The sequence below is a fragment of the Megascapheus bottae genome, chromosome 2 (assembly GCF_031878675.1).
Source record: "Megascapheus bottae isolate mThoBot1 chromosome 2, mThoBot2.hap1, whole genome shotgun sequence".
In the NCBI taxonomy this organism is placed as follows: domain Eukaryota; kingdom Metazoa; phylum Chordata; class Mammalia; order Rodentia; family Geomyidae; genus Megascapheus; species Megascapheus bottae.
In genome coordinates, this window is record NC_143510.1 from 69,417,209 (window position 1) to 69,705,566 (window position 288,358).

The 288,358-nt window shown below is 35.9% G+C and overlaps 2 protein-coding genes and 3 pseudogenes across 5 annotated transcripts; 2 read left to right on the top strand and 3 right to left on the bottom strand.

Moving 5' to 3' along the window:
• The first annotated feature begins 301 nt into the window (after nt 1-301).
• On the top strand, nt 302-619 carry LOC150067298 (cytochrome c, somatic pseudogene; annotated as a pseudogene).
• A 23,253-nt stretch (nt 620-23,872) lies between these two features.
• On the bottom strand, nt 23,873-120,561 carry Ccdc59 (coiled-coil domain containing 59). 3 transcript variants are annotated; one of them, XM_090357382.1, is made up of 5 exons: nt 120,367-120,561; nt 118,959-119,268; nt 117,630-117,729; nt 51,089-51,143; nt 23,873-23,954 (listed from the first exon to the last, which is right to left on the bottom strand). In XM_090357382.1, exons 1-5 carry the CDS (start codon nt 120,509-120,511, stop codon nt 23,911-23,913), a joined length of 654 nt encoding a protein of 217 aa, XP_090213508.1. In that variant the 5' UTR covers nt 120,512-120,561; the 3' UTR covers nt 23,873-23,910. The 3 variants fall into 3 exon arrangements, with proteins under 3 accessions (XP_090213508.1, XP_090213517.1, XP_090213500.1); XM_090357391.1 differs by lacking the exon at nt 23,873-23,954 and adding an exon at nt 49,642-49,670 and having other exon boundaries at nt 120,367-120,560; XM_090357374.1 differs by lacking the exons at nt 23,873-23,954; nt 51,089-51,143 and adding an exon at nt 116,144-116,602 and having other exon boundaries at nt 120,367-120,554.
• A 106-nt stretch (nt 120,562-120,667) lies between these two features.
• On the top strand, nt 120,668-174,083 carry Mettl25 (methyltransferase like 25). 2 transcript variants are annotated; one of them, XM_090328332.1, is made up of 12 exons: nt 120,668-120,970; nt 129,062-129,226; nt 132,444-132,550; nt 135,258-135,857; nt 138,232-138,379; nt 150,260-150,354; nt 155,514-155,543; nt 158,603-158,676; nt 165,277-165,370; nt 170,489-170,563; nt 171,119-171,190; nt 172,847-174,083. In XM_090328332.1, the coding sequence occupies exons 1-12, from the start codon at nt 120,712-120,714 to the stop codon at nt 172,937-172,939; spliced, it is 1,812 nt and encodes a 603-aa protein (XP_090184458.1). In that variant the 5' UTR covers nt 120,668-120,711; the 3' UTR covers nt 172,940-174,083. The 2 variants fall into 2 exon arrangements, with proteins under 2 accessions (XP_090184458.1, XP_090184459.1); XM_090328333.1 differs by lacking the exon at nt 120,668-120,970 and adding an exon at nt 126,459-126,541.
• Nucleotides 122,245-122,579, bottom strand: LOC150067301 (cytochrome c, somatic pseudogene; annotated as a pseudogene).
• An 83,730-nt stretch (nt 174,084-257,813) lies between the features above and the next one.
• On the bottom strand, nt 257,814-265,219 carry LOC150067302 (methionine aminopeptidase 1 pseudogene; annotated as a pseudogene).
• Between the last annotated feature and the right edge of the window lie 23,139 nt (nt 265,220-288,358).

Sequence of the window (288,358 nt, forward strand, 5' to 3'; positions counted from 1 at the left end):
GTACTAATAATTTTTACAGAGATCCACAAATAAGTTGTTAAATAGTTTATGGAATATAGAAGGACAATGCTACAAATGGAGGCATAAGTAATAACAATTTATCCAAACTGATTCAAGAAAAAATGTGAGATGCTATCTCAAAAACCACCAGAGCCCAAAAGATTTATAGGAGAGAGAGAGAGAGAGAGAGAGAGAGAGAGAGAGAGAGAGAGAGAGAGAGAGAGAGAGAGAGAGAGAGAGAGAGTGTTTGCCTTTGTATCCGGAATCCTCCTTGTGGTAACAACGAGAGAGCCAATTTAAAATGGGTGATGTTGAAAAAGGCAAGAAGATTTTTGTTCAGACATGTGCCCAGTGCCATACCATTGAAGAGGGAGACAAGTGCAAGACTGGGCCTAACCTCCAAGGTCTGTTTGGTGGGAAGACAGGTCAAGCAGCTGGATTCACTTACACAGATGCCAACTAGAACAAAGGCATCACCTGAGGAGAGGATACACTGATGGAGTACTTGGAGAATCCCCAAAAGTACATCCCTGGAACAAAAATGATCTTTGCTGCCATTAACAAGAAGGGAGAAAGGGCAGATTTGATAGCTTATCTCAAAAAAGCTACATATGAGTAATAGCATTGCCTTGTCTATTTATTGCAAAACAAATGTCTCATGGCTTTTTAATGTGTACCATAATTAAACTGATTTCTGATAATCAGGTTTCAGATCATGAATGGCTGACAGAATATTATTGTACAGACCTGATGTAAGTAAAACTGGCTTGTGGTTTAGTGAATATGATCCTTTAAAAAGATTCCCTCCCCTATACCCCCATTCTGTGATATGAATGGACTTACTAATGTTCAATTTTTCAGCAGAATACGGAGTAATACCTTCCCCACATGTGTCAAAGATTGGTTTTATAGTCAGATTAACATAGCTCATTATGAGAACACCTTTAAATACTGGCAAAAATTCCTTCATAGTTTCAGCATCAAGAAAAATTAACCTGTTTGAATTTGTGATCATTAGCCTGTTAGAGGCAGTGGTTGAAGATGAGGCAATGTCTATATTTTTGGTCTTGACCATACCAATTTGATTAGAATTCCCTGTCTCTGAAATCTGACCTTTATTTATTGAAAGGTATTTTAGTGTGGCTTATGGATAAATATCAAATAAAGAATATTTAACACTTCTCACATGCTATAGTTGGTCTGTTAAGTTCAGATGCTTGTACAATACCGAGTTTATTTTAAATTCTTTACTAAGACAAAATTATAATTCAGGATCTTTATGCAGCTATTCAGAAACACAAAATGGTGGAACTACCATGTATGTGTGATTGACAGTGATGCTTTTTGCAAACTTTTTAGAGGAAGGGATTGTAAGTGATGTGGCCATAGACTTAAGGTAATTAAAAATAAATATTACTGATGCCAGAATTTACTGTTAGGAGCTACAGTAACCTCTAAATGTCATTGCAGCAGTGTTTCATTCAACCTGACTAGATTGACTGACCTTGGGTCTTATAGATCAACCAGAAGTAGGATATCAAACTAGGAGTGAGTTTGTTTGGCCAGACCTATACTAAATAAGCTTCTAATGAATAGTGGCGAATTACCTGTAAATTACTTTATGCATCAAGTGTTAGAATAAACCTTAGAAATTTAATATAGACAGAATAAACCTTAGAAATTTAATAAAGAATAACAAGTCAAATCTGAAAAATAATACTTAGAAAAGGCTTAGGTCTAGAAAAAACAGTCAGTTAGCAATTGTGAACCTGATTTCAGAACCTAGTACTGTTGGGGCCTGACTTGAGGCCTGATTCTGGCTCAGCGGCAATTAAAGGGTTTGACCAGGCATTCGGTCCTTTGCATACCTCTCTTAAGGCATCTCTGTGTAAGTGACTCTGTGTAAGTGACTCAATTGAACCCCCCGCAGTTTCAGCAGCTCAGGTCTCCCCTGCTTTCCTGCACCTGTCCCGCCCAGTACCTGAAAGCCACACCCAGACCCTTAGTGGTAGCATGGTGGCCCTCTTCCTATTGGCTAGCTTCCCAGTGCCCACCTTCTCCTACCCTAACAGTATATAACTAATTGTCTGACGCCATAAAAAGGGAAAACAGCAGATCAGAGCAGATCAACAGAGATCAGCAGAGAGATCTGATGCGCTTTCATGGTTAACACTGCTTCTGACTCAGTGTGGTTTTTTCTTCCCCGGTAATTTGGGGAGGGCTGGGTCATCGATACTTACCATCTTGCTCGGCTCCCGGGGGACTACAGGCTGGCCCTGTGTGTCCCTCCCTGTTCCCGTGTTGCTGCCCCAGAGAGAAGCAACATAGTACCATGAAAAAATCTGCCCTAATAACACTTATTGTTAGTCTTATATAGTTGTTTGGTAAGAGTTTTAGACTTTTCCTCCTCTAGGTATTTCAAACAATTTTTTTCCATCTGTCATGGGACTGGAACTTTCCCTGGGCATTGTCTGTGAACACTTCAGCTAAAGGTTACTGCGCTACCCTTGAGCCACAGTGCCACTTCCCAAAATACTTTATTGCACTGCCTAGGAATCTCATATCTCTTCTGATACATCTTTCTTCAGTAATGAAATAGGTAAAAGTTGCTCCACTTTGCAAAAAAGCAAAAAAAGAATGAAGAGAGACTTCTCTGAAGAAGAAATAAGAACGGCCTATAGACACATGAAGAAATGCTCAGCATCTTTGGCCATAAAAGAAATGCAAATCAAAACAACTCTGAGATTCCACCTCACTCCAGTTAGAATTGCCAGGATCAAGAAATCTAAGAACAACAGATGCTGGAAGGAATGTGGCCAGGAGGGATCACTACTATATTGTTGGTGGGAGTGTAAACTCATTCAATCACTATGGAAAGCAGAATGGCTGTTCCTCAAAAGACTAAACATAGAGCTCCCCTATGACCCAGCAATTCCACTACTTGACACTTACCCAAAAGTCCAGAAACAAGGACATACAAAAGCCACTAGCACAAGGATGTTCATTGCAGCACTACTTACCATAGCAAAGATATGGAACCAACCCAGATGCCCCTCAGTTGGTGATTGGAACAAGATGTGGTATTTAGACACAATGGAATTCTATATTGCCATCAGAAAGAACCACATCACCCCATTTGTAAGGAAATGGAAAGACTTAGAAAAAATCATATTAAGTGAAGTAAGCCAGAGTCAAAGAAACAGAGGCTCACTGGTTTCCCTCATTTGTAACAATTAGTACAAACTTTGGACTCTCCTAGCAGATGATTACAATAGCTCAAAACCTAAATACATAAGGCCATATAGGATAATGCTAAATGAAAGGACCTTCAGGATATGGAAACAAGAGTTATATAATGAGTGAATGTTGTTCTTTTTTTTGTTTTTGTTTTGTTTTCATATATTTTTATTGTAATTAATAGAAGGGTTACATGGTATTTGCCAGATAGATGGTGCATTAATTCCCATACATTGATACCTTTTCACAGGTCTTGGTCCCCATTTCCCTCCCCCCCACCCCACCCCTCATCTGTGAATGTTGTTCCTAATGTACTCTTATTTCTCATCTCTTTTGCTGCCCCTTGGTTATTCTTATATTGTTACCATATCAGAGCTTATTATCTTGTATATTGTATACATGTTTATTTGTCTATTTGAAATAGGAAAGGAAAAGGGGGAAAACAAGATGAGGGATGGGGGTGGGAGGAGGGAAATAAGGACAAACACATGAGAAGGGATATCATTGTGTGTGCAGTAATGTACCTGCTACCTGATGAATATAACTGGAACACCTCTATTAATTACAATAAAAAAGAATGAAGCCATTTTATTGATAACTATACTTTTCAGTATCTTTACTATCTAAGCTATTTTATAAAGCAAAGTATACTTGTCTGATTCTACCTGCAATACTAAAATGAAAATTCAGTCACCTTACACACAATTTTTGGAGTAATGATAGGTTCTTTGAACTGAGTTTGTTCCAGAAGCAACAATAGTCCTGGATTTGTGATAGCCTCCCATTCACCCTGAAGTAAGTGTGGTAAATGGGAAACTGGGTTACTCTATCACAGCTTTTTCAATTTGTCTGCACATTAGCAAAACGAGTGCTCAAGATCTATTTTCAAATGCTTGAGTTGGCTGAGTAGAGTGAACCTAATAAAAATAGACCACGATATTGACATTAACCCACAAAAGACATTCTGCAATAGGGTGCAATTTAGGTTACTGCTGTGAAGGTATTTTGTAGAAATAATTAAGAACTCAAATCTTAAAAGCAGATTAGTTCTGACCTAATTGCATGAACATTTTAAAGGCAGAGTTACTTTCTGTTCACCAGGGAAGTCAAAGCAACCCAACAGAGAAGGATTCAATATGTGGTCATTTCTATCATTGAAGGAAACTATATGCCAAAGAAGTTAGGTGATCCAGTACTGGAGCTAAGAATCCTATAACTGGTATCTTGGCAAAAGCTCAGACAGACTCAACCTGAACCTCCACCATCTTCCCAGAATCCGCCCCCTACCAAGTTCTACTTTCTCTTACTTTTTTTGGGGGGGGAGGGGAGTTATGGGCCTTGAACTCATCCTGGGCACTGTCCCTGAGCTCTTCAGTCAAGGCTATCACCCTACTCTTGAGCCAAGCCCCACTTCCCATTTTCTAGAGGTTAAGCTCCTTTTGTGCTTGGGCTGGCTTTGAACTACAATCCTCAAATCTCAACCTCTTGAGTAGCTAGGATTATAGGCGTGAGCCACCGCACCCTGCTTTCTCTTACTCTTTCTTGTGATAGACTCAAGGTGTATGTTTGGAAAGATTCCAATAGCGTAACTCCTTTGAACAACTTACTTGCAGTATACCAAACATATGCCATGAAGCTGGAACATGTGTTGTCAGGGTATAGAAGCGAAGTATTAGGTCAAGGAAAGTAAATACAGATGAATGGAGAGAGGAAGGACAGGAAAATATTGTTGTTATTGTTGTTGTTGTTGTTGTCGTCAGTTGTGAAGCTTGAATTCAGGAGCTGGGTGCTGTCCCTGAGCCTCTTTGTGCTGGCTAGTACTCTTATCACTTGAACCACAGGGCTACTTCCAGTTTCTGAGTGGTTTATTAGAGATAAGAATCTCACAGGGACTTTTCTGCCTAAGCTGACTTCCACCTTCAATCCTCAGTCTCATTTTGCTGAGTAGCTACAATTACAGGAGTAAGATATTTTGCAGCACATCAATTGCCTACACAGAGCACACTACTATAATATTTTGGGAAGTCCTCTTCTCCAAATATCACTTGATTTGATAGATAACAATGTTTGTGACATATATATATTATGTATACCATGTAATATATAATATGCATTACATATCATATAAATTATATTATATAATATAATATGTATTAATGATATATATCAGCCATGAATATTGCAACTTAGACTGAAAAGGGCAGATTATTTGCTAAAGTTCATACTATATACGTACAGCCCCCAGTATATTCAGTCTACAAACTTCATTAGAAGATATCAAACTATCAATTCTTTTCAGGACCAAAACTAGATTCTTGAAAAGATTCAAAGTTAATGGATTCATTACACTGTGTCATTTGTTTCTCTGAGAAGCTTAGATTGTCTCTAGGATGTATATTTTTAATCCAGTGCTCTTACACATCAGAATAGTCTCTACTTCCTACTCATAGCATTTTTTAAAATAAATTCTTTATCTACATGATTTGTTTGGGTTTTTGAAGATTTCTTGTTGTTATTTCACTGACCATTTTCTCTTCTACATCATCCCTGATTCATCAACCATGTGTGCAACCATGTTTAAGGCAGCTGTTTATCTTCTTTCCACTTTTAATACAATCATCTGCATTCTCTGAATACTTGATAATGACTCTTATGTATAAAATTTTCTTATACTCTTATACATTATCCTATTTTACCTGTGAGTATTCAGTTATAATAAATGAGTGGTCATGTCTAACTGAAACATACCTTATAGTTCAATCAAAACCATATAAATCTAATGTTTTATATGAATATGGTACTACCCAAGTCATATCAGCTTTTTAGTAGTGACATAACTTATCTAAAAATGGGAATGATAGATTTCATAAACAAGACTGTGAATTGAAATATAGTCATTTGTGTGTGTCTTTTAACTGGAACACTATGACAAAAAGGTTGGTATTTATAATTTAGTAATCTACTTATAGGTAGACAAAAATCTTAACACTGAATTAGATGATGAAAATGTTTTATAATTAGAGGAAGTCCTACTAATAACAGAATAAGTTTACTGATCATGAATTTCTGTTTTCAAAAATGGCTACAACAAACTATCTAGGATCCTTTTTACAATTCTACCTTCAATCTTGTGAGGAGTCAAGAAAAAAAATGTTTTTTGAGATTATAATGACCAGCACCTCTCCAGATAGCAAATTTGCTGGCCTATTTATCCTGGACTGAAAGCACTGAAAAGCATTAGAAAATAAATTTCTGATTTAAGTTATCAAATTTCAGGTATTTTATGATAGCACCACAAAATACACTAAGACAAGGAATCCTGTATGATAGATCTGAAAATCATGAGAACTATTTTTCTTAATGGAAGGATTATATTTAGATTCTTATTTTATAATTTGCATTTTCTATATTTTTACACTCTCATCAATAAATATGCATGACTTTGAGAGTCAAGCAGAAACCACTTCTTTACTTTCTCCTATTCTCCCTTTAGTTGTCAAGAAATGATTCCCTGCCAAATACCAGAAAATTAACAGCAATTATCACCAGCTGGCTAGCTACTAAGGGGAGTCACTGGACTGTAATCTACTCAGCATGAGAAAGAAATCCTTGAACGAAGAAGGCTGATGATTAATCAAACTTGAAATGTGAACATCCTGGAATCTCATAGATCAAGCTGACCAAGTCACTGAGCACTGAACATCATTCTCGAAAGTCCCAATCTAGTGATTTCAGCAGTGTCAGCCATTTACAACAGACTGCTCACAGACCATCTCCAGGGCGTAAATTTAACCCATCTGAAATCATTGCTAAAATTCCAACTAATCAACAAATACACTAGTAGAGAATGATGAAAGAATTGCTTGTGTGTAAGCTATTTTTTATTTAGTCAGGTTGGTTTCAAGTGCACAAAGGATGGTACAAGTCTGTATGCATCCCAACTTTATTTTTTATATAAGTCCCAATTAGGTATACAGAGGGTTTCATTTAGAAATATCTCTATTACAATGCTCCCTAATCATATTTATACCCTCCATCATTCTCCCTCCTCTTCTCTTCCTGTAGTACAGTTATTTATGTCATAAGTGAAATTTTAAAAAAGTTGTTTACATAAATATATGACTGTGTCCAAACTAAAGGCACAGGACCATCGCAAATGGAATCTATTTATTTTTCCTTATGTAGACACTAATTTCAATCAAAGATTGGTCATTCTTGATTCCACTAGGACATAAATACAGAACTATTTTGTACTCAAAACCAGCAGTGTAGTTACACTTCCCTTTTAAAACTCAAGTTCCATTCACTCATGTTGTTTCATATAACTATCTATGGCTTTGCAAATAAGGCCAAATGTTAAGTTAGGATAGTCCAATAAAATATATGCCAACAACAATTTTAAATTCAAAGTAAATTTCCTCTGATTTTTGTACTATAAGGAAAAAAGTAAAATATGAAGATAAAGTCTGTTACAAAATTGAAGATCATAAAATCCAAATGAATTAAAACCTCACATTCTTTTAAACACAGAAAGCCTAATAAAATATAAAATTCTTTCCATACTTACCATGTTCAGACTTAGTAAGCAGTTCTTGTTTATTTTGTCAAGATCCCTTTAACTTAGACTGAGAATAGTCCAAGGATTCAGGGTGTATTTCATGACAACTACTACACAAGATGATTTCAGGAAAAATAACAAATGAAACTCATGCAATTGGATTAACAAATATGTTTAAAACTAAAATAAAAATTAAAAACTCTTTTTTTAAATTAAAAACTCTTAATAAAGAAACTTTTATAGTTCTTTACATCATGAACTACTTTTACTTGGTTTATAAACATTGAGAAAAATCTCCAAGTCAATGTACTTCTGCCCAAATTAAGAGAAAGAGGTTTTAGCCTTGAGCTAAAGCCCAAGCTTTAAGTGATCAAAAGAAAATTTAAGTGATCAAAAGAAAAACAACTAGAATTTACTCATTATGAAAAGAAATTGAAATCTACAAAGGAATGATAATAAAAGAAACGTCTGCTGGTGCCTGGCATATTACAGGTTCATGCCTGTAATCTTAGCCTCTCAGGGGCCTGAGATCTTAGGATCCAAGTTTGATGTTAAAGTCCTTAGGAATCTTAACCTCCAAAAACTACTCAGAAAAAGCTGAAAGTTGTGCTGTGGTTCAAGTTGTAGAGTGCTAGCCTTGAGGACAAAGAGGCTCAGGGAGAGCACCCACGTCTTGAGTTGAAGCTGGAAAAAAAGTAGGAAGGAAGAAAGGAAGGAAGGAAGGAAGGAAGGAAGGAAGGAAGGAAGGAAGGAAGGAAGGAAGGAAGATCTTTAAGAGCAAGAAAAAAATCTGAAAGAAAGATAAAAGTATATTCCCTTATATATAGGAAACAGAAGGTCAAAGTAATAGGAAGTTCAGAATATGAATCTAAAAATTCAAAATTCAGTTTTAGACAGCTTGACCTTGTAAGATAGTCAATTAATAAAGTTAATAGATAAATACCCTAGAGTCCCTACTATTGTCATTTATATTTCTTTCTCCATATTATTTCAAATACGTACTTTGTATCTTACCATATATTCTTACTTTCTCATTTTAATAATAAAGGTCACGTGATGAAAAAGGAAATAACTATGGAAACTATTATAATAAGGAAAATTACATTTTAATACATTTGCCATTGGATTAGTAGCAACATCTATCCCCTAAGATGCTTTTAAGCAATTGGAGAATATAAAACTATGCAATATGGACTCCTATGCAATCTTATCTAATATGAAGGAGAAGATGATAGCAACATTCATTGAAAACCACAACTGAAAGAATAAACTGTATTTTATCCAAAAATCTACATCCTGGATAATTATTTGCATTTCATCTTCCTTTAGCAGTCCTTCATTTTTTTTCTTCCTCAGCCATCACAAAGCACAGATTGAACACCTATCTGTCTTTAAGATTATATTTGAAGTTGGCAGATTATGTGGCTATGCTTCTTTCTGGAAACTCTTAACAGTGGATACAGTAGCAATTAACGTTATTTACCAATATCTGAGTTATTGAAGGAAAAGGAAAGGAGGAAAGCTTTAAATTTTATGGCTTCCATAAGCATTTCAGTAATATGTTGTATGCTACATTTTAACTAAAATCAATTGTTATGGCTGTACTGATACAAATACAACCTGGCTTTTATTGGAGCTTTTATTGGAACTTTATATTTGTGTAAAGATTTTGTATATTACATTTACTCATGAAACATTTTTATATCAATTTATGTGTATTGATTTATTTCAATGAGCAATACTCAACATTATGTATGGTCATACACAGTATATGAGACAAAATCTTCAGTAGATAATATAACAAATTATGTGGCTGTGATTCTTTCTGGAAACTCTTAATAGTGGATACAATAGCAATTAACCAATATGTTGTCATTTAAGTGAAATTGTGCATACATTTTTCTTAAAATAAAAAAGAATATTTACTAGTAATTTAAGCAAAATATGTGCAAAATTTCACTTAATTTTCAAAGGTTTTGTCATAACGTTATATCAATATATATAATAAATTACTGCTTATATTCACATAGCTGATACATAATGGAGATAGGAATCAAACTCTCAAAATAGAAAGCAAATAATCTTTTTCTAATATATTTTTTATTGTAATTAATAAAAGGGTTACATGGTATTTGTCAGATAGAAGGTGCATTAATTCACATACATTGATACCCTTTCACATGTCTTGGTACCCACTACCCTCCCCCTCAACCCCCACCCCCCACCCTTGTCTTGGTTTTTCCCCCTTCCCTATCAGATTTCAAATAACCAAATACAAATAAATTCAATATATCAGATAACGAAGTGAGATACTGTAACAATATGAGATACCCAAGGGACAGCAAAGGCGATGAGAGATAACATAGTACATTAAAGACAACAATCATTCATTATATGCCTTTTGTTTCAATATCCTGGAGGTCCTTTCAATTAGCTTCATACTATATGGCCTTATGTATCAAGGTTTTGCTCTATTGCAGATCTCTGCTAGTAGAGCCCAAGGTTTCTACTGATTATGACAAATGAGGGAAACCATTGAGCCTAAGTTCCTTTGAGTCTGGCTTACTTCACTTAATATGATTTTTTCTAAGTCTTTCCATTTCCTTACAAATGGGGCAATGTCATTTTTTCTGACAGCAGCATAGAATTCCATTGTGTACAAATACCACAACTTGTTGATCCACTCATCAACTGAGGGACATCTAGGTTGGTTCCATATCTTTGGAAAGCAAATAATCTTATGATTAATTTTGTAAAGAAATAAAGTACAACATCAGTACAAACTTGTAGTTTTGGGAAGGGGTCAATGATAGATACAGAGGGGTACAATTGATCGGGATATATAATAAACATGTAGGGAAATGTATCAGAGAAATCTCCCCCTGTATAACTAATGTGAGCTAATAAAGTTGTGAAAAATTTATTTAAAATCTACTACGTGAATTTATTCTTAAAACTCTAAAAAAAAACCCTCATCCCATGAATTGAAACAGAAGATATTTTTTGTTATTTTTAAGTCAGCCTTAAATGTCATTTTTCAAATAAATAGAGAACTGTAAAATTGGTGCTTAGATAAAGTTATCATTTTAAGTGCTTACTTTTCAAGTCTCTTTTACTCATTTATTACCAACTTAGTTCAGTGCTTTTACTTAGAGGCTTCTTAGTGCTGTTATAAGTAAGCATCTCACATTTCAGCACAAATTCAAGTATTGAATATTAAATCAGTGAGAAATATTATCATTTTAAATATCAGAGCTTCAATGGTTTCCCTCATTTGTAATAATTAGTACAAACCTTGGACTCTCCTAGCAGAGGATTACAATAGCTCAAAACCTAGATACGTAAGGCCATATAGGATGAGGCTAAATGGAAGGACCTCCAGGATATGGAAACAAGAGTTATATAATAAGTGAATGTTGTTCTTAATGTCCTGTGCTGTCTCTCATCTCTTATTGTCCATTGGTTATTCTCATATTGTTATGATATCTTACCTTGTAATCTGGTATATTGTATATGTTTATCTGTTTATTTGAAATAGGAAAGGGAAGAGGGGAAAACAAGATGAGGGAACGGGGTAGGGGAGGGAAATGGGAACAAAAACATGAGAAGGGGTATCAATGTGTGTGAAGTAATGCACTTTCTATCTGGCAAATATAACTGTACCCTCTATTAATTATAATAAGAAAAGAAAGATAAAATTAAAAATTAAATTAAATTAAAAATAAACATCAGAGCTTCAATTTCAGCATGTAAACAGAAATCTTCTGCACAGTGTTACACTGAATGTGACTTTCATGTCATTTGCTTTTTTCACTTAATGAACATAATTTAGGATGTCTTGTTTTTTGTCTCAGTATATAAAACTATATTCATTATTTGAAAAGTAGATTTCTCCATTTCAAATAGCACACACACATACACACACATACACACACACCTGCACATGTGCACATAACTTTAATAAGCTGGGCTCCAGTGGCTTACATCTCTCATCCTAGGTATTCAGGAGGCTGAGATCTGAAGATTGAGATTCAAAGTCAGCCAAGGCAGGAAAGTCCAGGAGACACAAATATCCAAATAATCACAGAAAAATCCAGAAATGGCACTGTGGTTCAAGTGTTAAAACACTAGCCTTGAGCAAATGGAGACCAGGTACAACACTCAGGCCCAGAGTTCAAGCCTCAGAATTGGTTTTAAAAAAAGAAAAAGGAAAAAGGAAGAATATATAATACTGAAAAATCTGTGAAACATTTAAATTATTAAAACAAATAATATTGTAATAGAATGTTTCAAACATGAAAATTTCCAAAGCCCATTGACAAGACAGTTCTTAAACTTTTTCACTAAAATTAGAATCCATTGTTTAGGTTATGATCAGAACACTCTTTTTAGTTTGCTAATATCTGGGTTTTACATATTATAAATTATATCTATGGTCTGAATACAATTTTACTACTTATCAATTAATGTCTTAAAAATGAGAAAATTAAAGTAATATATGCAAAGAGTATATTCAAGACATCCCCAAACTGGAAGCTATATGCAATATGCAGTGTGACTCTATATAAAGTTTTAAAATTAGTGTGCTCTATGATGAGAGAAGAAAGAAAAACGAATTCATTCAGGAGTTGATTCTGAAGGAATTAGGTAGAGTTATTGAACTAGGTCAAGGGGAAATTTTCTTGATTGATAGAAATATTGGATTTCAGAGCAGTGTGGTATACATCTTGTATCTCAGAATTTCATCATACATATACTTTCTTAAGAATAGTAAATGATAATTTCTTCTTTTATGCGAGAGTTCAATGGGAACAAAATATGGCTGTTTCCTTTATCTAGAAAAAGGACTCTGGAAAGAGGTTGGTGCGTGCAGGATATATATTTGAAACTATCTTTGGGATCTACAGCTATGCAAGGCAAAGCAGGATTGAGAAATGGGAGAATTGGGCTCAACTGACCTCACAGGGAACTCTCAAAGTAAAAATACACCAACAGAGTTGACTTCCATTACCTCCAAATTATCACACTCATAGGTGTGAGCTCTCCCTGTGGGAATGTGACACTGGATGAGGGGACTCTATCTGAGACAGTTCCTAAGAGGCAGCCACTGATATTATATGTTTACAATATTCCCAGTATATATCACAAGGGAACAGGAGTGGGATGGGGTGGTGGATGGGTAAATATAAACTGGTAGGATTACTAATTGATAACTAGATGAGTGAAAATTGTAGCAAAACAAGAAGAAATTTTTATTATTCATGTTGCATGCAAAATTGTTATTTTGACCTCAAGCTATTAAAAAAATCATATTTGAAAAATTATTAAGCTAACTCCTGCCTACCTAAAATGTGCCTGAACTTTATTGAGCCATTTCACTTCTCAGAGCTTCAGTTTACTTAACTAAATGTAGATATTTCCAGAAGTCTATGTACACACTAGATATTTGGTTTCAAAACGTTCAAAATGAATTTTTTATTAAAAATTCCTACTCAAAGACACACCCCAAATAGGCAGAATTGTAAGTTCTTAGGTTTTGGTTTTATATCTTCTTCTGTTGATTCATCCTGAAATCAAGTTTGAAAGTCATAGAACTGAGTAAGATCTAGGCCGTTCTCACACCTCTATTGGATACTTTTTGTGTCTTATATAAAGAATACTAAGCCCAAATCAATTTTTTCTACATGTAAGATGCTTGGTCTATTTCCAATATTCATTATAGTATGGCTAAGTGCAATTTACATTTTAAAAGAACTAAATTTTTCTTTATATTTTTATTTTTTTATTGTGATTAATAGAAAGGTTACATTATATTCACCAGATAGAAGTTGCACAACTTCACAGACATTGATACCCTTTCTCATGACATGGTCCCAATTTCCCTCCCATCCTCCTCCCACTCATCTTGATTTTCCCCCCTTCCCTATCCAATTTCAAATAACCAATTAAGCACACATAAAATATATCAGATAACAAGGTGAAATATTGTAAAAAAATGAGATAACCAAGGGATGGAAAAAGAGATGAGAGATAACATTGTACATTAAGGACAACAATCACTCATCATATGGCTTTTGTTTCCTTATTTATACAATGAGATTAGAGCCTAAATGAGGGCTTTCAGTATACCAATTTTTATTATTCTTTCTGTCTCACCCTCTCACTCATCAACTCCCCACCTCTCTCTCTCTCTCTCTCTCTCTCTCTCTCTCTCTCTCTCTCTCTCTCTCTCTCTCTCTCTCTCTCTCTCTCCTTTCTTTTTTTTTCTCTTCATGTATTTTTTAATGTAATTTGTCCCGCCCAGTGGGATGTCAACTAGGGCCAAGAACCTAGAGGGAGGAATGAAAGGGACAGGAGACACGAAGAAGGCAGCAAGACAAGTGTCCTGATCAAGCTGCAAATATTATTTTTCACACAGGAGTTTATATGCCTCTTCAGGATAGGCAGGAGGGGGTTGGGGTATAGGAACTGCTCAGGGTAGGGGATCCAGTAGTAGGATGTTTGCTTGGGGTACAGGCCAGGTGGTAGGATGTTCGCAGATCAACCCAAGCAGGTATGTGTTGCTTAGTGACCTAATTACAAGATGCAGGCACATTCTTACACTAAGAATTCAGGGAGGGGGAGAATGTCCCCGACAGTAATTAATAGAAGGGTTACATTATATTCACCAGATAGAAGGGACATTACTTCACAAATATTGATACCCTTTCTCATGTCATGGTCCCCATTTCCTTCCCCACCTCCCATCTTGATTTCTCCCATTCATTATCCTTTTTCAAATAACAAATTAAGCATATATAAAATATATCAAATAAGAAGGTGAAATATTGTAACAATATGAGATAACCGAAGGAGAGCAAAAGAGACGAGAGATCACATAGTACATTAAGGACAACAATCACTGATTATATGGCTTTTGTTTCTATATCCTAGAGGTCTTTCCATTTAGTGTCATACTATATGGCCTTATGTATCTAGGTTTTACTCCATTGCAAATCCCTGCTAGGAGAGCCCAAGGTTTCTACTGATTATGACAAATGAAGGAAACCATACAGCCTAAGTTCCTTTGAGTCTGGCTTACTTCACTTAATATGATTTTTTTCTAAGTCTTTCCATTTCCTAACAAATGGGGCGATGTCATTCTTTCTGACAACAGCATAGAATTCCATTGTGCCTAAATACCACATCTTGTTGATCTACTCATCAACTGAGGGGCCTCTGAGTTGGTTCCACATCTTTCCTATGGTAAATAGTGCTGCAATGAATATCACTTTGCTAGTGGGTTTAGTATGTCCTTGTTTCTAGATGGTTGGGTAAATGCCAAGTAGTGGAATTGCTGAGTCATAAGGGAGCAATATGTTTAGTCTTTTGATAAACTGCCATACTGCTTTCCATAGTGGTTGAATGAGTTTGCACTCCCACCAACAGTGTAGTAGTGATCCCTCTTGGCCACATCCCCTCCAGCAGCTGTTGTTATTAGATTTCTTGATCCTGGCCATTCTAACTGGAGTGAGGTGGAATCTTAGAGTTGTTTTGATTTGCATTTCTTTTTTGGAAAGAGATGTCGAGCATTTTTTCATGTGCCTATAGGCCATTTTTTTTCTTCTTCAGAGAAGACTCTCTTTAAGTCCTTTGCCCATCTTTTAATGGAATGGTTGTTTCTTTGGAGATTAGTTTTGGAGTGATTCAATTTTTTGAGCTGTTGATATATTTTAGATATGAGGCCTTTGTCCATTGTATGGTTAGTGAATATTTTCTCCCACTCTGTAGGCTTTTTAGTTAATTTGCTAGCTATGTCCTTTGCCATACAGAAGCTCTGAAGTTTAATGCAGTCCCACTTATCCAGCCTTTCTCTGATTTGTTGTGTTTCTTGGTCATCATTAAGAAAGTTTCAACCTGTGCCAAGGAGACCTAGTGTATCTCCTATTGATTCTTGTAAAGTTTTCAGTATAGTGGCTAATACCATTTGGAGTTAATCCTAGTGCAGGGTGACAAAGAACGATCCAATTTTAGGTTTCTGCAGATGCTTAACCAGTTCTGCCAGCACCATTTGTTGAAGAGGCTGTCTTTCTTCCATTCTACTTTTTTGCTCCCTTATCAAATATTAGGTGGCCATAGGTCTGTGGTTTAATATCTGGGTCTTCAGGTCTATTCCAATGGTCTCCAGGCCTGTTCTTGTGACAGTACCAAGCTGTTTTGGTCTCTCTCTCTCCTTTGTTTCCACAGTTTTCTAGTAAACTTTCTAGTAGTTTCATGACATATATTTTATATATGCTTAAGTGATTATTTGAAAAAGGATAGTGAATGGGAGAAATCAAGATGGGAGGTGGGGAGGGAAATGAGTGTGAACATAGTTTTACCAATAAATGACACAAAGACCTCATAATTTAATTGAATAGCCACTAAAATACAAAATCTAGTATAATCAGCCCCTGAAGCCTCTTATGTCTTCTTATAGGCATCTATATAGTTTTAATTATCTTTAGACCTTAAATGGGAAAAAAGTGAGATCCCAGGCAGGTCATTTGTTATTAGTAAAACTGAAGATGAATGATCCTTTTGATAAGACTCATTTCCTTATGCTAAAACTGAAGACAACAAGGGAAACCTGAAACTGATTTTTCTTTGTAATTGGGTACTTAATGTGATTTTTTTCTTGGTCTTTCCATTTCCTTACAAATGGTGTGATGTTATTCTTTCTGAGTGAAACAGAATTCCATTGGGTATATATATATATATATATATATATATATATATATATATATATATATATACAGCATTTTCTTGATCCATTCATCCACTCAGGGGTCTCTGAAATCCTGTCTTATCTTTGGTAAGCAATGCTGCAATGAACATCCTTGTGTTGGTAGCTTTAGTACAGCCTTATTTGTGGCATTTGGGTAGATGCCCAGGGTTAGAATTGCTGGGTAATATTGGAGCCTTCCCTACTGCTTTCCAGAGTGGCTGAACAGTTTACATGCCCATCAATAGTGAAGTAGGGTTCCCTTTTGGTCACATCCCTGCCAGAATCTCTTATTATTAGTTTTCTTCGTAATAGCCATTCTAGCATGTGAAGTAGAATCTCAGTGTAGTTTTGATTAGAATTTATTTTATGGCCAGAGATGTTGAATTGTTTCTTTGTGTCCAGGGATGTCAGTGCTTTCTGCATGTGGGCTTAGCAGACTTAGTATGAATACCTGAAATAAATTAAAATACTGCTTCTGTTTTATAAATATGTTCTATAGATTCAATATACAATATATTTCTAGAACATGGCATTTAAAAACAAGCACTCAAAAACTGATTTCAACCTTCTTACTAATAATTTGACAAAAAGGAAATATCAAAGTCAATAAAGACAAAGAAGACATAATTTTCAGTGGATTTTCTCTCCATTTCAGAACCTGTTAAATTCCAGGAAGGAAATTGATTACTTTGCTTCAAATTAAAAAACCAAAAACTACCCTTACTAATAACAGAAATATATTTTTCTACCTGATTTATACATTTTGATACATGTATCAAAAGATCATACGGTATCTATAAGTATATAAAATTTTATGCTTTATTATGTATTGGCTAAAAATAAATAACTTTTTCAAAAGCAGGGTTTTTTTCTCTAAGATCAATGAGTTCAAATATTTCTAAATCTTGAGCATTTTGATTGCACTCCAAATCTAACAACATCTGTCATTTAGTTCATGGGTTAAGGAAGAACAAATATTTCTGGAAGAATTTGAAAATATATAATTGTAGATATATGTAATTTTAGATAGCTTTCATTTAACATCAGTGTATTTCAATGGTGTGACACACTAACTTTTTTACTACCTTTGTTCAAATTAGGAAATTGTTCTTCATCCTTCAGGAAAGAAACATGAATCCGGCATCAACTTCTCCTTCAGATGCAGTAAGAACTAGAACAAATTCATATTTCCTCACAATTGCTCATATTTAATATTAACATCAAATAGTTTAATTGACCAAAAACTCCAAGTATCAACACAGTATTAGTGCTGCATTTACTATTGTTGTTTCTATAAAATAATAATAACTGATTTCACTCTAAAAAAAAGTATAGTGGGAAATTATAACATGACCACTTGGTGGAATATGAACAAGAAATTTTGTGCTAGTACATCAAGGGAAAAACTTCTTTCAATGTTTTGATAGGAGGAAATTAAATGTATAAATATTAAATTTGATTTGTTAATGGGAATTACAATGGATTAGAGTGTTGGTCCCAGTTGGCTACTGAAAAGTTCTAAATACTCATTGTAATCACCACCTTCTAGATTTAAGTTTCCTAAAGTAAAAATGGGGAAGGCTTGACTAGCTTATTTCTTACATCCTTTATTATGTTTGAGTATTTTTATTTTAATCAAGAGAATGTGTATGATAGTGTCTATTTGCAAATTATATATTTTTACCTTGGAGAATTTGCATTATAACAATTGAAAATCAGCCAAGCATGAATAACAGCCAGTGAACTAACTAAAGAATATATGTGGGTGTTTCATTACCTACTGTAGAAAAAGCTTACTTATATTGTAAGCAAAGAACAAGTGACACTTGCATGATCAGGAAGTCAAAAAGTTGGCATTATTTTTGGAAATCCTTTCTGGAAAAAAATGTTTTTGTGACTGCCTCATTATTTCAGGTAGAAACTTATATTTTCAAATTACTTAAAGTGTAAATGCAATGGAGGTAATGGCATTTATTTCAATTATATAAAATAAATTGAATTTTAACAAGATTTTTTGAAACAAAATGTTCACTTTAATGATTAAGTCCCTGTGAAAATTTAAAAATAAAAAAACATTCAGAGAATGAATTTAGTAGAAAATAGCTTTAATGATTTGTCAACATGTAAGTGACATAAAAAAGCCAGAAGTGGTGCTGAGGCTCAAGTGGTAGAGCTCTAGACTTGAGTAAGTCCCAGGACAATGCTCAGGCCCTGAGCTCAAGCCCAAGACTGGCAAAAAAATAAAATTTCAAAATTTGTAAAACAGTGGAAAAGGAACTCTATCACTTCAACTTTATATTGGTCACCTTTTTGGCAGGAGGAATGAACCAATAGGTACATATATTACCTGAGATTTCCATCAATGAAAAGCTGTACTTGAACAATCTCCTGCTGTATTAGATTTAAATAAATACAGCTTCTCAAATTCCATCAATATCAACGCCAAGAAAATGATCATTCTTACAAGGTAAAAAAAAGATGGTAATTTTGAAACAGTTCCTCTATCAGCCCTTTCTTTATTCATTTATGTGAAAACTTAGTAGAACTAACAAAAAATGCTACTTCTTTATCCACTTCTCCCTGAATACTCAGCCAAGTCAACTCTCCTAGACTCCCAGGTACATGTGATCAAATGAATGAATTCTACTGATTTGAATGTGGGCAATAATGATGTCTTCTACTCCCAGACATAGAAGATTGAAACTTTCCACTTATGAACCCCTTTGCCCTGCTCACCCTAAGAACCACTAAGAGATAAATCTACAGACAGAAATCAGGTTTCAAGGTAAATACCCCCTGAATGATTATGTGGATGACTATAGAAATAGCAATGCTAAGTATAACTTAACCCAACTCAATAATATGTTTCTCCTATATGTCTTGCCTTCTACATAATCATCTGTAGAGGCAGAGAAATTCAGATATAGAGGAATCTTTTTAAAGTCCCAAGAGAAGTGTAAAAGTTTTGTCCCCAAACACTTCCAATGCTTTTCCATCATGCTTAAGGACTTTCTTAAAATGGGAGACGTAGGTTGTACTAGGTCAACATATTTTGGACTGTCACACTTTAGTTTGTGTTGCAGTAACACATGATGTATTTTGTCTTATAAGAAACCAGGCTAGGGGCCGGGAGTTTGGCCTAGTGGTTAAAGTACTTGCCTAGCATGCATGAAGACCCGGGTTGATTCCTCGGTACCACATACATAGAAAAAAGCCAGAAGTGGTGCTGAGGCTTAAGTGGTAGAGCTCTAGCCTTGAGAAAGTCCAAGGACAGTGCTCAGGCCCTGAGCTCAAGCCTAGGACTGAAAAAGAAACCATGCAATTAAAAAAAAAACGAAATCTGTATTCTAATAACTATAAATAACCTAAATCACAAAATTACTTATCAAGTGGGACCCAACACACATGAAATCCAAGGCAATTGCTAAATTTATACCGGAATTCAATGTTGAACTGAAATTCATTTATTTATATCTTTATTGTAAATGTGAAGAAAAGAGAGGGGTGTGTTACAGTTACGTAAGTAAGGTAACGACTACATTTCTTTTTAAACAGTTACCTCCCACCCTGCATCAATTTCTCTCAGTTAAACCTCCCTAGTTTCCTCCTGTTCACGTTGTATAGCTCATTTCCAACACAGCATCTAGGGAATATCGTTGTTGCATTAGTTCAACCTTTGTCCTGCCGTTTCTGTGATTCCCTTTCTCTTACACAGATCAAATCAACTTATATCCAAGACAAAAGATACAGAAAATTAAAGCAGAAAAACATAGAAGCAACTGCATACAGTATATAATGAGAACCTCTTTTTTTCAATACTTGGAGTTCATTTTGATATGCTTCATTATTTATGGGCCTATGCCAGGGCAGTTCGGCTATTGTGATCTAGTTATTACAAATGAGGAAAATCATGCAACCTACTTGCATCATGCAAGCCTGGCTTGCTTCACTTAATATAATTTTTTCCAGCTCTTTCCATAGGAACTGAAATTTAAAGAGGAAGCTATAGTCAACCAAGCTTTAGATTAAACTAAACATCACTGTTAAATGCTCCATTATCCTCTTTAAAATTCTGCTTTGAAAAGACTCACTGAACTTTCATTCAATATTCAACAAAAATGTTTTAAAATCTGTGTTCCTACCTGTTTCAGGCATCCACATGGAAATTAAGCTCTTAGGTCCTATTTTTCTACCGGAACCTCCAGGATATAAAAACAAAAGCCATATAATGACTGATTGTTGTCCTTAATGTACTATGTTATCTCTCATCTCTTTTGCTGTCCCTTGGTTATCTCATATTGTTATAGTATTTCACCTTGTTATCTGTTATATTCTATATATGCTTATTTGGTTATTTGAAATCAGATAGAGAAGGAGGGAAAACAAGATGAGGGGAGAGGGTGGAGGGAGGGAAATGTGGACCAAGACATGAGAAAGGGTATCAATGTTTGTGAAGTAATGCACCTTCTATCTGGTGAATGTAATGTAACCTTTCTATTAATTACAATAAAAATATATGAAAAGACATAACTGGACATTGTGTTGTAACTCCAGTGGAGCGTGCTAGCTTAAAAGTAGCTCAGGGATAATGCTTAGGCCCTAAATTCAAGCCCCATGATTGAGTAAATAAATATCCAGACAGTAAATCTAAGAAGAGAATTATAGTTCCACTATCAATAGTGATTTTCAATATGTTGACCTGCCATCCACAAATTGTCCATACCTATAGAAAATGATGGTACAATTCATTCCTACTTCCACCAGTGGACGGAAAGAACTTAGTGAAGATAAACTTCTATTTTAGCACATGATGATGTGATAATTGGGCAAAATATTTTGTTAGCTAATACAGTTAGCAATGCTGTCACCAATAAAAATATATCTTTATCTATGGCAATGAAAGATCTGCCTAGCAAAACATTCTACTCTATATATGAAGCTAATTAATAGCAATATCAAACATGCATATCACTTTAAACAAATAACTTTTCTCATTCCAAGAAAACTGTGTCCAAAAACTCAATACATTCTGCACCTATATACAACTCTGTTGTATGGTCAGTTATCCCCACAACATCCGAAGGTAGCTGTACCATGCACTATAGATTGATAGATAGATAGATAGATAGATAGATAGATAGATAGATAGATAGATAGATAGATAGATTTATGTGGGGGTGGTTCATGAGGCTTGAAATCTGGCCTGGGTCCTGTGCTGAATTCTTTAGCTCAAAGCTACTGCCTTACCCCTGAGCTCTTCAACCAAGGCTACTACCATACCCTTGAGCCACAACCCCACTTGCAGTTTTCTAGTGATTAATTGGAGATAAGAGTCTCTCAGCTTTGCATTGCTTGGGCTGGCTTTGAACCTTTATCCTAAGATCTCAGCCTCCTGAGTAGCTAGGATTACAGGTGTGAGCTACTATATTTTTAATTTTAATTTACCTACTTTTCTCATCCACATGACTTTGGTCAACAGATGATGATTGAGTTAAAACAAATTGACAAAATACAAGTTCCCATGTGGAAGAGACAAAGTGGCAATTACTATAGTCAATGTTTCACAGTGATTAAAAATTTCTGTTTTTTGGAAAACTACAGATTCTTTACCTGCATATGAAGAAATTCTTTGATTCATTGATCTAGAGTCCCTGAACTCTAACCCCAGAAAGTAATTTCTTGAACACTGTTTCCCATGGCCTCTGTCCTTGTATTTAGGAAGATATTGCTTGTTTTGTATCTTCCATGGAGAGCTCTAATTGAACCTAGAAGATGCTGCTCATCAAACTCTTGAAAGGAAAATATAAATGTTTCAATAAATTAGTAAGAAGAAATTTAGAAATCACGATGCTGTTGGCTCATACCTGTAATCCTAACTAGTCAGGAGGCTGAGATCTGAGAATCACAGTTTGAAGCCAGTCTGGGCAGAAAAGTTCATGAGATTCTTCTTGTCTCCAAAAAACTACTCAGAAAAAAACAAAAAGTGACCCTGTGGCTCAAATGGTAGATCACAGGCTTTGCACCCAGAGGCTCAGTAACAGCACCCAGGCCCTGAGTTTAAGCCACAGGCCAAAAAAAAAAAAGGAGAAGTTGAGAGAGAGACAGAGACAGAGAGAAAGACAGAGAGAAACACAGACACAGAGAGAGACACACAGAGAGAGACAGAGAGAAGAGAAATATATATATATATATATATATATATATAGAGAGAGAGAGAGAGAGAGAGAGAAGGAAAATGGAAATGAAGAGAGAAGAAAGAAGGGAAGGTAGGAGCTGGGGAGGGAAGGAAGGAAGGACATGGAAATTCAACACTTATTTTGAAAAAGTTATTTAGAAGTGTGCACAGAGATAGTAAGGATAAATACTAATGTTATACAAGCAGATTACAAAAATATAGAAAGGCTAAATTAAAATTAAGGAAGTTTTTATTTCATTTTCAGAAGTCCAATTAAAGAAATCACTTAAGCAGTAAAAAAAAGGAAAGCAAAAACAAAAGTATAGGTATAGAAAAGGAACTGCATAATTAAGGATAAAGGAGAAATAGCATTATCATTGATCACACAAAACTGTAACAAGTTCACATGGGTCATTTCATTATGAAAATTATGAACATATTAATATAGGGGGCATTCTCTCTTAGGAAGCTGCATCTACTATACAATGATGGGACCATCTCCAGTCAGTTCCTTTCAAGATAATTGCTTAAATGCATATATGAAGAAGTAAAAAATCTGTCAGCTGGGTCACAGAAACATCAAAAAGTTAAAAAAAAACTTATTATAAGCTACAAGGTTCTGGAGTTATTTGTATTTGTTGGAAGTGGTGGAACTAAACTTGGAACTAAAGAACAGATGTAAAACTTAGAAGTCATATTAATACTGAGATTAGAGCACAGCCTAAACTCAAAAACAAGAAGTCTGTGGCAAAGGAAAGATTAATAAGGAAAAAAATGACAGATATTAAAATAATAGGAATATGTATTCTGAAATAGCAAAGCAATTGGTAACAATAATTACATAAAATAACCCCGAAATATGAAATGACCCTTATGAAATCAAGGAGAGGCACTGGTTATGGATGCAGAATTTAATATTCCATTTTTTACTGAATTTGATCATGAGTTTTTGAAGAATAGATAGTACAAGTTTTGACCTCAAATTACCCTGATACCAATTTTATAGTTAGGAAGTAACTAAGGTTTTCCTGTCTACTTATTTCCTAAAAGATGCCTTTATTCTCTTCCCACCAAAGTCATGGAGGATGGGTAGATGATTCCAGGACAAATTCTGTTCTAGGACTATCTTATATCTCTGGATTTGAAACTTACCTTATATGTTATGTGACATTTTGTCTTGTGTGATACATCCATTTATGAAAGTATGTAGGGAAGAATAACTTCCATTGTATTGTAGTCTAAGAAAAATAAACTATAAATACAAATTCATTAGGACTTTGGATATATACCCAAACTAAAACTCGCACTGGTAAGTTCTTCTACATTAAAAAATGTTGTATTCCATGGTATTGGAGATATAAACATAACTACATAGACATAAAAATGTATGATTCTACAGACATAATGTTTTATTACATAGATTAATATGTATATATGGCATAAAAACCCTCAGCTTAATTTTAATTATGTTCTAAAATCTAAGTGCCAGTGATTGTATGTAGATTCCCCTACTTGAATTCTTGTCTGTTAAACATAACATTGGAGTATGATATAAAAATCAATGTTAATAAATTCTTTAATAAGAAATCTTTAAAAGTTGTATTCATGAATAGTTAGAGAGCATTTCTCAAGGCATCTGAAAAATCATATATCTGGAATATGTACATTTTTCAGATTCAGTTATAGCTCCATGAACACAAAACTTGGACTCTGGTTCAATGCTGTGCTGCTTATCTTACAAACTAGAAACTAAATAAATGATTAAATGAATGGCTACATTGTCTAATCAGTAGATTTATTTCATAGGTAGAATACCTCTACACAGAAATTAAATGGAAAAATGGGGAGATTTTTCAGTCATTTAGGATTAAATAACCAGAGGTAAAAGTTAATTTTTTCAATATCCCCAAAGTGCATTATGCTAGCTAGAAAAGGCAGATGACTCCAGAGGCAGTTCTTTTGAAAATAAGATTGTTAGAAGTGCCCTGGGGATCTTGAAAATATGAAGCTAGTCAATAGTCACTCTCTTCAGTCTCTCAGCATATTTCCTATCTTACTTCTTTATTCAGTGTTAGAACTGTCAGTGCTCTTGAAAGTCAAAACGAATTTACTGAATTGTTTTGTAGATGAAATTTGGTTCTGAAAACATGCAGGCTTTGTGTCTACATGTAGCAGGCTTTGCCTCCCTCCTTTCCTTCCTTCCTTCTTTTATTCCTTCCTCCCTTCCTCCCCTTCCTTCCTGCTTTTCTTTCCCTCTTTCCCCTCCCTTCCTTCCTTTCGTCATTCTTCCCTCCTCCCTTCCTTTCTACCTCCCTCTCTCCCTCTCATGGTCTTCTTTTCCTTCTTATTTGTTTCATCAGAAAGAAAACTGATAAACTGTATCCCTGAAAATAGTAATAATGTCACATAAAAAATCTAGTGAGATAGTGGAGATTGATACTGTTATAATTACACAGGATGATATTAAACCAGTAGTCTAAACAATAGCACTTAATCACAGAAATATTTTGTCTATATGCATAATGAATAGCTGAAATAATCATACGTATTATGTGACTCGCCAGTCTATTCTTTCTGATAACAGCACATCTTCTATGAGACATTCTTTTAGGATTTATGTACATATTACCATTAAAATGGGAAACAGATTGAAATTTGTGGACTCCCTGAGATCTGTCATTGTATCAGAAACAACAATTAAAATCCAAGTCTCTTCTTATTCTCATAAATCACTGAGTTTAGCCAGGTTTTTATCATTTGGCTATTCTTAGAGCTTAGTATTTTTCCCAGTCTTTTCCTCTTTAAATATCCTAGAGTACACCCATACAACCAACAAAGTCAAAATTTAATTCTTTTGAGAACTACAGTCACCATTTTGTTCATTTATTTTGAAATCACCATCTAACATCCCAATCCTTTCCCAGTTTTTGAGATGTACAGGGGTATTCTAATCTTGTAGAGTAAGACAGGTTTAAGGTTATATAAAATAACACTGAAATATAAAATTGCTTTTGTTGGATTACCTACTTAGTAGTTATAATAAGCAAGGCATATATTGATTTTCTTTCTAAAATGATGTATGATGGCATATTTTCCAGAATTTGTAACATGCAATTTATACTCACTTATTTTATAAATCCAACTCTAAAACAAAATTAAGAATAATGTCAAACTTGTTACAAGATAACAGGCATCTATCTCTCACCATCATGACATCTTTGCCTCTACATAACCCTTGGTCTTATTCACCAACCATTCACTAATACAAATTTATCCCTCATTCTATGCTTGCAGGTTGAAGAGAATGGAGAACCTGCTTCCAAAATCTGGTTTATTGTCTTTCTACAGTATAAACTTTCTGAAAATAGACACCTCGTATTTGTTGTCAGTTGTATCTAATAGGTTTAATAGATACTCAGCAAATTTTATGTGAAAAACCAATGAGATTGGTGAAAGCAATCAATTTATCAATCCATCCATCTGGTTAAATGACCTACTCAAGTTATATATGTAAAACAGAAATACATAGATTTGGATGCTAAAAAATTTAGACAACTGAAAACAATTGTTAAGCATGTGCAATATTGTCTAACATGTCTGGATATATGAAAATATATATACAATTGAAAGATGAAGATTTCAAGTACAAAATATGAAATGGTGACTTTACATATCTCTGAAGGAAGATGAATTCTTTATTTTATGTACCTGATTTTTCTACAGAAATTATGATTTCTATGATAAATAAACTTGTGCAAAATTTTTAAAAGAATACATGTTACAGGTGACTGGCATACTGATCACCAAATGTAAAGTCCAGGCCTCATTACCTTAACTGCATGAAATAAGCCAATATATAATCGAGTCAAAGAATTAAGCTTTTTAAATAAATCCATTCATTTCATGTTCTCACATACAATGACCCTACTCATAGATCTCCCTAACAACTCGTAAAGAATCCTGCTCATCTCCTTTTTTCACTTTAATGTCTCTTTTTTCCCTTTTAACTATATATGCAGTTTTACACTGTACATACATACATACATCTATATCTATATCTATATCTATATCTATATATCTTACTATTTATTTTCTGGTCTTCCACATCATTCCCAAATACTTTGTCAAATACAGAGCTTCCTCTCTGGAGATCTAAATGTATTGGTTAGTGTGGTTATGAAAATTCCCTTACATAATACCTCTCTCTCTCTAACACTTAGGCTGATAGAGCAGATTCAGTTCACCACATATTAATAGACAGATTGTTTATTTAGTGAACTAAAACAAAGTGAAAGAATCTCTCCTCACTGCATATTACCAACAAGTAACCCTTTCTTTTTAGCTTTCACGTATTTTTATTGTTTTCTCTATTTTCCTTTCTTGTGATAATTCAAATCTGGTTAGACTAGCTGCTGTCCAATCCTGCTAAGAAATAAAGTATTCCATCTCATATTTTGTCTTCAGATAATTAAACAGTCCAGAAAGTATACCCAATGATACATATTATTGCTTAATCTACGAAGCAAATTGTTTCAACAATAAAAATATACATACATATAACAAAGGCAGGATGGGCAGCACTATTGTAAACTATGTTCAATTAAGAAAGAAATGCCATGTAAAACCTCAACAAATACATTTTTGCAATTTACTGATGCACATTTTCTAGTAGATACATAGAGCAGCCTATAAAATATGTGATCATTCTGCAATATCTGAATGCTTAGAATGTAAGCAGCTTCTTTGTTATCAAGTAGAGCAGCTGTGTTATCAATTCCCCAACTGCCTTTTGGAAATAAAGCCAATTTTGAGACCAGGCACACCAGGTGAAAGTCTAGCAGAAGCAGCATGAGTTTCAATACTCACTGCTTTGAGACACACACACACTGTCTCTCCCAAACCAAAGGAAATAGCAATTCTCAGTGTGCAGAGAGGTACTAAAGCAAACAAATAGAAATGATCATTGAGTACGTCTCTCCTCCCCACCCCACTGCAGGAAACTTACATTCTGGTAGCCCATAAAATAAAGAAAAATATTAAGATCAACTATTTTTCATTTTGGGTTTAATTAACTGCTTCCTCTATTATCAGTAACGTAGATGGCATATAGTAAGCAGTCAGTTTATATGCTGTCATGTTAATGAGACTTGCTTTGGCAAGTTAAATGTTTTTTGAAAGGAAGGGGCATGACTCCAACATAAAAGAATATAGATAATATTTGTAGTGAAGTAACCCTAAGATAGACTAGAAGTCCAAAAATGCTAAGCAGGAAAAATAAAAATTTAAAATTAAATGATTTTATAATGATTTTAAGTTCATTTTCAGGAACTAAAGATGCCAGTTTTTTCTGTGTAGATATTGATTTTTAAGATAGAGGAAAGCATACAATCACCTTTCTTAATGTAGTATCTCCATGTAGAAAATTTGGATTATATATTTTAATACTTTGAGTAATATTTGGAATAGTGAGAGGATTAACTTATATACAAAAAATTGAATACATTTTATGATTGTCTTTTTGAAATTCTGTCAAGATCCAGCCCTTCCATCTTTGATCAGCAGTTGTTCTTCAAAAGGCTGTGTTTTTTAAATCTTTTGTCTCTCCATTGATAAATAGCTCTGAAGGACAATCTCAAATGCAACTGAATTGTACCAGAGCTAATTTCTCCCTGAATGCTCCGTTAATGTTTAGGACAACATCATACAAATTTTAGCAAGTACAAGTCAAACATGCCAGAAATGAGGTCCATTAGATTCAAGTTAAAGGTGTTGTTCAGACTGTTTCTTGCAGAGAGCTAATTTTTGTCCTAGTGTCTCACATAGCTAAAGCTGAAATAAACTTCACGTGCAATCTCCAGAAGTTTTCCCAGTGGAATAATGCATATCACATTACAGCATCTGCCAAGAAGAAAGCTACCCAGCCAGCTTTGTGTTCTGTATGTGAGTGTGTGCGTGTGTGTGTGTGTGTGAGGTTTTTATTTTTTGTGAGGATGATTTCATCCAATTGCAGGAAATGTGTACAACATCAATGACATGTGTTTAAACATGCTACTATGAAAGATTGTGGCTTATTTATTGGGTTAAATAACCATTAACACATTGCACATTTTACATTTCAAAAGAATTTTCACATTTAAAATAATCCTGTCAGAGAAGGAATGATTATTCCTGATTCCTCTCTGGAAAAGTTGACATTTGATAGGAGAAAGGTGCCTTGCTCAAGAGCAAAAGATGGGATTCAGGATGGGAACCAGGATGTAATTTATTACTTGGTTCTCTTTGTTTAATTTTTCTGCCAGTCATGGGGCTTGAAAACAGGGCCTGGGCTTTGTCCCTGGACACTTTATGCTCAAGGCTAGTGCTCTGCTACTTGAGCAGCTCCACTTCCAGCTTTTTCTATGTGGTACGAAAGAATAGAACCCAGGGCTTTGTTCATGCAAGGCGAGCACTCTACCTCTAGGCTATGCTCCCAACCCTGGTTCTCTTTCTAATAAATCTTTCTGTTGCTCATATATTAGCAAACCAAAAAAATCAATAATTATGGAGATACACAATTGGGCAGTAATGTCATTCTACAACTAGGTCATATGTATTACAAAGGACCTTATATCTATTGATTGTTTTAAATTCTGCATAAACATAGCACAGTTGAGTTTTTGTTTTGTAAATGATGGTGGTTTGGAACTGCTACAAATTGACAATGCTCCTGGAAATCATTGGCAGGGGTTTGAGGCAAACAAATCCACAATCAACAAATTCAATCATTGCAATATCTCAAGAATTTACAGAATGAATGACATCAAGGTTGTGGGTTTAAAATGCTTTAAACAGAAATATACGTGGTTCTAAATTAGATAAAGACTTACCAGCCTTTAAAATACACAATACAAGCAACAACAATCAGGAGAAGCAACTTCTCCTTTCTCTTTGAAAGAGCATAGGCTCTGAAGTAAAAAGACGTGAATTTTAAAATTTTCAAATGCTATTTGATAGGAAAGCAAAAGCTTGATTATTAGGCCTTGAGGGCAATCCAGGCAGAAAGAGAGTGTGTGATGTGGATGGGAGATCAGAGGCATATGTGGGATTTACAGAAACAAGGAGTTCAATTTATAGATCGATATAGTCACTTCCTTAAGAAAAGAGATAAGTAATTTCCAGACAAATAGGAGTCACTAGTTAAGTTCAGTATCATAATTAGCCACTATGCATCTATTTTCCCTCATGCATTTTATTCTATGTGTTGTTTAGGCTCCCTTTCCTTCAAAGACTCCTTTCAGTGCCATCAAGGGCCAGTGCCTCTACCTTTATCAGACTACGAACTCCATGAAGTTAAAGAAGGATGATTTGTTGTAGTGTATTGTTTGCACTGGGAAATGCTTATTGGATAATGAAGCCTTTCCAAGGGCAATTTTGAAAGATGAGTGAAAAAACAAAAAATAAAAAAAAGAGAGGTAAAGCCAGTAAAAGTAGGATAACAAGAGAAACATTCATCTATCCACACACATGTGGAAACTCAAACTGGTTGTGAATAGACTGGTTTTAACTATAGAAAATTTTAATAGCAAATTTCAATGATAAATCCCCCCACCCCCTATTTAGTTTTTAACTACATACCAGAACCCCATAATTAATTAAACATATTTTATGGTGTTTAGAACGTATTTTCATACTTGATTGATTACATTTTAATCTCTGTATAGTAATGGGTTTAATTATTATAAATGATGGTTAACACTTGATTAGGATGAAACCCACAATTATGATATAGCTTCTATGAAAAAAACATATAATCCACATAATTATGAACTGTTTTAAAATGCAATTCCCCAGTCATTCTCTGTAAAGAATAGCAAGAACTTATCTATAGACAAGAAGGCAGATTATCAACTATAAAGCAATACAAAGGCTCTCAGAAGTCTTAACACAATGATGTCCAAGGAAAGAATGGAAAGGATAGATCTGAAAATGAAGAGAAGTATGAGATTTGAGCAACATAACTTGATAATGCAAGTGGAGAAAGGTATACAAAAGAATTCTAACTTGGAAAGGTTACAATAATAAAGGTGCCAGTAACACAGCCAAATTCTCAGGATCTCTCATATGCATGTTCAATTGAAATATTTTTTTTGCCAGTCCTGGGCTTGAGCTCAGGGCCTGAGCACTGTCCTTGGTCTTTCTCAAGGCTAGAGCTCTACCACTTGAGCCTCAGCACCACTTCCGGCTTTTTTCTATGTATGTGGTACCAAGGAATCGAACCCGGGTGTTCGTGCACTTTAACCACTAGGCCAAACTCCAGGCCCAACTGAAATATTCTTAATTTAAAATTTAGTACATGTAGATTTCCCCTCTTATCTCCAGTTTTCAGCAAAAGAAATAATCACTTTACAAGTTTCCGTCAAGTACAGACCCCTTAAAATTGCAGACACTATTGAAAAGCATGATGGGAGACAAGAACATTCAATGCATTCACTGAGACAATATTTTATTAGGCATCTTCTCTATGCCTGTTCTATAGATTAAAAATAAGATAGACATACCAACTGTCTTCAGAAATCATATAGGCTAGCAGAGAAAGCACACAGCAAATTATGAACTGCACAATTGTACATTACAAAACAACAGTCAATGCCATGGAAAAATGGGGAGTTTTGTGAGAGTACATTAGAAAGAGCCTGATCTATCCTTGTAGAAGAGGGGGTTCCAACAAGACTGCCTTGAGAGACACACTTTTTACATGAATAGAGAAAAAATGATATAACTTGTTTATGGATAGATTCTAAATCTATTTGATAAATGTATCACTTTTAATGAGTTTCAATAGGAGGCAGAGTCCACTCAAGCCAGCAGAAGCTAAAACTGCCAGATACTCATTTTCCCAGCACTCTTAAAAACTAGAGTGTGCTCTCATTACAGACTGTGCCATTGACACATAATCATAAAAGGCTACATTAGGAGCAAGTGATCCAGAGTGAATGGGGATTGGAAGAGATGCTTTGGCTAGATATCAGCTGGTGCAGCATTAACAAGTACTATGGGCTGGGCAGGGTAACCAGCTGTGTATGAGATCAAAATGGAGGGTATTGTTGCATGCACTGGAATAAGAACGGACACATTTTTGGTTCATGGCTGCATGGCCACCAGCTTTGTTTACTGAAGCACTTCCAATCACTTTATGAGCCTCTTAACATCTTTAAATACTTGACTTTCTCCATAAAGTAGTCAAAGTTGGATTTTGTGATTCACAACTATGGAAAGGATTGGGAAGAAGTAAACAAGAAATTCTGGGTAGAAGTGTGTGTGTGTGTGTGTGTGCAGAGAAGCTTGGTAGCTCCTAGCCATATGCCATAACCAAATACATACAAATTTATCTAATTATTTTACGTCTTGCTTCTGAGAAAAGTCTGATAAATTTGCAATATGACAGGATGTTCAAATCAAAGATTTCAGATCAGAGTGGACTGATAAGGTAAATTAAGTGAAAGCTACAGAGGGTTTCTCTGAGCAAAAATATAAGCCCATGTATGAAATACTTTGGTGAAACCCTTTGGTGAAATTAATAAATAGCAAAAAAGAGTTACAAGAAATTAAAACATAATCAGTTGGGAATGATACCAATGAGAGAGGTTAACAAGAAAGATGAAGATGAAAATTGCCAAGGTAATTTGTTAACAAGCATGAAAATAGAACAATAAAACCTATTAAGATTGGCTTACAACGGAGAGAGGGGTAAAGGGAGAGTGATAGTTAAGTTGGCTGGGATATATTGCATACAAATCTTTTTCTCAAACATATCATAATTTTTTAAAAGTCAAGTTCTAAATCCTTACAATAATAGCTCAATCCTTACAATAATAGCTCTTTTTTCTGAGTAACTTTTGTGCAGCTTTTCCTTTTATGCAACTGTCCTTAAGACATTTGATCTGCCTTCTAATGTTAGCTCAAAGTGGACTAAGAATAACTTCCATAGGATTCTAGGTTTGCTTTTTTTAGTTCTTTGTGCATTAACATCACTAGGCAGCACAACCCAGGAGGCCTCATTCAACAGAAACCCAGAGCAGGATTCTATACTAAGATTCCACACTACCTTGTAAAACTATGCTTTGGGTAGGCTTCTGTGAGAAATGATGAGATGAAATAACATAATCATTGACAAATGGGGAGGAATTCTTAAACTTATTTGTATTTGTCTAACAGAAATAAACTGTGAAGTTTATTTGATTTGACAAGCTTAGTTAATATTATTTCTTTTAATTAGTATAATGGTGTGCATGTTGTGTCACTATTCCTATTCTATTGTGGAATTCATCTATGAGCCTCAGTTCTCCACTATATCTCCGTCATATAGTGTGCATGCCCCCGCCCCCATACTCAGTGTTAGCTTAGCTTGCACTTCCGTTGGCAGATAAACTATAAGTAGAGATGTGCACAATACATGCTATAAAAGTCTGCAGTGGTGTTGGTGTGATTTGACTTATTCTGCTGGAATTATCAGCCTGGGTTAAAGGAAAAGAATGTTCTGCTAGCCAGGAATGGGTCCTGCTTTTGATGTAGACCCAAATCTAAAACAAAGCCAAGAATGTAATCATAGACTAGCTCAAAACAAAGAAGCTCAGCAGTGATGAGCTCACCACAGACCATGAATGAGCAATGAAAATACTTATTCTCAGCATGTATTCAGAATTTGATGGTTGTTTCCTATCAGCATTATATTAGTGAAGAAGAGAAACTACATTATGCCAATACACATTTCAAAAGGGTTAAGCAAAAAAAAAATGGAATGCTTTCTCCAAATGCTCCCAATAATGCTAAATAGCCCAAAAAACCTATCTTTAATTTTAAATTACATTTGTGGAATATCCAGCCTGGTTTTAAATACTTTTACAATCATTATTTGTTAATATTTTACCTCACTATTCCAAACAACATCCTTGAAGGATAAGGAGTGTAAAGGACCTTTTTGATGAAAACTTTAAAACCGTGAAAAAGGAAATTAAAGCAGAAATGAGGAAATGGAAAAAACTCCCATGATCCTGGATTGGAAGAATTAACATCGTGAAAATGGCAATCTTGCCAAGGGCTATCTCCAAATTCAACGCAATACCCATCAATATCCCAATGTCATTCTTTAAAGAAATAGAAGAGGCAATCCAAAATTTCATATGGAATAATAAAACACCCCGTATAGCAAAAATACTTCTTAGCAGAAAGAACAGTGCAGGAAGAATGTCAATAACAAACTTTAGACTTTATTACAGAGCTATAGTGACCAAAATAGCTCGGTACTGCACAAGAACAGGCCTGAAGATCAAAGGAATAGAACTGAGGACCCACAGACCTATGGCCACCTAATCGTTGACAACGGAGCCAAAAAAATACAATGGAAGAAAGACAGCCTCTTCAACAAGTAGAGCTGGCAAAACTGGTTAAGCACCTGCAGAAAACTAAAGTTGGATCCTTCTTTGTCACCCTGCAACAGGATTAACTCCAGATGGATCAAAGACCTTGAGGTAAAAGTAAATACACTGAAAACTTTACAAGAAGGAATAGGAGACACAATAGGTCTCCTTGGCACAGGTTGAAACTTTCTTAATAAGAACGAAGAAAAACAACAAATCAGAGAATGTCTGGATAAATGGGACTGCATTCAACTACAGAGCTTCTGTATGGCAAATGACATGGCCAGTAAACCAACTAGAAAGCCTATAGAATGAGAGAAGATCTTCACTAACCATACAACAGACAAATGCCTCATATCTAAAATATATCAACAGCTAAAAACATTGAATCACTCCAAAACTAATCTCCAAAGAAATAACCATCCCATTTAAAAATGGGCCAATGACTTAAAGAGAGTTTTCTCTGAAGAAGAAATAAGAATGGCCTACAGACACATGAAGAAACATCTCTGGCCATAAAAGAAATGCAAATCAAAACAACTCTAAGATTCCACCTCACTCCAGATAGAATGGCCATGATCAAGAAATCTAATAACAATAGATGCTGGAGGGGATGTGACCAGGAGGGATCACTACACTGCTGGTGAGAGTGCAAACTCATTCAACCACTATGGAAAACAGTATGGCAGCTCCTCAAAAGATTAAACATAGAGCTCCCTTATGACTTAGCAATTCCACTACTTGGCATTTACCCAATCTTCCAGAAACAAGGACATACTAAAGCCACTAGCACAATTGTGTTCATTGCAGCACTATTTACCATAGAAAAGGTATGGAACCTAGATGCCTCTCAGTTGATGAGTGGATAGACAAGATGTGGTACTTATGCACAATGGAATTCTATGCTGCTGTCAGAAAGAATGACATTGCCCCATTTGTAAAGAAAAGGAAAGACTTAGAAAAAATCATATTAAATGAAGTAAGCCAGATTCAAAGGAACATAGGCTCAATGGTTTCCCTCATTTGTCCTAATCAGTAAAAACCTTGGGCTCTCCTAGCAGAGATTTACAATAGAACAAAACTCAGATACATAAGTCCATATAGTATGATGCTAAATGAAGGGACCTCCAGGATATAGAAACAAAAGCCATATAACGAGGGATTGTTGTCCTTAATGTCCTATCTCTCATGTCTTTGGCTGTCACCTTGTTATCTGATATAATGTATATATGTTTATTTGGTTATTTGAAATCAGATAGGGAAGGGGAGAAAACAAGATGAGGGTGGGTATGGGGGGAGGGAAATGGACACCAAGACATGAGAAAGTGTTTCAATGTGTGTGACGTACTGCACCCTCTATCTGCTGAATATAATGTAGCCCCTTTATTAATTACAATAAAAATATATGGAAAGGAAAAGAATCAAATTAATGTCTGGGTAGAACATGGTGGTATGCCCCACCTACTGGAGAGACAGAGATCCTGAGGCTTTGGTTTTGAAGCCAGCCAAAGACAACCAGTTCCAACAAATAATCAGGTCACATGTTTGGGAACAGCTGTACTCCTAACTACTCAAAATGTATGTGTAGAAGGATATTGTTTTGAAGCTATATCTAGGCCAAAATGCTAGACCCTAGGTAGGATTTTCACTAGAATTTATCTAGACATTTTTATTTAGCATAGAATTTACTAACACATTTTAAAGTGGTTTACGTGAATGACTCAAGTAGTAGAGTACCTTGCAAGCAGCTCATGATAGGGTACTTGCCTAGCACATTTTTAAGTGCTTAATTTAATCTCTAGCACCAAAACAAATAAACCAAATGGTGATTAAATAAAAATAAATAGATAAATAGATACTGCTTATCATGAGGTGCACCAATAGTTTTTTTGTAGTTATAGAGCTGAAGCAAACAGAAATGACCTCCATCTATGGTAATAGTATCACAAGATAATTATGTATATTATTTTTAATGTTCTTGATAGCTCTGGCAAAGTGGGCATTATTATCTACCTTACCTATAAACATACTGAGGCTCAGGGAAGTAAAAAGTGAAAACAACCAACCACTAAACCAGGCCTTAGCCAAAACACTATAACACTATAACAACACTATTCACAGATTGTCTTAAAGCTTTTCATTTAAAAAAATTACTCACATACCTCCATGTTCATAAAAGCATTTGCCAACTAAATTGGGAGTTTGCAACCATTTCTTTTAGGGATAAGCAAACAAAATCAGTCATCTTAGCTCTTTCTCTATTTTTCCTCTATAATAAGATTAAATTTGTTCTTGTAAAGAGCATCAAAGTAAACAACTTTGGTTAGATTCTGTGTTAAGTTTATCTGGCTATTCTTTTTACTTAAGAAAGATAGAAACTTCACCAGGTAGGTCTTCAACATTTTTTTTCTAAATGGAGAATATACTGCCTACCTTCTTAGCCCAGACATTCTGCCTAGTACAAATAATTCTGCAACCCAGCCTGGGTATGTGATTTTCCAGAAGCAATCTCTTCAGACAACTAGAGGCATCTTCTTCATGATTTTTTTCTCTCATATTATATGCTGCCATATGGCAATAAGAGTCTACCCTGCCTAGCATATGGAAAACTTGCCAGGCATGGGGAAACATTAAAGAAAAAAATACAGAAACAAGAAATCCTGCCATTGCTCATACCACTGCATAAGGAAATCATCTGCCATCAATGCCAAGGCATAAAACATTTAGTGTATCTCTTGCATGTGATAGTTATTTAATAGGCAAGTCTGAGTTACCATGCAATACCTGGCAAGCCTTGGTAACTGTATGAAAACTAAAGGATGCTTTGTTATCCATCTATTTTTATATGCTTAGCACATAAAATACAGAATTTTCTCTGCCTCTTACCTTTAACAGCCTCTTCTGTACATAAGTCTTCATTCAACATCACCAGTACATATAAGTTTCTCAAGTACATATTTACAAAGCACTTTCAATTTCTTTTTTCATATATTTTTATTGTAATTAATAGAAGGGTTACATTATATTCACCAGATAGAAGGTGCTATGGTAAATAGTGCCGCAATGAACATCGTTGTGCTAGTGGATTTAGTATGTCCTTGTTTCTGGACAATTGGGTAAATGCCAAGTAGTGGAATTGCCGGGTCATAGGGAAGCTTGAGGTAAAAGCGGACACCCTGAAAACTTTACAAGAATGAATAGCAGATACACTAAGCCTCCTTGACACAGGTCGAAACTTTCTTAATAAGGACCAAGAAACACAACAAATCAGAGAAAGGCTGGATAAGTGGGACTGCATTAAACTGCAGAGCTTTTGTATGGCAAAGGACATAGCTAGCAAAGCCCACAGAATGGGTGAAGATCTTCACTAACCATACAACAGACAAAGGCCTCCTATCTAAAATATATCAACAGGTCAAAAAATTGAATCACTCCAAAACTAATCTCCAAAGAAACAACCATCCCATTAAAAGATGGACCAAAGACTTAAAGAAGAGTCTTCTCTGAAGAAGAAATAAAAATGGCCTATAGACACATGAAGAAATGCTCGACATCTCTGGTCATAAAAGAAATGCAAATCAAAACAACTCTAAGATTCCACCTCACTCCAGTTAGAATGGCCAGGATCAAGAAATCTAATAACAACAGATGCTCGTGGGGATGTGGCCAAGAGGGATCACTACTACACTGTTGGTGGGAGTGCAAACTCCACTATAGGAAACAGTATGGCAGTTCCTCAATTTCTTTTTTCTTAATTTCTATATCAAATCACAGCTCTCCTCCCTCCAAAATTCACTCATTTTACTTAGCTATCTTTTAAAATTCTTCTGTTTTTATAACTTCCTTGTTCTCCTTGTCCTTCACTCTGAAGCACTTATTTATCCTTAAAAATTCAAAACCGTGGTCTCTATTTCCTCCTATTTAAACCTACCATTTTCCCAACCACATTGTGTGTTTACAATCTCTTGTAAAATAATCTTTCCATGCCCTGGAACATTCTTCCCTCATTAACTTTAGATTGCAAACATCTACTCTTATTTTAAATGTCTCCTCCAGTGATGGATAATTCTCATAATAAATATAAATAATTGCTCCTAAGTTTCAGTTTCCCTATCTGTGAACATACCTAAAGACGTTTAGATTTTATCTATCTGACAATTAACAAGTATTGAATAAACATTTGCTGAATGGATAGGAGAATCAATAGCTAGTTATATATCTGCTCTTAGCTAATATAATTTTGAACACAGAATTATTTAAAGTAGATCTTGAAAACTGGAAAAGAAATTAATTTAATAAGAAAAAAAGCCAACAGAAAATACAGGGTGCAATCTTTGCATATGAAAATCTACGCAATAATTTATCATACTAACTTGTTTAATTTGTCAAAAGGATTCAATTGAAGTATTCTCACAGAATACTTCATGCCTTCTAAGGAGTTGTAACTACTTGAAATCAAAGGCACTTTGCTAATCATCTGATACTACCAGGTATTTTTTGTCATCCTCCCTTTATTTAATATGCTCATAGTTCTTGCAAGTTGGCTATGACAAGTAGCTTGAAGGTTGGAGTTTCAGATTCACCTCAAATATTGGTTGAATGCTTACTATGTCTACATATGCTTTCTACATACTACTTACACAAGTGCAAGTGGTTAAGGTTTACTTCAGCTCTTTCAATCACTACAGTTTCAGTTGCTATGGCAGTTATGATGATTCAGCCTTCCTTCCCTGACTCTTCAGGCATCTATAACCCTACCCTACGTGCAATAGACTTTTCTTCAACCACCTAGTAGGCTAAATTCTTTCTCTCTGAGCTGCCTGCCATTATTATTCTTAATCTTTTTGGTCTTCTAGAAGCTCCTGCTTGGCCACATTTGCACCTGACTCATGATACAGACGGTCACTGCATTCTTTCTAGCCTTGCTCAAAAGCTTTTACCAGCTCAAAAGTCAATGTGTCACTCACCAACAGTACAACTCACACTACTTCTCATATATTCCGAAATCTTATCTGACAGCTTTCCAACCTCGAACATCAAAGGCTTACTGAAATTATAGATAAGCCTCAGGGCCTTTTTAAATCCTTTAACTTCCTCTTTAATTTATACTAATCTCCCTCAATACATAACTTAAAGTTATGTATCTACAAAGTTTCTAATTGTCCTAGTCCATTTTCAGAATATCAGAATTTATTATCAGCTTTTAATAATTAATGGAAATAATTGTCCTAAAGGAAGGAATTATAAACACTTCCTGCATTCATTATTCATTCTTTACATTTCATCAGGAGCCTCAAGCAAAAGAAACATATTTGAGTCATATGTGGGGTGGGAAAGGAGATGATGACTAGTGCTACAGAAACCTTGAGATACTAAAAGAAACACAATAAGTGAATGTCATTGCCTCATTTACCCAGTGAATACAATTGTTTCAGGGCTGAAAAATTTTGTATTTATATTTTTATATTTTGTATTTAGATTTTTTGTTCCAGGTTTATGTATTTTTTCATTCTGAGTACAATACCATAGAATAAAATCCACAAAACCACTGAGGTTTTCTTATTAAATATATGTAACTCAACATTGATGAATTTAAGGCTTTCTTTTTTCAAGAGTATTTATCACATACATAGCTGGAATTTCACTTCTCATATAAGCAATATTTTGAGGCTATTTATACCTGACAAAATTCAATTTTGCCATAATGTGTCTAAAACAAATACTAATAGCATTGGTTAATGATACAAAGCCTATATTATTTATTTTTTGATAGCAGTGTACATTTAAGTATGAGAGAAATACACATACATTATTAAAACCCTGAAGATAATCTCAAACAAAAACAAGATAGCAAGAAAGTGGTCCTGAGGTCAACTATGTCTGAATGCTTTGAAACCCAAAGAGAGAGGACATCCTGGTGCACAAGCCATCCCTTGTGAGTTTGAAATGAAGCAACAAACATTTGGAGTAGAAAGGCTTTCTAGACTCTGCCAAGTCTCTGCCAGGATGGATTACAATCCATATGTTCAAGAATAGACATGAGAGTTAGCAATTTGTCATTCAAGTCAGTATTCTTAAGAGACTATTCAACAAATTCAAATGTAACTTCCAAAGTAAGACAGCCTAACTTTTGAGATAGGTGAAAGAAAATAGGTGATAGATAGATAGATAGATAGATAGATAGATAGATAGATAGATAGAGTAGAATAAAGAGGGAAGAAAAGTGAAAACTGAGACAGGTATACAACCTGGTCTCTGTCTTTATGTTTCTATATCTTACCTTGTTTTCAGAGTTCAACTCAACTGTTATTTTCTATCAAATTGCAAAGAAATAGATCTGCCCTGCCCTGCATGCAGGAGCCTAGTAGTTAATTATTTAACTCTATCATAAAAATCTCTTCTCAGGGCCAGGAGTTTGGCCTAGTGGTAGAGTGCTTGCCTAGCATTCATGAAGACCAGTTTCAAATTCTCGGTACCACATGCATTGAAAAAATTCAGAAGTGGTCCTGTAGCTCAAGTGGTAGAGTTCTAGCCTTGAGAAAGCCCAAGGACAGTGCTCAGACCCTGAGCTCAAGGCCCAGAACTGGCCAAAAAAAAAAATCTCTTCTAATTTCAAACTTCTCAATTCTCTCCATTTCCACAACATTTTGCCAGTTTTTTTTTAAAAAATCATTTTCTATGTAATAACATGCTAGTCATTTATGTGCATGTCACATGACCTCCTATATGATCCTTTGAGCACAGGACTTATACATGATTAATTTTTACACTACAATCAACAAATATATGTTTTAAAAAATGAACACAGTACATATGATCAAAATTTTTGTTTCATTTTTAAATAAAGATACTTAAGAGCAAAAAAATGGCATAAATGTAAGTTCAAGAGCCAAAATACATTGTGATTCTCTAATCACTCTAAACTCTACAATGAAACATATAGGCACCTTAAAATGATGAGAACAAAATACATAACACAAATAACAAAGTTTTTGTTACATTAACAATAAATTGCTGTGCGATGCATAGTTCTTTTGGTAAAGAAAGTTTATTCAACCTTTTCTCAGTCAAGGCAATTCAGAAATCAAGTTCCAATTTTGAAAATGCTCCCTTCCTCCTTCTTATCTTTTGGTTCTTTTAACAGAAACCATGAAATGGAAGGAGAGATGGCGCAATAAGGAAAGTCCATTTAGTTTCTTTGTGTTCAATTTGTTAGATAAATATTGTCGCAGGGGAAATTGAAACTTTTAATTAAATCAGTATTTTGAATTGCCAGCATATTTAATTTTTTTTCTGGCTTTGAACTCAATTATCATGGATAATTGACTCATCCTTATGACATTAAGAGAAATGCTTCAAATTCAACAAGAGTCAGTTTGGAGGAAAGGTTGCAAAGTGAAGAAATCAGAGGTCACACAACCTTCTTCCCCTCCAGGCCTCCTAGTGCCACCCTGATCCTTGGCACCCATACTGTAAGGAGATCACACAGAACACCCCTCCCTTCATGGATGCTGAGATACACAGCATGATACATAGCATTTATGGATGTCAGAATGCTGGGTTACCATAGCAGCAAAGCTTTTCAAGTCGTCAGTGTAGTATGTTTGGGACTGGAATATTAACCTAAAGAACCTGATGCTGTTTCAGATTTGGAAAGAAGAAAGAAAGAAGCTTACCAATAAATACATAGCTGTAAGGCTTATCTTAAATGGAAAGATTTTAGCTTGCCTGCTATAAAAAACAAGTTGACAGAAAAAACCTAGGCTTTACCACCTTACCGACTAATCTATGATTGTTTAGCTTCTTTGAGAAGGTCTAAAGCTGTCAAGAAAACAACTTTAGAACCACATTCCTTAGTTTGCTGAGAAAACCTGCAATGTTTTCATCCTGAACATCATATTGTCTCATAGGTTCTATGCACCATTCCACTGTGGTCTATCGCATGCTATGGAATGAGTTGTTTGCATTGTGTCAAAGATATCCCCATAAACTCAACCAAGACAGTGAAAATAGATTCTTTATTCATTAGTATGCTTAATCATAATATGTAATAATTTCAGATATTTCCCTATATTATATTTAAGCTTATAAATGGCCAGGGCATTTCCAAGATCAAAGGACATTTGTAAAACACACAGCCTATTTTACACAGCCAATTTTTTAAAAAAAGATAGAATTCAACCAATCCAGCCTAGTTTTTTTCTTTATTTATTTATTGTAACGGTGATGCAAGGGGGTTTAGTTACAAAATAAGGTAATAAGTATATTTCTTTTAAAACATTGTTACCTCTGCCTTACTTTTGAAAAGAATTTCCTGCTACTCATATACATACTGAGATACTGATACATTATCAGAAAGATAGGTATCTTTCAGAATATGGACTACCTAAAAGATGTCTTAATTATTAAAAAATTAAATTGTTTTGAACAATAAACACTTTTATTCTAGTATCTATCCAACAATCTATAATATAACCCTTTAAATGATCAGAATATTTCATTTACAACCATGCTAAAAACAATTTGCTGAAATTGACCATAAATGTTCTCTAGATTAATCATTAATGAGTTGATTAATAGCTAAATTCATAATCATCACCATTTGAATCTATCAAAATATGTGTACCTGCTCTTATTCATCTACTCTAATAAGAAACAAACTTTGATGTATTAGATACATTGTAGAGTCCTTTAGGTGATAACATGAAATAACAATGAGGATAATTCATCACTTTCCCTTTTCTCCTCTATTTCCATCCTCTGTTGTTTGCTTTTCATGTGCATGCTCAAGTTTTAAAATATGATTAAAAACCTATTTATCCAGCTGATTTGTTTGTGATGACAAAATAATGGCTACAATCTTTGCTTGTTTCTAAGGGTACCCATGTTCTAATTTCATAGCATGTGAATGTTATTGTACATGGTAAAAAGAGATGGGGAAATCACAATGCATTATCCCACAATTCTCAAAGGCAGAGATTCTGCATTTATCCTCTATATAAGACAAATGTGGTGACAGAAGATCACACAAGAGACAACTTGAAGATTCACTCTGCTATTGCTTATTCTGAACTGTCAGGAACCTGTTGCAGTTAAGGGCATTTTCTAGCTGACAGCCAGAAAACAAAGATTTTGGCCCAGTAACCTTATGGGACTGATTTCTGCCAAAGTCTGAATGTGCAATACAATGGATTTTCTCATAAAGCCTCCAGAAATATATCAACACCTAAGTTTTAGCTCCATGACACCATTACCTGATTTCAGGTTTGCACAAGAAAAAAAATCTCAAAAACAAGATATCAGTGGTCTTTTTTTTTTCAAGCTCACTAACTTTGTGGTAATTACTTACGAGTAAAGTAGAAAACTCATCCACAGTGGTTAAGATCTAATGGCTAGCAAGGAATATAAGCCCATTAAAATGGAAGGTGGCAAGTGTTTCTGGAGTGGATGAAGAAAGCACGGTGATCCCAATCCTCACAGTGGTGTAACAAAAGGTGGCCATAATAGTTGACAGTTTAGTCACCAAAAGTTACATCCACATATTTCTAAAGGTTAGAAATCCAAGATCATCAGTATGGTCTGCAGGCTGGTTTCTTCTCAGATCTCTCCTGTTGTCTTGCAGATGTCAGCTCATCACTACTTCCTCACATGATCTTTCTTATGTGTGCACAGGTATATGTGCTTTAATCATCTATTATTAAAAAGAAAGCAATCATATTGACCTTGTATTATCTTATTTCAATTCAAAGGACTTGTCTTCAGATACAATAATGTTCAGAATTATAAAGAGTCTGGACATCAAAATATAAATTAGAAAGACACAACCCAATATATTTGCCATGAAATTGCAGAGTGGAAAGTAATTTTGGGAAAACGATTCATAGAAGAAGATGCTTAGATAGGGTATTATTTTTTTCAGACACAGAAAGGAAAAGAACAACAAGCTAAGATAGGCTAGTATATATAAACTGATTTCATCTTTCATTTGATTGCTGGGGTGATGTACAAAGGGGTTACAGTTACATTCATCAGGTAATGGGTACATTACTTCTTGAACATTGTTACCCCTTCCCATGTTTTGCCTCCACTTTTTCTCCCCCAAACCCCTCCCACTCATCTTCTTTTTCCCTTACCTCCCCTTTTTCAAATAAACAAATAAAGATATATACAATATACCAGGTACCAAAGTCACATACAGTAACAACATGAGATAAACCTTATGTGTAAAAGAAAGAAATAACTTCACGTAGTACATTAAAAACAACAATCACAAAGGTAAAACTCTTGTTTTCATATTCTGCTGTTTATTTCACTTACCCTCATCCTATGTAGACATATGTACATGACTTTGAGCTACTTCTTGTATAGATGGTACTATCTGATCAAATATTTAGAAGATTTTAAATTTCAAAGTCAAAACTGGTCCCAATTTGCACTAGCATCTGTCTTTAGACCTAAGTTTATCAATCATTAACTCATTATATAACCTTCTATTTTATTTTAACTTAAATATAAGTATTTATTCACAAATATGAGATGATCCTACTGGGTTTTTGCTTTTTATTATTTTATAAAAATGTGTTGAATAAATTTCTATATTAATATTTTACTTGCCTAGTATTCCATTTAATTGAAATAGCATAATTTGTTTAATCTCATAATTATAGGGATGTTTTGTTTCTACAAGTAAAGCTACAGTGAACATTGTATACATGTATATTTGTTTCTGAAAATCCTTTACTGAATGGAGTAAACATATCTAATGTGGAAAAAAGATTATGATTTACAAAGTATGCTCAACAAGATATGAGGAAACAAAATATTTTCAGGGGAGGACACCACGCCTCTAGACATATTGAATCAGAAACACTAGGGGTATGATCAGGAATATTCATTTTAACAATCCTTGTCAATGCTTCTGACATGCTAAAGTTTAATGGTCATCTAACTTCTCTCATACTCCTACTCCTTGAAGACACTTCACTTTCTTTCTTTTTTTTTTAACAGTCCTGGGGCTTGAATTCAGAAACTGGGCCATCTCCTTGAACACTTTTTGCTCAAGGATAGTACTCTGGTACTTGAGCCACAGCACTACTTCTGGCTTTTCTGTGCATGTAACTCTGGGAAATGGAACCCAGAACTTCGTGCATGCTACATGAGCACATTACCACTAGGCCACGTTCCAGCCCACCATGTCTCTTCTTGAAAATACTTTACTTTCTCAACTCATTCATTTCAATACTTTCTTTCAGGTATAAGAATTCTTGTAAAATTAAACTTTTCATTAAAATTATAATTAATCAAGCCTTGGACACCTGACATAGTACATAAAAAAGGGAAAGCCTGTCTACTCTTCTATTTACCTTATTTTGTCTGTCTTTCTCACCTGGATGAAAAGCTTGAAGAAAGAGAAACATCTCTGGTAATCTGTGGTATTATAATCTATCCATTAAGGTCAGTGATACAGCAGAGCCCCAAATTGTTTTGAAAAGCCACACATTTCTCTAATTTGCGGTTCCCAGGAAGGGGACAAACAATCAGGAAGACAAAACCTCTCTCTCTGTGAGGTCCCTTCTATCTAGGGATGTCAGTCCATTGCACAGCCTTGTTTTGATGGGACTCTATTACCCCCAGCTATCCTTTTAACTGATATTGAACTCAGTTGGAGATGGCTCCAACTGAATTACTTCTCACAATTAAATAAGAGCAAAGACATTCACAGTTTAAATGGCACAAGTCATATTTGCTGATTTTTCAGAGTGCTGTTCTTTTTCCTTGCCATATCTTAGGGTTTAAAAATTCTAATTAAAACCAATTTTCTCTCCCTGTAAAATCCAATTAACTTAAAGAAAGATAAAAAAGTTAAAAAACAGAGATATATTAAACATCTACATTATTATTGATTTAAGGTTCTGCTAATAGACTTGCTAAAATATATATGCAGAGATTGAGACAGAGACAAAAAGGCTGAGAGACAGAGGCAGAGGAAGAGGGACACAGACAGAGATAGAAAGGCAGAGAAAAATAAGACAGAGAATTAAGTTGGCTGGGAAACACTAGTACTCTCCTCTTGGTAGCAAAGTAGATGATAGGCAAGCTTCTTCTACATAGAGAAAAGCTGGAAGTGGTGCTGTGGCTCTAGTGGTCGAGCATTAGCCTTGAAAGCCCAAGGACAGTGTTCAGGCCTTGAGATCAAGACCAGGACTGGCAAAAAAAATGTTAGTGATACATGTTCCTCTTTGTCTACCAAGTAATCAGATGTGATGCATAAATGATGGTTTCATCCTATTTTCACAAGTACTAACCTCATTTTCAATGATCACTGGAGGTATAGGCCTGCTGGATAGCACATGATGTAGTAAAAATCTCATTTATGCCTATTAACATTGAAGTATATGGAAAAAAATGTGATCTTTTTCTAAAGCCACTCAAATTCTGAAGTTTCTCAGGTCACTGTAAGTCATTTTTTTATTTGAAGCTAAACTTTTAAATGGCTTATCTACTGCCAAAATTATATTCCAGAAGGTGTGTCAATAAAATTTTGTTTATATCCAGAGAGCCAAAGGGAGTTTTTACCTAATACATGCTTGTCAATTCTAGGTATCCTTTACACATTAGTTTCTACAATCTACTGGGCATTTTTTTATATTCTTTAGAATACAAAGACTTTAGAGTACAATGACTAAACCTGGCAAATTTTTGGCAAGGAAAGCCTTTTTTGACTAATGTGTCATGAGACAATTTATTTTTATTCATACATTTTTAGTGTAATTAATAGTAGGGTTACATTATATTCACCAGATAGAAGGTGCATTACTTCCCAAACATTGATACCCTTTCTCATGTCTTGGTCCCATTTTCCTCCCCCCAACCCCACCCCTCATCTTGTTTTCCCCCCCTTCCCTATCATATTTCAAACAACCAAATAAGCATATATGCAATATATCAGATAAGAAGGTGAAATACTGTAACAATATGAGATAACCAAGGGACAGCAAAAGAGATGAGAGACAGCATAGTACATTAAGGAAAACCATCACTCCTTATATGGGTTTTGTTTCTATATCCTGGAGGTCCTTTCATTTAGTGTCATACTATATGGCCTTATGATCTAGGTTTTTCCACTATTATAAATCTGTTAGAAAACCCCAAGGTTTCTACTGGTTAGGAAAAATGAGGGAAACCATTGAGCCTATGTCCCTTTGAGTCTGGCTTACTTCATTTAATATGATTTTTTTTTTGCTTTTTTAATCTTTATTTGTTTAGTTTTTTCCATATATTTTTATTTTAATTAATAGAACGGTTACATTGTATTCTCCAGATACAAGGTGCATTAATTCACATACATTGATACCCTTTCTCATGTCTTGGTCCCCATTTTCCTCCCCCACCCCCACCCTTCATCTTGTTCCCCCCCCATCTAATTTCAAATAACCAAATACAAATATATCCAATATATCAGGTAACAAAGTGAGATACTGTAACAATATAAGATAACCAAGGGACAGCAAAAGAGATGACAGATAACATAGTACATTAAGGACAACAATCACTTATTATATGGCTTTTGTTTCTTATCCTAGAGGTCCTTTCATTTAGCGTCATACTATATGGCCTTATGTATCTAGGTTTTGCTCTATTGCTAATCTCTGCTATGAGAGCCCAAGGTTTCTACTGATTATGATGAATAATGGAAGCCATTGAGCCTATGCTCCTTTGAGTCTGGCTTACTTTACTTAATATGATTTTTTCCAAGTCTTTCCATTTCCTTACAAATGGGGCGATGTCGTTATTTCTGATGGCAGCATAGAATTGCATTGTGTATAAATACCACATCATGATGATCCTCTCATCAACTGAGGGACATCTGGGTTGGTTCCATATCTTTGCTATAGTAAATAGTGCTGCAATGAACATTGTTGTGCTAGTGGATTTACTATGTCCTTGTTTCTGGACTTTTGGGTAAATGCCAAATAGTGGAATTGCTGTATCATAGGGGAGTTCTATGTTTAGTCTTTTGAGGAACTGCCATACTGCTTTCCATAGTGGATGAACTAGTTAGCATTCCCACTAACAGTGTAGCAATGATCCTTCTTGGCCACATCGCCACCAGCATCTGTTGTTACTAGTTTTCTTGATCATGGCCATTCTAACTGGAGTGAGGTGGAATCTTAGAGTTGTTTTGATTTGCATTTCTTTTATGGCAAGAGATGTTGAGCATTTCTTCATGTGTCTGTAAGCCATTTTTATTTCTTCTTCAGAGAACACTTTCTTTAAGTCATTGGCCAATTTTTTAATGGGATGGTTATTTCTTTGGAGATTAGTTTTGGAGTGATTCAATGTTTTGAGCTATTGACATATTTTAGATATGAGGCATTTGTCTGTTGTGTGGTTAGTGAAGATCTTCTCTCACTCTGTAGGCTTTTTAGTTACTTTGCTAGCTATGTCCTTTGCCATACAGAAACTCTGCAGTTTAATGCAGTCCCACTTATCCAGACTTTTTCTGATTTGTTGTGTTTCTGGTTCCTTTTTAAGAAAGTTTTGACCTGTTCCAAGGACACCTAGTGTATCTCCTATTCCTTCTTGTAAAGTTTTCAGTGTATTTTCTTTTACCTCAAGGTCTTTGATCCATTTTTAGTTAATCCTGTTGCAGGGTGACAAAGGAGGATCCAACTTTAGTTTTCTGCAGGTGCTTAACATGGTCTGCCAGCACCACATGTTAAAGAAGCTGTCTTTTTTCCATTCTATTTGGTTTTGGCTCCCTTATCAAAGATTAGGTGACCATAGGACTGTGGTTTACTATCTGTGTATTCCATTGGTGTTCAGGCCTGTTCTTGTGCCAATACCAAGCAGTTTGGGTCACTATAGCTCTATAGTAGAGTCTAAGATTTGATATTGAAATTTCTCCTGTGCTGTTGTTTCTGCTGAGAATTGTTTTTGCTATACGAGGTCTTTTGTTATTCCATATGAAATTTTGGATTGCCTCTTCTATTTCTTTAAAGAATGACATTGGGATATTGATGGGTATTGCATTGAATTTGTAGATAACCCTTGGCAAGATTGCCATTTTCACGATGTTGATTCTTCCAATCCAGGAACATGGGAGGTTTTTCCATTTCCTTAGTTCTGCTTTAATTTCCTTTTTCAGGGTTTTAAAGTTTTCATCATAAAAGTCCTTTACATTCTTAGTTAAATTAAATCCTAGATACTTTATTTTCTTTGAGGCTATTGCTAAAGGAGTTGCTTTCCTGATTGTAAGAGAATTTTTTTGAGAGTCCTTTGTCACAATTCTTTATTTGTCTTAATATAAATTGATAGAAAATATGCAGAAAAAATATAATTTATTTATATTCTGTAAGGCCAGAAATTAATTCTTTTTGCCAGTCCTGAGGCTTGACCTCAGGGCCTGAGCACTGTCCTGGGCTTTTTCCTCAAGAATAGCACTCTGCCACTCGAGCTGCAGCATCACTTCCAGCTTTTCTATGTATGTGGTACTGAAGATTCAAATCCAGGTCTTTGTGCATGGCAGGCAAGCACTCTTCCACTAGGCCAAACTCCCTGCCCAAGAATTAATTTTTGTACAATTATCATGTATACACAGTTTGCTGAAAATTATGTAACTAAAGAGTAGACATGTATTTTTTTCTTTTTTAGTATATTCAATAATATTTTCTTTATATTCAGTACTGTTGTCTTTAAGAAACATTTACTATTTCCTTGAAGTATTGAATCATCTTCAATTATCAACATACTGCTTATCTATGACATTTGGATATGCTTTTTATCAAAGTATGATTAAATATTTTTAGTATTATGGTAATTACCACAATCAGGAGTTTACCTGGATGATTATGATAAGTATGTAATCAGCAACAATGTCAAAATTGTCTGCTGTCTCAAAAAGTTAAGGAGAGTAAGTGGCAGACACGTGAGTATGTTTCCTTGAGGAAGTCAGGTCATTTATATGTGCATATTCTATATGGTCTTTGCTAGTTCAAAACTCCTCTCGGCCCTTTACAAGATCACTGGTACTTTGAATAAGGTATCTTTTTCAAGGATATATAATATATATGTATACATATATACACATACATACCTATATAATATGCATTTATGTGTGTGTGTGTGTGTGTGTGTGTGTGTGTGTGTGTGTGTGTGTTTTCTTTCTTAGTCCTTGGGGCCTAGACCTATCCCTAATCTTAGCTTTATATAATGTGTGTATATATATGTATGTATATGTATATATTCGTTGTCTTCTCCTCCCACTATAGGAAAAAGAAATGTGCTGCTAAATCTTTGAACATAATTCAGAATCTGAGTCTCCTAAGCTCTACACCATGTGTAAACTTCTCTACAGTCTTTATACATGTCTTAAAGGGGCCTAAATTGAATACATTTCCTTTCTGGATCCTTCACTGACATGACTGCTTCCGCTCTATTTTGTTCTGTAAATCTTACCTTCCACTACTAACATCATCAAGCTAATTAACTGTGAAAAGGAGAGGTAAAAAAAATGTAGTGCCTTGGTTCTGATCCTAAGTAGAACACTTATTATATGGTATATATGAGGAAGTTCTTTGAAGGATTGCTGTCTCCTGATTTCTAAACCAATGACTGGGTAGCCCCAAATTCTTAGTGTTGTTTGAATGAGTAAATAAATTTATAACTGCAAATCTCACAGGAAGTAATTTGGCACAGAGAATGGTTGGTAAAATTGCTTATTAATAATACAAATACCATAAAGCTAAAATCTAAAATATTAAAATCATGAAGTTATTTATACCAAAGTATACTGTAGAACTATTTATAACTAGCGGATAAGAAAAGAAAAGAGATTAGATGCAAGCAGCAATGAATCCCTGACAAAGGTAAGAAAAATAAAAGACTAAAATCACCTAGTTGAAATCGTAACATTGCATCCAAAATATTGGTAATTTCTTAAGGACCAATCAAGCCAAATTTACAGAAAAACCTACCTGACACATTGTTGAAGAAAAAGGTATAGGTATTCATTTCCAGATAACCTGAAAACTAAACAAAGATAAAAGGCAAATGGTTGATCAAGAAGAATAATACTAAGAAGCTCTTTATGTATCAATCTTTTTTTCTTCATTTTCACTCAACTTAGTGTTGCAATTCCCTCACAAGACAGCATCTTCATAACTCTCACATGTCTTTAGCTCCTTCTGGGGATGCTACACTAGGACTCATTGCCACTGCATCACATTCATTAGGAGCAGACTTACTCCTCTCTATCCTCAGAGCCTAGCCTGACAGCAGTTCTAGACAGAGAGAGAACAGCCCTTTTTTTCAGTTCTTGTTTGTTTGTTTGTTAGATCTCAGAATTTTCAAACACCTTCAATCTAATGCATCAGAGAAAATAATCTGAATGGTGAATTGAAAATCTGAGAAACTCATTCTCTATAAGTATATGAAAGCTGTTTCCAAGACTGAACAAATTATAATTACTGATACATGGCTGACAGTTCAACATTGTGACGAAATTGTAATGCACAGTGAGCTTTCAGTAGAAACTTTTTTTATTAAAATGTTCATTAATTCAAAAATGTAATCACTATACCTAAGTAAGCCTTAGAAGAATATCATCATCATAATTGTTATTTCTGTGTTTTTAAATACCACCTAATTGTTTCAGGGTTCAGTTCCCTACACATCATATTATAAGCTATATCCTTTCACTGCTCAGTCACTCCCATAGAATCTAAGCTTCTTGCTACACCTTTGTATCTTCCATAATTTGGCCCTTGCCTCCATCTTTAACTTCATTTTCTTTCTCTTTGTCATCCCTACTTTCAGAGTTAATATCAGATCCAAATTAAATATCTATATAAGTGAGCATTTGCTTGCAAAGCACTTAAACATATGAAAATATAAAATAACACACTCATTTTCTATCTTTCTTATTATATGATAACCTTGAATAAATATTCTATTTTAGTCCCATGACTGATATCAGATGTCTCTAATCCCAGGATTCAGGAGACAGAGACAGGAGTATTGATATCTCAGATTTCAGAAAGTTTAAAGTCAACTTGGGCTACATGGAGAGTAGTTGTTTCAAAAAAGAAAATTAAGTAATCTAATAAATAACATTGTATCTTAAAATATCTTTAAAAAATAAAAATTTACTTAGATATTAAGGTGACATACAAGCACACAGTAAACATCTTATCTGATCATCAGTTTGTTTTTAAAACATAGGCAGTATAAACACTCTGTATTTTATGCATCAGTTCTTGATTTAGTCCTAAAACCATGTCATTGACATTTTTTCTATATAATATCATTTATTCTTGATATCCAATTTTTTTCATGTAGTCACCCCAAATCTGCCAAGCCTGAAGCTAAAGCGTTTTTCTTATTTAGTTGTTTGTACTAATTAATTGCTATTGGTCATGAAAAAGACAATTACTAATATTTTGAATATAATCTCTTTTGTGATCACACCCTCACATTTGCTAGGCAGACAACTCTACTGCTGAGCCATGCTCAAACCTCACTACTGTGATAAAAGCAAGCAAAACATGTAGCCCCCAAAGAGAATGTAAAGAATGGGAAAGGATATGAAGGAGATACAAATGGTGGAAAAATCAAATGACAAAGACGCTAGTCCCTCAAAGACTTACAAATAAATTCTTGGCAAGAAGTAAGCATTTGGCAATGAGAGCAGGAAATAAAATGTGTTCATTTCAGCATGAACCATTGAAGAAAATATTCCATTCAATCCACATTCAGAAGATCCATCATAGACCTGGCATTTCTTGTGCCTTTCAACCTTTATGGATGAAAATTCTCACAGACTCCTTAGAAAGAGAACTGTGTTGGAATCCTGGTGACAGCCATATTACTTATACTGTGTATAAAGTTATGAAATCTTCATTTTGTTTTTTATTATAGAATATGGAAATACTTGGACATCTGAATCTTATTTTTGCAATATGGTGACTTGAAGTGGTACATGACTATGTATTATAGAATTCAGAATTATACCTGGAATTGTTTAAATAAGCAATTCATAAAATATCTAAATATTGACAAGTACTCTAAAAGCATACTCTAACATCTAGCTATAACTCTTCAGCTAAGAACCAAAACTACTCATTCATCAAAGCTTTATCCACAAGCTGGACAACTTGATTTTGATTTCAAGGGACAAGTTCTGTCCCTTGAAACCACCTAACATCAGAAACACTCAACCTAAGAAAACAAGGTAAAAAGTTAGCAACTTAGCAACTTCATACTGGAAATCTCAGCACCATCAGAGCAAGAAATTTTTTTTACAATAATAAGACATTTTACCCTCTTAGTTTTTCTTTTCTTATGCCTCTTTCATGCACCTAGCAGGATAATGATGTAATTGAATTTTTATAATCAGTAGTTTCTCCTGGTTACTTGGCAGACTATTAACTCTGTCATGTTAAGCCTAGATCTTTACAGGTCCTGAATAGCTTTTATTAGGCTATGAGCGTTGTAGTAACAGGAAGTGATTATTCATCAATGTGCTCAGGCACAGGTGTGACTTACTGTTAATTCACAATAAAAAACCCAAGAGTTTGGAATATTTAAAAGATTTTCTTAAATGACACATTTTTAAATGCTTTTTTTGGTACTATGTACTATGCAGAACATTTCCTCAAATGGATCTTCATGAAGAGGTGGCATTTTGATTATCTTAGAAATAAATTGATATTTAATATTAAATAAACCTACCAAAACAAAATTCAATAAAATAAAAATTTCCAATTAAAACTATGCTTCTTTTAGAAATAACATCTGCCAGAAATTTCAATATCCTACTGAGTCTTAAAATGATTACTTTCTCTACTTAATCCCCAGGCATCTTGAATTTCAATACTTTTAAATAATTTCTCTGACAATGCCCAAAAGAACTATGAGTGAGATGGCTATTGGCCATGAATTATCATTTTGAATGACAGCGGAAAAACCCAGTATTAAATAATTTAGAAAATAAAATAAATCTCATCAAAATTAAATTTTGAAGCTTACTAAATCAATTTTTTAACCTATCATTATCCATGAATACCAGGGGGAAATGTAGATATTGAGAAAATGCTTATCTTTGAACACTAGATTAAATTTGGTGCTGATTGACAAATTACAGGATAAAATCTTTAGGATTCAAGACAATATTTTTAGAATATAAAATTAGAAAATATTTTACCTCATTGCTTTGACTTTTTAGTTAAATCAAGGCAATTAATTATTTCTTTTTGTTTGGGTTGTTGATTTTTCATCTACCTACAGGAATCTCATCAACGTGTAGACACATTGAAATTAGATGTTATGTTAAAGACAAACATATTATATTTTATTGCTTAGGGAGATAAAATTTTAATAATAAAGGCAAACACCAATCTTATAAAATATTTTCTTTCACTTTTAAAAACTTAAGTTACCATGACAACAAAGTAAGCTGAAACATCCAACAGCTCATTACTTCAATTAGATATTTTCTCCCACAAAAACCAAAGATTTAAAAAATTTATACTTTGGTGGGAAAAACCTACTAAAATAAAATTAAATAAAATAAAAATTTCCAATTAAAACTATACTTCTCTTAGAAATAACACCTGCCAGAAATTTCAATATCCTACTGAGTCTTAAAATGATTACTTTCTCTACTTAATCCCCAGGCATCTTGAATTTCAATACTTTTAAATAATTTCTCTGACAATGCCCAAAAGAACTATGAGTGAGATGGCTATTGGCCATGAATTATCATTTTGAATGACAGCGGAAAAACCCAGTATTATTTGGGATGCAGCCAAATATCATAAGATGGAGAAGTGACCTTTTTTTAATTGGGTGATAAAACAACACTATTTTAGGTATCGGAAAATTTGTTTTTACTAATAATATTAATGCAGCTGCTAGTTTCTAAAGAAATGTTCCACAAATGTTGATTTCATAACAAGATCATTCTTCAGTCCCACAGTGCTTTGAATTATATCAAAATGGCTTAATAGAGCATTTATTTAAATCTTAACAACAGAAGACAATGTGAAAGTCAATTATATAAGGACAATTGAAAAAGAATTATTTTTTTCACTGTTTAAGGAATTTTATTAAAGCAAGAATTTTATAATCCAAATTATGTTTCCTCACACAGTTATCAGTTCTGTTATTTACAACTAACATCCTGAGCTATTTCACAGTAAAGAATTACAGGGCTAAAGAAAGGAATGCTTAATTCTTATCAAAATTATTTTTAGATATTTGTTACTTTCATTTTCCTAGTTAAATATACTAGCCTTCATATTTTTTAATAAAATAAACTTGATCTATGTTTGAACTTTATATAATAAGATCCCTTTACAATCTTTCATGAGACTATACATCAACAATTATGAATCCCTACAGGATAAATTTATTACTTTTCCATAATTTCAATACAATAAAAGCTTTACATCATTTAAATACATAAGAATTTCATACCATTAACAGCTATCAGTTTATTTTTTTAAGTCAATAAGATTTGAATATAAAAGAATGAGTACAATTGCTTTAAATAATTGAATTGCATATACTGTTACAGTTTTTTGATTGTACAAATAGAAAAAGAAAGAGAGGTCTAGACTATCCTTCGAAACTGAGAAAGAATTATAAGGATAGTAACTGAGTGTTAGAAATACATTTGAAGCAGCACAAGATGCTTCGTATGGAGTCTGAAAACATGTTGTTCTAAGTATCTCACAAAAAGTTTATGTCAAGTCAGTCTTTCAATGTATTCAATGTATTGGGTAACAGCCAATGACAATTTGCTGGGCACTGGTGCAAACCTTTGTCGTACATTATTATATAAAATATGTAGCTATATATACAATATTATATATCAAAAATGAAAAAATAAGTGTCCCATGAGATATGGGGGAGTGGGTTGCAAAGAGAATAGAGTTCTAAGCAGTAATTCTGGCATCATCAACATATATTAGCACTACTCTGGTTATTATTCTCTGTAAAATTGTTCTCTCCTTGTTGTTTTATGTTGTATATTGTCTAGTCCTAAATGACCACAGAGTTTGGCATTCAGTAACTTTTAGATGTCATTGAACTACCATTGTTGCATAGTTGGTAGATTTGATTGTTTTAGAGAACCTTAGTTCTATAATTGGCCTTAACACCAGGATAACACCAGAACATGTTCTTCCTCTCGTTTAAGGTTTTCTGTGAGCAAGTTAAATTACAGATCCTGGTTTAATTTTAATTTCAGCAATTTAATTTCAAAAATTGAACTTTGCCTAGAATACAGGTACAAAATTATATGTACCTGAAATTCAAATTCAAGCAGATATTCTGCATTTTTATTTCAGAATCACACTCTCCCTAAGCCACACATCAATGAGGAGACATTACTGTAGCTCGAGTTCCAAATGAGAGCTTTGAAAGTACATTAGTATTAATACTTGAAAATCCCAATAGAATGAACCAGTGTGGAGGAACTTTAGACCTATGAAGACAATGATTATCAAAAGGAAAAGAACAAAACAATCATTAGTATACATGAACTTACTTTACATTACCCTTATAAAAATTCAGAACATTCACTAAGCAATTATCAATTAATTAAAGTATTTTAACTTTGTAATGATATAATGCTGAATACTGGACAGTTGCTTTCAATTTCTCTTTGAGAAGAGCAACCATTCTAATAGATTGGTAGGGGGGGAAAGTATATAATTTAGATTCCAAAATATCAATAAATCATTTGTTTATATAATACTCTGTAGCACAGAAACATTTTTAATGTAGCCAAGTGATCCAACCATTTCAAAAATTTATGAGTTAGTTTATTTATAATTTTATATTTGGAATTCTTTGAGGATTGCCACAGTATTTAATTTTTATTGTAAACTTCCATGGTTCTATTTTCTTAAAGATTTTTAGGTGGTACATTTGAGGAGGCATATATAATTCCAAACATATATCAAAGACAAATTGTGGGTAAATGTGAATTTAGTACAACAAATGAGATAAATAGATCCGTTTAATAAAATCTATGTTCTTTCTATGGACAGCTGGAACTATTGAATAGAAAACTTTTTTTTGTAAGTCATGGGGCTTGAACTCAGCCTGGGCACTATCCCTGAGCTCTTCAGCTCAAGGCTATCACCCTACCCTTGAGCCAAGCCTCACTTCCCTTTTTCTAATGGTTAATTGAAGGTAAGAGTCTTGGGTCCTTTTGTGCCCGGGGTTGGCTTTGAACCTTAATCCTTAGATCTCAGCCTCCTAAGTAGCTAGGATTACAGGTGTGAGCCATTGCGCCCAGCCTAGAAAACTTTTTAGTAGTGTATATGTGTGTTCTAAATCAAGAATTTCTGCTTTGAGTATAGCAAGTTGCAATAAGGGCAAGAGATACACATGGAGTCATTCAAGTACAATTAATATTTGATTATTATTGGACTGGTGAATTTATTTGTATTTGGATATTTGAAATTTGATAGGGAAGGGGGGAAAACCAAGATGGGTGGGGGGTGTGAGGGGGGAGGGAAATGGGTACCAAGACATGTGAAAGGGTATCAATGTATGTGCATTAATGCACCTTCTATCTGGCAAATATCATGTAACCCTTTTACTAATTACAATAAAAAAATAAAATAAAATAAAAAATATGAAAAAAGTAGCATATTGTATATAAAAAAGATTGCCCAGAAATAATTTTAGAAATATTATTTCAGAAGTTTTATAAGAGACCAAAGTACAAGGGACTAATATAATGAGAGCTGTTTGAATCATGGGAGGAGCCATTCTAATATCAACATATAACAAGAAAAAGATTCCCTAAATCGTTTCTAAATCTTGGCAGCTTTTTTGATACTGAAATTACATAATGTATTGCAATCATCCCTATTATTATCTACAACTCCCAAAATAGCAAGCAATAAAACCCAAAATAAAACAATAACAAAGACACAGACTAGTAGCTATTCCAGAATTATTTTGTATTCTGCTCTCACTTTTAGAAATTTATTATATATTATTTAGAACTAGAAAAGGGTATTTTCTTAGTCTTCCAAAAAATCTTCAAATTTTGTGTTCGAATTTGAAACCAATGAAAGCATTACTGATATAGTATTTAAGTAGAAGACTTTGCATCTTCAACAAGCCATGAATCCAAAGTTCAGATTGTGCCTACCCTACCAGTCCAAAGCAAAGGGCTGATAAATCCGAAAATTAAATTCAAGACCAACAGTCACCTAACATATGACTTACTCGCACTTTTATAGTCTTAGTGTCATTACCAAATCTTAGTAATGACACTTGAGCTTTTATAGTCTTAGTGTCATTATGTAGGATTGATTTTGTATTTATTTTAAGATTCAAAAGTGGAATGTCAGAACTCATCATTTATATGAAGATTTTAATTTATATAATGACCCATGAGGCTCCACATGTTTGTAGAAAACCAGTAATGTGTTCTGATAAAATACAGCACACCTAGCTCCCTATTATCTTTAGCCAGTCTTCTAAGTGGTTGCATCCCAAGAGGTATGTAAAGAATAAATATTTATGTATGTCTAAAAGTCCTTACTTTCCAGTCAACCTCTTATGCAGAGGACAAATTCTGCAACTCAAAGCAAGAAAACAATGTGTAGAGATAAAGTATAAGTAAATCCCAAAGGATTTCTCCTAATTAACTTGTTTTCTTCTTTTAATTCTGCATTGCACTTCTGAAACTTTGTTTGAATCAGTACTGAGATCATATACCTCTTGGTTGAATTTTTCAAATAAACATCTATAGACCCCTTACCATATTTTGAGCTTCTTGCTGAGTGATTTGTGTCTTTAATTCCCTTCCACATTAGGTGAGGTTACTGTTATTACCCTCATTTAACTAGTAAAGGGACTGAGATTTCAAGTGCTTAGCAACTTTTAGAATTTCAAAAGGCCAGAATATTGGAGTTTAGCTAAGATTGTTCCTAAATGATTCTTAAATCAGAAAGCATATATTGAAACAGTATAGTCCTTTCAAATTTCACCATTTTACTCCTTGATATTCAAAATTTATTAGTTTCCAAGAAAATACAGTTGAAATGAAGATAAAGTGTGAGAATGCCTTCTCAACTTAAACATTAGACAACTGTTGTATTTTTCTCTTCAAGGAAATAGGTTACCTTTTTAGCAGTTGGATTACCTGCATTTTACTATGCATCATGTAATAAAATATTGAAGTATTTGCAAATATTTTTTTTCTGTCTTGTGGAGGAAGTACTAGGATTTGTGTATATAGGACATTGTACTTCCTTGGCTGGTTCTCTACCACATGAGCCATCTCTTCATTTTTGCTTTGTTCTGGCTACTTTTAGAAAATGACTTAGCAGGCTAGACCTTCAAACTACAATCCTTCAGATCTTAGCCTCTTACCCAGAAAATAGTTCTTGCTAGAATTATTGGCATGAGTCAAGTACACCAGCAGTATTCTGATTTTTTAAGAAAGTTGATTTATGACACAATTTAACCGAACTAAATAGATATTCCATGTTGTATTAACTATTTTATATGTATATATACATTACTTCTTTAAAAAGGAGTTATTTATATAATATTTAGTTATGAAATCAAAACATAGTCATCCTCATATACCTAAGAGTTTTATGACTCAAACTCCAAGAACCATTTACGCCAACCATATATAAATCATTCAGATTTTTTTTTATTATATCCTATTCTGGTTTAAACATCTGGAGTAAGGAAAAAGTGGATATCCCATTATGAAGTCAGATTGGTCCATCTGGAGTGATTCATTTATTTTGAATTTCCCTTACAGTTTTCCCTTCTGTTGAACCAAATCTGTTCTACTTGAGGCTAATTTTATCTCTTTGGACTATCTTTTGTCTTTTGCTTTCTGAGAAAACAGATTTGTCACGTTTTATATGCTATATCATTCATCATTTCAAGTATAAAATTCATCTTCATATCTTAAAAGCTGTGGAATCATCACCACAATCCATTTAGCACCTTTTTTTCACAAACATTCCCCTACCTATTAATAATAATTGTTGATCTTCTCCTCAATTTGTCAAGCTCAAGAAGCTACTAATACTTTCTATCTCTATAAATAGAGTCACCCAATCTACAGCTTCTTTGGTGCTGACTTCTTTCCTTGCCCATATGTTTTCATTCACACTACTTCATGTATGAATACAACTATAATAATCAGTGAAAATGTGAAAATGGAAGTAGGAAATTTGAGACAAATGGGCTTGGGATAGATTGGAGGGACGGATTGATAATGATGGAAGAAGTGATGCTGATAAAGATACACTGTACATGTATTTGAACATATTGCATCCAAATTCCTTCATATAATTAGTTTGAGTTAATTAAAAACTACATCAATCCTTTCTATTCTGGAGTAATATTTTATTTTTGCAAATTTTATTTGCCATTCACTACTGGATCAATATTTAAATTGTTTACGTTTTGCCAATTTACTGTAATTATTTTCACACTTCTGAAGATGTATGCTTTCATTTCTTTTATAATATATAGAGCTGCAACTCTTGATTCAAGCTAACTGTAACACTTTGAAACATGGCTGAACAGTTTTCCAAAATGTATGTGCCATTTTATATTTCTCAACAACAGAAATAAGGATTCTAAATTTTCCATGTCCACTACTATGATATTTCTTTCCTGTCGTAGTCTCTTTTTGTGCATGTTAGGTTTTATTTTCTATTGTCTTGATTTGCAGCTCTTGCCTAGCAAAGAAGTAATAGAATAAATCTCATCTACAAACTAATTCTGCAAACTATGCACCTGACAGGAGATTAACACTCAAATCTAAAAAACTTACAACATCAAAAGAAATGAATACATTGGTTATCTCATATTGTTACAGTATTTCACCTTGTTATCTGATATATTGTACATATGCTTGATGGGCTATTTGAAATTGGATAGGGAAGGGGGAAGGAAATGGGGACCATGACATGAGAAAGGGTATCAATGTATACAAAGTAATGTAATGCACCTTCTATTAATTACAATAAAAATATATGAAAAAAGAAGATAAAAAATAAATGAATAATCTGACTTAGAAATGGCCAAAGGACCTATATATATCTCAAAAGACATACAAATAGCTAACCAGTCTATAAAAAGTGTTCACCATCTTGAGGCCAAAAGGTTAGGTGTTGTAAGTTACATTAAATTTATAGCAATTATCCTTTCCTAAAAACAAGGCTATATTTCTCTTTGAAATTTGACTAGTTAATATTTTACCTATTACTTAATGAGATGCTTCTATTTGCTTCCATTATATTTGTTAGGTTCATCCATAACATGACAATCCATTGTATGAGTACCCTACAGCTTTTTAAGCCATTTTCCTGTTTAGTATTCATTTTTATTGCTTTCTACTTAGGATTTTTAGTGTGGTGTGTGTGTGTGTGTGTGTGTGTGTGTGTGTGTGTGTGTGTGTGTGTGTCCCTATCCATCCGTCTGTCTCTCTGTCTGTCTATGGGTCCATGTTTGGCCTTAATCTCAGGGCCTGGACACTGTTTTTGGGTGATCCTTTGCTCAGAGATAGTATTATACCATATGATCCACAGCTCCACTTTTTTTTTAGCTACCATTTTTGCTTTTAGTTTTTTTTTGCTGGTACTTGGAGATAAGTGTCTTATGGTTTTTTCACTTATGGGCTGGCTTTGAACTGGAATCCTATGCCTCAGCCTCCTGAATATCTAGGGTAATAGGAATATACCACCTATACCTAGCTGTTCAGGGCTTTTTTTTAAAAAAAAAAAAACCCTAATAGTTATCTCCTCTATACACGTCCTAGGTAATGTTATACTATTTTTTGAAACATTTCTTATGAGTATCTTACTTTTGGATGCTTGTCTCACATGTTCACTTATCTTTAATTTTTTCATATATATATTATTGCAATTAATAGAAGGGTTACATTATATTCACCAGATAGAAGGTGCATTACTTCATAAACATTGATACCTTTTCTCATGTCTTGGTCCCCATTTCCCTGCCCCCACCCCTGACCCTCATGTTGTTTTCCCCCCTTCCCTATTCAATTTCAAATAACCTATCAAGCATATATACAATATATCAGAAAACAAGATGAAATACTATAACAATATGAGATCACCAAGGGACAGCAAAAGAGAGGAGAGATAACATAGTACATTAAGGACAACAATCACTCATTATATGGCTTTTGTTTCTGTATCCTGGAGGTCCTTTTATTTAGCGTCATTCTATATGGTCTTATGTATCTAGGTTTTGTTCTATTGTAAATCTCTGCTAGGAGAGCCCAAGGTTTCTACTGATTATGACAAATGAGGGAAACTATCGAGCCTATGTTTCTCTGAGTCTGGCTTATTTCACATAATATGATTTTTTCCAAGTCTTTCTATTTCCTTACAAATGGGGCGATGTCATTCTTTCTGACAGCAACATAGAATTCCATTGTGCATAAATACCACATCTTGCTTATCCACTCATCAACTGAGAGGCATCTAGGTTCCATATCTTTGCCTTGGTAAATAGTGCTGCATTGAACATCGTTGTGCTGGTGGATTTAGTATGTCCTTGTTTTCAGACGAGTGGACAAATGCCATATCTTTAAATTTTATACAGCCTTCTAGTGAGTAAGAATATTTAGGACTGATTCATATGTGTATTGAATCATGAACAAAACAGATCTTTCTTAATGTTTTGTTAACAACTTCATTTTTATGCAATCGCTCATATTTCATAGGAGGTGCTTGTTTTCATTAGTATTCTGTAAGATTGTATTGATTATATGTGCATTATATTTACAATTATACATATTTATTAGTTTTATATGCTGCAACTTCTGTGTGATTGTTTACATTCTAATGAAAAGAGGCTCTCAAAATAATGTTAGTTAAGTAGTTCTTAATTTTGGTGTAGTCAAAGATTAACTTGTCCTTTTGTCTAAGAGCTTTCATGTCTACTGAAGTCAATTTTCTGTGCCTTGGGATCATGAAGATATTTTGCTACTAAAAATTGTATAACCCTCAATTTAACCTGCCTCCACTTGACTTCTGTGTATGGTCTGGAAAACACATTACTGTCTCCACTATTTGTTGACCAATATATAGTTGGTTATATCACTATCATCCATTGAAAAGCCGACCTTTCATTACCAACAGCATTGTCAGTCCTATCATTTATGCTGGTGATCAACCCTATTGACCTTTCACACCACATCTACATATCATATCGTACAGGTTTATAAGATGAAGAGACAATAGACAAAAGGTGAGCCAATGTAATAGCAATCATCACAAGACAACATGTTGGAAATGAACTTTACAACTTGAGGTGAGGTAGAGGAGGGAAAGTGGGAGAAAAACATGGGGGGCATAGCAATGTTCCAGAAGAAATGTACTCACTACCTTATGTATGTAACTGACACCCCTCTGTACATCACCCTGACAATAAAATTAAAGTTAAAAATAGTTAAGCTCTTTTTGGTCATGCTCACCAATGATCACATTTGTTTACTAAAAAGAAAAAATCTTTTCCTAGTGTATCTCCATGAAAATTTTGAGTCATCTCCTCCACTAGCCCAGGACAATGCCCAGAGCAAGAGTTCAAGGCCCACAAATGACAAAAACATTAGTTTTGCTAATGTCATAATTTCACAGTTGAGATCTCCTTTGAACTAAAAATTGTATTACCATTGTAGCTTCCTATCACTAAGCTAATGTGCTGAACCTTACTTTTGAAAACACTTCATGTAAACTACACGAGGAAATATTGACCAAGTATCAACAAAATATATCTGTAGATTTCAAATAGCTACACTATAAATAGCAGAATTTAAACTTTTATTTATTTTAGAAGCTATTTATGTTCATATGTATGTATATGTACATGTATATATAGGAAATAATAATCCTACTTAAATGAGATCTGAATTTTTGCTAGCTTTGTGAGAAAAAAATGTTTATCAGCAAATAATGTTTTCTGTTAAATTCACACCAATTTTCCTTATGGATTTTAAGAAGTATAAATATAGTCCTAGACAATTAAGCAAAATTATCTTATTACTTTTCCTAAAATTCAGTGCTATCCACATGTCATGTATTGCATCACTTTAGTATCTTTTCAGTACAGCTGTCATTTAGGGTAAATTAGTAGTCAGTGAGCTACATCACATGTCCAAAACATTGCTGGTATTACATCTGGAGCTTTCTCTAAGTCTGGAGAATTTTCTATTCTCTCCTGATGTTAGGACACAGCTGTGCTTCCTCTCCATTTGTTCAGTTATAACATTGCTTTTCAGTTCATCCTTTCTAAAACATATTATATCAGTATTCAAAATTAGAAATATTTGCAAATATAGACAAGTCTCAGATTTTGTAGGCATTGGTACAAAGGCATTGGGTGAAGATGTATATCGTAATTCAAAGTGTGCAACCTTTCAATATTTCTAACTATTCTCTCATCATCATTTCCATTCCTTCTTTTATTGGGTTCCCTCAATTCTACTCTCCCTGGCTTTTCAGATAAATAGTTTTTTCATAGAATGAGAGGACATTGGGAAAACAAGGTACAAATATCTCTGAATCTCTGATAAGCTATGTGTTATCTCACTTGAAAAATGGCATTTGTCTAGTCATATAAACACCACACACACATGAAACTTACATAGAAAACTGTACATATATTGATAACATTTATTATAAAAGAAGTAATTTTCCTACCTGCAAAAGAAGAGTTTTGATTATATAACCTTTAATGTCATGATCTATGAAAAATAAAAAAAAACTTTGTCAGGCACTAGATATAGAAGACTTACCTGAATAAACGTGACTTAAAATTTGATGAATGTGGGGCCTGGAGTTTGGCCTAGTGGTAGAGTGCTTGCCTAGCATGCACGAAGACCAGGTTTGATTCCTTGGTTCCACATACTTAGAAAAAGCCAGAAGTGGTGCTGAGGCTCAAGAGGTAGAGTTCTAGCTTTGAGAAAAATCCAAGGACAGTCCTCTGGCCTGAGCTTAAGCCCAGGACTGGCAAAAAAAATTGATGAATATATAAGGTTTAATAGAGAAAGGAGCAGAAGTCTTTCTCTGTTCTGAAGCAGAAAAAATAATAATTACAAAAGCAACAAAGTGCATAGCTGATGAAGATGTAGCTCACTGGAGGAAATGGAAGAAGTCAACCTTTATTGGGGCAAGAGAAGAGCAACTTACTGACACAGGACTCTGGAAAAGAAGAAAGGGTGCTAAAAAGATCAAAGAGAAGAAATGTGAAAGACAAAGATTGAACGAATATATCAGCAATAATCACAAGCAATACTTGGAAAATGAACTTTACAGCTTGGGAGGAGGGGCTTCAGGGAAGAGAAAGTGGGAGAAAAAAACGTGGGAGAGGGTAACAATGTTGAAGAAATGTATTCATTGCTTTTCATATGCATCTGTAACCGCTCTTTACATCATCTTGACAATACACTTAATTTTTTAAAAAAAGAAATGCATAGAATGTAATGAAGATTTTGGTCTTGAACTTGAAAACAGCAGCAAAAGATAAAAAAAAGGTTTTAATCAAAATAGTGACATTATCAGATTTATAGCTTTAAAGATCATTTGGAACTGTGTTCTATGTACTTCACACCTGGGCTCATATCCTTCCTTTCTATAGCTGAGAACTGTAGCTACAAAGGATTAAAGCAAATGACTGTTGTATCACACTGCATAAATCAGAGCACATGGTGGCTGGCTTTTCACATTTATATTGCAGGCATTTATTCCCAGCTCTGAAGTTGTTTAAATTGCCTGGGAGATGCTTTGTGTACATTCATACCCTCTCAGTAACTAATCTCTGCTAGCAAGGTGTTCTTGGTGCTCACTGCTTCAAGGCTTTATTAAATGAAATGTACATTTTCTTTCTTTTTTTATTGAAAATTTTTAATCAGTTATGGAGCTTAAACTCAGGGCTTGGGCTCTGTCCCTGAGGCTTTTTCTTTTTTAAAAATTTTTTTCATATATTTTTATTGTAATTAATAGAATGGTTACATTATATTCATCAGATAGAAGGTACATTTAATTACAATAAAAATTTATTTAAAAAATTTTCATAAATTTTTATTGTAATTAATAGAAGGGTTATATTATATTCATCAGATAGAAGGTGAATAACTTCATAAATATTGACACCCTTTCTCATGTCCTGTTTCCCATTTCTGTCTCTCCCCTCCCCCCTCACAACTTGATTTCTCCCTTCCCTTCCCTATTTCAAACAACCAATTAAGCATATATAAAATATATCAGATAACAAGGTGAAATATTGTAACAATATGACATAGCCAGGGACAGCAAAAGAGAGGAGAGATAACATAGTACATCAAGGACAGCAATCTCTCATTATATGGCTTTTGTTTCTATATCCTGGAAGTCCATACGTTTAGCATCATACTATATGGCCTTGTATATCTAGATTTTCTTCTATTGTGAATCTCTGCTAGGAGAGCCCAAGGTTCCTAGTGATTATGACAAATGAGGGAGACTATTGGGCCTTTGTTCCTTTGAGTCTGGCTTACTTCACTTAATATTTTTTCCAAGTCTTTCCATTTCCTTACAAATGGGGCAATGTCATTCTTTCTGTCAGCAGCATAGAATTCCATTGTGTATAAATACCACATCTTGTTGATCCACTCATCAACTGAGGAGCATCTGGGTTGGTTCCATATCTTTGCTATGGTAAATAGTACTGCAATGAACACCGTTGTGCTACTGGATTTAGTATGTCCTTGTTTCTGAACGATTGGATAAATGCCAAGTAGTGGAATAGCTGGGTCATAGGGGAGTTCTATATTTTTTCTTTTGAGGAACTGCCATACTGCTTTCTATAGTAGGTGGACGAGTTTGCACTCCCACCAACAGTATAGTAGTGATCCCTCCTGTCCACATCCCCTCCAGCATCTGTTGTTATTAGATTTTTTGATCCTTGCCATTCTAATTGGAGTGAGGTGGAATTTTTGAGTTGTTTTGATTTGCATTTCTTGGACCCAGATATTAACCCACAGACATATGGTCACCTAATCTTTGATAAGGGAGCCAAAAAAAAATAGAATGGAGGAAAGACAGCCTCTTCAACAAGTGGTGCTGGCAGAACTGGTTAAGCACCTGCAGAAACCTAAAATTGGATCCTTCTTTGTCACCCTGCACTAGGATTAACTCCAAATGGATCAAAGACCTTGAAGTAAAAGCTGATACACCGAAAACTTTACAAGAAGAAATTGGAGATACTCTAGGTCACAGGTCAAAACTTTCTTAATAAGGACCAAGAAACACAACAAATCAGAGAAAGACTGGATAAGTGGGACTGCATTAAACTGCACAGCTTCTGTATGGCAAAGGACATACAGCAAATTAACTAGAAAGCCTACAGAGTGGGAGAAGATCTTTACTAACCATACAACAAACGAAGGCCTCATATCTAAAATATATCAACAGCTCAAAAAATTGAATCACTCCAAAACTAATCTCCAAATAAACAACCATCCCATCAAAAGATGGACCAAAGACTTAAAGAGAGTCTTCTCTGAAGAAGAAATTAGAATGGCCTATAGACACATGAAGAAATACATTTTCTTTTCTTAATGCAAACTCACTCATATGGGCATCCTGACACCGGCTTGATCATTGCTCTTTGTTACTTGCAAGTATCTCAGACATTTATACATGTAATAAGTTTGTATTTTGTTGCTGTGACAACTGTAGGTTTTGAGATATGTGGAAGTAACTAAATATGATCCCAATTTCTATAATACACTTAAATCTTCTTTTTCTTAGATGTGTGTATGTGATTATCTGCCTGAAAAATCAGAGGCCTATGCCATGTTTTTAATGCAGTTTTTAACCATTTTGAGTTATCTCTGAATTAATCCACCTCACTTTCTCAAATACCTTTATAAAGGTAAGGCTAAAATTATATTTTTCTGTTACTATGAAACTAATATGTAAGAACCAAAATACAACTGATCCTAAAAAACTTTCCCCCATTCTTTTCTTGTAAGATGAAACCATCCAAAATAAAATAAAGCACTTAATGTCCTGTCTAGACAAATCCTCACAATCTATTATAAATCTATACAACTTTAGTGCCATTTTTCACCTTGCTTCTGAAATTCTAGAAGTTCTATAAATACAAAAGGTCTTTCTAAGAATAGTGGCATTGAGATCTGGAAACAGCAGCAGTATTTTTGAAGTATTGTTTTCTATCGCTCTATTCTGAGGAAACTAACTCCATACTTCCCCCCAGTGGGGTTCTTAATAGAAGTATTAAGGAATAGAAAAAAAAGAGAGAGGAAAAGGAAAAGAGGGAGGATAGAAAGGACAGTAGAGGGAGGAGAGGGAAGAAAGGGGAAATTGTGTTTTTCTTCTTTCTTTCCAAATCTCAAAACTGCAATTACTATACTTTCTATGGATCTTGTTATATTTCTGAGAATAACTAGCACTGAGCAATAATCAAAAGTTTCTCATTCTTATCTAACAACATGCCCTGCTATGCATACAACATTTGAAAATGTTTCATTTTGTCATGGCAAAATAGAAAAACAAACATTGGAAAGTCAATTTACTACTGCACTGAAACATACTTACAGTGAGGCCATTAAAGGTGTCATCATAAAAATTACTTTTAGATGAATTACTTGAAGAAGATATAACAGTCCCAGCACAGGCAGATATTCTTGCTTTTGGTTGAATTTCTATATTACAGTTCAAGTTTTTAGGGGTACTTATAAATGTTGGAGTTGAGACCCAAAAGAGCAATTATCATCTTTAATCTCTATGATTTCCTCTGTAAGAAAGCATTTTAAATAAATGCATGAAGAGTAAAACTTTTAAAACCACTAATTCATTCATTCAACATATATTTATTGATCACCTAAGAAGTTCTGAGAATAACAGATATAAAAATGATTAAAATATTATCCTGCTCTGGTCGAGTCTCATTTTTGGAGCTGCAGCAACTTTCACACTGTCTATAGTAACATCTCTCTACCTGTGTCTTCCTACCCATGTCTCTCTATCTGTATTTGTTCATGGTTAAATATACTTGGTGACATAGCAATGCTGGAAATACTACTATGAAAAGTCCCCAAACTTTTCTACTCCTTTTTTTTTATTGTAGGACATAGGACTTGAACTCTGGGCCGGGGCGCTGTCCCTAAGCTCTTCAGCCAAGGCAAGCTCTCTATCACTTTAAGCCACAGTGCCACTCCCGTTTTTTGGTGGTTCATTGGAGCTGAGTCTCAGGACTTGCATGTAAAGGTTGGCTTTGAATTGTAATCCTCAGATCTCAATCTCCTGAGTAGCTAGGATTGCAGATGTGAGCCACTGGCACCCAGCTAATACTTTTCTACTTTTGATATTACCCAAGACAAACCATATTCATAGTCCACTAGCCTAAATGTCAGCCTCATCATGGTGGGTACTCTCAAGATAATGGTCCAATTTATATTCTGCTTGCAAATAACTATCATAGCCAAAAGATTTCCACTAGCGGCATGAATCTGAACACACAGAATTATGGATGTGATAACTCCAATTTTAGCACACTGATCTTTTCCGATTTTATAATTGCTCTCAAGAACAAGCTCGGGTGTTATTTACTCATAATTCCACAATGTCAAGGATTTCTACACAGTACCAAACACAAAATTTATTTGTAATGACAGTAATAACTATAGCAATTTCAATGTCAAATACCCAGCAAGCACTTAGGAATTGCCTGCAGAGTGCCCTCATGCTAATACGTGGAGAACCAACTTGTAAGAGAAAATTTTTCTGTTTACTGCCATAGGATTTAGAGAGTAGCAAAACTAATATATTTAATACAGTAGATATAAGTTTGATTTTAGTGAAAGAGTATAGGTCTAAAATGAAATGAATATAGAAATGGGAAAGAAAAGAAAAGGAAGGATAAAATGGAGCAGATGATGAAGGAATGAGTATAATCCAAATAATTCATATTATATACACGAAAAAATAATATTGAAATCAATACAAAATGTGAAAAAAGGGGAAAGAACAAGAAAAAACAAAGGAGTAAATTTGATCAAGGTATATTATATACATAAATAGGCATCTCTGTACAAATAATATATGTTGACAAATACTATATCAGGATATAATAGGTGTTTTCTAAATCTTTCCATTTCCTTACAAATGGGATGATGTCGTTCTTTCTGATGGCAGCACAGAATTCCATTGTGTATAAATACCACATCTTGTTGATCCAATCATCAACTGAGGGGCATTCAGGTTGGTTCCATTTCTTCTCTAGGGTAGATTTAAATTTGGGGAAGATTTAATTTTTTTAGTAGATATATTTTAAATATGGGGCCTTTATCTATTGCATGGTTAGTGAAGATCCTCTCCAATTCTGTGGGCTTTCCATTTAACTTGCTAGCTATGTCTGTTGCCATACAGAAGCTCTGCAATTTAAGGCAGTCCCATTTGCCCAAGCTATCTTTAATATGATGTCTTTCTGGGTCTTTATTAAGACAATTTCCACCTGTGCCAAGGAAGCCAAATGTATCTCTTATTCATTCTTCTAAAGAGTTTAGGTTTTCCGCTCTTACCTCGAGGTCTTTGCTCCGTTTGGAATTAATCTAGTTATAGGATGACACAGAAGGATCCAACTTTAGCTTTCTGCAGGTGCTTAACCAGTTCTGCCAGCACCACATGTTGAAGAAGCTGTCTTCCATTCTATTTTTTTGGCTCCTTTATCAAAGTTTAGGTGGCCATAGGTCTGTGGGTTAATATCTGGGTCCTCAGTTCTGTTCCATTGGTCCTCAGTCCTGTTCTTGTGCCATTACCAAGCTGTTTTAGTTACTATAGCTCTGTAATAAAATCTAAAGTTTGGTATTGAAATTCCTCCTGTGCTGTTCTTTCTGCTGAGAATTGTTTTTGCTATAAGGGGGTCTTTTATTATTCTATATGAAATTTTAGATTGCTTCTTCTATTTCCTTAAATAATGACATTGGGCTATTGATGGGTATTGAGTTGAATTTGTAGATGCCTTTGGCAGGATTACCATTTTCACAGTATTAATTCTTCTAATCCAGGTGCATGAAAAGTTTTTCCATTTCCTCAGTTCTGTTTTAATTTCCTTTTCCAGGATTTCAAAGTTTTCATCATAAAGTTCTTTTACATACTTACTTAATTCCTAAGTACTTTATTTTTTTTTGAGGCTATTGCAAAAGGAGTTGCTTTCCTGATTGTTGCCTCACTCCTCTCATTGTTGGTATACATTAAGGCTGTTGAATTTTGAGGGTTAATTTTATACCTTGCTACCTTGCCAAAGTTTTGAATCAGCTCAAGTTGCTTGGGAGTGGAGTCTATAGGGTTCTTTAAATCATGTCATCTGCAAAGAGGGAGAGTTTCACTTCCTCGTTCCCTGTTTGGATCCCTTTATGCTTGCTTCTTGCCTTATTGCTCTGGCTAGGAATTCTAATACTCTGTTAAAGAGGAGTGGAGAGAGTGGGCATCCTTGTCTCGTTCCTGATTTTAGAGGGAATGGCTTTATATTTTCAGTATTAATTATAATGCTTGCTCTCTGTGGGTTTGTCATGTACAGCCTTTATTATACTGAGGAATGCTCCATGAATTCCTAGTTTCTCCACAGCTTTTAGCATAAAGGGGCGTTGGTTCTTATCAAATGCCTTTTCTGCATCTATTGAGACAATCATGTGATTCTTGTCCTTGCTCCTGTTGATGTGATGATTTATATTAATTGACTTGCGTGTATGGTAAAGCAGCTTTGCTTTCCTGTGATGAATCCTGTTTGATCATAAAGTACAATTTTTTGATGAGTTGTTGTAGATGGTTGGCCAGTATTTTGTTGAGAAGTTTTGCATCTATATTCATCAAAGAAATGGGTCTATGGAGATTAGTTTGGGAGTAAATCAATTTTTTGAGCTATTGATATATTTTAGATATGAGGCCTTTGTTGTATGGTTAGTGAAGATCTTCTCCAACTCTGTAGGCTTTCTATTTTGTTTGCTATGTACTTTGTCATACAGAAGCTCTGCAGTTTAATGCAGTCCCACTTATCCAGACTTTCTTTGATTTGTTGTGTTTCTGGTTCCTTATTAAGAAAGTTTTTATCTGTGCCAAACAGACCTACTCCTTCTTGTAAAGTTTTCAGTGCATCTGCTTTTACCTCGAGGTCTCTGATTCATTTGGAGTTAATCCTGGTGGAGGATGACAAAGGAGGATCCAACTTTAGTTTCTGCAGGTGCTTAACCAGTCCCATTAAAAGATGGGCCAAATACTTAAAGAGAGTCTTCTCTGAAGAAGAAAGAGGAATGGCCTACATGATGAAATGCTCGACATCTCTGTTAATAAAAGAAATGCAAATCAAAACAACTTTGAGATTCCACCTCACTCCAGTTAGAATGGCCATGATCAAGAAATCAAATAATAGCAGATGTTGTGCGAGATGTGGCCAGGAGCGACCACTACTACACCGTTGGGAATGTAAACTCATTTAACCACTATGGAAAGCAGTATGGAGTTTCCTCAAAAGACTAAACATAGAGCTCCCCTATGACCCAGCTATTCCTCTACTTGGCATCTACCCACTCATCCAGAAACAAGGACATACTGAATCCACTAGCACAATGATGTTCATTGCAGCACTATTTATCATCAGGAAGGTATGGAATCAACCTGAATGCCCCTCTTTCGATGATTGGATCAACAAGATGTGGTATTTATACACAATGGAATTCTATGCTGCCATCAGAAACGACATCACCCCATTTATAAGGAAATGGAAAGACTTGGAAAAAATCATATTAAGCCAGACTCAAAGGACCTAGGCTCAATGGTTTCTCTCATTTGTCATAATCAGTAGAAACCTTAGATTCTCCTAGCAGTGGTTTACAGTAGGGCAAAACCTAGATACATAAGGCCGTATAGGACAAGGCTAAATGAAAGGACCTCCAAGATATAGAAACAAGAGCCGTATAATGTGTGACTGTTATTCTTAATGTACTATGTTATTTCTCATCTTACCTTGTTATCTGATATACTGTATATATATATATATATATATTTGTTTAATTGAAATAGGATAGGGAAGGGGGAAAACAAGATGAAGGGAGGGGGTTGGGGGAGGGACAAAAACATGAGAAGGGGTAGCAATGATTGTTCAGAAATGTACCTTCCATCTGATGAATATAATGTAACCCTTGTATTAATTACAATAAAAATAATAAAAAGGATGTAATAGAGATGAATAGATTGGTGAGAGAGGATGTAAAGGAAACTGTGATGCTTAAATTAACATCTGAAAAACACAGGAACACCAAAGTATTTTTGGTGTCGATGAAAGATAAATACTTTTTGGTCCATGCAGAGGAATCAGTATATTAGAAAGGCTTTGGATTACACTAACTGATAATTTGGATAACTTCTAAGGAACTCAATCTGGCTATACATAAATCACATGAGGAAGAGGGAAGAGCTGGTCAAGAAAGTAGGAATGGAATACAGGAAGTCAATGAAAGGCATGATAATATAATTAGAATTTATCCTAGGAGCATGATAAACCAATTAGGGAGATTTTACAATGTTATGATTGGATTTATGACTTAGAACCAATTAGGTGAAAAATGTACCATCTGAGCAGAAGAATTTCCTAATTACCACTGTAGCAAAGACTACTGCTTTTCAAATCTATGCTCCATTGTTTAGGAATACAGATGCTTTTCTTTTTTTTGGTGGGTCATGGGAGTTGAACTTGGGCCTGGACGCTGTCCCTGAGCCCCTCAGCTCAAGGCTACTGCCCTAACCCTGGAGCCACAGCCCCACTTCCCATTTTCTAGTGATTAATTGGAGATAAGAGTCTCATGGTCTTTCATGCCTAGGCTGGCTTTGAACTGTCATCTTCAAATCTCAGCCTCCTGAGTAACTAGGATTACAGTTATGAGCCACTCCACCCAGATAGATGGGTGGAGCTATAGTATAGAAAAGTAAAAGAACTCCTCAAACTCTAAAACCTCTAACAACACTGAATAAGCATAAGAATTTCATTCAAATATGTCAGAGAAGAAAATAAATTTTCATGAAACAAACTAAAATATAAGCTAAGATTCAGGAAAGTGATCACTCACTTGACAGGCTATTCTCTTACCAAGAGTCATGTGTGGCACCTGCCTCAAGGCCGCCACCATCTTTGCACCTGCCACACAACAAAAGCCCTTAAAGGCAACACCAACACATGAAATGATAAGGAGAACAAAATGCATCCATTTGCTAAGTGAAAAAACAAAAGTAGAACTAATTTCTTCTTGTTCCAGTCCTGTGAAAGAAGAGAAAACAAATCACTAGCAAGAATTTATGGCCACTTTATACAGGTTTTGTGTTTGAAACCCTACCACCTGGTAGTCCAAATCTCCAAAGCTTAGAAAATAACATAAATTGCTGCTGACATGTTGATAAAGCTTTAAGCCGCTTGGTAGAACTAAATGCAAAATCATTTTCTAAAGATGCATACTAAATTTAGTCAAGAAAAGATTTCCTGCTGAAGATGAGCAATCTAAAATTAGAAAGCACATAAGGGGGCCATCCACCAGAGAAAGAACCAGCAGATGCTATAAACAGCAGGTAAGACCCTTAAGATATGAAATAATAGAAAATTTTTATAAATTCAAATAGCAAGTATATTTAAAGACTATATGAAAGAGAGTAAACCCTAAATATAAAATTAAACATGCTAAGAAAAAAATGAGTAAATTTACAAGAAGAAGGCAATTGCAATATCTGAAAAATAGAGATTAGTAAATTGTTAGTCCTGAAATGATTAACAGGAAAGTCATGACTATAAACAAGAATAATGATTCATTTGGGGAATGTAAAATCAGTATGGAACTAAAGTTACTTGATTAGATAACTTGAAAAACAACATGGGGTTTATTAATGAGTAAACATTCTATCAACTATATTATTTGGTTGAAAAATTGAAATTCTAATTTCTTTATACTTTTGTTAAATATGCATACTAATATTTTAGGAGTGAAAGTAAAGAAATATACGACAACTACATAATTTATAAGTGAGGAGAGTGAATAAAAGACATAAAATACATCTATCTAATACACCTAAGAAGAAAATAAGCATAGATGTATGTAATAATATAGAAATAAAAATAGTAACTACAAGAAAGCTAACTTTTAATATCTAAAAGTGTAGATAGGGGATGGCATCAAAAGCATCAAATACTTTCAGGCATAGAGTTACATAGTCATAGTATTCCAGTCACTCAGGTGTAGAAGCAGGAGGATTGTGAGTTCAAAGCTAGCCTCACTACATAGTGACCTGTTCTCAAAAAAATAGTTAAATAAGCCATCAAGTGCTAATAAAAGTTTGCATAAAACAAAATAGAAACTATGGGCAAAAGAAATGTATACTTGAGTATGTTTACGCACAATGAGTTAGTTATTAATTATAAAAGTGACAAAAAGGATTCACTTGGAAACTATTATATTTACATTATTCATATACTTACTAGTATGATTTAGATGAACTGTATATAATTAAATTGAAAGAAAACTATTACTTTATTCTTTAACATTTTGTCATCCAGTTTTTCCATTTCTTTCATCTCAGTGAACTTCATCTTATGATTTCTGTTTTGTATCACCTTATGATTTGCTTTTGAGGCATTTTGATTTGCTTTTATTCGTTTTTAAACCAACATTTCAAGATGCTTCATCTGGATAATTTTTCATGCTACCATTTTCTATATAGAACCAATAAATGGAAACTAAGTTAATGAGCCCTCGAAGCCTACATAAAAGGTAAAATAAGACACCCAGAAGGCAGTGATACAAGAAAAGTAGAAAATGATAAAGGAAACAGGTAGATAAGGAAATGGACGTAAGAAAGAATGAAAAGATGGTTAAAATTACCCACAATCTTTTCAAGATGAGTAGTGACTAGATGTGTCTATCTTTTGAAGATCTACACTGCTTGTGTACAAAGATATTGTAAAAATAATGAAAGTGATTATTAGAAAAGTTACAAATAGGGCCGGGAGTTTTGCCTAGCTGTAGAGTGCATGCCTAGCATGCATGAACAATTGAGTTGGATTCCTTGGTACCACATACATAGAAAAAAAGCCAGAAGTGGTGCTGTGGCTCAAGTGGTAGAGCACTAGCCTTGAGGAAAAAGCCCAAGGATAGTGTTCAGGACCCGAGTTCAAGCCCCAGAAATGGGGAAAAGAAAACATAAAAATATTCTTTTAATTATTTTTACACCAAGGCTTTTGACATTTGTACCTTCAAGGAAACCTTGTTACTATAGTCAAGAAAAACAGAGTTCAAGCATATTAGGAAATTTCTTTGCCATAGTGTATTGAATTCGCTTTTAACCTCTGCTACTGACATAATTTGTAGTAAAAGTGTAGGTTTGACATATTAGTGAAAATGATTTACCATGTGAAAAATAAAATGCCACAGCATTTAAAATAATACAGTGTAAAAATAATACAGCATTTAAAATTCAAGTCAAAGATCAAAACTCACATGTAAACAAAGGATAATAGTCAGTGAGCAGTCAAATCTGTTGATTTTTTTTCAGACATTTGTCTAAACATTTCTCTTTGATGATGAATAACTCTACTTCTCTCTGATTTTATCACCCATTCCAGTTCCCTTCTTTAAATAATTTTCTAAGTATGAGAGAAAAGCATTTACATGTGGAACTATTGGTTTCATGTGACTTGAGAAGATGATGCCTGGCACTCAATACAAAGTCATTCTGTTGTTCAAAAGTCGCAGAGGTTGCTATGCAACCATACTGAGAGAAAGGGAGATTTCAAGCCACTGACTATGAGCACATAAATTAAGGTGCTAGAATAAAATTACTTGGATGTGTATGTGTATGTAGGCAAATAATGCATAAATTATCAGACAGTAATAAGCTGTAAGTATAAAGTAATTTTTTCTATGAGAAAAAAATGAGACAGAAAAAGCAGATTTTCCAGTTAGAAGTGTGTGAAGTTCATAATTAGGCCTGTGGTTTAATTTGATCACTGAAATTGAAGCATAGGCATAAGGCACAAAGAAAAGAACAGTGGGTGGGCAGTTAGCAACTAAATTGGGCAGGCATCTCACACCAGTAAAAGCATTCCATTGTGGGTAAAAAGAATGCAAGCATATAGAACTGGAATTTTGGGCCAGACTATGTATGTCCCTATTTGTGACAAGATGGAATGATTGATATTCACCATGTGTCAACTTTCCATTAATAAAACAAATATCTGAGATAAGATGATCAATTTATAAATAAAATAAAAGACTATATTTGGATTATGATTTTTTAGATTCCAGTCCAGAGTTAAGGGGGTGTTCCATTGGTTTAAGGCCTGTGGTAATGCATGGTAACAAAAGAATATGTTGAAACAAAATTGTTCACCACATGGCCAAAAGCAAAAGAAAAGAGAGGAACATAGAGGCCCATAAATCTTTCCAAGAACTTTAAGTACCTAGATCTTCTACTACTCCCCACATCCAGAAATCATCTAGCTCTAGTAACATGGAGATGGGACTAAGTTTTAAATACATGGACCTTTTGAAGATAGCTAAACTCCCAACTGTAGCATAAAATCAACATTTATATGCAAGCAAATATTGTATACACTAGAAATATATGCAAATGGAGTATGAATGTAGAGCCAAAATCAAAATGGATAGTTTCACTCTGCTAAGGAAATAGTTTAAAGTTTGGATTCCTTAAAAAGTAGAGTAAAATAAAATAAATAACCCTCAAAACTCTACTAACCAAAAATGTCTTTTTATGTCTTCCTCACATGGAAAAAAATAGAAGCATACACCTCTAAAGGCTGCTGGGGGCACTATATCACCTTTAAATCTCACCCATAGTCCACAGGTAATGCTTGCTATTTGTTGCATAGAAAAAAATATTCATAGAGAAATGAAGAGCATCTCAGGAAAGGGAGTTTATGGGTTGGATTGTGCTTTCTGAAAGGCTTACAGTAGTACTGTAAATGTACCCACAACAAATTCCATATGAAACCAGTTAAACAATGCCACTCACAATTGCCCACCAAAATATAACACTTTGTAGTAAATTTAGACAAGCATATAAAAGGTCTCAAAACAAAAATTTGTACTGAGCTAGACATAGAAATGTCCTCAAGGTCTGTATATATAAACTACATGTGCTAAAATGTAGTTGCAAATAGATCATACAATATTCAAATTGATGTAATTTGAAATGCCTGGTAAGTTAGAGCTCAAGTCGCTATTTTAAAAGAATGAGTCTGTCATAGTTTGAGAAATTAACAATAGGTTAAAGTTAACAACAGGACAATGCATTGTTTATTACATGTTGGCAATATATTGAGTAAAGCTGTTTTGCAAAAGTATAATCCAGTGACTTTTCCTTCTCCTTGACATATTTAAATAGAAGCTCTTCACAAAGAAGTCAACAGAGTGAGAATGTTGAGAATCCTTGAATGACTTCCATAGACTGTTTCATACAAATCCTCAAGAAATCATTTACTCTAGTATTCTAGTGCATTTCTTGACCTATTTGAAGCTTTCATAAAGATTTAGAATTAATTAACATGAAGTACAATTGAAAGTGCTACATTAAATGTGAAGGCTTTTACTTATTTTTTTCTTCTGATGAAAATAGTCATACATGTATTCATTGTTTTAGTATACATGAGGCTATGGCAATGGCAATATACTAGTGTCCTTCTCCTTATGTCTTTCTCACGTACACACATTGCTCTTCCTATGCACTATTTCACGACCAAATATTCTGTTACAACATTGCCATTCTCATGAGCCTCTGGAAGAGCCAGAACCAAAGGAAAGAAAAGAGTAAAGCCCAGACAAGAATGCCACATGTCATTTTTTCCTTGATTACTTTGGTACTAGTCCTGAGACTTCCTAGATCCAAAATGATGTTCATATAAATCAGCTTCATTGTTCCTCCATCACTGAACACCAAGTAGAGAAGCTTATCTTCTGTTCTTAGAACATTTCACGTAACTTTAAAGTTTTCTCTAAAACATCTTATTATGTGGCAGGACTGGAACTGTCTCATTCTTCAGTTTTCAAACCAAATTAGTTTCTCAGAAAAAAATCTTTATTCCACATTGATCTAAGATAGTGTCTTCCAATCACATGAATGTATTGAATTCCTTTTCATCCTGAAGTGACTCTATTTATTTATCTTGTTTTCTACTTGGCTTCGAATTTCTCATTTGATGAATATCAGTGCAATACTTAAGGAAATAGTAAATGTAGGAAATAGTTTTATATATACATATATATGTGTGTGTGTGTATATATATATATATCTACTTTATTACATACAGTTTAGTAAGACTTCTTCTGGTCTTTAGAAACTCCAGCCTTCAAACCAAACATTCACAAAGTTTCCTTTGCTGCTGCTGCTTCTGGTTTTCAAATACTTGGCTTTTCCTGGCTCATCCCGCCTCTGAATTTTTTTCATATACTTTAATTGTAATTAGTAGAAGGATTACATTATATTCACCAGATAGAAGGTGCATTACTTCACAAAACATTGATACCCTTTCTCATGTCTTTGTCCCCATTTCCCTCCCCCCACCCCCACCCTTCATCTTGTTTCCCCCCTTCCCTATCCAATTTCAAATAACCAAATAAATATATATACAATATATCAGATAACAAGGTGAAATACTGTAACAATATGAGATCACCAAGGGACAGCAAAAGTGATGAGAGATAATATAGTACAGTAAGGACAACAATCACTCATTATATAGCTTTTGTTACTATATCGTAGAGGTTCTTTCATTTAGGTCATCCAATATGGCTTTATGTATCTAGGTTTTGTTCTATTGTAAATCTCTGCTAGGAGAGCCCAAGGTTTCTACTGATTATGACAAATGAGGGAAACCATTGAGTCTGTGTTCCTTTGAGTCTGGCTTACTTCACTTAATATGATTTTCCAAGTCTTTCTATTTCCTTACAAATAGGGCGATGTTGTTGTTTCTGATGGCAGCATAGAATTCCTTTGTGTATAAACATCACATCTTGTTGAGCCAATCATCAACAGAGGGGCATTTAGGTTGGTTCCATACCTTCCTGATGGTAAATAGTGCTGCAATGAACATCGTTGTGCTGGTGGATTTAGTATGTCCTTGTTTCTGGACAATTGGGTAAATGCCAAGTAGTGGAATTGCTGGGTCATAGGGGAGCTCTATGTTTAGTCTTTTGAAGAACCACCATACTGCTTTCCATAGTGGTTGAAGGAGTTTACACTCCCACCAACACTGCCTCTGAATTTTTTGGCACCTCCCAGAGAGGTTATTTCTAAAGTAGCCACCCAATCTCCTTGTAATGAACTTCATTATATTCATTATAATTACATATTATTATCTTAATTGCTTGCTTGTTTTATTCTGTTAATGTAAATTCCAAAGAGTAGCGATCTCATCCCTTAGGTTTAGATTTTAAAGAATTGAATTAATTCACGGAGAATTTGTTAAGTTTATAAACAAGCTTATTTTCCCTCTTTAACAAGGAACTAAAACTTGAAGAAGAGTCCAGACAAAGCATTCCTATATAAAAGATGAATAATGATGAGTAATCACTTGCTCTGAAATTTTACCTACCTTCTTCAATTGCTTCTACATAAAAATTCACTCATTAATATTTATGAGTTTGTTAATTAAGCACTGTATAGCAATAAACAAAACATTAGATGTGATCACTAGCATCCAAAAGTTTTCTGTTTAAATTGACCACTATACATAAAAGGTACCTAGAAGCCAGATGGTAAATGATTCATACAAATAAAATTAAGAACCATTGTAAGATTCAAATGTATTTTACAGGGCAATTATTGAAATAAATCTTTTTGTTTCCTTTTCTATGGAAATACAAAATGGCATTTACAAAATATTGATGCCTACCTTCATATATAATCTGGAAACAAAATGTTGAGAAACTTAATATTTTAGCTAAATTTCAAACTAAAACTCTAACATTATAAATGATCTCTATGAAAAAATAATTTGCATCTGAGACAAAAATGCTATAATAGTTTGAGGAGAAATTGATATATATATATACACATTCTAATAGATACATTTTTAGAACTTATGTGAGAGCTGGTTATATGTTTTATTAATTTTTATATCAAATGTGCATCATATTTCTTATTGTAGTGATTTCTACCACCAGTGTCACTTTTTGAAAATACTTTATTTTTTTCATAGTCATGACTTCTGACTTCAGTCTACACAATGCAACATAGATTTAATGATTTGAATTTTTTTTGAAAAACACAGTGTGATGGGATTAGCAAATGAATTTATTCTCACTGGAAAAGTCTGAGATACTAGAAGGCTGTCAAATACCTAAAGAAAATGAAAGATGCTGTACTAGGGAAAAGCTCACCAAAATGGAGAGCAAAAAGTTGATAAGTGTTACCTATTTTTTATAGTAACACATATGACCATTAGCCAATAGCAAAGTTCTTTAATTAGCCTAAAAATGACAAGGAGAGTTACGTTAAGTACAATCTACCAGCAAAAAGCAACAATTTACAACTCTAAAAAAAAAAAAACAAAGGAATGAAAAAAAGAAAAAAAAAAAACAAGATGTAGACTCAAGTCATCTTACATGGCCCTATCACCATGGTAACCTCCAGCTCAGTCTACATTACGTCTTCAGAGCAGTGAGAACATCCTGTAAAGAGGAGAAAAAAATGAAAGAAGGCCACACATGGTGGGGGAGGCCTACAATGGAAGAATTTTTTTTAAAAAGCATACAGGAAAATGTGAGCTGAATGTTGCAGTGATGAAACATCTGGATAATAAAACATTTCTGAGTCTTTCATGCTTAGAAAATGTGCAAAATTATAACCCCAGATGCTGAAAATGGAAATTTCTAATGTAGGAAGAAGGAAAACTCATAATAAAAATTGAGACATAGGAGTAGTTTTCCTCAGTAGATAGTCTAGAAAATGATATCCACTGAAAACAAAGGTGGGATAAATTACTCTTGTCCCTTTCTGAAGGTACAAAATGATTCTGTGGAAGTCATGTACATCTATCCCCAGACATTGTTGTAGAAAACATTTGTGCTCTTGCAGGAACACATATGTACATATAAAAAGCTGCACCTGGGCTGGGAGTTTGGCCTAGTGGTTAAAGTGCTTGCCTAACATGCACGAAGACCTGGGTTCAATTCCTTGGTACCACATACATAGAAAAAAGCTGGAAGTGGTGCTGAGGCTCAAGGGGTAGAGCTCTAGCCTTAAGAAAGTCCAAGGACAGTGCTCAGGCCCTGAGCTCAAGCCCAGGACTGGCAAAAAATAAATAAATAAAAATAAAAAGCTGCACCTTATTTATTATTAGCAATGCAGGAACCTATGTGAGAAATAGGCTTGAAACAGCAAGGAATAAGAACCATAGCAGACATTACATATTGCTCATGATTTAATACACATCTTATGTAAATTCATTGTGTTTATCCTTCCAGTAACCCTGGCCTGTATGTACCATTATTTGCCCTATTTTGTAGCTGAAGGAACTAAAACACAAGTTGCCTGAAAAATGTTCCCAGGGGGCACATAGCTAATGTTGGTCTCACCCAGAATTCAAACAGTTTAACTTCAGAGTTTCTGGATTCCTTTTTTTTAATTTATCTACAAACAATAAATCACAGCATCTATTGAATTGTTTCCTTATTATCATATAACAAGTGGATTTAAATAATAAGTATATACAATCTCAGATTTTCCGCAAACCAGAAGGTCAAGTTGCATGCTTCTCCATTAGAGTTCCTTAAGTGATTGCAATTAAGAGTGTAGCTAAGTTACTACAGTTATCTGAAGGCTTGACTGAGATCCAAAACATACTGCTAAAATAGTCCTGTTAATGGCAGGACTATCCGTACTTCAGCACTTAGCTGTTCATTTGACTTTTTAAAATGGTATCCAGGGGCTGGGAGTTTAGCCTAGTGGTAGAGTGCTTTCCTAGCATGCACGAAGAACCGGGTTTGATTCCTTGGTACCACATACATAAGAAAAAGCCAGAAATGATGCTGTGGCTCAAGTGGTAGAGTTCTAGCCTTGAGCATGCCCAAGGACAGTGCCCAGGCCCTGAATTCAAGGCCCAGGACTGGCAAAAAAATGATATCCAACTTTACCCAAGGTGCAAGCTTCTCTGAAAGATGAGAGGAAGACAATAATCAAAGTGTCACACAATAGCACTTAGATACATTTTCTTGGTCACACCGAATGCCATGTCTTTATGAATACCATACACAAAGCTGAGTAGAGTAGGAAATTACCTGAGAGACCAACACAGATGTAACTGTAATGTATTTGATTAGGATAGCATAGGACCAGGACCTGGGTAAGGCTCATGAGGCATCTGAGAGCAGAATTTAAGGAGCTACTCATCCTCAGCACCAACCCTGAATATCCATGGTCTAAGAACGAGGACAGGCATTATTGTATCCTATGTGTTAGCTATATCACGTGTTGCTTGTCATCCAAGTGCTGGCACTGAGGAAAAGCAGCACACTTCTATATCATATTTAACTCATTTTGCTTTGTTTTATTCTTCTTTGGTGATAACCTCGGTCATATTTAATCTATTGTCACCTTTAAAATAATTTTATCTTAAGTATAGTAAATCTATATTGTTATCAGAATTTTTAATAGTACGTATTTATTTTACCACAAGGTTGTTCTGGTGTTCATACTTCTGAAAACTTACCTATGGAACTAGAATGTAATTTTTTTTCAAAACTGTATTTAACCTATTTTTTTCACAGTAATACTCCATGAAAACTTATTTAATGTGAGATTTAGGCTATATTTATGCCAATTTTTCTGAGGTAACAGTCCTTATTATTAGCTAAGGGAGCTTAATAGACAGGTAATGTCTAAAATCTAGTGCAATTTTCATTTTTAAATAAGAAACACAACTAAAATTCATTTAATTATTTGTATTTAATTCATAATTTGTAGAAAGATAATTGCAATAAAATAATAAATAAATATAAACTTTATGTTTATCATGAAAGCAACAGGATAAAATAATAGTGCCAAAAGAACAAATTTATACCTTCTATATCAACTGCTTTATCAAAAACCAAGCATTTTCCTATAGTCAAAGATTAGTCACACAGAGTAAAACATAATAGAGATAAACTTGTTTTTAACATATTTTAAAAATCTCTATATACAATTATGCACATTGCTCCACAATCCTTTAATCATTACTTCTTACTTTTTATTCTAGAAAATTATCAATCATACATAAATTCATGTAACAGTATACATCTTCCATAAGGATATTTTTCATGAATAAAAGATTAAATTGTGTTAGGAAGATGTACAATATATTCACCATTCTTTGTTACTTTAACAAAATATTTGAAATAGAAATCTCAAAATGAGAAAGATGGATTTGGGATCACAGTTTCAAAAGTTTCCTTCTGGGATGTTTTTTTGGGGGGGTGTCGTTATTTTGGGCCTGATAGAGGCAGAAAACCATGCTATTGTGGTGAAGAACACATGGAGAGGTGGAAATTGTTCACCTCATTGCACCTGAGAAGCAAAAGGGGGACAGGAATTGGCCAGATATTATTCTTTAAAAGACATGCTCTCAATAGCTACTTTCTTCTTGTAATAACACATTATGCAATCTCCGCCATCTTTCAAAATAGCACTATCAACTAATTCCCAAGCCTCCAATGCACGAGCCTGTACAGTACATTTTATATTCAAACCATAATACACATTATCACATATTTTAATTGGAAGAAAAGCATATTAGAAGTGACTGAAAATCATCTCAATTTTATTTAAAAATAGAAAAGCTTAAAAATAATCACTTAATAGTTGTTTATCCTTTTCAATTGCTTTAATCATTGTTTAAAAAAATGGAAAGCAATTTTTAAAGAAAAAATTACCGGTTTAAAAAATGATAAATCTAGAAAGGAAAAAATCAAAAGACAAAATCCAAATGTGTTTTGTTATCTGAGACCTGTGGAGAGGAGTGACTGACCGCTGAGTTCAATTATATTTCAGAGAAGAATGTCAGAATTAGCAAATCTTTAACAAGTCACTCTGGCAGGAAATTAATTTTTGATTAAATAACATGATTATAGAGTGAGAGAGTTTAAATCATAGTGAGATATTGGATGGCTTCCAAATTTGTTACTTAAAATAGCAAAAATGACACTTTGAACATCATTAAAATAGCAACTTAAAAGTTGGTAGGGGCCAGGCGTCGTGGCTCATGCCTGTAATCCTAGCTACTCAAAAGGCTGAGATCTGAGGATCTTAGTTCAAATTCAGTCTGGGCACTAAAGACAGTGAGACTTTTATCTCCAATTAACCACTAGAAAACCAGAAATGGTTCAAGGAGTAGCATGGTAGCCTTGAGCTGAAGAACTCAGGAAAATGTCCAGGCCCAGAGTTCAAGCCCCATGACTGGAGAAAAAAAAAAAAAAGCTGGTAGCATCCAATTTTGTATTAAACATCTCTAGTTAATATTTAAAGAATGCATTACATTTGGCAGTGTTCCAGGTTAGTTATGTTCAGAAAGTTCTGTTCCAAATACAGCAAAATTTTCCCAGTGCCCTTTGGAACACACAAAGATATTAAAGTTCATATTCTACCAAGAATTGTAGCAGTAATGGAAAAAAAGATATATTATATATACATACACACATATAAAGTTACCACTCTATTCTAACAAGTACAAAGAAGAACAAACTAAAATAATCATTTTTGTTAGAACCTTTAGAAAAATGTGATTACAGATAATTATCCACACACATTGAGGAAACAGAAAGGTTGAGGGAGAAATCACCATTTCACAGGCAGAAACATCAGAGGAAACCTTCATGAGAACTAGAACTAGGATAGAAAAATTGGACCATTGGTGTCACTGGGTGCATAAGTGTGAGGGCTGAAAAGTACAGAGAATCATTTATAAGAGGGGTTCCCCCTTTTTCGTTTTATATATAGAAGCTCTAGCTACCAGGTCCTCATAGAAAATACTGGAGAAAATTCCACTACAGTTTGTAATAGAGGTAGGAAAAGGTAATTATTTCAAAAAACACCAGAGCACTTTAGTTTGAATAAGACCTGTCCCTAGAAGAAACAATGTAACCAAAACTTAACTTGCTGGGCTTTGTAGCAGTATCTAAAACATTGGCAGTTCTACTCAACTCCATCTTTCTATATGGGAAAAGAAAAATAAACCAAATCCAGCCCATTGTAGGCATGCTGTTCCATCTAAGTAGTACGGATGAATTTCACAGTTAGGACTAACATACTTACCTCAACATTGAGCTGCAATCATAGAACTATGTACTTACATTGTACTATAATACCGTAGCCGATATACTAGAGTTCATTTTCTGTATGAAATAGTCATCAGATTTATAGTGTGATAGATCAGAGCTCTGTCTCTGTCTGTCCCTCACCATCCATCCCACGCCTAGCACTGGACAGGTTTCACTGTCTCTCTCCTCTATATTCAGGTCTGTGGACATGAGCTGTTATGATATTCACAGTGTTTATTTGCACATACTTGGACTGTATTTTTTCTCAGAAAGGCAAATTTGACTTCTATGAAGAAGGGTATGCGATCAGCCAAAAATCTGGTAAGCAAACACACAGAGGAAGCAGTCTGCTCTTTTGACCCTCTCGTCAGATTGGCAGAACTCCCGTTCACAATCTGCTCCTGAATGGCTAGTTTGCATAAGATAAAAATTTACGTTAGGTGCATTTGAAGTAATAGCTCACAAGTTAATCTCAAAATATGCCTACAACCTTTGCTATTCCTTGAACTGTCTGGAGTGTATCCTAATTCTATCTTGAAAAGAAAGTAATGAAGGCAGACCCTTAACTACCTAGAACATGCAACATTAGATCACACTTGAAGTTCACTGACACAGCCATAGCTAGCAGTGATTCAGGACAACTCAGAAGCCTCACTACTTGGGGAACAGATCTCTGTCTGGTGCCAAAACAACTCACAACTCCATCTATGATCTTAGGCCTTGTGAAAGCTGTACTGCCTGAGGGAATGAGTTCTGGAGGTAGTCCTTGGCCATCTAGGCTGTCAACTGTGGTTTTTCCCTAATATCATAGCTTCAGATACCCTCAGATTCTGACAAAGGATTGGTGTGCACTCACTTCAAGGCTGTAATTGAGTGGTCCCAAACTAGAATTGTCTTACAGGCACTTAGGTCTCCGAGCTAACACTGCAGTTTTAGAGGCTCTCTCTGTGAGCCCTAATGTATGCCTGTTACCCTAAAAGCAGGTATTACGGTCCTTTGGATTTCTGTAGTTCCTGTGGAAGTACTTTTGTGTGTGAATAGCTCTTCAATGTACGTCTGTAGAGAGATACAGTCATTGGAGGATACAACTAAGCTACCGTCTTTTGATTTTTCTGCTCTCAAGCACAAGAGAATTAACAGCAACAAAAAAAAGCAGAATACCCAAGGACCATGTCATGAGAAAGGGTATCAATGTTTGTGAAGTAATACACCTTATATCTGGTGAATATAATGTAATCCTTCTATTAATTACAATAAAAAATAAATTATAAAAAAGAAACTACTGATGTGGTGGAGATTTACTGTCTCCAGGTCCATTTCTGGACACTGATTTCAACAACAAATACAATAGCTACACTGGATAAGTAGATGTTGGAAACAAGCCACTTTTGTGGCCTACATGGATGTGTGCCTCAACACCAACAGCTGGAGAATGAAGCTTGAGACATGGCTGCAAACATCTCACATCTTGAAAACTTTGCTTCACACAGAAAAACAACCACCCCGTGGTTGATCCATCCCGACAAATACTGAGCCTATAGCCCAAATATCATATAAGTACATATTGAAAATAAATCAGAGTACACAGCAAGTAAAATAGTGCTAATCAGTTAATGGAATTCTTGCACTACTGTAGCTGATCAATGATAGAGACCTTTGAAGTTAGCTAAAGTGTTCCTATAAATGTTCAAGTAACAAAGTAACAAAGGTAGTAAGTAGCCCTTTTGTTAACCTTGTATACAAGACAAACTTTTGGCTTATTATGAAAAAAAATCAATCACTAATGAAGGCTGTTAGTTAAGCCAAATTGACAGTTGGAATATTTCTGAAAAGAAGTAATTTGATCACATGTGTAAAAGAATATGGATGAGTGTGGAACATGGTTGAATAAGGATGATTCAGTATTTGTATATATTGATTAATGACAAGATTTTGTGATTTAGATTCCATTAAAAGTGATTAGTAGGTGTAGGAGAAGCAGTAATAGCTTTAAACATAAAAATCCGGTTTTTCTGTAGCACGGTAGTATGGTAGTAATCATAGAAAGGTTAAGTTTAATGATCAAAAGAAGATGCATTGCCTATCATATGATTATGCTTTAATAATTTGTCTTCTTATATAATCTTATAATTTTTAGTAGCAGAGTAAGCTTTTCCAAAAACAGCTTTATTTTTTCTATTTATATGATATTAAAAATGTATTTGTATTATTCATATTCTCTAGTCCCAAGCAAGTACAAAAATATAGACAAACCATAAACATTAACAAACTGAGAGATCCTGTGGCAAGTAGCTCTGTGCAAGAAGGGGATATTGATTTCTTTTAAAAATAGTAACGTGTCTACCAGGTGCCAGACATTGCTTTAAATGCTCAAGATTCAATCAGTAACACGGTAGGCAAGTTTCCTTTAGTGAATGTTTTTAAGTAGTGAGAAAACAGTTTCTTTTGGTAATTAAAAAAAATATTTCTAAGAAAACATTGAATAACAGTGAAAGGACAATGAAATCAGAAAATGAGACAGAAGCAAAGGAGAAGACTCTTTATCAGAACTCAAACTATGTATATCAACCAATGCTTTAAACATTCTTTCATCATGACATTACAATTCTCACAATCACCTTTAGCAAGCATAAGCAAAAATTGTCCATGCAGCCCCACTGCTACACTACATATCTATGAACCATTTATTTTATCTCTAATTGGAGCAAGAGTTCTCTCTTTGATTGCTTATTTATTTATTTCTGTGGTAGAAGCCAAGACACCATGCATGCTAATCCTACATTCTACCATTTAGCTATATCTCACACTCCCAGAAACATTTTGAGAATACACTTTACAGATAGAGAAAATGAGCTTTGCAGATAGATCTTCACTAGCTGACCTTGACCTATGACATATTTGGACATTGAACGTAAGCTTATTTAAGAAAACTTCATTATGATGTTTCATATTACAGTCACATGTTAGCTGTTACACAAATGAATATGACACAGTCCTGACTTCAAAGTGCTTCATCAAGAATATATTGCCCAACAGATTCAGAAATTATTCCCTGCACTCTCTCAGACCACAAGGGCATCAAATTCGAACTGAACACACATCTCCACCAATGAAAACCCTGTAACTCATGGAGATTGAACAACACATTGTTGAATCACCAATGGGTCATCGAAGAGATCAAAATAGAAATCCAACAGTTTATGAAATTTCACAAAAAGGATCAAACAAAATACCAGCTCCTTTGGGACATGGCAAAGGCAGTACTCAGAGGAAAATTTATAGCTCTGAGTGCCTACAATAAAAAATTGGAAAAATCTCAAACCAACAATTTAATATGTCACCTTAAGCACCTGGAAAAAGAGCAACAAACCAACCTAAATCCCACTAAAAGGAAGCAAATTATTAAAATCAAAGCAGAATTAAAGGAATTGGGGTCCAAAAAAACTATAGAAAGAATCAACAAAACAAGGAGTTGGTTCTTTGAAAAAATTAACAAAATTGACAGACCCTTAGCAAATCTTACCAAAAAAAGGAGGGAGCATATTGAAATAAACAAAATCACAGATGAAAATAGTAATATCACAACAGAAATTACCAGAGTATCATGAGGGAATACTTCTCAAACCTTTACGCCAACAAATTTGAGAAGCTAGAAGAAATGGATGAATTCCTAGCCAATATTAACATACCCACACTGAACCAAGAAGAACTAACCCAAGTAAACAGGCCTATTTCAAGCACTGAAATAGAAATGGCAATAAGAGACCTTCGACCTAAGAAAAGCCCAGGGCCAGATGGATTCACAGCTGAATTCCATAAGGTCTTCAAAGCAGATCTCACACCAATACTCCTCAAGCTCTTCAATGAAACTGAAAATGAAGGCTCTTTACCAAACTCATTCTATGAAGCCAGTATAACCCTCATCCCCAAACCAGACACAGATTCATCAAAGAAAGAGAACTATAGACCCATTTCTTTGATCAACATCGACGCAAAACTTCTCAACAAAATACTGGCCAACCGTCTACAACAACTCATCAAAAAAAAACTATACACTATGACCAAACAGGATTCATCACAGGGAGGCAAAGCTGGTTCAACATACGCAAATCAATTAATATAATTCAACACATCAACAAGAGCAAGGATAAAAAAACACATGAATGTCTCAATAGATGCAGAAAAGGCATTTGACAAGATTCAACACCCCTTTATGTTAAAAGCTCTGGAGAAACTCAGGATCCATGAACATTCCTCAGTATAATAAAGGCTGTGTATGAGAAACCCACAGCTAGTATTATACTTAATGGCAAAAAGCTAAAGCCATTCCTTCTAAAATCAGGAATGAGACAAGGATGCCCACTCTCTCCACTCCTCTTTAACATAGTATTAGAATTCCTACCCAGTGTAATAAGGCAAGTAGCAAGCATAAAGGGGATCCAAATAGGGAAAGAGGAAGTAAAACTTTCCCTCTTTGCAGATGACATGATCCTGTATTTAAAGAATCCCATAGACTCCACTCCTAAGCTCCTTGAGCTGATTCAAAACTTTGGAAGGGTACCAGGGTATAAAATTAACCCTCAAAAATCAACTGCCTTCCTCTATGCCAACAGTGAGAGGAATGAGGCAACAATCAGGAAAGCAACTCCTTTTGCAATAGCCTCAAAGAAAATAAAGTACCTAAGAATTAACTTAACAAGAATGTAAAGGACCTTTTTGATGAAAACTTTAAAACCCTGAAAAAGGAAATTAAAGCAGAACTGAGGAAATGGAAAAACCTCCCATGCTCCTGGAATGGAAGAATCAACATCATGAAAATGACAATCTTGCCAAGGGCTATCTACAAATTCAACGCAATACCTTCAATATCCCAATGTCATTCTTTAAAGAAATAGAAGAGGCAATCCAAAATTTCATATGGAATAATAAACGACCCTGTATAGCAAAAACACTTCTTAGCAGAAAGAACAGTGCAGGAGGAATTTCAATACCAAACTTTAGTCTCTATTACAGAGCTATAATTATCAAAACAGCTTGGTACTGGCACAAGAACAGGCCTGAAGACCAATGGAATAGAACAGAAGACCCAGATATTAAACCACAGACCTATGGCCACCTAATCTTTGACAAGGGAACCCAAAAAATAGAATGGAAGAAAGATAGTCTCTTCAACAAGTGGTGCTGGCAGAACTGGTTAAGCACCTGCAGAAAACTAAAGTTGGATCCTTCTTTGTCACCCTGTACTAGAATTAACTCCAAATGGATCAAAGACCTGGAGGTAAAAGCCGACACACTGAAAACTTTACAAGAAGGAATAGGAGATACACTAGGCCTCCTTGGCACAGGTCGAAACTTTCTTAATAAGGACCAAGAATCACAGCAAATAAGAGAAAGTCTGGATAAGTGGGACTGCATTAAACTGCAGAGCTTTTGTATGGCAAAGGACATAGCTAGTAAACTAATCAGGAAGCCTACAGAATGGGAGAAGATCTTTGCCAACCCTAAAATGGACAAAGGCCTCATATCTAAAAATATATCAACAGCTCAAAAAATTGAATCATTCCAAAACTAATCTCCAAAGTAATAACCATCCCATTAAAAGATGGGCCAAAGACTTAAAGAGAGTCTTCTCTGAAGAAGAAACAAAAATGGCCTATAGACACATGAAGAAATGCTCAACATCTCTGGTCATAAAAGAAATGCAAATCAAAACAACTCTAAGATCCCATCTCACTCCAGTTAGAATGGCCAAGATCAAGAAAACTAATAACAACAGATGCTGGAGGGGATGTGGCCAGGAGGGATCACTACTACACTGTTGGTGGGAGTGCAAACTCATTTAACCACTATGGAAAGCAGTATGGCAGTTCCTCAAAAGACTAAACATAGAGCTCCCCTATGACCCAGCTATTCCACTACCAGGCATTTACCCAATCGTTCAGAAACAAGGACATACTAAATCCACTAGCACAATGATGTTCATTGCAGCACTATTTACCATAGCAAAGATATGGAACCAACCCAGATGTCCCTTAGTTGATGAGTGGATCAATAAGATGTGGTATTTGTACACAATGGAATTCTATGCTGCTGTCAGAAAGAATGACATCGCCCCATTTGTTAGGAAATGGAAAGACTTAGAAAAAAATCATATTAAGTGAAGTAAGCCAGACTCAAAGGAACATAGGCTCAATGGTTGCCCTCATTTGTCCTAATCAGTAGAAACCTTGGGCTCTTCTAGCAGAGATTTACAATTGAACAAAATCTAGATACATAAGGCCATATAGTAGGACACTAAATGAAAGGACCTCTAGGATATAGAAACAAAAGCCATATAATAAGTGATTGTTGTCCTTAATGTACTGTGTTATCTCTCATCTCTTTTGCTGTCCCTTGGTTATCTCATATTTTTACAGTATCTGATTTTACAGTTATCTGATCTATTGGATATATTTGTATTTGGTTATTTGAAATTGGGTAGGGAAGGGGGGAAAACAAGACCAGGGATGGGGGTGGGGGGAGAGAAATGGGGACCAAGACATTTGAAAGGTTATCAATGCATGTGAATTAATGCATCTTCTATCTGACAAACATAGTGTAACCCTTCTATTAATTACAATAAAAAATATATGAAAAAAGAATATATTGCCCAAGACAAGAGCAATTATACTTCTTCTAAAAATAACACACAGGAAAGAGTAAAAGAGTAAGGAAAGGGGGGGAGAGAGAGCGAGAGAAAGAGAGCGGGGGAGAGAACCATTGTAAACATTACTTAAGGTGAGCAGAACTAAAGGATCATGTCAGGATAGATGAAGAGAAAATATTTGCAGGGACTTCTTTATTTCCTTCCATGTGACTGAGATGCTCACACTTGAAGCTGAGGGGCAAGCTTCCATATTGCAGTGGACGTTATGTGTAGCTGGACTCAGCCACCCATGCAACATGGCAAAGTGGCTCTCTTTACTGATTTAAATGTGATCCTATTAAAGTAGCATCTTAGGATCATTAATGTGGTGTTAAGTAGCTTCCAGAGAATTGAACTTGGCTAATTGAAAGACACTGCGGCAGATTTCCCTAGAGGTACACTAGATAGAATACCAAAGTAAAGGATTGCTGAATTCCTAGAAGTATCATCCTGGGTTTCAAGATGTATTTATGCAAGTGCTGAAAAGTCTAATACTGGCCAATGCCCACAAAAGGATAGAATTAGAAAATTTAGGAATTTATACTTCTAAGCTTCTTCTTGTATAGGTAATGTTTGAAGATCAAGTTTTTCCTTGTTTCATTAGATTTGTGTTTATTAATAAATGCAAATAGTATGTAAGAAATGTTTTGCTCTATTGTATAGTATATTTACTGGAGTTGCACTATATGTGCAGATCAAAAGATATAGATATGATAGATGTGTAAAGAGACAGAGATCACTAGACAAAACATTACAAACTATGTAAAATAGATTTCAGTCCTAGACATAAAATACTACAAGAGGAATAACTCACTAATTATTCATTGCAATTCTCAATTGTGGGAACATAGTTAACATGTTTCTACTTATAAAAATCAATTACATTGGCGAATATAATTTTGCACAGGTTCATTGTTTTGTCTGCACATAGGATGGCTAATGAAGTTTAAAGTAGAAGAGGACAAAGGACTTGAAATCCCTGTGACAATTATAACCACAATTCCCTCTAACACTCCAGTTCCGACACAAACCAAACCCTCATCTGGAGACTACTGTGTTCAGATGATCTAGCCAAGTTCATGATGCTAAGCCAGCACACAGAGGAGACTGGTTCTTTAGACATCCAACACAAGCCTCCTGTGTAAGCCCCTGCTCTTGTAGTTACAGTCAGTAACCTCTCAAATTTATACTTGAGCTCACTGGTTAAGACAAAAAAAAAAAGAAGAGGAAGAAGTGAGGAAAAGGGAGAGAAGTGGAAGGATAGAGGAGAGGGGAGAGAGAGACTAAATGGTGATATTTGATGAAAAAAATTAATTTAAGAGAAAGTAAAGGACTCTATGACTGTGAGTATAATGGTGTCAAATTTTTACATCAGGTTAAAAATAAAAGGGAAAAGATACAAGCTTTTAATTGACTGGGCTTTTTGTCATAAAATGTGCAATATTCTAAAATTCCCCCCCCAAAAGTCATCAGATCACAAGGGAATTCATAATTATATTTGCTTTGCTTCCATGTTAGCAGAAAGCTTAATTTTGAAACTGCCCCAATGGTTCTCTCTTTGTTCTAGAAACATCTGTACAACAAATGACTCTATGTCCTCCTGAACAGATTGACACAAAAATTTGAGCATAAACCTGATGTGTTAAATATAAACCAGAAAATCAGTGTCATTTTGAAACTTATTTTTACATTCTCACTGAATCTTTTATGTGGGATAATTCTGTTTATTAATTTTTCTCATTGTAACAATGTAAGAGTAAAATCTATTTTCATTTGAAAGTAGAAATTTGGTAAATAGATATGTTGGAAAGCACTGGAAATCCTTAAAAAAAACTACTTACATTTCTATCAGCCAACATTAGAATTCTTTGCTGCTGTATTTCCTCTTAGATAATATTAATTCACAAATTTTAGTTCCAATTATAATTGTTTTCTCTGTATATACATGAGTAGATACATATCTAAAAACATCCACTTAAAATAGTTTTCATCCTCTCTGAATTAAACATATCCTTAGTTTCTCTTAAATATATGTTTATGTAGAAAATATAAGACATTATTTGTGAAAGGTGTCTATAAATGCATGTAAGTTTCTGTAAATGACCTCACCCTGGTTCAGGGTGGATTCTAAATACATTGACCATTATAATAATACAGAGGAGGAGAAGACATTAGGAGATAGTGATGGAAAGATCGAAGCATAGTTTGCACTGATATATTGGAGACTTAACAGCAACCATGTAAAGTACATAAGCATGGAACCATTTCTTCATGTGAATCACTAGCAGGAATGAACTTTGTCAGCATCTTGGCTTCAGACTGCTACCCTCTGAGAGAACAAATGCATGTTGTGTTACTCTATCCATGTAGTAGTAATGATGACAGCATTTGGAAAGCAATACATGTATAGAGGTACAGAAACATAAAATTATTGCCAGACACAGAAGAATGCTTCCTAGTATCTTTGCAATGAGAATAATTGTAGTTTGAGCATCTTCGATATTCACTCATACAATGAGTTTACTGTAAATACTTAACTAAAAGGGTATTCTTTCAGAATTCTTGGGAGACACCAGGATATTAAACAAACATTGTGAAACAGTATTTGTTGAGCCTGAATTCCACCGAAAGGAGACATAACTATATATGGTAAGCACACACATTGTAAGCATGTTATCAGATGTTATGCGCCATGAAGTAAGAAAATGAACTGAATGCTAACAAGGGAACTTGGATAGGAAGTGTAGGATTTGTGATTTAAGCAAATCTGCTACAGAAACCCTATTGGACAAGGGTTTCGAGTAAAAAGAAATGTCAAAATAGGGACTGGGAGTGTGGCATAGTAGTAGGGTACATGCTTTAGCATGCATGAGGACCTGGGTTCGATTCCTCAGTACCACATAAATTAAAAAAGGCCAGAAGTGGCACTTTGCTTCAAGTGATGCATACCTAGCCTTGAGCAAAAGAAGCACAGGGACAGTGTCCAGGCCCTGAGTTCAAGCCCCTGGACTGGCAAAAGAAAAATGAAAAAAAGAAATGTCAAAATAGGGAAATATTAGCCATATAACAATCCCAGGAAAAACTTCCAAGTGAAGGAAAAATCAATATAAAATAATAAAATAATATGCCTTTAAATTCTCAGAAATATAATTACTGATCAGGTCAGGTCACAGAGTAAAAATATATCTCAATAGTCTTCAATAGTAACAGAGAGAAAGAGGTTGAGGCCAGCATGGAAATTTAGTGAGACCTTATCTCAACATCAAATATTGAAAAGGGCTAAGGCAGTTTTTTAGTGATAGCATGCTCACTAAACACAGTAAGCCCTGAGTTTGATTCCAAGCACAGTAAAAAGGAAATATGCTTGAGTTACTTCTCTCTAAATTTTTACACTATATAATATTATTTTAGACACTTAATTGCCCAAGTTTGCATTATTTATTGAGAATATATCTTTCATTCATTTCGTAATCACATGTAGTCTTTAAAAAATGCTTCTATTTTAAAATACAAATATTTTAGGGCCGGGAGTTTGGCCTAGTGGTTAAAGTACTTGCCTAGCATGCATGAAGACCCCGGTTCGATTCCTCAGTACCACACATAGAAAAAATACAAATATTTTCATTTTAAACGTTGAATTGGGAAAGAATGTTCTATGAACCATAACAGTTTATTCTATCATCTATTGTCTTTAACCTGTTTTGCATATTACTTTTGAAAGTTTGGAGCATATATGTTATGTTTATGTTTAATATTAAGAAATAATTTAAGTTTATGTAATAAATTACATCTGTCTTCTTTGATTTACATTGGCATAATACTAAATTATTTCTATTCTCCAGGAAAACATTAAGAAATATATTTTTCTACCTTTTTGAATATTTTCAATTTTAAAATGAGTATGTTTTGTAGGAATACCTATTTTCATAAATTACAATCAGAAACCTTAGAGCAAACTTGCTTTTATAACCAAAATACAAAATTCAAGTGGCTTATATTGCATGGAATATTTTAAATAAAAGCATGAAAATACCAATAATGTTAATACTTCAAATTTATTACGCTAGTTATTTATTTGATGTTAATTTTTTCCACACTAAATCAGTATGTATTTGAGAAAGTTTAGTATTGCAATGAATTTTCAGATTATCCCTTTATTTGTTTATTCCTAAAATACTCCTCTTTATAAAAGATTATAAAACACAATGTCATATTATTTATATATTTATAGCTATATTTTATATATTTATATTTAGATATTTATATATACAATATACATACTTATGCAAAACAGCAAAATTAATTCTAGAACAAAAATGAAACAGATATATCAAATTCAGAGTAATAGAGTTATATTAATAGAACATTAAATTTAACACTCAGCCTCCTATTTTTTAAAAAAAGTTGCAGTACAACAGAATGAGGTCTACCTCTGCTATCACAAAACAAGTTGGCCCTTAGGGCTTTTGTAACCTTTGCTTGATTGAATTACTGCCACTGAGGGGTTCAGTGAAGCATTTGCTACTCCACAGCAGTCTCCAGCAAAAAACAAAAAACAAAAAACAAAAAAAACCACCAGGCTGCAAACAAAAACTTCCACTGCAAGAATGTAGCTTTTCTCTGATTTTTTTATGCCTTGTAACCTGTACCACCTTATAACAAAAAGTCACCTTACTACAGTGCATACATTATTTCTGTTTTAAGTTATCTGCATTATGTGCAAAAACTAACCTTATGCCAAAAATTCTCCTCATTTTGAGGAAGACTTAAGTTCATCTATAAATTCAGTTGTTTATGGATAGTCTGTAGAGTATTTAGGTAAGTTTTGATTATTTCAGGTTAATTTTCGCCAATAATGAAAAGAGAATGAATAAATATTTTGAATGCTTAAAACCATTCCATAAGCCTATAAAAGAACATTTTAGAAACAAATTCCTCACTAGCAAAACATTGCCTTGTACTCCCTCTGCTGGCTTTAGAAGAGTATTGTAAAAGGACATTCCTGTATTAGTATGAGTCGAGAATAGGAAACAGAAATGCTTGCAATGCTTTAAATATTGCATTCGTATTTAAGCTGTGATAAAACTCACATAAGCATTCTTAAATTATTTTATTCTTAAAATATATCATAGTGTCATAAGATGTGAAGACTGAAAGAAAAGCAATATGACACCACAGTAATTACAAGTTTAAACAGGCAGAAGTGTTGGCCAAAAATCATCATAAAGAATGGAACATCCAAAATAGAATTCAGTAATTACAAACATGACAGTTTGATTAAGGAGATGTGGAGTTTATTAATAAGGTATAACAACAAAATTGGCTACATTTATGAAAGAAACCAAACATAGGTCTCTACTTCACACCCCATACAAAACTAAATTCTAGATGGAATTGGGAAATTTTAAATACAAAAGACATTTATGAAAAGAATATAAGCATTTCAATTTCATTTTTGAAGAAAGTCTTTCCTAAACAAAACACAAAACTTAGAAGGTCTTAAAGGAAGAGATCATCATAATAACTACACATTCAGAGTAATAGCCTTCCTGACTGAATTTTTACCTACTTTCTGGAAGGTTTGAAAGGGTACTTTCTTTTAGGAAAGGCTAACTACTTGCTATAACGAAGTGGCATGTATATATTGAATGCAATTAGGATTTTTGAAAAGAATAAACTTTTTGCCTTGTTTTTTTTTTATAAATTCAGCTGCTAAAGGCATGTTTTCTATTTGATTATTTTGGTTCATTGTGGTGAAGAGAATAGTAATTTGCTCTATTTCTTTGCTGGCATAAAAAAGTAATATGTTTAAAATGTTAAAAAAGTAGAGAAATCTGAATAAAATGTACACTTCAATTAATAAAAAATAACTACACATTCATTTTCATGAGGAATATACCACAAATAAAGTTAATAGCAAATGATTATTGTTAAATATAATAAATAAATTAAATGTATACATTCCCTAATATTAAAACCTTCTGTAAAGTAGAAAGAAAGAATAAACATAAGCAAAGATTTGTGTTGAGTGAATTCATGTTAAAAATCTAAGCTTGGCATTGTGGTACATGACTGTAGGCCCAGCGTATGAGGAGGCAGAGGCAGAAGGCTATTTTGAATGTGAGGACAGCTTAGATAGTGAGACCCTGAAAAGACCCAAAAAAGGAGAGAGAGAGAGAGACTGGGGAGAAGGTAGAGGAAAGAACAGAGAGGATGACCAGAAAGTAGAGGATAAGACACATAAGCTTGAGAAGCTTTTGATAAAGCAATTCTACTCAAGGGTATCTGTCCAACAAATGTTGGACAATAAATCTACTCAGTATCTTATGAATGTAACCCTGACAATAAAATTAAAAGAAAATAAAACAAAAACGAAAAAGAATCAAGCGGGGCACCAGTGCTTCATGTCTGTAATTCTAGCTACTCAGGAGGGCTGAGATATGAACTTTGTGGGTTCAAGCCAGCCTGAACAACAAAGTCCTTGAGACTCTAATCTCCAATAAATTAGCAAAATTCAGGAAATGGAGCTGTGGCTCAAATGGTAGAGCACTAGCCTTGAACAAAAGAAAACTCATATACAGCACCCTGAGTTCAAGCTCTAGGACAAGCACACACTACACACACACATACTACACACACACACACACACACACACACACACACACACACACACACACACAAGACAACAATAAATGAAAGGATCAGCATTCAATAATATATGTGTAGTAGCACTTAAGGTATATGTTTGGAGTAGTAAAAATGGGAGAATATTCAAATATCAAAGAAAAACATAAATTTCACCAAAGGGAATCTCGAAGGATATGATTAGGTATATCTACACTGATGAGAAAGAAATATATATTGGACATGGTGAATCACTATAATGAATAATGATGGAAAGTAGTCACAACTGGCTATGGTCCTGCAATCCTTAAGTACAGAACTGAAGAAGCAGAGGCAGGAAGATCTCAATCTCAAGGCCAGCCAGGTTCACATAATCAGCTCCTGGCTAGCCTGCTGTCCATAGTAAGAAAAGCAGTGATAACAACATTTGCATATTCTTTTTCATGTCTATGTGAGCTGAAAATAAATGAAAAGAATAGAAAGATGAACAAATTTTAATTTTTTAACATGCGCATCTTTGAATTTTTTGGTACTTGCAACAAATGTATCAGGGAATATAATATAATTTAATACCTTAAGAAAAATAAAAGTTATAGAGAATTAATTAATAGCGAGTATTTGTTTCTTTGAGAGCATAAGGTGTACTCATATATTTAGGTCATGCTTGTTGTTAATTCCTCTGAATTTTTCTTTTTTTTTCCCTCCAAAAGCAAACAGAAACTTGAAGCATTCAGCCATATGCATCCATCAAATCCAGTTGGACTGAGGGAGAGTTAGCACGGGAAGTTCCACTAACTGAGTGAGGGGTAACAATGTTCCATGTATACTTAAGTATGAGAAAAGTCACAGGTGGGTGTTGCAATCCCCACCTCCACCCCAACTCCACAACTTTACAGATTTAGACAAAGAAAACCTTTTCCCCTTCCCCCCACACAATTGTTTTCCACATACTTCCTTGGGGCTGGCTTTGATCACAGATGCCAACAGCATTGATGGATTCCCTCAATAGCTTCCAGATTAGTCCAGAAAAACAGTGCAGTGCTTTCTATCAGTGTTGGCATCCTATTCGAATCAAGAAGAGAACAAACAAGCAAACAACATACTGCTCTCAAGCTGATTAAGTACAAACCTTGGATGTGGGAATTGGTTGCTCTGTGCCAGTGTTTTTGAAAAGCTCTCCTGGTGATTCTGCAATACTACTGAGTATTAAGAACCATTAGTGGGCTAAGTACCTTAAATCTCATAGTGAAGAAATAAGGGACCTGCTGTGTGTCTGAGCTAGTAGCCTGAGGGAGAGGAGATGGTTATAATAGATAAGAAAAGAAAAATCATGCTGGATGCCAGTGGCTCACACCTTGTAGTCCTAGCAACTCAGGAGGCTGATATCTGAGGATCATTGTTCAAAGCCAACACCAAGCACTAAAGTCCATGAGACTCTTATCTCTAATTAACCACTAGAAAAGGGGAAGTGGCAATATGCCTCAAACAGTAGAGAGCTAACCTTGAGCTGGAGCTCAGGGACAGTAAGTACCTAGCACCAGAGTTGAAGCCTCACGACCAACACACACCCACACACCCACACCCCCCCACACACACAGCAAAGAAAGGAAAAATCATAACAGAACAAAAACTCTATTTTCACATTTGTAATTTTCTTTTTATGCTACTTCAAAAATAGCTTTATCAAAGTGTCCATTCAAATATATCATTTGCTAAGGCTCAATAAGTTTATGTAGTTGTTCAACCACTACCGCAATCAAGGTTTAGAAAACTTTCATCACTCCTCAAAGATTTTCTTGTGTCAATCTATAAAATACATCTAAACCTACATGCTTAGGCCAGTTTGTTTGTTAAATTACATTCCTAGATGAATAGATGAATATATTCATGATGATGTTGTCTTAATCACATCTTACATTTTGTTTTCCATCTAATATCTTCCAATCCACTCTGACACTTGCAGGTTTTAGTCTCCTCTCTATCCAGAGAGGTAAATATCCACAATGTGGGGGCTATTTCTTGTTGGTGTAGTCCTTGTATTTTTCACATATTCTAGGTCTGAAAACAAACCAAAGTCCACTAAAAATGAGTGACAATGATTGGTGAGGCAAGTATAGTCATTAGATGTTTTTGTTTGGTTTTTACTAGTCCTGGAGCTTGAATTCAGGGCCTTACATTCTTCCTTGCTTGCCCCCAGTTGAAGATCTATCACTTGAACCACATCTCTAGTCCCTAAAAAGGTTTTATGTAGAAGAAATTCAGAATATTTTTTCTTCTGTATGTCTCCATTTGAGGAAATTGATGATGGCAGTCAAAATAACATCAAAGTTCTCAGAATTGTCCAGGAGGATCAAATATTCATGTCTGCAGTTTCATCATTCCACTCCTTGCCCTCTGATACTTCTGTTCGAACAACCCCCCCTTCCCCGCAAGAGACTTAGAATTTGAGTTACATTCTATGAAGCCATTATAACCATCATTCTGAAACCAGACAGGGAATCATAAAAGAAAGAGAAATATAACCCTAGACCCATGCCTTTTTATTATTTTTTATTGTAATTAATAGAAGGGCTACATTATATTGGTCAGATAGAAGGTGCATTTCTTAACAATCGTTGCCACCCCTTCTCATGTTCTTGTCCCCATTTCTCTCCCCCAACCCCCTCCCTTCATCTTGTTTTCCCCTTCCCTATCCTATTTCAATTAAACAAATGAACACATATACAGTATGTCAGATAACAAGGTAAGATGAGAAATAACATAGTACATTAAGAACAACAACCACACCTTATATGGCTCTTGTTTCTATATCTTGGAGGTCCTTTCATTTAGCCTTATTCTATATGACCCTATGTCTCTAGGTTTTGCCCTATTGTAAACCTCTGCTAGGAGAGCCCAAGGTTTCTACTGATTATGACAAATGAGGGAAACTATTGAGCCTATATTCCTTTGAATCTGGGTTACTTCTAAGTCTTTCCATTTCCTTAAAAATGGGGCGATGTCATTCTTTCTGAATTCCATTGTGTATAAATACCACATCTTGTTGATCCAATCATTAACTGACAGGCATTTAGGTTGGTTCCATGCCTTTCTGATGGTAATAGTGCTGCAATGATCATCATTGTGCTAGTGGATTTAGTATGCCCTTGTCTCTGGACTATTGGGTAGACGCCGTATTGGAATTGCTGGGTCATAGGGGAGCTCTATGTTTAGTCTTTTGAGGAACTGCCACATTGCTTTTCATAGTGGTTGAACGAGTTTGTGCTCCCACCAACAGTATAGTAGTGATCCCTCCTGGCCACATCGCCTCCAGTATCTGTTGTTCTTAGATTTCTTGATCATGGCCATTCTAACTGGGTAAGGTGGAATCTCAGAGTTGTTTTGATTTGCATTTCTTTTATGACCAGAGATGTCGAGCATTTCTTCATTTGTCTGTAGGCCATTCTTACTTCTCCTTCAGAAAAGACTCTCTTTACATCTTTAGCCCATCTTTTAATGGGACTAGTTAAGCACCTGCAGAAAACTAAAGTTGGATCCTTCGTCACCCTGCACTAGGATTAATTCCAAATGGATAAGAGACCTTGAGGTAAAAGCATATACAATGAAAACTTTACAAAAAAGGAATAGGAAATGCACTAGGTCTCCTTGGCACAGGTCAAAACTTTCTTAATAAGGACCCAGAAACACAAAAAATCAAAGAAAGTCTGGATAAGTGGGACTTCATTAAATTGAAGAGCTTCTGTATGGCAAAGGACATAGCTAGCAAACTAAATAGAAAGCCTACAGAGTAGGAAAAGATCTCCACTAACCATACAACAGACAAATGCTTCATATCTAAAATATATCAATGGCTCAAAAAATTGAATCACTCCAAAACTAATCTCCAAAGAAACAACCATCCCATTCAAAGATGGGCCAAAGACTTAAAGAGAGTCTTCTCTGAAGAAGTAAGAGTCTTCTGTGACGAAGAAATAAGAATGGCCTACAGACACATGAAGTGCTCGACATCTCTGGCCATAAAAGTAATGCAAATCAAAACAACTCTGAGATTCCACCCCACTCCAGTTACAATGGCCATGATCAAGAAATCCAACAACAGATGCTGGTGGGGATGTGGCTAGGAGGGATCGCTACTACACTGCTGGTGGTAATGTAAACTCATTCAACCACTATAGAAAACCAGTTCCTCAAAAGAGTAAACATCTGGGCCAGGAGTTTGGCCTAGTGGTTAAAGTGATTGCCTAGCATGCACAAAGACCCGGGTTCGATTCCTTGGTACCACATACATAGAAAAAAGCCGGAAGTGGTGCTGAGGCTCAAGTGGAAGAGCTCTAGCCTTGAGAAAAAGTCCAAGGACAGTGCTCAGGCCCTGAGCTCAAGCCCAGGACTGGCAAAAAAAAAAAAAAAAAAAAAAAAAAAGAGTAAACATCTATCTCCCCTGTGACCCAGAAATTCCATTACTGGGCACTTACCCATTGGTCCAGAAACAAGGACATACTAAATCCACTAGCACAATGATGTTCATTGCAGCACTATTTACCACAGCAAAGATATCGAACCAAACTAAATGCCCCTCAGTTGATGATTGGGTCAACAAGATGTGGTATTTATACACAATGGAATTCTATGCTGCCATCAGAAAGAACAACATTGCACCATTTCTAAGGAAATGAAAAGACTTGGACAAAATTATATTAAGTGATATAAGTCAGACCAAAGTAAACATAGGCTCAATGGTTTCCCTCATCTGTAATAATTTGTACACATCTAGAATCTCCTAGCTGAGGATTACAATAGCTCAAACCCAAATTAATGGACCTCCAGGACATGGAACAAAGAGCTTAATCCTAAGTGACTTATTCTTTATTTATTATGTTTTTCTCTCTTGTTTTGCCCTTTGGTTAATCTTATGTTGTTACAGTATCACTTTGTTACCTAGTATATTATATACAAGTTTTTCTTGTTTATTTGGAATAGGAGAGGAGAAATGAGGGGAGGGGATGAGGGAGGGAAATGGGGATAAAAATATAAGAAGGGATATCAATGTATGAGAAGTAATGCACCTTCTGTCTTGGAAATGTAACTGTAACCCCTCTACATACTGAAATTAAAAAAAAATAAAATACAATAAAGAATTTATTTGTGTTAAAACTTTTCAACCTCTTGATCAGACATAGAAATAGTTTCAGTCATACCTGACTGAAAAGGAAGTTTTTCAAACTCCATACATGAAACTGATTCAAGACTGCTCTTAAGACTTTCTGATCATGGACCCCAGATATTTGTATTTATTAAATTACCATTTCCATATCTGCCCTATTTTAACCAAGAGAAAGAAAGTGATGATGACTATTTTTTTTTGCCTGTCCTGGGACCTGAACTCTAGGCCTGAGCACTGTTCTTGTGTTTTCTCAAGTCTAGAGCTCTACCAGTTGAGCCACAGCACCACTTTCAACGTTTTTCTATGTATGTGTTATCGAGAACTCGAATCCTGGTCTTCATGCATGCTAGGCAAGCACTCTACCACTAGGCCAAACTCCTGGCCCTTGGCAAGTATTTTTTTTTTTTTGCCAGTCCTGGGCTTGAGCTCAGGGCTTAAGCACTGTCCTTGGACTTTCTCAAGGCTAGAGCTCTACCACTTGAGCCTCAGCATCACTTACAGCTTTTTTCTATGTATGTGGTACCAAGGAATTGAACCTGGGTCTTTGTGCATGCTAGGCAAGCACTTTAACCACTAGGCCAAACTCCCTGCCCTTGGCAAGTATTTTTTAATGATACTTGTTGTCCTAAGTTTCAAGAAATCTTACCACACAATGCCTTCAGTTGTTCATATATGACGCCCATGCCAGTATCTATGATTATTTAAGTAGCAACATTATTATGTCAAAATTGATCTGTATCTCATTTATTCCTAGCAGTTTTTACCTACATGAGCAATTTGTTTCCCAAATTTGGGATTCTGTTCTCTGGGGCCATGTCTAGTATATGAATTATTGTAAAAGTTTTGCAGGAAACAGATGACAAACAAAATGGACAGGTTTTTCAAGACACTACTCACACAGGTGTAAGTCAGGTGGAGGGAAACCACAAGTGATTTGCACAGTTCTACACATGGTAAATTTGCAGATTTTTTTACTCCCACTATCCACACTACACCCACTGTGCTTAGAACCCCACTTTTCTATTTTACACACAAAATACAAGTTAGGAATCCATCCAAGATTTCCCTCTTTCTACTTTATGTCAGTTTCAATTAAATACCATATCTTATCCATTTAATCTCATCAGTTTACATCTAAGATATCTTTTCTTTCCTACAACGTGGACTCTGCTCAGTGTGACATTATGGTTTCAAACTTAGAGTCCAAAGAATTTTACTAAACCATAGATGGTATATACAAAACCTGCAGGAGAAGAAGCTGGAGTAATAGGAAGAACAAAGTCATAGGGTGGTTCCTATATCATAATAAGTTCATTTAAGATACATAGGAACAGCAAAGCTATTTTTACATCCATATTACTTTTTGTAATTGAATTCTCGTCTTGATAAGATGCACTAATGCCACATCAGCATAAAAGACACGAATTTTAATATGTAGCATATCTAGTTGAATCACTATAAAACGAATTATCAGGAAAGCAGCTATAAACATCCAGATGAAGTTTAAGCAGTCTTACACTGTGGCTATGGAAAATGCAAATTATCAGCTCTCATCTCATTTTAGAAACCAAAAGGCCATCACATAAAAGCTCTGTCCATATTATGAGCTGGGAATTATATACTTCAACACAATTCAGGAAATGTATATATTCTCTGAATTCTTTTTTTATGAGCATTCATGAAAAAGGTTCCTTCATATAGGGTAACATTCACAAAAGTATCCCTAGTTGAGTCATTCATCAGCTATGTGTCAGGATGAACCATAGCCAGTTTTATCTACTTATGCTGTGTTAACAATATGTCTTGCATTAATTATGTTCTAGACATAAGTCTACACGTAAAGCAGAGCCATTGGTTTCCTATTGGCATTGCAATACTTATTCATATAAATTATTGGGTATGCAAATAAAGTGTAATTTGAATTCATGGATCTTAGCCTTTATTTTGCAGTATGAAAAGATCTGGAAGGTATTGTTTTATACTGACTTAACTAAAATATTATAACCTTCTGAAAAGATTTCTGTGGGTTAATCCAATACATAATTCAAATAATCTATGTAACTGCTACCCTAATCCTCAATTTCTTAATCCTAGTTTTCTTTTTTTATATTTTATTTTTTTATTGTAATTAGTAAAAGGGTTACATGATATTTGCCAGATAGAAGGTGCATTAATTCACATACATTGATACCCTTTCACATGTCTTGGTACCCATTTCCCTCCCCCACCACACCCCCCACCCATCTTGGTTTTCCCCCCTTCCCTATCAAATTTCAAATATCCAAATACAAATAAATTCAATATATCAGATAACAAAGTGAGATACTATACCAATATGAGATAACCAAGGGACAGCAAAGGAGATGAGAGACAACATAGTACATTAAGGACAACAATCATTCATTATATGGCTTTTGTTTCACTATCCTGGAGGTCCTTTCAATTAGCTTCACATTATATGTCCTTATGTATCAAGATTTTGCTCTATTGCAAATCTCTGCTAGTAGAGTCCAAGGTTTCTTCTGATTATGACGAATGAGGGAAACCATTGAGCCTAAGTTCCTTTGAGTCTGGCTTACTTCACTTAATATGATTTTTTCTAAGTCTTTCCATTTCCTAACAAATGGGGCGATGTCATTCTTTCTGACAGCAGCATAGAATGGAAGAAAGACAGCCTCTTCAACAAGTTGTGCTGGCAGAACTGGTTAAGCACCTGCAGAAAACTAAAGCTGGATCCTTCTTTGTCACCTTGCACTAGAATTAACTCCAAATGGATCAAAGACCTGGAGGTAAAAGCTGACACACTGAAAACTCTACAGGAAGGAATAGGAGATACATTAGGCCTCCTTGGCACAGGTTGAAACTTTCTTAATAAAGACCAAGAATCACAACAAATCAGAGAAAGGCTGGACAAGTGGGACTGCATTAAACTGCAGAGCTTTTGTATGGCAAAGGATATAGCTAGTAAACTAATCAGGAAGCCTACAGAGTGGGAGAAGATCTTCACCAACCAAACAACGGACAAAGGCCTCATATCTAAAATATATCAACAGCTCAAAAAATTGAATCACTCCAAAACTAATCTCCAAAGTAACAACCATCCCATTAAAAGATGGGCAAAGACTTAAAGAGAGTCTTCTCTGAAGAAGAAACAAAAATGGCCTATAGACACATGAAGAAATGCTCAACATCTCTGGTCATAAAAGAAATGCAAATCAAAACAACTCTAAGATTCCACCTCACTCCAGCTAGAATGGCCAGGATCAGGAAAAACGAATGACAACAGATGCTGGAGGGGATGTGGCCAGGAGGGATCACTACTACACTGTTGGTGGGAGTGCAAACTCGTTCAACCACTATGGAAAGCAGTGTGGCAGTGCCTCAAAAGTCTAAACATAGAAATCCCCTATGACCCAGCAATTCCACTACTTGGCATTTACCCAACCACCCAGAAACAAGGACATACTAAACCCACTAGCACAACAATGTTCATTGCAGCACTATTCACCATAGCAAAGATATGGAACCAACCTAGATGTCCCTCAGTTGATGAGTGGATCAACAAGTTGTGGTATTTGTACACAATGGAATCCTAGTTTTCTTTGAACATTCTACTTATCAATTCCAGTTTTCTTTACTTGTTCATTTGATCTAAGACCCAAATGGAAGGATAACCTTTATAAAGACCAATCTTCAGGATAAGATTGGACATGGTTAACTGTGCCCACCTCTGCCCATCAAACTCACATACATTTAGTTCAGGTTGTCTTTTTTTTTCATTTTCAAGGCTTAAAGCACTTAAAAATGCCATGTTGAGACACAGTACTAATGATGTGAAGTTAAAAAATTCTCAAGTCATTTTTCAACATTAATCCAACTTTCATCGCAGAGATACTTAGAGTTATAACACACACACACACACACACACACACACACACACGCACACATGCACACACTCAAACACCAGCAGTGAATATAGTAAAAGGCAATGATCATGCATCTTTTTCCTCTTGGTTTAGTGTTTTGCTTTGTTTTGAGCTGTCTCATTGATATAGCTGAGTAGGTATTTTCTATGCATTTAAGTAGTTATGATTTTTCTATAGTATTTGTTTTCTTATTGACTCTAATACCTCAAATGCAGAACGGTGGATGGTCATCTACACATGAGTAGCATGAAAAAAATGGGGAGAGGGGGACTAGAAATAGGGTTGCTGGCTGAGAAATCATTTTATTTTATAGAGATTACCCTGGATATCCTAGACAAGTTAAGAGTGAACTTTATCTGAGTGTGTGTGTGTGTGTGTGTGTGTGTGTGTGTGTGTGAGAGAGAGAGAGACAGAGAGAGAGACAGAGAGAGAGAGAGAGAGAGAGAGAGAGAGAGAGAGAATTGATCTTATAGGTTGCCAAGTAAAAAAGGAAAACCTATATAATATTCAGTAGGAAATGTGGAATTCCATAGAAGGCAGGCAGTGCTTTCCAAGAGCTTAAATATCTCCATTGAAATTTCATACATGTAATCTCTAGAGCAAATAACAACTGAGTTTCTAGCTTGGAAATTACATTGTTGAATGACCTTGAAGAAATAACTGAGAAGTCTTTTACTTCATTTTCCCGATTTCTGAGTTCCAAATTATATTTAAATTCTATTTTCATGAATTATAAATAGAATGAATGAATGAATACAGTTAATTTTGCCTTTTTAGAAAGGTCCATAAGGAATATTAATTATTTCAGTGTCTAATCCTGAAAGCAGTATGTCATAGTTCCACGTTATCAGAAGCCAAACTCAGATTTATCAGCTGCAGAATGTCCCAAGATAGAACATTTAAGCTAATTCTCAAAATCCTTAATAGCATTTTTAAAGTTGCAAATGAATAATTTTGCAATTACAACTCTAAATATACTCCACGCTAAAATTGTAAATGTGTACATTAATATTCAAACATTTTTGTCTCTGTCATACTCCGCATAAAACATTCATGATGGTTCTGAATTTCAGTAATCATTAGGATAGCAAAGCTCTATAGACTGATAAACTAGTAGATTAGTGCATTCTCATTTGAAGATATCAACACATATTCCATGACTGCCAAAACATCTATACACGCAAAGGTATTGCAACATGTCTCAAATACATGGCCAATTTATCAGATCACTAATGTAAAATATTCTCAGGAAATACAAAATGAATGTGAATATAGATGTCTTTCCCAATTATATCTAAGGTATAGTCTATAAGCACAGATGCATGTTCAGAATTGTAAATCCTGATTAATCATATAACATACACTATACCTCAGGTATTTTAAAAGTTATCTATGGGGCCAGGCACAGTGTCTCATGCCTGTAATCCTAGCTATTCAGGAGGCTGAGATCTGAGGATCAAGGTTCAAAGCCAGCCTGGGCACAAAAGGACCTGAGACTCTTATCTATCATTAAACTCTAGAAAATTGGGAAATGGGACTTGGCTCAAGGGTGGAGCAGCTCTCATCTCTTGCTGTTCCTTTGTTATTTCATATTGTCACAATATCTCACTTTGTTATCTGATATTTGGATACATTTGTATTTGGTTACTTGAAATTGGACAGGGAAGGAGGGAAAACCAAGAGGGGGGGTGGGGGGAGGGTAATGGGGACCAAGACATGTGGAAGGGTATCATTGTATGTGAATTAATGCACCTTCTATCTGGCAAATATCATGTAACCCTTTTATTAAATACAATAAAAAATATTTTTTTAAAAAGGGCAGTACATATAATGAATGATTGTTGTCCTTAATGTACTATGTTGTCTCTCATCTCCTTTGCTGTCCCTTGGTTATCTCATATTGGTATAGTATCTCACTTTGTTATCTGATATATTGAATTTATTTGTATTTGGATATTTGAAATTTGATAGGGAAGGGGAGAAAACCAAGACGGGTGGGGGGTGTGGGGGGGGGAGGGAAATGGGTACCAAGACATGTGAAAGGGTATCAATGTACGTGAATTAATGCATCTTCTATCTGGCAAATATCATGTAACCCTTTTACTAATTACAATAAAAAAATCAAAAAATAAAAAATAAAATAAAAAAAAGGGCAGTAGCCTTGATCTGAAGAGCTCAGGGACTGCACCCAGGCCAAATTCAAGCCCCAAAACCCACCAGAAAAAAAAAAAAAGTTATCTATGGGTAAGGTAAGGTAGAAGCTTCCGGTCTCTGCTTCAAAACTTAAAAGATTTAATATTTATTATTCTACCAATGAAGTATGCTACACATATATTACCTGGAAAAGCAATGCAAAGATAAATTGTGCAGTGAGTTATCATTTACTAAGAAAATGGTTGTTGAGCATTTATATGTGTAGTGTGTAATTCACACTACACATATCGATTACTACAAAAAAAACAAACTCCACTTTGCAAATGCAAGCATAAAATACAAATAACACGAGATATTAATGTGTTGGATGCTTTGTTCTTTTTTCTTTTGTCTTTTTGGCCAGGTACTGGAGGCTCATGTTCATCATTCTAGCTAAGCGGGAGGCTGAGATACAAGGATCTCAGATTAGAGTCAGCCAGGGCAGCACAATCTATGAGACTCTTGTCTACAAATTAAATACTTCCAAAAAGCTGAAAGTAGAGTTGTGGCTCAAATAGTAGAGAGCTAGCTTTGTTCACAGATAATGCATATGCCCTGAGTTCAAATTAGAGCTGGAATGCTCTCTCTCGTTCTCTCTCTTGCTCCCTCCCTGATCCCCCCACCCAGTCAAGCCTTAGTACCTGAACAAAAATACAAAAATAAATATGTTGCAATGAATTCACATCTCAATTTATATTTGAAAGCATGAACTTTAACCTTTATATTAATATTAGTATTTCCAAGATTCTGTTTCTAAGAAAGGCAAGGGGGTGTAGATGGTAAGAAAGGCACTACTGACTTTCCTCAATGCTGTGAACAGATCATTTGAGGCCTACTTAGATATAAATCCAACAAACTGAGTAATTGTTTTTAACTTAAGGAAATTCTTCTATTGGTATTTCTACTCTTGCTGTTGAAATAGTGGAATTGTATGTGCTTAAAAATAAAAGTTCAATATTAGAGACTCATTATAGAAGTTGGAGAGAAAAGCTAGGTCTTCTATAATTACAAGATATAAACTACCCCATTGCAAATTAGAAAACTGTTGTTTCATTAGCAGTGTCTGAGAGATGGCTGTAGCTAGCTTTGTGTGTTAGATGAAGACTGCTGAGTGAAACACTTGTGTGGTATCCATTTGAGGATTACAGTATCTTATTCAGCTTTATGAGATTCACAGTTGGAATTATGATATTCATGTGACTTTGCTTTGCAGTTGAAGTGTCTAAGAGAGTAAAGGTTATCTGTCCTTTCCTGCAGCTTTTCATTTATTCTAGAAAATGACATGAATCCTTTAATCAACTCAGGCATAGAATCATCATAGATAGATAGACAGACAGACAGATTCAGCCACAGATTTTTTGACTTACATACCTACATTGTATTATTATAAGCACATCATGAATGAATTTTCTTTGAACCAAGCAATTCTTCCAGGCACTGATAATTTTTTGATGATTGTTACTATGTATGACATGCAAGGTTGATAAAGAGCCAGCTAAATTGTTATGACATGGTATTATAGAAAGATCCTGTGATTTTGAATTTTTATGACCACATCTGTAAAACTGGTAAAAAAAAAAAAATACTGCTTCTATTTTCTACTTGGTAGAAGACATGCATCACCACACCAGGCTCAATAAGTCTACAAACCTCAGGATTCACTCGGCTCTGAGGTATGCATTTCTACCATCGACTGTCACTTCCATGGATGACTCAACCAAGAATTATTTAACTAAACAGAACCCAGAAAGCTGTCAACAAAAAAATAAAACTGATATTTCTCATTTTAGTACAATTTTTCCTTTATCAAATTCCTATGAAGAAAATGAAGTCTATTCAAATATCTTTAAGTTAATGTCCAAGGGGACATTAAAAATGTTCTCTCCAGTTTTTCACTTCTCATCACTCAGACAGAAATGTTATTACTTAGACTCCTATGCAGCTGCAACCTGAATTTCTTCAGAATGAATATGACTGACTCATTGAGCTACTCTGAGTAAAATTAATTCAACATTATGCATGTTATGACTTGAATCTTAAAGGACCCAAAGATAATAAAACACTTAAGATAGTAATACTGGTATCATACTCCCCAAACTTAAATTTAGTTATCATCTACAAAATTAGACTCCCAGAATTCATGTAGCAGAATCTGTAGTAGGGTGATAGCTTGCAAGGACCTAGCCTCTTCAGAATGCAGTTCACAGCACTAAACTGAAAGGTATTTGTCTACAATACTATGTTTTTATCACCATTTATCCAGTGTGGCACACTGTATCTTTTCTCTGATGGGCAGTTATTCGAAATTCTATGATCTTATTAAGTATAGACTTGGTACTTGGGTGGTACCATTCACTTGGTCTTCTTTCACTTTTGTTCTGGTCTTTGCCACTTACATAGAATGGTCAAAATCTCTTTCTATTCAAATCTTTATCACTTCAATTCACAAAGTCATTGAACCGAAAATCGGTATTTTTCTGGAAGACTATTATTGCACACAGGAACCTGACTAAAGTTCAGAAGAACTAAATATTGAGAGCTGTTAAGACCTTCCTATCTCAGACTACTTTTCTATTATTAAATTCTTGTCATATTTTCTGGTCATTTGGACCTCCGAAGAAAAGACTTCTGACTCATGCATATGTTGCTTGTTTAATGTAGGTCAAGGTCTAATAGCAGCAACTTGCTTTTGGGGCTAGTGACTCATGCCCCTGCCTTTCATGATCCTAATTACAGTCAAGGAAGCTTGCCAAGCCTCTTCTCCTTAAGTGACATCTGATAAGCCAGACTAGTATTGGCGTGAGCATCTCTGCCTGCCTTTGTTGTACCCTGGTAAGCGTAAAAAAGTTGTTTCCACACACTAGTTTTTGGTGGAGTCTGCATTTTTGTTTAAGGACATTCTCTATTATAGAAAGAAACTTATTTCCTGCATATAGCTTCCCTAAATTTTAGGTCAACAATAGGAAGTCTTAAAACTTTCACTACAACTACAGTAATTAGCTCAGGGACAGCACCCAGGCCCAGAGTTGAAGCCGTATGACCCATAGGGAAAACAAATTGACAGCAATTAAAAGCCTGCAGACTTGCAAAACTTTAGCATAAATCAATAAAGACAATATGATACTACCATGTACACATTAAAGTCTGAAAACACAAGCTCTTTTCTTGTGCATAGTGCTCCAAGTTAAATATGGTGGACACAGTATATAAAGTACAAATTTTACATTTTAGGACCTTACACATGCTAAGCAGGCACTGTTACCAATGAACTACATCTTAACTACACACTATCTTTTAGACATTACATCTCCCCAAATACAGGTTTCTCCTTGATTAATTTCTCCTCTTCTTACCTTTTCTTCAATAGACTGTTTTACAACTTATAGTAGAAAAAGTAGGACGTTATGTGCCACTAGTCTGAGCTCCTCGAGAGGGTGAGTCCCTTGAGAAAAATTAAGGTAAGCTAGAGTAACCATCTCAATGAAAATGATGAAAACTGAAGGGAAGAAAGTATAGCTTATGTCCTTCTTAGCTTATTTTTGTTTTTCATATAGCTTTTTTTTTCCAGAGCTGAGGACCAAACTCAGGGCCTTGCACTTGCCAGGCAAGGGCTCTTCTGCTAGCTAAATCCCCAGCCCATTCTTAGCTTATTTTTAAAGTTATGATACCTGCCCTAAGCAAAAGACTTTCAGGAGACTGATCATTAAGCTAATGGGTGTATCTTCCTTATGGAGAACAACATCAAAAAGACAGGTAGTCTTCCTATCCCTTACATTGTTAAGTGCTCTTCATCACAATATACCACAAGCTTTTGCTACCCTCCTGAAAGCAATTTTAGGCAATAAGATTTTATACCCCACATAATCACATACTTTCTTTAGTCTAGATAGGTTTTGGCATTCTGCATAGTTCAAACACAGCAGTGTATTAACACATTTTAAAGTGTTTTCATTTTTGAGTGGTACTAAGGATTGATCTCAGGAACACATGCTTGCTTGTCAAATGCACTAACACTTGAGCCTCAACCCAAGAATAAGTTTAGTGTTTTGTAAGCATCTTCTAGAGTACTTTCAAATGAAATCAGTGGAGGGCAAAAACTCCTTGTAGCCGAATTTCAAACTGCATGTGCCATCATGTATAGTTTAGTTTTGTAACTATTATTGTATGTTCTTTTTGTTTACAATAACTATAGTTCAGCCTTTTTATTTTCCTGAAATTACAATTAAAGTTATTTCAGCTGTCAAGATTACCAAAAGTATTACACAATGACAGTGCTTTTACTGTTAGTCTTTTCCCACAATATCTGCAAAATTCAATTCATTTAACTGAAGATGCTGCATTTCCATCATCAATTAAAAGGCCTTCACTAATAAGCCATGTACTTCATTTAAAGAAATGCTTATAAAATATTAGACTTTTAAGTCAAACTAGTTTTTGTTGTTTAGAAAACTGACTTATGACATAATTCAGGTTGGCCTAGAATTTTGTATATAGTCTAAACTAGCTTTACATTACCAATTTCCTTTTCAGTCTCCCAGGTATTGAGATTATGGGCATGCTAATGATGCCTGACTTCAAACTATGTTATGAAGCCTACATAAAGGTAAGGACACAATATAACTCCAGTGCTCAAGTTTCTGGAAAATCCACTGTCCTGCAGATTGTAGTTAAATGAAAACAAAAACTCTCAGAGGAGTCTTTCCTTCTCTCCCCATTAAAACGCATTTATTTTGGCAGTACTAGGATTTGAATTCAGGGCCTCATGCTTACTTGTTCACTCAGGTGGCACTTCAGCTTAAGCCTTGTCTCTGGGACTGTGGTTTTGCTGGTTAGAGAAATTTTCTGCCTTCGCTAACCTTGAACTACCTCCCTCTGAATATCAATGGTTTTAATAACTAGGACTAGCTAAGTGTCCTAGGCACTGCCTTATTACATGAATAATATGCACTAGGTTTATTAAAATGAATTTTGAGCTCCACACTGTGGTAGAATACTAAGCTGAAGCAATTTATATCACTAAAATATTTCACAGAAAGCTTTGCTCTTTTATTTTGAAAACATTTTATTTCATATAAATTCTATATACGGTACAAAAGTATTTTGAGTTTAAGCTTATCTATCAAACAGAAGGTTCTTAAACTCTTCAAGCCGTCTCCCTTTAGAGGTAAATAAATAAGACACAATCATACAAGTCTGTGTATGTAACACATACACAGAAAATGTGACAAGAACCAAAATATTTGCAGTTTTGTAATTCAGTTTGTGTCAACTAAAGCTCACTGCTCAGAGGCACACCATTATGCGTACAAAAGAGCCCAAGGGGCAGAAGATACTTCAACTTTAAGGACATAATGTCTAACTTTTTTCCTGTATTTTTTGAAGAAGATATTCCATTTGTAAATTCAAGTTTGGTTGGCCCTTTTTTGTCTTTTTGCTCAGTATTTTGAACATTTCCATTTTTTTCTTTTTGTACTGTCTTTGGGCTTCTTCTCTCTCTTGTTTTCTCCTCTCAAATTCCTGAAAGTATAAATACATGTAACTTTCATTAAACAGTACCTATAGATCAGAAATGGTTTTAAGGTGGCTATTACCATACAAATACTCTTTAAGTTTTTCTCTTACATTTTACAAAGTATAGTTTCCCCAAAGTAAAGAACTGCAGCCTCATTACCTTCCACAGCAATAATACATAGACATACAATGGGAAAACATAGCTACTGTCAAGCTTTATGTATTTGTATACAAAGAAAAAAAATAGACACAAAGAGACAAGTCAAATAATTATAATGACATTAGAAGTCTATATAGTGTTGTCCTCCATGTACCACTGAAAACTTCATTTTCATCTACGTTTGCAATCACATTTATGTATTTAAGTTAAAATATATTTATTGACTTCTTTCTGTGTATGTGCCAAACACTGCTAACCATTAAGATTCTGGCACCATGTTCATTTCATTGGGTACAACAGACTCAAGTTTGAGTACAAAGAAATACATTTCGCACCAGGCACAGTGGCTCACACCTATAATCCTACTCAGGAGGGTGAGATCTGAAGATCAAGGTTCAAAGCCAGCCCAGGCACAAAAGGACCTGAGACTCATCTCCAATTAAACTCTAGAAAATGGGAAGTGGGGCCTGGCTCAAAGGTAGGGTGGTAGGTAGCCTTGAGCTGAAGAGCTCAGGGACAACACCAAGGCCCAGGGTAGGGCAATAGCCTTGAGCTGAAGAGCTCAGGGACAGTGCCCAGGCTGAATTCAAGCTCCATGACCCACCAAAGAAAATCCAAAACAAAACAGAAAAACAAAAACAAATTTCAAAGCTATAAAGTTCTGAAGAGTCACAACTCAAAATGCACTATAACACTATAATGATTTCAGTATGTCAAACATTGTAACAGCTGAAAAGATGTCCCATTGTATGTGCAGTTTTTCTATTTCTCCTGTAATCCGTGTAGCCTTAATCATAATATGACACAATATACAAAGATAACAATTTAAAGCTTAAAAAAAGAATACCTAAATATTTTACAAGTAAAACTTACTTGTTTTTTAGCAGCACGCTTAGCTTGTATCTGTTCATATTCTTCTTTTGCTTTTTGATTCGACGTTTTCTTTTTACTTTTCTTTGGAACAGTCACAGAACTAATAAAAATTAAGACAAGTAAGTTACACTCATTAAAAATAATTTAGTAATTTCGTAATGGTAATAATACTCGCAATTCAGGAGGCTAATTTTTGGAGGACAAAAGCTTGAAGGCAGCCTGGGGAAGAAAAGTCCAAGGGACTCCATCTTTAAAATAACTAGCAAAAAGTGGTTGTAGGCTAAAAAGAGTGGAAATTGTTTGAAGAGAAAACAATAATTTTTTATGAAAAATGTCAAAAAACACTTGAAATTACTGAAGGTTTTAAGATTACAAAACAATAAAATAGTAATGGAAATTCTTGGAGAAATATTTAACCACAGAAACTGCAGAAAACCTTGAAAGATCTTAAATGTTAAAAAAACAAGACTGAAAAATTCAAAATTCTCTGACCATCTTGCCTCTTCCATCTTATCTAGTCAGGAAACATTAGCATGCCATTAACCTAGTCTCCACTTAGAAGTGTTCTACTTTGAAGTCTTTTCACGTCTCTGAAAGTCTTAAGATTCCTAAGGATAATCTACTTGGGATTTCATTTGTTTCCTCTGCACACATATTACAATCATATTCTTTCTGTCCATTGTCTTTCAACTTCTCATTATTCTCATACCATAACTATACTGTATATTTCAGTAGCTCCCTTGTTAAAATAAACGAATGCATAAATTACCTATTACCAGAAAGACCTCTTCTATTAATCTCGTTCCCTAATTTAATCAAGTTTCAAAAACAATAGAAAAAAAGTCTACACTATGATTGTCACTTCTTATTCACTCATTACCTGTGGTATCATTTGATTTCTGTTCTACTATCCCAACTGATCTTACCAAGATAATGATATCCTAGCTATACATTTTCTATGTCTTTTAATTAACTACTCATTGTTCTTGAAAACTGTACTTCTTCAGTTTGAGTGACATCTTCCTACAAGTGTTTAGTCTATCACACTGAGTATCTTTCTATTCTTCCAGAACTTCCTGACACATGTTTCATATTTTTGAAACAGGAATCTAAAACTCAAGTTCTCATTTCACTGTTTTTCAGTTATGCTATATACTAGCCTAATTCAGTAATTTAAAGGTAAGACTCTATTAAAAACAATCGCGGAATCCAACTATAATGTCAAAAAATGTACTAAACAAGAAAAATGCAATTCCTATATAAAAAAGTACTATCATACCTTTCATAAAACACTAACATTTAAAGAGGAAGATTTTAAAATGTACATACTTTACTGTTTGGCTATCTTGCTCTTCTGGGGGAAGCTGACCAACACATTGGTCCTCGGGCAAAGTCTGGTCAGAGTTAGAGTGTTCTTCAGGCAAAGGCTGGTCAGCTGCTTCTTTTGACAAATGCTGGCCAACTCTTCTTCGCTGCTTCCTGAGCCTTTCTTCTTCAGCTAGATAAAGATGCTTCAGATGATCTGGGTAGTGGTCTGTGAACTGGGATTCCTGGGATGTTTGACCCTTCTTTTCTTTCCACTGCAATTTCCTGTAGTATTTCTGAATCTTCAGTTTTCTTCGAAATGCAAAGCCTTGTCCTACATTGCAAGAATTCAGTTAGCTATTTCCATGGGATGTAAACTGAAGGAAAACAATATGAAACTCTTTACATTATATCAAATTCATATGCTAGATTTTCTTATGCTTTAGGTCAAGCAACAAATTTAAGCTGACTAGATTTAAGAACAAGTTGGTCCTTAGTTGGTATTAAACAGATACATGCAAAAATTTCAAAATGACCAGAATGTTGCAGAACTTGTACTGAAATATAATTCATCTGAGTGTGTCTAGTCTGATGTATTTCATAACATTCATATATAGCTCAATATAATTCATCTGAAAATATTAGCTGGGCTTTCAATAAATACTTAAAAGTTGAAACAACAGGGCCTGGAGTTTGGCATAGTGGCACAGTGCTTGCCTAGCATACACGAAGACCCGGGTTCGATTCCTCTGTACCACATACATTGAAGAAAAAAAAAAAAAGCTGGAAGTGGTGCTGAGGCTCAAGTGGTGGAGCTCTAGCCTCGAGAAAGTCCAAGGACAGTGCTCAGGTCCTCAGTTCAAGCCCAGGACTGGCAAATATATAAATAAAAAAGTTAACACAACAGCAGCTACCTTTGATTTTGGAGACATAAACGAATCAATTTGCATCCGGAAATACTTTTAACATTAAAAAAGAAGAAGATGACAAGCACAGGTAGTAGGCTCATGCTTTGAATCCTAGATATTAAGAAGCATGAGATCACAGAGGGGACCGGTTCGAAGCCAGGCTGGTTGGGAAAAGTCCATGAAACTCTCATCTCCAATTTAATGGGGGGGGGGGGTGTAAAAGTGGATATGTGGCTTAAATGGTAGAGTATTAGCCTTGAGTAGGGAAGGAGGGGGGGGGGGAAGCTCAGCGACAGCGCCCAGGCCCTGAATTCAAGCTCCAGGACTGATTAAAAAAAAAAAAAGAAGAAGAAGATGCAGGCGTCCCCCCCCCCGCTTCCGGCTACGGGGGAAACGTCTCGGTCAGCGTTCTAAGCGAACAGCATCGCCCGAGTCCCCACGCAAGGGGTCCGGGAGGACCGGCGGACCCGTTCTGTCCCCTCCAGGCCGCGCGCCCCAGGCCTGAGCCCGTGGCGAGGACTTACCCTCGCGCACGCTCCCCACGAAGGCCGGCGAGTAGTTAGGCCGCCACGTCTTCCGCTTCCCCTTCTCATTCTTGGTTCCGACCCCTCCGAGATGCCGCCCCAAGCCCTGGATTCGGCTCTTTCCCGCGGGCCTCCCCGGCGCCATCCTACAACTTCCTGGACTGCTGTGACTTGTCGGCGGGCGCCCACCAAAGACGTCACTGGGCTGAAGCAATCAATCACCGATTCCTCCCTTACTAGACTTCCCGCTCGGAAGCTCTACTGATCTGGCCTGGGTTGCTTGAAAGCAGAGCCGTCTCCTCACGGCCATGTTTGCGCCACCTACAGCTCGGGAGGGTGAGGGTCATGGAGGTTTCCTTCCCCTTCCCGGGGACTCACGACCTGCCTACGCTGCGTGCCAAGTTGCAAGGACTGGTGAAGTTTTTGAGGGACGCCCTGCCCATTTCTAACGCACACACGGTGGACTTCTACACGAAGTCTGTGTGGGAAGAGCTGGTCGGCCTGTCCCCGGACACCGTGCTAACGGCCCTGAGGAAGTCGACCGCCCAGCCTGAGCACCCGTCCCCCGACGCGCGCCCCCTGGTGGAGGCGGAGAGAGACGCAGGTGAATGAATGGCAGGGGACGTGGGCGGGGCCTGAAGGGAGACGCCAGGGCAGGGGGCGTGGTCTGGAGGGAGGGGCGGGGCCGAAGGGTTAAACCCTTCTATTTCCTTGGCTGAAGCTTTCATTCATTTATAACTTGTGTTGTTGTTATGGTTTTGATTTTAATTTTTAAATGTGTGATGGGAACATATCCTTTAGGCAACATAGCGATCAACGGTATTATATATATATATATATATATATATTTGAAATGATAATTTATTTGAAAGGTACACCACATAGTAGTGGTCCGTTAGGAGACTTTTGGGAAATATTGCTATTGTGCCTTCTACTAGACTGGTAGCACGAAAATTCCTGCGTGTTTTAAAATGCGCTTTAAAACTTTTTTTTAATGTATTATTTATCTTTAATTACCTTAAGTCTTTATGGCCACATCATTTACAATCCCTTTCTCTTAAGAAGTTTGCAAAAGGCACCACTATCAATCACACATACACAGTAGTTCCACCGTTTTGTGTTTCTGAATAGCTTCATAAAGAAAATCCTGAATTATAATTTTGTATTAGTAAAGAATTAAAAATAAACTCGGTATTGTATCTCAGGGTCACTTCTGCAAGCATCTGAACTAAACAGGCTAACTATAAAATGTAACAAGTGTTAAATATTCCTTATTTAACATTTGTACATAAGCCACACTAAAATGCTTTTCAATAAGTAAAAGTCAGATTTCAGAGACAGGGAATTCTAATTAAATTGGTATAATCAAAACCCAAAATATAGACATTGCCTCATCTTCAACCATTGCCTCTAACAGGTAATGATCACAAATTCAAACAGGTTAAATTTTCTTGATGCGGAAACAGTGAACGGATTTCCCCAGTATTCAAAGATGTCCTCATAATTAGCTATATAAATCTGACTATAAAACCAATCTTTAACACATGTGGAGAAGGTATTATTCCATATTCTGCTGAAAAATTGAACATTAGTAAGTCTGTTCATATCACAGAATGGAGGTTTGGGGAAGGAATCTTTTTAAAGGATCATATTCATTTAACCACATCAGGACTGTACAATAATATTCTGTCCGCCATTCATGATCTGAAACCTGATTATCAGAAATCAGTTTAATTACGGTACACATTAAAAAGCCATGAGACATTTGTTTTACTTACATCAGGACTGTACAATAATATTCTGTCCGCCATTCATGATCTGAAACCTGATTATCAGAAATCAGTTTAATTACGGTACACATTAAAAAGCCATGAGACATTTGTTTTGCAATAAATAGACAAGGCAATGCTATTACTCATTTGTAGCTTTTTTTGAGATAAGCTATCAAATCTGCCCTTTCTCCCTTCTTGTTAATGCCAGCAAAGATCATTTTTGTTCCAGGGATGTACTTTTGGGGATTCTCCAAGTACTCCATCAGTGTATCCTCTCCTCAGGTGATGCCTTTGTTCTAGTTAGCATCTGTGTAAGTGAATCCAGCTGCTTGACCTGTCTTCCCACCAAACAGACCTTGGAGGTTAGGCCCAGTCTTGCCCTTGTCTCCCTCTTCAATGGTGTGGCACAAAAATTTTCTTTTCTTTTTCAACATCGCCCATTTTAAATTCACTCTCTGTTCACTACCTCAAGGAGGATACCGGATACGAAGTCAGACATCTTGCTCTCTCCGCTTTAAAACTTTTATATTTGTTATGTGCCCGTGAGTTTTTTTGAGCTTTGTGATTGATGAGCTGCCCTGAAGAAACTTATCTTCTGCTATGCAAGGTTCTCTTTTGGAAATAGAAAGGCAAAAGAATAAATGCCTACAGCTCCTGGAGTGTCTCCTGCTTTGCTTCCAGGCTTTCCAAATTTTGTTTTTGCTAGACAGCTTCGTGGAACATTCTCTAAATGCAAGAACACCACTGTAGGGTTCTTTAAAGCCTTTGTTATGGGAGAGGTAGGCACTTCTTTGTTTGCTCTCATGATTCTATGGACTCTCAGGAAAACATGGCAACTTAAGTTGTTGAAGAGTAAGTACCTGTTGTTTTGTAATGGATGTAGCCTCAGCACCTGGAGAAGTAGAATCAAGTGCTTTAGTGAATGTTTGTTGAATGAGCAATTCATGTTGTCCTCAAAAAGAAGCAAAGAAAAGCCACCTTTAAATACAGAGTCCAAGACCCTTGTAGGGATTTAACAGTCCTCACGAAACAGGAGAATTCCATTGACTTACATAGTCTAATGATTATTTGGTTAATTGATATTTATTGTATATATTGAAATGTCTTGTTTTCATGAATATCCTTAATTTAATGTTTAACTCAGACTTCCATAATGTTCCTTTTTTTTCTTTTCAGCATGGGAAATTGCAATTTAATTTGCCAAGAACACAGATATTAATGGTTGATTCAGACCTTCAAACATGAGTGTCTTATTGTCTCTTCCTCGATTTATTTTTTGCAAAATGTACTTATCAGTTCTTCATTAGTTCACTGACCTAAGTGTTTGTGAAAAAATCCAATAGTGGGGGCGGGAGTTTGGCCTAGTGGTAGACTGCTTGCCTACCACATACATAGAGGGAAAAAAGCCAGAAATGGTGCTGTGGCTCAAGTGGTAGAGCTCTAGCCTTAAGAAAGCCCAAGGACAGTGCTTGGCTCTGAGTTAAAGGCCCAGGACTGGCAAAAAAAAAAAAAAAAAAAAAAAAAAATCCAATAGTGAACCAGGGTATAATCTTAGTCTTCAAAACTTTGCATATCAATAGGGGAGATAAAGACCACTAATTGTATAAAACAAAATGAAAAAGAAAGGTAACTTTTCCAGTCAGAACTGTTTTCTTCCCATATGAACTGGTTGGAAAATTATTTTCTTTTTCCTAGATACAGTAATATATAGAAATCCTATGTTCTGAACCTTTTCTAGGACATATTTTTTGACTCTCATATTTTATTAATTCCCATCTCTGTGGCTGTTTTTTTTATTTCATTTAAAAATAGGGCCTGAGCACTGTCCTTGGGTTTTCTCAAGGCTAGAGCTCTACCACTTGAGCCACAGCGCCACTTCTAGCTTTTTCTATGTATCTGGTACTAAGGAATCCAACCTGGGTCTTCATGCATGCTAGGCAAGCACTCTACCACTAAGCTCCTAGTCCCTTATTTAGTTTTTGTTGTTGTTTTTCCAGTCCTGGGCTTGAGCTCAGGGCCTGAGTACTGTCCTTAGACTTTCTCAAGGCTAGAGCTCTACCACTTGAGTCTCAACACCACTTCTGGCTTTTTTCTATGTATGTGGTAATGAGGAATCGAGTCTTTGTGCATGCTAGGCAAGTTCTACCACTAGGCCAAACTCCCAGCCCCCTCATTTAGTTTTTATATCATATAATTTACTTCATTTTTTAAATTACAAGTTCAACCTTTTTTTTTTTCTGAAGTGATGGAGTTTTAACTCAGCTTGGCTCATTTTTTGTTTTTAATCAGGTACTCTATCATTAGAGCCATATTTTCCAGTGTTTCGCTATTACTTTATTTTTCTTTATTTTAGTGGTATTATGGTTTAAATTCAGAGCCTCCTAATCCCTTGGCTGGTGCTCAGCTGGCACTTTACCTCTTGATCCACACTTTCAGCCCAGATTTTTGCTGCTGATTATTTTGGAGATAGAGCCTTGAGGATTCTTTCTGTTTTGTCTGGCTTCAGACTACAGACTGCAACCTTCTAGATCTCAACTGCCTGAGTAGCTAGGATTACAAGAGTGAACTGTTGGTGCCCAGCTAATTGCTTTTTTGTGTTGTTTTGTTTTTCACTTTTGAACTTAAAAATGTATATGTGTCCTATTTGTATTGCTTTACAAAGTCACTCTTTAAAATCTGCACAATAAAATTCTCCCCCTTTCCTCCACATGTTAAGCTATTCATTGTTATTTTATTTGTTTGTTTCTTTAAAAAATTTTTTTTGCTAATAGGAGTTGAGGTAGTATTTTATGACAGCTATTTCATATGTTAGACACTCCTGAATTATTTTATTTTTTATCTGTGTTTATTTTAACAAATGAATTTCTGAATTTTTGTTTCATTATGTATTTTTCCCTGGAAACTAAGCTGTGCAGAGTGTGCTACAATTAAAATACTGTTTATTTTTTCTGTTTTTGCACTTAACTTCATTTTTGTAAATAATGTAGTTAAATGTGCAAATGCTCTCGGAATGATTACATTTATACATTCAATGTGATGTTAATGGTACAATAAGGGCATGCATCTCAATTCCTTGTTAATTATATCTTATTCTGTCCAAATGTGAATTGTACGTTTAAATAACATTTTTTCATTTTATATGCAGCTGGAAATTAAGTTTGAATAGTTTAAGTAATAAGTTTCCTAGCACATAACTGTGTCATATAAATATATTTATTTTAAAAGCAACAATATGTATTCTGTTTTCTCCTTGGTAAATTACAGAATGATGTTGTATACTCAGATATTTATAAAACATAGGTCAGCCTATCTTTCATGTTCAGAGTTCAGTAAACAATCTTAACATTTGGTTAAATGCTGTTATATAATTATCAAACACTGAAGGTAAAATTCAACTGTTATGGAAGCCAGAACTTTAAAAGATTTTATTATATTTGCAATGAATAAAAATAAATTTCTACATTAGAAAACATGTTCACTAAAGCCAAGATTTTTAAGCATTGTCTTATGGAAGTGTTATTAACAAGGACAATACAAACCTTGGGGCTATTGCAGTCAATCTCTTTATAATTAATAGGGTTGGACCATCGCAGTGGTGGGGACATGGCTTCTAAATGAAAGACTTTATTTACACAGAAATGGTTGGGTGTCTGGACATATGGATTAAGGATAGAAGGGAGATATTTATGACAAGGTAACTTTTTTTAACCTCAGTACTGAATGAAAATATTACTAAATATAAGACTAGATGTAAGAGAAGAGAAAGATTGGGGGAACATAAAAATGTTCAGTCAAACTGGGCGTAGTGGCTTACCCCTGTAATCCTGTCTGCTCAGGTGGCTGTGATCTAAGGGTTGCTATTCAAAGCCAGACTGAGCACTAAAGATCAAAAGACTCTTATCTCCCATTAGCCACTAGAAAACAGGAAGTGGCCTGTCTCTCCAGGAGTAAGGGTAGTAGCCTTGAGCTGAAGAGTTCATGCCTCACTACTGACCAAAAAAAAAAACAAAAAACAAAACAAAAACCAAAAAAAAAAAAACCCCAAAGTTCAACTTTTAAAGCTTTTGAAACTATGTAGAACATTAATGCAGAAATAATATAAAATGTTTCTATTTCCTGGTTTACCGTTGATTTCTTACTGAATTTCTGCTTAATAATTTTCCAGTCTATGTAACAATCATCTCAAAATATAGTACATAATTGCATTTTAACTGACATCTCATTCTTTAAGTCAATCCTATCTCACCCTGAGATTATACACTTTTCAGGCTGAAATGAAGTTTTATGCTTCCCTGACAGGCTCAGTGGTACTGTTGAAGTCCTCCTAGTGGCCTCAGTGATTACAGCAACCACAGAGTCTGAGGAGAATTCCTTTCTCCTGTCTAGGTGATGGTGCTCCAATAGTAAGTGTGTTAAGTATTGTTGTCGTTTATGCATGTATGCATGCATCCATTCATTCATTCATGCTGTGCAAAGCCCTCTGTTTACAACTGAAGTTCATTTTCCAGAGCAAAATCGTATTTAAAGTAATGAAAGATTTTCCCAGAGTTTTATCAATTGTCATTATATGAAAAGGTTACCTTTTAATAGGAAACTTTGTGTGGAAAAGAGGTGTTAGGAGAGTGAAGGAAAAAGTTTATGAAGATAAAATGACTGAGAGATCTTAGCCAGGATTGCTGGGGTTTTGACTTACTATACTGCCCACCTTGCTTACTATTGTGGCAAAAGTGAATGGAATATAGGAATTGGCAACCAGGCCTAAAATGAAACTATCCAGTTTCACTGTCCTTACCACTTCATGGCTTTCAAATCTGAATCAGTTGCAGCCACCCTGAGGGCTTATAATACCGTCCTGTGAAAGGTAAAGTGTTCTGCATGGTGCCTGGTATGTAGTATGTTACACATATGTAGTGGTGTATAGTAATGGCATTGAGCAGTGGCGAACCCTGATAGATGTCTTCTTTAACATATTGTATAAATTCAAGTAAAGAAATAAACATTTATTTCTCAAGTTTTCTTTCCATTCATTGTAAATGTTATACATTCATTATTCACTTGTTGATTTTATTTTATTCTTAATTAAAAATCTTTAGTGTGTACTTGTCTGCCTTCAGATATTCATAATCTAATGTATATATGTGACTTTTCTGTTTTACCTTGTATATCATCTCTGGTATAAAAAATAAATCACAAACAAGCTAGAACTATTTGATTTCATATTGATAGAAATGACCTTCTCTGTGTACTTTTCAATTAACCTACCTTAACATCTATTCTGTAAGCAACCTTGCTAAGCAGTTCTTTGGGATGATGATATAGGTTGCACAAAAACTAAGTGTGAAAAGTAAACATGTAGCGTATATAATAAAAGAGAACAAGAACTTCCAGTAGAGGGAGACATGGGCAAAATAATCAAACCAACACTAAATGCAGGTGAGCAACAAACTTAAGAACAAAATGGTTCATGTGTAAAATTGCATAAATCTAAGCATTAGGTGCATCTGAGTAACGATGTGGCTTCTGTTGTACCAGTTGCCAATCTCAGATGGGTTATGCAGACACCTAGGGAAGTTCTTTGAGAACTTTGACACCATAACACTTCCGCCTAGCTTTCCCCCCTACTGTTTCTCACAAGGAAGTAGAGAGAGGCAAAATTATCATTTCCCTTTCCCTCTCAGTGTCTAAATACAGCAGGTCATTGAAATTACAGGTTGGATCACTAGATAAAACAATGCACAGCAACTGTATTCCCAGAATTCTAAGGGATTTTACTCATGGAATTCTGGATGGTGTAAGCTGGTTTCAGCTATTATGACCAAATCAGAACATTATCCTTTTGAAAATTAACAGGTATCAAGATAATACTGTAATATAGGCCTCAATCTGAAACAGGCCAGTAGTTAAAAGTAACACTTAATTCAGATAAGATTGGAAAATTTTCGAAGTTTTCAGTGGGATAGTTAAGTTGATTTGGATTTTTTTTTTTCCATCGAACATGTCACCTTCCTTTTTGCTAGCAACATTCTCCAATAACTGACTATTGTAATGGTCCCTCTGCACACTGAGATTTAATACTCTGTCACAGTCAAAGAAATTGCCATTCTGGAACTTAGGGATGTTGAGTCTACTTTTAAACCTGAGAGTTTAACTTAAGCTGAACTGAGTTCTCTCCTTTGCATTATGTCTAAATATTTTGATGAGGACTTTATTACTTTTGGTTACATTAACAAAATCACTTAGAATTCTGGGAATACGGTTGCTGTGAATTGTTTTATCTAGTGATCCAACCTGTAAAATATTCAAAGAAAATGAATTTGACACACATTAACACTATGAACTTAAATACTAGCTTACAATGATATTAATTTAGACATATTTGTATTTTAGTTGAGAATTCTATAAATCTTCATTATGTTGTTGTCAAAAATCATTCTTTTGTTTAAATAGATATCATACTTCATGATATTTATATTATGTGTTGAACAGTATGGCTTCTATGTTGGGCTTTAGTTTCTTTGTCTGTGGTTGTTTTTTTTTAATTTATTGCTTTGTTAGAACCAAAGTTTTCCTTAGACTGTATTGTCATCATGAGGTTAAACTGTTGGCTATATTGGGATTCCTTTTGTTTCTTTTTAACAGTTTTGCTTTTTGTGTTACTGGTTTTGAAAAATAATTTTTATTTTTGAACTAACAGATGTAGTAGAATATTTTTTCCTTAAATGCTTGGAAACAAACTGACACACCTTGGAAAGGAAAGGACAATGAGATTGAACAAAGCTGTCCCTGAAACTAGGCATAGTCCCCAGACGAGGCAAGGTTTTTCCATAGTAATAAGCCAGAAAACTCCATGACTCAAAGAAATAGCTTAGCTGTTATTTAATTATTGCTAAAGTTTCTTTTTTTGTACTTTGATATTTTTTTAGGTGTTACTGATTTTCCCAAAATGTTTTGTGAAACTTCGCAGAAACTGCTAAATGTGGAAGCCTTCACTGTAGCTGCAAAATACTACTCTGTACAAAACTTAGGAATATGCACTCCATTTGAACAGTTGTTTAAAGCTCTTCAAGGAAATAAACCTCACAGAATAGGTATGTGTGTTTCAGTATACAAATGCATATCCTGTAGGTATTTTGAAGGGATGGTGTTCATATATGTATGCCTTTCCAGCATGTCCCTAGTTTATAAGCCCTTATATGCTAGCTTGTTACCTAGATGAGTAGGTTTGTCTTTACCATACTCAGGACAATTTATAGATTGCTACATTTTCTTACATTAATCCAAACTGTCTTTATTTCAGATAGTTCCTGACTCTTAGATATGTTATCACGTGCTACTCCAAATTTCAAATATCATGCATTTGGTTTTGTTGGTCTGGGCTAATGGTCTTGATAACTGATTCTTTTGGAAGAGATTTGGGAACATGGATAGGTATAGGGAAGAAATATGTCAGAAATAAGGAATGACACAACTTTTATAACAAATTGCATCAAAGATTAAGATTCAGCAGTATCAAATATTATATTAATTGTGAATAGACAGGCAAATGAAAAGGTAGCGAATATACTATGAGTGGCAGCATGTGCCCTATAATAAGCCGGCACAGGAAAATTTCAAGTTTGAGGTTAACCTGGGCTACATTCTGGATCCTATGTCAAAAGCAACAACAAAACCATTAGCAGCAGTTATTTACATTGAAGATCATATGCATTTCACTTAGATTCACCATTTGTTAAACCTTTTCACATTTGTTGATTTCTCTTCTACACAGACTTCTTTATCTGAATCCTTTTAACCTAAGATACAGATACTGTAACCATTACACTCAAGTACTTATGTATGTGTCTAACAAAGACAAGGACATTTGCTTGCATTTCTCATAGCAGAGTAGTGCACTCAGGAGTTTAAGATTACTTCAGGGTTACCTAATAAGGAGTCTATATTCAAATCTCTCTAAGTTTTTTTTCATATATTTCTTACTGTAATTAATAGAAGGGTTACCTTATATTCAACAGATAGAAGGTGCATTACTTCACAAACATTGATACCCTTTGTCATGTCTTGGTCCCCCCCCCCCTTTTTTTTTGCCAGTCCTGGGCTTGGGCTCAGGGCCTGAGAACTGTCCTTGGGTTTTTCTCAAGGACAGAGCTCTACCACTTGAGCCACAGCACTACTTCTGGCATTTTTTTCTATGTATGTGGTACCGTGGAATTGAACCCAGGTCTTCGTGCATGCTAGGCAAGCACTCTACCACGAGGCCAAACCCCTGGCTTTTTAAGTTTTAAAGATGCAGCCTATATGCAAGTCTCTCTAAGTTTTAAAGATGTCTTATATTCAGTTTAGGTGTAATGGTTAATTTCTTCAGTCTTAAAGCATCCCTGCCTTCCTTTGGTTTTTCCTGACACTAATACGTATATAAGTCTAGGAAAGTATGTAATTATTTCCCTATGATTACATTCAGATCATACGTGTTTAACAAAAATTTTATGTAAGTGATTTCTTTTTCTTATATCTTACCAGGAAACACATGTTATTCTATCTCTTATATTGATTATAATTGCTCATTTCATAATTGCTCACTGGGTAAAAGTAGAATCAACAAAATTCTTTATTATAATGGGAGGTTTTCCCTTTTGAGTCAATTCTTTTAGTATTACTTCTCATCTGGTTATTTTAAGCAAAATTATCACTTTTTTGCGAAGCTAGTATCTGCCATGAGAATGCCATTATGTCCCCTATACAAGCTAAGCCTATGTAAGATAAACCATGTCTTAAAGTAGCCACATGCCTCTACGCAGTCCTGAACAACTACTCCTTATACCTGGAAAAAAATATCAAGAAAGTCTTGGTTGTTTCCCAATGTATGATACTAGATTGTGTCCATAACCAGATATTCTTAAATGATACTATGTAAATGCTAACATGCCATAATAAGCAAACAGGCCCTACATTTTAGTTCCCCACTATTAAACTTCCACATATCTGATGATGTTGATTGTCTTGTGTTCTTTGCCCATTATAATTTGATTATTATAACACATACTCTATAAAGTGCTGTCTGACAGAATATTTTGCAGTAATGGAAATACTTTCTATGCCGGGTGCCAATGGCTTATAGCTGTAATCCTAGCTACTCAGAAGGCTGAGATCTGAGGATCATAGTTCAAAGCCAGCCCAAGGATGAAAAGTCCATGAGACTCTTATCTCCAGTTAACCACCAGAAAACCGGAAGTGGTGCTGTGGCTGAAGTAGTAGAGTGCTAGCTTTGAGCTGAAGAGCACTGGGACAACACCCAGGTCCAGAATTCAAGGCCCATGACAGACAAAAGAAAAAGAAAAAAAAAAGGAAGTGCTTTCTATGTAGCTATGTAGCTTGTAGCTATCTTTCTCAGTACAGTTAAATAAAACATTTAATTTGTGAATTTATTTGGTTTATTTAAAATGAAAATTTAAATATTTAATCACGTATCACATGTAGTGGCTAGTAGCTGCTATGCTGGACAATACACAGTAGCATTTTTTTGTAATCATTACATGGAGTAATGTTTTTCTTATGTGTAGGATTTTGTTTTGTTTTTTGTATGTATATATATATATACATATATACATATAGGTTTAAGATATTTATATAGTTAAGATATATATTTGCTTAAATATTTATTAAATATATTTTAAGATGTAAATATTTAATGTATTTAAATATTTGAATATATTTATGAAGTATTTAAATCCATACATTTAAGTCACTTAAGATAGTTCATATATATAAGTACAAATTTTGAATATATATGTATATATACATATATAGAGAGATATATGTATTATTTATATGTATGTATGTATATGTATATATATGTGTATATATATATATTTATATATATATATGCTCTCTACTGCTTGAGCTATGGTACCATTTCTGGTTTTCTGGTGGTTAATTGGAAATAAGAGTCTTAGAGACTTTCTTGCCCCTATTGGCTTCAAACTGCCATCCTCAGATCTTAGCCTCCTGAGTATTTAGGATTACAGGCATGAGCCGCAGGAACCCAGCACTTTAACAGTGTTTATTCTTAATAGTTAATGGCTTTCTATGTTGTGATAGTTTAATAATCTGTGAGTATCTTTCTTTTGTTACTAATTTTAAATTTGAGTCATAACAACTAAACTAACAGACATCTGTCCCCCACAATAACCTGTTAGAATCTCTACATTGTTTTCATATTCAATCTGAAAAAACATGCACATCAACTTCTAATTCATATTAAATTTTGCTTTAATAGCAATATATTCATTTTGTTTTATTCTCATTCAGGTGAAAATGTGAAACGAATCGAATTTATGAATATGAAAAAATCTCATGAAGTTCAGGCAATGTCAGAACTAATTTTCAGTATTGCTGATTACTATGGAATAAAGCAGGTAAGAATATTTCTACTATATTTTTAGATACCAAAATATTGTTATTTTACCATTCAAATTTCATTCTCTGCTATCAATATCAAGCTTTCAAAATGTCTTTAAGTCATATATTGGATGCTTGGTATTTTTGGATATATGATTTGAAGGAGAACATAGTTACAGAAAGATCGTGAATTCTCAGGAAGTGTAGAGTTCAGTACAGAACCACAGATTTGTGATTACTTCTTCCATAGAGCTATTCCACTTCTAAAGACATGGCATATTTTAGCATCTGAAATTATTACTTTGTCACTTAAATTAAACATATTAACTTTTATCTTGTTTGGGGGGGCAAGTGCTTTCTAGGAAGGAATATTTTCACAAATTTGAGATCAGAGAACCATTCAGCTGATAGCATGATTTAAACAAAAGCTGATAGCTGATGACACTGTGACTCATGCCTCAAATCCTAGCTACTGAGGAAAGTGAGATTTGAAGACTGAGGTTTAAAGCAGAAAAATTCGTGAAACTCTGTTTCCAATTACCCAGCAAGCTACTGTAATGGAGGCATGGATCAAGTGAGAGAGCTTGAATTGTGAGTGTAAAAGCAGAAACAGAAGGCACAAGGCCCCGAGTTTAAGTCCCATTATTGGTATATACACCACATGCACACACCCAAAGTCTACAACTAATGACAATGCAGGATGGACTAAAAGCTTCTTTGCATCAACTGATCAACTGAGCTGTATAATGCATATGGAAGAATTTTTTTTAAAAAAACGTTTGTATTAAATTTCTTTTGATTTAAAACAATTGTTTTTTTACCATGTTTGGTCAAAACTACATGTAAGTAATCTGTAAGGTAGGCCGACAGTACCATCCTTTAAACATCAGAATTTTTAAACATGTGTTCTCATTTACTAGTATACTGTACAGACAGTTGCAGGTGAAAGCAAATAATGTCTGATATGTTTTGCCTTGGATTTTATTTTTTTCAAAATGAACAGAAACTGTGGCCTGAGTTACTTGTCTCATTATATTAGTAGCACAAAATTGTGTTTTTTGGTTTTGAATTCTTTTATAGTTTCTTACTTGGAATGTATCTTTGTTTTGAAATAGAATTTTTATGTAAGACATTGATGTCTGACAGTAGGTTTAAAATAAAAATATAATTATTATTCACCCTGGCCTGTAAAAATAGAAATTTTTTTCTTGCAGGGGCGGGGGTTGGTCGTGGGGCTTGAACTCTGGCCTGGGCTCTGGCCCTGAGCTAGCTGCAGTGCCACTTCCTGTTTTCTACTGGTTAATTGGAGATAAGGGTCTTATGAACTTTAGTTCCAGGACTGGCTTTGAACTGCAATCTTCAGATCTCAGCCTCCTGAGTGACTAGGATTACGGGCATGAGCCATTGCACCCAGAAAGAATAGAAATTCTTTATACCCTACAAGAAAATCTATGGAGGCAATGAAAGATTTTCTCTCCTGTAATTTTTATTTGACATTAGAATCTCATAGATTCACCCAGACTTATGAATATTTTGGAGATAAATAGATAATTGTTCTTGCTCTCTCCCTCTCTCCCTCCCTCCCTCCCTCCCTCCCTCCCTCCCTCCCTCCCTCCCTCCCTCCCTCCCTCCCTCTCCCTCCCTCCCTCCCTCCCTCTCCCTCCCTCCCTCCCTCCCTCTCTCCCTCCCTCCCTCCCTCTCTCTCTCTCTCTCTCTCTCTCTCTCTCTCTCCTCTCTCCTCCCTCCCTCCCTCCCTCCCTCCCTCCCTCCCTCCCTCCCTCCCTCCCTCCCTCCCTCCCTCCCTCCCTCCCTCCCTCCCTCCCTCCCTCTCCTCTCTCTCTCTCTCTCTCTTCTCTCTCTCTCTCTCTCTCTCTCTCCAGAAAGATAGATGGATGGATAATCAGTAATATCCTTCAGTCTTATTGTGTGTGTGTTTTCAAAATTGATTTTGTGACTTTGATTTGTTTGCCTGCCTTCCCAAAATAAAATACAATATCACTTGTATGTTTCTTTAGACAGTAGTATCTTGTAGTATCTTTATTAGAATTGTGATTTTTCTATCAATTTAAAGAAAATTACCATCATTATATGGAGCCTAATATTTCATGAGTGTGATGTATCTTGTTATTTAAAACTTTTAAATTTTTGCACTGACTGGAGCCTTCCAGAAAATGCTGAATAAAATTAGTGAGAGTTGGGGCTGGGAGCATGGCCTAGTGGTATAGTGCTTACCTGGCATGCATGAGGCCCTAGGTTTGATTCCTTGGTACCACATACACAGAAAAAACTGGAAGTGGCGCTGTGGCTAAAGTAGTAGAGAGCAAGCCTTCAGAAAGCCCGAGGACAATACCTAGGCCGAATTCAAGCTCTAGGACTAGCAGAAAAAACTGATGAGTGTTTTTAAATAGAAATAAAAGCATTACATATTTGGTTATTTTAAATTGGATAGGGAAGGGAGGGAAACAAGATGAGGGGCGGTGTAGGGGGGAAGGGGTGGGGACCAAAACATGAGAAAGGGTATCAATGTATGTGAAGTAATGCACCTTCTATCTGGTGAATATAATGTAACCCTTCTATTAATTACAATAAAAAATATATGGAAAAAAAATAAAAGCATTAAAATGATACTGTAACAGATTGTGAAAAGTATACAACCCATTTGTTTCCTTGCTTTTTTTTAAGTCTTGAGTACTAAATCTTATAATTTTGTTTTTCTTACTTCAGGTAATTGACTTGGGTTCTGGTAAGGGCTACCTAAGCTCCTTTCTGTCCTTGAAGTATGGCTTGAAAGTTTATGGAGTTGATTCCTCAAATACCAACACTCATGGAGCTAAGGAAAGAAACAGGAAACTGAAGAAACATTGGAAACATTATCATACTCAGTCAAGGGGAGATGCCAATGGACATGTACTAAGAATGACAAAAGAAATAAAAGTAAAAAGTGAGATTAAACATAAAGTGGATATGGAAGAAGTTTATGACAATAGTACTAGGAATCAAGAAGTGATAGCTACTTCAGATATTTTGACAGATTATTCGAGCTCTGTAATTGCTAACTTTAGAAAACAAATGGAAAACCTAAAGATTCAACCACATGAAGAAGAAAATCTGTGTCTTGAAAATGACTTTCCTCTAATAGACCTTTTGCCTATCAATGCCATAGAGCTGACTTCTTCATCGAAGATACCCAATGGAGAAATGTCAGAAGCCAATAAAGGAAGAAGGAAAATGACATCAAAATTAAGTGAATCAAGTGTATTTTCACCTTTAACCTCTTTTATCACAGCTGATTCAGAACTACATGACATTATTAAAGATCTGGAGGTGATTTATCTTTTGAATCTTTTAATCCACTAAAATTTTATAAGCATAGAATTTTTGTAGTCACAACTGTCAAAGTCAGTAATCAATTCTACAATAATTCTAGAATCCCTTTATTTCTTTCAAATCTCCTAAATCAAATAGAAAAACTAGAGCCAAAGTTATCAAGAAGCTAAGTTCTCTATTTGCAACTTAATATTGTTAACATTCTAGACCAAGGTCTTCTCAGCTTAGTCATGACCTTTCAGTCTGTTGCGTCTCTTAATAAATATTCTTATAATTTCCAAACTGCTAATTATCAAGAAGGCCAGGTGCTTACAAAGCCTTCCAAAAACTGCTTTAAAGAGAAAATTAGTTCGAACAAATGAATATTGTATCACCACCTACAGAAACAATTGTTTTTCTTAGATTAGATTAATTCTCTCTGTTTTCTATATTACATGAACAGATGCAACATTTTTATAACATTCTAAATAATAATTAAACAATTTCATATATTCCTGAATATAATTATAAAAATATACATGAGTCGTAAGTTAATACTTCTCTTAATTTGAATTTGCAAAGTAACATAAATAATAACAATGCCAAAATAATTGGAAAACATCTACTGAATTATGAAATTCAGTATGGTATGCTAGAGATTATACCAAATCATTTGTAGAAATTAAGTGCAGGAAATATTGCTATGGCTCAGGTGGTAAAACAGTAGGTAGCCTTGAGCTGAAGAGCTCAGCAACAGTGTCCAGACCCAGAGTTCAAGCCCCATGACTGACAAAAAAAAAAGAAATTAAATGTAGAGTTCAGGTACTACTATTATCCCAATTTTATTGATAAGGAAATTTTATAGATAAGAAAAGTTAACAGAAATCTGTAAAATCCCACATGAGCCTGAAGTGAGATTTAAACCCAGGCTGGCTGTCTCCCTAGACTATGTTCTTAAAGATTCTAATATAATTTATATAATTGGGCTTATTAATAATTTTTCCTTGATAAGAAATATGTGCATCACCAGCATACATTAAAATTTGGTTTTAGTTGGTACTGAAAGGATGTAAACTGTTGGGAAACAACTATAACATTTTAGGGACTTGATGGTTTGGTTTTAAAATAAACAAAACTGAGTACAACTTCTGTGTTCCACCCAAGATCTTACAGTTAATGAGACTTTGTGACTACCTAGATTTGAGGATGTCATATGGAAATTTGAGAGGATGACTTATTACAGGCGGAGGCCTGTAATCTGAGCTCTTCAGGAGGCTACGATATGAGGATTATGGTTCAAAGCCACCCCAGGGACAAAAATCCATGAGACTTATCTCCAGTTAATCACCAGAAAACCGGAAGTGGAGCTGTGGCTCAAGTGGTAGAGCATTAGCCTTGAGCAAAAGTGTTCAGGGACAGCACCCAGCCCCTTAGTTCAAGCCCTATATCCACAAGAAAAAAACAGGCTGCAGTTTCAAATGGTAAATGAGTACAAATGTTCTAGGTCCTTTTGTTCCTTCTTTAAATTTCTATTAGTCATGTCAAAGACATGACTATTTTTAATGACTTGTAGATTGAGTAAAATTCTGTCTGCACTTGTCCCCATTATATATGTGCATATGTATATTTAAGTTTTTCATACTTAGGAGAAATTTTTCTTCCAAATATATTTCCATAAAATACAGGGCAAAGTTTCTTTTTTTCAGTACTGGGTTTTGAACTCAAGGACCTATTGGTGATAGTTGCTCTACAACTTGAGCCATACCTTTAGCCATAGAACAGAAAATATTATGTCGAATTTTATCTTCCTATATTTGAAATGATGAAAAACTAAACATGTGAACAGTAGAAAAGCCATATTTGAAGCAATTACATTTTTATAACATTGTAAGGTTTTTTAATGAGCAATCTGAAGAAGCTTATAAAAATTTTACTAATGTAGTAAAAAAAAAGGATATAATAATACCTTACATCACAGATTAAGCCTAGTAGTACATGATATGTATCTTTGAGCAAACCCTTGATTTATACTGTCTATTTGTTGATCCAATCTTGGTTGTAAAAAGAAATGAGAAATTGCCTGGTAGTTCACGCCTGTAATCCTAGCTTCTCAGGAGGCTGAGATCTGAGGATCAAGGTTCAAAGCTAGTCCGGGCACTAAAAGACCTGAGACTCTTATCTCCAATTAGAAAATGGGAAATGGAGCTGTGGCTCAATGGTAGGATGGTAGGCTTGAGCTGAAGAGCTCAGGGACAGTGTGGAGTTCAAACCCCATGACCCACAAAAAAAAAAAAAAAAGAAATGAGAAATTAAAAGTATGAGCCAGTGTGCCTTGCTCTGTTTTAAGCCCCCTTTTGGCTACCAACATTTACTTTTCTTCTTGTCTTTAAAGGATTGTTTAATGGTGGGTTTACATACCTGTGGTGATCTTGCTCCAAATACTCTGCGGATATTTACTTCCAAGTCTGAAGTCAAGGGAGTTTGTAGTGTGGGTTGTTGCTACCACCTTTTATCTGAAGAGTTTGAAGACCTACCCAAAGGTATAAAGCTTTCCATGCATTACTATTTGGTTAATAATTGCTGTTTTCTGTGTCTCTTTTTGTTTTCTTTTGGACAATATTGTGATTTGACTTTACATTAAGATAACATTTAGCTGAGGGTAATGGGTACCAACACATGTGAAAAGGTATCAATGTATGTGAATTAATGCACCTTCTATCTGGCAAATATCATGTAACCTTTTTATTAATTACAATAAAAAAAGATAACATTTAGCTGACCACTAGTAACTCATGTCTGTAATCCTAGTTACTTAGGACGTGGCGATCTGAGGATCATATCTCAGAATCAGCTCAGGAAAAAAAATGGAAAGGAATATAAAAACTTCATATTCATCTTCATTTTTTATTACTGGGATTTGAACTCAGGACTTCTTGTTTACAAGATTTCCCTTAATCCTTAATAACAGATTCCTTGTAGGAAAGCATTGGATTGGGTGTATTATTTGATTCTGAGAGTTCTTAAGAAACATACAATGAAATTTTTTTTTAAATAATTGGCCCATGCTTTCTGATGGCAGTATAGAAATCCATTGTGTGTAAGTACCACATCTTCATAAGAAAATGGAAAGACTTGGAAAAAATCATATTAAATGATGTAAGCCAGACCCAAAGGTACATAAGCTCCATGGTATCGCTCATTTGTAATAATTAGTACACATCTAGGATTCACTAGCAGAAGGTCACAGAAGCTCAAAAGCTACGTACATATGATCATATAGGATGAGACTAAATGAAATGAATTCTAGGATATGGAAACAAGAGATTTATTTTTATGATTAGTGTTCTTAATGTATTATGTGAAGTTTCTTTTTTCTGGTTAATCTCATGCAGTTACTATATCTGACTTTGTTACCTGGTATATTGTATGTATGTTTATTTGTTTATTTGAAATAGGGAAAGGAAGGGGAAAAACAAGATGATTGGGAGGGAGTTGGAGGAAAGAAAATGGAACAAAACCATGAGAAGGGGTATTAATGTGTGAAAAGTAACGCACTTACTACCTGACGAATGTAACTGTAATCCCTCTATACATTACCCCAAAATAAAATAAAATAAAGCAGTTTTTGAAAAATTTAAAGTAATTGGCCCAATATGGAGATAGAAGTAGACACTTGGGGTGTGTAATTTTTTTTTTTTTTGGCCAGTCCTGGGCTTGGGCTCAGGGCCTGAGCATTGTCCTGGGTTTTGTCGAGGCTAGAGCTCTACCACTTGAGCCATAGCACTACTTCTGGCTTTTTCCTCTGTATGTGGTACCAAGGAATCAAACCCAGGTCTTCAAGCACTATTCCACTAGGCCATATTCCCGGCCCCAGGAGATATGTAAATTTTTTGTTATTATTTATTTATTTTGTTGGCTATGAGGCTTGAACTCTGGGCCTGGGTGCTGTCTCTGAGCTCTTTAGCTCAAAGCTAGTACTCTACCACTTTGAGCCACCGAGCCCCTCTGGTTTTCAGATGGCTAATTGGAGATAAGAGTCTCAGGGCCTTTCATTCCCGGACTGGCTTTGAACCATGATCCTCAGATATCAGCCTCAGGAGTAGCTAGGATTACAGGCATCTGTAAATGTAAAGATAATGTTCCTGCATTTAATACCTGTAATGTCAGCTGCTTACCTCCTTCTTTCACATAATCATTACCCAGAAGATATATTCTCTTTCCAAGACAATACCTCTGGTCCTGGTAGATCCCAACAGCCGTTGATCTGTACCATCAGGTCTCAGTACTTCCCCACCAAGGACAGACATTTTTTCTCCTTTTGCCAGTGTAGTCTAGGCTCTACCAATTATTTTCTCTACAAACACCTTACTCTGCCTCCAGAATTATCCCCAGAACAGTCCTAACTGATTTGAGATGTTTGTTTCCTGCTGTATATTTGTTAGAAATTGTTAAGTTATGAGTAGTTTTATTTTTTCTCTGGTTTTTGTGAAGTATTAAGGTGAACATAACTTTCAGCAACCAGGAAGTAACAGGTTTTCACCTGCTATCTAGTTTTCCAGTCCTGCTTATAAAGAGATTTACAGAAGGTGCATGCCAGGATTGAAAAGAAGGTATTGGCTAGTTACTCCTTTGCCAGTCCATTTTGCATCACTCTTCAGATAACTTTTCTAATCAATTGTGACATTAAACTTAACACATATTCATTGACCATGTATAGTAATTAAAATGAATTTAGACAGAGTTTGTTAGGTGGAGCAGTACTTGAAGAGCACAAAGGAGCAATAAATGCCTTAGACACATTTTTGGTCACTTTCTTTCATGCCAAAGAAATCACTATCAGATTGATGAGCCATTAGAGCTTCGACACAATCTTTTTGTCAAAACTGAGCACTTTAATTTAAATGTAATGATATAGATGAATGTCTATGTAGTGTGTATTGAAAGATTATTGAAAACAAGTGACTAGAAATAGGGTGGGATATATCTTTGTTGCCTTCTGTGGCAGCTGCTTTCACATAAGTAATAGGATACCTGATTGAATTGAGCAAATGTTTTTTGAATAGTTACTATTTCTAGTCCTCTGTATTTGGCACTTTGTGTATAATAAAAGGAAATTGTGAAGGGCCTCCCAAAAAAGTAAATGCTTTGGGAAAGAGGTAAAAAACTCAAATAGATGACAAGTAGAGTTCAATTTAACAAGCATTCATTAAATGCCATCTGTGCTATACTCTATTTTAAATCGTGGTGATCTAACAATATATGAGGTACCATTTTCACCCTTAAAGAACATTTTTGAGAAGCCCTTAGTTCAGAGAATCAGATATATTTTGCTAGTAATGTTTTTTTTCTTTTCCTATAAGCTTCGCCAATCCATGGCAAGGTTCTTCTGTCAAAAATATGTACAGTGGCTCATGCCTGCAGGAGATTGCGATCTGAGGATCTAAGTGTGTATCTAGCTCAGGCAGAAAAGTCCCATGAGACTCTGTTCTTGCCACAGAGACTCTTCAGTAAAATACTCAAAAAAGCTGGAAGTGGTGCTGTGGCTCAAGTGGTAGAAGGATCCGGTACAGCACCCTGAGTTCAATCCACGGGACTGCCAAAACACACACACACACACACACACACACACACACACACACACACACACACTATAAACTTATTTTATATATTTATATAATAGTATACACATATACGTACACATGCACACACATATGGGCTAGGAGTGTGGCCTAGTAGTAGCATACTTGTCTAGCATGCATGAAGCCCAGAGTTCAATTCCTTGGTACCACATACACAGAAAAAGCCAGAAGTGGTGCTATGACTCAAATGGTAGAGCGCTAGCCTTGGGAAGACCCAAGGACAGTGTTCAGGCCCTGAATTCAAGCCCCAGGACTGGCAAAAATAAAAAATAAAAATAAATATGTATATATAAATTCACATATATATTTATGTATATGTGCACAGTAAACCACTAATACTATCAAATAGAGAATTCTGTGTTTAAATGTGACAAGCGAATGATAAAGCTAGGGGTTTTGGTTGTCAGAAAAGCAAAGAATAAGAAAGAAAATGATTGAAGCCGGGCGTGGTGGCTCACGCCTGTAATCCTAGTTACTCACCAGTCTGAGATCTAAGGATCAAGGTTCAAAGCCTGCCTGGGCACAAAAGGCCCTGAGACTCTTATCTCCAGTTAACCTCTAGAAAAGGGGAAGTAGGGCTTGGCTCAAGGGTAGGACAGTAGCCTTAAGCTGAAGAGCTCAGCATCAATGCCTAGGCCAAGCCCCATGACCTACAAAAAAAAGAAAAGAAAACTTGGTTTATTTTGTAGTTTTGCTTAATTCTAGACACCACATTGGTCTCAAAAGTTAACTTACTCATGTTTGGTGACAGTCCAACTTCATTTCTCGTACTTTATCTTTTGTATAAGACAGAAGTAATGAACCGCCCTTGCAGTTTTTATAGCAGTATTTCCTAATCTTGGTTGCCCAATCAAGTCAAACTCTTGACAAGTTTAGTATGCTGCAGATGTGTGGCTTCTCAATTGCAATTTCTAGATGTAAAAATTGAATATTAATAACTATAACAAGCTCCATACATAAATTCTAGTGAACAATATAGTTGGAAATAGTGTGTTTCTTATGATTTTTAAGAAATCTCAGACTTACAGAGGAAGAAATATATACAAAATAGTACATAGAAATGTGTTCAAAAGAATACATATTTCTTATTTCACTTTTCCTTAAATGGGCTCTCTATTCAGATCCATTTGCAGGTCTAAACCAAAAGTTTAACTCCCCAGTGCTGAGCAGGGTATAACAAAGTCAACATTCACAAAGCTGGTATAATTAACCCACAAGAAATTCCTAAGATCTTAGATGAAGACTTTAAAAAAACACAGATCTGAGAGGATGGAAACTAGATTGTATATATATGCGATATGAAGTGAATGCTAGACTATTACTTTTCTATGTCTACTTGTTTTGTGAAACAAAGTCTAACACCCTAGATTCTTTACTTCAACTTCTCCACTATGCTGGGATTACAAGAGTATACCACCAGGCCCAACTGAAACTAGACCAATTCAAGGACAGTATATTCCTCTTGGTACCACTAGAATTTTGATGAGGAAGATATAGAAAGTATGTATACATGTATAAGTAGAGAAGTGGAGATAGGCAAAAGATATATATATATATATATATACACACACACACACACACACACACATACACACATATATACACAGATACAGGAGAAGAGGGAAGTAAGGAATATGGTTAAACAATGAAAAAAACAAGTTGATACCAGAATAGTTCACAGCCACTATTCTACTATGAAATATGGATGTAATCCTACTTTATATTTATAGTATATACTATATGGCTCTAGTATTCTTTACCAAAATAGAAATATTCCACTATTTAGTTTGCTCATATTAAAATAACTCAAGTAAAGAGTGATAGTTTATGTGTACAGGGTATTTTCTCTCATATATCCTGTTGTATATCAAATACTAGTGTACCCTGAAAGGCCAAGTATGTCATGTATCTCTCACTTCATCTCTTAAATACCTGCCTCTCATCCTCACTTTATGTGCAAATCTGTATGATAGAATTTGGGCAATGTTGCCTTTGGTATGAAATGCAAAATGAAGTTATTAATAGTCCAGTATAGTCCAGTAGAAGATTCTGGCATATATACTACTTTATTTTGATGATATTTACTATGTAAGTAATACCTTTTAGCATGAATATTTTTACCCAGTATCATTGTGGTAGACCATAGAGGTGGTCTCTCATGAATGTGAGTTTTCAAAAATGTCTCAAAGTTCTCTATGTGTCATTATTAATACTGAATTTATGCCATATGTTTTAAGAACTGCTTTTAAATATTTTATGTTATGAGCCTGTAGTCCCTAAGAGACCAAAAATAGTTTTATTAAAGTGCTTTATGGAATATATATTTTTCCAAGGTTAACTAGTGTTTCAATGATTTAATCTTAATATTATTATAATTAAGTTGAAATTTTGCTATTTTCTTCTCTTAGAATATGGAGAGAAAATATTTTGTGAAATTTCAGTGTAAAATGAATATTTTTCCTATGAAAGTGGAAGTAAGCTGTATGAAACCCTGCCAATTACGTCTATCAATCACATTTTTTTCACATATCAGTTATCAGAAAAATGGAGCACTTCTTTGGCCTTACAATTAAGTGTATCTCAATTACTGTAAATTATGGCAGTTCAACTATATACTGTGAGTGTTATTAAAAACAACCTTTGTGAAGGCACACATTTGTGCTTGGTCTATTTTTTTCCTCACCTTTTCTCTGTATACTACCAGGGAGTCTTTTTTTTTTAATTGTAATTTATAGATGGGTTACAGTTACATTTGTCAGGTAGTGGGTACATTCCTTCTCAAACCTTGATACCCTTCTCCTTTTCCCTCCCCTCCCCTCCCCGAGTCATCTTGTTTTTCCCTTTTCCTTTCCTATTTCAAATAAATAAGTGTGTGTACAGTATACTAGTATATAAATTCAGATACAGTAACCTCATGAGATTAACCATATGTGGAAAAAAAGAGAAAAGAAATAACTTTACATAGTACATTAAAAAGAGCAATCACAAAGATAAATCTCTTTCTTGTTTCATTAACCTAGAGTTCATTTAGTCTCATCGTGTATGATCATAGTATATAGGTTTTGAGGTATTGTGATCCCTCTGCTAGGAGAGTCCTAGATATGAACTATTACGAATGAGGGATGTCATGGAGCCTATGCTCCTTTGGGTCTGGCTTACTTCATTTACTATGATTTTTTCCAAGTTTTTCCATTTCCTACGAATGGCACAATGTCATTCTTTCTGATGGCAGCATGGAATTCCATGCTGTATAAGTACCACATCTTCTTGATCCATTCATCTACTGAGGGGCATCTGGGTTGGTTCCATATCTTAGCTATGGTAAATAATACTGCAATGAACATCATTGTGCTAGTAGCTTTAGTAGGGCCTTGCTTCAGAAATTTGGGTAAATACTAGGGAGTGGGATTGCTGGATCATAGGGAAGCTCTATATTTAGTCTTTTGAGGAATTGCACTGCTTTCCAGAGTGGTTGAAAGAGTACATTCCACCTAGCAGTTAGCAGGGATCCCTCCTGGCCACATCCCTGGTAGCATCTATTGTTATTTGATTTCTTGATAATAGCCATTCCAGTTTGGGTGAGGTGGAATCTCAGAGTTATTTTGATTTGCATTTCTTGTATGGTCAGAGATGTCAAGCATTTCTTCATGTGTCTATAGCCCATTCTTACTTCCTCTTCAGAGAGCTCTAATACTATAGCCCTTTTAATGAATGGATGTTTCTTTGAGGATTTGTTTTTGAGAGTTTTTTTTAACAGTATTAGTCCACTCCAAACACTGCAGGTATGTAATCTACTATCACCAGTGTGGCCCTAGCAAGCAATAGTGTGACTTCATGCTTGCTTTCTGCCTTTAATGTGTTAGGTAATATGATGATTCTTCCAATATTTTCTTTACTTATCAGTTAGCACAAGGTTGCAGGCACATTTTTATGGAATTTTTTGGCCTGGTTCTCTTATTTTGTGTCACCTATTGGAATTTTAAGAGAGAATAATAAATACTTAGTGTTCACTTTCTCTGAAGTTTCATTGCTTTTTTAAAAAGCCAGTACTGGACCTCAAACCCAGGACTTGAGTACTAACTATCCCACAGGTTTTTCACTCTAGGCTGGTTCTCTACCACCATTTGAGAATATGTCCATGTATAAAGCAGGTATCCATTGTAGATTATCTTTAAATGAAAGACAAAAAGTTAAATTAGGTGATTTATCTCTTTTGGCACTAATTTTGTTCTCTTACTTGAGCACAGCTTTTCAAGCATGTCTGTTATTTACACTGAACCAGACTCGTTTGTATTGGTACATTTTTGACTTAGATTTTGTGTATATGTCTCTTAATTATATTGCCTTTGTATAAACAAATACTTTGATTTTCTGCTCTGATTATGCATTTGGATGATAATATGAAGTTTTTGAAAACTACAAATCTATGAGTACAATAATGGCAAAAATAGTGTTAACATTTCTCAAAGTTTTAATATGTCTGATTCTTAACCAGGAATATTCTCTAACCAACTGTCTGGTAATTTTTTTAAATTACCAGTTATTAACCAGTTCCTTTATTAACAGTGTGGATAAGATACTTGCAGGAATTATCTGAGCTTGAAAAGGATTTGTGAGGTCACTAGACTAGATATTCTCTTCACTCAGTCTTAAAGGAGATAAGTAGAATACTGTCAACCTGTAGAGTCAGCAGATTAAAAGCTTTTGTTAGAATACAGCATTACTTTCACTGTTCTGCTGAACCTGTATCACAGATAAAGTCTTGCCAACTTGTGTAGAATAAACAGAGATTTCTTGGCAATCTTAGTTCAATTACCTCACACTGACAGCTGTATCTGATCTTCAGTAAGCTGTATGTTTTCTAGAATGTTGGCACTGATATTATGTTTGTCCTGGGGCATTTTTTGCCGACTTCACAGTCTTTAGAAATGGATCTTTAATAATTCACTCTCTTTTTTCTTTAATTTGAGCCTCATTATTTTTGTGACTAATATAAACTGGTTTTTGAAGCTTATGTAGATTGAGTTTATTTAGCATAAAAAAGTTTTCTTTGTACTCATGATAAATGAAAGAAGCCAAGACTTCTTAAATTTAAATAAAAAATTAATACATCTACATAGAAAAATGGAAAAGAAATATGATGTCTGCTTTGAATTTAAAATAATGTAAAAGCAAGACTTATATTCAAAAACACTTGACTATAAAACTAACATAGGACAAGCTTAAAAGAAAAAAAAAACAGCTGGTTGTGGTTGCACACACCTATAACCCTAACTACTCAGGAGGCTGAGATCTGAGTATCTTGGTTCAAAGCCAGCCCTAGCACTAAAGACCGTGAGACTGGATAGCCTTGAGCTGAAGAGCTCAGGAGTCCAACAGCCAAGGCCAGAGTTCAAGTTGAAATATCCAGTGTTAGGGATTCACATAGCCTACCAGTTCCTTCAAACTGCGGTAGGATCTTTGAGCCTGTAGAGGTACTTTGGATATGGAGTCAGGGAGACAGATCACACCGTGAGCCTGTCCTTCTAGCTTAGGTTTTGTTGTGTAAGGTTACAAGGGGGCTCTTACAAACAGATTGCATTTCCTTAAGCTAGCCATCATTGTGGTGATAATGTTTTTATGCGCTTTGTTTCTCCCCAGTTCTAAAATGGTTCTACCACAGCATCTAGAATTTTGTCAGTCATAACCAAATTATCTATATCTGCAATGTCTTTTCTGAAAGGTCCTACATTTTCTTGTATGATCAAACATTTGTCTCTTACCTTCAAAAGGAAATTTCTCTTATCCCAGGAGCAGTGAATTTTTCTTATATGGAATAATTACCTCCTTCCAGCTCATTGTTCCTTTTAAATGACATGTGTTTCCTAATTCTGTGTAAGAAGTCGCCTCCCAAACTTATTGCAGCTATTGACCCAATAGTTATTATTTCTAATAATTTCTGTGGGTCAAGAACTCATGAATAATTTGGCTATGGATTTCTTGTTTTAGATTTTTTTTGGAACTGATATATCCATTCCAATGGAATCTATTTGTCAGAAAGTCTGTGCTCTTCTCAATGTCCTATTATTATATTATTTTTTGCCCAAGTTTTCTTTATACTATCACTCCAAAAGGATCTCTGTACCTATTTTCACTAACCAGACATGCTTCTTCAAAGCCTAAGGTGAATTGCAGAGTAGATTTAGCCACTAATTATACCTTTCATTATGAATCCATTTTCTTGTATTTTAAAATTGAGATTTGGTTTAGAAAATAAATTGACTCATCTATTTATTAAAATGTTTTTCAAATTTGTTTGCTGATTTCTTTCTTTCTAGATATTTAGTTGAATAGTAGAAAATGTTGAGCAACAGATCATTATTTCAAATTGTAAGATATTCTTTGTTTTTTAAGAGTGTGTCTTATTTGAAGCTTTTGTTTGTGTGATCTCTTTTTTGCTGCATTAAGTCATCTCTTAATAGTTGTTCCTTGCTTTCTGTTTTTGCAGAAGATTCATTATACAGTCTCAGATTCCAAAATCTGTGGATTTTTTAGTACTTTATATACATGAACACAGTACTATAGCCTATGTATATCATTGCCTGTACTTCCAATCATCTCTGGATGGCTTATGACATCTGGTGCAATGTAAATGTCATAAAAAATTGTTGGTATAATAAAATACAACACACCCTCTATCTCTGTGCTCTCTATCTCTTTACATTAAAATCTGCCTGTTTTAACCTTATCATTTAACATTCGTGTCTCTATTGAATCCTAAAACCTTCAATAAAATGCAACTAGTGTAAATTCTTCTTGGAACCAAATGTGGCCAAAAATGACTTGGATAGACTTTAGGGGTTCCATGAGTTCTCCATAATTACAAAAGAGGTTGTTTATGAATGTAAATTTATAGCTTGATTGTTAAAACTGTGGATTCTTGAGTCAGACTTCCTGGGTTTAAGTTCCAAGGCTGCCATGTATGAGATTTATAAATTAGACAGTTTTCTTAGCCTGCCTTCAGTTACCCTGTCTGAAATATGGGAATAATAGTTCATAGAATTATATTAGAAATAAAAGCAAGTTAATAGCATTAAAGCATCAACAATATTGCCTCACAATATTAATGCATTAAAAACACAACTACAAACATGAAAATAAAAACTCATTAAAAGAAAATTCGACTGAGGTAGATTTCATGAAAGAACTTCTGTTTGTAGTTGTGTTTTATGCCTTAGCTTAATAGAAATTTATATGTATTTCAATTTTCCTTTAATTCTGTCAGTTTTTATAATTTTTATTCAAATTTATTTTCCAGGCTTTGATTTAAAATAAAAAATGGCCAGGTGCCATTGGCTCACACCTATAATCCTAGCTACTCAGGAGGCTGAGTTCTGAAAATCATGGTTCCAAGCCAGCCCAGGCACTAAAGTCTGATAGACTCCGATCTCCAGTTAAGTACCAGAGCACTGGAAATGTGCTGTGGCTCAAGTGGTAGAGTTTTAGCATTGAGCTGAAGAACTGGTGCTCGGCCCAGATTTCAAGCCCCACAGCCAATGAAAAAATAAAATGTTGCTGTAGTCCCTAATGCCTGATGTTAGATGTGACTTACTCCTAACAAAGACTCAAAGGCACCCTTTTTCCTGATGTGATTAACCAGCTTTCCATCTGCCATAAACTCTTTCAGTAGTTATTGAAATCTCATCACATTCATGATTTAAAGAACTAAGTAAAATTTTCCTGGTATCCATTCCTTTGTTGTCAGAATATTAACTACTTAATCCTTAGTTCTTACATTAGTAAAATAAGTAAACCCTCATATTGTCATTATGTATGTTAAATAAGAAAGAGAACATGTTTACAGCCCTTAATAGGCTATAAATATTAATTAAACTTGTCATTAAATATATTGAAAATAAATAAATAAATAATATTGTTCTTTTTTCTTGTTTCAAGACTCTATGGTTCCATCTGAAAAGTTAGAACATCAGGGAGTAACATATGTGAGTTTTGCAGTAGAGATGTTGATTTCTGGTATCATTATTTAAACCAACAGTACAATCAAGCCAAATTAAAGTACAGTTGGAGATCTTACAAGCCTATGAAGAAAAAGAGCCTGAACAGCTGTTATTTTATTTATTTTTTGCCAGTCCTGTGCCTTGAGCTCAGGGCCTGAGCACTGTCCTTGGCTTTCTCAAGGCTAGAACTCTACCACTTGAGCCGCAGCACCACTTCTGGCTTTTTCCTATGTTTATGGTACCAAGGAATCAAACCCAGGTCTTGGTGAATGCTAGGCAAGCACTCTACCACTAGGCCAAACTCCTGGCCTCAGCTGTTATTTTTTTAAATAATCGTAATATCAAAAAATGTTGCTTTATTATTAAGAGCAATGAATTCATACTATTCTATAACAGTTTATTAAATGCTGTGCTAATAAGTTGCATTTTTAAAAATCAAAGTCAAATTGGCAATAAATGTCCAGTATCTCCTCACCTACCCCTTATTTACCATTTTATGTTGCTTTTGGTAAATCTTTGAAAAAATGATTTCTGCAATTTGGTTGGAATCAGACATGCAGACTTAAACACAAAACAGCTGTTATTGAGCCAATATTTTTCACAAAACTAGTGTTTTCAATTAGCAAACTGGAATAAACTGTTACAGATCGCCACTTCCATATTTAACTACTGTTTGACTTTCTCAATGACTGATTTGCTTTCTCATTAGATTATTTACTTTAACTGAAAGAGGAAGAATGGAAGAATGCTATTTAAATAATACATGCTTTCACTCTGTCTGCAGGATGTCCTCAAGAAAAGTGGGGATTTCCAATGTGCAGCTATTTGAGGGAAGAGAAATGGTGCTGTGGTCGTAATGCCAGAATGTCAGCCTGTTTGGTATGCTTTGATTTTCCTTCCTATAGTAGAATCTATGTCCTGGGTTTGCAAAATTTCTTATTTTTGGTTACTCTCATATGTCATATGCCACATTTTACAGATTTTTAGCATTTTGTACATTATAAATTATGAGAAAATGATATGCTCTTCAAACATTATGCATTGTTCCAGCTAGTATTTACACATCATTCTCCAGTTACTACATAAAATGGATGAACTACCAAGTCTTAAGACACAAACTCAGTTTAGTGTATTCAATGTAGTCCTATAGTGTATTTGCAGTTTTTTCTAAAAGTCATTTAATCTCTTCATATTTTTATAGAATGGAATAAAATACCAAATATCTAAAATGTGAAGTAATTATCTAATTAAATAAAAATACTATGCTTGATTTAACAAGTATCCTCAGACTAAGGATGTTTTCATCCATCATATTCTTTGTTCCTGATTCCATGTTGGTTTGCAAAAGAAGCTAAGTATGGTAGGTGGTTGTATTGTCATACGAAATTTAAAATATTGCGCTTATATAGATGAATAAATCAAGAGACTTAAATTGTAAGATACAGACTATACTTAGTCTGTTATATACTGGACATTTTGTAAGAATACGTTATTTTGTGCTCTTATCAGACAGAAAAGTTAACTGTAATATTGAGGCTATGCTAAGTTACTTACCATCATTTGTCATTTCTCAATTTCACCATGTTTTTGTATATTAAAACATGGTATTAAACTGAGTACCAGGGGCTCACACCTGTATTCCTAACCATTTAGAAGGTTATGATTCTGAGGATCAAGGTTCAAAACTAGCCTAGGGCTAAAAAACCCATGAGACTCTCTCTCTAAACTAAAATCTAAACTGGAGATGTGACTCAAGTGATCTCCAAAGAATCAAGCAAGCCTGTTGAGTACAAGGTCCTCATGAAACCTTTTATCAGTGCCCCCTCCCCCAAAAGACATGTTTATTGGATATCTAATTTTTATGCAATAAAAATTGTAATGATCTGTAGTTGATTTAATATTTTTAATCTTCAACTACAAGAAAAGTTATTTTAAAGACCTATTTCTTTGCAATTCTTCCACTATTTCTCATGTTGCTATGTAACTGGAAGAGATTATAAATTGTAGAAGTATTTTAGAAATCTATTTTTGCTCAATAAAAATCCCTTAGTTTAGCCCCACTTAAAATATGGTGTGTGTATAAGTGAAGCGTTCTCAAAATCCTGTTAGAATGATAGTCATTCTTGGAATTACATTATACTAGATCATTGATAGTCTTATAACCTCCTAGAAAGAAACTAAAGTCTTTTTGAAGGAATTTGAGCATTTTAAAAATAAATGCTTAAAGCTACTGGCATCAAAAGCCTTTGCATTTAAAAAGGTAAATTATACCTCTCTGATAAGTAAAGAATGTCCACTCTGCAATCAAAACCATTTAGTACATGTTTCTATGATTCTGCTAGACTGGCCCTATACACCTATCTGTACTGGTCATTTTATATTTCCCTCAACTGTTGTTATAATAGCCAAAAGACCCTTGGTAGAGAAAATGTATCCTACTCCTGCTTATGATGATACTTCTTATTAATAATCTTTAATCATAAGCTCAATGTCTGTAGTAAGGTTTATGGAATCTCCATTTTAATAGTCAACTGCCAAGAATCATAAGATGACAAAAGGAAAGTCTAGCACTAAAAAATAGATGTTAGATTTTCTTTTAAATGATAAAAAGAAACTTCAAGGAAGTGACAGTATCCAAAATAACATAAAATGGCCATTCATATTTCTTAGATGGAATAATATATTCATAAAACAAGAATAATTGCTTAAAATAAACTTCCAAGAAACAAAAAAAAGAATTTTGGAAAACATATCTCATAAATACAGAATTCAGGCAGCATGTTGCCCTAACAGAGCTTCACTGAACAGCTCTGTTATTCCTGGAATGTGTCTTCTTAATGTGCATCTCAATCCTCGTGCACCTTAACTTCTTTTCTTACTTTCAGTTATGGAAAGACAAGGAAACATTTCTTCTGTTTTCTTGGTTTTTCACCTTTGCAACTAGAACTGACTCTTCCTTTGTTATATGATATTTTTATTGACACAAACTAACTTCTTTACAACATTTTCTTCTTTATTCAGTTTAGCCTGTGCAAACATCCATAACAAAAAATCAAATATAAAATTATTTTCTATAGTATTGTTGTTTTTCTATAGTATTCATAACATTGTATTCAACAGGAGATTTTAGTGAGTCTTTCTTCAAGTAATTTTCAAGTACCTTGATGATATTCTTCAGTTGTATATATTCTCTAATTCTCAAAACAGTTTCTGAGTTGTACATTTTTATACAGTGAAAAAATTTTTCCAGTAAATCTACATTGCATGAGGGTATAGGAAGCGCATTAAGACTTAGAGAGATCATTTTTATTGCTTATTCACTTACTAATTAGCTATACAACTCAAGACAGGTAGTGATCCTGCCAATAACCTTGTGCATCTGCAAAAATCACCCTTCCGTAGTCAGCAGCAGCTCCCAAAACACAAACCAGAAAAGCTTCTAAAGTGAAAACAACCTTGAAGCAGACAACTGGTCCCGGAATGGCCTCACCATCAGCCCACATACAGCATCAAGTCATTCATACACTGGCAACCTGATAGACTTCAGATAGTTTTCTTTCTAAGTGGTGCTATGGAATTGTCCTTTGTGCCACAAGCAGATGGATGATTTCTTGGCTACTGAGCAGTGCCACCAGTGTAGTCATAAGAATTTGTACCTCAACTGGATCATTCCATAGTCCTGCCTGAACATTGAGAATATTTCAGCTGAAATATTCAGGTACATAAAACCTCTAACCAACATCTTGGCCTGAGATGTGCAAATACAGCATTAGAAACACTAAAAAGAAATTGAGGAAACAAGGCAGTATAGCTCCTCTAAAAATAAAAAAACTATACAATAATAGATTCCAGTAGTATGGAAAAAAAAATGTAATCTCAGGCAAAAAAAATTTAAACAAAAGTATGATTATTAGAATGGTGAATAAGATTAAAGAGGTTACAAGTAAATGCCTGAATGAATTATAAGAGGATACAAATAAACATCTGGATGGAGTAAAGAAGACAAAGATATTAAAAATAAATTCATTAAAGAAACATAAACAAAAAATATAAAATCTACTTTCACGAAATGAAAACTCAGGCCAAATTAAAAATGTTATTTGAAAATTTTGCAAACAGACTGAATCAAGTCAAAAAGACCTTAAAGACAAGTTAGATGAATTACAGAAAATTCAGACATTAAGAAAGACAAACTACAATAAAACACACATCCCTTCTGGGATACCATTGAAAGACCAAAGCATGAAACATATTTATAGAAGAAACCGAAATGTATAAACATTAGAAACATAAAAAATATATTCAGTAAAACAATAGTAGAGAATATCCCAAATTTTAGAAATGAGTAGACATTCAAACTTTTAGACTACTAAGCAAACAACACAAGAATAAAAAGTTTCTGTGCCATATTCTAGTAAAAGCTCTGTAATCAATCATGTAAAGAATACTGAAAGCTATAAGAGAATAGCACTAAATTGTACAAAAGGCAAATGTATCAGAAGACTAGTCAACACAAACTCAAAAAGCAAGGAGGGTATAGAATAATGTGTTACAAGCCCTGAGAAAATAACTACCAACTTAGAACTCTATATAGCAAAGTTATTGTTCATAATTAAAGCAGATATAACCTTCAATAACAAAGAAATTCATGACATAAATCATGAAAAACAAAAACTTACACAGAGAAGTGAAAGACACATTATGAAGATATAGGAAATAATGAATTTCCTTGTCAAGTAGATAAAGGAAATAAGGATTAAACACTAAAAAAACTAAAGAATCAAACACTAAAATGAACAAAATGACAAGGAATTAATACATAAATGTCAATTTTTCTCTTATGTTTTGTCACCTTTGTTGAAGATTAGATAGTGCATGTGACTGATATCACAGCTACTCAGGAGGTGGAGATAGGAAAGCCCAATTTCAAAGCCTGCCTGGACAAACAAATTACAAATCCTCTATCTCAAACAATATCCCAGGATGTACTGACTGACAGCTGTAACTCAGAAGAGAGTACTAAATAAATCTTAGAAAACTGTCAAGGCAAAGGTATAGATTCCTATTTGAAAAATGAACTAAAGCATTAAAAGCATAGAAGCATGACTCTGGTACAATGCATGTCTGTCAAGCTTGAGCCCCGGGGTTCAAATTCCAGGATAGATACTAGACATACAGACATGCATACATACATGCATGCATGCATGCATTTATACATACATACATACATAGCTTTCAAATTTAATCAGTTCATTTTCTTTGCTAAAAAGCTTCCATTAGAGATAAGAATGTGGGGCTGGGAGTTTGGCCTAGTGGTAGAGTGCTTGCCTAGCATGCACGAAGACCTGGGTCCGATTTCTTGGTACCACATACATAAAAAGCTGGAAGTGATGCTGAGGCTCAAGTGATAGAGCCCTAGCCTTGAGAAAGTCCAAGGATGGTGCTCAGGCCCTGATCTCAAGCCCAGGACTGGCAAAGAGAGAGAGAGACAGAGACAGAGACAGGCAGAGACAGAGACAGAGAGGGGGGGAAGGGAGAGAGGGAGAGAGATAAGAATATGGCTTGCTAGTAAGAATTCTTAGGTTGTACCTAAGAATGTGGCCTCAGTCCAACATTCACAAAGCCCTCCATTTGGTTTTTAGCTCTCAAAAATAATGGGATGAAATTTTATGTTCTTTGTAATTATAAGATATATGTTGAAATGGTATATATAAATATATCTATACATATACATCATAATTGAAATTTGATTGTTTAGCTGTACTGAAGTTAAGTCCATCTGAGTCACTTTGCTACTTTCCTGCTTTCTGATTCCTTCTGGAATTCTGAGAATATGCATTTCTATATATGAGCCTTTAGTCATTAGGTCTAATTTATACATGCATGTAGTTGCCATTCTCTAATAATATTAACATGTTTGTATAATATTACACTATTGCTTAATTATTTTAAATGTCCCTTCTGTGAACCCTTATACTATGTTTATGAATCTTAGAAGACTAAATATGCTAGCAGACTTTCTCTTTACTTCCTTGAAGGCATTGGAGAGAGTTGCGGTTGGCCAAGGGGTAAGTGAGAATGTTTCCTTTAATCCAGCTAATGAACGTGACAGTTTTCTCTCAAGCCCTCTTCAACTTGACCTACTGGTGAACTTAAAGCCTGGCGGATTTTAATAAATATCACCTCTTCTTGTCATCGCTGCATAATCAAATCTGTACATGGCCTTTAAAAGTGAAGTGTAAATTCAGAAATGTAAATTGAGCTTTTAGAAGAGTTTCCACATTATGCTCTTATACTAACCTTTCATTTCTTCATATTATATTAAACAGACTATAAATATTTCTAATGTATGTTGTTGCTGGCTATCAGGCTTTTATGGGCTTAGTTCAAACAAAGATAAACAAAGTACAACATTCAGTGTATTATTTAACTGTAATCTAAAACATATTTCAGTTGGTTGTTTGATAACTTTTTATATCGAATCATTCGTCATTTGTTCGATAGCAAATGAACTTTCAAGTACAAATAGAAGTTCCTGTGGTATCTATACAATATTTAGTATATTAAGTTGAATATAAATAGGTATTTATAAAATCTGTCCTCCACCTTTATTTAAGAAAATCTTTAGCATTTCCTCCCATTGCCCTCAGAGCCTCATGCTTGAGGCACTCAGCCACTTTAGCCAAGCACTCCATCTTGTTAATATTGTATTTTTGAGATAGGCTATTATTACTTTTCCCAGGGTTAGCCTCTGACTTCATTCTACCTCTTCATTAGAATAGCTGCGTTTATTAGCCTGTAACTCCGTAGCTGGCCAGGACTTTCCAAATGTTTTTTTAAAAAAAAAATAAATAAATAAAAAGAGCTTTTCAAATGATTATTCTTGTTAAACCTAATTTTAGAAAACTCCTTTTGCCTCTTTTCAAGGAATATTAATAATGTGACTTCAAAATCATCCTGTGTGGCTCACACCTGTAATCTACTGTGAAGGCAGAGATTAGAAAGATTACAGTACCTAGCTTCCTGGGGCAAAATAAATAAATAAATGATAGCAAGATCACTGTGCTCAGCATGGTAACATGTGCATATTGTCCCCAGTGTTTGGTAGAAGATTTGAAGGCATTCCCTGGATGCTGGCTCAGACCAACAACCAGAGACCCTAACTGAAGTGTGACTGAGCGCAATGTACACTGTTTCTGTGGCCCAAGTTGTACAGACAGCAGAACCAGCCTAACAAGCACAAGACCCTTAGGTCAAACCTCAGAACCACCAAAATGTGGTGTGACTTAAAAATATAATTTAAGAATAGAGGCCAGATGCTGGCTCACATCTATAACCCTAGACTGAGTTCTGAGGATTGTGGTTCCAAGCTAACGCAGGCAGCAAAGTCTATGAGACTCTTATTTCCAGTGAACCATTGAAAACTGGAGATGGAGCTGTGGCTCAAAATGGTAGAGTATTAGTGTTGACTCCTGAGTTCAAACCCTAGAACCAATAAAGAAAAGGAAAAGAAGGAAGGAAGGAAGGAAGGAAGCAAGGAAGGAAGGAAAAGAAAGTGTCATTTACTCAAGACCAAGAACAAGAACATTGCTACTTTATTCAAATGCTGTTGATTTTTAATCTATGAATTATGCCTGTCCAAAAATTGGTAAGAACTGATATGATTGATGGTATTAAAATTTATTGTGTAAGGGAGTGCACTTCATTTTTCAGACTGCTGTGGTAAAGTCTATCTCCGTCATCATTTGAAGCTCCATTCTGTCTCTGTCATATTCTGGTGGTATTTTCTATCTTTGTCATTTTCTACTCTAATGACTTTAGATACATGTCATAATTTTTCTGTAGATTTCTTTATTGATCTGCTCAATAGGAAAAGTAATGATAACACTACCTTGCTTATAGCTATCTTGTTACAATGGATGAAATAATTAAAAGTACTTAAAACAATGTCTAGTGTCACTACACATTAATCATCATAACCATGAAACTCATAATTAGGTAAAATGCACAGTTTACCAAACTACCGGTCAACATTCTCATCAATTAAAAGAGCATTCTTTGAGCTATTTAATTATTATCCCCACTGATAAACATGAAGAAGTAAGATAGCAAATGCCTATGGTTGAGACTCTTCACTGGAGTTCATGCTGGTATATTATACTGTACTATACTATATTATACTATACTACATATCACCTTAGTAGAGCCATAGGCATATGAGAAAAGAAAGAGCTTTCTTTGTAATAGAGCTTTTTATGACCACACTGATGATGTGGTAGTTTTTATTTTTCCAAGTGTTTGTCATGCTTCTAAGCCAGTCTGGTGAACTGGATCTTGTTCTAAATTTACATGGACTGTGATCCACAGCAGAAGTACTGGTCGTGTCTTCTTGTTCCCTTAATTAATTGCAGGGCCTCGACTCCTAGCTTAGTGCCTTTTCTGTTTGACCTGTAAAATGCATTCAAAATACATATCCTTTAAGGATATATACTTCCTGTTTCCTCCTATTTTTTTGATTCATCAGAATTAGACTTGTTAAATATATTTATCACTTGTGAGAGAAGGAAATTAAATTGAGCCACATCTAGTGCATTCTACTCAAGCCCAGTCAGCTTAGGAAATGTTGATTCCTTCCCTCCACACCCATCTGTATTTGTCAGGATGGATAGTCCTAGTTATACCAAGAATGTGCATTTGAAGGCACGTCCTAAGCGTTCTTCCATTTCTCTTATGGAACAGCTGTAGATCCCTTATTAGCTCAAGGTAATGGAAATGATTTATTCTGCCCTGTTTATATTTCTTTATGCATTCCATTTGTGTATGTTGTCTTGCTAAAATATCTTAATTTTTTGTTGTCAATCTACACTGTTTTAATAACTATATACATTTATCTATAAATTATCTCAACATCATTTTATATAATTTTCTCAAAAGCATGAGAAAGTTTTAGCTATTTCAGGAGTTTGGTAAAAAGTTTGCTTTGTACTAGAGCTAAGTCAAGAAAAGTTCTAAGAACTGTTAAGCAATTTATAGTGCTATTTGTGCATAGTAGATTTGCCAAAAGGCCTTGAATTTCAATAGAATAAGATTTTTTATGCTTTCTTATGTATGTCTGCATTTTTTTCAGCTGCCTACAGAATCACTTTTCTACCGAGCTGTTCTCCAGGATATTATTAAAGATTGTTATGGCATCACCAAATGGTATGAGCACTGTATTCTTACGAGAATAACTGTGAGAGATACGAGGATGTAGCACATTTTGTAGATGAGTGTTCCTAAGTTATCCAAAGTGCCCTGGATTTGATCTCTAGCAGAAACCTCAATTTTTTTTAAATTAAAAAATGAACCCTGTTATATTATAAGAGAAGTTGATGTTAGTAGTTGGGATAATTTATTCAGGTTATTTTTTGGTTTAAAAAAGCTTATTATTTGGCATAATGTAAGTAGCATAAATAGCAGTAGTACATCTTATTAGTCAGCTTGTACATATTAGGCAACTGGTTCATCCCTGAGCTACCTACCCCTTATCAATGTTACTAGTCCCTTTCATAATAAAAACTGTTATGACAAGTGTTATCCCAGCTACTCTGGAGACTGATATCTATGGATCTCAGTTCAAAGCCAGAGCCGGCAGGAATGTCCTCCTGTAAGAGTCTTATTTCCAGTTAGCCACCAGTAAACCAGAAGTGGTGTTGTGGCTCATAGTAGTATAGCACTAGCCTTGAGGTAAAGAGCTCAGGGCCACTGCGCAGGCTCAGAGTTCAAGTCCCACAACCAACCAAATCAAATAGAAATCATTGTACAAGCCAGGCAAGGTGGCTCATACCTGTAATCCTAGCTACTCAGGAGGCTGAGATTTGAGGATCATGGTTCAAGACCAGTCCGGGAACAAAAGAACCAGAAACTCTTTTTCTTTTGTATATTTTTTATTGTAATTAATAGAAGGGTTACATAGTATTTACCAGATGGATGGTGCATTAATACCCATACATTGATACCCTTTCACATGTCTTGGTCCCGATTTCCCTCCCCCCTCCCCCCACCCTTCATCTTGTTTTCCCCTGTTCCCTATCCAATTTCAAATAACCAAATACAAATATATCTGATATAGCAGGTAACAAAGTGAGATACTGTAACAATATGAGATAACCAAGGGACAGCAAAGGAGATGAGAGACAACATAGTACATTAAGGACGACAATCATTCATTATATGGCTTATGTTTCTATATCCTACTATATGGCCTTTTGTATCAAGGTTTCGCTCTATTGCAAATCTCTGCTAGGAGAGCGCAAGGTTTCTACTGATTAGGACAAATGAGGGAAACCATTGAGCCTAAGTTCCTTTGGGTCTGGCTTACTTCACTTAATATGATCTTTTCTAAGTCTTTCCATTTCCTAACAAATGGGGCAATGTCATTCTTTCTGACAGCAGCATAGAATTCCATTGTGTACAAATACCACATCTTGTTGATCCACTCATCAACTGAGGGACATCTAGGTTGGTTCTATATCTTTGCTATGGTAAATAGTGCTGCAATGAACATTGTTGTGCTGGTGGATTTAGTGTGTCTTTGTTTCTGGATGATTGGGTAAATGCCAAGTAGTGGAATTGCTGGGTCATAGGGGAGTTCTATGTTTAGTCTTTTGAGGAACTGCCATACTGCTTTCCATAGTGGTTGAACGACTTTGCACTCCCACCAACAGTGTAGTAGTGATCCCTCCTGGCCACATCCCCTCCAGCATCTGTTGTTATTAGTTTTCTTGATCCTGGCCATTCTAACTGGAGTGAGGTGGAATCTTAGAGTTGTTTTGATTTGCATTTCTTTTCTGACCAGAGATGCTGAGCATTTCTTCATGTGCCTATAGGCCATTTTTTGCTTCTTCTTTGGAGAAGACTCTCTTTAAATCTTTGGCCCATCTTTTAATGGGATGGTTGTTACTTTGGAGATTAGTTTTGGTGTGATTCAATTTTTTGAGTTGTTGATATATTTTAGATATGAAGTCTTTGTCTGTTGTATGGTTGGTGAGGATCTTCTCCAACTCTGTAGGCTTCCTAATTAGTTTACTAGCTATGTCCTTTGCCATACAAAAGCTCTGCAGTTTAACGCAATCCCACTTATCCAGCCTTTCTCTGATTTGTTGTGATTCTTGGTCCTTATTAAGAAAGTTTCGACCTGTGCCAAGGAGGTCTAGTGTATCTCCTATTCCTTCTTATAAAATTTTCAGAGTGTCGGCTTTTACCTACAGGTCTTTGATCCACTTGGAGCACACAAAATACCAGCTCCTTTGGGACACGGTAAAGGCAGTACTCAGAGGAAAATTTATAGCTCTGAGTGCCTTCAATAACAAATTGGAAAAATCACAAACCAACAATTTAATGTGTCACCTTAAGCTCCTGGAAAAAGAGCAACATACCAACCCTAATCCCACTAGAAGGAAGCAAATTATTAAAATCAAAGTAAAATTAAATGAATTGGAATCCAAAAAAACTATAGAAAGAATCAACAAAACAAGGAGTTGGTTCTTTGAAAAAATTAATAAAATTGACAAACCCTTAGCAAATCTTACCAAAAAAACAAAGGAGCATACCGAAATAAAATCACAGACAAAAATGGTAATATCATGACAGAAATTACCAAGATCCAGAGTATCATGAGGGAATACTTCTGAAACCTTTACGCCAATGAATTTGAGAATCTAGAAGAAATGGACGAATTCCTAGTCAATATTAACATACCCACACTGAACCAAGAAGAACTAACCCAACTAAATAGGCCTATTTCAAGCACTGAATAGAAGTGGCAATTAGAGAACTTCCACCCAAGGAAAGGCCAGGGCCAGATGAATTCCATAAAGTCTTCAAAGCAGAGCTCACATCAATATTCCTCAAGCTCTTCAATGAAATTGAAAATGAAGGCTCTTTACCAAACTCATTCTATGAAGCCAATATAACCCTCATCCCCAAACCAGACAGAGATAACATCAAAGAAAGAGAACTATAGAACCATTTATTTGATCAACATTGATGCAAAACTTCTCAACAAAATACTGGCCAACCGTCTACAACAACTCATCAAAAAAATTATACACTATGATCAAACAGGTTTCATCACAGGGAGGCAAAGCTGGTTCAACATATGCAAATCAATTAATACAATTCAACATATCAACAGGAGCAGGGACAAAAATCACATGATTGTCTCAATAGATGCAGAAAAGGCATTTGACAAGATCCAACACTCCTTTATGTTAAAAGCTCTGGAGAAACTAGGAATCCATGGAACATTCCTCAATATAATAAAGGCTGGGTGTGACAAACCCACTGCTACTATTACACTTAATGGTGAAAATCTAAAGCCATTCCCTCTAAAATCAGGAACAAGACAAGAATGCCCACTCTCTCCACTCCTCTTTACATAGTATTAGAATTCCTAGCCAGTGCAATAAGACAAGAAGCAAGCATAAAGGGGATCCAAATAGGGAAATAGGAAGTAAAACTTTCCCTCTTTGCAGATGACATGATCCTGTATTTAAAGAATCCGATAGACTCTGCTCCCAAGCTCCTTGAGCTGATTCAAAACTTTGGAAGGGTAGCAGGGTATAAAATTAACCCTCAAAAATCAACTGCCTTCCTGTACGCCAACAGTGAGAGGAATGAGGCAACAATCAGAAAAGCAACTCCTTTTGCAATAGCCTCAAAGAAAATAAAATACTTAGGAATTACCTTAACCAAGAATGTAAAAGACCTTTTTGATGAAAACTTTAAAACCCTGAAAAAGGAAATTAAAGCAGAACTGAGGAAATGGAAAAACCTCCCATGCTCCTGGAATGGAAGAATCAACATCGTGAAAATGACAGTCTTGCCAAGGGCTATCTACAAATGCAACGCAATACCCATCAATATCCCAATGTCATTCTTTAAAGAAATAGAAGAGGCAATCCAAATTTCATATGGAATATTAAATGACCCCGTATAGCAAAAACACTTATTAGCAGGAAGAACAGCGCTGGAGGAATTTCAATCCCAAACTTTAGAGTCTATTACAGAGCTATAATTCTCAAAACAGCTTGGTACTGGCACAAGAACAGGGCTGAAGACCAATGGAATAGAACTGAAGACCCAGATATTAAACCACAGACCTGTGGCCACCTAATCTTTGACAAGGGAGCCAAAAAACTAGAATGGAAGAAAGATAGCCTCTTTTTTCAACAAGTCATGCTGGCAGAACTGGTTAAGCACATGCAGAAAACTAAAGTTAGATCCTTCTTTGTCACCCTGTACAAGAACCAGAAACTCTTATCTCCAGTTAACCTCTAGAAAACGGGAAGTGGGGCTGTGGTTCAAGGGTAGGCCAGTAGCCTTGAGCTGAAGAATTCAGGGACAGCACCCAAGCCGAGTTCAAGCCCCATGACTTTGAATTTTTCTGCTGTAATTAGGAGCTTCCAATTACTGTTACGGTTGCAACTTTTACTTGGGTATAATGAAATGAGAAAATGAAAATCTAGGTCTTAACAACTGTCTCCCAAAATTAAAACTGACTATTAAATCCGTAAAATGTGATCAAGTTGAAATGGTTACATGTTTTAAATTGGAAAGTAATTTGAAGATGTTATAGAGTTACTGTTAGTGATCATTTAAGTTTTTTATATGCACTTTACCAGATGAAAAACACAAAATAATTAACTTTATTAATATTTTTGTAATGCTAGAGAAACTGAATTTTGATACATTCTCTCTGGCATGTGCATATTTTCACTCTATAGGTAGTATACATCCACTTCACCATTTCCTTCTTTGAAAAGTACTAGGAGTAACCTGCGCTTGGAATTGTATTTTTCAAAGCTCATGTGAGTGGTGTTGGTTTGACTTGGGTGGAATTTTAATTAGATGCCATGTATTCACTTTTATTAAGAAAGAATACAATTCCTCATTAGCATGCTGACCATGCTTCATTCTAACAAAGGTCCCCTTATTTAATTTTTTCTTAAAATCTTATTAGTTATCTTTTACAAGTCCTATCACTTTTCTGTCTTGCTGAGGATGTATAGTATTTTATCTTCTTTATACCATAAACTAAAATATCCTTGTGATAGTACTTGAAGCTATTTGTATCTTGTTAGTAATATTCTTTCCAGTGTAATCCATCACCTCAGTCTTCATCCTGTGCACATAGAGAAGCTGCCTCTGAGCACTGTCCACCTCCATTATTCTTTCCCATGCAGCTGGTTTTGCACCTTGTATTCTCCCCTGGAACTGTCCTTTTAACCTAGAACATTCTCTTCTCCATCTGCCACCAGATAGTTCCTTGGATATCTCACTCTTTCCCTTCAGGTCTTCACTAAAAAGTAGCTTCATTAGGATGTTCAACAGTTACCATCACTCCTTTTTAACATTTCATATCTGCTTTTCTTGCCTCTACACCAGCTCTCTTTGGCTGTCCTTACTATCATATTATCTGTTGTACTTACTTGTTTTTGTTGGTCATCCCTCAACTCAAATAGTATTTTGTTTTTCCTTTGCTTTTGTCTACTTTGATAGCACCAAGTACCCTGGGTGCATAATATTCTTTATAAACTTTTATTATTTTATATTTATGTTCTACAGAATGTTATCCCAAAGAATGATGGTATTATAAAATTATGATATGGGAGAAAATATTTTTAATACATTGATACATCCTTTCTCTGTATAATCCTCCTCTTCAAGAGGAAGACCAATCCATGAGCTCCTTATCTCTAAATAACCAGCAGAAATCCAGAAATGGAGGCATGATGCGAATGGTAGAGCCCCAGCCATGAGCAAAATAGCCAAGCAGGAGCACAGAGCTCTGAGTTCAAACCGCAGTACTAACAACAACAAAAATACACAATGTTCATTATTTTAAAGATTTAGTTTGGTGGCAGAAATGGCACCATTACGAACTTGAGCCTACTTAGTAGCCTGAGACTGATGGAGGATTGCCCGTGGGTGGCCAGATTCACTGAGATCTACTCCATCTCAAAACAAACAAACAAAAACAAAAAAATGAGCTCTACTGCTTCAATTCTAATTCCAGAGCCTACTTTGTCACTACATAACAGTGGAGTCTTATACACATTCTTCAACATGCATTTACCTCTAATAAATCCTATCAGTTGCATATTAACCATCATGTGACTATTTTTATTCTGCCAAGAGAAAGAATTCATTATTGCTTTTGATACCAGGGAGGTCCTGATATTTTTGTACCTGATTGTTACATTAGGCTTGAATTGCAACACAAAGTATGATATGTGTTAGTATAAAGTGTATTATTTACAATGAAAATTGGGCAAAATGATAACAAATCGGACCTGACACAGAATATGGTACTTGATCAAGAGCTGTCTTTGAAGTGGTTCTCTTTGCAAAGTTGTTGAATCATTTTCACTATTAGCAGATATTGCCTTGAAATGTATACTGTAATGCTAGTCAATAAAACCAAATGCATTTCCTTATTCAATGGAAACTTTGAAAGACTTACTAGTTCTTTTTTAAATGAGGCTTTTGTATATTCTGAGTTCAATTTTTGATCTTACTGTATTGTTTTTGTAGTGTTTTCATCCACTGTTACATATTGTAAGAATTCTCAGAAACAGATCCTATATACTTGGTAATGTCCCTTATAAACATATACAAAAGTATTACTACATTTCTTTCACATCTGAGTCTCATGCCATGTAATTCAGAAGATATTTGAAAGTACTTCATGTCTAATTTGAAAACCATCTATAATTTAAATTGGGGAAACTAAAAAAATTATTCAATTTTGTTTTGCAGTGATCAGCATATTGGGAAAATTTATTCCAAATGTACTTCCTTCCTGGATTATGTCAGGAAATCTTTGCAGAGGCTTGGATTAGATGAATCCAAGGTCAGTGTATGACTATTATTTTCACAAAAAAACAATTTTCTTTAGGATAGTATATTGAAATAATACAAAATAATGTGCCTTCTACTTTCCTACCACTAGTAAGAATCTAACGTAAAATAAAACTAATTTTCAAAGCCAGGAGCTGTCTCCTGCCTGAAATCCTAGCTGTTCAAGAAGCTGAGATCTATGTATCGTGTTTCAAAGCTAGTTTAGTCAAAGCAAGTCCATTTAACTACCTAAAAGCTCAAAAGTGAGCTGTGATTCAAGTGGTAGTAGAGCTCTTGCCTTGAGGTGAAAAGACTTACCATTATCTTTTATTGTATTATTTGCAATAATTCGAATTGAAATAATTTTTGATAATTGTTGGTTAATTTGCAATAGTAAAACTAGCCAATTATCTTTTTTCATTCATCTTTCCTGTTAGTGTAGCAGTTCTTTATTATGTATCTGTAGGAAGTTTAATCTTAAAAATGTGCTGTTTCAGCTGGGCACCATGGCTCATGTCTGTAATCCTAACTACTCAGGAGGCTGAGATCTGAGGGTCAAGGATCAAAGCCAGCCCAGCTGCAAAAGGACCTGAGACTCTTTATCTCCAACTAACCTCTAGAAAAGGGGAAGTGGGGCTTGGCTCTAGGGTAGGACAGTAGCCTTGAGCTGAAGAGCTCAGGAACAATGCCCAGGCCCAGGGGTAGGGCTGTAGCCTTGAGCTGAAGTGCTCAGGGACAGTGCCCAGGCCGAGTTCAAGCCCCATGACCCACCAAAAAAATAAAATAAAATAAAATAAGTGCTGTTTCACTGATGAAAACAGGATTAAAATGCAAGACAACATCAAGAAAATAAGTAACTTTGTATTGCATTTGCATTATGGCTAAGGAAACATTTAAATATTAAAGTCAACATACCTTTTAATAGAAGGGCTCCAGAAAGCTCTTATCACAGAGTTCTAGACTAATAATTGAGAGCATATTAGAACTTTCAACAGGAGTTAGTCCCAAAAATATATTAAATTGAGCTTAATTACTATAGTATATTTAATAATCATGTATTGAAAATAATTAATATATGTTGGTAGAGAAGAATGAAATTACTTTCTTCAAAGAGAAGACTTCCATATAAGATTAAGTCATATCAAGGTTAAACTGTATAATTATATATACCATTAGTTACCCACTTAGTACCCGTTTACTTTGATAATGCATCTGAACTAATACTAGTTTCCTTCCACCAGTAAAATAGTTACTAAAAAGCTATTAGTTTAGGGCCAGGAGTTTGGCCTAGTGGTAGATTGTTTGCCTAGCATGCGTGAAGGCCCCCAGGTTCGTTTCCTCAATACTACACACATAGAAAAACATGGAAGGGGTGCTGTGCCTCAAAGGGTAGAGCTCTAGACTTGAGAAAGACCAAGGACAGTGCTCGGGCCCTGATGGGCAAAAAAAAAAAAAAAAAAAAAGCTATTAGTTTCAGAAAGAGTAACCGGGTCCAGTAACATACATTACCTCATTTTTCAGTTTTCTTTTGTTATGTTTTGTCTTGATTTGTTTCTGTAGTAGTAATAAGATTTGAGCTCAAGGCCTCACATTTGCTAAACAGTCACTCTTGCCTCAGAGCCAGGCCTCCTAATATGACATTTTGCCCATAGTTTTTTTTTTAATAATTATTTTATTGTGATTAATAGAAGGGTTACATTATATTCACCAGATAGAAGGTGCATAACTTCACAAACATTGATACCCTTTCTCATGACATGGTCCCCATTTCCCTCCCACCCTCCCCCCACTTATCTTGATTTCCCCCTTCCCTATCTAATTTCAAATAACCAATTAAGCACATATAAAATATATCAGATAACAAGGTGAAAAATTGTAACAATATGAGATAACCAAGGGATGGCAAAAGAGATGAGCAATAACATAGTACATTAAGGACAACAGTCACTCATTATATGGCTTTTGTTTCCTTATCCTGGAGGTCCTTACATGTAGTGTCGTACTGTTTGGCCTAATATCTCTAGATTTTGTTCTATTGTAAATCTCCGCTAGGAGAGCTCAAGGTTTCTACTGATTATGACAAATGAGGGAGACTATTGGGCCTATGTTCCTTTGAGTCTGGCTTACTTTACTTAATATGATTTTTTTCTAAGTCTTTCCATTTCATTACAAATGGTTTGCCCATAGTTTTAAAATAAGGTTTCATGCTTAGGCATGCTCCTAGATGTACACCTGAGTCTAATTATGTTATTACCACTTATGTTAGTCTTCTTAGTAGCCAGGATAATAGGTGTAGGACACCATATCCAGCTCTTCATTAACAAGTTTCCTGCCCAGACAGGAAACAACAATATCATCCTCCAAAGTAACTAGTGTTACAGGTGTGAGCAACTGTGTCCAGTTTATATAAAGTTCTTAACATGGTATATATTTTAGCAATTGCTAACCTAGAAGCTACAGCTTTGCTTTTATTATTTTATCTGTATTACTGATTAACATTTTTAGTAAGTTGCTAAAGTGGTGATCCTCCTACTCTTATATAACTGATTTACTTCAACTAAATATGTATTATACTTTGTCAAATACAGACAATAAAGATTCAGAAAAATTATTAGTTATTCTTCCTTGTTCCTGTCTTACCAAGTTTAAGAGTAGCCTTTAATACACTTATTAATATTTTACTAATATTAATATTGGTTAACATTTCCTGAGCACTTACTAAGTGATATTATACTAAAGATATCACAATACTGTCTCATTTACTGTTCAACAAATATCAGAATAGAATGAACAGTGTCCACTTGGATGTCTACATGCAACCTTACCAACATGAAAAAAGGCTGAATAGCAACTGGGAGCTGTGGCTCACATCTATAATCCTAGCTACTCAGGAGACTGAGATCTGAGGATCACGGTTCAAAGCCAGCCTAAGCACTAAAGAACATGAGACTCTTAATTCCAATTAACCTAGGAAACAGAAGTGGAGCTGTGGCTCAAGGGTAGGGCAATAGCCTTTAGCTGAAGAGCTCAGGGACAGCACCCAGGCCCAGAGTTCAAGCCCCATGACTGACAAAAGAGAAAGAAATGCTGAATTGCTGTAGTTCGTTAAGTAGAACCAGGACTCAGAACAACAGTAAGTGAGTTATTTCTTCGCCATAATTAATAGCAATATAATGCTAAGCCAATTATTTTGCTCTGCTTTAGATTATTTTTCCTCATGACTTGTTATTCTTTGTTTTTGTGTTTATGATTATGATCTTAGAAAAATTTTTGTACATGACTTTTCGATCATTTTTTCTCCTAGTTTTTTTTTTAAAATTACTTCATTTATTTCATCTCTTTCCTACCTACTTTGATAGAGTTTTTCTTCTACACCACTTCATCGTCAGGGTTACCATATAAAGTTATACACTGTTCTGAGCATACTTACTTATTAGCAGTCATGATACACAAGGAGAATGTTTGTTTGGCTTTTTTTTTCCCCCCCAGAGCTAGCAATCACCAGGCAAACGAGCCCACAAGGAAAAAAGAATAAAGAGAAAATCCATGCTTGCCAGTAGACAAAATAAATGTACTTCTAAATCCAATTCAGTATAATATAGTGCAAAATTGTGATCTGAAAGGCACAAATTTAATTCAAAGGCAGACAAAAGTATGGGAAAGATGAAAAGGTACAAGAATCTACATGAGTTCTTTACCAAAGGAGAAGTTGTTACTAAAAGATTTTGCTGAGATTAAGCCTTACTTTTTGTTGTTGTTCTTTTTGTACTTTCTAAATTCGGAAGTTTAGTACAGTAAGGAACAGAAGAGTGGTCTTGAAAAAAATTTCTTTAGACATTTGCTAGGAACACTGGTAAATCCTTTCAGATTTTTAAAATCTAGTCTTTCATTGATTTTGGCATGCATTTTGACATCAGTTGCTTCTGGTCAGATTCTTTTGTTCTGCCCTTCACAAAGACTTTCAATTTACAGAAACAACTTTCATTTTGTACTCATATTTCATCGATTATATAGTATTTACATTATCAAAATAATTTAACAAAAAACAACCTTACAAACAGAGACAGCTGCCAGTGATATAAAGTTTGAATACTAATTCAGGGGCCTGAGGTCTAGAAGATTAAAATTCAAAGCCAGCTCAGGCAGAAAAGTCCATGAGACTCCTATTCTATTTAGCCAGCATGGTGGCATGGTTCAAGTCCATAGATTGCCAGTAATGAGCAAGTAAGCTGATTGAGGCACTCCAAGTTGAAACCCTAGTACTAATTAAAACTGGTACAGTAGTCATAAATTTCACCTATACAGAAACATGTTAATAAACTAGAAAATGGCCTCCTAAGTATAAGGATACAGATAATATGAGTGTATCATTTTGATACAGTATGGAAAGTTATGCTTATTGATGGGTTTAAGTGGATGTTATAAAAATTAATTATAAACTCATATGGTTATTCTGTTTCTGTTGTCTTTGGTCTTTCTCTAGGATTTGGTTTTAGATTTAGGTTTTGTTTTTGTAATTTTACTAAAATTTTAATTTTATTAAAATTATTTATAGATTTTGGTTTGGTTCATAATATGTAGAAAAACATTATATGAAATTATTTTATCGGGTGCTGGTAGCTCACACCTGAAATCCTAACTACCCAGGATGCTGAGATTTGAAGATGGAGGTTCAAAGCAAGCCTAGGCACTAATGTCTGTGAGATTTTTATCTCTAATTAACCACCAGAAAAACCAGAAGTGCTCTGGCTCAAGTGGTAAGAGTTCTAGCCTTGAACTGAAGAACACAGGGACAGCACCCAGGCCCTGAATTCAAGCCCTGTGACCAACCAAAAAAGTCAATATTTCATCATTACTTGTTGAAATGAAACAATATTATGGTATTAGTGATTTTATTTACAATATAATGAATAACCTATGATGGTAGAGAAAATTTAAATGAAATAATTCATTTAATAATAATTCATTTAGTGACTGCCTGTGTACTTATAAAGAAATGTCTTCAGATATCTAAGCTTCTTTTACAATGATGCCATATTTTTGTTATGTTAGCAATGTATTTGATGCAGAAAATGTTAACTATTGAAGTGTTTTAACTGTCAGTAAACTTGTTATTATTTTTATCTGGAAGCTGCCAGAAAATATTATAATGGAGTATTACGAGAAATATAAGCCACGAATGAATGAACTGGAAGCATTTAATATGGTAAGATTAGATTTTCTGTTTAAATTGGATACTTTGCTAGACCATTTGAAAACCATTCTATTAAGTTTTGCTATAAACCAACCAATATCTTGTTTTTCTCTTTGTATGGAAAAAGTATTTTGGAACATTTCCTATTTCAGAACTATATTAGGTGTCAGTAACATAATAAAAAGAGCACATGTTAAATTCTCTTAAAGTACGTTATAGATGGATGGAAAGAAGTTTCAGAAGCCTTTGAACACATATTGGTCTGAATGCAGTTATTTCACAAGAATTCCTTCTAATGAATTTCATTCTTAGTATTCCTTTAAAAGCTTTCTATCACATATGATTGCTTGCTGGATTCTACCTCAAAGTCACTTAAAGAACATTCTTTTCCTTTTCTTATTTTGAAATACTTTTGATCCATTTAGTATTTATCTTCTGAAGACATTCAACTGGTAATAGAGATTTGTCCTACATAACTTTTCTGTAGATATATTTTCCTAAACATAAATGTTATGAAAAATATTCTCTTTTTTTCTTAATTTGATCCTATGGTATTATTTCTTTTAGTTGAAAGTTGTTCTGGCTCCTTGTATAGAGGCATTGTTTCTTCTGGATAGACTTTGTTACCTGAAGGAGCAGGTAAATCCTGTTAGTTTTAAATGCATAACAAAATATTTTATTTTGTGAAGTAATCTGAGCTCTCATAATTGTGATAAAGTTGTTTTATAAAAAACTAATAAGATAATTTCTCTCAAATATTTTTCAAATATTCATTCTGTCTGCTTTTTAAAAAATACATAATTGTATGTACAACAAATGTCCTCAGAAAAGCTGCCATAACAAGGTTTATATGCTTTTAATTGTATGACCCATTACTACACAAACCCTCATGACATATTTAATAGTCAAAATTTTAAAAGATCATACATAAAAAGTACTGCATAAGCTGAGTGCTGGTGGCTCCCACTTCTAATCCTAGCTACTCAGGAGGTTGATATCTGAAAATCACCGTTCACAGCCCACCCAAACATAAAAGTATATGAGATTCTTATCTCCAGTTAGTCACCAGAAAACCAGAAGTGGCGCTGTGGTTCAGTGGTAGAGCAATAGCCTTGAGCTGAAGTGCTCAGGGACAGAGCCCAGGCCCAGAGTTCCAGCCCAACCGACCAAAAAAAAAAAAAAAGTACTGCATACATATTTCATTTTACAAAATTTTTAAAAACCTTTTAGTTCACTTGTAGCTTTTTTGGACAAATAAATCCTGTAGTATAGAAACTTCATACTAATCAATGAAGATTATTTTTCCACAATGTCATATGTTTTGTCTCTGTAGAGTGAAAAAAAATTGCTTGTTTTTGGTTTGTTGGGAATTTTTTTAAAATATTTTTTGTAGCTCTGCTAAACTATAGTTATGCTTCAACTATTGTGAATGCTTAGCCCATTCTTGGATTCAGTTATTGTAGTATTTGCACTATAATACTTTTGACAGTCTCATTTTATAATGTGGGATCTTTTTAACAGGTTTCTTTAACAAATGGATTTTAACAAATGTGACTTTGTTCTAATTTGTGTTTTTATGAAAAAAAGGCAATTTTAAAGTATTTAAGTATTGACATACTTTCCTAAGTAACCAACTACTTCCAAAGCACTGGAAAGCTTGACTCTCAAGTTATGTACTGTTGTTAGGTGACAAAATCAGTAAATATTTTTTCAGGTACTCATTTCTTTTTGAAGAAATTTCCATTGACCTGTATATAAGCAAAATAGTGTTCATAAAGATTAACAGGTCCTAACGAAGTTATAAAAAATAATCATCTATTGTTAATATTTTAAGTATCTTATAAAAGTAACATAGTAGAAAAAGTTAAAATGTATGATTATAAAAAATTAAAGTAACCATAATCCCCACTTGTAATATTAAGTATTATGGTATAATTTCTTTTTTAAATTTTGATTTTATTGATGTATAGAGTGACAGTTACACTCTTAAAGCAGCAAATGCATTACTTCTTCAACATTGTTACCCCTCTCCATGTTTTTCTGCCACTCTCCCTCCTTCCACCCATATGGTATATTTTCTAAGCATGTTCTCAGATATGTAGAGCTTGCATCTAAGAATGGTCTCAGATGTATAGAGTTCACATTTTTGTGTATGTGCATATTACTAATAGTTTAACTACATTTTAACAAAATAATCACAATTTTATACATCATTTTATTTATAATTTTTAAATAAATGAAGTTAATTTGACAAACAAAAATAATTATATATTTAAACTACTCATCAATTTGCAGGAAGATATTGCATGGTCTACACTTGTGAAGCTGTTTGATCCTGTGACCTCGCCCAGATGTTATGCTGTTATTGCACTGAAGAAGCAGCAATGACTTTAGTCGGAGCAAGTTATTAGTTATTGTTGTTTGTTTCTGGTACTTGTTGCTGAGAGTGCTTTACTAAACATTTATGTTTTTTCCCTAATTTTTTTAATAATTGCTTTGTATTTTATATAAAAATAAAATGATAATGACAAAGATCATACTATTTTTCCATTGTAAAAGCACAAATTAATAAAGTTAGATGTCATAAAATACTAGAAAAGAGTTGACCAGCATTCATGACTTAATGTCAGTAGTACTTTATAATCTGAGTTTTAATTCCTGTTCAGTATTTGGACCTTTGATATTAGCTGTATATCACATTTGACTTCAGTTGAGTTGGAACACATTAAAAGGCACATGTGTAGTTATAGGAAAAAGTTGAGTAGTATTTGTATTTTTCTATATTTTAGAAAGATTTTTCTTGTTTCCATAAGAAAAAAAATTCTGATTTAATAGACATACTGAAAAACCAGGCCAGTTATAAAAAGTGTGTAATGTAAAGCATACACTGTTTTAATCAAAATTACATGAGGTATTTTATTCCATGAAAGGAATGTGCATTTTGTAAGTGAGATGCTCACTTTGAGAACTTACGGGGCTATTCATCATACTAAAATCTCGTGATGGTATGGCACTTAAGGGTATTATTACCTTGTACTCCGTAAAAAGCCAGTCTGAGTAAAGTAAGATTGAATGGGAGGGGACAGCATCTTGCCCAGTGTAGAGTGAGTTCCTTTCATTAGAAGAAACCTTGAGGTTTCTAATGCATTCAGAATTGATGATCAACTGGCATAAAGTTTCCTTGATGCTCAACTAAAAACCTCGCTAAGATTCTTTAACAAGAGCAGAACTAACCACTATTTTACATTTTAGTCTCACTAGATGAGAGTAATGATTTTGCTTTGAAGTGTGGCACTGAATTTGCAACACTATGTATGTGAGTGATCAGTTGAATTCATCACAAATCTCAGTAGTTAACAGCACTTTACTAATCTTGTTTTATGCACATATGTGCCATCCAGACCTTCGCTTGTTAGAGAATCTTAAAGCAAGTCTGAGGCAGTTTGTTACTTCTCATATACAGCTAAGGATTTTTCTATAATGACATGTACAGGTTCTCACATTGTCATGATTTGCCCCCAAAATTATTTTAATAAAGTCAGTTTGTTTAATTTCAACTTGATTAAATTCGAGTTACTATTATATGCTTGATCTTCTGGCAACAATATTGATAATTTTATGTTTCTTGTATGGCAACACATCTGAAGGCACATGTTGCTAGACATTTACTGACAGTGAGATGGATCAGGGGTTGTCCATTGCCAAGAGCCTGATTTATCTAGTTTAATTCGCCTTTAGTCTTTTCTTAACAGCTTTAGTGGGTGGTGGTAGAGATTGAAAATAGTAAAAATGAAATCATACACAGTAAGTTGATTTGTGATTGGCTGAGAATGCTCCTTAGTTCACATTTATATATTTTTTATTTTGTTTTGTCTGGCTTCAGTACAATTATTTTCTCATGTTTGTTATATGAGTAGTTCTCTGATGGGGGAAATCCTTCATTTTTTGGTATAGAGAAGTGAACTATATCTGCTTCTAATCAATAAATAACTGCTCATTTTATAATCTTAATATTAGCATGAATTAATTGCACAAAAGGGTTTTATTGTGATATTTACTTACATTCATATAATGAAATTTGATCAAATATGTTCCCTATATTACTCTTTCTTAGCTATATGCTCCTTTTACAGCTTTTTTTAGTAAGTTTTCATGGGTTTCTTTATGCTGTTTCATATATACATATATATATATACACACAAAACCACACACACACACACACACACACACGCATGCATGCACACACACACGTCCTTCAATCACCTTCTGTTGCTTGACTGCCACCTCCCAACAATCTAACAATCCAACTTCTTTACAATCATGTCAACACTCCATTAAGCTGACAGCATAATCATGTCCTTTGGCTATCTTTCTCCCGGCCACTGTGACCAGTTATCACACTTTTCCCCGTAGCTATGATCTCTTCCTACTTTCCAGAGCAGCTCAGTCTAAAACCCTGTCTATAAGCAAATCTCCACATCCAGCCAACTAGCAATTCTTGGAAACTGAGCACTCCACTAGCCAGTTGTATGTGATTCCACAGTGATCCTCAGGAACTGGATCTTGCTTTTGCTAGGGAGGACAGCACCAGTAATCACTTTCCCTCCTCTTCCCCAGCTTCTGGATGCTTAAACTTCTCAGCTCATGCATATCAGGCCTTCTTTGACACTAGCACCTCTCCTACCTATCTACCATCCAGATTCTTAGACACTTCAGTATATAAGTCTCCCCATGTCATGAATATAGACCCTTTTTCAAGCTGGCACCCTAATGTAGCTATCTGATGTGGGAAGCAAAACAATATTTTTTTCCAATCTTTGTTACTCCAATCTAGTCACTATCCCAAGTCTTTCTAACTCATCATTAATCTGGACTTGTCCTTAAACTGGTGGTCTGTCACCAAAGCTGCATAACTTACCTTATGTTAGAAGCTTCAGATCTTTCACCTGTATCTCCCATGAGCTGGATCAGCAAACTATTTCCTTATTTATTTTATTGTCTTTCTATTTCTTCTCACTCTTCAACTGATCTGTTCTTTTATAGTTACTACTGCTCATTCTCTCTTTTAAATACAGTCTCTCCTCTACTTAGCCTTTCTCTTCTCATTCACAGACAGAAGAAAAAAAAAAAGCTGTATAGCCACCATGCCCTGACTCCTCGAGCAAGGAAAATTCATAATATTTACGATGTGTTAAAATGTCAGAAGTTGAATTTAGGAATTAGTAGTTTCTAATTTTATTCATCTTTTAGATGTATTATTTAAGCCTCTAACAGGAGAAAATGTATATAATCAGATGGAGATAGCGTCTCAGCAAAAAGCAAAGAATTGGGATACTTTGGTGATACTACAGCATTTGTACATGTACCCAGATGGCAGAAACTAGCCTTGTGGCATTATTTTATAGCTTAGCTAAACAATGTGATAGGGTAATATGAACATAATTCTAAGGATTAATTTCTGGATAAACTAAAACAATACCCTTAGCATCTCAGAGTATTATTTATAAAATAGTTTCATTAGTACTCATTTTGAAAACATTTACTGAATGTTTACAGTGTGTCAGCATGGAGTCAAACAATATATGCCCCTGTACTCAACAGAGTTCACCAGTGCTTCACTGGCATTCACAAGGTCTTGTTTTTAATCTCCCCCCCCACATCCCCCCAAAAGAGTTCAATCCTAAAAGAAAGCTAAGCAGTGAAGGAGGGATGAGAAAGTTCACAGTGGTGACACTGACCAAGACAAATTGTATTCATAAACTGCTTTATTGCATGGAGCTCCTGTATAACTACCTAAAGATAGTAAAAATAAACTGTAAAATTACTAATTATAAAAAGTTTTGCTCAGAGTTAAATCAAGATGACAGGGTGTGTGTGTGTGTGTGTGTGTGTGTGTGTGTGTGTGTGTGTGTGTGTGTGTGATGGGGCTTGAACTCTGGGCTCTTCTGTTCAAGGCTACCACCCTACCCCTTGAGCCATAGCACCACTTCTGGTTTTCTAGAGGTTAATTGGAGATAAGAGTCTCATGGACTTTAGTGTGAGGGCTGGTTTCGACCCTAGATCCTCAGATCTCAGCCTCCTGAGTAGCTAGGATTACAGGTATGAGCCACTGTATCCAGCTAGGTTTTTTTAAGGTATCTTTCTGAATGAAGAAGAGTGTGTCTCAGGTTGAGTATCCCTTATCTAAAAGACATGAGACCAGACATGGTTCAGATTTCAGTCTTCTCCAGAAGTTATAATATTTGCATAGACACAGTATTACCTCTTAAGGATGAAACCCACATCAAAAGGATATTTACTTGTTTTCATGCACACCTTTTACACAGCCTGAAAGTACTTTTCCCCCCAATGTTTTTAATGATGTTGTACATTAAAAAAGATACATTGTATGTAATTCTAAATGTGTGGCATTATGTTAATGTATGGAACTTTTTCATTTGTGGAGTATTCAGTTTTCAGTTATACTTATGTAATCCAGAGTACTAGAGTTGAGATCCATGTGTTTTAAATTGTTTTGTACTAATAGATAAGTCACTTGGCAATTCAGTGTACCTCAGATTTCTAATATTTTTAACTGAGAACTCAATTCATGTTGTTGATATGATTACTATGTTCTTTTCTCTCCTCCAGATTTCATGAATCTGAGTCCCCAAATGGCACAGTGTTGGCAGGTGGGGCCTTTTGAAAGATGCTTAGGTCATGAGGGCTCAAGTCTTCCGAATAGCTTCATACTGAAATAAAAATAGGATTCAGGGGCTTTTGTCCTTCAGCTTTTTTCCATGCAAGGACACAGAATGAACACTTATTCCAGATGCCAATATTGTGATCTTGGACTGTTGAGCCTCCAGACCCAAGAGAATAAAATTCTGTTCTTTGTAAATTACCGCAATACCAATATCCTAGGATTGCTACACAAAGTAAACTAAGACAGTTGTGCTGTTTAATAACATATTAAATGAATTAATAATATTTTATTAAACTCTACCAATACATCTTCAAAACACCTGTCAGAAAACAAATTGTTTATTAGAACTCTGACGCAACAGAGAATGTTTCCATAACAATTCATAACAGGAGAACATTGGAAGGATATTTATAGGACTTGGTGTCTGGGCTCAAATATAGAAGAAAGACAATGACTGGAAAATATACATGATATAATTGTATAAGATACATATATACAAACATACATACATACATATCAGTTCAAAGGTCTCGAAGCAAGTCTTCACAAACTGTTGCTTGAAATGTGAGTTCTTTGCCAAGGTGAGATGATTGTCTGAGATAAGTTGATGTATAGGAATTTCCTGAGATAAACAAGAGTTATTTATTGGTTTGCAGTCTTATCTTTCCTAGGCACAGTTTTCTTGTAGCAAACACATACATCATTTTGACACAGGTGATTTCAGTTCTTGGACCCAGGGACTCTGTCACGTTGATGCTTATGCTTCATCTTCTCAATGTGCAGCACATAGTTACTGGTTAATAATGTATGGCCTTTAGTGGGTATGTTAGTTAAATGTCCTAGAGGACAGAAATGGTAAGCAAACCATATTTAAATTTTACTCAAATGTTCAAGTAAATTTTTACATATTACATGAGTATATGTAGATACATTTCATTATAATTTTGCTTGAGATAATGCATTGTCTTAAGATTAATATTCACATCTATGATAAGTTTTACTCCAAACTTGTATCTTTTTTAACTTTAGTTATTACTCTGTCTACATGTGTACATGCACAGAATAGGTACTGACACAGAATAGATATTTCAACATTATGTGCAACTGAAGATTGATTGTTTCGACATTTGATTCTAGCCACTGCATATGTGTATTATTTATTACCTCTTTTTAATACATATAGTTATCACAATGTATTTTATATAAGGCATAATTCCTTCTTTTCTTGTATTGCTAAGAGGTTTATATTGACTTCTCTTTTTTTCTCTGACTTTGTCCTGTTTTCTATTCTTTGAAGTTTCTTTTCAGAATATAAAAAAACACACACACACATTTTCTTTAACTCTTTTCAACCTTAGTTTCATTGTTCCAAGTCTAATTAGGAAGTTTGTTGCCATCAATTCTTTTGGAAATGTGTATAGCCTAGAAATGATTTATTACAATAGACACAGATGCAGGTATCCAACCTAAAATTCACTATTGGTCATTCTGCCTTAGTAGTTAGTATGCAGGAGCTGTAGGACAGATGCGAACACAGAGGAAACTCCTACAATATAAATTTAGGAATTACTTTTTTATGAAAGGAAACCACCACTACTATTTCACTGTAAAATCCGGTAGATGGCATTGAACTGCTCTGTGCAGATAACTGTCAGTCCAGATGGTCCTATGCACATAAGGTATGGGTCACGAGGGATGTGGGGGTCCTTAGTGGAAACCCTGCTTCTATGGAGTTAAGTTCCTGTAGATATACTGTTTATTGTTTGTCCCACCCACCTCCAGAAAAAGGAAATGAGACAGAATGTAGAATGCACACAATAAAATGGTAGATTTAACTCCACATTCCATTGCATGTAAACTAAATATTCCAATTAAAAACTGAAGGTTGTGCCTGACACCGTGACTCATGCCTATAATCCTAATTACTTGCAAAGTTGAGATCTAGAGGACTGAATTTTAAAACCAGCAAGGGCAAGAAAAAAATACTTGTTTGGTACACTATATATCCTATAGAAATTGGAAAGATAATATTAAGAACAATCTTCTGTCGTGGCCTACCGGCAGCAAATTGGGGTTTCTGAAATAGGGGGCAGGGACTGGAAAAAATAGAAGAGAGACAAACACATGGGGTCCGGGAGGTCTGCAGCCCAGGTAAAGACTGCAGCCCCATTTATTTTCAACTCAAGCCTTATATCCCTTCTTGAAACCAGGGAACTGCCAGGTGTTACATTCATATGGTAAATCTCAGGTCATTTAAACAGAATAAGGCCAGAAAACAATAAGACAATAAAGCAATCATCTGATGCAAATCAAGGTACAGTTTGATTCCACTCTGGCTCCCGAATCTTCTGCTACTACATTCTTTAAATGATATGAAATGAAAATGTTTTCCAAAGAAAAGTTTCCATCATTAATGTGCAACTAGTTGAATCCAATCAATCCTTTGTTGAATCTCTTCTTGAAGAAGGTATTTGTAGATGTTATGTATATATTTTAAGTGACTTCCGACTAAAGGAGACACTAAGGGTTGGGAAGAAAGATATAAAAACTATAACAGTTGCTAATCTTGAGGAGGTTAGTCATTGAAACAAACAGGAGTTATATGGGAGAGTGGAGCTGATACCTTAGTTTTTGTTTGTTTGTTTTTACTACATTTCTCTGGAAAAGCAAACAGAAAGCTGCTACATACACTCCTTTACTAGGCTCTATGTCCCAGAGCTTTTCCTTCCTACTCCGTCCCAGAGTTTTTCCTTCCTATTCCATCCTCACTGTTAATTATAGTTTCCCTTCGGTTGTTTTTACACGTACTCTGTATTGTACACATTTTCATGGAAGTGGGTTGTTTTAAGAAATAATGTGCTGCATGAAATACGTGCTCCAGCTAACCTGTGACTAAAGGAACTTCAAACCCGCAAGTCTCCCCAGGAGGTCTTTATTGGGCCATTGATGCTACTGTCTGCATGTATGAGAATTTAGTAGTTGATGTATTTGTCTCCATGGATTGCCTCATTAAGTTTTCAGATGTTCTGTCAGTAGAAGACCTTTTTTAAAATTGTTATGGCTTTTTAAGAATGTTGCCAATGTACCATGCAACATAACAGTGTTAACATGTTTCAGCATAGAACAAAGTAACCTATATTTAAATTTGATGAAGAGCCTCAAATCTCATTTAAATCTGAGCAAAGCTTCAAGTTTGTACTAAACCAGTTATGATCAAATTTGCTGAATTTGACAAAATGCAATGATACAAATTCTAACCTAAATTTCACCACTTTGCATTTCATTCAGTGGACATGGCATTTTTGTGTCCCTTGGCTAATCATAGTGAATATAGTGCTTATGTATTCTGAGTTAACTATGCTGATGGAGGGGAGGGGGAAGTCTTCTATTATTCTTCAAATGATAGTCCGAATGATGTTTTTCTGTGGAGAAAATCATACCGTATATTTTAAGGAGAGATAAAACAATCTCAGATATCATTTGACTATAACAACAGATACTTATAGTTGACTGTCAATTTCAGCATATTTTTAATTTCTCTAGACAGTCTTCCTTTGCAAGTAAAAGTGCTGCAAACAAAGACACAACAGACTTTAAAATCATAAAATTGGTTCTTTCAGCTTAACTCAAAGTTAGAATGTAAAAGGCCAATGAACTCTTTGAATATATAAGATGTTAGGTATTTTTGTATGTGAACAAAAAAAAACTGGCTTTAGGGGCTGGGAGTGTGGCATAATGGTAGAGTGCTTGCCTAGGATACGCAAAGCCCTGGGTTCAATTCCTCAGTACCACATACACAGAAAAAGCTTGAAATGGCGCTATAGCTCAAGTGGTAGAGCATAGCCTTGAGCAAAAGTTTCTAAGGGCTGAGTTCAAGCCCCAGGACTGGTGGAGAAAAAAAATGGCTTTAAAGAGATTACATTTAAATTCACACTACCAATCTGAAGCAGGTTCAGAAACTTTAATAAGCTATCTATTAAGTGTGGTTTTGCTATATTGGAGAACTGTTTTTAAAAATTTTTCAGGCTCAACATTTTATGTGGAAGAATGGAAAGATTTTGCAAGAAAAATTCTTATATAAATTCTTGCACAGAGATTACCAAGATATCTCTGTGTATAAATAAGTTGGGACAAAATAAGCTTTATTTTAGGTTTCTAGCACAGATATACTACCATCTTTTGTTAATGAGATGATTGATAACATGCTTGATTTTAATGCATTGATATACCCTTGTAGAAAACTTCATAAATTTTTTTCTCATTGTTTAGGTCCTACATCAAGATAATGAAATATAGATAAATAAAAATCTCCTTCCCTTTTCTTAGTTATGAAAAGCCACACTGATTCTTTTGGAGCTTTGCTCAGTTAAGTAAGCAAAACAATGTTACCAAGTTCTTCAGATTGTAATATATCATACACATTTAACATGTACCCTGATATTTAGTTTCTAACTTTTCTGCAAGCTTTTGGTACATGAAGAGAATGAAAAGGCAAGAGTCAAAACAGAATAACCATCCTGAGAAGATAGGAAATAGGTTATAAAATCTCTACCACCTTTTAAACCCCAGGTAGGTATGTTCCTAATAAACTAAGGCATATTTTAATTCAGCCAGTCTTCAATGAACAGCTCTGAGCTGGGCAGTGTAGGAGGTTCCTTCCCTCATGGTAATATTTAGAAAAATAAGCTATTATACATTGAAGTTATGTACGGTTATATCAATACATCAAGGAAGGGTATAATATGATAAATTTAAAATATTTTTATCCATTTTAGGGATTTAGTTATCTTGAAAGCATATGGATTGAAATGTTCAATAACTGCCTGTGGACTATTCTTTTGTTCCTTTTTATTTATTTATTTTATTTTTTTAACTGTATGGGCTCCATACCTTGGTAACTAGGACAAAGAATTAAGAGTTGTTTATTAATTTCAAAATAAGGCAGAAAAAATGTAAGTATATTTTCCACATAAAATTTGTTTTCATAAGAAATACATTTCTAAAATATTTTAGTACACTGATCATGGGCTTAAAAATGATCCAATGGTAAAATCCTATTGATTTTCAAATGTGCCTTGTTACTTCAGATAATATACTTTACAATTAGCATTTATTGTCTCCTGGATATATAAGTTATAAATAGTATTTCATGCCGGACACAGTGGCTCACACCTATAATCCTAGCTACTCATGAGGTTGAGATCTGAGAATCACAGTTCAGAGACAACCTAGGCACTAAAGAATATAAGACTCATCTCCAATTAATTACTAGAAAAGTAGGAAGTGGGGCTGTGTCTCAAGGGGCAGGGCGGTAGCCTTGAGCTGAAGAGCTCAGGGACAGTGCCCAGGCCCAGTTCAAAACCCATGACCCACAAAAATAAATAAATAAATAATAAATAAATATTTTCTAATTAAAATTTTTGAAGTAATAACATTACTTTTTTTGAAGTAACATTTTTTGAAAGTAATTTTTGAAGTAATAACATTACTTGTAACTTTTTTTTTTTGGTGGGTTATTGGGCTTGAATCCTGGGCCTGGGTGCTGTCCCTGCCACCCTACCCCTGGAGTCGCCACCCCACTGTCTGTTTTCTAGTGATTAATTGGAGATAAGAGTCTCATGTTTTTTTTTTAGTGCTTGGACTGGCTTTGAACGATGATCCTCAGATCTCAACCTCCAGAGTAGCTAGAATTACAGGTGTGAGCCATTTCCCACGGCTACCTGTAACTTTTTAACAAAAATCTATGGACATCAGAAAACATGTGCCCAGGATACTTTCACACTTCATTCAATTCTAAGATGGATAGGAAAAATAAGCCAAAATATAATTGCTAATTACTATTACAAAATACTTTGAGTCTTTTTTTTTTTTTTGGTGGGTTATGGGGGTTGAACTCGGCCTGGGCGCTGTCCCTGAGCTCTTCAGCTCAAGGCTACCGCCCACCCCTTGAGCCAAGCCCCACTTCCCATTTTCTAGGGGTTAACTGGACATAAGAGTCTCAGGTCCTTTTGTGCCTGGGCTGGCTTTGAACCTTGATCCTCAGATCTCAGCCTCCTGAGTAGCTAGAATTACAGGCGTGAGTCAACACACCCAGCTAATACTTTGACTCTACATATCATACATCCAATGGTTCTCAAAGAATCAGAGAGGGATCTTTATAAAGAGATCTATTTATAAATGAAATTTGAAAATTTTAAAGTAGTTTTTCAATGAGTCAACCAAATAGATATTCACACATGTGATTTTGAGGCAATAATATTCCAAATGGCTGGTGGGCATATACAGATGCCTCAGCCTTCAGCATTAGAACTACATGATCTAGGGTCAGGAGTTTGTCCTAGTGGTAGAGTGATTGCCTAGCATGCACAAAGACACAAGTTCCATTCCTTGGTGCTACATACACAGGAAAAGCCAGAAATGGTGCTGTTGCTCAAATGGTAGAGTACTAGCCTTAAAGAAAAAAGCCCAAGGACAGTGCTCAGGCCCTGAGTTCCTGCCCTAGGACTGGAAATAAAATAATAATAAAAGAGATACATTGAGCTGAGAGTTTGGCCTAGCGGTAGAGTCCTTGCCTAACATGCACAAAGACCCAGGTTCGATTCCTTAGTACTACATACATAGAAAAACCCGGAAATGGTGCTGAGGCTTAAGTGATAGAGCTCTAGCATTGAGAAAGTCCAAGGACGGTGCTCAGGCCCTGAGCTCAAGCCCAGGACTGGCAAAACAAAAACAAACAAACAAAAAAGAGATACATTATGTATTTCTTGCTCTCTAGTTCTGCCCCTTCTGGACACAAGAGTGACAAAATCTGTGAGAACTTGTTCTGATACATAATAACGTTAAAAAAAATGGAAGCCGGGGAAGGAAGATGGCGCCGAGACAATAGGGACGCTGCCTAGCTTTCTCTGACAGAGAGAGAACCAGGGAGTCCCACGAGCCAACTACCTAAAGAAATCCACAACAACAAACTCAAAAAGCAACGGAGAAGGACTCAAACCGGAAAAGAAATCCAGATAAAGCTCACATCCAACTTTCTCAAAGAATTCGGAAGGCGAGGACCCCTCCCCCACCTCTCGCCCAAAGCCGTGGAAAGCCGCAATAAGCGGCACCGGCCGGACCAAGCCACGAAAAGCAGTTTGAGCAGGCGCCGGCTCCACGCGGGGAAAGCGGGGGCGGGCACCGGCTCTAACCCACGAAAAGCGGCGGCAGTGGAGGGCACCAGGCTGGGAGCCCAACGGCTGCAGAAACCAGCACAGAACCGGGCCAGCGAACGGCGGAAGCAGCGGAACCCAGACGCGGAACCAGAACAGCAAGCAGTGGAACCCAGATGCAGAACACAGGCGGCTGCGGAGACCCGAGGGGAGTGAAAGACTCCCCACCACCGTGGAGCACCCGCAGACAGACTCAGAGGCGTGAGTAATACAGCGCGTCCCCAATCACATCGGGAAAGCAGAGTGGGTGCCAAGCAATAGAACTTAACTCAGACCCCAACACCCCGCCCGAGAAAGACTGGCGGGAGCAGGGGGACAAGGAATTTAGAATCCTGTCCCTCCCCTCAACAGCCCCCTCCCTCAGGCCATTGACTGGAGATTGACAGGCGGGCTACCCATAAGACCCAGCACCCCACCAAGGGAGGCGGGGCTGTCCCAACTCCCACCCGCCCAACGGGCTCAACCCCCAGCCCTCTGACTGGAGACTGACAAGCGGGCAGACCCTAAGACTCAGCACCCCACCAGGGGAGGCGGAGCTGTCCCAGCTCCCACCCGCCCACCAGGCTCCTCACCCAGGCCACTGGATCTGGAGAGTGGAGGGCTTTGGGACCCTGCCTTACAACAGTGGGTAGGGGGTGCAGGTAAATAGGAGCCAGCATCTGTCCCCCCTCAATTCTCGAGCGGGGCATCCTCCAGCTGGGAATCCTGAGCAAGACACCACCGAGGGCCCCCCCCCACAGTCACAGACTCTGACAAAGCAGTGGAAACACAGCAGGGATCTGAAGGGCCAACCAACAGCCAAGCTCCCCTTCTGAGAACCAAAAAGGCGTGGCTCCGCCCTTGGAGCCCACATCCCCACCTGGGCCCCGCCCCTGGGAACAGAGGGGCCTCCTGCTGGTCCTGCTGAGAGCTCCTGAAACTCTCAATCCCCACACCCTTGGCTTCGGGCCGCCCCTGGAAGCAGCACAGGAAAACGTCCGCCAACCCCGCTCTGACGGAAGCTCGCAGATCCATCCCATGGTCCACTGTGAGGCCACTGGTTGGGCTAAGAGCTAGTCGCGCAGCAACACATAAGTTTTATTCTAATACTTTCCAAACTTTGTACTCAAATACTCTACCTACTTACCCCCTGACCTCTCTCATTCTATTTTTCTATCTCTGGACCTCTGCTCCTCTTTCAACCCTTATACTGCATGGATCTACACTTGATGGCTGTTGAGCAACATTGTATATCTAGGTGTTTAATTATTCTCTAGGCTCAGAGGGACTTAAAGACAATAGAGATTGGATTGAGAGGCTTATTGTTTTGGATATAAATCGCTTATCAGTGAATAATTAGACTAGTCGGTAACTGCACAAAAAGAAAGAGTGATAACACCAATCAAAACTTGTGAACATCTAGAGTCTGCCAGCTACAGAGGTCTAGGTTGGTTATATCTGAAAAACTATAATCGTGTTTAGTATTAATCTTGCTCCCATTTTCAAATGGGCAGAACAAGAAACTCAAGAAAAATGTCAAATCAAGAAACAACACCTCCCACCTCCCCCACCCAATGTAAACAGCCAATGGAACAGTCACTGGCAAACCTAGAGGAGAGTCTTCCAAGTGCTGTACAAATGCAATTGATAAACATCATTAATGAAAAATGTGAAAATATAAAGAAAGAGTTAAGGGAGGAAGCCATAGCTGAACAAGAGGAAAGCATAAACAAGGTGATAAGTGAAAAAGAAGAAGCCATAAAGGAAGCCATAATAAAGGCTGTTCAAAGAAAGATGGATGAATTCATAGAATCCACAAATAAAAAGGTGACCGAACTCAAGCAAATGTTCAAAGAAAATAAAGCTACTGAGCTAACCACTCAAATGGAAATCAAGGAGCTAAAGAAATCTATACATGATATAAAAGAAGAGATGCAAGGCATCAAAAATGAGCAATTAGTAGCAAGGGAGATGAAAAAAAAATAAAGTAGATAGCTTTGATAGCAGGTTAGACAATGCAGAGGAGAGAATTTCCGGGGCTGAAGATAATTTAGTTATTATAGAGAAAGAACAGAAAATGAGTCAATCCAAATCTAGGAAAAATGAGAGAGCGCTTCAGGAGGTCCAAGATACAATTAGGAAGCCTAATTTAAGGCTAATTGGTATTGAGGAGGGTCTGGAAAAAGAGGTCAATGGTATTGGAAATATACTTCAGGGAATCATCTCAGAGAATTTCCCAAATATCCAGAAGGGCAGGCCCATCCAGATACAAGAAGCTTTTAGAACCCCAAACAGACCTGACCAGAAAAGAACATCTCACCGCCACATCGTAATCCGAACTGGATCAGTAGAAACCAAAAAAAGGATCCTAAAGGCAGCCAGGGAAAAGGGTTCAGTAACCTATAAAGGAAAACCAATCAGAATAACCCCAGATTACTCAGCAGAGACCATGCAAGCAAGAAGTGACTGGAAGGATATATGTCATGCCCTTAAGTCAAATAACTACCAACCAAGAATACTGTACCCAGCTAAGCTCTCATTCATAACTGAGGGAACAATAAAAACATTCCATTCCAGGGAAAAGCTGCAACAATATGTCGCAACAAAACCAACACTACAGAGAATTCTGAAAGATGTTCTATACATAGAAAACCAAAATAAATGCAATATAGGGAAAGAAATGTCACCTAAACAGCATACCACCTAAGGACCACAAGAACTGTCAAGACACAGGCCCAAATAAAAGCTTTTAAAAATGGTAGGACCTAATAAATATCTCTCAATCCTAACTCTCAATATCAATGTACTCAACTCTCCAATTAAACGGCATAGGCTGTCTAGTTGGATCAAAAAGCAAGAGCCATCATTCTGCTGTCTTCAAGAGACACATCTTACCCCCAAAAACAAGCATCTTTTGAAAGTGAGAGGTTGGAATAAACTCTATCAAGCTAACTGCCCCCATAAACAGGCTGGAGTTGCCATCCTCATATCAGATAAAATAGACTTCAAACCAAAATTAGTAAGGAAAGACAAAGAAGGTTACTACATACTACTAAAGGGATCTTTCCTCCAGGAAGACATAACGATCCTAAATATTTACACACCCAATCCCGGAGCTCCAAACTTCATCAAGCAAACTTTACTTACACTGAAACCATACATAGATCGAAATACAGTGATTGCCGGTGACTTTAACACACCACTTTCACCTATGGACAGATCAACAAGGCAAAAACTCAACAGAGAAACCTTAGAACTGAACAACTATATAGACCAACTAGATCTAACAGACATCTGCAGAATATTCCACCCAGCAACAACACAATATACGTTTTTCTCAGCAGCACATGGAACATTTTCCAAAATAGATCACATCTTAGGCCATAAAACAAACCTGGACAGATTCAGAAACACAGAAATTATTCCATGCACACTCTCAGAGCACAAAGGCATCAAACTGGAACTGAACACACATCTCCACCAACGAAAACCCTGTAACTCATGGAGACTGAACAACACATTGTTGAATCACCAATGGGTCATCGAAGAGATCAGAACAGAAATCCAACAGTTTATGAAATTTAACAGTAAGGAGCACACAAACTACCAACTCCTTTGGGACACAGCAAAGGCAGTACTCAGAGGAAAATTTATAGCGCTGAGTGCCTACAACAACAAGTTGGAAAAATTGCAAACCAACAAGTTAATGTCTCACCTTAAGCTCCTGGAAAAAGAGCAACAACCCAACCCTAATCCCAGTAGAAGGAAGCAAATAATTAAAATCAAAGCAGAATTAAATGATTTGGAATCCAAAAACACTATAGAAAGAATCAACAAAACAAGGAGTTGGTTCTTTGAAAGAATTAACAAAATTGACAAGCCCTTAGCAAATCTTACCAAAAAAAGAAGAGAGCATATCGAAATAAACAAAATCGCAGATGAAAATGGTAATATCACGAGAGAAATTACCAAGATCCAGAATATCATGAGAGAATACTTCTCAAACCTTTATGCCAACAAATTTGAGAATCTAGATGAAATGGATGAATTCCTAGCCAATATTAACATACCCACACTGAACCAAGAAGAACTAAGCCAACTCAACAGCCCTATTTCAAGCTCTGAAATAGAAATGGCAATTAGAGAACTTCCACCTAAGAAAAGCCCAGGGCCAGATGGATTCAGAGCTGAATTCTATAAGGTCTTCAAAGCACAGCTCACACCAATACTCCTCAAGCTCTTCAACAAAATTGAAAATGAAGGTTCCTTACCAAACTCATTCTATGAAGCCAGTATAACCCTCATCCCCAAACCAGACAGAGATTCATCAAAGAAAGAGAACTATAGACTTGTATCTTTGATAAACATCGATGCAAAACTTCTCAACAAAATACTGGCCAACCGTCTACAACAACTCATCAAAAAAATTATACACTATGATCAAACTGGATTCATCACGGGGAGGCAAAGCTGGTTCAACATACACAAATCAATTAATATAATTCAACACATCAACAGGAGCAAGGACAAAAATCACATGATTGTCTCAATAGACGCGGAAAAGGCATTTGACAAGATCCAACACCCCTTTATGTTAAAAGCTCTGGAGAAACTAGGAATCCATGGAACATTCCTCAATGTAATAAAGGCTGTGTATGAGAAACCTACTGCTAGTATTACACTTAATGGTGAAAATCTAAAGCCATTCCCTCTAAAATCAGGAACGAGACAAGGATGCCCACTCTCTCCACTCCTCTTTAACATAGTACTAGAATTCCTATCCAGTGCAATAAGGCAAGAAGCAAGCATAAAGGGGATCCAAGTAGGGAAAGAGGAAATAAAACTATCCCTCTTTGCAGATGACATGATTCTGTATTTAAAGAATCCTATAGACTCTACCCCCAAGCTCCTTGAGCTGATTCAAAGCTTTGGAAGAGTAGCAGGCTATAAAATCAACCCTCAAAAATCAACTGCCTTCCTTTATGCCAACAGTGAGAGGAACAAGGCAATAATCAGGAAAGAAACTCCTTTCACAATAGCCTCAAAAAAATAAAGTACCTAGGAATTAGCTTAACTAAGAATGTAAAGGACCTTTTTGACGAAAACTTTAAAACCCTAAAAAGGAAATTAAAGCAGAACTAAGGAAATGGAAAAACCTCCCATGCTCCTGGATTGGAAGAATCAACATCGTGAAAATGACAATCTTGCCAAGAGCTATCTACAAATTCAATGCAATACCCATCAACATCCCAATGTCATTCTTTAAAGAAATAGAAGAGGCAATCCACATTTCATATGGAATAATAAAAGACGCCATATAGCAAAAACACTTCTTAGCAGAAAGAACAACACTGGAGGAATTTCAATTCCAAACTTTAGACTCTATTACAGAGCTATAATTCTCAAAACAGCTTGGTACTGGCACAGGAAAAGGCCTGAAGACCAATGGAATAGAACTGAGGACCCAGATATTAAACCACAGACCTATGGCCACCTAATCTTTGACAAGGGAGTCAAAAAAAATAGAATGGAAGAAAGACAGCCTCTTCAACAAGTTGTGCTGGCAGAACTGGTTAAGCACCTGCAGAAAACTAAAGCTGGATCCTTCTTTGTCACCTTGCATTAGAATTAACTCCAAATGGATCAAAGACCTGGAGTTAAAAGCTGACACACTGAAAACTTTACAGGAAGGAATAGGAGATACACTAGGCCTCCTTGGCACAGGTCGAAAAAATTGAATCACTCCAAAACTAACCTCCAAAGTAACAACCATCCCATTAAAAAATGGGCCAAAGACTTAAAGAGAGTCTTCTCTGAAGAAGAAACAAAAATGGCCTATAGACACATGAAGAAATGCTCAACATCTCTGGTCATAAAAGAAATGCAAATCAAAACAACTCTAAGATTCCACCTCACTCCAGTTAGAATTGCCAGGATCAGCAGATGCTGGAGGGGATGTGGCCAGGAGGGATCACTACTACACTGTTGGTTGGAGTGCAAACTCGTTCAACCACTATGGAAAGCAGTGTGGCAGTGCCTCAAAAGGCTAAACATAGAACTCCCCTAAGACCCCGCAATTCCACTACTTGGCATTTACCCAACCAACCAGAAACAAGGACATACTAAACCCACTAGCACAACAATGTTCATTGCAGCACTATTCACCATAGCAAAGATATGGAACTAACCTAGATGTCCCTCAGTTGATGAGTGGATCAACAAGTTGTGGTATTTGTACACAATGGAATTCTATGCTGCTGTCAGAAAGAATGACATCGCCCCATTTGTTAGGAAATGGAAAGACTTAGAAAAAATCATATTAAGTGAAGTAAGCCAGACTCAAAGGAACTTAGGCTCAATGGTTTCCCTCATTTGTCATAATCAGTAGAAACCTTGGGCTCTACCAGCAGAGATCTGCAATAGAGTAAAATCTTGATACCTAAGGCCATATAATGTGAAGCTAATTGAAAGGACCTCCAGGATATTGAAACAAAAGCCATATAATGAATGATTGTTGTCCTTAATGTACTATGTTGTCTCTCATCTCCTTTGCTGTCCCTTGGTTATCTCATATTGGTATAGTATCTCACTTTGTTATCTGATATATTGAATTTATTTGTATTTGGATATTTGAAATTTGATAGGGAAGGGGGGAAAACCAAAACGGGTGGGAGGTGTGGGGGGGGGAGGGAAATGGGTACCAAGACATGTGAAAGGGTATCAATGTATGTGAATTAATGCACCTTCTATCTGGGAAATATCATGTAACCCTTTTACTAATTACAATTAAAAAAAAAGAAAGAAAAAAAAAACTCCTGAGTAAAATGGTGGGATAATTAAGCATTAATGTTTTTAGATCTAAACTTAGTTACATGGAATGTTAGAAGTAAATCTATAGCTAATTTGGGATAGAAAAAAAATGGAAGCCACTTTAGTAACATATATGCATTTCTAAAGGGTAGTTTCCATTCATAGAAATAATATGAGAAACAGATTAAACAGGACCTTCCCACACCACTTCAGATTTTTCAGGGTCTTGACACTCTAAAATGTACTACATCAGCACTTCCTGGAAGTCTGTGAAAACTTTATTATCTCAGTCCTTACTTCAAAACTCACTTCAAATCAGGGCAAGCATTTTTGGAAGATCCCTAAGTGCTTAATATTTGCATAATACAAAATTAAGAAAGTATTTACTCATTTGTTTTATGTGAAAAAACAAAGGCTCCAGTAAGGCTCCTTAATGTGGGCTACATTCCAAGTTTGGAAAGGAACCTAATTCTTGTCCTGAAAGAAGTGGATCAGAAAATTTATACAAAACAATAGACCTCCCTGTCCTCATTCATTCATTGCCAAAGGGGGGAAAAATGGATTTTGCCAAATACTTTCTACCTTCAGGCCTTTTATAGACATTGTGTCAAGGTAATTAGCTAATGAATTTTAGTTTTGGAAGTACACTTTTGCAGCTGAGTATCATAATTGACTATGACTATGTGTTTAACAGTGTAGAACCTTTCATTTGAAAACAAAATATAAGAATATGAAAATCTTCTATATTTTTATATACCAAAAGAATCTTTACTTCTAAAACATAGGTATGATAACTTAGAAAACATTACTTTTAAAAATGATGTTCATGTATAGGCTCATGCCTGTAATCCTAGCTACTCGGGAAGCTGAGATCTGAGGTTCCTGGTTCAAAACCAGCTCTGGTGCGAAAGTCCCTGAAACTCTCCTCTCCAGTTACCCAGCAGGGAACCAGAAGTGGTGCTATGGCTCAAAAGTTGTAGAGCACTAGCCTTGAGCTAAAGAGCTCAGGGACAGTACCCAGGCCCAGAGTTCATGTTCTCGGACTGACAAAAACAAAAAACAAAAACGGTGTTCATATTCATATCCATTTCCTCTTTATCACTAATTATGATTTTTTCATAGATGGGATATTTTTCACATTTATAAAGGTAGAAAATCAGTCACATTAAAATTTACCTAGAATTTATTTAAGAAAATCCTGATAAAAGCCCAAATTGCCTTAACATACTAGGTGTTAGTTTTACAAATCTATAAAAATGAGCATAGATTATAGTGAATAATTTTTGATGAGTTGCTGAAGACAGTTGGCCAGTGTATACGACAATATTGTCATAAATCATGTGGAGACAGAAATTGGACTACAGAATTCACTCATAGACACAGACTCCAATCTTCACCAATGACAGAGGTCACAGTCCTTCAGTTCAACTCACCATCCAATACATATTAGTCATTGTTTACATATTTCCAATGTCAAAGCTGTAGACACTTCAAAATTCTACTTTTTATACTGATATTTTGTAGAAATGTGTCTTCAGCAAGAGGACAAGAACAAAAGTAATTAAGGTCCAAATTAAAGATAAATTGATTGGGAGGAGTTTGGGGAGGGAAATGGGGGCAAAAACATGAGAAGGGTTATTGTCAATATGTGAGAAGTAATGCACCTAGTACCTGATGAATGTAACTGACCCCTCTATACATTATCCCAACAATATAAATACATTCAATATGGGGCCGGGAGTTTGGCCTAGTGATAGAGTGCTTGCCTAGCATGCATGAAGACCCAGGTTTGATTCCTTGGTACCACATACATAGAAAAAAGCTGGAAGTGGTGCTGAGGCTCAAGTGGTAGAGCTCTAACCTTGAGAAAGTCCAAGGACAGTGTGCAGGCCCTGAGCTAAAGCCCAAGACTGGCAAAAAATTATATATATATATATATGGAGAGAGAGAGAAAATCATAAAAGTGGTTCTAGAATAATATGGTTATGCCATTGAAATTTTATGTGCCCTTTTTCATATTTATAAATGTAATTTATTAGATAAAATGTTTGAGAATATTTGTTGTTTTTCTAAATTTTATTGTTGGCATGATATACAGAAGGGATACAGTTAACATTCATGAAATAGTGGGTATATTACTTCCTGAACATTGTTACCACTTCCCATGTTTTTCTCCTACTTTCCCTCCCCTCATCCCCTCCCAGTCATTTTGTTTTTCCTTTACTTTCCTTTTTTCAAACAAACAAATAAATGTATATACAATATACCAGGTAACAAAGTCAGACACATTAACAACAGAGATAAACCTTAAGGAGAAAAGAAGAGAAAAGAAATAGCTTCATACCATACATTAAGAACAGCAATCACAAAGATAAACCTCTTGTTTCCATATCCTGGAGTTCATTTAACTTAGCCTTATCCTATATATGGCCATATGTACATAGCTTTTGACCTATTATGAACCTCTTTTAGGAGAACCCTGGATATATACTAATTGTTACAAATGAGGGAAACCATGGAGCCTATGTTTTTTTTGGGTCTGGCCTTGATGTAGTCCTATAGTGATTGGATTCAATTTGGTTACTTCTCTGGTTCTCACCATAAAGTGCATATATAGAGAGGGGTTACACTTACATTCCCAGGTAGTAGATGCATTACTTCTCACACCTTGATACCCCTTCTCATGGTTTTTGTCCCCATTCCCCTCCCCCTACCCCTCCCAATCATCTTGTCTTCCCCCTTCCCTTTCCTATTTCAAATCAACACATACACATATAGACAATATACCAGCTAACAAAGTCAGATGCAGTAACAATATGAGATTAACCAAAGGGCAACAAAAGAAAAGAGAAATAACATAGTATATTAAGAACAACAATAACACAAGATAAAACTCTTCTTTCTATATCCTAGAGATCCTTTCATTTAGTCTCATCCTATATGACCTTATGTACCTACGTTTTGAGCTATTGTAATCCTCTGCTAGGAGAGTCCTAGGTTTGTACTAATTATTACAAATAGGGAAAACATTGAGTCAATGTTCCTTTGAGTCTGGCTTATTTCACTTAATATGCTTTTTATTCCAAGTCTTTCTATTTCCTTATGAATAGGGAAATGTCATTCTTTATGATGGCAGTACAGAATTCCATGGTGTAAAAATAGCATCTTCCTGATCTGTTCATCTACTGAAGGGCATCTGGGTTGGTTCCATATCTTAGCTATGGTAAATAATACCGCAATGAATATGGTTGTGCTGGTAGGTTTAGTATGGCCCTGTTTCTGGATATTTGAGTAAATGCCCAGGAGTGGGATTGCTGGGTCATAGAGGAGCTCTATATTTAGTCTCTTGAGGAACCTCCATACTGCTTTCCAGAGTGTTTGAGAAGGTTTACATTCCCATCAACAGCACAGTAGAGATCCCTTCTGGCTCTATCCCCACCATCATCTGTTGTTATTAGATTTCTTGATAATGGCCATTCTGACTAGGGTGAGGTAAAATCTCAAAGTTGTTTTGATTTGCATTTTTATGGCCAGATATATCCAGCATTTCTTCATGTGCCTATTGGCCATTTTTATTTCTTCTTCAGAGAAGTCTTTCTTTAACTCTTTAATCTACCTTTTAATGGGATGGTTATTTCTTTGAGGATTTGTTTTTGAGAGATTTAACTTCTTGAGCTGTAGGTATATTTTAGATATAAGACCCTTGTCTGTCGAATGGTTACTGAAGATCTTTTTTCACTCTGTGGGCTTTCTGTTTATCTTGGTGGCTATGTCCTTTGCTATACAGAAGACCTTGTGCCCTTTTTTGTTAGAAAAAAATTAAAACTACTTATATTCCTCCCACCAAACATACATTCAGTCTGAATGCATATATTCATACACTGATTATATTTGCTTTAACAATGAACATACCACTATTTATTCTGTCTCTTTTACTTAGCATTTGGTAATGAACATCTTCCAGGATTTGATAACTGACTTTGCTTTCATATTTAATGTTTACATTACCATCCATTTTCATGAAATGTACTCATTATTTTACTCAAGATTTCTAGGTGGTTTTTAAGTTCTTGCTATTAATAACTAGGATTGCTGTAAGTACATCTTGGCATAAAACGTCATTTCTTTTTTGTTATTTACTCTCCAAGAAGATACGTTCTCAGGAGGATTGAAAGTTAAATGCATTTTATGAGTTAGGAACTCTGTTTTATCCAGTTCCCTTTGAAACTGCCAAAACTATTTCAAACATATGTGCAGCACTTCAAACTTAGTGGCTCTATCATAAACGTTGCCATCTTGGGAACTCATTTGTGGTAAACAGGATCCATAAAAAGCTTCATGACAATGAATTAAAAACCTTCAATATTCTGCTGTCTACATATCTACACATGAAATAGCAATCTACTAATGAGTTGACAAAAATCAGTTTAGATAACTAATATTTTTTACATAAATGGGCCATCATACTTAATTCTAGAACTACCTATCCCACAAGAATGCATACATGACCAGTTGCCAAATATGTATGTAACAACTTCTATATGACCTATACTAAAGAAAACCTACAGTTTAACATGGAGTGCAAACTATGCCCCAAAGGAACTATCTCTAACTTGAAAAATGCAAAAACAAAAAAAAGCATTCAGTTTAGGTTAAATTATAAACAGACATAAGCCTGATTTAACCAGATTTCATCATAAAACATATTTACCTTCCTTACTTGTATTAATAACTGGATGTCAAAATGACCAGCTTGACAGCAAGAGAAGTTATATAGCACTTCCGTTACAGATTTCATGGAACTCTTCAGAATTTCCATTTTTATTGGCTTCTTATACTCAGTCCAAAGGTGTTGCATAAGCCCCTTCCTGGCAAGCAGGAATACATCATCAATTTTTTTGACAGTTTTGAAAGTGTACTATTCTAATTGATGTTTCCCATCTCTGCTGCCATAGAAGGTCCCCATATGTTAACGTAATTCCAGAGTCACAGTCCTCAAGCATTCTGGCATTAGAGCAGTGCTTTCTCTCTGTCTCTCTTTCAAAGAATCTTCCTGGCTGACCAGATCTGCTTTAAAAATATTAGAGGTGATTACAACTGTATGTTTCTCTTACACACATACATACCATTTGTACACAGTGTTCTTGGCTGCCACTCAATTTTTAAAAGGTTTTTCAAAGTCCAGATGCCACCATGAATTATAAGAATAATGTCACATAAATATTGGGTGGCTATCTATACTAGCCAAGTGCAGTTCTTAGCATTTTATATTTATAAGCTTAATTGTTGACCCACTTCTAAAATGAAGGGATTACATTGTTTTCCGTTGCTTTACTGATAGAGAAGTTGAGACAAGGAAAGTCAAGGCTCTTGACTAAATGAAAGGACCTCCAAGATAGAGAAACAAGAGCCATATAAGGTGTGACTGTTGTTCTTAATATACTATGTTATTTCTCATCTCTTTTGTTGTTCCTTGGTTAGCTCATATTGATACAGTATCTTACCTCGTTATCTGATATATTGTATATATATATATATATATTTGATTATTTGAAGTAGGATAGGGAAAGGGCAAAAACAAGATGAGGGGAGGGGTGGAGGAGTGGAATGGGGACTATATATATAGTATAGATCAAGTGGTTGAGTATCAGCTTAGCAAGCATAGGACCTTGAGTTCAAACTCCAATAGCACAAATGAATTCACTTTCCCTAAAATTACACTGTGAAAACTTAAAGATGCTAAAGTTGATATAACTGTTTCCAATGTTCAGACACTGAACACACAATGGCATATATAACAAACGAGACAATCTTATCCTTTCTTCTGATGAACTCTCCTGACTGCTTCTTCTGAGCTCTAATTACTCTAGATTCACTGCAATCTTCTTGTTTATGAGTCTTAGAAAATTCACTGTTGGGCTGAGTGCTGGTGGCTTACACCTGTAATCCTAGCTACTTGAAGACTGGGATCTGAGAATTATGATTCAAAGCCAGTCCATGCACAGAAAGTTCCTGAGACTCTTATCTCCAATTAGCCACAGAAGACCAGAAGTGGCACTGTGCCTCAAAGTGCTGGAGTGCTAGCCTTAAGCCAAAGACCTCAGAGACAGCACCCAGTCCCTTGAGTTCAAGCCCGAAGACTAGAAAAAAAAATTAACTACTGAATTTCCACAGATTTTTTTTACAACATCCATAAGTAGACTCCCCAATTCTTCCTTTTCCACACAAAAAAACAGTCTAAGAAGCTCCAACCATGAAGGAAGCTTCAAGAGAAAAAGGACAGAATGTTAGAAATATAAATAATAGTCAAAAGTTGTACCTTTTGCAGACTACTCGTTTTCCCAGCCATGAATCAGTAACTGTTCTAATAGATCTGTAAGGAGCAGATAATTTAAAATTCTTGAATATTTATCTGTTAACAATATCAGAAATAAGTATTATAAAGCATAAATAGCATGACATCAATAGAGACTTACAAATAGATGTATGTGAATGTTAAATATGGAAATAAGACTACAGAGACAGACAAGACCCTCTAATTAAAATCTTGAATGCCATGCTATGGAGGTAGATTTCTTTTTAAGTATAAAGACCAATTCAAGAAGTACTTAAAAGTAGGGAGGGAGAGAACACTGTTATTATAGGTTTAAAATCAGTGTCTAAAACTGAACTTTGTTGTCCATCTTGCCCTTCTGAAATACTTCTTTTTAGTGAAAGGAGCATCAGCTAAACTCCCAAGTCATCTTAGAGTTTTAGAGTTCTCTGTGTCTTTCCACTCCAATTAGACATTAAGTCTGATTCATTGTACCTCTTCCATTTCTCTTTACTGCTAGTCCCGCTTCTACTAAGTTTGGGGCATCCCAACCACCTTTGTGGTTTCACTAACATCACTCTCCTAATCCTGCTTATCAATTTCTTTTATGGAGATATCCAGTTCCTTATAGGATAGCCCAGACATTTTTAGCATGCATCCAGTTCTCCGGGACTCTTCCCATGGCTACTTCATCAACATAACCTTTTTATACTCCATCTCACCCCACAGAAAATCTGAAATTTTGTTGCCTCCATCTGGACTCTCCTCTCCCTGATCCCCATTCTGAGAAGGCCAACTTCCCTTTCTCTTTCTGTCAACACTTTCCTATGTTATCCTCTAATATTTATAGTCATGCCCCTGCATTTAAATCACTTTCTTTTTATTATGTCCCAATGATACTCTATACAGATGCCCTTTATTGCACTTAATTTTAAAACCTTTTCATTTGACCTGGAGAGACATAACATCCATCATTTTAACAGTGTGTCCAATGGCATTCAGAACACACTTTGGAGCAAAGGAAGGAAATAAACCCATGGACCCTCCATGGGAAACAAAAACTAGCCTGTCCTTTGAGAGGAAAGAAAATGTTGGGTAAGTAAAATTGTGACATTTTATGGTTATAAATTAAAATGCTTCTCCCTCCCCCCAAAATGCCTTCCCACTGAGGAAAATAAAGGATCCCATCCTCTTCCTCAGAAAGATGTGAGGTCAATAAGAAGAAGCTAAAAGAAGCAGAAACTTTCATTGAGCTTTTTGGTTCCCCTTATCAATAACTAAGTAAATGATACAATTCTTGAACTAAATTGAGACACCCTCAGATGTGATTACATATATTTCCCGCCCATTTTTCTTAGCAAGAAAACTGGGCAGCTAGAAAAATGAACAGCTACAATTTGTTCCATTTAGACACCGATAAATAATTTCAAAGTGGAGCCCCTTCTCTCAGGTATAGTCTCAAGTATTCTGGCAAGCCAAAGGCAGAAAAACTGTCACAGCTTTTTATCAGTGCTAAAAAGTCAATTAGTCCCTAATTAGCTGAGGAGACCCTGCTGCTCCTAGGCTTGAGAAAATGTTTTAATGACAGTTTAAATAGACTGTCTCTTAGTGATAATCGCTATTTGCATGTAATAAATGGCTTACTTAATCAAGAGTGAAAGAGGACCTATATGGCTCTAGCTAGACAGACCATGTGGGATGAGATAAGAAGGTGAAACTGAGCCTGCACATCTATTCTGTTCATACTCCTGCTTTCAAGTGCAGTCAATTGCCACCCTTCAGTATCAGGAAGTGACTGAGGCCAAGGAGGCAGGGAGATCCCTTGCTCAAAGAGCTTTTAGCTAAGGACCATGCAACCACTTACACTCAGGGGGAAAGGTAATTGCCAGCTGAAAACTCTAGTCAAGCAAAGCCACGTGTGTCACCTACTCTATTTTTGAGAATGATTTCTTTCCTGATGCCACTTGGGGACTTGAGGGAAGTCAGTCATTAGTTCCTTTTGTGGGGGAGAGCTGCATTCTTTGTTCCATGATTTTAGGAAAAGAGCTACTTGGTACACACTTTTCCCTCTAAGTGAAGTAACCTCTAAGATCTCTATTTAATGTGTTCTTATTCCCCAGGTTAATATAGTGCAATTAACATGCAAAGAATTTCCTGATATTCTGCCAATAACTCTTCCAATACCCAGGAGAGAGAAAAATAGTATATGAGTTACTCTCTGCTAGAGTTCAGAGGTTGAATATCTTTCTGAGGACAATGGGTTACCGCTTGGTCCCCAGGGAAGGTGGTGGAACCTTGAAGTAGGTATAGGGCTTAGTAGGAGGTTTTTAGGTGATTTGGTGGCTTGCCCTCGTTGGGGTCAGGGGATCCTTGACCCCTCCTCTCTTTCTTACCTTCCTAGTCATGAACTGAATGCTTTTGCTCTGCATGTGGACCCACCATAAAAAGGATACATCACTACATACACAACAGAATCGATAGAATTAAAGGGTAAGTAATACTGTTGGAAATATAGAATTGAGAGGAACAGTATGTCATTGAGGGAAACATAAAAAAAAGGTATTTTGGAAGAAAAATCTGACAGGCTAACTTTTACAAAGTTAAGCATACACTTACTATATGACCCAGTAATTCCACTTAAAACCTTTTACCAGTGACAAATGGAAACATATCTACAAAGCAAATGTTAATGGTTACTTTGTTTATAGAGGCCAAAGCCTCTCAAAATAAAACAGTGGATGAAAAATGTGTGGTATATACACAGTGGAATACTTCACAACAACCTAAAGGAACATAGAACACAGTCAATGGCATTGATGAAATTCAAAAATACTAGCCTGTAAGTAGCTAAGTGAAATAACCCAGGCACAGAGGATATATACTGTGTGATTCATGCATGTATGTGACATTTTAGCAGAAAATAGATCACTTGTTGCCTGTGGGTTTTAAGTGAAGAGAGGCATTGTCTATAAAAGAGCACATTGCAGCTCTCTTAGGAGTTCAAAGTATCCCATTGCTTCATTTTTGGAGATGGATATACAACTTGTATGTTTGTTAAAATTCATAAAACTGTACAAATAATTTAGTGAATGATTGCATGCTTACCTCTATCTCAGTAAAACCTGACTCAAAACACAATTTTAGTTTTGTTAGAAAGACAGTATAACTGAGATTTTGTTACTAATGTTGAAGTATACTTACTGCAGAGTTTAACCTCAGGAATCTCCAACAACCCCACATGCAAAGCACTTGTGTGTTCTCTAAATTCAGAGAGAACAGATGCATTGGCACAGCACTGGCTGTATGTGCATGCTGTTTGGAAATTGGATTGCTTTGACAAATTACTTGCTAGCCAGGAAAAGCATTAAGGAATTATTTGTCCACCATGATTTCAAATTTTGCACTATCAATAGAATCATTTGAAATAAAAGAGGGCAGTCAAAGTGGTTTCACTTGGGGAAGGTATTATTTCTTACCTAGACGTGTCAGAAACACCAAAAGCACAAAAAAGAAAATATACTTGGATTTTTACATTGTGTTACCTAAAATATTATACATAATAGCACCAAGCAATTTTATTCATCAATAGTATGCAATTAGAATTACTTTTAAGTACTTGTCATCTTAAAGTCTTTTAGTGCACGTGACATTTGTAAACTTCTGTTTGCATTTTGAATCTTTAACTTCACAGTCCATTTTAATATCTGCTATAATGTTATTTTGTTGCAGATTATAACCAAATTGTATTTTTGTTATTACTTGCTATGTACTCTTAAGTATTTTCTACTGCAGTATGACACATTTTACATTAATAGTCTTCAAAAATGTCTTTGCAAAGAAATGGTATTCTTTCCAAGAATGCAAGGGAAAAATTTACATCTTTAGAAAAACAATTGTTTTGTTCATTCACTAATACAATATTAACATCACTTTAAGCAGCACTTTTCACATGTACAGCTCACAAAATGAATAACCACTACTTACTTTTTCAGTGGAGCTATCATATTAAAGGAATTTATATTTACCTTTACATCATTTCAAATTAGTGTCATAATGTTGACAGTTTTAGTGAAGAACTAGTTATAGATAGTTTAATTCATTTTGTTTGTATGCTTTGTGCATGTGAGTGTCCAAAAGTCAAAGTAACTGCAAAATTTAACACATTTTTTTCCATTTTTTCCTTTGATGCAGTTGAGTTCTAAGTAATTAATTACTGTCTCTACATGAGATCTACTAATCTCTGTATCTAAATCTATTGATGTCCAATACTTTACATGCCAGCCACAAAGGTTATTAAAAGTGATTACAATTAGATACAAAATCCAGTATTTTAGTAACACAGGACAAATTTCATATGCTTAACAGGCACATATGGGTTAGAGCTAGTCTATTGTACAACACATGTTGTCGTCAGTAATATTTCTTCAAGGCAGTGAAAGACTAGACTGGGATAAGAAAACTTTCTCATAGGCTGTTTGAAGGTCAATATTTTAGAATTTGTACACTAACCAGAAAACCGAGGCTTTTACATAGATACCACTTTAAAAACAAATCATTCAGAATCATTCAGAGCCATCGGTGCTGCTGTTGGTGGTGTGGCTTTTTGTTTTTTGTTTGTTTTCTTTTTTTGGGGGGGGTGCTTCTTAGTTTTGAAGGGTTTGTTATTGTTGTTGTTTGTTTTATTTTGTTTTGTTTGGACAGTCCTGGGGTTTGAACTCAAGGTCTGGGCACTATCCCTGAATCACTTTGTGCTCAAAGCTAGCACTCTACCACTCTAACCACAGTGCCACTTCCAGCTTTTTTGAGTAGTTTATTGGAGCTAAGAGTCTCATGGAGGACTTTTCTGCCTTGACTGGCTTCAAACCATAATCCTCAGACCTCTGCCTCCTGAATAGCTAGGATTACAGATGTGAGCCACCAGCACCCCACTTGTCCCTTAGTTTTGTTGCTGTTGTTTGCTTTTTTCTTTTTTAAATCAAGGCTGGTACTCTACCACTTGAGTCATAGGTCCACATGTGCACCCTATCAGTAGCTAATGGGAAATAATAGTCCCATAGACTTTTCTGTTTGTGCTAGCTTCAAACAGCTATCTCAGCCTCAGCCTTCCTACTAGCTAGGATTACAGAAATGAGTAACCAATGCCTGGTGGAAAATGATTCTTAATTGAAAAACGTGAGGTTTAGTTTGGTTACCCTTGGTATAGATAGCATCTCTATACTGAGAATTTATCATCTGTTTTAAGAATGTCTATGTTTGAAACACTAAAAATTAACTTCAGAGCTGTGGAAAGGAAAATGTCCTCCCAGTCTTCCAAGAGTTTAAAACCAAACAGAATGGAAAAACAAAAATAATGTATTATCTTGTGAATATCACTGTTACACTGGTTTATTCTTGTGATGAACCTGTTATACTGGCTCATCTGTATGTACCCACTACTTTACAAATGTAACTGTGACACTGCTATACATCACTATGATAATAAGAAATAAATTTAAAACCACAACAAAGAAAAACAAAGACATTAAGACAAAAAAGTATGCAATTGGAACCCGGTATAGTGGATCCTCTAGTGGATCCCAGCAGGCAGATCACTAGTTTGAAATCAACATAAGCTCCATAGCAAGACTCATGCCCAAAAAAATTTTTCATTTGATCAATTACAATTAGGCAAATAGAAGATGTTATGAAAGGAGAACCTAAACCTGTCTAAAATTTAATTTGACACTGAAATTTATTTGCTGCAACTAGTATTTTTAAATATGTGTATGTTATTGTATATTGTAGACTTTCTGGCTGATCTGTGTGAAAAGAAATCACTAAAAATTATGAATCTCAATAGTATTTCTAAACAGACAGTCTGAAACATATAACATTCTTATGTGCCATCTATGTGAAATATGGTATATCTAATGATAAAAAATCTACAAAATAGCACTTATTATTTTTCTCCTTTCTCTGTTTAGAAACTTTTATAACAGTAAGAGTACATAAATTATTCCCTGGAAATCACAAAATCTTACCAGAAATTACTACTAAAATGGCCCTACTATCCTATAAATTCCTATAAATATCCTGTAAATTCAACAAGCTATAATCACAACTATACAGAAAGTGGAAATAGGAAGATGGCAGTTCAAAGCTAACCCTAGCAAAAACAAACAAACAAACAAAAAAACAAACATAAACTAACCTATTCTTGGTGTGTTTATTGCTTTTCCCCCATTGTTGCAGTGAAACAACAACACCATGAAATCATCCTGTCTGAAAGCATAAAGCATATCTTTTTTCTTTTTTTTAATTTTTATTTCTTTTTTTTGTCCGTCATCGGGCTTGAACTCAGGGCTTGCCTCTAAGATACCTCCCCACCCCCACTTGAGTTCTCAGTCCTCCTGCCTCCAACCTCCCAAATGCTGAGATTAGGCGAATGGGGACCACCATATAGTTTTAGAAAATTTTACTAACAAGATGTTAACTTTGTTATCTGGTACATTGTATATGTGTTTATTTATTTGTTTATTTGAATTAGGAAAGGGAAGGGGGAAAACAAGATGATTGGAAAGGGAGAGAAATGGGGACAAAAACATGAGAGGGGTTTCAGTGTGTGAGAAGTAATGTGCCTACTACCTGGTGAATTTAACTAACCCCTCTATACATTAGCCTGACAATAAAAGCTAAAACAAAACAAAACAAAACAAAAGATGTTTAGGAACTCACTTCCTATACTCATTTTTTTTCCCTTTCAAATTTTGAGCATTAGAATTACCAAGTAGAAAAAAAAGATCTAAATACATTAACTATAGCCATACACACAAACACCAACTATAGCCATATACACACAACCACCAATATCTATGTGGACAGATGGTACTTGATGACATGAACTTTTTTAGCAGTTTATTACCCTTTCTGTTAGATACTGTAAGGGCACAAACATTAAAAGCAAACATTAAATTTTTGCATAAATTTAGAGTTTTGGAAAAATGGCAAAAAATAGAGTCCTTGGTGCCTTTGTTAAAACTAGGAAAGCTACAGTGATATAGTATCATTAACTTTTGACTATATGAATTTTTCTCTAATGCCATTTTTCTCCCCTGGGTTATTATTGAAACCAGGATACCACATTGGATGCTATGTTTTAAATTGATGTTTCATAAAGTTCTGCATTTCTTAATTCATGTCCGGCTTTTGCTTCCATATGAGCATTTAATGTAAGCGTGTTCATTTGAGAATTTCTTGTGAGTGCCAAAGTGCCATGTTTTTCACACTTCAAGCTCCTCGACAGACCTCTGAAGCCAACTTGTTCCTTATTTATGACACTATATATTATAGTAACTGAAAATATTCAAAATAATGCTTACCTTGTGCTGAGTCCATGAACTCCAACCAGAACACATAAATGTCATATTTGAGCAATACATTTTGATTAATTTTGAAATTCCACTGAAGGTAGGTTTTTTTTCCCCTGAATTGATTCTCATGGAAAATATTTTAAAATAATGCTCCGTGAGAAAAAGTAAAAAAAACAAATACGTTTACTGTGGTTTACAAAACTTCTTTACGTAGATTTTTTAAATAAGATACCTGAACAATAAATAGTATGCCACATTGTCAGAATAACAGATTCTTTTAAAAGATTACTTCATTTTAGTGACATCGTTCATGATTGCAATGTTCCTAAGATTAATTTTTGTAATTCAAATAAATTAGCACTTTTCTGTTTTCTTCTTTTCTTTTTTTCTATATTCTGAAGCAGATTTCAAATTTTAAAACATTGTTTTAGTCTGGTGCCTTTAGTAAGTATGCATGGGCTGTTTTCTTCAATGAAAAGAAGCATTATGTGTTGGAAAATTAATAAGGGAATGGATTAGAATTTCATTAAAAACACCAAGATAATCTTGGGGTGGGGAGCTTGAAAATATACTTTTTAGTGAAGGAAAAGTTCAAGGCTGCCTGTCCTAGTAAAGCTAGTCTACTCTAACATAAAGCAGGCATTCCTTATAACAAAAGGGCATTAGTCTTGTTCACAGAATAATTCTTCCAGGTAGGACTCCAGCCTCCAAGAGTAACTGTAACTCTCATTAACTAAAGATGACTGCAAAGCTTTCCAACAGTTCAGGAGGCTCAACAGTTCAAAGGTCTGGAAGGCTTGGAAATCAGATGACTTATCTTACAGAGAAAATGACCAAATCTGATTCATACCTTTGTAGTGGCCCTGTAGCCCTGCATTATTTGGTCCAGACAGTTTTCTTTCTTTTTAATACTTAATTGTTGGACTCTTGAGACTTAAGAGATCACACTACAAAACATCTAAATGACTTCTATTTCTAGTTGTGGATAAAACAACAGAGATGTGTAGAATAAGAAGCTCTTCTCCATGGGACATACCTCCTCCAGCTACACCATTCTCACCACAGCCAGCCAGTACCTTATTTATCATCACCTTACTCTCCTGTTTACTTATAGTAGAGGATCTCTGTGTCCACATCGCTAACAAATGTAGAAAAAGAAACTGTGGTTTGAGAGAGGACCTTGCTCCTCGCCCATTGAGGTTGTATACATTACTGACATTTGTTTTTCGTGTTCTTTTATAGGTAACGTCAATGATTCTTGTCAACAGAAGTCAGTCTCTTCTTACTCTTCTTTGGGAACCTGATGCTGTCAGGGGTTTTTAGCGCTTCTTGCCTCTTGACCCGCAAGAGGTACAAGGAGTACACGCCCAGACTAAGACAAGGCCGAGAAAGATTAGGGCCGACTGGCCGCCTTCACCCAGCCCTCCCTCTCCAGAGGGAAGACACAGACATGCCAGGGAGACTGTCACAGCAAGACTCGTTTATTGGGAAAGTACAAGGGGCTAAAGTAAGATGCAGGAGTCTATCAGCATACAGGTGGGAAGGGCAAGGGGAGGTAAGTGCCATCAGAGAGGGCTGCGGGGCCAATCCCAGAGATAGAGGTGGTCTACTTTACATCACAAACCATAGCCAAGCCTCCCAAGGAGGTGACAGGCAGGTTGGATTTCTAAAACCAGGAAGTGAGCACTGGACCACGAGGTAGGCCTTTTACCCTTGATGTGACGTGCCCCACATGATACCATCTGACATCATCTTCAAATGACTACATTTTATAAAATTTCATTTCATGTTTTTGCCAATGTAAGATCACGTAGAATGGTTTTTGCAATTCTTTGAGGCAACCAAAAAATAATAATATAAATTCTAGAAACAACCTAAATGTCCTGGTGAATACATTCTGATGCATGAGCTGGATACTGGTGGTTCTTACTGGTAATCTAATCTAATCAGGAGTTTTGGAAGGAGTTTTGAGGCCAGCCTAGTAAAAAGTCCTTAAAACCTCATTTCCATCCATAGCACTGGTATGAACCTATCATTCCAACAGTACAGAAAGCATACAAGTGGAATCATAGTTTAGTCAGACCCAGGCAAAAAAGGAAGACTCTAAAAAAATCTTGAGCAAAAGAAGGTGGAAGCTGGAGACAAGGATCAAATGGTAGAGCACCAGCCTAGCAAGTGCAGAGCCCTGAGTTCAAACCTCAGTACAGCTACCAAAAAAAATCCTGATACAGGACAACTTAAAACACAATGCTAAACTTGCCAACAGTTCAAGAGGGAGTCGGGATTCTGATGAAAGTTCTTATTTCGTTCTTGAAATAAGATACCTGACATAAGGAATGTATTGGAGTTACATGCAGTGCTTTAAAAGAGTGATTGATGTCCATTACATGCCAATAATAACACAACAAAACAAAGATTAATGTGCACATCAGTTTAAAAAAGAATTACATCTAGATACTGATTATTTTAGGTTGACAAGGTGGAAAATACAGGGGAAGTGATTATCTTTTCACTTAAAGGTATTTACTTAATATTTCATGAGAATACCTTTTGAAATACATTTTTAAATGCAAGTGGGAAAAAAACACACAAAAAATCATCCCATAGTTTTCATACTGTTCGCAACAAAAATCTCTGTCACTAACAAGAAAGAGAAGTTGCTTCTGAAATTCACAGACCCAGGAGAACTGGGTAGATTTACACCACAATATAAATTTGGCTTTGAAATCACATAATCATTATCTTTCTTTCCCAACTTAAGTCAGTAGTTCAAGTGAGTCTTTGAAGTAGAATTACATTTATATAAATTTTGTCTAAAGTCAGGTAGAAGCCTGGCTTACAATAAGCCCCTGCTTTGATGAGACAGTCCAGAAAGAGGCTGTTCATTATACTTTTCTGGTCTTTATTTTCAATACACAGAGTATAATTTTAATAGACAGGTTATGGTTTGTGTTATTCCAGAAAGTTCCTTGGAAAAGTAATCCATTAAAATAATTGCTAATTATACAGCTGCTGTTAGTTTCTACTTTGCCCTGGAATTTTCACTACAATCGATGTTATAAGAAGTGCAGCGTGCACTCACCATTACGAAATGTTCATCTAAATTATTCTGCCCCATTTGGACACAGTTGTCATTTCTATATAATTACATCTGAGCATTAGAAAATGAATGCTTCCTTAAGTAAAGAATGAAAAATCTCAGAAGAATCCAATAAATATATGACATAGTTCAAAATTAAATGTACTCAAGTTCAAAAAAGAAAATTCCAAAACAAGGAAATTTTGTTCTGTAATTGCAATTTATCCCTTTGTTGTTGTTTACCATGTCAGAATCTGAGCTCGTAAATTTACGTGTATTATTAGAGAGAACAATCAATCCATCCTCTTTTTTTATTCATTAAAATCAAACATGGACACATTAGGTAACATGTAGTGACACTCATAAATACAAAGGCAGTGATTTAACTCAGGTCTATGACTTTACCAAATATTATTATAGCAAAATGCCAGGAGCTGTGCTAGGTATCTGACAAGCATTAATATATCAGACGCTCATAATTCCAGAGGTCAGAACTTTTGTACATACTGGGTTTATTTGACACAGAAGGAGATTAAGTAAATGGCAGACTTAGGAGTCAATCCCATGCAGCGGAATGTCAAAGGCCTAGCTTTGAACCATTCCACAACTGCTCTTTTGCATCTGAAAGGCCCTAATGTGATAAGATGGGCAATCTTTTAAGAAGTGACTCAACCCAACCAAGACATGAGAAAAGGTATCAATGTTTGTGAAGTAATGTACCTTCTATCTGGTGAATATAATGCAATGCTTCTATTAGTTACAATAAAAAATATATGAAAAAAGTGACTCACCAGAGTGTGCACTCTCTCGCCCTCTCTCCCTCTCCCTCCCCTCTCCCTCTCCCTCTCCTACTCCCTCTGCCTCTCCTTCTCTCCCTCTTTCCCTCTCTCTCTCCCCCCTCCCTCTCCCTCTCTGTACATACAGGTGTGTTCACTTTTACATCCCTTTCACTACTCTTTATATTTTGTCTTCTTTTTCTCTGAATTGACTCATTCTCTTAGGTCACCATCTGTTTCCTGTGTCCACATGCTGACAAGTGATCCCAGTGAAATCTTGGAGATCACTTCTGTTTTCCACAGCTCTAACAAAAAGGTTGCAGTTCAGCCTTTCTGAGCCTGCTTAGGTCAGGTGCCTGTAGCCACAGGGATGACTGCAATGATTAGCTAAGCATGGGTAAACCTCCTTATCTATTCCCACAGCCTTAAACTAGTAGCTCCTAGATTATCAGCTGAAAGTACCAGGAGTGGCTTCCCCAAAGGAAATTAGTCTGGCTACACCAGAAGCGTGGGGAAGGGACGTCAGACAGTTCTCACAAAGGAGACTATCATAGTATTACAAAATTAATTCTAGGCTGTTGTTTTTCAACAAGGTGAATATTGAAATTACTTGAGAGTTTGCAAAAACAAAAACAAAAAACAAAAAACAGACATATACAAAGTGCTTGATTTCAGAGATAGAATTAAATGATTTTCTCAGGAATCTTTGGACACAGGGACCAGGAACTACTATTCTTAGTCATCTGCCTTTTATTTTTGGTTGATTAATGCTGATTCGATCTTTATAGGTTACAGGAAGCTAGTAGACCAATCGCTTTTCATTAGTAGTATAAAATATTCCTGTGAAGATGCATTTGTGTAATAAAAATTACATTATGATTTCCAATGAATCACGAAAATAAAGGAATCCTTGTAGAAACACATTGTAAGATCTACAATCAATGGGTTGCAGTATAATTACGTGAAACAAGAAACAGGGAATATGATGCAGCTTAAGGCCAGGAATGTAGGTTCTCCCAACCATCTGCTGCTATCATAGGAAGCCACACCTCCAGGTTGCTCTCCCAATCCTGAAAACTGGGGGTCATAGACATGTGCATTCCCTGGTCAGTTGTACACAATTCTGTGATTTCCAGAATGGTGACTGGCTTGTACAAAAAACTTGGTTATGTCTAGACTGCACTTAACATTCAAAACTATGCAACAGCAACAACAACAACAGAAAGATCTTGGACACAGGGTTTTATACAGAAAAAGCATGTTCTGTCACTTGGCCCATGCCTCCAGTTCATTATTGCTTTAAGTTATTGTTTAGATATGGTCTCTTGCACTTGGATTGAACTAGACTTGGATGGAAATACTGCTACCTGGGGGAATAACAAAGAGGGTCCAAATATTTCCCAAATCCTGAAACACTGATGGTAGAATTAATAGGATGGAACTGATCATGTTAATTTTATTCTCCAGTTCTTCAGGATGCAACTGTACAAGGACAAAACAGGGGAGAGATGAGTTGTGGGTGGATTTCCTATGAAAATCACTTGAGGGGTTTGAGTTGACCACAAACCTAATATGCATGTTATATGACAGTTAAATGAGCTGTGCTCTTAGGTTACATCTGGACCTGGTGTTCAGCAAAAGAAAGACATAACTGTCTCCTAACATTATGTGGAAACAGGGGAAGGGGGAGAAATCCTTAAAACCACGGAATTTCAACTGAACACGAGTTGTATTCCTCTAGGAGATAAAACAAGAGCAAATGGATAGAAAGCCTATGAATATGGATTTTGTTTTAGTTTAAGCAATCTTTCTGACATCTGTAGTTTCTAATAGCTTAATGAGGTAAGGGGTTGCTGCTGGAAGTAATCAAGAAGAAAGTGATGGCTGTCTAGTTATTGTGTTTGGGTAACAAGAATTTAAACGTCTTAAGTTTTCTTCTGCATTTAAATATTTATTTCTCAGATGAGAGAAAATTGTAGAGCAAAAGAAAAAGCATACTAATAACTTTGAGAGCCTTGGGATCTTCACGATGTTGTAACTAACTGACCTTGGGCAGATGGGAGGGGCGACAGGGAAAGGAATAACCCCACTGAGCAGTAGTAAGCAGGAAGGGAAACAAAGATATGGTTATTTTAAAATTATAACCCATCCTGTGCAAATGCAGGATGAGGAAGACCTGACTTAGAAAGGTATTTCCTCTGAAAATAACTGGAGGGGTTGAAGTTGACCACAAACCTAATATGCATGTTATAGAATAACATGTCTTATATGAAATGCCTACAAAATTACCTTGTGTTAGTCTCTTTCCCTTCAGTACTGCTCAGTGGGGCTATTCATTTCCTTTCTGGATGAAATTTAGGCCAGTCAATGACATCACTCCTACACTTAGATAGTAGTTCCACCATCTCTTTAAATTGCAGACACAATCTAATATATAATTTAAAACATCCGTTACTGTGTTACAGTCAATAGTCTGGGTCTGATTTAAAGTGAAGACAATCGGTCATCTCACTCCCATTGGCTGGTGGCGACTGCATTTGATTGGCTATTTTCAATGGGAAGCAGTAAAAGGAGAAGAAAACAGAGGTAAGGTGCAGAAGCAAAATGTTCTCCAACAGGTACTTTTGTAAGATGACTCCTGTTCTCCAGGGAAGCTATTCAGAGATGGACTGGCATTTTGATGTAGACTTGTTCTCTCATGGAAACCATTTGATTGTTAGAAACTTCTTTTCATGGTCAGAGCCTCAGCTTTGACTAGCCTCTAATTGGCCTCCCCTTACCTTCTCCCTCAGCTAGGATAGTGTGTGTGTGTGTGTGTGTGTGTGTGTGTGTGTGTGTGTGTGTGTGTTTCTGGAATTGTTACAAGACCTGAAAAATACCAGGCAAAGCCTCTAAGTCATTCCCAGCCCAGTAACTTTTACTTTCTTTTCCTTCCTCCTACCCCCTCCGTGGAAGACCATGAACTTGAGCAGTTTCCTTAAAGGCAGTCCCAGACACTTATAATCACAATTGTCATATCTGGTCTCAGGGTCTGGGCATCTTTCACCTACCTCTAGACAGAACTATGGCAGCTCCTTCTGGATGAAGCTCTGTTGCATTGTCATCAGGTTATTTTACTACTCCAGGCAGGAGATAGACCCAAACCATCCAGTCCTGGGAACGCTTAATCACATTCTAAGTGGTCCTAGGGCAGTTCCTAAAGGGGGAAGAGAAACACAACTCTTCTCTAAGAGTCTACAGATATGTCCTTTTCCAAATTCTGACTTCTCTAAGGTTTTCATGTTATAGCCTCTAGGAAAATAGATCATTGTTTTTGGTAAATTTCCATTTTGAGGCTCTATTATACTTAATATCTATTACTCTCGATGCCTTAGTTAAAAGTTCCGACTAGGTATCTCAATTTCCTTCCCTCCACAAACCTGTATGCTTGTCATTAATAGCCACATGGTACAGGTAGGAAAATGGGGACAGTGATTCTGTTGTTATGCTTAAACCATAAGCGTACAAACTTGTGAGACTTGATGTGAGTCCAGACTCTGCTTCCACATTGCAGCATGCTGCTTTAGAACTAGATGTACAGTTCTGTATATATACTTTTCCCTGGTAGCTGATGGCATGGGCAGGTAAAGGGTTGCCATTGTGCAACTGGAAGAAGAATAAAATCCCAGAGGCTGGAAGTGTGGCCTAGTGGTAGAGTGCTTGCCTAGCAAGCATGAAGACTTGGGTTTGATTCCTTGGTATCACATACACTAAAAAAACTGGAGGTGGTGCTGTGCTGGCCCTGAGAAAGCTCTAGGACAGTGCCAGGCCCTGAGTTCAAACCAGTACTGGCAAAATAATTAATTAATTAAGAATAGAATTTCGGGCACCACATTTTAGTCAGTGGCTACTTCAATGCACCCTTTTGTATACTATCAACGTGTATGCAGGAATAAAGCTGCTCCATTTGCAGGGTATTAATAAATGATTAATATTTGTTGCACATTTATTAGTGTGACATACCCTATGCTAAATGCTTTATCCCAATGTGTTTACTCTTTTCCCATAACAACACTAGGGAAGTATCTTTCCCATTGTACAGACGATGAGAGACCCAGGACAAATAATACTGGGACAGAATGGGAAAGACAGAAGGCCAAGGCATCCTATTCTTGTTGTAGCATTTGCTAGTACTTAAGAGTTTGCTGAGCCAATCACAAAACTCCTCAGGGCCATCTTTTCTCTCATCTACAAAATGAGAAGGAAAACAATTCCATTTGCTTCGCCAGATCTGGGTTAGAGTCAAATGAGATAGCAGATGGGCAAGAATTCTTAAAACCCACTTAGTATCCAGACTGAGGGAATCATGGTGTTTATGCCGTTCCTGAGATGGCCATTGCAGAAAAAGCAGCTGTGATTGGTAAACTTGAAAGTTTACCCTTTTTTGAGTGTCACCTGACAGGGATCCTTGCAATACTGTCCAACCTAGAACCCCAGCATGCACTACAGAGGGGAGACTGTTTCCAGAAAATCATTTAAACGGAAAGAATCTAAACTTAGAAACCATTAAAAAAGGGAAGAGGAAGAAAATCTTGAAAATAGAGTTGAATTTTGCTGAAGCAGGCTAGCCTGAGAAACTTTTGTTGCTCTTGAAAACTATTAGGCTTGAAAATGAGAGCCAGGTGGGAAGGACAAAAGTTACAAAAGAGGAACAGAGACAGCAAAGAAGCACAAACAGCAAACAGCAATGGGGGGGGGGAGGCGGGGCAGGGAGATAGCCTAACTAGAAAGGGCAAAAATCTTGTTAAAATCTATAGAAAACCCAGAGAAGTTTCAGATCTCAGGTGTTCGTAAAACACCACAATTAGTTAATTCCAAAGTCTAGAGGAGAAATATGGAATCTTCTTTTATATTCTAACAAGACATAACAAAAGCAGAGCTGATGTAATTAATAGAAAAAATATGGCTATTCGAAACAGGGAAGGTTCTGAAATAACATCAAGTGATGGAAATGGAGTCTGTGTTTAGGGACAATTCATTATCTGCTGTACCTTTTATGCAGGCTGTGTTCTCCTGATATTTCTCTCTGCAGGAAGAATTGCAAACCGGCAATAGAAGCATGACCAGTTACAGGCTACATATAGCAATGTAAGCATGGGGGTACATGGTTATTTCTTGAATATCAATTAGCATAGTCCATCCAAATTTAAAACTCTTACAATTGAATACTTCAACTTAATGGATCTGTTTTCAAATTCCCTTTAATAGTCCTTCTGTGACCATAATATCTACTTTCCAGACATCTTAAGTAGAAACCGTTATGGACAATGTACATAGAATCCCCTAAGGATAGCATATGGAAGGGAGAATGCGACTTGCCAAATGTAGCAGCTCTAGAGAGAGTGGTTTTGAATTAAAGTTGAAACTTTGGGGATTACAACCCATTTGTGACTGGCAAAACGTATCTTCCCAATTCTGAAAGATAAATCCCACTGATGTATGTGTGGATTTCACAAGAGTTCCTCAAAACTATGAGGAAAAAATGATTTCCACAAAATGCAGAACAGTTCTGGAATTAGTAAAAATCAAATGTTATTTTGGCAGTGTTCTTACTATAAAATAGAGAACATTATGTAAGTCCTGTACCAATTTCGACTCAGCCCTGAGATGCTAGGACACTCCCAAATCTTTGGTGAGAGAATAAAGACAACTGAGGAATAGCAGACCAATGACTGCAGGATATGGAGTTTTATATATCAGCAGAATTTTTTAAAAAAAAGGGTGAGAGGAGAAGCCTGATCATTGTCAAGTTTTATTTTACTAATACAATCAGTTTGAATTCTTTTAAAAATCTATTTTGTTTTTATTTGAAATGATAGCTGATAGTACAAACATTTATAGTATACAGTATTGCTATTTAAATTTAACATACTTAGCTTCATGAAAATTCTTTTTAATTTGACTCAGTGTCTAATTTTTCTATGCATCGAAGAGCATATTGCAGTAAAGCAGAGCTTGTCTGTTAGCCTGTAATTAGAAACTACAAGCATGATTCATTTTGTTAATATAGACTGGTTTGGGGTACAAAACTATTAAGGTCTACTCAAACACTTCCATTCTATATCTAGAAGTCAAACATGTATAACTTACTTATACAAGATAATAATTAAGTATTTTAGTGGAAGATAACATTTTATTCTGTACTCATTTGATATTTCCTTGGAATACTTTTTCTTTCCATTGACAGGGATTTTATATAGCTAGCATTTTATCCACTTTTGAGCACTTTATATCATGATGTAAACATAGCTTAAAATGCTATGAAAAAATTTATTGAATTGGTGAGATTCCTTGGCTTTAATGGTATTGCATTATGTTAAATATCCCTATAATATGTGGCTTATGATCGAAGCACCTTGGCATCTCAGTAATTTTATCTATTATGATAAAAGAGCTAACTTTATTTTTATTTATTCTGGTTAAAGGGCTTTCCAACAAAAGACAAGTTTTAAAATAACAAGTTTTATACGGTATTAAACCTCAAAGAACTATAGTTGAGATATTCAACCATACTGTGCCATTTTTCTTATTTTAAAATTACTATTAGCTACTCTTAACATTTTGAGGCAAAGGAGCTAGATAATTCTTCATCTCTGGCAAGGCTAGTGGACAGCGTTCTGGAACATTCCATTCTTGAAAAGCAAGGGAGAGAAATGTCTCTAGTGATTTTAATCACTTCTTTGCCTAATTATCCTGTCACTCTGAAAGGCAACACATGCTTAATTTCTACACACCTGAACCAAGCCTGAAATCCCAGCCTGGTTTTCCACCTATCAAAAATGCATTTTCTCATAATAAATTGATCTGAGTCCTGAATGCTAACTAGACTTGAGGAAGTACTAGAAAAGAAACTGGCTTTCTACTGTGTTACCTCCAGAGTGTTTGAATTTTTTATAAGCATATTTTCCTTTGGTAATAAGTAGCAATCTACCGGGCATTGTTTTGCTTTGTGTTACTGTTAATATGTGATCTACCTTCATAACACATTTTTATGTGTACAATTTCATATTGGTAACTATGAGCACTATGTTATAAAGAGCTTTATAATCCATTCATTTTGTAAACCTGCAACTTCAAGCGTTCTTTTGAAATTTACAATATGTATTTTATGGATACTACAGTGAGTATGCATTTTATTTTCAAAAAAATAAATCACAGATGGTGGTAAAACACAAAAGTGAATTTCTTAAACTAAAGAATGTATTGAATATAAAACTTCAAATTGCATTAAAACCAACAAGGGTCTGGTATTTCTTTTAAGCATTTACTTTTTTTTTTTTTTTTTCCTGGTAATTTTCTCTGTGTGTCTGAGAGAAATGGTTTCTTTTTTGTGAAACTTTCAGTGTTGCTTTGGCTCCATTATCTAATGACCAATAGAGGGCATCCTCTACCACATTCTAGCATTTCCAAGTAGAAAAAAAAAAAAAGAAAAATTCTGAACATTCGATTAGTTAATAAAAATGCACAAAGGGGTCAGAACTTTTCAATATGAAGTTTTTCCTCTTGGAAGCCTTGCATAATTGAACCAGTATTTAAGTCAGAGAAAAAAGTATAAATAAAAATAATGGATACAAGATGTTAGTGTTATAGAACTTTAAAAAAAAAAACAGAATTTCTAAAACACTACATAAATATTCTTCTAGTTGACTTAGTTGATACAAATCCCTTATGTCAAAATGTTAGAAAGAAAACGTCAAAATTTTATCAAATCTCAGTATGGTAAAAAAAAATCTCTATATTTGTAAAATGGCTTTGTGGGCTGTTTTTACCACTGTCTTTGGAACACAAAAATCTCAAATGTTTGTTATTTTCCCTGACTTACTCTACGCCTTTCTTTCTACATTTTAGATATTTTAAATGTATCAGTTTTCTCTACTTCATAATGGAAGTTAAACTGGCCTTGTGCTCAAGTGGCTTTTTATTATCACAGTTTCCAATATGAAGTCTTGATGTGTAATTTTTTTTTACTGCTGTCTAGTTTCCCAAGGAGAGCTGAAAATTTAATCTGTTTGCCTTAAGGTGTGATTGAGATAAAAGGAAATGATATAATAATAGTTCGGAGGTTCAATCTACAGATTACAAGAGTGAATAAATTCATGTTTGGAAACATTAGACTGAACAAATGACTTGTGGTAGCCACTTCAAGCTAAAATCTGTTCATAACCAGGGTTATTTTGAAAAATGAGAAGTAATTAAGAAGATAAAATAATAACTAAATATGGTAATGGGTTAATAATAAGAAATTATTTGGAATAGACAAAAACATGAGAAGGGAAATCAATGTGTAAGAAGTAATGCACCTTCTATCTGGCAAATATAACTGTAACCCCTCTATGGATTACAATAAAAAAAAACTCCAAAGAAAGAGAAACTATTAGGAACTAAGCACGTTTGTTTGGGAAGACATATTAAACTACTTAAAGATGTCTTTAAATTCTTATATTTTTTTAAAGTTTTTAATTCTTGTGTTTTAACTTTGTAATTCAAATTTTGTTGCATTGGAATAACTCATATTTTTTAAATTTGTTAATTGGTAGGTTTTAAAACAGTTAACAATGTAATTAAAATTGTATTGCATTAGGCTGATGCTGTTATGACCAATTTTTTTAAACAATTTTTTGAGATACCATCAATGTAGCTCAGACTGCCCTAAAATTTGTAATTCTCCCTCACGGTTCTGAGTGCTGGGAATGCAGACAAGTGCCACCACATCTGGCTTGATAAAACATTACTCCAAACTCATATAGTAGAATGTAACTTTTTTTCTCTATGCAAATTCAAGATCTGGCTTCTATCCATTTTATGGTGCTGATATTTCCTAGATCCTTGAGGCAAAGAGTTTCTGCTTCCTGAAGTAGATTACATCAGCGGCTTAACTCTTAACCACACATCCCTGTGTACACATCCTTTCTCATGTAATTTTTCAATATCTACTCTCTGCGGTATGTGCTCTCTGAGCCTTTGATCTGGACCTAACCATATGACTTGCTTTCACCACTGGGATGTTAACAGACAAAATATGACCGGGAGCCTGCCATCATCCTGGGAACATGTTCATGGATAGGTCTATGAAAGGATGAGCCATACGCAAAGCAGAGTCAGTTGCTTCAGCCAAGGCATCCTAGATTAGTTGACAATCAGCCAACTTCTAGGTAATGAGGGAGGTAAGCCAAGCCATAGCTGCCTGGCTAAACCCCAGTCAATTCTAGACATATGAGCAATAAAACACTTAATGCTGTATGGCACTTTGGTTTTTGTAATTGTTTATTATGCCGACTTCTTGAGGTCATAGATGACTTATTCACTGAGTAAAACCATGGACTCTCAGCAGAACAAAACTTTTGTTTTGTCTATAGTAGTCTAATATCTAATGCTATGCTTTCCTCGATAGGATTCCAAATTTTTGTTAAGTTTAATATGTAGCAACATTTAGCTAGAAGGAAATGCTTTACCTATGATGAAACATAAATATGAATGCCTTTTGAAAAATATTTTATAACACATTTCCAAATCCTTTTAGCTCTCCTTTCATTTGAAGTTTTTTGAAAAAAATCAATAGAATATAAAATAAATATTAGCACCATTCCTAACCTACAACCCTCTTAGTTACTTGCTCTGATGATAACAGATGTGTGGCCAGTAGAAGACCATATATGCTGGAAGCATGACTTCCTGGTTCCCAGAATACACCCCATTGCTGAACAAGACTTGGCTGAGAACTAAGAAAACAACTATTTTCCATAGATGGTTTGTGATGGTATGGCAATGACATTCTTAACCTCATTGTGAATTTTTTTTAAAGCATAGACTTTCTAACAGAACGACCACTGATAGCAGCATATACCTATTCTCTCAAGTGGAAGCTTCTACTCAAAAGGGGCTGTGGAACTGATCAGTGGATATGGGAGAGATGCAGAGGAATTTGGATGTGTATCAGAGCGTCTCAGTCTCAGAATTCTGCCATGTTATGCTAGTTTATTGTTGGGCTGGACTCCATGTCACATAGTTAGCAGCATCCCTGGCCTGTATCCACTGGATTTCAGCAATACTGCCCAAGCAGGGACAACCAAAATGATCTCCAGTTATTTATTGCCAGAATCATCTTGAAAGCCATACTTGCCTCTGCTGCCATGTCCTCCTTTCCTCCTACTCCTCCTGTTCCTCCCCTTCCTCCTATAGGAAATAAGTATATAGATTAAACATATCCAAGATTTGGCATGTGTGTCAAGATTCTGAGAATCTTGACTGTAGTTTAAAACCTGGAATCTTACGAATGAGATTTGGTAACCTATTTATTTTTTGAAGAGGGAAAACCATACTCAAGAAATTACATAAGAATTCAGGACAAATGAGTGTCATGTCTCTCATAAAGCATTGCATTTTTATGTCTTGGATCTCTTTTATTCTGCATATGAAATTATGTGGTTATGGATTGCTCCTGCAACTTTTTTTAGTGTTTATTTTCTTTATTGCATGTAAGTACAGGTAGTTTTTTAGGTTCCAGAGAACCCCAAAAGGGGTTCAAGTCAAGCCATTCTCTCCAAACAGTCCACAGCAGTCGCTGGGCTCCTAGAGGTGTCACAGTGGAGTGCTGTGACCCTGGGTTGGGCCATTCCCAATGAGCTCTTCCACAGTGGTGTGGCTGTGAGGTCATCCCATGTGGATTCCAAAAGGCTTCGGTTCCTTTGCCATGGACATTTTACTGCCTTTGACATTTCTCAGCCCAGCATTCCTCTAACTTCTAATTCCTGTTTGGGATCTAAGTGATGACTTACTAGCACACACTTGGGTTTCTATATAAACCTAATCCTATCTTGATGATGCCATAGACTTGTCTCAAATGACTTCATTCATAACTTACCTTAAACTTGACCATCTTTGCCTTTATCCACTCATTCCCCCAGGTCAGACCTCAGTGAGTCTTTTTCCTTTAACTCCCTCTCCTCTTTTCTCTTTCCTCTCTCCTCTCTGCATTTAGGTCTACAACTCTATTGTAAGGAGATGGATTTCTTTGACCTTGCCTGGATTGTACCTTTTTATCTACACATCTTTAGTATCTTCTCATAAGCATTCTTTGAAAGTATGCTTTTTTTCCAATAATTCTGTCTTTAAATATCCATTGAAAAGCTCCTTTTCAATACAAAATGGACACATCTAAAAGATATAAAGAATTTATATTTTCTTCCTAAAGCACTATTCAGGTATTCATGAGTCATGTTTATATCTTTAAAAAGACAAGCAGTTTCTCTTTAGAAATCTCATTGCTATTTTTTTAACTCAGAAAAAAATGCTTCATTTCTGTACATCAAACTTCTCTCTCCACTTTCTATCTCAGATTCATTATTGTTTATTTTGCAACTATCACCCCTTTCATATAAGTGGACAAAACAAAAGATCCCTATCAAATTTATTCTTAGAGGAATAAATTCAATCCTGTGGGAGTGGTAGATTATGAAAGAGATCAAAATAATTATTTGATAAGGACTACAAAACTGCAGTGAGAAGTTCATGATTAAAAGTTCTATATTGGCATTTAAAGAGAACAATGCCATCTTTTTGTATTCAGGAAACTGACTCCTTTCATTACTATCTAAAAAAATATAATCTGGTTTTAAGGGATTATTTACCAATCTATTATAAAAAATTAGGAGTCTTTGGAGTAAAGTGGGAGAAAAAACTGAATTACTTAGAGAGCTAGACATTGTATTGCTCTCACTTGCTGAGTGATTTTCCATTTTATTTTTTAATTTTTTTTTCAGCTCATTGATAAAGCACTTGTCTCACGGGTACAAGTATATGATCTTGATATCTAGTACTGAAAAGAAAAAAAAACAAAGAAAAACTTTTTTTTTACTTAAAAACAAAATGGAGATAAAAATGATTTGTGAAACAAAAGCAGGAAAAATTACAAATAAGCATGTCATTTGTTTTGGCCATAGATTCAGATTCTGAGCAATTTCTATGCTATAAAGCAACTAAATAAAGAGGTGAGTCCAAAATCTGCACAAAAAATGAGATATAAAGTATGAATATGGTATGAAGATCTGAATATTCCACACGCATACCATTTTATACCATATTAATACCTTGAAAAACTTAAGGGGCTAATCTTCAGTTCTGATTTCCAAGTTATGTGCTTCATGTTGTTGCTTAATTTCACAGAAAATAATTTCCAAGCATGAGATGGCATTTTGATTTGTGTATACAAGAAAGAACCTTATTTTTATATGTAGCATATAAGAGAAAAATATTTTATACTGTAGGCATTTAAAAAATTCTGCTTATACATTTGTATTTTTAGCCTAATAATGCACATTTTTAAAATTTTGAATGGAAGAAAAAAGTGCATTGATGGCATTTATAAAACATGTATAAAATATTTTTTGAAGTTCATTTTATATGTACTATCACAGAGTACTGATTAAAATATACAATGGCTCTATTATTCAAATGGCTGTGTTACACGCAACATATTTTCAGTATGATTGACTTTTGCTTTGAAAAAACAGAGCTTCTTATGGCTGTCAGTTCTAACCTGGTGGGAGCCTAGGTACAAGGCCATTCATTTGTGATGACACTCACTCTCAGAAAATATCTCTTTGCTTTTCTCTTAGGAACAGGAAACAATCTTTCCTGACATGTCACATGCCTAGGACTGATTTCATTCTCATGCTCAGAAGAGCTGATAACATCTTGCAATTACATTTGCTTGTTAGTATAGCCTTTTACCAAAGACTGAAGTGTGCCTCTGAGTGTCATTTAGGTTCAGTGAAGCTAGATGTATATAAAAATAGAATGAGTTGGAGATAAGAATAGGGTGGTAATTTTAGATCTTTTTAAATTTAAGAAGCTTTATGCCACCATTAGTACATTCATTAAAGTAGCATTCAATTATGAGGTGGTATCTTAGGCATATAAAATATATCAAATTATGCAGAAGAAAATAAGCTTACACTTTTTTATTTTAATTGCCTTTGAATTTCACAATTTTCAGAAACGTAATTTTTAAGGGTTTTATTTTTTAATTGTACTTAATAGAAGGGTTAACTTATATTTGCCAGATAGAAGGTGCATTACTTCACAAACATTGATACCCCTTCTTATGTGTTTGTCCCCATTTCCCTCCCTTCTTCCCTCATCTTTTTCCCCCCTTCCCTATCCTATTTCAAATAAACATATATACAATATACCACATATCAAGGTAAGATACTATAACAATATGAGGTAACCAAGGGACAACAAAAGAGATGAGAAATAACATAGTACATTAAGAACAACAATCACACATTATATGGCTCTTGTTTCCATATCCTGGAGGTCCTTTTATTTAGCCTCATCCTATATGGCCTTATGTATCTAGGTTTTGCCCTATTGTAAACCTCTGCTAGGAGAGTCCAAGGTTTATACTAATTATGACAAATGAGGGAAACCATTGGGCCTATGTTCCTTTGAATCTGGCTTACTTCACTTACTATGATTTTTTTTCTAGGTCTTTACATTTCCTTACAAATGTGGTGATATCATTTTTTCTGAAGGCAGCATAGAATTCCATTGTGTATAAATACCCCATCTTGTTGATCCCATCATCAACTGAGGGGCATCTGGGTTGGTTCCATATCTTTGCTATGGTAAATAGTGCTGTAATGAACATCGTTGTGCTAGTGGATTTAGTATGTCCTTGTTTCTGGATGACTGGTTAAATGCCAAGTAGTGGAATTGCTGTGTCATTGGGGAGCTCTACGTTTAGTCTTCTGAGGAACTGCCATACTGCTTTCCATAGTGGTTGAATGAGTTTACACTCCCACCAACAGTGTAGTAGTGATTCCTCCTGGCCACATTCTGTCAGCATCTGTTGTTGTTATTAGATTTCTTGATCCTGGCCATTCTAACTGGAGTGAGGTAGAACCTCAGAGTTGTTCTGAGATGCATTTCTCATACGGCCAGAGATGTTGAGCATTTCTTCATGTGTCTGTAGGCTATTCTTATTTCTTCTTCAGAGAAGACTCTCTTTAATTCTTTGGCCCATCTTTTAATGAGCTGATTGTTTCTTTGGAGATTAGCTTTGGATTGATACAATTTTTTGAGCTGTTGATATATTTTAGATATGAGGCCTTTGTTGTAGGTGTTAGGTCTGCCTGGGAGAAACGACTCCTTCTCCTGTGCACCCTGGAAATCCCCACCCAGACTGTAACCCTGGCAACTGGCATGTCCCCCAGTGGGTGGTCCCCCAGTCTGAAGTATTTCTTCATCCTCTGAGGTCACATCTGCTTCCGCTGTGGCCACACTCCTCCCTCCTATATAATGTCTCACTTCCGGCCATAAGCTCTCTTTCTTCCACCTGACTCCATCTTGTGCTGCTGTAGGTCTGTTTTCTCTCTTTCTCTCTCTCTCTCAATAAACCTTTGCCTCTTAAACTGCGTGGAGTTTCCTTTCAACAAGCCTTACAGTATGGTTAGTGAAGATCTTCTCCCACTCTGGGGGCTTTCTATTTAGCTTGCTAGCTATGTCCTTTGCTATGCAGAAGCTCTACAATTTAATGCAGTCCCACTTATCCAAACTTTATTTGATTTGTTGTGTTTCTGAGTCTTAAGAAAGTTTTGACCTGTGCTAAGAAGACCTAGTGTATCTCCTATTCCTTCTTGTAAAGTTTTCTGTGTATCTTCTATGAATATGGTACCAAGGAATCAAACCTGGGTCTTCATGCATACTAGGCAGGCACTCTACCACTGGGCCAAACTCCCAGCCCTGGAAAAGTAATTCTTCTTAATTTTTCTGTTTTTTCCTTTATTCTCATTAACAATTCTCTATATGAACCAACATGATAGTATACTGTAATCCCAGCACTCAGGAAGTATATGTAAGAGGATTGTGTGTCAAGCTGTCTTGGGCTACCTAAGGATACCCTGTCTCAAAGACAAAAAAAAAAAGAATATACAATGGTGATTCAATAAATACTTTGAGAAAGAGCTTACTGTAAATTAGTAAGGATGTCCTATATGGTTACTAGTTTTCTAAATTATTATAATTGTTGTTGTTCTGCTCTGAAATAAGATAAAACACATATTATCCAGACCACACATCCACTGTATAAAAATGTAAGGACAAATATAAATTCTAGGAAGACCAGACAGGAAATAATAACATGTGCCTAGTGTGAGGCAACTGAGGTGAAGAACAATGGGGTATAATGATTTCTGTCCACATGCCAGTGATCATTTAGTTCCTGACAGGCATTGGAACCAAAGAACTATTTTGGGCAAAAGGGCATATTTATAGGAATTCTTCTAAAATTCAGAGTTAGCAAATTCAATTAATTCAAATTAATCCAAAATAAAGGGAAAGATATGTTCTGCAGGACTTTTTCTCTACAGACAAAAGAAGGGTTGTCACTGCAATCATAACACAACCTACCAGCAGCAGCAGCATGAGACTTGAAGTAAAATTAAAGTAAAAGAACTGTTAGCAATATCAAAAGATACCAAAATATTGTCAGAAAACTTTTGGCTGTAAGGGATAGAAAATTGAGCTGCTATTTTTCTGTTGTTGTTATTTCATTTATTTAATAAATATTTATGCATTAAGTCAAAAGTAAATTAATTAGAGAAAGCTCTATTATCTAAAAGACAAAGTACATAACTTAATCATTATTTCTATTTTCATTTATTTATTTATTTATTTGCCAGTCCTGGGCCTTGAACTCAGGGCCTGAACACTGTCATTGGGCATTTTCCTCAAGGCTAGCCTTGAGCTACAGCACCACTTACATCTTTTTTTCTATGAATGTGGTTCTGAGGAATCGAACCCGGGTCTTTGTGCATTCTAGGCAAGCACTGTACCACTAGGCCAAATCCCAGCCCTCTATTTTCATGTACCAGTTTAACAAAAGGGTTTTGTGGTATTTCTAAAGATGTTTTGTATTCTGCCTTGATCAAATTTACCTTTTTTATTACTCTTCCATATCTCTTCTCTCTTCCTCTGCGCGCTCTCTCTCTCTCTCTCTCTCTCTCTCTCTCTCTCTCTCTCTCTCTCTCTCTCTCTCTCTCTCTCTTTTTCTCTGTACATTTTTGAAAAATTTTAGGGTAATTTAATATGCTTTTTTCAAACATCTAATACACTTCAATCATATTGTCCTTTGCCTCTCTTCCCTCTGGTTGGTTTGTATGTGTTGTATTACATTTCTTGATTTGCAAGTCAGAGTAGGTTGTCATCTTCTGAGTGACTTTTGCTTTAGGGACACCCTTCTTTCTATATACCAGGTGTCATTGCTGGGCAGAAGGAGTCTTTTAACCTGTAGCACTTGCCCCAAAGATCAGCAAGCAAACAAGCCAAAAGGTAACCCTCAAACACATCAGCAAGTAGATGGAGCCAAACAGAGTCCTGAATTCTGCTCTGACTGCAGAGAACTAAGAGAGTGAGGTACTGTGACCAATAGATTCAGTGCTTTCCGGCCCCAGTCAAAACAGCACCACCCTGGGGTTCTTGAGTGTAGTTTTCAGTCTTGCCTGGCAAAGTTCACAAACTCAGCTAGGATTCTTCTCTGTGTCTCCATATCTCAGAGAACAGTTCCTTACACAGAAGGGAGAACTTGGGAGAAATCCAAACGTTTCACCAGAACTCTCAGTGCATGCCCTATTATATAGCCAGTGCGGGGGGGGGGGGGGGGGGGGGGGGGGGGGGGGGGGGAGAGTATTTCTCAGAGGCGGGGCCAGTTCACCACTTAACCAGCTTCTTTCTGAGTTCACACAATGCCTCTGGCCATGGCACTCTCTTCCCAGGGAAGACCTGGCCTCAAAGCCATAGGGCCAAAAGCCTTCCTTCCATCTTCAGGATCATTTCTTACATTATCTTCTCCCAATAATGTAGTTGGGTTTACCAACTACAAATAGTTTCTTGTGCTTAAGTCCTCATTGCAGATAAGTTGTAAACTGTGTCTCTTTATCAAGATGGTGCCTCATTGTAGCTTCCTAAGATAAGGGTGTGACAAAACCCTTTTCTTCTCTGAAGCTAGCTGCCACAAAAGCCTGTCCTTCTCACAACAGATCCTTGTACTGAATAAAGCTCTGTGGGAAGCTTGAGATTATCCTGTGGCTTGAATTGCCAGTAAGTTTCCTGGACCTTCTAGTTCATTCTTCATTGTGTCCTAATAGTTTGGAAGCAAAAAGAAAGCATATAAATATAAAAGTGCTTGCCAAAAAATTGCTTAATATTTCATAGATTTGAATACATAAAATGGCTACTACTTCAACGGATTGATTAAATATTTGTCTCTAAAACATGTATATCCCTTCTTTAATCATCACAAGTTATCCCAGTGAAAGTATATTCAGCAAGGAGCAATGGAAAGTTTAATCTGAACATCTGATTAATTAGATTCCAAGGGTGTCGACAGCTAAGAAGCTTCACTGATCACACACAATAACCAAATAAAAGGAGGGTTCAGAAACTGTCCTAAAATGACAAATTAACCAAAGGTACAAAAGAGTCTAGCTGACGATGCAGACACAATCCTTCATCTCCTAGGAGCTGACAATTCTTGATAGCCCAACTAATTATAATAAAATACTAATAAGAAATATATAAGATTTTAATAGTGCCACCACATTGCACTAATATATCAAAATGACATGGCAATAGATTGGAAAACTTAAAATAGTGCTTTATTTCTTGGAATATTCCCAAGTCTTAAAAAAAATTAGAACATTTATCAAGGAAAAAAGTCTACATAAATGACTAGAATTTTAATATAAAAAGACAATTCAGCACTTGCTAAATCTTAGAGTATTCAGTCAAACCTTCTCCCAGCTAAGAATTTAACAGCAAAAATCTCATCAATGGGAAAGGGAAGCATTTTCTTAAAAATTGAAGCTATCAAAGCCCCAGGCAGGGGATTAATAAATGTCTTAGAACACAATCTGAAAAATAATAAAATCTTAACAAGAATGAGATGCATACTTTTATTCCCAGTTTTGGAGTAAATGTATTCTTTTGTAACACTTGTAATAGTTAATATTTTGTCTTTGTAAAGGAAGGTTTAAAGCACTAAAAATTTCCTAAAACATAAAGTATTCAGAAGAGGGTGATTTATAATAAAACTTTTAGTAAAAAATTATTTTGCTTACTTCATAAATGTTGTAATGTTTAGATGAACTTTTAAAGCGTATTCAGTAAAATTGTAAGATTAAGCAGGTTGCAGTGGCTCACGCCTGTAATCCTGGCTACTCAGGAGGCTGAGATCTGCCCGGACACAGAAGGACCTGAGACTCCTCTCCAATTAACCTCTAGAAAACAGAAAATGGGGTGTGTCTCAAGGGTAGGGTGGTAGCCTGGAGCTGAAGAGCTCAGGGACAGCACCCAGGCCGAGTTCAAGCCCCATGACCTCCCCCTCAAAATTGTAAGGTTAATAAATTGGACACTAACAAACTTAAATCGAGTAATACTCTCCTGCACAAAAGCTTATCACATATTAAAAACGTTATGAAATTATTGTCAATGGGAAATGTGAAATTTAAAAATAAACATATGCAAGGAAATGTCAGCTTGAGAAGCAAAGTAATATAATAAAATACAGTCTCAGAGATACATTCATTCAGATTAAGTTCATGCGAGGCTTCACTAATGCTGTGATGTTAAGATGAAAATGTCGAGGAAGTATCAGTCATGAAAGATTTGGACACAGAATCTGAGTAAAATCCAGCAAAGTCAATGGTACAGAAAATTTTCTCTGCCATACCCAGAAATGAAGGCCAGGGTGGTTGGAATTAATTCATAAATAAATAGCTAGCATGTTAAAAATCAGATTATATGCTGTTTTGTAAGTGCTAGCAAGAGGCAGAGATTTTGTTCCAAATACAGAGGAACAAAGTTCTGGACATAAAGGAATCTGGAACCTAAGAATTTAAGTCATTAGTTTGAAGCTACATTGGTACAAAGAGTGTAAGACAGGAGATCAGTTATCTTTATCTGAATTGTATTTTAAACATTACTTACAACTATCAAGTTCATACAAATGGAGAAAATTTCTCTTGTTATTACATTTGGTAACATTGTGCTGCCGGTGGTATTTAATCCAATTATATTCAGCCTAATATTATAAAGACCTGTTATGGGGTTTAAATTTTTTTAGGGTAGGCTTAGGCTTTATATACATTTGCCTTTTTAACTGAGCTTAATTCAGTAGATGATACAAAAGGAGTATTATATGAGAATGAGGGAATAAGAAGCTATTTTTCCTCAGTGATAATATATACAATTGATTCAGCTTTGGCCCACATGAGTGTCGAGTGAGTTAATAAATAAGTGAGTGTTGGTGTCTAATGAAGTGTGAACAAGATGGAAAAGGAAAGAGTCTCGACATTTTATTGACAAATTCAATGTCTGTTCAGTATGAAGGAGAGAAAATAGAAGTGTTAAATTTTTTTAAGGTTCTAATTAATCTGGTGTTAAAATTGAGTTTAAAATGCTGCTGTCAGTTTGACTTAACAAAATTACTTGGCCAAGAAAGAAATAGAAGAAAAGAAACAAATAGCATCTGTATCATTTGCTGATGATAAAGAAATTAAGCAGTCTCATTCTGAGTATTGTACATCAGAAAAGAATGGATAGAGCGAATGAAGATGAAAATTAAGGAGATGTATCAGAGCCAATACAGAATGGCAAAGAGGGATGAGAAAGAAACAGTGTTAAAGAGGGGGCTAACACCAGGTTAACCCCTTAAAGACACTTCCAGGAAGAAATAAGAAATGACTTAGATCGATATAACCATAAATCTATGAAGTATATTCAGTTACTAACATGGACTTACATGACGTGAACATCCTATATAAGAAAAGGGAATACAAATAAATAAAAAAGAAATGTGAATTATCATCTACTTCTAGCATACACTATAGAGAGGAGGTTGCAATGTAGAAATATGCAATAGCATACTGAGTAAAGTTAGACAGCTAAATAACAGGGGAACTGAAATTGTTACTCTGGTTTCTTAATACTAGTTCATCACTCATGCTAACAGGCTCTGAAAATTGGATGATTACCATCCATTTCCCCTTATTTTTGACATAGCATTGTACAAGCTTTGGGAGAAATTTATTCTTGCCAATTGTGTGCAAGTAAGTCAAGGTATCCCCTAGTGAAAGTTTGAGTATATGACAAGTCAGATTCAAATGCGAGACAAATCAGATTTATTCTCTGGGACTTTGAATTCTTAGTGCCTTGACTCTAGGACATGCAAACGGATGGAATGAACTGTCGCATGTTGATGAGCCTGTCAGTTAAAGTCAACTGCTTGGATCCCTGGAGTCACTTCATTCTTATTCATAGAGAACCTTATTATTTCACTTTTTGATGTTTTTGATATTTCTGTATCCTGAGACATATTCTTTTATGGGAATTTAGCCAAGTAAAAGAATAGAATAAATGTGAAATACAGTAAAGGGACAAGAAAAACTTAGGCTCAATGAAGAAAAATGACACGTATGGACATTGTATAATGAAAAATAAAATTAGGAAAACTGTCCAGAAAAATTGATACACTAATGAATGCCAAGGTCTCATGCCTCTAATCCTAACTACACAGTAGGCTGAGATCTGAGGACCAAGGTTCAAAGGCATCTTGGGCAGACAAATACTAGAGACTTTAAATAACCTGCTAAAAGCAAAAATGAAAGATTCAAATGGGCTTTGTGAGAATATGAGTTCCCCAGTACCAGCACAAGCAAAACAAGATATTCTTAACTAGTCAATAACAATTTAATATATGACAACATCATTGTTCAAAAATAGGCAGTTACAAACTCTAGAAAATGAAAACTAAGCCAGACAGTAAATGTTATTAAAAATTATAGTGAAATTATAAAGTTATAATTTTTTTTGTTTTTCTTTATTATAGTTTTATCTTTGGAAACATGATGAGCAGGGGGCTATGTTTACATTAGTGTGTAACAATGGTAAGATTCTGTATAGAAATAAATTTTTATTCCAGAAACATTCTACTTTGATCAGTCCAGGAAACCATGATAATTAGACTGGAAGTCAAAGCAAGGCCTCATTTTGTAGAACATTTGCCTAGAAAGCTTGAGGTCATGAGTTCAGGCTTAACCACTACACAGGTGCCAGTCTGTAATTCCAGCTGCTCAAGAGGTTGTAACCTAGAAAAACCAAAGTTTGAAGCGAATTTGGAAAGAAAAACATGCAAGACTCCATCTACAGTTAAGTAGCAAAAAACTGCTGGAGGTATTTCTTGAGTAGTCAAGTGTCATTTAGGAGAAAACAAGATGAGCGAGTATATAAGGGATTTGGATCAAGCCCAAGCACTAGAAAAAAACAAACAAACTACACCAGAGTCAAACATTATTTGCCTAGCTATTACAATGTAAATGTTCTAAAGGTGTTTTTGACATTTCAATTCCATTTATGGACAAATAAAAATTATTGTGGTTGTAGAGCCAGTAATAATACTAGTACCCAAAATAGCCAAATATGCTCTTTAAATTAGAAAGTGAAAGTATAACTGTTAGAAATTATACCAAGTTGGACTTTAAGAGTTTGAAGAACAGCTGGATATGTATCTTTACTTTGTATGATAATTCAAGTGACCATAAAACATAGTAATTTGTATATTCCTAGGAAGATTTATCCTAAGAGTAGCAGAAAATAATTTTAGGGCAATTAAATATGGTGATATTTTATGATAGTATGAGTGCTATTTCGTTGAGACTACTCAGTATATGTTTGAGAATAAATAAATATATCATTGTCTTTATAAATCAAGATTTGTAAAACATGATGAAATGAAAAATAAAGTAAAATTTCTCTGATTTCTTTGTACACTATAAATGAAGCTTATATATGCATATATATATACGTGTGTATATGAGTATGTTTGTGTACATGCTGGATTTAATTAAAGTTTCATCAAAAACTGATATATATTCTTTTAGATAAATTACTGTGCAGAGTGATCTGGAAAGGAGCAGGAGAAGAAGATCTGGCCTAGTTATCTGGATATTTCATAGGTGATAAATATTAGATATGGTCCAGGGTCATATTAATATGATAGCTAGTAGTTTTAATTTGAGAAACTAAAATGGAACTCTATATCACATAATTTTCTGGTCTACTTTCAATTTGTTCATGGGTTCTCAGACTTGGAAAAAAAACTAGCATATAATTATTGTCATGGGAACAAAAGTCTGAACACTGTTCACATTTAAAAATGTGAGTACATTTAAAAAGTTTTATGAATTGGTTAAGCAGGAATTTCCTAAAGATATCTGTATATCTGTTTTTATAAACTACAGAAAAATGCTTTGAGGATGAAGCCAACAGTCAAGAACAGTATCTGTATCATCTACATCATGTATCTGTATCATCGGTTACCTGTTTCTTAAACTTTTAAAAAGAATAGGAACTCTGGAATTTTATTCTCAGAAAGAATTATATGAGATTCCTGTCATGGTCATTGTATTTTTTTCTCATTGTTTTATCGTATCTATTTTAATTTTATTGTAAAGGTGATGTACAGAGGGGTTACAGTTACATGCATAAGGTAATGAAGACATTTCTTGCAGAACATTGTTACACTGTTCCTCATTTTCCTTCCCTCCCCCCACCAAATTGTTCACTTCCAACAAATTGTCTTGTAAGTATCATTGTTGCATTCCTTCAGCCTTTGTCTTTGTCTTATTTTGTTGTTCCTCTTCTTTTCCCCCAATCAGATAGAAGACATAGGGTGCCAATTTAAAAACAGTGACAACAACAGGGGTTAAATCAAATGAGGGATGAAAGAAATAACTATACATAGTACATTAAAAACAACAACCACAAAGAAAAACCTCCTGTTTCCATATCCTGGAGTTCATTTCAAATAGCATCATTTCATGTTGGTCATATGTACATAGCTATTGAGCTAGTGAGATCCTCTTCTATGTCTATCCTTAGACACAGAGAAATTATTATATATGAGGGAAATCTTGGAGCCTATGTCTCATTGGGGCTGGCTTACTTCATTAAATATGATTTTTCCATGTCTTTCCATTTCCTTACACATGGGCAATGCAATTCTTTCTGATGGAAGCATAGAATTCCATTGTGTATATACAGCACATTTTCTTGATCCATTTATGTACTGAGAGGCATCTGGGTTGGTTCCACATCTTAGCTGTGGTAATAATACTGCCATGAACATAGTTGTACTGGAGGCTTTAGTATGGCCTTGTTCGTGATCATTTCGGTAAATGCCCATGAGTGGGATTGCTGGGTCACATGGTACTTCCATACCCAGCAGAGAATATACCTAGGCTTCTTAGCCATTGAATAAGACGTCATCTTTGTAGAAGGACTTCAGTGGCATCATTCTATATGATAAGTATTTTGCTGTCATGTTGGCTGGAAAGAAAACTCAGGGGAGTCCTTGGTCTTTGTATTAATTTTTTAAAAAATGCACCCTTCATTCTTGGTAAAATACAGTTGTAAACAAAATAACTGGAGTTGTGAGAGTTTGGGGAAATTCTTAATACTAGAGGGAGTTTAGCCCACTTTCAATAAAGTGTGTTTTCAAAAGAAAGCTTTTCTGTTTTACTGGCCCTCCACGGACAGCCAGAAAGACTTTAAATGTATGTCAGAATTCCAGTTTCAGGAGGAGAGTTTCACTTACACATTTGTCTTGATCTGAGGACAGTGGCACAAGGCGAGGATAATGAGAGAACTATTAGGATGCCAAGAGAGGACTTGATTGTAACACATCAAGCATCCTCATTGAGGCTCTCATTGGTAAGCTCCAAACAGTGGTACTATGATACAATAGAGCATTGTGGGATCTTTCCTCTTTACACCACCCCCTCCTCTGGGAGTTTCCTCATGTCCATCCATCATCTTGCTTAGCAGGTCACTTTCTTTCCATTTATTTCAAGCCACATGCTACTTCATTTTTATCTCAAATGATAATGTAGAAAATTATTTGGTGACGTGGTTATAAACGGTTCGTGAGACTCAACAGGCAAGTAAATTCAAAGGACACTTGACTTTAACTACAGGCATACCATTGACCAAGAGGTAGGAACTATACCTCTACCTCAAGGAGTGAAGTCAGGCAGTGATCTATTCTTTTCTTCTTTTCCCTAGGTGGCCAAATAGGCCCTAAGTGCCTAGCTCCTCTTAATGACCAGGTTCCTCAAGTTTTAAAGGAAAAATGGTAACATGCCATCACTGCTTGACATAATGATACAAAGAATAAGTACCATGAAAAGCAGTATCAATATAAACTGAAATTATCAAGGAAGATGTCCTTTAGCAGGACAACATCAGAATGAATCAAGAGTTCATTGTCTGTGCCACAGAATTAAAAGGAAGGGAAGAGGTGGGTCACAGGAGGTGAGAATGTTGAAAAGAGTGATACTGCATTGTATTCATAAACTGCTGTGCTATATGGCCCTTCCTTTCTACAACTACTTAATGATAATAAAAATAAATAAATTTAGGCTCAAGATACGCTCAACTATTTGGATGAACATCAGCAAGTATTTCTTATCATTTGTGTACTTTCTGCCAGTCTCTCTGGATCATAATGGTTTCTGAGGGAAAAAAAATCGGTAAGAAAGCAAGGTTTGTAGCTTGTAAGGAGCTGGATATTTCTAGCCTTGTTAATAAGTACCTTTATGTAAAAGAACATCTTTTTAACTAATAAGGTAGTTCAAAATCAGCCAGCACTTGTTGCTATGATACCAAAAGGAAGCATATTTTTGTCTTTAATGATTTCTGCTTTGGAGGGTACTTTATAGAATGTTATATCCCAAAGAGGAGCCGGACAATTAAGATGGACTGGGCTATTTGGCCACCTGGGGGAAAGAAGAAAAGAGTAGATTCACTGCCTCAGGGAATACTGTTCATTATAAGAGACAAAGTTGACAGGTGTTTGCTCTATGAGATAGCTAGTAGCTAGAAAAACTCAGCTGTGGTAGATTTTCAACTCATACATGTTGATAGTTTTGAAAAGAAAGAAATGTAAAACAGGCTGAGAAGAGAAGCTACAAATCAGCAGCCAACCGTTCCAATTTGTATGGGAGCAGAGAGCTTCTAAAGTTATGACACTCTCCGCTTCAGAATTACAACAGGCTAGACATGGTGGTATAGATCTGTAGCCCTACCTATCTACTTAGGAGAAAGAGACAGAAGATCGCAGTTGAAGATGGACAGCCCAGTAAAGGTATTACGAAAATCTATTCGAAATACAAATGAAAAGTTAGAACACTAGGGAGGAAGGGCTGGTTTTAGTGGTAGAGTACTTGCTTCCCAGCTGTGAAGCCACTCATTCGATGCCTGATTACAAAAACAAGGAAAATTAAGGTGGTTGTTGACCCTAAACTGTAAAGCAATCACATTATCTGGTAAACTTGAAAAGTGCCCTGTTGTCTATAGATCATACCAGCTTCTGCCAGGATTGATCCATGCTTCAAACTGGTTGCCTCACAGCCTGATTCTTTTCTCCTGAGACACAATTAGATTTATGCATGAGAACATCTAGCTGGTGAGTACCAAGAACTCTGGCTACAAGGTAATCTAAGAAATATGTGAGCTTCTGCATCTCTTTGCATGCAGGACTTTCTTTTGAATCAATAGGTAGTTTGTATTGGTGCCTTTTCTTCAGTTTTTCATGGTCATTTAAAATGAGAAATGATACCTATAAAATGCATTGGAATTCAAGTGTATTCAGCTCTTAAGGAATGCAACCCTCACATCACTTGGTTTAAATGACAGGTTCTTACTCTTGGAATATTACTAAAATCTACTGCCCTGTGCTTGATTGTGTTCTTGAGTTGTGAGGGATGAACTTCCCTTCTGAGATACAGGTTGGGTGACTTCAGTTGTAGTCTTCTTCCACTGTGTCTTGTTGTTTGTGTATCTGTGTCTAGCTAATTGTTGTGTATGTCAAATCTAAATATAGGCAAGGGTGTCAGTCTTCTAGATAAAAATCATTCATTCCCCATAACCAAACATGTTCTAATGCTAAGCAAAAATTCAAGAAAACATAATTATGTTTGGCTGAGTTATAAGGTTCTTCACTGCCCCAAAGGTTTCCCAACTTTTCAATCAAATAGGCAATTGATTGTAATGGAAAGGGTATAAGTTATTTTCTGAGAAAGTTAAGATTATTCTGGAGAAAGGTTACTTATTGATGAAAACTTTTCATTCTGAACAGAGGCATTCTACATCGTAGTTTGATATGATGATAAGTCAAATATTAACAAAGAACATGCAAACTAAATATATACTTGAAAGTTATGAGACATAGTGCAGTGTGTTATCTATTTAATTATATGCCCACAAATTTTCTTTAAAATCAAAGGACTAAAGTGTTTAGAAATAATGATTCTACAACTGGGTGGCTCTTAACAGTATGGAAATGATATGAGATTACTTACCTAAACCCTCACACCAGGTGCAAATGAAAGACATAACAGCCATGTTGACAGATTTCTTATAAATAGTAAAAGGAGGAATCATTTTAAGAGTTTTATCATCTACAGCTGTTTCCCTTCAGCTGATATGAGTGAGCAGCTTTGTTAACAGACTTTATAATACCTTCTCTGATTATGTTACTTTGTTTCTCTGCTGCATTTTTCAGTATCAGGTTGACATAACCCTGAAATAGGACTTAAAGATTCTGATGAAACTCAGAAAAAAAATGTCAAATTCATGGGTGCTTGCTAGGTGCTGTGCCTTTCACTTAGGATTACTTTAATCTAAATGACCCTTCCTGGTACCCCTAAAAATCCATCCCTCTAATGTTATTTTTTAACTAGGGAATGAATGCATCTTTTTTTAGTTTAGACCTACAACGTAAATTTATCAGTGATATCACTGAATTTATCAGTGTTATCATCTTTATTCAGGAATTTGAGTCAGATAATTTTCATCAGACTGATTGTACCTATGACAGATTATTTAAGTTGGTTCATGTTTTCCCTCTTGGCAACAGACATGTTGATGGTGTTTCCCAGGATGGGGTTATCGTGTGGCATAGAAACCCAGGTCAACACTAATAATAGCAGACCTTGCTAGGTGACTGTGCTGAGTCATGTCTGCTGGCAGATGGAGGCTTTCAAATATCAAGAACAACACCCATGTAATCAAAATGGTGCAAAATAAGGAACCAACTTCAACATTGGAAAGAGGCATTTATTGTCAGCTGGTTGATCATATGGAAGATTTTAAATGTCCTAAAGTAAGTTACACTATGACCTGCTAAGTACTGATGATTCAAGGGCCTTCCTTTGGTGACAAGTTATTTCTTCACCAGCCTTAACCAGGTGAAATATAAGGAGATGGGATTCCACTGCAATTAAGGCTTTATGAAAACAAGACAAAATTGCTGCAAAAATAATGTAGCATATGTATTACAGTTTCCTAAGAAGATATGTATGAAATATGTGCAACATATTCTGCCACAATTTTGGATATTATAAAAGTTAAGTCAGTATTTTAACCTCCAATGAAATTGTGGGGGTGGTTTAAGAGAGGAAAACAGCATCAGGGAGATAAAAGAGAAGATTATGGAGGAGAATATGGTTCTAAGACATTATATGAATGTATAAATTAATACACAACAGGAGATACACATATGAAAACAACATAATGAGATCATTTAAATTGTTCCAAAAGATAGAGAGGAGAAAAAAAATAATGAGGAACAAAATGATCAAAGAGCAAATACTGTATGCATTTGTGGAAATACCACAATGAACACCCTTATCCAATTTCAGAAAAAGATTGTTTCATAGTGCTGTTTGGTGCTCTTGGAAAGTTGACCCAGATCTGTTCCGTTCAACAGGGCTTTGGGACAGCTGATGTGTTGAAGACATGTTGGAATATCTGTTTTCAATCATGTAATCGGACTGGTTGGAATCATGCCTATTAGAGTTAAGTTTAAGTAGCTACTAAGTATCATGTCAAAGTATGCATTTAATATTTTGAGGCTTATAAGGAAATTTGGAACTTCTGGTTTGTAATAAACTCGAGGATTGACCCATAAGGCTGGGAGGTAGCTCAGTGGCAAAGCACTTGCTTAGCAAGTGCAATGTCCTGGGTTCAATTTCTAGTATCAGAAAAGGAAATTGACCCATGATAATAATTTAAGTATTAAAAAATGATTGTACACATTGTTGACATATATTCCTTATGGATAGATAATATCTTTACGGCATCCTCACATATCTTCATGAGCATCATCAGAGATCAAATCTGCTCCAAAATATTCTACTTTTTCCCCCCTTCCCTTTCCTATTTCAAATAAACAAATAGATGTATATACAATATACCAGGTAACAAAGTCAGACACAGTAACAATATGAGACTAACCATAAGGGCAAAAAAAGAGAAGAGAAATAACATAGTACCTTAAGAACAGCAATCATACAGGATAAACCTCTTACAAGATGATTGGGAGGGGGGAAGGAAGAGAGAAATGGGGATAAAAATATGAGAAGGTTATCAATGTGTGAGAAGTAATACACCTACTACCAGCAAATGTAACTGTAACCCCTCTATACATTATCCAGACAATTAAAAAATTCTACCTCTTTCATGGACTCAACTTGTCAAGAACACTACCATCAGAGTCAGAAACCTGGATGCTATTTCTGACTCATTTAAATAAGTAAATATAGAACCCTGAAGAGGGTATTGGTGACAAGCTTGGTGTGGAGGGTCATTAAACAATGTCTTTATGAGAAGAAACAAGCCTGGATATTTCAAATATCCAGGATATTTCTGGATACTTCATGTATCTTTCTAACATATTCTAGCCCAGTGATGCTGCTGCTTGTCCTTAAGCACTGTATAAAAACCACTTCTTTAGAGTATAACTTGTCTTATTATCTTCTTTCCCTATCATCTAATCCAATGTCTCCTGAATGATTTTTAAAATAAAATAAGGGAAGGATGGGCAAAACCTCCAGGCATAGGAGAAATAAATATATTTGCAACATGACTTTTTTCCTCTTCATTAGAAATTATACAATGTGATAAATATACATGTGTTAATATAAAGAATGGGGAGAACAACAAAAGAATAATAATAGTGGTAAAGAGGAGAGCTCAGTTAGAACTCTGAGGACTCCCATTTGCTTCCCAGGGTTTACATGAATAGAGTAGCCTTGACGAAGCCATTTTACTTTCTACAGTGCTTTAGCTCTGCCTTAGTTGCATGATAAAGTGGTCACTAGAAAGAGTCCCTAGAATAGGCCTTTTGAAAAAAAAGTTTCAAAGAATTTATTCACATTAAGCCTATTGAATTTATCTTTAATACAATGACTGCTGCAAATAGAAAAATTCAGATATACTATAGCAAAAGTTCTCTTGCATTATATCTTATCTACTTGAAATTTTTACAGAGAAACTCTGTATTAATGTGAGTTGACTGTGCTATACTTAATCTCTGAATGCTTTGGTACAGACTGCACTTCACATGGGTGGATTCTATTCAAAGAGTGAAGGACTCATGAGTTTTTTTTCCAGGATGAGTCACTGGCTGTACGGAGGGACATTTATTTTCTCAATTTATGCACAGGGGCTACATTTTCAAGACAGCAGGACTGCCTCTTTCCTACTAGTTATATTTTGAATTTGTGACTTCGTTAAGGACAAAATTCTTCTTATATCTTAGGATAAAACAACTAAGTAGAGGCAGTCCATCGGGACCATGTAATCATTGAATTAAAATATTTATGTTGTTTATTAATGCACATTTGCCCACAACAGTATAATTCAGGCAAAATAAAAATTAGGTTTTCTGACATATTATCAGGCCAATATCTTCCCAGTTAGTGAAAAATCTAACTCAGTCTTTTATCCAAGAAGTACATTCTGTTCTCTCTAGATTTTTAAAGGACAAAAGATTTATAAAATCTGTGAGAAGGAGGAAGATTTAGTCTTTAGTCCTTGCTATGTCTTGCATGCTTATGTCTTCTCCAATATTCACTTTGAGGATCTTCAATTCTAACCTAGCATATTTGCTCGAATCTATAAAAGCTAATTTGGTCTTCGAGGCTCATTTCTCTTATGTACACATTCTTCTCCATATGCATAGGCACCATCTTTTTTTAATTCTTGTTTACCTTTTTAAATTTAATTTCATTGTCAAGGTGATAGGTAAGGTAATGAGAACATTTCTTTTTTCTTCATTTTATTTTTTTATTATCAAGTTAGTGTATAGAGGGGTTACAGTTACATTTGCCAGATATTAGGTGTATTACTTCTCAGACATTGATACCCCTTCTTATGTTTTTGTCCCCAATTCTCTTCCCCCACCCCTTCCCAATCATCTTGTTTACCCCCTTCCATTTCTTATTTTAAATAAATAAACGTATATACAATATACCAAGTAACAAAGTCAGATACAGTAACAATATGAGATTAACCAAAGGGCAACAAAGTAGAAGAGACATAACATAGCACATTAAGAACAACAATCTTGTTTCCATATCTTAGAGATCCTTCCATTTAGCCTCATCCTATATGATGTTATGTATCTAGGTTTTGAGCTCTTGTAATCTTCTGTTAGGAGAGTCCTAGATGTGTACTAATTATTACAAATGAGGGAAACCATTGAGCCTATGTTCCTTTGGATCTGGCTTACTTCAGTTAATATGATTTTTTCTAAGTCTTTCCATTTCCTTACAAATGTGGTAAAGTCATTCTTTCTGTCAGCAGCATAGAATTCCATTGTGTGTAAGTACCACATCTTCTTGATCCAATCATTTACTGAGGGGCATCTGGGTTCATTCCATATCTTTGATATGGTAAATAGTGCTGCAATGAACATCCTTGTGTTAGTGGGTTTAGTATGTCTTTGTTTCTGGACTTTTGGGTAAATGCTAAGTAGTGAGATTGCTAGGTCATAGGGGAGATCTATGTTTAGCCTTTTGAGGAACCGACATACTGCTTTCCATAGTTGTTGAATGAGTTTGCACTCCCACCAACAATGTAGTAGTGATCCCTCCTGGCCACATTCCTACCAATATCTGTTGTTACTAGATTTCTTGATAATGGCCTTTCTAACTGAAGTGAGGTGGAATCTCAAAATTGTGTTAATTCGCATTTCCTTAATGGCCAGAGATGAAGAGCATTTCTGCATGTGTCTGTAGGCCATTCTAATTTCCTCTTCAGAAAAGTCTTCTCTTTAAGTTCAAGGCACCATCTTGGAAGTAATAACTCACCCTCATCAGGCACTGGATATGTTGACTACTGGAATGTAGATTTCCCAGAACTGAGAGAAATGAAGTTTTGTTTTGTTTTGTTTTTCATTTTGTGGGTCATAGAGCTTGAACTCGGCATGGGCACTGTCCCTGAGCTCTTCAGCTCAAGACTTCCACCCTACCCTTTTCATTTTCTAGAGGTTGATTGGAGATAAGAGTCTCAGGTCCTTTTGTGCCCTGGCTGGCTTTGAACCATGATCCTCAGATCTCAGCTTCCTGAGTAGCTAGGATTTCAGGTGTGATCTATTGCACCCCAGCTTTATTATGGTTAAATTACCCAACCTCAAATATTGATAGAACTGCACAAACAAAACTAATAGCCCACAGTACTTACTACTGAGATGCTTCTTCTTAAAAGCCATGAAAGTTTAAACTATCTCCACCTTAAGTTTGGATGCCAAGCTCAGCCACTGACCCTAAACATTATATCTCTCCTCGGAAGTAATCCAACTATATCCCTCCAGATAGTTTTACAGTCTATCTTCAAAGGTTGTATTTCTTCTCCCTTATCACCAGTCTTGATTCAATCCTTTGCTTAACCACTAAGGTGAATTGTTTTTCTAAATGATGACTTTCTTATCTGCAATGAATCACATCAACCTAGATCAGTGAACTGCTCTCTTAATACCTCTCCTTGCTTCTACTCTTTTCATAATAATAATCCTTGCCCAAAGCATCGAATTGATCATTTTAGAACAGAGATTAGCAAGCTAGAACAAGGTACATAGGCCAAATACATGGGCCCTCCATTCCCCACCCTGCCTCTCCCTACCTCCTCCCCTTCATTTCTTGCTCCTCTGATACTGTTTAGAAATGCATTAATATTGTCTTCTTATGTTCCATATCTGTTTGGAAATCAGGCATAAATATTCCTTGCATGTCCTCAAGGTGTTTTTTTTTTCTTTGTCTTCCTCTTCACCATTTATTCCACATCTGTGTTTTTACCTCAGTTCTGATCAATTTCTTACATTCTTAAGCTCTTTGAACTTGATTTATGATTAATTCAAGCTTAGTGACACAGGCAAAAGATTTCTGATACTTTCTCTTTCATACTCGAGTCACAGCATGTTCTACTGTGAGTACCTGAGCTTTGAGTTTCAGAGAGACCTACACAAGAATCTAGCATCATACTCAAGGATCGAGCTACTTCTATAGATCCCTGTAAAGAGTAAGAGATTGTTTCTGAATGTAAAGGTGAAGTGAATACTGGCACAATCTGAGCTGAAGCACTAGTACAGATGAAGTATTTCATACACTTAACATTATTTTAGTAAAAAGAAAAAAGTTTGCTTCTTTATGTTATGGATTCCTAAGACATATTTCAAATTTTGAAAAAAATGACTTGTTTTTTAAGAAGTGGGTGTTTTGTTATTATATGAAAGATAATAAAAATGAAATTCTTATCCATTTCAGCTTTGTTGTATCCTTCATTCTGGGTCATTTTGACATCAAAGCTGATTAGTGTGCTCGTGTATGCAAATTAATGTTTCAGGCTCCTGTGTAAAATTGGAGTTCTTGAATCAAAATAAATTGATAAAAGTGTAAATAATTTCCTAATTTGTGCCCCAAATTAGGAAAATGTATATTATTAATGACTTATAAAACACATAGAAAAGTCCACTGAAGAGGATATGTTCAATCTCATTTATTTCCTTTATATCTCAAATCTCATCGCATATGTTCTTCTCTCCTCCTCCCATTCAAGTCCTCTGAAAAACCAGTCTTGGAACATGAGACACGAAGTAAATAAGTTACATTGCTTATAAATTTATAGGAGGGCAAGCAGCTTTACAAGCTTAAGGTGACTCTGAAGACCATGGTCTAGCAAATATTAAGCCTTTAAAATTATTATGTAAACAAACTTGCCTCCACTGCAAATTTTGAGGACCTATTATATTATTGCATTTTAAAAGATCAAATAAGCCATTCCATCCTGCTTATACTTCCCTGGAAATCTTCACAACACAGACATAGTTATAGACTTTTCTCCTTATGCTGATATCTCGCCAGATGAAAAGGATTAATTCATAACTACAATGCAAATAAAATTTTCCATAGAAACTATTTTAAAGGAGAACTCTTAAGCATTTGCCTTTGAGTGTAAAAATCTCTATGATAGAAGTTTGTACTAAAGCATTTTTTGTTTATTTGTTTTCTCCTATCATTCATGCAAAGTCTACTACTTCAAGTGAAGACAATTTCTGCTGAGGCTTGTAAGAAAAATGATTGCGTGGGGCATCTGTTGGTGATGAGACAAGGGATTGTTTAGGGGCAATGATGACTTGTATAAAGAATAGACTGTATTGTTTATCAGAAAAGAATCTGTATCCCATTCCCCAGACTTCCTTCTGAACCAGAAAATAAAAAGAAAAAAAAAGGAATAGAAGAAAGTGTACATATGGTTTTGAGTTCAAGTAAATGATAGCTACCATCGAATACAGAAATGTGAATCCCATCCAAAATCATAGTTAAATGCTATGTTCCATGAAACTAGCTGTGAAGATGATTTAGAAAATTGTGCAAATTATAGCTTGCACCCTTCATTTATCTGTACTGCTATTTGTATAAGATTCCAAGACCAAATTACATTCCTCTCACATCAGTTTGTGGATGTCTAGACTCTCACATAAGTGCTGGCTTTGAAATTCTAAGATTTGGCTTTTGATTCTAAACTAGAAGCTATCATAGAATGTCCCATTTCCTGAATTCCTGAGATGCCCTATGATTTTTACTTCAGTAACTGAATACCCTTTTTCCTGCCCGACAGAAAAAAATGAAAAATGTATAGTTTTTGTTTTATAGAAATAACTGTTATTCTCTTCATTTCTTTTGAATCAAAAGAAATATATTGAACATATCAAATTACAAAGAATTAGCAAAGAATAAGGAAAATAGGCAATTTTAGTAGGAAAAAATATTCTTCTAGTCTAGAATGTATTCGGTTATCTATTGCTACTTTGTATCAGATTATAGAAATAAGACCCAGAATCACATAAATGTTAGATAAAGTTCATGAGACATGACTTTAAATCGTGTAGCTTATTTTAAAAACAGTCTTATGCTCAATTTCTTCATTTTTTCAGATGAGTACTGAAAAAGAAATTTTGGGGACATGAAAAGAGAACTGGCTTTGGGAAAGCAAAGGCTCCCTGGGGCCTCACAAAGCTTTTTATTAACACATAAACATTATATTCTTCTCGTCCGATAACCTTTTCCTCATACACTTTCCTCCTATCCATACCATTTTTCTACCTGAAGAGACCACAAACAACTTATTTCCTAGTCTATAGCTTTCTAAGAGATAATGTTTTGAAGGACAGAAGAGAAACTAGTTTTAAGAGTAGACAGAAGAGGGGCTGGGAGTGTGGCCTAGTGGTAGAATGCTTACCTAGCATGTATGAAGCCCTGGGTTCAATTTCTTGGTACCACATACACAGAAAAGGCTGGAAGTGGTGCTGTAGCTCAAGGGTAGAGTGCTAGCTGTGAGAAAACTCAAGGACAGTGCTCAAGTTCTGAGTTCAAGCCCCAGACTGGCAAAAAAATAAATGAAAGAGTGAACAAAATATTAGAGAGTAAAGAGAGACCAAGAGAATAAAAGTAAGGGTATCAGTGGAGTCTGGAGGTAACAAGCCCATAGGAGGAAGAGATGGCTATAGAAGGTCCTCAGAGAAGCCTTTTCTTGGGCTCAGGACACAAAGCATCAGGCAGTTCATATGTGATTTATTTAGTACAGGAACCTAAGATCCACAGTGGCAATGCTCGGCTCACTGATATTTCTCTCAAACCTGGAACCATATAAATCATTAGTAATTTCTCAATATTTATTGAAGGAATAAATAAAATCAATAAAGAATTTATATACTGACTACTGAAATTTTGTGGAATCCCAGATAACCCCATTCAACCTACCAAGTGAAATAGTAATTAATATTGGACTTCCAACCATTCTTTCAGGACAGTTTTATTTCCTTTTAATATCTAATTTGGTTTTGTTTCTTTGCCAGAATTCTATGACTGGATGTTTGCCCACTGTAAAAATGAAGCTATGACTGACACTGTGTTTAGTGAGGCATGCCTGTAATCCCAGACCTCAAGAGGCTTAATCAGGTACATGAAGGATTTGAGGCCAACCTGAATGACATAGGGAGACTCCTCATCTCAAGAAAAAACAAAAGGGGGAAAAAGGAAAAGAAAAAGGGGAAGGGAAAAAAATGGTAACGTTGGGTTTTAGGTTGTCTAGCATGCACAAAATATTGCATTCTCTCAGATTAAAAAAAGGAGTATCCATGAAATAATAAATTCTGTTTAGAATTCTGTTTAGGATTTCTCTGCAAGAAGAACCTCCAGAACTTGTCAAGCTCCATGGCAGCTACCATATTTTTAGTTACAATTATTTTCTTGTCATGGGATTAGCATAGAGTTGGAAAACAGTTGATAAAGGAGAGTCAGTCAGATTTTGAGCCAAATATGTTAATCACCTATTTCTGCTTAGATGTTACACATTTCAGATGTTTATAGGAAAATAATTTTGCATATTATACTCATGTCATGGCAAGCACACATACAACATTCCAGAACCACTGAAATACTGAGAAAATATTTTATTTGTACCCTTAACTAATATTTTTATTAAAATTTAAGATTTCAAAATAAAATAGCTTCCCAACAGAAAAAGAAAACAAAGGTCACTCCTATCCTCTGCTGCTTTCTGGCTCTGTCTGTCATACAAGGTTGTAATTATGGGGTGATATTTCATTGACATGCATGTGCACACAAAATAAATAGGTACATAATTATGCTTTGGTTTTAAACTCAAAGCTACAGTATGAAGTCTGTATTTGCAAATTAAACAGAAAGCCAGTGCTACTTGCCTGAAACACTCTCCCATGTAAATATTCCTGACAAGATCATCTGTATTTTTTCTTATATGGTGTTTTTCTTCTTTAAAGGAAATCTGAAAGTTTGCTCAAATTAGTTTTTTTTTTTTAAAGAACAGTATTAGTTGGGCATGGTGGCTCAAACCTTTAATCCTAGATACTTAGAAGACTGAGATCTGAGGATTGTAGTTCAAAGCCAGCCAGGGCACTAAAAAGTCCATGAGACTCTTACCTCCACTTAATCACCAGTAACCGGGAAGTGGCATCCTGGCTCAAGGGGTAGAGCTGTAGCCTTGAGCTGACAGTCTCAGGGACAGCATCCAGGCTCAGAGTCCAAGTCCCATGACTGAAATATATATACATATGTGTTGGGAGCCAGAGTGGAATCAAACTGTACCTTGATTTGCATCAGACAATTGCTTTATTGTCTTATTGTTTTCTGGCCTTATTCTGTTTAAATGACCTAAGATTTGCTATATGAATAACACCTGGAAGTTCCCTGGTTTCAAGAAGGGATATAAGGCTTGAGTGGAAAATAAACGGGGCTGCAGTCTTTGCCTGGGCGGCAGACCTCCCGGACCCCATGTGTTTGTCTCTCTTCTATTTTTTCCAGTCCCTGCCCCCTATTTCAGGAACCCCAATTTGCTGCCGGTAGGCCCCGGCACATATGTATGTATAATATATATTATATATATTCATTTTTATGTCAGGCTTCCAAAACCAAACAATAAAAGTTTGATGTTTGTCATTTTTGATATTGTTAAATTTTGTATTTATTTCTACAGGATTATAAACATTTTTCATGATATTTGTGGGCTTGAAAAGAGTTTTAGTATTTGAACAATATTCTACTTAGTTAATGTATTATAGGTTGTATAATAACTCTTTCTTGAAGTCATTTATATAGATTGTTAATGAATTTTCTTTTTCAAATCTGAGATAAAAACCTCTGTACATACATTTTTTTCAGATGTGGGAGAATTTCCTTAGAATTGATTACCAAAAGTGCAATTGTTGATCCCAAAATATGGCCATTTGAAAAATCCTGAATCACATAAGCAAATAGATTTTTAAAATAGCATAACCCAATTCTGAAATCATTCGTGGTGTCAGTTCTCAGTAGAAGTATTTGGACAAATTAATAAATCTCTCCAGGAGTCTTTCCAGAGGATTAGAAAGGTAGTATTTAATAACATATAAATTTACTTAAAGAGGACTGCATGGTAACTATTCAGGAAATACTGTTAGAAGTTAAGATTTTATAATAATATCTAAGAGGTTCTAATTCGCAAGAAATTCTATCAGTCCCTAATTCCCCTTAATGTTAATATTTTTAATAAATTTTAGAGCTCCAAATTCTCTCATATTAATCAGGAATATTCTCCCATGTTGGCTTTTAATTTTTACTAATAAGCAATGAATTAACTTAGTCTTTACATTGTGCCTACTGGATTGTCTTCTTTGTTATCTCTTTTATTTTAAATACTTCAGAAACGCTTTATACTCCACATCAATATATTCAATGCCTTGTTTTTTTTCTCCCAATGAAATATTTACTTTAAATCAGTTATTTATTATTTTTCCCAAGGCTTGAACTCAGAGCCTGAGAACTGTCCTTGGGTTTTCTCAAGACTACAGCTCTACTGAGCTCGGAAGTTCACCTGGAAGTTCCTTTAATATGTAGTATTTAGTATGTTCTAGTGTGTATTATGTGAGAAATACATACTAATAGTACTAATAGAAGAACTGAAAAACATTTATTCCTAAATATGTCACCAATAGTAATTGTTTTAGTCTTGGTATTTATGGGATCTCTTCTTATATGTGTATTTCTCATATATAATAGTTGCAAGTGGGTCTCCTTTAGGCTTCTTATATCAGCATATCTTTGTTGTTTGCTTATTTATTTATTTAGTCAGTCGTGGGACTTGAACTCTGGTCCTGTGCATTGTCCCTGAGCTCTTCAGCTCAAGGCTACCACCCTACCCCTTGATCCACAGTGCCACTTCCAGTTTTCTGGTGATTAATTGGAGATATTCTTACGGACTTTTTAGTACCCAAGCTGGCTTGAAACTACAATCCTCAGATCTCAGCCTCCTGAATAGCTAAGATTACAGGTGAGAGCCACAGCACCCGCCTTAGTGTTCATTTTTAATTCTTAATGTGCTTTATTCTCCCTTGAGATTATATACCATGATTCTTAATTCTTATTTGCATCATTTTGGCATTACCTTATCTGCTTCTTTTCAACATGAATTTAGAAATTATTGAACAACATCTGAAAATACAGATCTTCTTAGTATTTTTTCATATATGTTTTATTGTAATTAATTGAAGGTTTACATTATATTCACCAGATAGAAGGTGCACTACTTCACATACTTTGATACCCTTTCTAATGTCTTGGTCCCTATTTCCCTCCCCCCCCAACCCCTCCCCTCATCTTATCTTCTTCCCTTCCCTATCTGACTTCAAATAACCAAATACGCATATATAAAATATATCAGATAACCAGGTGAAATATTGTAACAATATGAGATAACCAAGGGACAGCAAAAGAGATAAGAGATAACATAGGACCTTAAGGACAACAATCCCTCATTACATGGCTTTTGTAAGGACCTGGAGGTCCTTTCATTTAGTGTCATTCTGTATGGCTTTATGTATCTAAGTTTTGTTCTATTGTAACTCTCTGCTAGGAGATCCCAAGGTTTCTACTGATTATGACAAATGAGGGAAACCATTGAGCCTATGTTCCTTTGAGTCTGGCTTACTTCACTTAATATGATTTTTTCTAAGTCTTTCCATTTTCTAACAAATGGGGCAATGTCATTCTTTCTGACAGCAGCATAGAATTCCATTCTGTACAAATACCACATCTTGTTGGTCCACTGAGGGGCATCTGGGTTGTTTCCATATCTTTGCTATGGTAAGTAGTGCTGCAATGAACTAGATTTTTTTAGTATTAAATGTGTATATATGAGTATGTACATGTATAGATGTACATGTATGTGTGAATATATGTAAGTGCACATATAACACATACATACCTATATACACACATACCATCATTTTCTCACAATGGAGAGAAAGTGGGAAAGTGGCTCTGAGTTCCACAATCATGGTATCAAAGTTTTCCCTGATCCAGCCTGTATTTCTCTCAACTGTGGAAATCAGAGTGTCGATTTGAGTGATTACTCTCTTATTATTTGAGTTTCTAGCAAATGTTTCAATGAGGATTTCCCCCTCTTAAGAGTAAGTTATAACTCAGCAGCCCAACTTCGTATTATTAGACTCACATGTATCATAATCTCTTCTATGCAAAATGCTCTATTATTCGAGTGTTACTCCATGTCTTAGAAACTCTCATGGAGGAATTTGGGCATTCCTTCAAGATGGATTTCCCTACTATACTGTGATTATGAGATGTAATCAGTTAGCAGAGGCTTCCTGTTGTTCCTCCATTAAAATATGATGGCTGAAGCTTCTGTCTTTGCTCATTGTTCCTTGATTATTTTTTGATGAATTTTAAGTAGTATGTCATCCAGACTGCTGCTTTTCATATTTCATTTTCATATTCCAAGGCCCGTATTCCAAAATGCACAATATGGCAGCAAAATAGACAGAGACAAATTTGAATCTTCAGAGTATAAAATTTGTGAAAAAGAGGCCCTGGTGGGTCTATTCTGGCACAGGAATGATACAGAACCATCACATGTTTCTAAAGCCAAGTCCAGGGTCAGCTACCACAAACATAGGTTCTTCTCATACCATACATTTGAGATGACTTACTAACTCTGAGTCTCTAGGCCACTGTCATTTTTTAAAGGAATCGACTTGTCTTAAAAGTGTGCCATAGGGCTCTTGTTTTGTGTAAATAATTTTGTTAAAAATATTTGGACCATCCCAAATTTATTTTTAGAATTAACACATCATTGACTCACTGATGGTTCTCCTAACTCAGGAGGTAAGTGATTATGCCACGCTAATAAAATTTAGATTACCAAAATATATGCTCAACCCTAGTGAATAATATTACAAGCACGTTTAAATACAAAGGCAAGAAAAATGCAGTGTATTTCCCTCTGAATACTTTCATGCTCTGTGACCACATCTGAGATCCCACAGCTGTTCGGTCATGTATTTCTTTCTCTGGGAGTGACATGCCACACACTCTATAGCTACTTCTGTAGACTTTCCCTCCATTTCTCAGATCATGTTTCTCACATGCTTGTAAACTTGGGAACTCTGTCACATTAATGTTTCCAACTTCTTTCAACCTCTATGTTCCTCTGTATCATTACCTCTCCTTTATTTCTTGCATGCATGGAAATAGAAGCATTTTTTCTTTCCCTAAGGATAATGTCTAAGCAACAAAACTTTTAGTGCTTTTGACATCAACTAATTAAGAATGCATAGATCTTATAAAGAAGAATGCATAGATCTTGGGGCTGGAGTTTGGCCTAGTTTAGAGTGCTTGCCTACAATGTACACAGACCTGGGGTGTGATTCCTTGGTACCACATACATAGAAAAAGCTGGAAGTGGTGCTGTGACTCAAGTGGTAGAGCTCTAGCCTTGAGAATGCCCAAGGACAGTGCTCAGGCTCTGAGTTCAAAGCCAGGACTGGCAAAAAAAAAAAAAAAAGAAAGGATGACTTCTGCTGCTCCTGCTCAGGCAAAGGCAGGAGAGAGAGGGAAAGAGTCCAGGAAACAGCTAGAGAGTTGGAGCAGTGCCATATCAAAAAAAAAAGGCAGGGAAAAAGATGACTATGGATGACAAAATACCTCCTGATAATGATGAATCACAGAATCTAGCAAATTAGTATACGAGAGACGAGAAACACAACAAACTTGAAATTATGGAACAATAACAAAGCTTTGGCAACTGAATTCATAAGCAAATGGAAAATCAACGAGGTGAAATGGAGACAGTCAAAGCAGACAGGGAGATGAAAGATCCTAAATGCAAATTGTGCAGAAAGCTTTTTTGTGTGCTGTTTATTCATTTCATCTCATCTTGTTTTTGTCATCATTACCATTAGAGAATGGTGCTTACCCCTTCTGTTTGTCTTATGTGACTCCTATTCTTTTGTGGTTGGAGAATTATATCTTACAAAATCTTTCCATGTACATATTGAGCTCACTCTCCTATCCTTTGCAAGATACTACACTATACTTGCAGAATGTGGAAAGTATTCTTCTATAGAAATCATGACATATCCTCCTCAGTGGATTTCGCCTGCTGAGGATATATGAAAAGAAATAGTTGCATATGTATTCTATCTACCCTTAGCTTTGTATATGTTGCACAACTATAACACTAGCACTCAGAAAGCCAAGGAAAGAAAATCAAGAATGAGAGGCCAGCCTTTTGCATACGGCCTGTTACATTTCTTCGATGCAGTTTCCAATCCTTTCAAATTTATCTTATCTCCTAACTCCTGAGATTGAGAAGAATATTCAAGTGTTGCCAAAATTCCATATCCTGTCATCTAGTGGTTGGGTCAGGGATGGTGTGTTCCTTACATTTTGCTCTAGGATTAAAAAAAAACTCAATATAGAGAAAATAGAGCTGAGACATGAAAAGCAAGAAACAAGATCCAAATGACAGTGTTTGAGCCTAAAGCCTGTCTGAGTTCTGTTACATGACCACATAAATTCATTGGGAATAGTGGATCATACCTGTAATCCTTGTTACTTAGAAGGCCCGAATCAAGAGGATTATTATGGGATTCTTTTTGCCCATGCAAAAATTTTGGAGAGGATCCTATCTCGACCAATAACTAGGTACAGTGGCATGCAACTTGTCTTTCCAGATATAAATCAGAAAATAGAACCATATTCCAGAGATGAGTACTAGGAAAAGTGGAGATACTTTCTCAAAAAGAACTAGAGCAAAAACAGGCTGGAAGTAAGGCTTAAGCAGAACACCTGACTAACAAGCAAATACAACACTCCGATTTCAAGTTCTAGTATTACTGAAAACAACAATAACAACAGCATATTTTGTTTAAGCATATTTTATGCGGGCCTGTTCATTTACATTGGAAAGTAACATGGTTAATAGAAATTCTGATGGATTGTAATACTAGCAAGTAATCATGTGGCTCTGTGGGATGTAAAGAATCTCAAATAGCCCATCTAATATGATGACTGTAATTATTTAGGATTGTGTAATGTTCAACCCTCCATCATTCAACCTTCATGGGGCTTAGAATGTTTTCTTCTTCTGGTTCATGGGAATATACATAATTTGGTTTAATTTTTATGCTATTCACAAGGGACAACTTAGCCTATGTATTTGTCTAAGGAGAAATGTCTCCTTGTAGAAACATTCTAACCATATTATTTGCCAGGTTTGGATAGGGTGACTATACCCCCAATCCAGGTTTACAGGGCACATGATTCAAGTGAGGCCAATCAAAGATTTCCCTGAGACTTTGACTGAAGTGTTAGGGATAAATATTGCTCCAAGCTCTGCAATTTCAAGCTGTAAGTACCTTCAAGTCTGATTGTAAAGCTATCAATGGATATGCGTGGGTGGTACATTCAATGCATATATGAAATTGAAGTCAGCACAAAGGAAAGAATAAACTAACAGGAAAAGGGAGCATCATTCGTTGAGCATGAATCTACTAATGTCTAAAACTTTTTTTACTCTCTTAGTTTCTAGTCTTAGGAGCCATCATACTTCCTCTCTCTTGTATAACCTGGGTGAAAATGGGACCAAAATCTTGACGAATTGTATATTGGCATATTAATGCTTAAGGTTTAGTGTCAGCTATCATCCATGGTGAAACCCTATGTCTTGGAGTTAGCTGAGAAGATACTGGTGACTGGCTGACTTCTCTGAAAATATCCTTGGTTGTCATGGTGATGAGAGGGAACAGATTCTATGTGTGGATTTTCAAGAGTTTTAACATAAAGTCTGATATGGGTAGGAAGCATATTTAACCCTGCTCTGAAAATGCTGTACTCAGGGGAACCACCAAGATTCTTGGAGACACACAGACCTCAGATTCTCCATGTTGTTCAAGGAATCTAAAGTGGACATTTTATTTTAAGGGATGTCAAGGGTGGATACCTTCTCAGGCTAAACAAGTACATCTCAGAAATCATGATATAGCTTCTCCAGTGGATTTCCCCCACTTAGGAAGCGTGAAAAGAAATAATGCATATTCATTCTTTGTAGTCTTAACCTCGTATATATGTTCCACGACTATAATTCTAGCACTCAGAAAGCCAAGGGAAGAAGATTACAAGTTAGAGGCAAGCCATGACATTTTAGCAAGACTCTATCTCACTCACAAAAACATAAAGATTCATTTTATTTAAACCTTTTTAGCATTTCCCATGATTTATTATTCACATGGCTCGTTGCAGAACTAACATAAAAGATGAAAAGATGAATTTAAACGTGGCCCTCATTAAAAAAATTCCCAACAATAATAGCCTGGAATACATGTGAAATGCTATTTGTGAAAACTGAACATTTCTGTGAGGTTTAGGTGTTCTCAAGGTCTTATAAACAATCCAACAGCTCATCTCTTTTATGTAAGGTCTCATCTCACATTGTTTGGTTTTTGGTAATCACCTCTTCAGATCATAGTGAATGCAATTACAATTAACTCAGAAATGTCATGGACTTAGGGGTAAACTTGTGTGAATGGTATTAGGTATTACATTTCGATCATCTCCCTTTATAGTGGTGCTTTTAAAATATTACTACATCTTTTATAAACATGAATTACATTAGGGATTGTGGGGTAAGTGCGGCTCTGGCTCTGCACCAGGTAAGTTTAAAGGACTTCTTTACCTCTAAGAAGAATTTCTATACCTCTTTGACTTCAGTTTCTTTACCTTTAAATACAAAAAGCAGTGAATGGAAAGGAAGAGCTCTTTTCCAATTTTGACCTGTGAGTTCTTATAAGAAATGCTAAAAGGAATTAGCAGGTGATTAAAAATCCTTCCATATACTATTATAGAGAGTAGTCTCTAAAGGCACAAGGCCATTCTTAACTAGAAAATGTGAGAGTGAGAGTAAGTCTAAACTTGCTTTGTTAATACATAAACTACATTGGTATATGTTTGTTTTAATTTTTTTTTGACGGTGGTGGGACCTGAACTCTGGGCCTGGCCGTTATCCCTGATCTCTTCAGCTACAGCCCTGCTCCTTGAGCTACAGGTTTTCTGGTGGTTAATTGGTGATATGAGTTTCACGGACTTTAGTGCCTGGGGTGGCTTTGAACCACGATCCTCGGATCTTAGCCTCCTGCATAGCTAGAATTATAGGTGTGAGCCACCACGCCCGGCTTGGATGTTTTAATTCTTGAGCTTGATACCATAATTGAAGCACTGGTATCTTAGAGTCAGTGAGCTCAAACTGTAATCCTGCAAAAGAATTTTTTTTTTAAAAAAGTTGTTTTCTTGTCCATGGTCCTGCAAGGTTGACTGATACTGACATAGTTTCCAGCACTACTCATTCAGGGCACAATGGCAAGGCAGCCACTCGTTCTCTCCCAGGAAGGACTTGCTTCCTGGCTATGAGGAATGGGACAGCTTTCCTATGTAAACACTTTCTGAAGGTAGTCAGCCTTCCAAGAGCAGAGAGAGTTTCAAGGCCCCATTGCAGACCTGCCAAGGGCATTTTGTCCCAGGTCCAGGCTTTTTGCAGCTGCATCATAGCATCACTTTTCCCTTGTCCAGTGTGGCCCCCACCCCATTTCCCTTTAAATGTGTTTGGTCCCCCTCAAATAATATGTGCCTCCAACATTCTGTGACAGTCTGCTTCCAGAGACCCCAGACTTAGACATTCAGTTATTCATTTTGGAATAATCAATGCATCTGTTTATCTTTCTTTACCATACATAGAGAAAGATGCAGGAACTTCTGCTGACTTCAACATTAATAATGGGTATTTGCGGGGAAGGGAGGGAATCTTTTTTTTCTTTTTTTTATTGTAATTAGTAAAAGGGTTACATGATATTTCCCAGATAGAAGGTGCATTAATTCACATACATTGATGCCCTTTCACATGTCTTGGTACCCGTTTCCCTCCCCCCCCACACCCCCCACCCGTCTTGGTTTTCCACCCTTCCCTATCAAATTTCAAATATCCAAATACAAATAAATTCAATATATCAGATAACAAAGTGAGATACTATACCAATATGAGATAACCAAGGGACAGCAAAGGAGATGAGAGACAACATAGTACATTAAGGACAACAATCATTCATTATATGGCTTTTGTTTCACTATCCTGGAGGTCCTTTCAATTAGCTTCACATTATATGTTCTTATGTATCAAGATTTTGCTCTATTGCAAATCTCTGCTAGTAGAGCCCAAGGTTTCTACTAGTTATGATGAATGAGGGAAACCATTGAGCCTAAGTTCCTTTGAGTCTGGCATACTTCACTTAATATGATTTTTTCTAAGTCTTCCCATTTCCTAACAAATGGGGCGATGTCATTCTTTCTGACAGCAGCATAGAATTCCATTGTGTACAAATACCACAACTTGTTGATCCACTCATCAACTGAGGGACATTTAGGTTGGTTCCATATCTTTGCTATGGTGAATAGTGCTGCAATGAACATTGTTGTGCTAGTGGGTTTAGTATGTCCTTGTTTCTGGGTGGTTGGGTAAATGCCAAGTAGTGGAATTGCTGGGTCATAGGGGAGTTCTATGTTTAGCCTTTTGAGGCACTGCCACACTGCTTTCCATAGTGGTTGAACGAGTTTGCACTCCCACCAACAGTGTAGTAGTGATCGGGAGGGAATCTTTTCAAACTTTATTTTGTGATTCTATTTTGCTTCATTTTTTCAGAAATGTTGGGGAAATAAATACATAGACATATATTATAAAAGGAAAATAAGTCATCACAAAGCACAGAAAACAAATGAGCAGAGTAATGGGTGATACCTTGAGGCTGGAGCTGCCAGGATGAATATAAAAGCGACAGTAGATTTTAAAATATACAATTAAGTTTTATTTGTTTCTGGCTGTAACTATAGCCAAAAGTTTGTAAGATTGCTATGAATCCATTGTTACATTTTTATACATTTTATAAATTTACAAATTTCATTTTAGTAAAGGAATACAAAAGGTGCTTTGAAAATTTATATATACCAAAACAATTTACCAAGGTGTAAGATAATACCTCTCACTTATACAGAGTTGCTATGGATTTAAAGATCTTAAAGTTTGGCAAAACAGAAATTCAACTATTTGGAAATTAAACTTCACCCCTCCCTTTGAAAGGTTTCGAGTTGAATAAGCTTGTATACCTTACTCTGTGCACCTACAAGAATAAATTATTTTGAAAAGACAATAGTGTGTAAGCTCTTACTCATCCCTATGTGTTATGGAAAAGAAGTTTACCAGTATAGATATGGGGACTGTTTAAGACTATGTCCTAACATTTAATATTCCTTTCCTCTCAGTGTCACTGTGACTTCTGTTTGGGATGACATCTCCACAGAATCTACTTCATCGTTAAGCCAAGCATTGCCATTGGCAAATAAAATCCTTTGGTTTTAAATAAAGTAAAAAGAAAAGGGTTACATTGATCAAAGCATACCGAATGCATAAACTGTGTAGTTAAATGATAATGCCTTTGTACAATTATTTAAAGACAATAGTTTTTTCATGTATTTTCTATTGTAATTAATAGAAGGGTTACATGATATTTGCCAGATAGATGGTGCATTAATTCCCATACATTGATACACTTTCCCATGTCTTGGTCCCCATTTCCTTCCTCCCCACCCCCACCCCTCATCTTGTTTTCCCCCCTTCCCTATCCAATTTCAAATAACCAAATACAAATATATACAATATATCAGGTAACAAAGTGAGATACTGTAACAATATGAGATAACCAAGGGACAGCAAAAGAGATGAGAGATAACATAGTACCTTAAGAACAACAATCATTCATTATATGGCTTTTGTTTCTATATCCTAGAGATCCTTTCATTTAGTGTCATTCTATATGGCCTTTTGTATCAAGGTTTTGCTCTATTGCAAATCTCTGCTAGGAGAGCCCAAGGTTTCTACTGATTATGACAAATGAGGGAAACCATTGAGCCTAAGTTCCTTTGAGTCTGGCTTACTTCACTTAATATGATCTTTTCTAAGACTTTCCATTTCCTAACAAATGGGGCGATGTCATTCTTTCTGACAGCATATAGAATTCCATTGTGTATAAATACCACATCTTGTTGATCCACTCATCAACTGAGGGACACCTAGGTTGGTTCCATATTTTTGCTATGGTGAATAATGCTCCAATGAACATTGTTGTGGTAGTGGATTTAGTATGCCCTAGTTTCTGGATGGTTGGGTAAATGCCAAGTAGTGGAATTGCTGGGTCATAGGGGAGCTCTATGTTTAGTCTTTTGAGGAACTGCCATACTGCTTTCCATAGTGGTTGAACAAGTTTGCACTCCCACCAACAGTGTAGTAGTGATTCCTCCTGGCCACATCCCCTCTAGAATCTGTTGTTATTAGTTTTCTTGATACTGGCCATTCTAACTGGAGTGAGATGGAATCTTAGAGTTATTTTGATTTGCATTTCTTTTTTTTATCATTCACACTTTTAATCTCCCTTTACACATCATATTAACATTCATATTACAAGGCATTCCATTCACAAATATTAAAGTTTTTAAAATCTTCACACACATACCCCCAGAAAGTCTATACCAGATCCAGTCACTTTACTAAATCATTAAAACAATAAAAGTAATAAAAAACATCATAATTTTCTTAAAGCAATAAGGTCTAAGGCACTCTGGGAAAGATGATCTCAGGTATAATGGGTCAAGTCATCAATACTCAGTAGTCAACAAGACTCTAATGAAAATGACTTTTAATGTCGGATATGTCTTCACAGGATGCGCTTCTATTTGGACAATTGCTAAAAGGAACATAGATTTCAGGCAGCTGAGGCATTTCTAATGAGGTGCTTTGCTCAACTATGCGTGTACAACATGGGCTTCAACACACCTGGCACAGCCACAGTACTCAGCAGGTTCCTCTTCACCATCACCAGATCTAATGCCCAGACGAGATGCTACCAGCCCACCTAACTCACTGTGCTCACGGTAGGAGACCACGGCTTTCCCATCAACTCACAGTGCACCCATCACCCTTCTCTGTGCATCTCCAAGGTATGCCCTTGAAAACAAGGGGGCTTTCTTCCTCCCTTTTTTGACCAATGGAGGTTTGAAATAGGTGTGTATTACAGAACCATCACGACCCACAACAGCCAACCACCACCTGGGGTGTGATTACTTAAGAAAACTTCTTCCAGTGAACATATGTCGTTTATCATGAACAGAGTCCACGCTGGAGAGAGAGCCTCACTGTGAGAGAGCTTCCCCACACACAAGAACAAGGGTAAACAATTAGCATGAGGAGGAAGAAGCCAATTCCCAACTAGGAATTAAATCACCACAAACCATAGGTCCCTTAGGACATCAAACCACCCTGTCAGAGCAGAATCAACAAATCAGTCACATAGTGTTCAGTAATTATGTATACAGAGTTTACAATGTGCACATATGTTTCCACGTCTACAATAAAAAAATCTGGAACACCCTGTTGCTGCTGTTTTCAAAGATTCTCATCTCCAACATTCACCTGGAAAGCAGCTGGCTCTGGATGGCTGGTTTGTGGCAGTGATAAGAGCAACTAGAAGCAGGTTTTAAGTAAAAGTGCTCAAGGGGCAAACAAAAAAGTGGTATGCAGGGCTGAGGGGAGGAGGGGAGGGTTTGGGGGCACGGAAAGGAGTTGATTTCCTTGATTCTTCTCAGCCTTTTCAGATCCAAGACCAACTCTTGAGGACACACACCAAATGCTGTAGTCCTTTCTGATTATTGTCAAAACAAGTGATTTAAAAACCAAAACCAGAAAACTGCCTCTTCCTTTCTGTACGCTCAACAAATCGCACAGTACAGTAAGAAAGTGCCATGGTGGGGATTAGAACTGGGACATCAAGTGAGGCCATGCGCTGTCGAGCCTCCGGGTCAGGATTTCACAGCCTGTGTCTGTCCCCAGCAGGGTGTGCTCAAACTGAGTGGACCGCTTCCCATTGCGTGTCACCGCAGTCCAACCATCTGGGCAGGTTTCATCCTGCCATCCACCTTCACAAATCATTGGTTCAATTGTAAATACATAGCCTGACTTCATCACTCCATCCGCTTTATTTTTGGCATAGTGGGGTACGTTGGGGGCTGTATGAAAAAGCTTATGGATTTCATGCCCACAGTAGCTTCGAACAACTGAAAATCCACTTGCTTGGGCATGCTTCTGAATAAGGTTTCCTAATTCTCTGTATTGAACACCAGGCTTCACTGCATCGATAGCTTGCATCAGGCACTCATACATCATCTGGACTAGTTTCGTGCTCCTTCCGTCAACATCTCTGACGAAAAACGTCTCATTCAGGTCTCCATGATAACCACTGGGATAAAGAGTGATGTCCACATTAACAATATCACCTTCTTGCAAAGGCTGTCGGTCTGGAATTCCATGGCAGATGACTTCATTCACTGAGGTACAACAAGACTTTGGGAAATTGTAATAATTCAAGGGAAAAGGATAGCAATTTCTTGCAATGCATGCTAAGTGTACAGCATGATCAATTTCTTCAGTAGTTACGCCTGGTTTAATCATGCCAGCAGCGATATCCAAAACTTCTCTAGCAAGCCTACATATAAGTCGCATCCCTTCTATATCTTCAGAGGAGATTAATTTAATCTGAGAAGTACCTTTAAGAGCCTGTTCAGATTCGGACATTCCTAAGGGATGATCAGCATAATCTGGTCTCTGAATGTAACTTGGCACTGGCCTTGTAGGCATCAGGGGATAATGTGGTCTGAGTTTGCCAGTATAGCGGTAGCCTGTCCATGGGCCTGTGTTAATATCCCCTTCCACAGTCCAGGACGATACCTCTCTCTTAGCCTTTTCAGGTTTTGCTTTCTTATGTAGTAACTTGTGAGTAGCCCAACTCCCTTTAAAACATTCCTGCGAGCAGAAGTACGAGCCCTGGATGCCCAGCTTGATGCAGGTCTTCTTTGAGTTATTTTATTTATTTATTTATTTATTTATTTATTTATTTATTGGCCAATCCTGGGCTTTTAAGCTCTGGGCCTGAGCACTGTCCTTGGACTTTCTCAAGGCTAGAGCTCTACCACTTGAGCCTCAGCATGACTTCTGGCTTTTTTCTATGTATGTGGTACTGAGGACTCAAACCCAGGTCTTCGTGCATGCTAGACAAGCACTCTACCACTAGGCCAAACTCCCAGCCCTGATTTGCATTTCAGATGCAAATGCAGAGATGTTGAGCATTTCTTCATGTGTCTATAGGCCATTTTTGTTTCTTCTTCAGAGAAGACTCTAAGTCTTTGTCCCATCTTTTAATGGGATGGTTGTTACTTTGGAGATTAGTTTGGGAGTGGTTCAATTTTTTGAGCTGTTGATATATTTTAGATATGAGGCCTTTGTCTGTTGTATGGTTGGTGAAGATCTTCTCCCACTCTGTAGGCTTCCTAATTAGTTTACTAGCTATAAAGACAATAGTTTTTATAAACAGGTTTTTAAAAAAATTTAATTAAAGATGTCTCTAAGGTTTTAACCCTACTGTGTCATCTTCCATTGTACATTCTAATCTACACATACTTTCATAAATTATATTTTTTGCATAATCTTAAAAATGTTTGTGTCTTACTGCTGTAAACACAGACCTCAAACAACAGTTTCATAAACAGAAACATGGCAAACTTTTCCTTCTCCTTTTCCTCACAATGCAATTACCAATGTGACTGTTTTCATCACTCTCTCTGCAGAGTTTTAAGGGTAATCTAAAGATCAAATTCCTTAACAATAGTAAAAAAAATCTGCTCAAATGGCAAGAAAAACCATGCTTGTTTTAAATAACACTTGATAGATGGCCATTTCCATCGCAAATAAAACATGCAAACCATTTTTCATGTTCATTGTTATAGGAATCTTTTAGTCATAAAAAAAAAACAGACTGTACTAGAAACTAAAGACAAAGCTAAACCTCACTAATTGAAATGGATGGGCCCAGAGCATCCATTCACAGTCAGGATCAGTCCTCCCAAAGGCACTATTTGGTAATGTCTCACTGCAGCCCCATTTACTAGGCTGCAGCCTGCATAGAACAGTGTCCCATCCTTCCACGTCAGAGTAAAGATGTTCTGTGGGGAGGAATCACAATTGGTCCAAAACGTGGCATTCCAGGGCTCTGGAGTGTATTTGAGATTTCAATTAGAAGCCCCTACCCACAGGTGGATTTCTTCCAAGCATTGTCCTTTGGGCCCTTTCCTGAGCCAGAAAAATGGCCAGCCTTCTACAGGGCTTTGTTTTTCTGGGTGTATGGTAAGACAATAGAATAATGAATTGCATACTCAGCTGGTGCCAGAGCTCTGTCACACAGCCTGGCATCTGGGAATTTGGTCTATTTACTCAGAGCAGCTGTATACGTTTGGAAAGACATTCCAGTTTGAAGATCCATTAACCCCTGCGAAGGGCTACATTTTAGTATGAACATTTTTTAAAGGATAAAATAAGTGTTGAATCCTGTTGAACCCAAGCCCAGACTCTGTTGAAAAAAAAAGAGGTGCACTAAATAATCTTCTAGGTCTCACCAAGTCGTGTGTTTCAATGCTCATATTTTGAAAGGTGTTGGCAGTAAACTTGATAATGTAGTTAGAATGGCTTTTTAATGCTGTGCTTTGTTCTGTGAAATGTTTGAAAATATTTCAATAATATTCTTCACGTAGGAGGTGTTCAATCCTTCTCAGAATGACTGGACAGTTTTATAGTACTGTGATCGATGATAAGAAGACCAGATCCTTGTTCATTCACTCCACAAATACTTACTGAGCAACTATTACACCAGGCACATTATTAGATATTAAAGACTGAACAGTGAATAAGACAAAGTTCTTGCTTTTGATTTATTTGGGCAATATAATGGTATGTATTCCTGTTAATTCTTCATAAACAATTTTAGATTTTCTACAGTTTGACCACTCATCCAATCATTTTCCTGTCTTTGTCTCAGGGTTGTAGTAGCACGTCAAAATCTCTGTTGCTCTGAGCAGAGCTCAGAAGTTCTTCTCCCCTTTTCATATCATATTCTTATTGATAGCACTTGGTATTCTAATTTATAAAAAAATGTAAATATGTAATCCATTCTTCTATATGATCTTCCCCTTATTCTTATCAATTGCTGTTTAGATTCCTTTGCAGATACTCTGCTTTGAATTAGGGCTCAGTGTGGAAGTCATCCATGAGTTATTGATAAATATCAATAGAAGTTCATGATAGTTTCTTGCACAGCTTGCTATGGAGATGCCAGCTTCCCATACTATCATGGCACTTAAGTAGCAACATGGCCCATTTGCCCAGGCAAGACCTGAGACCTCCCACCAAACTAACCATGAGAATAAATAACCTTGCTTGACAGTGAAGCTTCTACACCCAGTTAAGCTTTACATTTATGAAGCTCCAAAAGAAGTATAGTTGCAACCAGTGGAAATCATTAGGGAAAAGTACCAAACTGGGTACCACCACCCCACTAGTTTCCTGTTTCTAAGATTTCAAGCATGGCAAAGTTTTGAGGTGACTGTTATGCAACATTTGTTAATTTGGACTTCTTGGAAGAGGAGTTTGTAAATTTCTATTCTCAATAATTCTAGTTTTGATTCCATTTATTCTGATACCACCTAGCACACAGTACTATGCCAGTTTCACATCAAAGTTCTTCCAATATATTTTGTTCTTTCTAATAAGCAATTTGAAAGTTGGGCACAGAAAAAACTTTAAGTTTATTTCTGAAATATATATTCTGAGTTTAGGCAAAAGGCCCAAGTTCCTTTAGCCAGTAAGCAACAGATCCTGGATTGAAACTCCCATCTTCCAACCCAATGCCTCCGATCACATACGTCAGGGAGTTTTAGCATTATGAAAAGCAAAGATCGAGACTTGGCATCAGGACTTTTAGATTTAGCATGGATGCACCTGGATAATTTACATTTGCAATGATCACGAGACAATGTAAAGTACAACTGTGGAGTGGACGTGTGGTAGATAACTAAGATTGATCTCTGTCTATGACTAGCAGAGTACTACAGTTACTTTTGTTCATCCCTCTGCCCACAAGTACTTTCCAGAAGCAACCTCCATCCAAAATATGAATCTTGAAAATTTAGCTGAGGATTTTCTTTTCCAAGTATTTGATCAACATTTTAGATACATGTGTTTGGAATGTCCTGTGTTGTGTTTTGCAATTTCACTGAACATTTTTACCATTTGGAACAGTCCCAAAGACTCCGAGACACTTAACACCAAGTGCTGTTTGATAATGCATACATTCTTTTGCTGTAATGAATCATAATAAATGTGCACGCTGAGGTTTCTTTTTTTCTGGTTACTCATATGCATTGAAAAACTGGAAAGCTTCAATTCTTGAAATGTGTTTTTTTCACACTCTCTATCACTTTGAATCATTAAATGATTAATGTTCTGATTTTCTACCTGGATATGAAGACTACCATACACTTACATCGACACACTTACATTCCACTGCCTCTTTCCCCAGTAACCCAAACCCTTTCCTTAGAGGAAATCAAACTCAAATAAATATCAAGGCTAGCAGTGGACAATAATAAGTCATATAATAAATTCAAATAGTTTCTTTTTCATGAACCATCTTTTTAAATCTTTTTTGTTGTATTTTATGTGTAGACGGGTTATAGTTACATTTGTCAGGTAGTGGGTACATTACTACCTTGATACCTTTTGTTCATGTTTTTGTCCCCCTTTCCCTTCCTCAATCCCCTTCCAGTCATCTTATTTTCCCTCTTCCCTTCCCTATTCCAAATAAACAAATAAGTGTATATACAGTATATCAGGTAACAAAGTCAGATACAGTAACCACATGAGATTAACCATACATGGAAAAAAAGAGAAAATGAATAACTTCATATATTACATTAAGAACAAGACTCACAAAGATAAACTTCTGGTTTCCATAACCTAGCGTTCATTTCATTGAGTCTCATCCTGTATGACCATATGTATATAGCTTTTGAGCTATTGTTATTCTCATGTCCTAGATGTGTACTAATTATTACAAATGAGGGGAAATATTGAGCCTATGTTCCTTTGGGTCTGGCTTACTTCACTTACTATGATATTTTTTGCAAGTCTTTCCATTTCCTTACAAATGGGGCGATGGTATTCTTTCTGATGGCAGCATAGAATTCCATTGTGTATAAGTATGACATCTTCTTGATCCTTTCATTTACTGAGGGACATCTGGGTTGGTTCCATATTTTTGCTATGGAAAATAATACCACAATAAACATTGTTGTGGTATGTCCTTGTTTCTGGACATTTAGGTAAATGTCAATGAGTGGGATTGCTTTATATTTAATTTTTTGAGGAATCACCATACTGCTTTCCAGAGTGGTTGAATGTGTTTACACTCCTACCAACAGTGTAGTAGTGATCCCTCCTGGCCACATCCCCACCAGCATCTGTTGTTATTAGATTTCTTGATCATGGCCATTCTAACTGGAGTGAGGTGGAATCTCAGATTTTGCATTTTGATTTGCATTTTTTGTATGGCCAGAGATGGGGTGCATTTCTTCATGTGTCTAGAGGCCATTCTTATTTTCTCTTCAGAGAAGTCTCTTTTTACGTCTTTAGCCCACCTTTTGATGTGATGGTTGTTTCTTGGAAGATTTCCTTTTGAGAGATTCAATTTTTTGAGCTGTGGGTATAGTTTAGATAGGAGGCCCTTGTCTGTTGTATGGCTAGTAAAGAGAAGATCTTTTTCCACTCAGTGGGCTTTCTATTTAACTTGCTTGCAGTGTCCATTGCCATACAGAAGCTCAGCATTTAATGCAGCCCCATTTGTCCAAACTTTCTTTGTTTTTTTGTGTTTCAACTTGTGCCAAGGAATCCTCATGCATTTCTCATTCCTTCCTGTAAAGTTTTGAGGTTATTTGCTTTTACCTCAAGGTCTCTGATCCATTTGGAATGACATATAAGGATCCAGCTTTAGTTTTCTACAGCTGCTTAACAAATTCTGACAGAAATATATGTTAAAGAGGATATATTTTTCTGTGTTTTTGGCTCCCTTATGGAAAATTAGGTAGCCATGGCTCTGTGGGTTGATTTCTGGGTCTTCAGTTCTATTCCATTGGTCCTCAGGACAATTCTTGTGCCAGTACCAAGCTGTTTTGATTACTATAGTTCTGTATTAGAGTCTGAAGTTTGGTATTGATAGTGCTCCAGAACTGTTCCTTTTGATAAAGTTTGTATTTGCTATTCAGGGTCTGTTGTTATTCCATATGAATGTTTGGATTGCTCTTTTTTCTATTTCATTAAAGAATGATACTGGGATATTGAAGGGAATGGCATTGAATTTGTAGATAGATCTTGGTAGGATTGCCATTTTCACGGTGTTAATTCTTATAATCCAAAGAGCATGGGAGGTTTTTCTGCTTCCCCAGTTCTGCTTTGATTTCCTTTTTTAGGTTTTCAAAGTTTCCATCATAAAAGTTGTTTACATCCTTAGTTAATTCCTAAGTATTTCATTTTCTTTGAGGGTATTGCAAAAGAAGTTGCTTTCTTGATTTCTGCCTCACTCTTCTCATTATTGGCATACAGGAAAGCCACTGATTTTTTTTGCCAGTCCTGGCTTGAACTCAGGGCCTGAGCACTGCCCTTGGGCTTTCTCAAGGCTAGAGCTCTACCACTTGAGTCGCAGAACCACTTCCAGCTTTTATCTATGCATGTGGTACCAAGGAATCGAACCCAGGTCTTCATGCATGCTATGCAAGCACTCTATCACTAGGCCAAATTCCCGGCCCATTTTGAGGGTTCATTTTATACCCTGCTACTTTGCTAAACTTTTGAATCAGCTCCAGCAACCTGGGAGTGAAGTCTAAAGGGTTCAAGAACCAGTCTTGATCTCACCACTCTTTTTGAGAGGATTGAGTCCATTTCTTTGCCCAGAACCATGATTAACCCCTTTCCTTCATATTAGAATCACTCAAGGGATGTTTGTAGATCTCCAACTAGTGTGTGGGGAGCTTACCTTAGAACAAAGAAATTAAGCTTGAATCTCTGGAATGGAGCACACGCACCAACATGTTCAAGAGGTCCCCCAGGTGACCTCAGTACACAGCCAAGATAAGCAGCAGCAGCGTAATTGACTTGAGTCACTCCCCCTCTCCCATCACTCATCATCTTGTTTTCTCATCATAATCATCTCTAACAGAACAAAACACCTTGGTTGGGAATGACTAGGTCAACCTCCTCTGAATGCTTCATGGTAGGGACAGTGCACTTGAAGATCTCAAGCGTCACTTTTTCCAGCTTGCCATAAAGTGGTCTTCATGTTAAATGTCAGGACACCACACATTTTTTTTAGACTTGATCTGGGTTTTATTGTATTTCAAAAACAAGGTGGTCAAGGACTTCATTATGGCTAAAGTAGAGGATATGGATGATACATGTTATGCATGGCTCCCTTTTCTTCTGGTACTGGAATTTGAACTCAGGGTTTCATTCTTGTTCAGATGCTTGCTTATGCCTAGCACTTTACCATGTAAACTGCACTTCCAGGCCAGATTTATGCTGAGTATTATTATTATTATTTCCATATATTTTATTGTAATTAATAGAAGGGTTACATTATATACACCAGATAGAAAGTACATTACTTCACATACATTGATACCCCTTCTCATGTCTTGGTCCCCATTTCCCTCCTCCCCAATCCCGCCCCTCATCTTGTTTTCCTCCCTTCCCTATCTAATTTCAAATAACCAAATATGCATATATTTACTATATCAGATAACAAGGTGAAATACTGTAACAATTTGAGATAGGCAAGGGAGAGCAAAAGAGATGAGAGATAGCATAGTATATTAAGGACAACAATCACTCATTATATGGCTTTTGTCTCTATATCCTGGAGGTCCTTTCATTTAGTGTCATTCTATATGGCCTTATGTATCTAAGTTTTGTTCTATTGTAACTCTCTGCTAGGAGAGTCCAAGGTTTCTACTGATTATGACAAATGAGGGAAACCATTGAGCCTATGTTCCTTTGAGTCTGGCTTACTTCACTTTACTATGATTTTTTCTAAGTGTTTCCATTTCCTTACAAATGGGCCAATGTCATTCTTTCTGACAGCAGCATAGAATTCCATTGTGTATAAATACCACATCTTGTTGATCCCTCATCAACTGAGGGGCATCTGGGTTGGTTCCATGTCTTTGCTATGGTAAATAGTGCTGCAATGAACATTGTTGTGCTAGTGGCTTTAGTATGTCACTGTTTCTAGATGACTGGGTAAATGCCAAGTAGTGGAATTGCTGAGGAACTGCCATACTGCTTTTCTGTAGTGGTTGAACAAGTTTGCACTCCCACCAACAGTATAGTAGTGATCCCTCCTGGCCACATCCCCTCCACCATCTATTGTTATTAGATTTCTTGATCATGGCCATTATAACTGGAGTTAGGTGGAATCTTAGGGTTATTTTGATTTGCATTTCTTTTATGGCCAAAAATGTTGAGCATTTTTTCATGTATCTATAGGTCATTCTTATTTCTTCTTCAGAGAAGACTCTCTTTAAATCTTTGACCCATCTTTTAATGGGATGGTTGTTTCTTTGGAGATTAGTTTTGGAGTGATTCAATTTTTTGAGCTGTTGATATATTTTAGATATATGTCTGTTGTATAGTTAGTGAAGATCTTCTCCCAGTCTGTTGGCTTTCTAGTTAATTTGCTAGCTATGTCCTTTGCCATACGGAAGCTCTGCAGTTTAATGCAGGCCCACTTATCCAGACTTTCTCTGCTTTGTTGTGTTTCATGGTCCTTATTAAGAAAGTTTCGACCTGTGCCAAGGAGGTCTAGTGTATCTCCTATTCCTTCTTGTAAAGTTTTCAGTGCATCTGCTTTTGCTTCTAGGTCTTTGATCCACTTGGAGTTAATCCTGGTGCAGGGTGACAAAGAAGCATCCAACTTTAGCTTTCTGCAGGTGCTTAACCAGTTCTGCAGGCACTACTTGCTGAAGAGGCTGTCTTTCTTCCATTCTATTTTTTTTGGCTCCCTTATCAAGGATTATGTGGCCATAGGTCTGTGGGTTAATGTCTGGGTCCTCAGTTCTATTCCATTGGTCTCCAGGCCTGTTCTTATGCTTGTACAATGCTGTTTTGGTCACTATAGTTCTGTAATAGAGTATAAAATTTTGCTATTGAAATTCCCCCTGCGCTGTTCTTTCTGCTAAGAATTGTTTTTGCTTTATAGGGTCTTTTATTATTCCATATGAAATTTTGGATTGCCTCTTCTATTTCTTTAAAGAATGACATTGGGATATTGATAGGTATTGCATTGAATTTGTAGATATCCTTGGCAAAATTGCCATTTTCACAAAGTTAATTCTTCCAATCCAGGAGCACGGGAGATTTTTCCATTTCCTCAGTTCTGCTTTAATTCCTTTTTCAGGGTTTTAAAGTTTTCATCAAAAAGGTCCCTTACATTTTTAGTTAAGTTAATTCCTAGATACTTTATTTTCTTTGAGGTTACTCATTTCTCTCATTGTTGGCATATAGGAAGGCGATTGATTTTTGATGGTTAATTTTACACCCTGCTACTTTGCCAAAGTTTCGAATCAGCTCAAGCAGCTTGGGGGTGGAATCTAGGGTTCTTTAAATACAGAATCATGTCATCTGCAAAGAGGGAAAGTTTCACTTCCTCTTTCAGTATTTAGATCCTCTTTATGCTTGCTTCTTGCCTTATTGCTCTGGGTAGGAATTCTAATACTATGTTAAAGAGGAGTGGAGAGAGTGGGCATCCTTGTCTTGTTTGTGATTTTAGAGGAAATGGCTTTACCTTTTTGCCATTGAACACTACACATTTTTATTGGTTCTCTTTGTCCTCATTTCCCACAGCTCTTGCAGGCACAGTTACCCTGAATGCATAGTAGATACTTTTTAAAGCAATGATGATTACAGCCCTAGCTATGTTGTACCTCTAGTTTAGAAGTCATTTTGTTTAATGCAGTGTTTTAATAATAGGCAGGATATTATTATAAATGAATTCCATCCTTGCTTTTAAATGGCTCCCATGTGCACACCCTTGCCCTGTCTTACATACTTAAACCTGCCAAAGACTTACGTGCCTCTATATATCACTTTCGCATAGAAACTCCCTATACTCTAAGTTTCCCTCCCCTGTAAGAGAGACTTAGGGGCTTTTTCCTAATCAGCACATATGTCATCAAAGGGTTCACAGATATGTCATCATCCTCTTTGAATATGAGCTCTGCAAGTCATGATCTGTTTTTTATAACTCCCAGTATTTGTGTGATTATTACAGTAATCTTCTCATAATGGATGTTTTACAGGTGCATAAAATAAGTGCATGCAAATGTCCCTTCTCTAATTTCCACCAGAAGACAGGCAGTTTTTCCTCTAAGTTAGAGGAAGTAGTCTAGATATAAAATGGAAGGACTATGCAACACATCCTTTTCTGCATTGTGTTATTTTCCAGAATTTAGGAGTAACAAACAATATAAATCAACAAACATTAAAATTAAATAAGCTGTGGCTTCTAAATAAGCCCAGGGCAAGAGAATGACAAAACCTTAAATATAGTTGCTCAGGGATTGCTATATTTAAATGGTGGAGAGAGGTAGTTACCATCAGTTTGAATACCAGATTCCTTGGACTAATTTAATATTTTGTAGTGCCTGTGCTCATTTTATTTTCCAGTGCACACAGGAGGCCTTGTAAAATTAGAAATTTAAATTGTAAATATTTTTAAAGATGCCTGGTTTCTCTCTAAGAAATTAGCTTTAATTCTTTTTTTTTTTTTTGCATTCTTAGCTACCAGAAAGTTTTAGAATGTTCAGGATAAATAGAAACACAAAGAGATCACATTGTAATTTATTGTCTTATTTTTAGTTTCTTTTTTAATATGTTAGATTGAGCACTGCAGAAAGCAATTATCTATTGCTTTATTTGTCATGCTCATTGCTATCCTACTCCACCTGTTTAACAAACATAATAGGAAATTGATTTTTGTCTTTTAGGGAAAAAAAGATCAATAAAGATTAAGTACAGGCCAACTAGATTGAATAATGGGATTTGACTCATGATAAGCACTGGGAAAGGAGGACTATTTGTACAAAGAGTAATATAATATACCGGTATTCCCCAGGCCAGCTGTATCTTGGCATTAATTATATTATTTTATGCTTGAAATGCTAACTAGAGGAAAACAACAGGAGAAAAATTCATACTTTTATACATTATGGTTAGTGGATTTTTTTTACCTGTTTATGAAAAGGACTTATTATGAGATAATAATTGTTTTGAACCAAAATTTGACAAATGATACACATTAATTTATGTGTTTACATACTTTTTTGTTTTTTAATTATTGTTTTATTTTTATTTTATTTTACTTTATTTTGCTGGTAGCGGGGCTTGAACGCTGGGCACTGTCTTGAACCTTTTCCACTCAAGGCTAGTGCTCTACCACTTTGAGCCACAGGGTTAGTTCCTGTTTTCTGTTGGTTTGTTGGAACTAAGAGTCTCATGTCTCTCCTGCCCAGGTTGGCTTCAAACTGTAATCCTCAGATCTTGGCTTCCTGAGTAGCTAAGATTACAGGAATAAGCCACTGGTGCCCAGCCTCTGTTTTAAAAGCTAGTAGAAAGAAGTCATGATTTTAGAATACCTATAAGTCTGTGAAAAATTTTTCTAACATAACTAATAGCTTTTCTTGTGCCTAATTTAAAAATAATATATATTAATTTTTGTTTTAAAGAGACATTTCCATTTTTAACTTTGTTTTCTTTATTCACACAGATTTACTGTGCCATGGTTTAGGGACAGTCAAAACAACGAAGGTTCTTGTGCTCATAAATATATGCTCTATGTAAAGGAAACAGAAAACAGAGGAGCAATCAATTCAAAAGTAAAATAATATTGCCCAGTGGTACAAATTGAAACCAAAGCAAGTTATAGTGTGCCAGGCAGGGGAATGCCACTACCGATAAGTTTGGAGGAAACAAGAGGGCAGAAACTAGAATGTCAACAAGGAACTGGCTGTGGAAGATGTCAAACACAAAGCAGCTCATTTCAGGCAAAGCATCAGCTAATGCAGAGGGTCAGCAGGAAGCTGGTCAGTTCACAGCCCAAATAATTGTTTATGGGGACAGTTTGATTTCTATTGAAAAAGAAATTACTGCTATCATCATCAGAGCATGACTGATAGGCAGTCAGTACCTTTCCAGAGAGCTGTGTTGATTTGCATGTGTTAGACCACTTCAGTTTGTAAACATTTGAATGCAGCAAACCATTTGCAATTTTGTGTGTAGGAAAATCTCTTCATCAAATGTATGCAGATGAGAAAAAGCTTCTGATTTATCATTCAGGTCATTTGGGACCCAAATCACAATCTTTTTTTTTCCCCTTCCAATAAAATAATATGACCACTTCACTGCACTAGTGGAGGGCTTTTTGGGATTTAGTCCATCTTACAATTGCCTTTTTCAACAAGATTTGGCTACTCACCATCTGCATACAAATTTTATCATGAAAAATAATACCAATTCCACAACATCAAACAATAAACCGTGACAGTCATGCAAGGGAGGCCATACTTGCAACAATTACTAATAGGTCCTTTGTGCAGCTCTAAGAATTCTTCTTAGGAAAGATCATTTTCTAACATTGGAGCTAGAGACCATAACTCATTAACAAAATAAAATTCCATTTGGTTTTGGTTAAAATGTGATGAGGATATTTTCTGAAGAGATGAAAGCCTAAGTCAGAAGAGAAAACATGCAAATAACAACTGAAAACTGCCTTAAAAATCTTTGGCAATATGTCTCTGCAAGAAAACAGAAGAGAGCAAAAATGTAAGAATTGAACAAGTTTGAATACAGTTTCTACTATTAACACATTAAAGAATATCCTTTGTGTAGTATTTTGAGTACAGAGACTTACTATATACTTCCTGAATCACAGGGTTGCTGTGACGCATAAAAATGCATAGTAAAATATGATTAAGAGTGTTCCTGAAACAGGAAACTACCTACATTTATTCATTATCTATACCTCAAGAATTATGAGTGGTTTCGTTAGTAAAAGCTAATCAATTGTATCTGTAAAGACATAGACTTATTACCAGGGTGATGTCCCATCTTTTTCTCCCACTCTCTCTCCCCCATCCTCCCAATCATTTGTTTTCCCCTTCCCTTACCTATTTCAAATAAACATATATACAATATACCAGGTACCAAAGTCAGATACAGTAACAACATGAGCATTATTCTTAATCTCATCGATGTAACATTACTAATATATACTTCAAATCCAGGGTCATATATATTAGGGTTTTCTTCTTTTTCTGTTAGTGTAAATTACTAGTACAAAAATAGTTCATGAAAACGGCTATCAATGTTCAAGAAGTTATGTACCTGTCACCTGACGAATGTAACTGTAACCCCTCTATACATCATCCTGATGATAAAATACAATAAAAAGAATACTTCATTGTGATATTACCATAGATACATATAGCATATATTTTAGTTTCTGTTGGCTTGATTCTCACAGTCAAATACTGTGCTATTTAGATATGTGCATGCCTGAATTTATATATATATTTTTGTGGGTCCTGGGGTTTGAATTCTGTGTTCTTTCCCGGAGCTCCTCAGCTCAAGGCTTCTGCCCTACCCCTGGGCCTGGGCAATGTCCCGGAGCTCTTTAGCTCAAGGCTACTTCCCTACCCCTTGAGCCACAGCCCCGATTCCTTTTTTCTAGAGATTAATTGGAGAGTAAGAGTCTCACATTCTTTAGTGCCTTAGCTGGTTTTGAACCACAATCATCAGATCTCAGCCTACTGAGTAACTAGGATTACAGGCTGGAGCCACCATGCCTGGCTAAATCTGTATTTTTATATATCAGCTTCTCTTATTAACTTCTCTCTTAACTTTGCCTGGTGAATTTTGTTTCATTCTTTAATTCACATTTTAAATTGTACTAATTTCTATATGTAAAAACTAGCTCGTAATATTTTCCCAACGTCCTCTCATTGAATACTTGCAATAAATCTCTTTATTTTCTAGATGCACTCAATAAAGAAGTCTATACAAATGCTTACACTGTATGGAACAATAAAAGACCCCATGTAGCAAAAACACTTCTTAGCAGAAAGAACAACACTGGAGGAATTTCAATCCCAAACTTTAGACTCTATTACACAGCTATACTTATCAAAACTGCTTGGGACTGGCACAAGAACAGGCCTGAAGACTAATGGAATAGAACTGAGGACCCAGATATTAAACCACAGACCTATAGCCATCTAATCTTTGACAAGGGAGCCAAAAAAATAGAATGGAAGAAAGACAGCCTCTTCAACAAGTTGTGCTGGCAGAACTGGTTAAGCACCTGCAGAAAACTAAAGTTGGATGTTTCTTTGTCACCCTGCACTAGAATTAACTCCAAATGGATCAAAAGGAGGTAAAAGGTGACACAGTGAAAACTTTACAAGAAGGAATAGGAGATACACTAGACCTCCTTGGCACGGGTCGAAACTTTCTTAATAAGGACCAAGAATCACAGCAAATAAGAGAAAGACTGGATAAGTGGGACTGCATTAAACTGCAGAACTTTTGTATGGCAAAGGACATAGCTAGTAAATTAATTAGGAAGCCTACAGAGTGGGAGATGATCTTCACCAACCAAACAACAGACAAAGGCCTCATATCTAAAATATATCAACAGCTCAAAAAATTGAATCACTCCAAAACTAATCTCCAAAGTAATAACCATCCCATTAAAAAATGGACCAAAGACTTAAAGAGAGTCTTCTCTGAAGAAGAAACAAAAATGGCCTATAGACACATGAAGAAATGCTCAACATCTCTGGTCATAAAAGAAATGCAAATCAAAACAACTCTAAGATTCCACCTCACTCCAGTTAGAATGGCCAGGATCAGGAAAATGAATAACAACAGATGCTGGAGGGGATGTGGCCAGGAAGGATCACTACTACACTGTTGATGGGAGTGCAAACTCATTCAAAGTGGAATCAAACTGTACCTTGACTTGCATCAGACCATGGCTTTATTGTCTTATTGCTTTCTGGCCCTATTCTATGTAAATGACCTGAGAATTACCATATGAATGTAACACCTGGAGGTTCCCGGGGTCTGGAGGAGGGGAAAAAGGGGAGTGGAGAATAAACGCGGCAGTCTCGGCAATCTTTGCCTGGACTGCGGACATCCCGGACCCGGTGTGTCTGTCTCTCTTCTTTTTCTTCCTAGTCCTTGTCCCCTATTTCAGGAACCCCAATCTGCGAACCCTGGTTTGCTGCCGGTTGGCCCCGGCATCTGGCGCCCGAACAGGGACCCTGAAAATCTGTCACGAAGGTGAAGGACCCCTCCCTGTGGTGAGTAACACATCGTAGGACTATTAAGAGAGGATCTTAAGAGAGTGTATAGTCAGGAGTAAAAATTATGGGTCAAGTTAATAGCCATAGGTTATATCTACCGATGTTAACAGGCCTACTTGAAGCCCACGGAACGTGGGCGGAAAAAGGGGTGCTTCAGAGCTTCCTACAGTTTGTCGAGGAGGCATGCCTGAGGTTTATAGAGGAGGAATTCCAAAAAACCTGGCAGCGGATGGGAAAAAGAATTCAAGAATATTATAATGTATATGGCCCCGAAAAGACCCCAGAAGAGGCTATTGATGTATGGAATATAGTAAGTGAATGCATAGATCCTCTACATGAGAATGCTGAACTTAATCTTGAATTAAGGGAAATTTATGAGTTAAAGGACCCTTCTGAAAAACCTGAGGCTGAGCCATATGCCGCAGCCCAAGAGAGTCTAAGTGAGATCTTGAAAAGGGAACAACAACCAGTAGATATTGAGTATCAGAATTCAGGTTTGAATATCAAGGAGGAAAGTTATGATGAGTCAATGGAGGGCGGGGTGGCTACGATAGAGAAGAAGTTAGAAGAAATGCTACATCTTCTATCGAAAATGGGGATAGAGCAGAGAGCCCCCCCCAGAAGTAGGAAAGAAATATGACCCTCAGGCCACTATGGTGTCTGATTCTAAACCTTACCCCTCACACCCACCGCCTCCGGCTGCAGCCTTACGGCCTCAATCCCTTTTTCAACCTTTAGGCAAGCCTAAAGGCCCTAGCAACAAGTCCCTTTTAACAGGCACTACAACCAGGCACAGTGCATCGCAATTAAACCTGACTCAGGCTGCTAGAGAGAGGGAAGATATTTCAGGGCCTCGATGCTTCCCTAGTTTAGTTGATCATGATGAACAAGTATACCATCAACCTGTTCCTGTTAAACTATTACAGGATTTAAAGAGTGCCTGCTCCCAATATGGGCCAACTGCCCCTTTTACTCAAGTAATATTGGAGGCCGCGTGTGCTGGTATTGCATGCCCAAATGACTGGAAGCGGCTTGCCAGAGCATGCCTTAGTGCAGGAGAGTACTTATTATGGGAGACAGAGTTCACTGCACAGTGTCGGGCTAAAATTGAAACAAATAGGTCTAAGAACCTGCCTTACACTTTTGATCAGTTGTTAGGAGAGGGAACCTATAAAAACACCGAAGAGCAATTGGGTTATGCAAAGGAGGCCTATTACAAATAAATGCTGCGGCGAGAGAGGCTTGGAAAAAGTTACGCAATTCCAATCGTACAAAAAATCTAGTAGAAGTTAAACAGGGACCGAATGAACCTTATCTAGAATTTTTGTCTCGATTAATGGAGACTGCAGACTGCCTAGTACAAGATGAGAATGCAAGGAAGAGTATAGTTAGACACATAGCCTATGAAAATGCCAACGCCGCCTGTCAGGCGGCTATCAGACCCCATAGGAATAAGGGAGGAATCACGGACTTTATTTCACTGTGTGCTGATATTGGACCCTCCCATGTACAAGGCCTTACTTTAGCCGCCGCTCCTCAAGGAAAGACTGTTACTGAGTTTCTAAAATATAGAGGTCAGCGGCATTCTCGGGATGCTAGACCCCCAGGGCGTTGCTTTTCTTGTGGACAAATAGGACATTGGATGACGCAATGCCCACGCCAGGCCAGGCAAAAGAGAGAAAAATCACCTGGCACATGTCCACGCTGTGGTAAAGGGAAGCACTGGGCTAAAGATTGCAAGTCAGCAACAAATCGCAATGGCCGCCCGTATTTGGGAAACTGGAGAAGGGGCCAGCCCCTGGCCCCGCAAAACCATGGGGCAGTCCCTCCCTCTTCTCGGCCACAATTGCATCTTCTAACAACCCCCCAAGATCAGTCTCCAGCCTCCTCCGTGCCACCCCAGGCAGTGCAGGATTGGACCTCTGTTCCTCCACCTGCTCAGTATTGACCCCAGAGATGGGGACACAAGCTCTCCCCACGGGGGTCTTCGGCCCCCTTCCCCCGGGAGTGGCTGGATTGCTGTTAGGGCGAAGTAGCTCAGCCCTTAAAGGGATACAGATTACACCTGGCAAAATTGACCAGGATTTTACTGGAGAAATCAAAGTTATGGCCTCTGCCCCGAAACACGTGGTATCGATCCCAGCCGGTCAAAAATTAGCACAATTAATACTTGTGCCTTTACCTCCCGGGGAGACTGCTAATTCCCCATGTGGACAGAGAGGATTTAGATCTTCTGATATCTATTGGGTACAAAGCATAAAACAAGAGAGGCCTGAGATGACTATATTAATACAAGAAAAGCCCTTTAAAGGAATATTAGACACTGGAGCAGATGTGTCTGTGATATCTAAAAAACATTGGCCAGCCCAATGGCCCCTGACAACCTCTATGACTTCCCTACAGGGGGTTGGGCAAGCAACTGACCCACAGCAGAGCAGTGCGATCCTTGTTTGGAGAGATGAGGAAGGGCACTCTGGTCATTTTCAGCCATTTGTCTTGGATCATCTGCCAATTAATTTATGAGGTCGTGATATCATGGAAAAAATGGGAGTGTATATGTTTAGTCCTAGTGCTGCGGTCACTAAGCAGTTACTTGATCAAGGCCTCCTCCCCTTTAGGGGACTAGGCCGAGCAGCACAGGGGGAGCTAGAGCCACTCCAACCCCAGTCTCACCCTACGAGACAAGGATTAGGGTATTCTCTAATGGGGGCTGTAGTTTGTCCTGCCCCTCATGCTGATCCCATAAATTGGCTCTCTGAACAACCGGTATGGGTCGAACAGTGGCCTCTTTCACTAGAAAATATCATTGCAGTACAGCAGCTGGTACAGGAACAGCTGGACTTGGGACATGTGGCCCCTTCTAACTCTCCATGGAATTCTCCAATTTTTGTTATAAAGAAAAAATCAGGTAAATGGAGGCTGTTACAGGATTTGAGAAAAGTCAGCGCCACTATGGAACTGATGGGGGCCCTACAGCCTGGCTTGCCTTCACCCATGGCAATCCCAAAGGATACTTATAAGATTATTATAGATTTGAAGGATTGTTTCTATACTATACCCCTGGCACCTCAAGACTGTAAGCGCTTTGCCTTCAGCGTCCCCTCTGTTAATTTTAAAGAACCCATGAAGCGATATCACTGGCTTGTGCTTCCACAGGGCATGGCAAATAGCCCAACTTTATGTCAAAGTTTTGTAGCTAGAGCCATTTCTTCCACTCGTGAAAAATTTTCTTCTGTTTATATTGTTCATTATATGGATGACATCTTGTTGGCTTGTTCTGACCCTATCGTCGTACGACAAGCCTTTGGACAACTAAAGCAAGATCTGAGCCTCTTTGGCCTTATAATAGCAGCTGAAAAGGTTCAGGAACACCCCCCTTTTACATATCTAGGCCATATATTAGGCCCACACTATTTTAAAAGCCAAAAAATACAATTAAAAACTTCACACTTAAGAACTCTTCATGATTTTCAGCAATTCTTAGGAGATATAAATTGGCTTCGGCCTTATCTAAAGCTCTCCACAGGAGAGTTAAAACCCCTTTTTGATCTCTTAAAAGGAGATACCAACCCTACATCCTTGCGCGAATTAAATCCTGACGCCAGGAGGGCCATCCAAATTGTAGAAAAGGCAATTTCCCAGCAACAAGTGACCTATTGTGACTATTCTAAACCATGGGGAGTTTACATTTTAGCTACTTCTCACTCCCCAACTGCTGTATTGTGGCAGGATGGCCCACTTTTATGGCTTTATCTACCATCAACACCCGGCAAAGTGCTGACCCCCTACTACGAATTGGTAGCTAATCTGATACATATGTGCCGAGTGGATTCCCGTAAATATTTAGGTCAGGAACCTCATTTTATCTGTGTCCCATATAATCTACAACAACAAGATTGGCTATTCGCCCATTGCGATCCTTGGGCCATTGCTTGGGCCAATTATACGGGAAAAATTTTGCATCACTACCCGTCTAACAAACTTCCCCAATTTGCTGCGTGTCATACGTTTCTATTTCCTTCCATAGTACAGGCCTCGCCTTTATCTTCTGCCGCTTTGGTATTTACAGATGGATCCTCTAATGGAACGGCTGCTTTGACCATTAATGGGAAAACTCAATCTTGGGTTACGGGTTTTTCCTCCGCCCAAGAGGTGGAATTAGAGGCTGTTTTACAAGCACTCGTTCTGTTACAAGACGAGCCCTTTAACTTATACTCAGACCGTCAATATGTAATTCGTGCTCTTCAAGTCATAGAAACTGTTCCCTTTATTGGAACTACTAACTCCAATATCCAGACCCAATTTCGCCAAGTACAAACTTTGCTTTGTTCTCGCAACCACCCTTGTTTTTTTGGCTTTGTTCGAGCTCACACTAATCTTCCTGGCCCTTTAAGTGAGGGCAATGCGGTCACTGACTCCGCCACCAGAGTTTACTTAACTCAGGTTGAACTTGCTAAGCAGTCACATGCCATCCACCATCAAAACAGTCGAGCCTTGCGCCGACAGTTTAAATTATCTAGAGAAGCAGCACGACAAATAGTTAAGACTTGCTCCAACTGTGTCCCTTTTTCACCAGCCCCCCATTTAGGTATAAATCCACGAGGACTGCTTTCTAATCACATTTGGCAGATGGATGTCACCCATGTTCCATCATTTGGCAGATTAAAATATGTTCATGTTACTGTAGATACTTATTCTAATTTTATCCTAGCCACCCCCCTTGCTGGGGAAGCCACTAAACATTGTATTTCTCACTGCATTCGATGCTTTGCTGAGATGGGGATTCCCTCACAAATAAAAACAGATAATGGCCCTGGCTATGCAAGCTGAGCATTTCAATCCTTCTGCCATTCCTATAATATCACTCATATTACAGGCATTCCTTACAATCCTCAAGGTCAAGGCATCATGGAGAGAGCTAATGGATTATTAAAACATCAAATTGCTAAAATACAGAAAGGAGAGTCATATCCCGCTACTCCTGTGAATATACTTAATCATGCCTTATTTGTTTTAAATTTTTTGAATTTGGATTCAAATAATTTATCTGCTGCTCAGCGATTCTGGGAAAAAAGAGAGCAGCGTGCTTTTGCCTTAGTAAAGTGGAAGGATCCCCTAACTGGTGCTTGGCATGGACCCGATCCTGTTCTAATCTGGGGTCGAGGGCATGTATGTGTTTTTTCACAAGGAGAAAATGACGCCCGCTGGCTGCCTGAACGCTGCGTTCGGATCGTGGAGAGTGACAGTGGCCATCCAAGCAGCGACTCACTGGGCCTACACCCCCAACCCTCCAGTGGTGCATCCTGCGACGTGGGAAGGACCTGAGTTATTTGTGCATGTCAATTGGGACTGCTACTGATCCACTTGTTCCACACATTCATATGAGCTGTGTTTCTCCTCCTTTTACTATTATGTAGGGACCTTTTAACATATTCATTGACTCTACACAATTTAATATGTGACATTATTTTGTCTTTACCAGCCCTCTTCTTAATAACCTTGTAAAAGATGCCCAGGTGAAAAGCAAAGGCCTCCAGAGGTAAGTAGAAGTCAGCCGACCCCCTTGTATGTCTGCGTTTTATTTTATTTTATTTTTGTTTGTTTGTTTGAAAAGGTGCACTGTGGGCCTAAAACAGAGGCCTGGGTGGTCAAGGGACGCCTTGACCCCCCCTCCCCTTCTGAGTTTCTTGTCGATAACAAGGCATACCTGAGAGTCCCACCAGCAAGACATGTCTAAATCTAAAAATAACTGTTTGGTGAAAACATTCATTTGAGCTCATGTTTTTTTTGTGTGTGTTAAGTGTATCTGATTGAGTCCAATTTTCTTGTTATATGTCAGTGTCTGATTATTTAAAAGTCTCCGTTTCTCTGTCTTGTTCGTGTTACATATTTTTCCTTGTCCAGTTTTGTCTTTAAAATTGGTACCATTTCTAAGTATGGATCCTTATGGTTTTTCTGTGCATACTCAAGCACATATCCTTGTTATTTATTTGAACATTTCTGGGCCTAGCATGGCCGCTCCCCCATGTCTGCAGTTGTAACAAGCCCTGGAAAAATAAATTCCAGCTAAGTTGCCTTGCAAAAATTTTGTTTTGAACCTGGTTCTCACCTGTAAGAGTAAAATTGGCAAAACTCTCTTGACACAAACTTCCGGAAGTTGAACGGCCGATATTAATTTTGCGCACTTTATGATCTTTGAGTATGAATGTGTGTGAATGAGTGAGTGAACATGTTCAAGGTTAAATTGTCAGCATGCTGTATAAAACAATGGTTGAGCTCATTTGAAACAAAGGCAATTGGGTAAATCTAAGTCTGAACTTCAAGAAAATTATTAGGTTTGAATGTTTCCTATGTCTTAAAAGTATTATTGCATTGTTTTAAAGAAAAACTGGTAAAAAGTATTTTTCTAAAGATCCTGAAATCTGCATTTTAAAAATCTGGTATTGCAATACATACAGCTGTTTACATTGTAAACATTGTATCCTGTTCAGCACAGCGGTGTTAGGGAATTTGGGATTTATTACTTTAAGTTAAAGTTTGGAAACATGTATTAGAAATTTAAATGTAAAATTGTTCATTAACGTCAGAAACTTTGCCTGTCCTTTCTTGCAAACTGACACTAGAAATCTGATGGTAAAATGTGGATAATGTGATTAGTATTTTAAAGGAATGTTTAAAGGTTTATCTCCATGCTATTGGGTGTATTTTAAAAAGGAGAGGAAACTAAGTCCAGACTTAGACTTTTGGTGCACTGATGTCTATAGTTCTTGAATTAGGGAAAAACTATTATTTGAGTTTAAACTGTTGTTGGAGTTCTAGACAGTAATCTAAACTGCAAAAGAGCCCTTTTTTCTAAAAGGCAAGAGGAGTGCCTTGGGCCTTAGGGGGCCTGAAGGCAGAAGGAGTTCTTTGTGCCCTTAAAGGTTTTTCAATTGCAAATAAAGGCTAAGGTGTTAATTGTTTAAGCCAGTATCAGTAAAAGTTATTAAGAACATTGGAAATGGGTTTCTAAACAATATTTGAAAGTGAAGTTGTCTTAAATGTTTAAAGAAAGAGAAAAAAGGAAAATTAGGACTACCAAAGTAATTGCTTAATTGCTATTTCAGCTTGCTCTTGTAAGTTACCTTATAGCAACTTCCAGCTAGCCTATGGAGAAGGACAGCAATCCTTATTCAGATGTAACTTTGGCTTTTACCAGGTTCTAGGTAAACTCATGCTTAGAGACTATTTCTGTGTTGACCACCTTGTTGCTTTAATTGGAGTAACGTGGCCTTTTGTAGGACTCATTGATCTGAAAGCCGCAGCTTTAAGCCTGCCCGGGCAAAGCAAAGTCCCTGTGAGACTATGGTGTCTAATCTGCCAGCAGGATGCTGGGACAGAGTTGCTTTGGAGCTTGAAGTGGCAGAGTGCTAGCTCTGAGCTAAAAAGCTGGGGGGAAAGCACTCAAGTACCAAGCTCGGGACTCATAGTGGTAGGGTGCTAGCCTTGAGCTGGAGAGCTGAGAGACAGTACCCAGGCCCCGAGTTCAACTACAGCAACCAACAAAGTGAAATGCCAATGGCATGTTTATCCCTGTGTGGAGAGACACTGCTGGGACACAAAAGTCTCTGCTTGGATGGCAGAGATGGTGTCAGATCTTAGTCACTTGTGCTTGGCCAATCAAATTAATCAGAGCTGGGAGGTCATAGAATAGTTTGTAAGCATGCCTTACTAATGCCCGTGCCTTTCATAACTGGGCAGGAACTTGTCAATCTTCTGTGATAGTGGGTAGTTTAAAGTCCTAATTGAGCGAAATTTTTATTTTTTATTTTTGACACCAGCCACAAATTCAGGAAAAGTTTGTGGATCTGAGGCTTGTGTCTCTATTAATCTGTTTAGATCTGACAACTGAAGCATTGTTAAGGTTGCAGAAATTTAGCTCCCCAGACAATCAGGAAAAAGCCTTTGCAAATGGGTGCTATGTAAGCTACACTATTGTAGCCAAAGATGGTTTGTGCAGTTGTTAAATGTCAAATATGATCTCTAGTTTGGAGTAAATTATTGTTCCTAATATCTAATCCTTGCAACCCCTTGATAAAACAGGCTAGGCTTCTTAAGGTCCCTGGTCAAGCACAGAGACAACACCCCTGAGTCAGCTTGAAGAAGTCACAGAAGTTGAATCTCCGCCCATCAATCCCCGTTAGACCAAGGGACCAAAGTCATTTTTGGAAAATGTGACAGGATAAATTAGGGGTATAGAAAGGAGTAAAAATTGCACTTGTGTTTCTTTTAAAATAAAAAACGGGGGATATGTTGGTAGCCAGAGTGGAATCAAACTGTACCTTGACTTGCATCAGACCATGGCTTTATTGTCTTATTGCTTTCTGGCCCTATTCTATGTAAATGACCTGAGAATTACCATATGAATGTAACACCTGGAGGTTCCCGGGGTCTGGAGGAGGGGAGAAGGGGGAGTGGAGAATAAACGCGGCAGTCTCGGCAGTCTTTGCCTGGACTGCGGACATCCCGGACCCGGTGTGTCTGTCTCTCTTCTTTTTCTTCCTAGTCCTTGTCCCCTATTTCAGGAACCCCAATCTGCGAACCCTGGTTTGCTGCCGGTTGGCCCCGGCATTCAACCACTATGGAAAGCAGTATGGCAGTGCCTCAAAAGGCTAAACATAGAACTCCCCTATGACCCAGCAATTCCACTACTTGGCATTTACCCAATCATCCAGAAACTAGGGCATACTAAATCCACTACCACAACAATGTTCATTGCAGCATTATTCACCATAGCAAAAATATGGAACCAACCTAGATGTCCCTCAGTTGATGAGTGGATCAACAAGTTGTGGTATTTGTACACAATGGAATTCTATGCTGCTGTCAGAAAAAATGACATCCCTCCATTTGTTAGGAAATGGAAAGTCTTAGAAAAAATCATATTAAGTGAAGTAAGCATACTCAAAGGAACATGGGCTCAATGGTTTCCCTCATTTGTCATAATCAGTAGAAACTTTGGGCTCTACTAGCAGAGATCTGCAGTAGAGCAAAACCTTGATACATAAGACCATATAGTATGAAGCTAATTGAAAAGACCTCCAGGATATAGAAACAAAAGCCATATAATGAATGATTGTTGTCCTTAATGTTCTATGTTATCTCTCATCTCTTTTGCTGTCCCTTGGTTATCTCATATTGTTACAGTATCTCACTTTGTTACCTGATAGATTGGATTTATTTGTATTTGGTTATTTGAAATTGGATAGGGAAGGGGGGAAAACCAAGACGGGGTGGGGGTGGAGGGGCTGGTAATGGGGACCAAGACATGTGAAAGGGTATCAATATATGTGAATTAATGCACCTTCTATCTGGCAAATATCATGTAACCCTTTTATTAATTACAATAAAAAATGCTTCCACTGTGATAAAAAGATGATTTAATTTTATTTTCAATTCATCATTGCCCAAAATGTTTAAGTATAAGAATGATAAATTTTCAAAACATAAAATAAAATACTTTAAATTTACATCCTTCCATTTATGTTAGATTAAACAGACATGAAATTATTAACCTGCTTTGAAAGTTTCTGAATATGCATTCTGCACATTATCATTGCTGACTGATAGCAGGCATTCATTGGACAGGGCTCAATCCAAGTGTACAGTAGCACTTTTAAGCAACTTTTTATTAAATTTCAGATCAACATTCTTTTGCTTCTCCCCACCCCAGAACTCAAGCAAAACAGACACTTTGCATGTTCTAATCTTTTTGATTAAATTTTCATAATGTCCCAGAGAGAAATACTTTAATCAGACGCTATTTCAAAGGAAGACTTACCTCATTTCCTGCCCTTAATTTAACCTTTCCCTGGTTGACTAGCAGTAGAAAAATTAGTTATGGAATTACTAAAGATGTTCCTCCTGCTTGGGTAGGGCTGTGTCACTGAGTGGAACAAATTAGTTCACTCTGCCTACAGTGAGTTTGCAAAAGTTAGATAACACTGAAAATGGTTGTCCATTTCCACGTTCAGCTGATCTCCAGGGCAAGGTTTTATGCACTAATGTTTCCAGTACAGCCCACCTCCATTTCAGATTTCCTGTATGTAGACAATTCCCTAAAGGACGGCACCTTGTAAAGAAGAACATGGTAGGTTCTTCTCTGTCTCTGTCTCTGTCTCTGTCTCTGTCTCTGTCTCTCTGTCTCTCTCTCTCTCTCTTCACTCTTTCATTCTTTGTCAGTGGTAGCGTTTGAACTATAGGCCTGAGCACTGTCCCTTTGCTCTTCAAGCTCAGGGCTATAGCTGTATCCCTTGAGCCACAGTGCCACTTTCGGTTTTCTGACGGTTAATTAGAGATCAGAGTCTTATAGACTTTCATGCCTGGAGTGGCTTTGGACTATAGTTCTCAGATCTCAACCATCTGAGTAGCTAGGATTACAGACATGTGCCACTGGTGCCCAGGTATGGTAGGTTTTGTTCTTTCAGAGACAACTAAATTCACAGAGGTCAGAGTTTTGGTAAAAAAAAAAATAACATGCAATTCATATTTCCAAACAGAAAATGGAACTCCAAGTGACCATCATACATGGCAAATAATTCTCTTCCTTCAGCATATATAAGCAGAAGATGTAGATTTACATTTCATCACTAATAGAGCCATGGTAGTGGACAGGTGTGAGTATGGGAGGGCACTTTAAGAAAATAAATGAGTGGTCTCCATCGAAGATGGATATAAGAAAATAAGTAACCAACAATTAGACAGCATGATACGTAACATCATCTAATGTTCTGTCTAAACTTAGCAGTTTTTTAAAAAAATAAATGACAGAAACTCCTTACAATCCATTGGTTCACACATGTAATCCTAACTACTCAGATACCTGAGGTTCACTGATCACAACCAACTTAAGCACAAAAGCAAGATACTCTTATTTCTAATTAATCTGTAAAAAGTCCAACTGTAGATGTGAGTGGAAATATGGCTCAAGGGTTAGAGCATCAGCCACGAGTGAAAAACTTAGGGACAGTACCCTGGCCTTAAATTCAAGCCCCAGTACTGGTGCACAAACACACACACACACACACACACACACACACACACACACTACCACCACCACCACACCACACTTCTTAAAACCTTGTTTCAGTCAGTCATCAGAGTCATTATAATTCAGAGTTTAACGCACAATCTGTTTTCTTCAGAATTTAATAACCTGCTACAAATATCAATCGCGCCCTTCCCTTGAAACTTCTCAAATCTAAAATATACACTGGAACATATTTTGGATATGCTTGGCAGCGTGATAAAAATGGCTTGTAATTTAAACACAGAATATTATCATAAGAGAAAAGATGAACAGATGCCTGTAGTTTGATGTGTATCTCAGTTATGTTTGTTTCATATCATCAGTTATGTGTGTCACTTGTATAAACAAGCTCACAAGAAGAATTATTATTTTGGCTCATAGGTTCTGAGGAACCATGATCACTTCAGGCAATGACCACTTGGGCAGAACGTGGAAAATTATCATGGCAACAAGAACATGTGGCAGAAGAGAGCTAACCATCTCAAAGTAGATAAGAACACACACACACACACACACACACACACACACACACACACGACAGAGTCAGAGAGAGAGAGAGAGAGAGAGAGAGAGAGAGAGAGAGAGAGAGAGAGAGAGAGAGAGAGAGAGAGAACATTAAGATACTTCCAAAGACCAGGGGATGAAACACAATGGAATCCTATGCTTCTGTCAGAAAGAGTGACATTGCCCCATTTATAAGGAAATGAATGAAAAGACTTGGGGAAAATGATAAGTAAAGTAAGCCACATCCAAAGAAATATAAGTTGCATGATTTCCCTCATTTGTTATATTTACAGTGTGTTGTAAATCTACAAGTAAACTCATGACACATCATTTGTAATGTAAAGAAGCTCTTCATTCTAACTGCAACTATAGTATCCACCTGGTAATATGTTGGTGCTCTCTAGAAGTAACATTTTAAAATGTGATAATATTTGCACTTATAGATGTCACCAGCATGAAAATGGTACAATATTCTAAAATACACCACATTGTTATTTTAATTATATGCCTGCTAGTTAATTGTAACCTAAAATTTAGGTTAAATGTCTGCTTTGTTTTTGCCTCTCCAGACTCCCCATGAGATATAAATACTCCACTCAATCCATAAGTGGTCATCCCTCAAGGATACATTTTCCAATTTATGGATTATCCATTCTTTTTATTTTCCTCTTTTCTTTCATGTCCTTTGTTACTTCATGTTTGCCAGTATCTGGCTAGAATTGGTGCACAGGTGTGTGTATGTGTGTGTGGTGAGGTGATATCATTTCTGCCACATACAGTATTAGCCAGTCTCATAAAATGATAGCTAAAACAAATGGCTTAAAGTAAGATCTCCTTTGAAATGCCTCCCCATTATTAGCATGAAGAATCAAGCACCATCTCAGCACTGACAAGCAATCCAGCAATTTGGAATTATCCTGAGACAATTTCCAATTTCTGAGTTCTTTTCCTCCAAAGTAATTCTCTGTACATATGTTTATTTAGTTATTTATCCTGCGTTTTCCCATCTTTGAAGAGAGTCCATTTTTATTCTTTTATAGAAAAGATATTTTTAGTTTGTACATATGTTTAGTTATTTATCTTGCATTTTCCCATATTTAAAGAGCACATTTTCATTCTTGAATAGCAATGATAATTTTAGTGATTTTTTTTAAAAAAACATTTACCAGTTATCTCAAAAAGAACTTCAGTTACCCTGTTACTTTGGAACTTGGTGACTTTAGACTTAGGGACTGCAAGCAGCAAAATTCAACCAGAGCTACTTAAAGTACAAAGTTCATTTATTGGAAAGGCAACAATGTTCTCTAAAAATGGAAAGCAGAATTAAAATTTACAGGCAGGCCTCAGTGACCAATCCCAAGGTCACTGAAGCAGCAATGAGGACTCTTCTGCAGTAATTCACTTTGGTTTCTTTCTGATGTTGGTCTTTTTCTTTCCAGCTTTCTTTCTGAAGAAATGTTATGACTGCATTAAGTGTCCAAAATTACTTAAGATTATCTGACATATTGAGAAACCTTGGGGGGAGACATCTTTCTGCTTTGGGCTGGATTGTTAGGTCCTTGTTTTCAGCTTAGTTACTTATTAGAAGCTATCAGAGCAAGTTATGTTATCTTTATTAAATAATTGTTTTTAGAAATTCCTTTTTATTGTCATTGACTAACTTTTTAAAATTTCCATCACAGTTTGTATAATAACTGTTAGAACAAGTTAAAAATAGGTTGCATTTATATAACGTTCAATGATAAGTCACATTAGTACAATGTATACTTTGAGAATTGTGTCAAGTGCTATTGAAATGGTAATAATCACTTTTAGTTCTCAAACTATGGTCTAGGTAGCTAGGTAGTGGAAAAAATGTGGAAACTTGTCTGTTCACATTGGTAATTAGTTTTTAACAATAGCTTTACTACTATTATTTTACTAGAGAATCTAGACTATTGCTAAAGACCTTTAAAGCTGAACCAATGAGCAGGTTTTTAAGCACTCATTATTTTGTATGGGGTGAATGAAGACTTCTGAGTGTCTTTCTGTTAACTTGTGAAGCTAGATTGAATTTCTCAGTGTTCTTTTGTTGAAAAGAAATGAGGCCTATAATAGCACATGGACTTACAGAAGCAGTCAGGTTTAGTTGATGACATGGTACCTTGACCTGCGTAGTCAAACGATTGACTATGATAGACAAATATGTAGTATCTGGCTGATACCTTAAGTCACAAGGATGGAGAACAGAAAAGCTTTTACAAGGAATCTAGCATTTAATGTGCTGTAAATGATTATTGTGATTAATTCACAAGGGATTGGATAAAGCGTAGCATGCTTGCACTTAAATTTACTCAGAGATTTGCCTCTCTCAGATTCATTTCTTTACCGCTTAACAAACAACAAAAACAAAAAACAAATGTTCTCTCACTATCTTGTTGAATGAAATTTGGAATGGACTTACTTTTGCAGTAGAACTTAGAATTCTGACGTATCTTGAACATTTCCTAATCTTGTGAAGTGGCAAGTCCTGTCTAAAAGAGAGTTATTCCAGTGTTCAAATTTTGTAATAAAGGCATAGGCCTATAGACATAGAGTAAGGATAATTTACAAGTGTGAGACCCTAGGTTCAATCCCTTATACCACAAGAAATACCCCCAGCACTCCATCATCCATCCCTGTAGTCCCAAGAGAGGGTGGATTGGATGGATCTTCCTGCTTTAAAGCAAGAAAGAGAGAGTGTTGTGCCATTCCTTTCTTAATTTTAGTGATAGAAACAGACTTTTTTGATTTGTGATGCATTAGGTATTTTTTAAGTCTTGAATTCCTGATATTTTACATATGTTTTATTTAAAACTCATGGTTTTTAATGATTACATATTTTGATACTTTTCATGCCACTGAGCTTTTCTACAGATGACATAAAAGAAGATCAAAGAAGTTTTGAAGGGGAAAAATAAAAAAAACAAACTTTGATTTCATGAGAACTGTCTTCAGAGAGTACCTTCCAACCTGATACATTTTCCCCTTGGCCACTAAATTATTTTTTTCCTTGTGCACAAACATACTTGTTTGATTTTCCTTTTATTCTTTTCCCCTGGAGGAGTACACAGAAAACTAAGCTGCATACAAAGTAGGAGCAATCTTTTCTAGACCTTTATCTAAAACATAACAGATTGTAAACACAATCCTGTAAGACATTTAAAAAAAAGAATGTGCTTCGCCTATAATGCTTTAATAACAACTATTTTTCCTTCTGACAGTTCCTTTCTGAAATTGTGAAGCCAATGGGTTTTATTGTAGGGTTTAGTTTTTAGTCATCTTGTTATAGCACTATATTGAGTATATACGGACTTT

What these genes read in the sequence shown, in the direction of transcription:
- Ccdc59 (XM_090357374.1), bottom strand. Translation starts at nt 120,511, where the DNA reads ATGGCGCCGGGGAGGCCCGCGGGAAAGAGCCGAATCCAGGGCTTGGGG. An exon ending in CGTGGGGAGCGTGCGCGAGG is followed by an intron (nt 119,269 to 120,366) that starts GTAAGTCCTCGC and finishes CTTGCAATGTAG; the next exon opens with GACAAGGCTTTGCATTTCGA. An exon ending in AGCGTGCTGCTAAAAAACAA is followed by an intron (nt 116,603 to 117,629) that starts GTAAGTTTTACT and finishes TTATACTTTCAG; the next exon opens with GAATTTGAGAGGAGAAAACA.
- Mettl25 (XM_090328332.1), top strand. Translation starts at nt 120,712, where the DNA reads ATGGAGGTTTCCTTCCCCTTCCCGGGGACTCACGACCTGCCTACGCTG. An exon ending in AAATAAACCTCACAGAATAG is followed by an intron (nt 129,227 to 132,443) that starts GTATGTGTGTTT and finishes ATTCTCATTCAG; the next exon opens with GTGAAAATGTGAAACGAATC. An exon ending in TTGGATTAGATGAATCCAAG is followed by an intron (nt 165,371 to 170,488) that starts GTCAGTGTATGA and finishes TTTATCTGGAAG; the next exon opens with CTGCCAGAAAATATTATAAT.